Source organism: Carcharodon carcharias, chromosome 3 (genome assembly GCF_017639515.1).
Source record: "Carcharodon carcharias isolate sCarCar2 chromosome 3, sCarCar2.pri, whole genome shotgun sequence".
Classification (NCBI taxonomy): Eukaryota; Metazoa; Chordata; class Chondrichthyes; order Lamniformes; family Lamnidae; genus Carcharodon; species Carcharodon carcharias.
Window position 1 is genome coordinate 137,240,180 of NC_054469.1, and position 288,358 is coordinate 137,528,537.

General features: G+C 43.1%; 2 protein-coding genes across 10 annotated transcripts; both read left to right on the forward strand.

Annotated features, from left to right (window-relative positions):
- Window positions 1-415: 415 nt before the first annotated feature.
- On the forward strand, window positions 416-56,431 carry fam221a (family with sequence similarity 221 member A). 3 transcript variants are annotated; one of them, XM_041183106.1, is made up of 7 exons: window positions 416-454; window positions 5,620-5,793; window positions 19,508-19,698; window positions 26,730-26,936; window positions 48,108-48,218; window positions 50,901-50,986; window positions 56,115-56,431. In XM_041183106.1, the coding sequence occupies exons 1-7, from the start codon at window positions 417-419 to the stop codon at window positions 56,211-56,213; spliced, it is 906 nt and encodes a 301-aa protein (XP_041039040.1). In that variant the 5' UTR covers window position 416; the 3' UTR covers window positions 56,214-56,431. The 3 variants fall into 3 exon arrangements, with proteins under 3 accessions (XP_041039040.1, XP_041039039.1, XP_041039042.1); XM_041183105.1 differs by lacking the exon at window positions 416-454 and adding an exon at window positions 876-1,007; XM_041183108.1 differs by lacking the exons at window positions 416-454; window positions 48,108-48,218 and adding an exon at window positions 876-1,007.
- Window positions 56,432-81,494: 25,063 nt separating this feature from the next.
- LOC121276219 (serine/threonine-protein kinase 31-like) lies at window positions 81,495-215,993 on the forward strand. Of its 7 annotated transcripts, XM_041184391.1 has the most exons (24): window positions 81,495-81,568; window positions 83,355-83,406; window positions 87,653-87,714; window positions 90,961-91,059; window positions 93,644-93,718; window positions 98,781-98,939; window positions 119,175-119,560; window positions 122,959-123,136; window positions 135,655-135,779; window positions 143,653-143,812; window positions 150,430-150,552; window positions 155,896-156,075; window positions 177,825-177,941; window positions 180,889-181,008; window positions 181,595-181,726; window positions 182,744-182,845; window positions 189,053-189,133; window positions 189,836-189,961; window positions 190,196-190,321; window positions 192,349-192,435; window positions 195,255-195,404; window positions 209,416-209,541; window positions 210,734-210,802; window positions 215,191-215,993. In XM_041184391.1, the coding sequence occupies exons 2-24, from the start codon at window positions 83,367-83,369 to the stop codon at window positions 215,407-215,409; spliced, it is 3,042 nt and encodes a 1,013-aa protein (XP_041040325.1). In that variant the 5' UTR covers window positions 81,495-81,568; window positions 83,355-83,366; the 3' UTR covers window positions 215,410-215,993. The 7 variants fall into 7 exon arrangements, with proteins under 7 accessions (XP_041040325.1, XP_041040326.1, XP_041040327.1 ...); XM_041184392.1 differs by lacking the exon at window positions 209,416-209,541; XM_041184393.1 differs by lacking the exon at window positions 190,196-190,321.
- The last annotated feature ends 72,365 nt before the right edge of the window (window positions 215,994-288,358 follow it).

Here is a 288,358-nt window from a genome sequence, read left to right on the forward strand (position 1 = left end):
TGAAAGAACATTACAAAATATTTCTAAATGGCCATCACAAAAAGTGCAATCATATTCAACTTTTACCCATGGGTCACGAGATACTCCAATACAATCAATGGATATTACAGTCATTTCAATATGATCATTACAGACAGTAAGGCAGTGCAATGATTTTGAAGTTATCGACATACATCATGTTGCACTCTGAGGGGCTTCAATACAATTATGATACATTTAGAATTCACTACATACAATCATTGTGAGTTGTACAGCTCTAGGGGTCTATACAATTCCCAGCCCCTCAGTGCACTGTGGCAGAAAGGACTCACAACGACCTTTCCCCATTGCGCCTTTGCAGTGCTTGCCCCAAGCTTTAGTGCGTCCCTCAGCACGTAGTCTAGACCTTGGAATGTGCCAGTCTGCAATACTCGGTCATGGTCACCATGTTTACTGTGTACTCGACACTCACTAAGTACTTTGTAGATTATATTTGCTGCGTACTCGTTATAGTTATTGCGTACTCTGTATATTTACTGTGTACTCTTTATAGTTATGGTGTACTCTATATTTATTGTGTACTCTGCACCGTCATTTACTCGTTTTACCTCCGCGTCCCGCTGTGGTTGCTGGGCGTTCCGTCGCTTAGCAACAGGCGGATGGAGCGGATCAGACTGGACAAGGAGGCGGCGACCGCCGTTGACTCTTTTGTAGAATATCGGAGGTTAGAAACCGCTCTATAACCGCCACCAGCTGACTGGGTCAGAGTGTGGGCCTGTCTTTCTCTCTGTTGGAGGCTGGGCTGGGGGTGGGTGCAGGGAGCGGTCAGGAGCGGCCCACACAGATCCCGGTGACACAGAGCGAGATCCCGGAACGGAGGCTGCCATTGACGCTGGCTCATTTTGTGGAGCCACAGTTAGGCTTTCCATGAGCAAACACACTCCGGATTTCTTGGCACAGTGGACAGTAGCTGACCTGGGTCTGTTTGGGACCGGAGTCTGTTTGGATCGGGATCTGTCTCAGCCGGGGTTAGTCTGGGACCAGGGTCTGTCTGGCATTTGGCTTTGTCTCTGACGAGGTTTGTCTGGGATTGGTGTCTGCCTGGGACCAGGGCTAGTCTTGGATTGGAGTCCATCTAGGATGGGGGTCTGTGTGGGACTATAAACCAATCAGTCTGCTCTGTGTCTAAACCATTGTTGCCTTCATTCTGTTGGTTTATGTGACAAGATGACATTTCAGTTCATAGACAGCATTGTTTCACTAGGACAAAATGCCATTGATGGGAAACTAGTTTTGATGAGGCAGCAGACAGTGGGATTATTTTCACTGGAACATAAGAAGCTAAGTGTAGATTTCATGGAAGATTTTCAAATTATGAAGGTTTTGATAATGAATAGGGACAACCTATTATTTTGGAAGTAAATAATGAGGTATTAATTTTAAATAATCACTGAGAATGTTGGAATACAGGCAGTAATGGAAATATTACTTAAAATATTGAGGTCTGGGAACTTGATGTACAAGGATATATAACATGTTCAGAAAATATAGAGAAGGAAGAAAGGGAGGTGGGGTGGTAGTAGTGATTAGGGAAGACATTGTAGTATTGAAAAGAGAGGATTTTCTTGGGGGGAGGGCAAGGACAGAGTCTATTTGGTTAGAGTTAAGAAGCTAATGAGGTAACTTCACATTATTTGGGGTATTCTATACAGCTCCAAATAGTGAGAGAGAGACAGAGGAACAAATCTTCAGGAAAATTAAAGATGTGCAAGAACTGTAGAGTGGTGATATTGTGCACCTTTAGTTACCCAAATATTGACTGGGATAATGTTAGAGTAAAGGAGGGGGAAAAATTTCTGAATTATGTTCAGAACTTCCTTGATCAGTAGATTCTCGAGCCAACTAGAAAGGAGGTATTGCTGGATCTCGTGCTGGCAAATGAGGAAGAAGCTAAGTGTAGATTTCTTGTAGACAACTTCCACTACATTGCCATAATCAACCTTCAGTTACTTCAAAAAATTCAATTTAGATTAGTCAAGCATGATCTGCCTTTTATAGATCTGTGCTGGCTCTCCTTAATTAACTCAAACCTTGCTAAGTGGACCAAATATCTGTGGGGAAGCATTTGGGTAAGGGTGATCATCGTATCATAAGGTTTAGATTAGTAATGAAGAAGAGCAAGGAACAATCTAATATAGAACTTCTAAATTGGAAGAAGGCTAAATTCAATGCGATGAGAAGGGATCTAGCCAGGGTAAAATGGAACTGGAGATTGACAGGCAAAATTGTAACAGAACAATGGATGATCTTTATGGAAGAGATGCTTCAGGTAGAGGCTAGGTACATTCCAACAAGGGTGAAAGATAAGGGAACCAAAAGCATTTAAATAGAAAGCAGGTAGTAAGAGGTGGAGTGGGTTCAGTTAGGGACAAACAGGATGATATATGCTTAGAGGTGTAGGGCAAGGCTAGAATACTTAATGAGTTCTTTGTATCGGTGTTTACTAAGGAAGAGCAATCTAACAAAGTATTGGTAGAAGTCGAGATAGTGGAGGCAATGGATTGTGTGAAATTGAAAAGGAGGATTTACTGAAAGGCTGGCTATACTTAGGGTAAATAATCACCTAGTCTGGATAGCTTGCATCTGCCTAAGGAAGTGGGGGTGAAGATAGCAGAAAGACATGCCTTAATCTTTCAAATCTTCCCTAGATGTGGGGGAGGAGCCAGAGGATTGGGGTGTGGTCAATGTGGCACCTTTATTCAAGAAAGGATGCAAGGACAGTCCTAGCAACTACAGGCCAGTTAGTTTAACATCAGTGGTGGGTAAGGTTTTGAAATCCCTAATCTGGGAAAAACATCAACAGGTACTTGGAGAGGTTTGAGTTAATTAAGAAGAGCCAGCACAGATTTGTAAAAGGCAGATCATGCTTGACTAATCTAATTGAATTTTTTGATGAAGTAACAGAAGGTTGATTAAGGGACTGTAGTGGAAGTTGTCTATATGGATTTTAAGAAAGCGTATCACAAAGAACCACATAAAAGACTGGTTATCAAAGTTGAGGCTTATGGAATAGGAGGGCCTGTGTGCAATTGGATAAAACATTGGCTTAAGGACAGAAAACAGCGATTTGTGGTAGATGGTTGTCTTTTGGACTGGAGGTTGGTAGACAGTGGTGTTCCCCAAATCCTAGGACCACTGTTTTTATTGCTATATAAAAACGATTTGGATCTTGAAATACAGTAAAACTTCAAAATTTTCTTGATGATACCAAACTTGGAGAAGGGCAAACAGTGAGGATGATACCAATCAACTGCAACAAGACATAGATAGGCTAACTAATAGGGCAGGCAAGTGGCAGATGGAATTTAATACAGAGAAGTGTGAGACGATGCATTTTGGCAGAAGGGATGGGGAGAGGCAATGTAGACTTCATGACACAATTCTGAAAAAGGAACAGGAGGACCTCGGAGTGCATCAACCAAGATGGCAGGACATATTGAGAGAGTGGTTATCAAAGCATATGAGATCTTCAACTTCCTAAGTAGGAGTATTGAGTACAAAAACAGGGAAGTTATGCTGAACTTTTATAAAGCTCTGATTCGGCCCCTATTCTAATATTGTGGCCAGTTCTGGTCACTGCACTTTAGGAAAGATGTGGAGGTCCTGGAGAGGAGGCAGAGGAGATTTACCAGGATGGTTCCCAGGCTGATGCTTTTAGTTACAAGGAAAGGCTGTGGTTGCTCTCCTTGGAATAAAGGAGATAGAGGGAGGATTTGATAGAGCTGTACACAATTATGACAGGCTTGGATAAGATACACAAGGTAAAGCATTTCCAATTAGCTGATTGTACAGGGGAAAGGTGAGGAAGAACATTTTTAGGCAGCAAGTGGTAATGACCTGGAACTCACTGCCCACAAGGGTGGCGGATGTGGAAACAATCAACGATTTCAAAAGGAAATTTGATGGGCACTTGACGGAAATAAACTTGCAGGGCTATGGATTGACTGGATTGCTCCATGGGAAGCTGGCATGAACTCAATGGGCTGAATGACCTCCTATTGTGCTGTAAATGACTCTCTGACTCTATGCTTTGACACAGAAGTAATTAAATGATTACTATTGCATCTTATATGGCATCATTGGACAAATACCTGAAGCACAAAACTATGGGAAGAGGAGTGGAATTAGTTTTGGATTGCTCCACCAAAGAGCCAATGGGGTGAATGGCCCCCTATGCTGCTAATACCTATTGTTTCAGTTACAAGTGGTTACAAATAGTTTATAAAAGAGGTTGCATCTGCATGGAAAAATTAACTTTTGTTCCAGATAGCCTGTCCTTATCCAATTGAGCAAGGACTTACTCAGTGAAAATGATGAAATGAACTGTGTTTCTGTTTAAAGTTTAGTCAACCTATCCTTTCTACAAGAAGTAGAATAGACCAAAATGATCAAGCATTTCACAAGAAATTATAATTCTATCCTGAGTGGGAGGAACACAGGTTTCAAACATAATATCTCAAGGGCAATAGAGCAGAGTTAAATTAAGGAGTTGGGTTCTAGAGTTTTTATCTTTATAATGTAAAACTCTCTACACTAGATTAAATAAATGTTAAAGTGCATGATAGAGCTAGTTGTAGGAGGAACAGCTTTAGGCTGCCAAATGACTTCTCTATTCCAAGCTTTCAAGAAAGCCATTCTCTCTTATGAGTACGAGTCAAATGTAATATTTTTCATTCTTCCTTTTGAGTGTATGGTTTTTCCCTGTGTATCCTGTAGAAGTGCAATATCTTATATGAGGGGAATCATTAACTGCTGCACTGGAAAAGCATTCCCTACCCATTCAAACATGGTAAGCAATGCTTTGGTACACCCTAATGTATTTCATAGCTTGGTGGATTCCATATTATTTCCTTAGCAGATAAGTTACCTTTTTACATTCTTTTTCAGTAATTCAATGAATCAATCAAATTTTAGAAAAAAAATTGATCTCCCTTTCCGTCATCATTACAATTTGTTGTGGGGATCAAAAAAGAACTAAGTTACCACCTGCCTCTGCAACATTACCAGCACTTTCCTGGTCACATTGTCAACAACACCACCCCCCCAAAACTTTTTCAGATATCCCACTGGCATATATCACCTCTTTATCAGTAATCTGTCTGATAAGCCTCAGGCCTTGACTGATTCTCCATTTCTGTTTTGTCTCATTCCTGTTCTTCTACTCACCCCTGAGCTCTACTCCTCAGTATGTAAGGAACTCTGCACAAGATAAACAAATAAAGTAATAAGATTCATAGCCAGTCCCAACTGAACCTTCTTAGGAGGCTGGATGTATAAATCAAAATCATGAGTAGCAACTTTTTTATGGTATTAGCAAAGGTTGAAAAAATTGTGCAACCCTTTAGGGTGGGTCCACTATAAAGTTTGTTAAAATAATGAAAGAGGAAGAAAATGGGGTTGATCTTTTCAATACATTTTGAAACAAGTACACTTCCTGAATATTGCAAAAAAGAAATCAATAGTTTTTGTCTTCACCTTATTTAAAAATATAACAGCCTTTGAATCCATATACATTGCCAATTATTTGTTCACGAATTGAATTGGTGATTGTAGATTTAATTTAGTTATTTTTGTTCATAGAATTGTTGGTGAGGATGATGGTGGCACCCTCTTCACACCAGAGGAGTATGAAAGGTACAAGAAGGAAGTATTATCAACACGATTACGAAATCGATTGTTTGTCAGCTGGACATCGCCCAATGGCATTGACTGCAAATTAATTGGTCCTGAAACACAATGTTTTTGCCAGCACAGGTAGTTTTTTAGATAGGTATTTTTTGTTTTTGTTGTTTATATATTTTTAAAATTTTAGTATATCTTGTTTCCCTTTTGGGCGAACAGATGGTTTCAGCTATCAATCAAATCTCTCAACATGCCAGTCAAGCATAAATGACCAAAATCAACAACTAACAGAAATTTCTTATGTTGGATCCTGCATAAAACTCTTCATGGTGACCTCGAGGGTATTTATGGTGGAGAATTTGGAGATGGCAATGTCGCTGACCATCAGGGTGAGGGTGGTTATACTCTCTTGTTGGATATGGTCATTAACTGGCACTTGCAGTCATGAATGTTACTTGCCCGGTCAAAGTAATAGTTCCATGCTACAAAGACGATGATAAAAAAGGTGGTGCTGTAACCTCAAAGCACTTTTATTGTTTTTATTTTCATATTTTTTTCTTGCTTTGTTTTTCATTTGTCTATTTATTATTCATTTTATTTCTTTTTCATTTTGATATATTTACTTATGTGTTATGTTTTATATTTTTGCCTATGTCCTTCCTTCTCATTCATACCTTCTACCTTTTATATGTATTGGGTGACTGAGTAGGTTTTTTTATCACGGGATGTGTGTGTCATTGGCAAGGCCAGCATTTGTTGCCCACTCCTAATTGCCCTTAAGAAGACAGTGGTGAGTCACCTGGAACTGCAACAGTACATGTGGTGTAAGATGGTCTAATGGTTATGTTACTGGTTTAGTAATCTGGAGGCCTGAACTTCACGGATTGTGAGTCTGAGAATTTGAATTAATTTTAAAATCTGGAAGTAAAAAGCTGGATAATGTAAAAGTGACCATGAATCTGGCACATTGTTATAAAAACCCAACTGATTTACTAATGTCCTTTAGGGAAGGAGACCTGCTGTTATTACTCAATATAGCCTACATGTGGCTTCAGTCCCACACAGACTGGTTGTTCACCACTTCAGAAGACAATTAAGAGTCAACTATGGTGGTGTAGGACTGGAGTCACAGATAGATTAGATGAGGTAAAGATAGTAGATTTGCTCCCTACCAGTGAACCAGTTGGATTTTTACAACAATCTGACAGTTTCATGGGCTCTTTTACTGATATCAGCTATTTATTTTCAAGTTTTAAGAAGATTGGAGTTAAAATTCTCAAACTGGCATGGTGTGATTTGTACATGTTTTCTTTAAATTATTGTTGATGTTACTCCTATACGAAGAGGAAGATGGTTCCCTTCTATAAACCAGTCAGCCTAATGTCAATTCTAAAAATATACTGGAATCTATACTAAAAGAAGTGTTAGAAGAGCATCTAGAGACAGAAAATATAATGCAAAAAAATAGTCAGCATGAATTCCAAAAGACTAAGGGTGGACTCGTCCGGTCCTGTTGAGGTTGGATAGGCAAGGAGATACAATTCGGCGTGAGGAGCAGAAATCGGTTTCACGCCAGCGCGAAAGCACAGCAGGATCATCTGATGGGGTTTGCCATGGTGATCCCGATTTGCACCCCAGTAATTCCAGAGATTAGGTGAGAGTGTCTGTCCTTGACAGCAGGGCAGCATTTGACCATGTGGTATCAATGAGCCCTAACAAAACTGAAATCAATGGGAATCAGGGGGAAAACTCTCTGGTGGCTGGAGTCATATCTAGCGGAAACTCACTACCCACAGGAAGTGGTTGAGGCAATTAGTTTACTTTCAGGAGAGAAAAAGGAACAGAAAGACAGGCTTTTATTTAATCCATTCATGGAATATGGGTGTCACTGGGTAGGTTAGCATTTATTGCCCATCCCTGATTGCCCGTGAGAAGGTGGTAATGAGGTGCCTTCTTGAAACACTGCAGCCCATGTGGTGTTGGTACACCCACAGTGCTGTTAGGGAGGGAGTTCCAGAATTTTGACCCAGCTAAGATAAAGGTAGATGGATCGGAGGGAGACTGGTTTTTGTTCTGTATGTTCTATCTAATATTCTATATTATTATTTCTGCAGTAACATTGCTACTGCATTACTGTAACCTTAGTCTGCTGCTTGGCGAAAGTTGAGATTTGGATTGTTGGTGACTGTTGTCTGATTCTGTTGGTTCAATTGTGATGGTAGATCAGAGCAGATTATACTTTATGAGTAGATAACCCCACCTACCTGTCTTGGCGTTGCATTGTTATTACATTCTCTATTTATTTTTTATTTGTCCATGGGATGTGGATATTTCTGTCAAGGCCAGCATTTATTTATTGACCATCCCTAATTGCTCTGGAGAAGGTGGTTGTGAGTGGACATCTTGAGCTGTTATAGTCTGTGTGGTGAAGGTACTCCCATACTACTGTTTGATAGGGAGTGCCAGGTTTCAGGTGCTAAAGAAGAAATAGCAAAAATTTGTCCAAATCAAGGTAACGTGTGACTAGGAGGGGAACTTGCAGGTGATGGTGCTGCCTTTGTCCTTTTAGGGAATGGAGGTCGCAGGTTTGGAATGTGCTGTTCTAGAAGCTTTCATTAGTTGCTGCAGAATGTAGATGGTACACACTGGAACCATGGTATACCAGTATTGGAGGGAGTGAAAGTTTAAGGTGGTGAATGGGGTGCCAACCAAGCAGGTTGTTTTGTCCTGGATAGTGCTGAGCTTCTTAAGTAGTGTTGGAGCCACACTCATCCAGGCAAGTGGAAATAGTATTTAATACCCTCCTGACTTGTTCTTGTATTTGATGGTAAGGCTTTTTGGGTCAAGATGTGAGTCACTTGCTGTATAATACACAGCCTCTGACCTGTTCTTGTAGCCATAGTGTTAATATGGCTGATCCAGTTAAGTCTCTGGTCAATAGTGACTTACAGGTTGCTGATGATTGGGGATTTGGAGATGGTGAATGATGTTGTTGAATGTCATGGTGATGTTAGACTCTCTGTCTTGTTGTACGTGGTCATTGCCTGCCCTTTGTGCCACAAATATTATTTAACACATAACAGCCTAAGTCTGAATGTTGTCCTGGTCTTGCTGGATGTGGATATGCACTGCTTCATTATCTGATGAGTTGTAAAAAGAACTGAATTGTGTATTCACACCTCCACTTCTGATCTTATGAAGGAGGGAAGAGCATTGATGGAGCAGCTGAAGTTGGTTGGGCCTATGACATTGCTTTTAGTAACACCTGCAGTGATGCCCTGGGTCTGAAATAATTGGCTTTCAACAATCAAAACCATCTTCCTTTCAGCTAGGTATGACTCCAGCCACCAGAGAGTTTTCCCCCTGATTCCCATTGATTTCATTTTTGTTAGGGCTCATTGATACCACATGGTCAAATGCTGCCCTGCTGTCAAGGACAGACACTCTCACCTAATCTCTGGAATTTAGCTTTTTTGTCCATGTTTGGACCAAGGCTGTAATGAGGTCAAGAGCCGAGTGATCTTGGCAGAACTCAACGAGGATCCATGAGCAAGTTATTGATGAATAAATGCCTATTGTCAAAGACACCTTCCATCACTTTGCTGATAATTGAGTAGACAGATGGGGCAGTAATCGGGCAGATTGGACTTGTCCTGATTTTTGCAGAGGATAAACCTGGGCAATTTTCCACGTTGTCAGGTAGACCTCAGCATTGTAATTGTGCTGGAACAGCTCGGCTAAGGACACGGCTAGTTCTGAAACACATCTTCAGCACTAAAGCTGGATGTTGTCGGTGTCTATAACTTTTGTTGCATCTAGTGCACTCAGCTTTTATTGATATCACAGTGGAGTAAATTGAACTGGTTGAAATCTGGCCTTTGTGATGGTTGGGATCTCAGGAAGAGGCCGAAATGGCAGTTCTGGCTGAAGATACTTGCAAATGCTTCAGTTGTGTCTTCTGCTAGAATCTACCATCATTGAGAATGGGAATGTTCATGGAGTTTCCTCCAACTGTTAGTTGTTCAATTGGCCACCATCATTCATGGCTGGATGTGGCAGGACTGCAGAATTTGATCTGTTTGTAGTGGGATCACTTAGCTCTGCATATAACATAAGTATCTGCCATCTAGCATGCATGTGTTGCAGCTTCACCAGGTTGGCACCTCATTTTGCTGCTACTGACATGCTTTTCTACACTCCTTATTCAATGGTGTTTGTTCCCTGGCTTGATAGTAATGGTGGAATGAAGGATAAACTGAGTCATGAGGTTACAACTTGGGGTGGTACAATTCTGCTGCTGTTGATGCCCAACGGTTCCTCATGGATGCCCACTTTTGAACTGCCGTACCAATTCTGAATCTATCCTATTTAGCACAGTGAACATTCCACATATCACAATAGAAGTTGCCGTCAATATGAAGACAGGACTTTGTCCCCAAAAAGACTGTGCAGTGTCCACTCCTACAAATACTCAAAAGGACAGATGCATCTGCAGCAGTTAGATTGGTGAGGGTCAAGTAGGTTTTTTTCCCACATGTTGATTCCCCCACCACCTGCTGCACATCCAGTCCTGCAGCCAAGTCCTTTAAGACTTGGCCAGTTTGGTTTGTAGCTATCCTACCAAGGCACTCTTGGTGATGGACATTGAAATCCCCCAATGAGAGTACAATCAGTGCCCTTGCTATCCTCAGTGCTTCTTCCAACTGGTGTTCAACATGAAGGAGAATTGATTTATCTGATGAGGAAGAGTGATAATCAGCAGGAGGTTTCCTTGGCCATGTTTGACCTGATGCCATGAAACTTCATGAGATACAGAGTCAATGTTGAGGATGCCAAGAATGACTCCCTCTTGACTGTATACTTCTGTGGCGCCACCTCTGGTCAGTTTGACTTGTCAATGGGACAGGACACATCCAGGTTTGGTGATGGAGTAGGTTGCGATGTTGGATTAAAGGTATGATTCTGTGGGTATGAATATTTCAGGCTGTTGCTTAACTCGTGGGTGGGACAGCTTTCCCAATTTTGGCACAGCCCAGATGTTAGTAAAGAGGGCTTTTCAGGGTTGATTGGGGTGTGTGTGCCTTTGTTATGTCCAATGCTAAGGTAGCTGCTGGATGGTCAGTCTGGCTTTATTCTTATTGTTTCTTGCAGCAATTTGACACAACTGAGTGGCTTGGTGGGCCATTTCAAAGGACAATTAAGAGTCAGTTACATTGCTGTGGGTCTGGAGTCACATATAGGCCAAATCAGCAGATTTCCTTCCTTGAAGGACATTGCTGAAACAAACGGATTTTTACAGCATCCATTAGTTTTATGGTCTCCATTACTTACACTAGCTCTTTGTTCCAAATTTTATTTTTTAATTAACTGGATTTAAATTCACCAGTTGACGTGTTGGAGTATGAACTTGTGTTTCTGGATCAGTAGTCCAGGCCTTTGGATTACTACTCTAGTGACGGAACTATTATGTACTCAATCACAATGTGTGGACATGTTCCTTTAACATATCGTGCAAATTATACCTGAATATTGTGGTACCTAGTATGAACTCTGTGCTATTCCTTACCCTCTGAAGAATGTCCTGCTTAAATATCAATTGGGCATTCCTCAGGTTTCTTTTGTGGGGTTAGCATTTTGTGGACTTTATATCTTGCTAATGTATGTCAGTTTTGCCTTTCAACAGAACAATAATGACAATGAGACTGAATGGTGATTTAGCTTATTAAAAGTAATCTTTGCCGTACGTTCTGTCAGTCACCATATGTTTAACATAATTTGTTCCTTTAACTTTTTTTTACCCTATTGCTACATTCCTGGTAACATTTTTTGTGTCAGTATAACTTTTTGGGTATCATTTATTTAAAAGTGTAAAATTGAGTTAGGTGTTTATTTTTCATCTGCTGCAAGTTACAGTAATATATTGACCTTGATCTTGGTGTTTTTCCTTCAGTCATGCAATATTTTCCCTCACTTCCTGCAATGTCCTTTAAGACCTGAAGTCTATATTTACTGTCTAAGTGGAATTCTCCAACAAATGTCTTAATATCTGCTTATTTGTTCTTTTTGTTTAATTATTTTCTCTGCTTATTTATAACTCTTTCTTGCATGCCAAGTTTGTCATTGTGATACTCTTTACAGCACCATCAGAGATTTCTTGCTGTTTTTAACTGATGTTTGGTCTCTTCTTTGACAGCTCCAAACTTGGACACATTAATAAAGTTAGGAGGCTTATTTTGGTTAAGGAGCTATGAATGATAATGTAAGGCTTCCATTCCTTCACTGCTTAGAAAGTCGACATTGTCCACTTATTAATGACAAAGATGCTCCAAAATAGCTACAGTATTTTATCTTAAGGATATTCAGCAATTAACATGTTAAGTGAGTGCAGAGCAGCAACCTGTGAAACAGCTATAATGCTGAATCATGTTACAAATGTAGAGGAGTCTGGTTACACCACATTTTGTCCTGTAGACATTTTGATTACTGGAAACATTAGTTGCCTGGCGGTAGTGTGACTCATCACTAATGTTAAAGGATTAAGTTAGGAGAATTTTGGAATTCTTTCATCTTGAAAGAAAGCAACAGAAAATAAACTTCAATGGAATAATAAAAATAAAGTAAACCATATCGAAAAGAGAAACCTGAGCATTATTTCAAGTAAACCTTGATAGAACAGTGACAAAGCATTTACATATTATCTTATGTTTTTGAGACATTTCAAAATGCTTAACAAGCAATGAATTACTGTTCAAGTGTAGTCACTGCTATATGGACAAATTTGTGTGTGGCTAATTTAGAATTGTCAAGAAGTTCTTTTTTATGCAAAGAACGATTAACATTTTTGGGTAAGGCAGTTGAGTAATTTAAGATATAGATGAGTACTTTGGGGGAAGAGACAAGATGAATCACAGATTAATAGCTAAAATGGATCAAACAACTTTCCTTATCTGGTTACGATATGTTTACACTTGACATTACTGCTTTTTAGCCTGAATATTAGCATGTTACTGCCTTAAGAGGATATTTAACAAAAATTGCAAATAAAAAAAAAGACAAGATGTATCTCTAATGGCCAGATTTTAAAGTGTTGTGGTGGGAATGTAGAGGCAGGACTGGAAGTGGGTGGCAAAGGTCCTCTTGCTCTCACCTCCATTCGCAGAGCAATCTTGTGCTGGCTGGGCAAGTAATGCTGGAAGGCAGAGCCGCTGACCACTCTGCTTCTGGAGGCAGGCCTTGAGGCAGCGACCGTGATGTCACCAGATGCGGAAGGAAGTACTGGTGACTTTAAAGGGTCATCAACACCTGCACCCTGAATTGAGCTTTGGCTGGCAGGAAGCCTGTCAGCAGCAACCAGCCGCCTTCGGCCTGAGAGCAGCCCCCTTCGGTCTGAAATCAAACCCCTTCTGTCTGAAATCAACCCCCTTTAGCCTGACAATGCCTGGTCCTGTGTAAGGGCAGTCCAGATTGGCCCAGTGCCACTTGAATGCCATTGCCTGAGGCACTTCAGCAATTGTGCAAAATGTTTAGACATTGTATTTGCTCTAGTGCGGCCACTAACATAATTCTCCTGTGTTTTTGGAAGAGAAAATGTCCAAGAATACCAGGGAAAGGGCTTGGATTGGTGGGGGCATGCTGATCATCACAATCCTGACTCCAGTGGAGAAGGAGGCTCTTCAGCTGGCAGGTTATCAGGGCAGCCTCTCCATTGTGGATGATGAGACCAGAGTTCAATCACAGGAGGGCGAGTCACCTCCGAGCCGTGTACAAGGGAAGCATTAGACAAACATGAGGGCTGGTTGCGTCTTCCAGTGTACAGGCATGAATTTGAGCTGCAGTCAACTCTGTGTATCCTGTTTGGTGGAGTGAGTGGGCCTGATCATTTTGTTTTCTCACAGAGGTCAATCGTAAGAGCATCAAGCCACCATCTCCTGGGGACATTTCTCCTCTTCTGAGGAGAAAGGAGGGACCCCGAAGAGTGCAGTGTCATATTCCCCCATAATGTCCAGCAATGCAGATACTGTCACCACTCGCAAGTAGATTTGGAGTCACAAACTAATTCGAACAACACACATGCACCTGACCAGCTGTTGGAGGCTGTGACAGCTGAGGCTCCTGACATTCTGAGGAGTGTGGAAGGCCAGGCCTATTCTGAACCCCAGTATGAAGATGTGCCTTGGAGTTGTCTGTGAGGCAGTAGATGTTGGAAATACAGTGTGAGGTGTGTAAAGATCTGGAGGAGATTCGAGAGGGTGTGCGCGGCCAGGCTGGAACATTATCGGAGTCCATCCAGGCCATGAGTGCTGCGATAACATTCTCATCTGTATGCTTGGCCTCATCCAATGAGAGATTGGCAACGTTCAGGGAAGCCACATACAGCAAACCAGTCAGTGGGTGCCGGGCACACACATCTGCAAAAGAGCTCAAGGGAGCAGTGGCAAAGCAAGAGGAGGCTGAAGCATTTGGAATGTCCACCAGATCTTCGTCCTTCTCAGGTCAGGAGGAGGTACAAGTGTGCCTTGCAAGGCAGGAGGAGGGCTGTGTTTGAATCTGGGGGCTTCTCTCAGTGTGCTCCAGATGTGGATAGTAGCTCTTTAGCCCCTCTGACAGTGACGCCAGTGTCTTAAGTTGCTGTAATGACAGAGGAGGTTCTTGTACAGGACCCCTTCAGCTTGCAGGGGCCCACCAGACTTCAGGCAGCCAGACGATAGCCACCAAGGTCATCCTAGGCCTCAGGGCAGCAAGGTCATCAGCCTTCCTCTATTGCAGCTGGCAGTGAAGGGGGAATACCATGTAGGAGCACACATAAGAAATTTAAGAAAACATAGTAGATGCACTTGGGCCTCACAGGGCTCATAAAAGTACTGAATCACCACTTGTGTGCTGTGATTATTGTAATAAATGATTAATTTGATTTTTATAAACATCTCCCTGCAGAGTTGGTGGCCATTCAGCAGTGCAAGAATGGCATGTGTCGACCTAGGGGCTGGCTAGGGTTGACCATGGTGGATGTGCTCATCATTTGCATGTTGCAAGCTGCTGTGAATGAGGGGGTCTGGCTTTTCCAACAGAGATGAGTGGCTTCTGTATGCTTGGAGTGTGGATCTTTGTTTGTTTGGATGGCTGAAATAGTAAGGATCAGGCAAAAGGTGTGAGTTTATGCCTTGTGCCTGGATCTTAGGGCCCTCCAGCTGGTCCCTCATGTCTATCAGGATGCTGCCTCATCAGCTTCTTCGCCTTCCTCTTTGTCTCGCGCCTCATGCTTCACAATGTCTTCGGCACCATGGTCTCCCTCCTGCAGCATCAGCTTGTGCAAAATGCAGCAACCGCCATAATCTGGGAGACCCTTGCTGGGGCCATCTGATCAGTCCAAACACCTAAGCTCATTTTGATGAGATCAGTGGTCTGCTCACTGGTTGCTCTCATCGCATTCTGGCTCATATTATAGTGCTCTGAGCATTCCTCTGCCTCAATTCTTGGGTTCCTCACGAGTGTCAGCAGCTACCTTTTCAATGGTAGCCCTTGTCTGCAAGTATCAATCCCTGCAGGTGCATGGGGGATGAAAAGCTGTGGCACCTGGAGTGTCAAGAATGTAGCATTGTGGTTGATCTCAGGATAACGAGCATATATCTGCAAGATCTATCAGCGGTGGTCACACACCAGTTTGAGGGCATGAAATCCCTTCTAGTTAATGATGCCCACTGGCTAGCCTATGGAAACATTGATGGCCACATGCATGCAGTCTATGAGGGCTTGCACCAGGGGGAATCCAGCTGTGGTGCCAAAACCTCTGGCTATTTTGCCCTGACTGTCTGTGTCACTTTGGAAACGGATGTACTGATTGGCCCTGCTGAAGAGGGCATCAGTTTCTACCTTGATACAGTGATCTGTGGCTGATTGGGAGATGCCGCAAATATTTCTACTGGAGCCCTGGAATGAAACTGAGGCATAAGAATTCAGGGCCATAGTAACCTTGAGAGCCACTGGCATTGGATGCCCACCAATACAATTGGAACTCATCCCCTCTACTATTATGGCGCACATATCAGCCATGGCCTCTCAGGACAGGGGCAGTCTTTGGTGACACTGCTGATCTGACATTTGGAGGTAGCTCATCTGTTGTCTGTACACTCTGATCTTTGGTACCCTCATCTTTGCACTGCTCTCTGTGTGTGGTTCCCTCTGTGGCCTTCTGCTGCTTCCCCATCATGAAGCTGCCCTTGCAAGTGGCCAGGACATTGCTGCTGTCTGGATCCATTTTCCCTCTCCTCTCCTCCTCCTTAGGTTCTACTCCTTGCTGGAGGAACCTCTTCCATAATGCTAAATTCCCATGCAAGCTTGGCACTGTTGCTAGAATGGGGGCAGCCTTCTGCTACCATGCCCACCACCCCCTCTCAAGTCTCTCTGCACTGAGCCTCCTGCTAGGAGGAATAGCTGCTCAAGGAGGCCCCGACTCCAAACAAATGGTTGCCCTACTCCTTCCTTGCAATGAAACGGAAATGCCTCGATGAAGCGCTGCCAAGTACAGCATCAGCTGCCAGCCTGTTGTTGGCCTTTAAAAGCTGCCAAGGCTCCAGCCCCCCCACTTCCCCTGTTTCCCATGCACGACTTGCAAAATTCTGAGGCACCTGTAAAATCGATTTCAGCTGCCTCCTGAGTCAACTTAATTACTTTTTAATTGCTTGTTTTGGAAATGCGAGTAAAGCCTCCATGTGGCTTGCCATCTGCCACTCGTGAAATTGCGACCTGGCGTGATTACGTTGGGGGCCTGACCCAATACCACCTCTTGCAATTTCATGGTTCCCCTGCATCCATCACCATCCATTTGATCCCCTGTAAAATCCCGAACATTGTTTCATTGTATTTTTATTTATTGTATCCGTTTCTGTGTGATTTATAGAACTATTTATTTGTTTCGGACCATTCTGCTTCCTGCCATGTTCTGTTTCTTTCCCAGCTTATTGTTTTATCCTACAAAGGCTATAACCACAAAAAATTTCCTACTCCTATTTACATACCTTTGTGATCCTGGGTAATTTTGGGTCTCTAAGTAGCATTAATATTCACTTGCCAACCTGATCATGGGCATTCCTGTTGCCCTCAGATTTCAAGTGCACGTTTACATGCAAACCTGTCAGATGGCTGTGGAGAATTGGAGGGCATGGTGGAAAGAAGACAAGCAGCTGGGCTGTTAAATAGCAAGTCCCAGCCATGAGTCAATATTTATAAAATATATTGTTTATGTTATCATAGAATCATAGAGTACAAAAAGAAGCCATTGACCCCATAGTGTCTATGGTAGGTTAGTTGAAAGAGCTATTCACTTTGTCCCACTGCTCTGCCCTTTCGATATAGACCTTGCAAATTTTACCTTTTAAAGTATATATTCATTTCCCCTTTGAAAGTTAGTATTTGACCTGCCTTTTCCACCCATTCAACAAAGCATTCCAAATCATAATTTGCTATGTAAAGAAAATTCTCCTCCCCTTCTTTTTTTGCCAATTACCTTATATATGTTACTGACCCTCCTACTGGTGGGAACAGTTTCTCCCGATCTGCAGTTTGTAGGTTTGAGATATGGAGGGACTTTAATATATACTTTTATAGCAATATTTCACTATATATAACATCAGAGGATCCTTGTTTTCCCTACCCATTCACAGTCCACTTTGATGGCTCACTTGGCCTTCCCTGTATGAATGCAGCTTGACTTAAAAACTGCGCAGGCTGTTCACTAATCACAAACGAACCCACTCTCTGCTATTTCTCCATTCTCCAACTGCCACATCAGTGCCATTCATCCCCGAATTTAACCAGCTGTCTCTGCTCTGAATAATGTTTTCCTCCTCCTGGCTTCATGCCCAAGTTTCCACTTTCTTCACAGATACTTTTCCACCTTTAATTGGAAACCTTCAGCTTCCTGAATTAGCTCCATATCTCCATTGCCATGCTTTTATTTTTGATATTTTTCTTTGCTATTCCAACTTCACTGCTCTAGTGCTTCTTAGTTCTGTAAGTGACTCATTGAGTCGTATAATCATAGAATTGTTACAGCACGGGAGGAAACCATTCAGCTCACCAAGTCCATACCAGTTCTCTGCAAGATTAATTTAGCTTGTCCCAATCACCACCTGCCCCTGCTCCCCCACCTCTCTTTCCTGTGGCCCTGCAAGTTTTTTCTGTTCAGGTGTTTATCCAATTTCCTTTTGAAAACCACAATTGAATCTGCCTCCACTACCCTTTCAGGCAGTCAGCAGTGCATTCCAGATCATAATCTCTCATGGCGTAAAAAGGTTCTTTCTCATGTCACCTTTGGTTTTTTTTGCCAGTTGCCTTAAATTTATATTCTCTGGTTCTCAACCCTTCCATCAATTGTAACAATTTCTATCTACTCTGTCTAGAGGCCCCTCTCTATCAAATCTCCTCTCAAATTTCTCAAAGAAGAACAAGCCTGACTTCTCCAAACTATCCACATAACCAAAGTCCTTCATCCCTGAAACCATTCTTGTAAATCTTTTTTGCACTCTCTCTAAAGTCTTCAAATTCTTCCTGAACTATGGTGTCCAGAACTGGATACAATACTCCAGTTGATGCCAAACCCAATGTTTTATAAAGGTTCATCATAACTTCCTTGCTTTTGTACACTATGCTTCTATTTATTAAGCTAGGATTCGCTATGGCTTTTTAACTGCTTTCTCAACCTGCCCTGCCACATTCAATGATTTGTGTACATGTACCCCCAGATTTCCACTGGTATGCTAAAGGCTTTCCGCGATTGGTGGGCACCGTGGAGGCTGGGGTGCATCACCATCCAGAAAATGACATTTTGATTTGATTTTGTAAGTTTAGTTGCAGTGCTCCACTAGGGGCAGTCACCCCCTCTCATTTATAGATATTTAGTTTCATTTATTGATTTTTGTTTCTCAAAAAGAGTCTATAAATAAAGATAGCTGGAACACTGGGTTGTGTAAGAGAGCTGTGAGACTGAACAAGTCAGTCACTCCAGAGAGAGGGAGTGAGGAGAGAGAGAAGGGTTTGCAGACTTAGTTCACAGTTCTGTCCTACACTGCCTGTGATTTCAGCCCATTGGGTGGGTTGAGAAAACTTTTTTTTCAACTTAAATCCAACTGCAGAAAGCAGTTTTCTTTTTTTCTTCATGGAATGGATCCAGGAACACTGTGAATCCATCAAAAGGCCTTCCTAGCCTGAGGCCTAGGGCCTGGAACCAGCAAGAGGATGAGAGGGGGAGAGGGAGAGACAACAGACTGCCCCAGATCCCTATGTTCTTGAACCCCCTTTAGAATTGTGCCCTTTAGTTTATCTTGCCCTTCCCCGTTATTCCTATCAAAAGGTATCACTTCACAGTTCTCTGCATTGAATTTCATTTGCCATGTGTCTGCCCATTCCACCAGACTAAATCCTTTTGATGTCTATGACTATGCTCCTCACAATTCACAATATCATTAAACCTATTGTAAGTCATACAATTTAACCTTATTTTTATATTACCATTGTAAATTCTTATGTCCACGTTTGTTTGGACATTGCTTACGTAATTTGTGCTATAATACACCCTCCCACCACTGCTAGTACTGCACAGTCAGGAAGGTAAAAATAATAGAGTAGCAAGACTGCGCAGACAGTTTCTATTAGAAATTACTGCCTGCACTTATAATGGAAGAATTGACAGAAAATATGCAAATTTTTTAGTTATGTTGATAGATAGTGGGATATGTGAGCATATAATGTATGTTGGTAAAAGTGTAGATCTGAGCTGCTTAATCCACATTTTTAAACCATTTAATTACATATACAACATGTTGAAATGTGCCCCATTTTGTTCCCACAGATATAAACAGCACAAAACCGATTACAAAGAAATTCCAATAGAGCGTCCAATTTTGCTCCCCTGCAGAGTAACAGGTTGCCGTTGTATTTCTTTTAATTATGTGCCACTGAATGGAACTCAGCCAATTCGTTGCAGGTGCAAACATTTTGCAGATGATCATAATGAAATGGCACCATATAAATGCAAAAACTGTGAGTTCTTTGTGTTATAGTTCAATATCAATAAAAATTTTGTAATTGGGTAAAGACGTTTCTGTTAAACTCCCCTTTAGTACTTATCTTCCCTTTAATTCTAATCTTCTCTTTAACTCTTATCTCTTTAATTCTAATCTCTCCTTTGAGGTAACTGATCTCTTTTAATAATCTTGCTTGTTATTGGAAATAATCTATCATAAGCCTTCATAATCGTTAAGACCCCCCCATTGGTCTTCTCCATTCTCGTGAAAAAAGCCTTGACATCTCTAGTCTTACTTCGTAATTGTAACCCCCATCCCTCACAACAAGCATCGAGTTACTGGGCCAGAATTTGCTGTCAAAATAATGGTGTTGACATTTTTATGCATAAACACCATAGCAACTTTAGGTGAGGGGCAGATGTGCAGTTAAACATGAATGACCAAAGATTGCTGTCTAAGTTGCACCACTTCAATGTTAGCTGCACTGAAACAACATTTTGTTGCCTACCTCACTATTGAAATGCATTGAATACTGTAAACAATAATCGTGGGTAATTTTAACTTTCATATCAATTGTTTAAATTGAATTGGCAAAGGAGTAGCCTTGAGGATGAGTTGATAGAGTGTATTTGAGTGTGTGGAGATTCTTAGAACATTATGTTGTGGAATCAACCAGGGAGCAGGCTATTTTCAACCTGGCAATGTGTAATGAGACCGGACTAATTATCGATCTCATTGTAAAGGATCCTTGAGGGAAGAATGATCATAACATGATAGTGTGTTACATTCAATTTGAGGGTGAGAAACCTAAGTTCGAAATAAGTGTAATAAACTGAAATAAAGGCAATTGCAAAGGTATAAAAACAGAATTGGGTGAAGTAGACATGGAAAATAGGTAAAAGGTAAAATGGTGGATGAACAGTGGCAGAAGTTTACGAAGGCATTTCATGACTCTCAATAAAGATATAATCCATTTAGAAAGAAAAACTCCACGATATGAATGACCTCAAGTTTGCGGAGGGTAGAATGTCAATGTGGACCAGGAGTGTAGTGGAATAGTCAAGCCTAAAGATAGCAAAGGCAGAGATAAGATTTTCAGCAGCTGATGACTGGAGGCACTGAAAGAGTCAGGAGATGTTATAGAGATGGAAATAGGTGATCTAAGTGATGGCATGGATATGTAGTCTGAAACTCAGCCTGAGGTCATGTATGACATGTCTGTATCCCTTGGACTTGAGGCAGCAAAGATGAGAGCTGTACTGGGGGAATGGCCAGGGTGAGGGGGAGTAATGGTTTTAGTAGGGACTCTGGCATCACAGATGGAGGTGAGGTTGAGGTTGAGCAAATCAGTAGCTGCAGAAATGTTGAGGGGAATGGAGGGCTAAAGGCTCGACAGCTAGAATTTTGAAAATGCAGTTGGAAGTAAATTGGGGATTTTTTCCCCCCCAAGGCCAAATACATATGGAAGTAGGGCTGGGGAATTGATATGGATTGTGGGTGGAGAGTGATGCAAGGAAGTGATCAGGGATGGCCTTATCTGTGATTGAAGTTGCTGCATTTGCTTTGTAGATATAAACTAAACTTGCCACAGAAAGTTAAGTCTTGTCATTTCAAGTGTAGATACCCATTTAATGATGTAATATGAGTTATTTACTACTAATCGGCTTCTGGCACTGAAAATTAAGCATTACAAGTATGGAGTCTCATTCCTTCAGGTATTAATTGTTGAAATTTTTGAAAATGTAAAATTTTAAATGATTTTTAAAAAATTTTTCCCTTCGGCCTCTTAATGTAATTTTTGCTTCCCTCTCTTTAGTTTTGTTTCTGTACTTGATTTTACCTTGAATTCACCCACTTTGATTTACATTTCCTTCTCAGCCCTTGCAATGTTTATTTCTCAATCCTTCAAGCTGTTTTCTCCTATTCATTCAGAACCCTCACTGCAATACTTTCATTTCACACTTAGAGTAACTTGCCAGAGAGAAATAAAAAAAGAACTGAATGTACAAGGGAAAGACAACTAGTTGCAAATGTTGTTGGATGCTCTGCCACAGCACAATCCATCCCTATGTTGCACCTTTTCTGTTATGTTTGTATCCTTTCTATATTGAGTTGATTAAAACACAGTATTTTCTAAATATGGTTTTGCAAAAGTTCAACATTACCTTCTTGATTTCTGCATCATGAGCCAATTTTAATCCATTACACTTGGAAACAGGTGTAGGCAGTTGTAATAATGCATAAAAATGGACAGAGATCAGTCCTGATGGACCATCTGTACTAGCTTTGAGTGCTACAGAAGCCTGTAAAACACATTTTTCTGTCCCGACACAGGGATGCGGGTTTTAAGAATAGTGGGGGTCCCAATTCCAAGGTTCCCACTCCCGTTCCTGTCACCAGTGATTTTGATCAGTGTTTGATAAGGGGATGGGTCACCAGCCCGCATCTAGCTGTCCTGACATGCCGGCTCTATTGTGTAAGTGGGCATTTTAAACCCCATGGAGTTGGGCCGGTTTTGAAGGCAACCTGGTTCACACCAGCTCAGAGGTCTCATACACCACGGGGGAACCATGATTTAGAGTTGGGAACTGTGTGACAGGTAAGTTCAAAAGGTGTTGCCAGCTTTACATATCATAATGATATTCAATGTTATAAGTTATATATATTTTAATTCAGTGATTGTTGACATGGCTTTGTTTGGAAAAGATGTGACCATTAAATTAAGTAGCATTGTGAAAGTGGAATGTCTTCAGATTCATTAGAGTACATTGTCTACTGAAGAAAATGTTATTTTGCATTGCACAAAAGTGAAATTCCGAATTGACTGTGTCAATTGTCCTCTTTGCGTTGATGTTTTCCTTAAATTTTAGCTCAGACATCCACTAGGTTGTTTCAAAGCTTTGGCAGATAGCTGAGCCTCTGGCTGATTTCAAAGGCTTTGGTAAATTCAGCTCTGGAGATTTTGTTGACATGGTTGTTGAATGGAATTTCATTGAGTGCTTGGCTAAGTTCCAGACCCACACCTGAATTCAACTCAACAGAGGCCGTTGACACAGTTCTCAAGGGACTATGAGCTTGGTTATATTGACAGATTTATGAGCAGTTAAGAAGATGATGTTTCTAAAGTGCATTTGAGGTATTCTTTGTTTGTTTTGATAGATTTATGAGCTTCTCAAATGCTTTCTGATGTTATTATAGAGCTCACGAGTTCTGTATATAGTGGATACTGAGCGAGTGGTGTGGGGGTGGTGAGGGTGTTATGGAAGGTATAGGAGTGATGAAATTTGGGTGTGAGAGTTATAGTAGGTATGAGAGGGTATGGGAGGTAGGCAGTGAATGTTTAGGGGCTCACACTCATCTCCAGAACTGGGCCATGTCCCTTGCTGCCTCAACATCCATCTGCGTCCGTCTCCACCTTGGGCCTGCTATCAGAGGCAATGTCCTCGATTTCAACCCACCCCCACCACAATGCCATGGTCGGGCACTGCCAGACAGGAGGCAGGATCAGGACGTTGACAAAGCTCCCAACTTCTGATTCCCACTTCCAAGATGAAAATCTGGCTGTAAAGTACTAAAATGTTAATTATCAATGTATCACAAATTGAGACCTCTGGTGGTGAAACCATGCAGTGATTTCAGCCAATGCTATCTGACTGAATTGGCCGTGTAATGCCTTTCTGTATAAAAGGCAAGATAAGATTCCAAGTTTCCTGTGGAGAACTGAAGCAGGACAGATTTATTGACATTATTGTAGGCAGTTCATACAAATAAATTGCTGATGGAGTTCTTACCAGTTCCACAAATGAGACCAATGAGGTAACATTTCCCCAGATGTATGGGTGAATTATAGGTTGCTGTCAGTTCTGTTTCAGGTCATAAGAATCTCTATCTGAGCAAGTGCCCCGCCACCTTCCTCCCTGCCTCATGTGCATTGTTCTTTCATTCTTCTTTCCTTTATCTACTAGTATATCTCTCTCTCTCTCTCACTTTCTGTGTGCTTGCGTCTCTCTGAACTAAAAAAAAACACCTGTTAGTTTTCCTATTAAACTTCACTTCAAAAAGATTCCAAAATTGATCTGCCAGCTCATTTTCAAATCATTTGGAAGGATAATCCCTGATAATAGCCGGACAGGTTTTGAGTTTTATACCAATAAAAATGTGTAAATATTTATGTAAACAGCAATTGTTTTCCAATTCTGATTATAAAGAAGATGAAGCACAGATGCATTAATCATCATCATCTTTTTTCTTTGTCTGTCTCCTTTACCAGTCTTTCAATCTCCAAAATAAATGCTTCTAAATTGATACCTTAAAAAAGGTTCTAAAATTAATGGATCAGCTTGTTTTAAAATTATTCTGGGAAATTCTCCACACTGCATTATTACAGACTGCAGCATCCTGGAAATTGCTGGCACAGGTATAGTTGGTAACTTTGCAGCTGAAAAAAATAAAAGTAGTCAAAAGTTTTTTTAAAATTTGTTTCTCAGGTTGTGGGTAATGGTGGCAAAGCTGTACTTATTACCCATCCCTAGTTGTAGTGGGAACGTGGTGGTTAGCCTACTGTTTGAACCACTGCACTTCTTGTGCTGGTTCTCCTGTGCTGGTGTTAGGTAGAGATTTTCAGCATCTTGCTCCAGTCATGATGGAGGTACAATGGCATATGCCCACGTCAGTGTGTTGTTTGACTTGGGAGAGAATTTAAAGGTGATTGTGTTCCCATGATTTTGCTGCTTTGTCCTTCTCACTGATGAAATTTGTTGGGTCAGTATTGTTGCAATGCTTGGTGAGTTGCTGCAGTGCTTCTGATAATTGCAACATATCCAGCCACAGTGTGCTGGTGGAAAGGGTGAATATTGAGTCCAGGGGCAAAGATGCCAATTAAATGAATTTCTTTCTCTCAAATGGTATTGAGCTTGAGCTTTGTTGCAACTGCACCCATCCAGTTGAATAGTGGAATTCCTGATTCCTGGGATGGCAGGATTGTCTTATGAGGAGAGATCTGGTCAAGTAGACCTATATTCACCAGAGTTTAGAAGAATGAGAGGGGATTTCATTGAAACATATAAAATTCTGACAGGGCTGGACAGACTGGATGCAGGGATGATGTTTCCTCTGGCTGGGGGGTCTAGAAAAATGGGGTTATAGTCTCAGGATATAGGATAGGCCATTTAGGACTATGAATGCCTGGTATAGTTTTAGCAGGATTTGGTTTCGATTTCATTCTGCCTGCTAGTCAGATAGTCTCCAACAAATGATGTCTTGAGTAATGGCCACTTGGACAAAACACTTGGGCAACCAGCTCCCGTAGGAGCAAACTCAAGTAAGGAGTTCATGGCTTTAGAAAAGAACTATTTCACCTGAACATGCTTAGATATTTTTAATCATACAGGTGCAAAATACAAGGCTCACTTTTAGAGCTAACATATTAATCTCTCATCTATTGATTTGCATGGAACTTTTAACCTCTCTGAGATGAGGAGAAACTTCTTCATTCAGAGGGTGGTGAACCTGTGGAATTCTCTACCACGGAAAGCTTTTGAGGTCAAGTCATTCAATATATTTAAGAAGGAAATAGATTTCTAGACTCTAAAGGCATCAAGGAGTATGGGGAGAGAGCGTGAGTATGGCATTGAGATAGAGGATCAACCATGATCATATTGAATGGAGGAGCAGCCTCGAAGGGCTGAATGACCTACTCCTGCTACTGTTTTCTATGTTTCTATGATGTTTCTGACTTAATAGCTGGGATTTTACAGGGCTCCAAAAAGTGTGCTAGAAGGCAGTGGGAGGAGGGTCTAAAATTGGCTGAGATGACATATGGTAGCATGACTACAACCTTCCCACCACTGCTGTCATTTTACCAGAAAATGTGGCAGGTGGCGTGCCCACCTTTAGGCCAATTGAGGCCCTTCGTGGCCTCACTGCTCTTCTCACTGATGTTGGTATTTTATCCCGGGAAATGCAGGCCAAAGTTGCAGATCATGGAGAGGTTTTGATGGGTCAGAACGTAAACTGCTCATCACTAAGTGTACAGCAGTCATAAAGGCAAGGGCCTGAAATTTCTATGCTGCTGCTCTGGCTCTGCCACTGCAGCATCACAGGAAATGTGGTTAACACTCCACTAGATGCGTAAATGGGAATACCCGAATACCATCAACAAAATAACTGCAGTGAGTGGAACCAGTTCCAAGGAAATTCTGGGCCCTTCCCATTATGTCTCTCAGGCTGAGATTTCCATGCCATAAATTACTGCCCAAAGTCAGTTTTAGTGCTTCCTTAGAATTGGTATAAAGTGAAAAATATAATTTAATCCTCTTAAATGTACACCATGGAGTACATTTTCAACTTGGTCTTGATTTGAAAAAACAAGTTCAATTGAATTAATCAGTCACATCTGCCGTTTATAATAATTATTTATTCAAATTTATTTTAATCCACCAACACATGTTCCCAGGCCAGGCTAATGATACGCTGCTAAGTCTAAGATGATGATGTCGAGTAACTGAGTGATAAAATACAAGTAAGAAGGATTTTCTTTTGATGCTTCGAGTCCTCATGACCCTTCAACAGAACTGTTCTGTTGAAGGGTCATGAGGACTCGAAATGTCAACTCTTTTCTTCTCCGCCGATGCTGCCAGACCTGCTGAGTTTTTCCAGGTAATTCTGTTTTTGTTTTGGATTTCCAGCATCCGCAGTTTTTTTTTGTTTTTTTGTTTTTTTTCTTTCGATGCATCTGGAAGAAGTCTTCAAGCGTATTTTCCATGAAGGTCTGGCTGAAATCGGAAACCTGATGCAATGAAAATCACGAGTCTAAAAATCATTACACAGCACATCATTATACCTACATGTTGATTGCTTGTATATTTTCATTTGTTAGATAACTAATGTGTTCCTTTGCTCAATGGAAGGATGCGGGGTTGAAATGTAATGCAGTTACTTTTTTAACTGCAGAAATGCCTAGTTGTACGTTTTTGCAAGTTCTGGATTTGTTCCGATATGTTTTTACAATTGAAATTGCCTGCAGAACTTAAGGTTTGTTTCTTATAGGTGCAGGATGTGCTGGGTTTCACAGCTCCTTCACCTGTGGCTGTAGCCACCCAACATATGCTCATACAATGATTGTCGAGACCAAAGAAGAACGCTTGGCTAGAGGAAGATCTGTGGGACCAGATGTTCCCTATGCTGCCATGGGAGGACTGACCGGATTTAATGCATTGACAGAAGGATATATGCGGCTAGACTCGAGTGGAATAGGTTTGTGGTTTCAGTGCTTTGCATGTAGTAAATACAGGAAAGTGGATGGAGAGAACTGCAAGATTATACTTCTGATACAGCTGACTGATTCTGAGGGTCTTGTGTGCAGTGAGGGTTAACGTCCTAAGTTCTTGCTAGTTATTTACTATACTGAGTAGTTCAGTGAATACTGAAATGCAACACAGCCATCTGATTGTTTGCTTGTTAAATTAAGAGCACATATGGTTCTGAGCTGTACAAATCAGAAAAGCCCCAGGTTTGATCCACAATCTGTTCTGGGTTACTTGGAATAACAGTTGGCACATGATGTTTGACCATCGTTGTCCTAAACTAAGAAATAATCTGTTGGAGTTACCATTTCCAATGTTGCTCATTAGCAAGTAAACTTGCATGTGGATCAGATCAGAACAGGATTAGGATTGACTTTAAAACACCCTGTGATGAAGTAACCTGTCCAGACCCACTTGTGGACAGTACTGAATGGCACTGACATCTGTGGAGCTATACTTAGGCATAAAGAAAGGTTTTCAGGATAGGAGAGGAACTATGAGGTAGGTTAAAGCTCAAAAAAAATCTAGGGGCAGAATCTTGTGAAGCTCCAGAAGCAGGAAATGTGGCGGGTGGGAGCACTTAATTGAACCGGAGAGAAAATGTCAGCTTCCCGATGGTGGGATGAAAGTTGGTTATTAATTTAGCCACAGATTGAAGGTGGATCATGCTCCCTAATGGTAAGCTGCAGGAACCTATTTTTAATATATTAGCATTTCATGCATGCTCATTCAAAACTTTGCCCAATTAAATTGTACCTTTGGAATTAAGAATGCAGCAAACAAGAAACATGCGCCATCATATTCATGACTGGTTAAAGGTGGCATACAGCAGGCAAGATTGTCTTCCTAGTGGATTTGGACTTGAGTAGGAACAGTTTTCTTGTATAGGAGCTTCAATGAAGCACAAACAAGGAGGCATTAATGCATTGAGATCAGATGGTGGCTGTAAAAGGGGAAAGGGGCATGACTGACAGAGAGGGAGGGAGATGGCAGCCCTGCAAAGGCTCGTGGAGGACAGACACTTGACTACACGGGTAAGGTCAATACCTTCAGGGGGTAGTGAAGCATGATTGTGGGGAAATCAAGGAACATACAGGGGAAGTGAATGGTAAGGTCTTGAGAGTTGAAGGTAACAGAGAGAAGGTCAACGATGATAGAGGGAGGGTTAGGGATCAAGGCTAGCAGGTTGAGGGTAATGGGGGGTAGTTCCAGTGTGCTTGGGAGCTGACTGATGGTGACAAGGGGAAGCTGTAGGGTGAATGATAGTTGCTTAAGAGTGATGGGGGTGGATTAAGGATTGCCAAAGGTAGGGCAAGGGTGATGGAGCAACAAGCCAGACAGGCCTATGACCTTTTGTTACTTCCAGATTCCAGCCAGAATGAGGTCCCTGCAAGATCTCTTGATCTCCTCATGAATTGTCACTGTGTAAGTGCCAGCAGATCCAACTCCTCAACAACAGCCTGAGTGATACTGCTGGATGGCAAGGAGTGGATGCCTGTTAGGTTGCTGTTCAAATATAGCACCCGAACCTTCGACCCTGTGATGCAACGGTGGGGTTGGCCAGGGTCCTCACCTCTGTGTAGCTAATTTGCTGGCTGCCATGTGATTACATGTGGCCAGCTGCTTCCCCCTCCGAGTGGAAATTTTGTGCACTACTGGTTCCATTGTTGGCATTTTCAACATGAGAAGATTTCCCCCTCTATCTTGGAATTAAAACTGAAAAATATAGCAAAGGGTCAGGCTCCTCATCAACATCCAGGGACTCATGGTGAGATCACTCAACAACAAGTCACTTAGATGAGCAGGCTTCCTTTCAACTGTACCCCAGAATGTGTGTCCGCCTTTTGGAGAAAAACAAATAAATATATCTGTTACTCAACTAGTGCAATTAAAGATTGACTAAGTTACTTGATAAATGTCATTCACACAATAGTAATGTGTTTTAAAATGTAACTGAAGTTTGTTAGGTATTTAATTATCAGAAACTGAAGTGCTGAATACTTTGCACAGCAAAAATGGGAAAATTGTTGAATGTTGAATTATTTTGAGTCTTTGTTATCAAACAGTTTAGAATATTATCTTTTAAAGCCATTATATCTGATAATGTTATAACACATTAAGTAACCTTTTGCCAATTTAAAGAAGGTTCAACTTGCAAAATGCATGCATCCTGTAAAATTTTCTAATGCTGGATAGGCAAATAAAGAATAGATTGGCCTAAATTTTCTGGATTGTTGAAATCTGGACTTAATTCGAGACATGCGTGCCAGGACCCTGTGGAAGTTCTGATGCACATATGTGCTGAAATTATCCGGGAAGTTTAAACTTCTGATGGGCTGATTTCCACTCTGCAAATCTCTCCGATACTGAGCTCAGTGTCAGAGACTTGGTCCAGATACACGGGACTTACCCTCATACATAGTTTGGAAATGTTACACTGGTTAATGTGTTAGGAAATAGAAACAGTTTAATTAAGTTATATTTGTATTTGTGGGTGTTAGGAATGAGTTTTAGCTTTAATGTTTAAGTTTGATTTGTGTATCTGTATTTGTGTGTTAAGAAAAGGTCAATTTAAGTTTTAGTTTCATTTTAAAAGGTGAAACCTGTAAATTAGTTTCATTTTTGAGGGAGACAGCTGGTTTAAAACTGTTTGTATACCTGCATTTCTGATGAGTTTGTTAAAGCATATACCATAGGGAGACACACACACACACATTCAAGCTTAAGGATTAAAGCAATCTAGAGGCTTGTAAGAAGTCAGATGATCCAAAGAGACAACTGAGGTCTGTAACTCTTTGCTATGGGCATGTGAAGCAGTGGTGTACTGTTGGCAGCTGGGTCAGTGAGAGAGTGTGTGTGGGAGACAGCTTGAATGCACGTCATGACCTGGGGAGAAGAACATTGAAAGGAGAGTTCGAAACCCTGGAGGTGGACCCTTGCGGAATGTGCCTGAGAGAAAGCGTTGGTTTGGGAAATTAAGATCTATCAAGCCAGGTTCCACCCTGGGATCAGGCTTGTCCAGTTGTAACATCAGCTGGGATCATAACGCAATTGAGCACCACAACTGATCCCCTGACCCCATCAACCCCCAACCCAATCCATCCATTCCCCCACCCGAAACCCCCTGACTTTCCGACAACCCTCCAGCCCTGCACAATACCCCCCCACCCAACTACCACCCAAGCACCCCCCCCAACCCAACCTGACTGCCTCTCAACTACCTGACTATTGACTCAACTATACCCCTGACCTGACTACCCCCCAACTCCTTGCACCTGAATACCCAGCCCCCCTCCGAATACCCCCATGACCCTACCAACCCGGCTACCACCCATCCCACCAACCCCCCCTGACCTGCCCAACTACCACCCCCACCTGACCCGACTACCCACACCCCACAACCCCCTCTGACCTGATCTGACTATCCATTCACTCATTCATTACCCCACTAACTCATTTATTAACCCACTCACTCACTCACTCCCCCATTCCACCCACTCATCGTTCACCATCCCAGTCACTTACTGAAAGACTTGAGACCTTTAAAAACTTACCTGAATATAGCAGGAAATATGTCATGAAAATGGGATGTGTTCTCTCTTCATCTAACTTTTCTTGCGCTTGACGGTCTTCTCCATAGATGCCTGTGCTCACCCATCAATGCTTTGGCTGACATCAGAAGTCCCGGATAAAAATTGCAAAAGGGTTGGGTTACAAAAATCTTTGTGGGCAGCATTATTGTGTGCAGCGTTGCCACTGTCCAGAAGACCTGGCCCTTTATCTTTTACAGCTGCAATGTCTCATAGTTGAAGTAATTTTTGTTGGAATTTAGATTATTTTCAGAGGATTTCAAAGCATCATTTGGTTTCTTTTTCTGGAAGCTGGCTGTAAAATACAAAGACTGTAATGCAGTTTCCACAGTGTATGGATCTAAACTGAGGTTAATCTTAATAGGTCAAACTATGATAGGTGCATAATTTGTTTTTTAAACAAAATTAAGACAGTTGAAAATGTATTATCAATTGTAACCGAACATTTGCTTGCAGATTGTATTGGCCACAATTCTGAGGTCATTTGAAAGTTTCTCTAATTTGATGTCTCTAATTGTTTTTGATGCCACTCAATTAAGTTATAGCCTATTGTTAAAAAAGCATGATACAGTACTTATTTTGGAATAATTTTCCTTCCTTACTCTGATCAAATTCCATTTTATTTATCTACTTACAAATAATTAATTATAAACACAGCTGAATTTAATCTGGCTAGTTTGATTAAACCTTCTAAATATTTAGTAAAGTTTTTCTGGGGGTTATTTTGAGATTTGAAGTTGTATATAAAGAGCATTCAAAACAGGTTTGCAGAATTGGAAACTTATTGAAGGAAAGGTGCAAAGTGAGCTGAATAATTGAAACTTTACTAAACCAGGATGTTACATTCTCAGAAAGAAATAAGGCTTGCTTAATGCAGCAAATGCAGTTCACGAAAAAAGTCATTCTTTGACTGTTATTACAGACATCCATTGTAGATAAGGGATGACTGTAAAATGTGATAACAATGTTTTGGAGGATTTCAGTTATCCAGGTGTTGATTGAAAAAAGAGGAGATGAAAACCTAATGGAATAACACATGTTTGGTAAAACAAAAACAGAATTACCTGGAAAAACTCAGCAGGTCTGGCAGCATCGGCGGAGAAGAAAAGAGTTGACGTTTCGAGTCCTCATGACCCTTCGACAGAACTTGAGTTCGAGTCCAAGAAAGAGTTGAAATATAAGAAAAGAGAGGTACGGAAATCTTGTCGCAGAGAAGAACAGAACTTCTTCAAGGAGGTAGGCATTTCTTGAAGAGCAGTGGCAGTCAATTAAACACAGAGATAAAAACAAAAAAACTGCGGATGCTGGAAATCCAAAACAAAAACAGAATTACCTGGGAAAACTTAGCAGGTCTGGCAGCATCGGCGGAGAAGAAAAGAGTTGACGTTTTGGGTCCTCATGACCCTTCGACAGAACTTGAGTTCGAGTCCAAGAAAGAGTTGAAATATAAGAAAAGAGAGGTACGGAAATCTTGTCGCAGAGAAGAACAGAACTTCTTCAAGGAGGTAGGCATTTCTTGAAGAGCAGTGGCAGTCAATTAAACACAGAGATAAAAACAAAAAAACTGCGGATGCTGGAAATCCAAAATAAAAACAGAATTACCTGGGAAAACTCAGCAGGTCTGGCAGCATCGGCGGAGAAGAAAAGAGTTGACGTTTCGAGTCTTCATGACCCTTCGACAGAACTTGAGTTCGAGTCCAAGAAAGAGTTTAAATATAAGAAAAGAGAGGTACGGAAATCTTGTCGCAGAGAAGAACAGAACTTTTTCAAGGAGGTAGGCATTTCTTGAAGAGCAGTGGCAGTCAATTAAACACAGAGATAAAAACAAAAAAACTGCGGATGCTGGAAATCCAAAACAAAAACAGAATTACCTGGGAAAACTCAGCAGGTCTGGCAGCATCGGCGGAGAAGAAAAGAGTTGACGTTTCGAGTCTTCATGACCCTTCGACAGAACTTGAGTTCGAGTCCAAGAAAGAGTTGAAATATAAGAAAAGAGAGGTACGGAAATCTTGTCGCAGAGAAGAACAGAACTTTTTCAAGGAGGTAGGTAAATGCTAACTGCTTAGTTGTTGAGCAGTGATTGTGGTTGAAGGTTATTCTGGATCTAATCTTTAAGCATTGTAAGTAAGGCACAAATGAAGGAGAATTAAGATCCAGTAATCATAATATCATTTGAAATTAACTGCTCAGAAAAGTATGAATAAAGCACATAGGTGCACAAATGTTAAAATTAAACTTTAAAAAGAGACAGCTTTGAAGGAAGGAGTTTGAACAGGTTCATTGTGATACCATAATGGTTGGATAATGTACAGTAGAGGAGTGTGAATTAGTTAAGGAACTGTTGTTGATCCTTCAATCACATTTCATCGGCAAATCAGTATAAAGGTCAATGAAGGCCAATGCAATTAAGGAGCAATGTAAAGAAACAGATTGAAGATAAACAGCTAACTTTTAAAACATATGTAGAACCTTATAGATAAGTTTTGGGTTGATTATAAAAACAAGCAAAACTAGTGATAACATTACAATTATATAAGAGGAACATAAAACTTAAGAATGTTCAGAAGATCCAAAGTAACAATCAAGGCTTACTTTCCCAAAAAGCATTTACATATTTAATACAGGACCAAATAAAATACTGATCTACTAACAATGATGAAAGCTGCAGCATCTGCATTTACCCAAGATAAGGAGGGAACATTGCCTATGTCACAAATCAAATTTCCATGAATGGTACACTTTACCATTAACTGTGGATATGTTTTTTTAAAAAAGAACATTAGTTTGAAATGTGCAAAGCACCATATCTAGACCACGTTGATGTAATCTCAATTAATTAGAAATTGGCTAATAGAACTCTATTTTTAAAAAGGGTCATGAGGCAAACTGGAATAATAGCCCCAATTTGATGTGACTGGAAAAATTGGGGCTGTGTTTGTTTGTGATCTGGGCTGAACTACACTACCAGCAGGGAACACTGGTCTTGTTGAATTTTGCAAAGTGATTCTCTCCTCATCAGTTCCATGTGCTGCAATGTTTCCCTGTGCAGGCTGGGACAGCTGCATATTGTTTGGCTTTGAGTCACAAGTTTGGGCAAGCCAGCAGCTCTTTCAGAGTCACTGCTGGTCATTATAAAAAGGTACTGTGAACCTTCTCAGTATCAACAATGTCAGGAAGATATAATGATTCTGATAACGTTATTGGAATTTATTTTAAAGCAGATGAATAATGGGGTCTGTGTCTATTGGTCTGCGTCTGTGTGTGGGTGTGTGACTTAATTGAATTAAAGGCAGCTGGTCTGAAGGCTTTGATGTATTAGAAGATAAGGTAGGTTTGAAATGTTAAGTAGGTAAACACAGGGGTAAAGGCAACATTTGCATTTTTAAATAAACCAGACTAGATTGATTTCAAAGGAGGAGTGAAATGTGCCACCTAGCCAGGAGATGTAAGAAATAGAGTGTTTATTTTTCCCAAAGATTACTGGTAAAATTGGTACTATGAGAGATTTTTATTGTCAGAGAGGTGAAGCCCAAAGACCTAGTGAAACAATGGGAATTTGCATTCAAAGGGGAAAATATGTATAAAGGAGCGAAGGCTGTGTATAAGGGTAGGCATTTTAAGATCTAACATGTGAAAAGCCTCCAGTATCTACACCTCAAGCTGCTGTCTACAAAGAACTGAAGTTAAGAAAACTTACTTTGAATTGGATTGTTTAGGGTATCATGTTTCTTTGCCTAGGTCTTTTAAAATCTATGTGTCCTGCTGTTACCTTAATGAAAGTGTAACTGGGATTTAGACTATTTAGGGGATTTAGAAGATATAGTAGTAATTTGCAGATCTACATATGTATTAAAATTATTTCTTCTATTAATAAAGGCTTAATTTAGTTTTGTAAGAAACCTGTAAGACTTGGTGGTCTTATTACTGCTGAAATCAAGGCATGCATCTCAAAATTTATACAAATTGCAAAACAGTTGTGGCAGATGTTTCAAGTTTCCCTTTGGGATTTGAGCAGTTCAGCATTTACCACTGTCTGTGCCATAATACCATTAAGGGGTGTAGTGGCTATGAAATGTTGTATCAGTGTAATATTGAATAGGCAAGATGAGTGTGACAAAGGCAGTGGGGAAGACCCAGGCATGTAGTATAGACTTCTTAGGGATCATGTTGCACAATATGCTGCAAAGGATGGTAGCACTGTTTGGTGTTGAAGTCCAATTACCTGTTAAAAACAGAGGTGCAATGTAAATGAGGATGGATCTAGAGAGATGAATGAATGTAGTTAAGTGAGCGTTTACCATTCCTTGGATCAAAGACACAAAATTTAATAGCACATTGAGAAACACCAAGATAAATGTCTCTACCTTTGGGTACATGCTTTCTCCTTGTCCATAGGAAGTGTAAATGTTTGTTTTCTACACCTACAAGAAGATAGAACGCACAACATAGGAACAGCAGCCTGTTCTACCATTCAGTGAGATCATGGCTGATTTGCGACCTAACTCCATATGGGCCTTTACCCCTTATTTCTTAATACCTTTAATTAGCAAAAATCTATCAATCTCTGTTTTAAAATTAACAATTGATCGAGCACCAATTGCCATTTGCAGAAGAGAGTTCCAAACTTTTAGCACCTTTTGTGTGTAGAAGTATTTCCTAATTTTGCTCCTGAAAGGTCTGGGTCTAATCTTCAGGCAATGCCCCCAGTCATATAGTAGTGGACTGAAAACTTTAATTATCTTTTATCATATAAACTCCAGGGAATACAATCTTAGTTTGTGTAATCACTCCTTATAATTTAATCCTTGGAGTCCAGGTACCATGCTGGCAAATCTATACTGCACTATCTCCAAAGCCAGCATATGCTTCCCAAGCTGTGGTGACCAAAACTGTTCACAGGACTGCAGGTGTGATCTAATCAGGAATTTCTGAAGCTGAAGCATGATTTTTACCCCTTCATATTCTACTGCATTTTAATAGCACGTTTTCATTTTAGCGTGGTTTTTAAATAACAGAACTTAGCCAAATAGGGCTGCCTCCATTTTCATTTTAGCACAGCTACTGCGCATGTACCAAGAAACATATTGTAACAGCACATCCTCAGTCTTTTTTTTAAATCCACCACCGCTTTCCTCGCTGCCTCTCCCAACTCTCATTCCCTCCCACTCACCACCATTCCTTCCCTGTTGTTTCCTCCTGCTTTCTGCTTCCCTCTCCCAACCCCCTCGCTGATTCCCACTCACTGCCCCTGAGTGGGAAGCAACAAGAAGATCAGAAAGGGAAGCTCCAAGATGGGTAGTGAATGGGAGGGAATTGAGGGGTCAGGAGAGGGGCAGCGAGGGGGAGGGAGTGAGGGGATTGGGAGAGAGAAGTGGTCAGTGGGAGGGAGCGAGGGGGTTTGTAGAGGGAAGCAGTGAGTCAGAGGGAACGAGGGGATCAGGAGAGGGGCGGCAAGTGGGAGGGCACAAGGGGGTTGGAAAAGGGAAGCAGTGAGTGGGATGGAGTGAGGGGGTTTGAAGAGGGAAGTGGTGAGTGGGAGGGAATAGGGGGGTCAGAAGAGGGGCAGCGAGGGGGAGATAGCAAGAGGTTCAGGAAAGGAAAGCGATAAGTGGGAGGGAACAAGAGAGGTGGCGAGCAGGAGGCTGGAAGCAGCACGGAGGAAGTAAATACAATAGTAATAGTAAGCTCATAAGAGGATTTTTGGGCCAGTTAGGTTCAAGGCAGCCATTAGGCTTTTAATGTAAACATTACAGGTCAGGAAAGTAACCCGCCCTTATTAAGTGTTTTCTTGTGCAAAATGAAAAATCATTTTTCCATATTTTCATTTAGCATGGCCTTTTTAGGAACGCATTAGGAATGCTAAACGAGGCATAGTTGTATTCCTCTAGATATAAAGGTAGCATTCCATTTGCATTTTTGATTATTTTCCTGTACTTCTTAATGACATTTTGATTAAATATGTACATGGACCCCGAAGTCTCTTTAGATCTTCACTGGTTTTAGCTTTTCACTATTTAGTAAGTGCCCATCTCTATCTTTCTTAGATTCAGAGTGGATTACCTCACTTTACCTACATTGAAATCCATTTGACACAGTTTTGCCCATTAATTTAACCCATCGATATCTCTTTGTAATGTTATGCTTCCATCTACACTGTTTTATAAAGCTGCCTAATTTTGTGTCATCATAGATTTGGATTTGTGGCTTTCCATCCCATCCACTAAGTTATTCATAAATACAGTGAATATTTGAGGGCCCACCATGATTCTTGGTAGGACACTATTCACATTCTGCCAATTAGAGTACCTGCCCATTATTCCTACTCTGTCTCCTGTTTCCTGTCTCTCAGCTAATTACTGGACCAGTTAATAATTTGCCTTCAATTCCAACACTCCTATACACAACAGAAGCTGCAGGATCCCATTGCTGACAGATCCAGTAGCTCTCACATGGGAGTTTAAAGTTCAGTTTACAAAAACTACTGCCAACCTGAACACAATTCTAGTTAATTTGCAATGTCCTGGCACTAGGCGGTTAATTTTAGTGAACAGGGATGCTGTTTAGGATGCTTGGGTAGTTGCTATCATTTTCCTAAATGTGTTATGTTTACAGGTCAAGGCAGCACACAACCACCAAGAAAGGATCAGGACAGGCAGTAGTTAGCCATGCTTAGTAGCTCATTCACTATAAGGAAATGGCACTGGCCTTTTTTCGTGCAATTTTTTTTGAGGATTGCCAAGGGTAATTTTAAAGCATGATGCCACCATTCAGCTGGCCTTTTATTATTGACCTTCCTCTCTCTCGATCCTTACGGCAGTGGCTAAACTGCTAAGCAGATACATGATGCACAAAATACCTTACCCCTGTTTGAAGACATTGTCTTGGGGATGCATTGTTAATTGATTTTCTTTACTGTAAGTTCTTCCCCAGACAAGGAAAGAACAAGTGGCGTTGTGGATCCTGGCACATCATAGCAGCTTGTATCAAGCTCCCTGGCATTTTGCACCATCACAGATTCCAGCGCATTGGAAAACGTAGAGACTGTGTTTGAGAAAGTTGCACTGAGTGATTTTGGTCCACTCTCAAATTCTGCTCCTTATTCAATTGATGAAGCACCACATGAGCAATCAAAGGGATTCCCATCTTCCTGCTTTGTTTGCTGCAACTTATATTGTAGCAGCAATTGATGGTACTTCAGGAATTTCTTGATAACCAAACTGAAGGCTTAAACATGAAGTCCTAAGTACACAAGGGAAAAAAAAATGTCATTTTTTTTGTAGAGGCATGCTCACTGAGGGGGTAAAAGCCCCCTGATCAGCAGTAACAGAAACACAAGTAACTTGTTTTAAGGGTTAGTCCAAAAGAGATCGGTCTCACTGAGATGTTAGTTCCTCACTATCTCTGCCACTGAAGGTGGGCAAAGGTAATGTTTTTGCAGCTGCCTGTAAACTTATATCTCAAAAACTAATGGACACTTTTAGCGAAGCTTGGAACACAAATATGGTATGGCCCAAGGAAGAACTGATTAAGTTTGGTGAAGCTGTGGATACGGATCTAGAGCCTGGAATTTTTTAAAAGACTTGTTACTTTGGGAGATAGAGTGAATTGACTTTTTTAAAAAGAATGTTGTGGGTTGTTTTATTTAGAATTTTGATTGGTTTAGACTGCTGTGGTGCAATTTGTCACAGCTATCAAAATGTGAGCAGATTTTTCAGAGTAGGTTTCTTAATGTGGATTGGCCTGAAGCCTCATTTAGATGGAGGCTCTTAATAAAAATATTTCTTTCTTCAGCTTTGAAGTTACAAAGCATCATCTAGGCAGGGAAAATCCTTAAGGAAGAAATGTGTCATTGTTATAACGTTGAGTTAGTACAGCGTGGTGGAGGTTTGAGCTCTACTGAGTGTCCTCTTCACTTGTTTCAATATGGATTAAGCAGAAACTTGCACAAGGTCATTAATAAGCACGGAATCTCATTTTAAGAATTATTAAATGTGTTTTTAATTCATTTATGGGATGTGGGTGTCACTAGCTGGACCAGCATTTATTGCCCATCCCTAATTGCCCTTGAGAAGGTGATGGTGAGCTGCCTTCTTGAACCGCTGCAGTCCCTGTAGGTACACTCATGGTGCTGCTGGGGAGGGAGTTCCACAATTTTGACCTAGTGACAGTGAAGGAATGGTGATATATTTCCAAGTCAGGATGATGTATGGCTTGGAGGGGAACTTCCAGGTGGTGGTGTTTTCATGCATCTGCTGCCCTTGCTCCTCTAGATGGTACTGGTCATGAGTTTGGAAGGCCGAAGGAACTTTGGTGAGTCCTGCAGTGCATCTTGTAGATGGTACACACTGTGCATCCGTGATGGAGGGAATGAATGTTTGTGGATGGGGTGCTAATCAAGAGTGCTTCTGTGTCCTGGATGGTGTTGAGTTTCTTGAGCATTGTTGGAGCTGCACTCATCCAGGCAAGTGGAGAGTATTCCATCACACTCCTGACTTGTGCCTTGTAAATATTGGATAGGCTTTGGGGCATCAGGAGATGAGTTACTTGCCACAGGATTCCTAGCCTCTGACATGCTCTTGTAGCCACAGTATTTATGTGGCTAATCCAGTTCAGTTTCTGGTCAAGGGTAACCCCCAGGATGTTGATAGTGGGGGATTCAGCGATGGTAATGCCATTGAATGTTAAAGGGTGATGGTTAGATTCTCTCTTGTTGGAGATGGTCAATGCCCAGCACTTGTGTGGTGCAAATGTTACTTGCCACTTGTCAATCCAAGCCTGAATATTGTCCAGGCCTTGCAGCATTTGGACATGGACTGCTTCTGTTTCTGAGAGGTTGCGCATGGTGCTGAACATTGTGTAACCATCAGCGAACATCCTTACTTCTGACTTTATGTTGGAAAGAAGGTCATTGATGAAGGAGCTGAAGATGGTTGGGCTTAGGACACTACCCTGAGGAACTCCTGCAGTGATGCCCTGGAGCTGAGATGACTGACTTCCAATAACAACAACCATCTTCCTTTGTGCTAGGTATGACTCCAACCAGTGGAGAGTTTCCCCCCTGATTCCCATTAACTCCAGTTTTGCTGGGGCTCCTTGATGCCACACTCTGTCAAATGCTGCCTTGATGTCAAGGGCAGTCGTTCTCACCTCACCCCTGGAGTTCCACTCTTTTCTCCATGTTTGAACCGAGGCTGCAATGAGGTCAGGAGGTGAGTGGTTCTGGTAGAATCCAAACAGAGCAACAGTAAACAGCTTATTTCTAAGCAAATGCCGCTTGATAGCACTGTTGATGACCCTTTCTGTCACTTTACTGATGATTGACAGTAGACTGTTGGGATGGTAATTGGCCAGGCTAGATTTGTCCTGGTTTTTGTGGATGGGACATACCTGGCAATTTTCCACATTTCTGAGTAGATGCCAGCATTGTAGCTGTTCTGGAACAACTTGGCTAGCATCACGGCAAGTTTTGGAGCGCAGGCCTTCAGCACTATTGCCAGAATGTTGTCAGGGCCCATAGTCTTTGCAATATCAGTGCCTTCAGCCGTGTCTTGATACCATGTGGAATGAATCAAATTGGCTGAAGACTGGCATCTGTGATGCTGGGAACCTCTAGAAGATAGATTATCCACTTGACACTTCAGCTGAAGATTGTTGCAAATGCTTCAGCCTTAACTTTGGCATTGAAGATGGAAAATTGGCAAGTGACTCTGAAAACAGAAGAAGCAAAGATTGAAAGGTTTACAGCACAGGAATTTGGTAATGCTAAAAGATATTTATTTAAATGCAAGGAGTATAGCAAACAACTGAGCTGAGGGCACAGACACATGGCAGCATGACATCATTACTATAACGGAAATATGGCTTAAGGAGAGACAAAAATGGCAGCTCAACATCCCTGGATATAGGGTTTTCTGGCAGGATAGAAAGGGGGCGAAAAAGGTATGGGTGTAGCATTATTGGTTAAAGACTCAATTACAGCTGTTGAGAAGGGATGATATACTAAATGAATCACCAAATGAGGCCATATGGGTTGAGCTCAGAAATAAAAAAAGGGCAGCCAAACTAGTGGAGTGTACTGCAGACCCCCAAATAGTGAGAGGGGGATGGAAGAGCCAATGTGTAGGCAAATTGTTAAGTGCAAAAACAATAGGGCAAATAATAGTTGGGGACTTCAACTCCACTAATATCAATGGGGAAATGAGCAGTGTAATAGGCACAGATGGCACAAATTCTTGAACTGCATTCAAGAGAGCTTTTTCAGCCAGCATGTAGCAAGCCCAATGAGAGGGGGTGCAATTTTAGATTTAGTATTAGCAAATGAAGTTGGGCAACTGGATGAGGTAGCAGTGGGTGACCATTTTGGAGATAGTGACTATAATACAGTTGGGTTTAGCATAATTATGGAAAAGAATAAACAGAACAGGAGTAAAAATCTTAAATTGGGGAAAGACAAATTTTATGAAGCTGAGAGGTGATCTGGTGAAAGTGGACTGGTTACAGATACTTGAAGGGAAATCGGCGACAGACCAGTGGGAGGCATTCAAAAGAGAGATTCTACGGGCATAGTGTGGACATGTCCTCACAAAGAGAAAAGGCAGTAGAGCCCTCTGGTTATCTAGAAGCATACAGCGTAAGATAAAGCAGGAAAAGAAATTTTATGACAGTCACAAAAAATTTAACCCTGCAGAATGCCTAGAGGAGTATAGAAAGTACAGAGGTGAATTAAAAAAGGCAATTAGGAAGGCAAAGAGAGGATATGAGTAAATATTGTCAAGTAAAATCAAAGAAAACCCAAAAATGTTTTACCAGTGTATTAAGAGCAAGAGAATAACTAAGAAAAGGTAAGGGCCTAGCAGAGATGTACATGGCAACTTGTGCGCTGATGCTGAAGATGTGGGCAGGATTCTCAATGAGTACTTTGTCTCTGTCTTCACTAAGGGGAGGGATGATGCCGACATTCTGGTTAAAGAGGAGGAGTGTAAAGTATTAGATACAATAAGCATAGTGAGAGAGGATGTACTGGAGGGACTGACATCCTTGAAGGTGGATAAAGCACCAGGGCTGAATGGATTGTATCCCAGGCTGTTAAAGGAAGCTAGGGAGGAAATAGTGGATCCCTCAAGGATCATTTTCCAATCCTCACTAGTTACAGCTGAGGTATCAGAGGACTGGAGGTCTGCGGACATTGTACCATTATTTAAAAAGGGTGTAAGAGATAGGCCAAATAATTATAGACCGGTCAGCCTGACTTCGTTGGTTAGCAAATTATTAAAATCAATTCTGAGAGGTAGGATAAACTGTCACTTAGAAAGGAACAGATTAATCAGGGATAGTCAGCATGATTTTGTTAGGAGAAGGTCGTGTCTTACCAATTTAATCAAATTTTTTTTAGGAATTAACAAGGAGGATTGATGACAGTAGTGCAGTGGATGTTGTCTACATGGATTTTAGTAAGGTATTTGACAGGGTCCCACATGGCGGACTGGTCAGAAAAGTAAAAGCCCATGCGATACAGGGGAATGTGGTAAGTTAGATCCAAAATTGGTTCTGCAACAGGTAACATGGGGTGATGGTTGATGGATATTTTTGCGAATGGAAAACGGTTTCCAGTGGCATTCCACGGGGCTCAGTGGAGTCCCTTAGTCTCTGTTTTATATATTAACGATTTAGACTTAAATGTGGGTGGCATGAATGTGAAATTTGCAGATGACACAGAAATTGGCTGTGTAGTTGATAGTGAAAAGGATAGCCGTTGTCTCCAGAATTATATCAATGGTTTGGTTGAGTGGACGGCAGATGGAATTCAATCCAGAGAATCCAGAGAAGTGTGAGGTAATGCATTTGAGGAGGGCAAACAAAGCAAGGGAATACACAATAAATGGGAGGATATTGGGACGGGTCGAGGAAGTGAGGAAACCTTGGCATGCATGTCCACAGGTCCCTGAAGGTGGCAGGACAGGTGGCTAAGGTATAGAATACAAAAGCAGGAATGTAATAATGGAACTGTATAAAATGCTGGTTAGGCTTTAGCTGGAATTTTGTGTACAGTTCTGGTTGTTCATTACAGGAAGGACATAATAGCTCTGGAGAGAATGGTGCAGAGGAAATTTACAAGAATGTTACAAGGGCTTGAAAATTGCAGCTATGAAGTAAGATTGGATAGGTTGGGGTTGTTTTCCTTGGAAATGAGGAGGCTGAGGGGTGATCTGATTGAGGTGTACAAGATTATGTGGAGCCTAGATAGAGTAGACTGCTTTCCCTAGCAGAGAGGACAAATACCAGAGGGCACAGATTTAAGGCGATTGGAAAAAGGGTTAGAGGGGACATAAGAAAATCTTCTTCAGCTAGAGGGTGGCGGGTGCTTGAAATTCGCTGCCTTGTTTGATGGTGGATGCAGAAATCCTCAGCTTACTTAGAAGATACCTGGATCTGCACCTAAAGTGCTGTAACCTGCAAGGCTACGGATCGGGTGCTGGAAGGTGGGATTAGAACGGGAAGCTAGTTTTTTATTCTTTCCTTTTTGGCTAATGCAGACACAATGGGCTGAATGGCCTATTTCTGTGCCATAACTTTTCTATGGTTCTCTGATCATTGGTTGTTGGATCGCTTAGCTCTGTCTATCACATGCTGCTTATAGTCTTTGGCACACAAGTGTCCTGTGTTGTAGCTTCACCAGGTTGACACCTCATTTCTAGATATGCTTGGTGCTGCTCCTGGCATGCCTTCTGCACTCTTCATTGAACTAGAGTTGATTCCCTTGGCTTGGTGGTAATGGTAGAGTGGGGGATATGCCAGGCCATGAGCTTACAGGTTGTGGTCGAGTACAATTCTGCTGCTCCTGATGACCCACAGCACCTCATGAATGCCCAGTCTTGAGATGCTAGATCTGTTTGAAATCTATCCCATTTAGCATGGTGGTAGTGCTACACAACATGATGGAGGGTATCTTCAATGTGAAGATGGGACTTTGCCTCCAAAAGGACTATGCGATCATTACTTCTACCGATAGTGTCATGGACAGATGCATCTATGGCAGGCAGATTGGTGAGGATGAGGTCAAGTATGTTTTTCCCTCTTGTTGGTTCCCTCACTACCTCCCGCAGAACCAGTCTAGCAGCTACGTCCTTTAGGACTCGGCCAGTAGTGATGCTACCGAGCTATTCTCGGTGATGGGCATTGAAGTCCCCCACCCATAGTACATCCTGTGCCCTTGCCACCCTCGGTGTTTCCTCCAAGTGGTGTTTGACATGGAGGAGTACTGGTTCATCAGCTGAGTGGGAAAGTGGTGGTAGGGGGCAGTATATGGTAATCAGCAGTAGGTTTGGCTTGCTTCCTGTGCAATTTTCTCCCTTAACATCCAACCTCTCCACTGCTCACCTCACAAAAAAAATCAGATGTACAGAATTGTGCAGGCAAAGCTGGGAATGTAATTTCCTGACCAATGCCTGACAATAGCAAGACTTCATGGCAAAGGTGGAGCCTTATAAAATCTGGCCTTACAAATCAGAATGGTCACCATCAGGTGTAACCAAAATATTCAAAACCAATTTGATAGATTTTATAAGTGAAAATATAGAAAAATAGCTCTACTTAAACACAGCTACTAGCATTCAAGAAGAAGAAAGGAAATCTACTGTCCTTATCCTGTCTGGTCTTCATGTAACTCTAGACCTACAGCAAAGTGGTTGACTCTTAACTGCCCTTTGAAATGGCCTAATAAGTGGTATCAAACACTTACAAAAAAGTCAAGAATAGAATAAACTATATGGACTGCTGGCACTGTCCCATGGACCTTGCAAAGGCATTCTCACTAGCATTTGGGGATTTGTCCCAAACTTAGGAGAGCTGTCCCACAGACTAATCAAGCAGCAGCCATACATAGTCATATCCACCAAATTATACCTTACAGCCAATGTTCCAGACTCCTCCTTTGGCAACCCAGGGTATGTCCTGTCCCTCCGTAGGACAGACCACCAGATATGGTGGCACAGGGGTATACAACTAGGAGGGAATGGCCATGAGACTCCTTAACTTTGATTCTGGATCCTATGAAGTCCCATGGCATCAGGTCAATTGAGGGCAAGGGAACGTCTTGCTGATTACTGTGTACCACTCTACCTCAGCTGGTGAATCACTACTCCTTCATGTTAGACACCACTAGCAAGAAGCAGGGGGTGGCTAGGGCGCAGAATGTACACTGCCAAGGGTTGGGGGGACTTCAATGGCAATCACCAAGATTGGCTTAGTAGCATTTCTACTGACTGAGTCCTGAAGGTGCTATCTGCCAAACTGGGCCTGAGTCAGAATCATCAAGAGAGAAAAAGCTAATACACCTTGCCCTCACCAAGCTACCCATCGTAGATGCATCCATCCGTGACACTACTGGTAGGAGTGACCACCACACGGTCCTTGTGGAAACAAAGTCTTCATACAGAGGATACCCTTCATCATGTGTGGCACTATCACTGTGATAAATGGGTTAGATTTAGAATGGAGCTAACAGCTCAAAACTGGGCACCACAAAGCACTATGGGCCATCAGCAGCAGCAGAATTGTATTCAATCACCATCTGTAATCTCTTGACCTGGCACATCCCTCACTCACCATTACCATCAAGCCAAGGGATCAACCCTGGTTCAATGAGGATTGCAGGACAGCATAAAAGCAAAAAACTGTGGATGCTGGAAATCCAAAACAAAAACAAAAATAAAAATACCTGGAAAAACTCAGCAGGTCTGACAGCATCTGCTGAGAGGAATATAGTTAACGTTTCGAGTCAGTATGACTCTTCAACAGAACTAAGGAAGAAAAAAAAAATGGGGAAACCCAGTACACCAGTGCAAAAGACAAAGCTGAAGCTTTTGCAACCATCTTCAGCCAAATGTACCATCACAAATGTCAGTCTTTAGTAAACTCAATTCACTCCACATGATATCAAGCAATGGATGCAGGCATTGGACACAGCAAAGGCTATGGGCCCTGACAACATCCTGGCTGAAGCATAGAAGATGACTTGTGATCCAGAACTAATTGCACCCACTAGCCAAGCTGTTCCAGAACAGCTACAATGCTGGCATCTACCTGACAATGTGGAATATTGCCGACGTATGTCCTGACCACAAAAAGCAGCACAAATCTAATCCAACCAATTACTGCCCCATCAGCCTACTCTCAATCATCATCAAAGTAATGGAAGGTGTCATTGACAGTGTAATCAAGTGGTGCTGATTGAAATGTGATGATGGCTTTTGCCTCTACTACCCTTTCACACAATGTGTTCCAGACCCCTACAACCCTCTGGGTGAAAAAAATCCTCCTTAACTCTCCTTTCATCCTTTTGCCAATTACTTTAAACCTATGGCCCCTGGCTATTGACCTCTGCACTAAGGAAACTAAGTCCTTCCTATCCACTCTATCTTGGTCCCTCATAATTTTATACATCTCAATTAAATCTCTGATGGACCTCCCTGTTCCAAAGAAAACAACTCTAGCCTATCAAATCTTTCCTCACTGCTACATTCTCTATTCCTGACGTTATTCTTGTAAACCTCCTTTGTACCCATCGAATTTGATTACACCTTTTCTGTAATGCAGTGACCAGGACTGTACACTGTACTCTATCTATGGACCAAATAGTGTTATATACAGTTCTAGCACAACCTCCCTGCTCTCATGTTCTATGCCAACTCATAAAGGAAACTGTTCCTTAGGCCCTCTTAACCACTTTATCCACCTATCCCACCTAGGTGGATATGCACTCCAAGGTCCCTCTGCTCTTCTGCTACATTTATGATGCATTCCTTTGTTTAGCTTGACCTCTCTGAATGTTTTACCTCATACTTCTTCAGACTGAATTCCATTTGTCACTTCTATGCCAACTTGACCAGCCCATTGATATCTTCCTGGAGTCTAAAACTTCCTTCTTGTCTATCAACCACACAACCAATTTTGATCATCTATAAACATTTTAATCATATCCCCTACATTTAAGTCTAAATCATTGGTAAAAACTACAAAAAGCAAGGGACCGAGCACTGAATGACATGGAACCCCAATAGAAACAGCCTTTCAGCTGCAAAAACACCAGTCCACCATTACTCTTTGCTTCCTGCCACTGAGCCAATTTTGGATTCAACTTTTCACCTGCCCTTGGATGCTATGAGTTCCTACTTATCTGATCAGTTGGCCATGTGGGATCTTGTCACAAGCCCAGCTAAAATCCATGTAGATTACATCAAATACATTACCCTCATCAACCCTCCTTTTTACCTTAAAAAATTCAATCAGATTAGCTAGACATGATCTTCCCTTAACAAATCTATGCTGACTGTTCTTGAATAGTCTGTGCCGTTCTATATGACAATTAATACAGTCCCTCAGAATCTTTTCCAACAATTTGCTCACCATTAAGGTTAGGCTAACTGGCCTGTAATTACTCAGTCTATTCTTCCTCCATTTTTGAACAATGATACAACATTATCAGTCCTCCAGTTTTTTTCTTTTGCGTCACTGCAAAGCTCCTGTTCTTAAACATCTACATTGAGAAAGAGCCAAGTTTTGGATTGTCATGAGGAGAGAGGAGAAAGTAATAAGTGGGTACATACAACATCCACAGTTTCTAAGTCAGAAGAGATTGACGGAAAATGGAGAAATGGGACGAGTGAAGGTGGATTAAGTATACGGATACACTCATCACCGATCACATCCACCCAGCCGGTGTACAGGGCCTCAGTGATGTTGCTTCCCATGATGGCCAGAACTGTTTCCTCCATGGGGGTAAAGTTTGCAAGCGTGCTTGTGCACCTCTAGTTCTTTGGTGCTTCCTGCTGTCATTTGCCGCATTTTCCTACAAGAAAAACCAATGTGTGTCAGTGAATGTCCAGCAATATGTTTCGGCAATGGGATAGGGTAGAATAGCTAGCTGCCAGTGTGTACAAGCTGTGAGTTGTGGTGTGAGACTTGTAATAATGTTATGTATGTGTGAAGGTGAAGTAAAGCATATGAATGTTCGGGTTGACTAAGGATTGATAGAGATTTTTGGTAGATGGGTGAAGCGGGTATAGTAAGTTGAGCAGTGGATCAGACAAGTAGTGCAGCTTGACATCTCATGTGAGATCATTTAACCTTCTTCCCGTACTACATTCAGATTCTAGGAGCAACATCCTGTGTGGAAGGCCTTCTGCAGGATACTTTTCTTGTTTTCCATCTCTTCTACCAAGGCCCCCAGAGCCATTCCAACCACTTCTTGAAACCATAACGTACCTCCCCTTTAAGAGGTGCAGGCTACCTAAAGTAGCACTTTCTACTCACGATGTCAAGCCCCTTGGTGATCGGTGCGGCCAAGACAAACCCCTTCTGTTCATTGGCTGCATGCAGCAGTCATGTAAAACAACAGGCAAGCCTGCAACACAATTGGGCATGGGTTAATTCCACAGCATAACTTCAGTGCCTGTTTTCAGGTCTTATCCAATTTAACTCTCTAGATGCTTATTCAAGTCTTTGTTCATAAAGTGAAGTACTCATTCTTTCAGGGGCACCAAGCAATGAAATTCTTGATGCACCTTCTACTTCAATGGACCACCCTTTTCTGAGAGCGTATGGACCACAAATGGATGCAGTAAATGCTGGACAGTCTGCAGATGGTAAGAAATAAAATAAAAAGACAATTGCACAATTTCAAATTATTTTAATTATTGAAAATTGTGTATTTTGTGAGGTTACATGAAAATACCTTTTTTATACACTACAGGATTTCACATGCATTAGTGAACAGAATTAATCTAAATGTAACTTATAGCTTTGCATACTTCATATTGATGTTGTCATAATGAATGTTTAAATAAATTAATAAATACTGTTTACGACAGCCTGTATTATTTTAATTTTCTTTCGTACAAATAAGAATTGTAGCTCAATTAAATTATAAGTTCTTACCGGTTTGTGCAAAATCTCTCGTGAAATCTGCTTAAAGTGGAACTCAAGCAGTTCAAAGCTCTCTATTCCAGAATTCTATTTTCAGATAGACAAAATTTGATGTTGATATAATTACTGAATTGCAAGAATAGAACACTTGAAACTTTAGCCAGGAAGAGAGGACTGAAGAGAGGAAGTAGAGTGGGAGGAGAAGGTATGGAGAAGACAATAAGTGGGGAGGCAATGGGGAGAAAGGCGGAGAGGGAGGCAAGAAGAAGAGGTGATGCAGGAAAATAAAAGGACATGGGGAGAGCGGGGAGGCAAGAGGAAGAGGTGGGGAGTGTCATGGGATCTTTTACATCAACCTCTGATAATGCAACACTCCTTCAATATGGGCTTAATGTGTCAGCCTGGCATATGTGCTCAGATCCAAAATGGGGTTTGAACCACAATTTATGACTAAAAGACAAGAGTGCTGTCAGGCTTCTATGGAAAAGGAGGAAGCAATGCTGAAAATAGCGATATTTCCCCTCAGAAAATTTTCACTTTTAACATATAAAATACTCTTCCTTGACTCTTATTTAAGTGGAAAGACATTTTTAAAAATCCAAAAGGTGCAGAGTTTAACATCTTGCTTTTATATAGTGCAAAAAAAATTAAATAACAAATTTTCCCAAAAACTTAACAAGAGTGTTCACAATAAAAACGTTCTTGACATTGAATAACAAGCTAGATTTTAAAGGAGGTGAGGTGGAGAGAGCAAAAGACAGGGAGGGAATTTCAGAGTTTAGGGCCAAGGCAGCTGAAAGCTGAAGGCTGCCAATGATGGAGTGATTAAATCAGGGATGTGCAAGAGGCCAGAACTGAAGGGTTATAGGGCTGCAGGAGGTTGAAGAGGGTATGGCAGATTTTGAAAACAAGGATCACCGAGGCATGGATGACGATTTCAGCAGAATATGAGTTGAGGCAGGGTCAGAATCAAGCGCAGGGTCAGAATCAAGTGATGTTACAGAGGTGGAAGGAAGCACTCTTGGCGATGGAGTGGATATGTGGTCGGATGTTCATCTCAGGATCAAAGACAACACCTAGGTTGCAATTAGCACCTAGGTCTGGCTCAGCTTCTTAGAGTTTCCAAGATGGAAACAGTAGTCAGGGAATGGCAGGGACCAAAGACAGTGGCTTCACTCTTCCTGATATTTGCTGGAGGATATTTCAGGTCATTCAATATGGGGTGTTGGAGGAGCAGCGTGACACATCAGAGACAGTGGAGGAATCTAGAGAGTGGTGGTGAGATAGAGCGGAGTGTGGTCAGTATTTTTGGAACTTGATGTTGCTTTTTCAGATGATTTCACCAAGGAGTAGCATGTAGATGGAGAATGGAAGGGGGCCAAGGATAGTTCCTTGTGCAACTGCAGAGGTAATGGTGCAGCTGTGGGAAGAGTTACAAGGTGATTCAATAGATCAGATTGGAGCCAGGCAAGGGCAGTCCCATCTTGCTGGATGACGGCATTGGAGAAGAATGGTGTGGTCAGCTGCATTGAAGGTTGCAGGTAGGTTGAAAAAAGGTGATGGGAGAGTTTACCATAGTCACAGTCACACACAATGTCATTTGTGACTTTGATAAGGGCCATTTCAGTATTGTGGCAGGTGTGGACCCCATCATTGGAGGGTATCAAACTTGCCACCCTCCCATCCCTTACCTTGTCCCAGTACCTGATCCAGAGTGCTCCCCACTCAGTTGGAAGCCAAGCCTGTCAATCAGGCTGACTTCTGCACAGGGCACCTATCAGGGTCAAAAGACATGTAAAACTTTACGGAATGAGGGGAAATCTGGAGTTTCTGTTCAAAATTTCATCTCCCCCACCAACACCAATCCCCGCCCCCCCCCAACTCTGCCTACGTAAGCCACAGACTTGCCAGGCCCACTTCTGTTCTTGTGGAGCATGAGTATAATAAATTACTAGGTAACATGTTTAAAAAAAAGAGAAAAAAGCACACGGACAAAATTTACATTATGTCAATATAAATATTTATTTGTAAAAAGAAATAAAGATCTTTCAGTGCATAAAATATAATAGAACATACGTGGGGGAAAAATGTTGTTCTACTCTGCTCACAGTCAATCCACAGCAAATTCCTGATTCTTCTAAATATTTAATTACACTGCCGCAAACAGTAATAATCTATAACAAACATTTCTGAACAGCTATAATTGTATCACTTCTTTTCCCTTCTTTTCTCAAATCTTCTTAGTGTTGAAAGATGTATGCAGCTTTCAACTTAACATAATTTTGCACCAAAGATACTCAAATATTTATACCCAATATAAAATCTCTACAAATTAAACTATTCATATTGTTGAATATGTGAATGAATAACTTTATTTCATAAACTTTCTGATATCTCTGCAGATGTTTATGGTTTAAGTCGATTCGCTCACCTTCCCACAGCCGAGGAACGAGACATGGCTTACTTTGAAAGCCGTTACCAAGAACGGGTATGGTCACATCAGTCTAGTAAATACAAAAAGAACCTATGAAGTATTTCATTGAGTAGCAATTTCAATTTTTTGAAATAGCTTTTCTAAAATGCAAATGTATTCTTTTGTTGGAGACAAAGAGCAGCTAAGGGTGACAAACAGTAGTGGCTACAAAAAGGGAATATGAAAAGAAACTTGCAAAGGAAATTAACACAGCTTTTACAATTAGGAAAAAAGATAGTGGTTAAGAGCAATGTGGGTCCTTTAAAAACTGACAATGATATAAATTAAAATAAGGAAATGGGGAACATATTAAATAATTACTCTGCATCAGTATTTACAGTAGAGAAAAAGGACAACATGGTGGACATTGTAAGGAAACTGGTGTTGAAACAGGAATTCACTAAAATTTTACAAGATAATCAAATTAACAGTAATTAAGTAAATAATGTCATTAAAGGTGACAAATCCCCAGGACCGGATGGTTTTCATCCGAGTATGTTAAAGGAGGTAGGTGAGAACATTGCAAAAGCCCTAACAATAAACTTCCAAAGTTCTCTCCATTCAGGAACTATTCTTTTAGATTGGAAAGTTGCATATCAGTGCGTTATTTAAGAAAGGTGAGAACGTGAAATCAGCCTGTTGTTGGGAAATTCCTAGAATCTATAATTAAGGCTAGAGTGATTGAAAAATGTGAAAATTTTCAGCTGATCAGGGAAAGCCTGCAATGACTTATACAGGATAGGTCAAATCTGATTCAATTTTTTAAAGGGGTCACTGAAGTATCAGACAGGGGAATGTCTATGAGTGTTATTATGGACTTCCAGAAGGTATTTGATAAAGTCCTGACTGTTAGCTAAAGTTGAAGCTTATGGAATTGAGGGCAAATTATTAGCCTGGTTATTCAATTGGCTGAGTTTCAGGAGAAGAGAAATAGTGGCCAAGTACTCTAATTGGCTGGATGTGACAAGTGACATCCTACCAGGATCTATGCTGGGACTTTATCTATGCATCTTATTTATTAACAACATAGATGACAGGATAGAGTGCTATATATTTAAGATTGCTGATGATGCAAAGATAAGCAGCATTGTGAGCAGTGTAGATCATACAAAACAATATCAAAAGATTCAGCAAATGGATTTCGATACGAGAAATTGGGAAGTCTTCCACCATGGACCTGAAAAGGATAGATCATAGTACTTTCTAAATGGTGAAAAGTTAGAAGCACTTGAGTTCCAAAGAAACTTAGATGTCCGTACACTGATTTAAAAAAAAATGGACAGGTGCAAAAAATAATCAAAAGGCTAAGGAAATGCTGGCCTTTATATCTAAAGACTAGTATACAAAGAGGTAGAGGTCATGCTGCAACTATATAAAGACCACACCTGGAGTACTGTGTTCAGTTCTGGGCAGCACACCTTAGGAAGTATATATTGGCCTTGGAGAAAATACAATGTAGGTTTACCAGAATGTTATCTGGGCTCCAAGAGTTAAACTACAAGCAGAGACTACACAAACTACTGTTGTATTTCCTGGAAGTTACAAGATTTAAAGGTAATCTGATCAAAGTGTTCAAGCTATTAAGGGGAACTGATAGGATACATAGAGATAAACTATTTCCGTTGGCTGGGGAATCTAAGACAAGGGAACATAGCCTAAAAATTAAAGTTAGGCTTTTCGAAGTGAAATTAGGAAACACTTTCACATGCAAAGGATGGTAGAAATTTGGAACTTCCTTCCAAAAAATGTAATTGATGTTGGATCAAATGTTAATTTTAAATACGAGATTGATCAATTTTTGTTAATTGAAGGAATTGAGGGATATGGGGCAAAGGTTGGAGTTAGGTTGCAGTTCAGCCATCATCTCCTTGCATGAAGGAACAACCTGAGAGACTAAATGGTCTACTTGTGTTCTTAGAATCTGATTTTTGAGAGACATGAAGGGACTTTGCCAAGAAGTCAGAACAATTCCATCCAATCTTGCATCTAAGGGCCCTGAAACGTGAAAAAGATTATCTGAGTTCATATTTTTAAAGCTTTGAAGGATTTGCTGACAACCATGGATCTAAAAGATGCTTCATTACCATCCGGAAGCGCCATTGAGAGTGCAGTTTCAGAGTACTCCTTGTCTTCTAGAGCTTTCATTGATGACTTGTCTACAGTGCAGGGCAACTTAGGATGCAATATCTTTGTTTATTCTTACTTGAACAACTAGGTAATCGAAGATTATGATCAGCAGTCCTATGCTTCTTAATTACCTACAGAAATACCAGTTTAAAACTGGGGTGCTATTCTGACCCTCAATGGTCAGCTTAGGGCTCACAAGGATGGCATATACTATCAAGAAAGAAAGAAGTCTTCCTGACCAAGCCTTATAGAATCATAGAAACTTACAGCACAGAAGGAGACCATTTGGTCTGTTGTACTTGTGCTGGCTTTTTAAAAGAACAGTTGTGCTTAGCCACACACCCCTTTTTTCTCAAATCTATAATCCTGTAAGTTTCTCATCCTCAAGTACAATCATCTCTGTCCTTTCTTGAATTTGTATATATAAATTAAATACGTATAGTTGGACTAATGGGTATAACATATTTTTAAAGAGGTGGAGCTGTGTGTTCTCAGTGTTGTTGTGTAAGCTCACCCAATGTCTATGGATCATATTGACAAAGACTTATAAGGAGACAAGGAAGAGCAGGAAACCAAGGGTCTTGGCATGGTGGTGCTAAGGTGTGAAAAGAATATATTACAGGATATGCTAAGGTGATGATTTGATAGAGAAGATTGGAGATAAGTGAGGGCTGTTGCAAAAAACTATACAATGGAGGAGAGGTATGGAGGAGGATGGTGTGCTTAATTGTGCGAAAGACTGTAGAACAATCAAGTGGAGATAATACATCATAATTATAGTACTAATAATTTCAATTGTGACTTTGGTTGGGGCTGTTTCAGTGCTGTGGGAAGGAAACCTGATTGGAGGAGTTCAAATAGACAGTTGTGGAATAGATAGTTATTGAACCACCAGGTAACAAGAAGAAAGAGGTGAGGGGGAAGTGGCAGTTTGTAAGTACAGAGGAGTTGTGGGTGGGCATGTGATTTGATTGATTTTGAAAATAAGAAGGGGCAACAGCTAGCATGGAGGCCAGAAAGGAATGTTGGATACTCAGAAGTTTCTTGGAATTGGGATCAAAGAAGAAGGTGTCCCTTATGGATAAGATGAGCTTACAGAGGAAATGGAGAGAGATGAGAGAGAAACCAGGGGAAGGATTTTTTGAATGCCAAGGTTTCCCTCCCCACCACCTGAAGAGTCAGTGGGGAATGCATCCCTGCCAATCACAGCAGCCCCACATCATTGGAAATGGGACTTTCACACCTCATGGTGGCAGCAATGGCCAGGGCTACAAGCAGTCCCTGGATTTTAAGTTCCAGAGTCCAGGACTAGGTAAGTGTGGGGGATCTCAGGGCAGGAATGGGAGGTGAGCCCCAAGGGGAGAGGGAACACACCTTGTTGGGTGGGGGTGGGGGTTGGGGTGGGGTGGGGGAGGGGGGGTGGAGGGAGGGAGGGGGCAGGGGGTGTTGGTGGGTGGTGGCGCAGGTGTTACCCAATGTGGAAAGGGGGCTGTTGAGAGAGGTGCCTTTCCCCCTTCCGGCCCAAGAGCCCTGCAGAACTTCTCCCCTGCTCCTGAGCTCCTCCCACCAGCTTGCGGGCTTTAAGTAGCCAATAATTGGCCCTAGGCCTCGCCTACCCTGTGTAAAATTGCAGACATGTCGGGGGTCGGTGGGAGGATGGCAAAAAGGCCAGTGTCAACCTGCTGGTGGGGGACTGTAAAATTCCACTGCAGGAAAAATTGTAGAGAAATAGCCTATTCAATGCCAGCCACAGTTAACTGTGGTAACATATGTTGGAATCGGGTGCAGTGAGACAGCGGTGCTTACCTATAGGGAGAGTGAATGCATGGTAAATAGAGACTGGCCAAGTTCATCTGATGTATTAAGCATCTCTACCTGTAAAGTAGTAATATTAACCCTAGAATAATTCCAACCACATATTCAAAGAAGCTCAATATGCATATGGCCAGACACCAAATGGTAGTGTATTCCATAAATCAGCAGAGATTTGCTCACTTTTCTGTCTGACTGTGGTCCATCTAGCTCATTGTTGAAATGAAAATATCACTTCCTTGCTAGTACAGTATCTCACAGAAATAAACAATAAGATGACAATGATCTCAGTCACCTGACCACTACCTGCACAAATGGAAAATCCACCAGGAGGTGATCCACCATATATTTCCAGCCTGCAGATTCCAGAGACAGACCTATTTAGCTTTCTGGACAATGATCAACATCTATATTTATGCTTCAGAATGAAAGCTTGAGACTGAAAGGTCCTCCTTTTGTGGACAAAAGTTTATGCCCACTTTAATTTCTCCTACAAATACTTTTGAATTTCACCTAGTGTGGTGAAAATCATCCTGATAAGCCCCTATTAGCTCAACTTTTAAGATGTTCTTACCTCCGTGTTCTGGCCAAGGATACTGTTCCACCACCCCATAAGAGTCACTTATTTCTTGGCTGGTGAATCAGATATTTCATCCGATTCCAGGCACTTGGCCATCGACAATATAACACATTACATATTTTAACAGTTTTTATTATGCACTACATATTTTGAATACACTATTTTATATAACTTATTTCACTTTACATAGTAACTAAACAGTATTTCAATATTCTCTATAAAATTTCTGGTTGTGTATAATTTATGTCTAATTAAAGCCATGCAGTTATCACTAGAAAGGAATTTTGTGCCATTTGGAGCTAAAATAGAAAAGCACAGGTATTATATTATGTCAGAAGGTATCATGAAAAGGAGTATAGAGGTTGCACCTACATTACACTAAGTAGAAAGTGCTAAAAAGTTGTTTCTAGGTGCATGACAGGTCCAAGTCAAACAAAAAAGTTTGCAAAGTGAAGATAATCTATAATGCCCTGTCAGAATGTGGATTCGAGAATAGTTAATATTCAATCATATGACTAGATTTTAGTTGATTGTGGGTGTAATGCATTCATGCAAATTAGTTTACCCATGGTTGTTGCAGTATTACATTTATTATGATAGATAATGCACAATCCTATATTTCAGCTCAAGATGGAAAAGGCTGCTGCTAAGGGACAGAAAAAAATTCCTGCATCTAAAGGTGAAACTTCACAAGTGCCAAAACCTTCAAGAGGACCAAAATAATGAAAGTCTTAAGAACGTACATGCATTTGAATTTGCCTTCTTACTTGCCATGTATGTAAGAACATCATTGATGTCCTTAACCCATTCTACTTCACACTGCAAACTTTCATTGTTGTCAATTTCAGATTTGAAAATAGTTAACTGGGCCTCATCAACACATGTACCTTTGACATTGTCATTCTGATACAAATAAACATCTTGGACATGAAAAATGTAAATTGTTTAGAAACTTCTGCAAAGTCATTTCTGAGAAACAGATCTTTTTAGGCATTTTTATGATATTCATATATTCAGGACAAAAAAATGTGCCAAAAGAATTGCTAAGTTGCTGTTTTTCATAGGTATTTGAACAATGGGCCTCATTCACATTCAATAAGAGAGGCACATCCTCATCCGTTAATAGCAGCGGGAGGATCACCCTTTCTCTTACGGTTGGACAAGTTATGGGTAAGAAATAATGGGAAAATTTTGGGACAAAATTCAAAGATAAAATAGAAGGAAGCATTTTGAAGCAGGATCTGCACCTGAACCATTAACTGGTCTCTTCTCTACAGTTCCCAGCTGACCTGCTGAAGGTTCTCAGCATTTTCTGTTTTTGTTTCTTAGTTCCTTTCTCAACCCAGGAGGTTCCAAATGAATTAATTTTCCACTGTAGGCATCATTATTTTGAGATACACGTGACAGCCAATTTGCACACAGCAAAATCCTACAAACGGCAATGAGATATATGACCAGATAATCTGTTTTGGTGACGTCGGTTAAGAGACAAATGTTGACCAAGGTACTAGAACTCACCTGCTCTTCTTTGAACTGTTTTTTTTAACATCAACAACAACCACATGCAAAAATGTAGCACCTTCAAAGGAGAAAAACTGTAGCAAGGCACTTCACAGAGCTGTGGTAAAAAAATTGACAATCCAAGGAAGCAGATATGTGGAGGGGTGACAAACAGCTTGTTTAAAAATAGGTGTTTTAAGAAGGACCTTAAAGGAGGGGAGAGGCAGGGAATTGCAGGGCATGGGACCTGTGCAGCAGAAGCTACCACTAATAACTGATGGGACAAATGGGTGGCGGTTGGAGGGTTGCACAAGAGATCAGTGTCAGAAGCGTTTGAGGGGAGGGTGGGAGTTGTTGGGCTGGAGGGTAGGGTCAACTAAGTCTCTGAAGGGATTTAGCCATGAACATTTTAAATTTAAGACATTGAGGAACTGGGAACCAATGTAGGTCAAAAGAACACGGGGATGAGTGGGATTTGTGTAGTATGAACTATAGATGGTAGAGTTTTGGATGAATTGAAACTCATGGAGGATGGAGCAGCAGGCAGAGAGGATTGGAAAAGAGATCCATCTAAGCAGAAAGATTGGCTTAACATCTTGCCAAAAATGGCACCTAAGATAATGCAGAACTTCTGCAGTTGTAAATGGAAGTCTGGATTATGTGTTTTGAGACATAGGGCCAGATTTTCATGTTCCCAGTCAGGACCAAATGGAGGTAGGACTAGAAAAAAACTGGCTGCTGAGTGGGGTGGCCAGAGCTCCCACCTCCATTCCAGCCCTCAGTTATTTTCACCAGGGCAGGGAAAGAGGAAGCCCTGGAACCTGCCCCTCGTATGAAGAATACTTGAGAGCCCACCCCAGGTAAGTTATTTAATTTTCATGGAGGCGGCTGGACTTCCACCAGTTGCATGGAGGCATGAACCATGGATTTGAGGTAGAAAGAGTTTAAAAGGAAAATAAAATGCTTTTGCCTCCTTTACAGTTCATTGTGAAATGTAGCATGAGTTATATCTGTGTTCAGTACGGTGAATTATGATAGTCTTGTGATTAGAAGATGTAGCTATCCCTTAAACAATGTACTTGCCAAATTGTTACTTCTGCCAACTGGCTAGATGTCAAATAAAAGGTCAACATTTTAAATATGGTAAAGTCTTCAGCTGAGTTAAAGTTCATCTAAAAAGGTAGAGTACTTTTGAAAGGGTAGCCTCGTGTGATAAGCAAGTGTAAATGTTTAATCTTTTCCCATTACTTTTATGTACTCCATTTAAATATCTGTTGAGGTAACAGTTGTGAATTCTGTTTGTTTATTCAAGAGTTTCATGGGCTCTTGGCTGTAATCCTTGACATTGTTTAAGTAGATAAAAACAAAAAAACTGCGGATGCTGGAAATCCAAAACAAAAACAGAATTACCTGGAAAAACTCAGCAGGTCTGGCAGCATCGGCGGAGAAGAAAAGAGTTGACGTTTCGAGTCCTCATGACCCTTCGACAGAACTTGAGTTCGAGTCCAGGAAAGAGCTGAAATATAAGCTGGTTTAAGGTGTGTGTGTGGGGGGGGGCGGAGAGATAGAGAGACAGAGAGGTGGAGGGGGTTGGTGTGGTTGTAGGGACAAACAAGCAGTGATAGAAGCAGATCATCAAAAGATGTCAACGACAATAGTACAATAGAACACATAGGTGTTAAAGTTAAAGTTGGTGATATTATCTAAACGAATGTGCTAATTAAGAATGGATGATAGGGCACTCAAGGTATAACTCTAGTGGGTTTTTTTTTAATAATGGAAATAGGTGGGAAAAGGAAAATCTTTATAATTTATTGGAAAAAAAAAGAAGGGGGAAACAGAAAGGGGGTGGGGATGGGGGAGGGAGCTCACGACCTAAAGTTGTTGAATTCAATATTCAGTCCGGAAGGCTGTAAAGTCCCTAGTCGGAAGATGAGGTGTTGTTCCTCCAGTTTGCGTTGGGCTTCACTGGAACAATGCAGCAAGCCAAGGACAGACATGTGGGCAAGAGAGCAGGGTGGAGTGTTAAAATGGCAAGCAACAGGGAGGTTTGGGTCATTCTTGCGGACAGACCGCAGGTGTTCTGCAAAGCGGTCGCCCAGCTTACGTTTGGTCTCTCCAATGTAGAGGAGACCACATTGGGAGACTGTCTCCGTCTCCGACTTACCCCACGTGGATTTCAACTGAAATTCCACCCCTCATGTTTCGAACCCCACCCAGGATTACAGGTATCTCCGGGACATAAAACGTTTCTCGGACTGCTGTTCCCGTCACATACTGAAATCCACTCTCAGTGCCATGCGCCGCCATATGAACACACTCGACCTCTCCCTCCAGCAGCACCGCCGTACCCTTTTTCAAAGCTGCGCGTGCCCCCAGTTTCATTTTATCCTTCGGCTCATCCGACGCCTCAACAAGAAACTTTTTCTCTTTCTCTCAAGTGCTAAGGAACGCAAGCTCCAACAACTCATCGACACCAACACCCATCTAGGACCCTCCACCCCTGCCTGTCCCTCCGTCCCCACCCTTTCTTCCAGTCCCAACCCCAGCCGTGTATTCACTATACCCCCTGACCTTCCCCTCTCCGATGCTGAACGTTCAGTGCTCAGCAAAGGACTTAGTTTCATACCCTTACGCCCTCACCTCAATGAATTTCGGGCTCGGCATGATACTGAACTCTTCTTCCGCCGTCTTCGTCTCCGGGCTCACTTCTTTGGGCAGGAGTCCTCTCCCAGTTCAACGGATCCTTTTACCCATCTCCAATATTCTCCCTCCACCTGGACCCCTCCCTCTGGATTCTTACCTTCTCTCGATCTTTTCATTGAGAACTGTCGGCGCAACATTAGTCGTCTCAATTTCTCTGCTCCTCTCACCCATTCTAACCTGTCTCTCTCTGAACTTACTGCACTCCATTCTCTCAGGTCCAACCCTGACATTGTCATCAAACCCGCTGACAAGGGTGGTGCTGTTGTTGTCTGGTGCACTGACCTCTACCTCGCGGAGGCTGAGCGTCAACTCGCAGACACTTCCTCCTACCTCTCCCTGGACCATGACCCCACCACTGAACATCAAGCCACTGTTTCCAGGACTGTCACTGACCTCATCTCCTCTGGGGATCTCCCTCCCACAGCTTCCAACCTGATAGTCGCCCAACCTCGGACGGCCCGCTTCTATCTCCTACCCAAAATCCACAAACAGAACTGCCCCGGTAGACCGATCGTCTCAGCTTGCTCCTGCCCCACAGAACTCATTTCTCGTTATCTTGACTCCCTTCTCTCTCCCCTTGTCCAGTCCCTTCCCACCTACATCCGTGATTCCTCTGACACCTTACGTCACATCAACAATTTCCAGTTCCCTGGCCCCAACCGCTTCCTCTTCACCATGGACGTCCAATCCCTCTACACCTCCATCCCCCACCAGGATGGTCTGAGGGCCCTTAGCTTCTTCCTCGAACAGAGGCCCGAACAATCCCCATCCACCACTACTCTCCTCCGTCTGGCTGAACTTGTTCTCACGCTGAACAATTTCTCCTTCAACTCCTCTCACTTCCTCCAAATAAAAGGTGTGGCTATGGGTACCCGCATGGGCCCCAGCTATGCCTGTCTCTTTATGGGGTATGTGGAACATTCCTTGTTGCAGTCCTACTCCGGCCCCCTTCCACAACTCTTTCTCCGGTACATCGATGATTATTTCGGTGCCGCTTCATGCTCTCGTCAGGACTTGGAAAAATTTATTAATTTTGTTTCCAATCTCCACCCCTCCATCATTTTCACGTGGTCCATCTCTGACACTTCCCTTCCCTTCCTTGACCTCTCTGTCTCAATCTCTGGTGATAGACTGTCCACCAATATCCATTACAAACCCACCGACTCCCACAGCTATCTCGACTACAGCTCCTCACACCCCACTTCCTGTAAGGACTCCATCCCATTCTCTCAGTTCCTTCGCCTCCGTCGCATCTGTTCCGATGATGCTACATTCAAAAACAGTTCCTCTGACATGTCCTCCTTCTTCCTTAACCGAGGTTTTCCACCCACGGTCGTTGACAGGGCCCTCAACCGTGTCCGGCCCATCTCCCGCGCATCTGCCCTCACTCCTTCTCCTCCCTCCCAGAAACATGATAGGGTCCCCCTTGTCCTCACTTATCACCCCACCAGCCTCCGCATTCAAAGGATCATCCTCCGCCATTTCCGCCAACTCCAGCATGATGCCACCACCAAACGCATCTTCCCTTCACCCCCCTTATCGGCATTCCGTAGGGATCGCTCCCTCCGGGACACCCTGGTCCACTCCTCCATCACCCCCTACTCCTCAACCCCCTCCTATGGCACCACCCCATGCCCACGCAAAAGATGCAACACCTGCCCCTTCACTTCCTCTCTCCTCACCGTCCAAGGACCCAAACACTCCTTTCAAGTGAAGCAGCATTTCACTTGCATTTCCCCCAACTTAGTCTACTGCATTCGTTGCTCCCAATGTGGTCTCCTCTACATTGGAGAGACCAAACGTAAGCTGGGCGACCGCTTTGCAGAACACCTGCGGTCTGTCCGCAAGAATGACCCAAACCTCCCTGTCGCTTGCCATTTTAACACTCCACCCTGCTCTCTTGCCCACATGTCTGTCCTTGGCTTGCTGCATTGTTCCAGTGAAGCCCAACGCAAACTGGAGGAACAACACCTCATCTTCCGACTAGGCACTTTACAGCCTTCCTGACTGAACATTGAATTCAACAACTTTAGGTCGTGAGCTCCCTCCCCCATCCCCACCCCCTTTCTGTTTCCCCCTTCTTTTTTTTCCAATAAATTATAAAGATTTTCCTTTTCCCACCTATTTCCATTATTAAAAAAAAACCCACTAGAGTTATACCTTGAGTGCCCTACCATCCATTCTTAATTAGCACATTCGTTTAGATAATATCACCAACTTTAACTTTAACACCTATGTGTTCTATTGTACTATTGTCGTTGACATCTTTTGATGATCTGCTTCTATCACTGCTTGTTTGTCCCCACAACCACACCAACCCCCTCCACCTCTCTGTCTCTCTATCTCTCCGCCCCCCCACACACACACCTTAAACCAGCTTATATTTCAGCTCTTTCCTGGACTCGAACTCAAGTTCTGTCGAAGGGTCATGAGGACTCGAAACGTCAACTCATTGTTTAAGTAGCTTGTTTGAAGAGTCTGTTTGTTTACTCGGGAGTTTTATGAGCTAGTCAATGGTTTCCAACTGTTACAATAGGGCTTATGAATTCTGTTCATAAAGTGGATAATGGGTGAGGGGGGGTGAAGGTGAGGGGATGAGGTGGGTCAGGGGGTTTTAAAGTGATCAGAAGGTTTCAATTGGACATAAATGTGCCACTGATTGCCTCAGAAACACTGAGCCAAGGATTTTTGGGCATGGAGGCAGGTATTTTAACCTGCCCGCTTTGTACTTGGCCCACCTTGAGACTGATGTCTGCCTCCAAGCCACTTACGGCCTGGACCCTGAAAGATCCCGCCTGCTGGCAGTCTCAAGATGGAGGCAGGATTGCGTTGGCTGTATTAGTCCCATCTCCTGATGCCCGTCTCCGACATGAAAATGCGGCCACTGGAGTACAATTTGAACCCAGTACCTTTGACTCCGAGATAAATGTACTATCTTTGAGCAGAGCTGACATCTATCAGGAAAATACATTCTTTAGTAATAAAAGGTATTATTCCAAAGATATCTATTTTCAAGTACTCAAGCATATTCACACATTTGCTAGTCAGAAAATGTCATGCACAAAAACCCATTACCATGCTTTTGAAGCAAAGCTACAGAAACTGCCACACATCTAACAATTAACTTGCACTTTGTGGAGTGTAAGCACTCTCCCTTATGGTCATAATTTAGGGGGGAGGCGGTGGGCATAGTGGCAATGTCACTGGACTAGTAATCCAGAGGCTCAGGCTAATGGTCTGGAGACACATGTTCAGAGTACCAAGCAATGACCATCTCCAACAAGAGGATATCTAACCATTTCCCTTTGACATTCAATGACATTACCATTGCTGAATCCTCCACTATCAACATCCTCAGGGGTTACCAATGACCAAAAACTGAACTGGACCAGCCATATAAACACTGCGGATACAACAGCAGGTCAGAGGCTGGGAATTCTGCAGTGAGTAACTCATCTCCTAACTCTCCAAAGCCTGTCCACCATCTATAAGGTACAAGTTAGGAGTCAGATGGAATACTATTCACTTACCTAGATGAGTGCACCTCCAACAACACTTAAGGAGCTTGACACCATCCAAGACAAAGCAGCCCACTTGATTGGCCCCCCCACTACCATAATAAACATTCACTCCCTCCATCACCAATACACGGTGGCAGCAGTGTGTACCATCTATAAGATGCACTGCAGCAACTCAACAAGACTTCTTTGACAGTATCCTTCAAGCTTGCAACTTCTACCACCTAGCAGGACAAGGACAGCAGATGCATGGGAACACCACCACCTGCAAGTTCCCCATCAACTCTTACCTCCAACCATGACTTGGAACAATATCGCCATTCCTTCACTGTTGCTGGGTCAAAATCCTGGAACTCCCTTCTTTAACAGCACTGCAGGTGTACCTACACCACTTGGACTGTTCAAGAAGGAAGCTCAGCATCACTTTCTCAAGGGCAATTAGGGATGGGCAATAAATGCTGGCCCAGCCAGTGACTCCCCCATACAATGAACACATTTAGAAAAAAAAGTCACATATCAGCTTGGAGAGCTTAGGTGCAGGTTGGCAAGAGTCAATGCTTAAAGATCTCCAATTGAGGCCAGAATCACGAATAGAGTTTAAACATCAACAATCAGTTTACCATCAGTGTAGAGATAGCAAAAGGCACATTGCTGGACTTTGAGTCATTCCAAAAGACATTTTAAATTATTTCAGAAAGGTTCAATATGCGCTGATGTAGGGTCATGAATATTTTTCCTGTATATCCAATGACTACATAAACTACTGCCAGATCAGTTGTGGTTTGCTGAGAGCTATCTGACAATGAACAAAAAAAAAAAATCCATTTTTACCTGTAATATGTACTTTGCATAATTCTTCCACAGGATGTAAGAATCGCTGGCTAGGCCAGCATTTATTGCCTGACCCTAATTGCCCTTGAGAAGATGGTACTGAGTCACCTTCTTGAACCAGTTCAGCCTATGTACATCCACAGTGCTTTTAGGAAGGGATACTTCTCTGAATCTGACTATAGACTGTGAATCAACCTTCAGTGGAATGGATTTAATCTTCCTGGAACTAATATCTGCCATCAATGATTGCCAGAAAGTTGCCACCTTTATTCACTCCGTGTTAGCAGGATTGAATACAGGATTAGGAGGTGAATACACCATACATTGGCTAAGAATATTTTCATGGCAACTAGACTAAGGATTTCCACTTATGATGTTGAAAATCATGTAAGTTCTTTTGAGAGCCATCGTATTAAGATGCAATAAGTTTATTGATGCAAACATTTATCTTTGTGAAACTATGCAGTGTTGCTTGATTAACCCTGAATGTAGATAGACTATAACTGTACAAGTAATATAAATCCTGAGTTTTGTATATTTTTGGCTTGCAATCAAACTACCAAGCTACTGCTGGAAATACACAGCATCTCTCTTAGGATCTGTACATAGATTGTGACAGACCTACTCTGTTTATCCAGTGGTTGCTATTATTTCAAAGTCAGCAATTGAAGGTTTTTAACCTATGAATAAACTTCTGTGATAGAAATGTAATAGTAAGCAATTTGTATTTATGTTAAGCAGCTTTTGACCCCTCCATTGCCTCTGATTTGTCACATTACTTGTCCATTAGGGAATATGCAGAAATTTTCTCCAGTTAAATATTAGGAAGATTGAAGCCATTGTCTTTGAATTTGGCAGCATCTGTAGGGAGAGAAACAGAGTTAATGTTTCAGGACTGTGACTTTTCATAGAACGCAGACTTGAAATATTAACTCTGTCTTTCTCTTTAACATTCAAGGCTATGGGCCAAGTGCTGGTAAATGGGATTAGGTAGGTAGGTCAGGTGTTTCTCACGTGTCAATGTATACTCGATGGGCCGAAGGGCCTCTTCTGCACTGTGATGCTGTGATACTGGTAAGATTCTTGTTCCTTGTCCAAATAGTACTATTCTATCATTGGGGCAATGTCTTGCAGTATTAGATGAAGCCAAATAGAATGAATCTCAGTTCATAGCAACAGAAATATCCTTCCAGATTTTATTATTGAGCCAAGTTAGTTGACTCCTGTATCTGATTAGTAACTGCCATAGATGGTTAACTCATTGCAAATCTTCATCGCCAACAATATCATCTTGGAACAAACCCACCCCAAAAAGAACTATATTCCTCCTGCTTTAAGATGATAGTCATTAATCACTATTTTGACATTAGAAAATCAGCAAGTACAAGTTTGAGTTCTTGCTTGGTAGATAACATACCTGAAACACCTCATGGTGAGCAGCATAATTCACTATAAAACTTGAATATATTATCATCATCCTCTTGATCACAGTATGAACACAAACAATATCATCAACTGCTAGTTTTGTTATTTGAAAATGTGGAGTTTGGGAACAATTGCTTGCTTCTTTTCAGCCTAGTGATTGTCAGCACTGAACCTTGGATATATGAGTTTGTGTACTCACACGATGCCTTCAAACAGCTATTATCCTAAGATACAGACATTACCAAGCTGCTCTGCAAAAAAATTCTGCTTGATAGTGTTACAAATATAAGGTTGATAAGATTGTTATGTTTTGGGACTATGTCTTTAATTTAGGATATAAGGAAGGGGATCATTTGACCTGTTCTGAAGCCTGCCTCACAACAAGTCTGGGTGACATAGCTATTAGGGACTAAAGAGAGGCATGGGTTATTTTGCTGAAAAGGTGTAAGGTGTTCACGTTTGGTGACACAGCATCTGTGTTTACAGTCATTAGACTGCTAGGCTCCAAAATCACAGGAAGGTGTTGAGAATGTTGGGTGAGAACAGTTATACTTTAAGCAGTCTGTTTACTTCCAGATAAAAGAGAAATGGGGTCTCAAGGATAGCCAATCAGCATTTCTACAAGGATACAAAGCCCATTTGATTCACGTTACCATGGAGATAGGCTTTGAGAAGGCAAAAGTTTCTAAGATAAAACTTACAGACACAGGCAATCTGTCAGGATCTGGGAGAGCATCTAGAGGCCAAAAGTCTCTGTGGTTCACCGCACAGGAATGTGGGTGGGAGTTTGCGCTCAGATTAAAAAGACCAAATTCGAGAGGAGTTAAAATGAGGTTGGAAAATTCAGCTAGGTTGTACCAGAGAGAGAATCTCCAGAAAAATTCTCAACATGAAGGGCAGTTCTGGAGTTACAAATTACCAGGCTGTGAGAAGAAAAGAACAGAAGTAAACCCTCAGAAGATAAGGATCACTTTGCACTGGTTCCAGGAGAATTGAATGTCTACTTAAAGGACAATGTAATGTGTACCTGTAAAGTTGGGTTTTTTGGTTGTGTTAACAGTAAAAGGGGAAAATTCTGTTCTGTAGTTCGCAACTCTCATAAGTTATTGTGCTGTGACTATTGTTATATAGCTAAAAGCAGCATCTATTTTGTACACATGATCAGACAACAGCCATGAGTTATTTTTTTGAGAGAAATGTTGGCCAGAGAACTTCTTGCTCTTCTTCCAAAGATGGGAGTGTTAACGTCCACATAACCTAACAGAATAGATAGATGGAAATTCAAATTAGTGTCTCAGCTAAAGGATTTTGATAAAGCAGAATTCCGTAAGTACTACACAAGAGTGTCAACCTAGATTTGTGCTCAAGTTCCACAGTGCTTTATTAGCTTTCATCATTATGATCCTGGATCTCACTATCATTTACCTAGATATTGGGCAGAAAAATGTGCACTTTTTATCATAGAGGACATGTTGTCTGCTTATGGAAGTGGCTTGTGACACCGAATCTGAGAAAACATGCATAGAAAACATTAAATACTGCCAGAGAGGGGTCATGCCACAAGCACTACATCTTATCATGCCTCATAATTTTATAGAAACAACAGAAACAAATAGAAAAAATGTCCCAAATCACTCAACTCAGTAAACCAGGGTTGCTCAAACAACACTTTTTCAAAAAAAGGCCAGCGTTTACTACCCAGGATTTTGATACAGTACTAATGAAGAAATGGCAATAGATTTCGAAATCAGGATGATGTATGACTGAGGGAAACTTGGAGCTCGTGGTGTTCCCTCGTGCTTGCTGCCTTTGTTCTTATAGGCAGTCGAGGGTGTAAGGGTGGGGTAGCATCTCTTACAGCTGGGCTCGCTGCACCCTTTGGAGTGTCTCATCCTGTTCTAGCCCTTGCCTTCACCCAGCTCTCAATTGCGGCTTCAAGTAGTTGTTAGGATGCAACAGTCGCCAAACCCTGATGAACTGCTTCAACAGGTGGGCCAAGCAGGTGAAGGTAGAAGTCAGGTCTCCTATCCTTGGCGACTTAGAAATTTGTCTACCCTAGCATGTGAAGACTGATTCAGGCAGACTAGGCGAATAAGACCACAGGAATATAGGAGCATGGGTAGGCCATTCAGCCTGTCAAGTCTCCTCTACCATTCAATTAGATCATGGCTGATCATATCTACCTCAACACCACTTTCGTGTGCTATCCCCATATCTCTTGATGTCATTAGTATCCAGAAATCTGTCTTGAATATGCTCAATGACTGAGCTTCCACAGCCCTTCCACAGAGAATTCCAAAGATTTACCACCCTCTGAGTGAATAAATTCCTCCTCATCTCTGTCTGAAATGGCCTGCTCTTATTCTGAGACTGTGACCTCTACTTCTAGACTTACCAACCATCCTATCTACATCTACCCTGTCATGCCCTGTAAGAATTTTATAAGTTTCAATGAGATCACCTCTCATTCTTCGAAACTCTAGAGAATACAGGCTCGGTTTCCGCAATCTCTCCTCACAGGACAATCCTGCTATCCCAGGGATTAGTCTGGTAAACCTCCATTTCACTCCCTTCATGGCAAGTATATCCTTCCAATCTAAGGTCCAACAGTCTTGAAGACAGTTCAGCACTGTGTTGTGGAACATATAGAGCTCGACAAGGCACAGCGGATGTCCTAGTCACCTTCTGAAACCAGATTCTGGATTATTACCTGAGCCACATGCAAATTGGCACAGGACAAATAGGATTAGAGAACTGAATGCGTGGCTCAAAGACTGGTGTAGGAGAAGTGGGTTCCGGTTTGTGGGGCACTGACACCAGTGTTGGTGAAAGTGGGGTGTATACCGTTGGGATGGTCTATACCTGAACCATGTTGTGGCTGGTGTCCTCGTGAGCTGCATAATTAGGGAAGTAGAGAGAGTTTTAAACTGAATAGTGGGGGCAAGGGATCAAGTATGGGAAGATGTAGTAAACCAAAGAATAGAGACAAGGCAAGAGAGAAAGGCATTAATATGGGAAATGATAGACAGTAACAGGAAGGGACAGAGAGTACAATTCTAAGAGTAAATCAGCAGATAAGGTTTGGTGCTACAAAAATAATAAAAGGACAACACTAAAGCTCAGTATCTATATGCACGTAACATTCGAAACAGAACAGATGAACTGATTGCGCAAATAGAAATAAATATAATCTGATAGCCATTACAAAGACATGGCTACAGGATGACATAGATTGGGACCTAAATATTGAAGGGTATGTAACATTTAGGAAGGACAGGAAGTTAGGAAAAGGTGGAAGAGTGGCTGTGTTAATTAATGATGGTATTAGCACATTAGAGAGGGATGACCTAAGTTCAGGAAACCAGGATGTAGAAGCAGTTTGGATTGCAATGAGAAATGAAAAAGGGAAGAAATCACTTGGGGGAATGGTGTACAGGCTCCCAAATTATAACTACACGGTAGGACAGAGTATAAAAGAAGAGATAATGGGAACTTGCCAGAAAGGTACAGCAAAAATCATGGAGGATTTTAATCTACACATGGACATGAAAAATCAGATGGGAAAAGGTAGCCCAGATGAGAAGTTCATAGAATGTTTTCAGGATAGTTTCTTAGAACCGCATGTTCTTGAGCCAACCAGAGAGCCGGCTAGACTTGGTATTGAGCTAGGCCAGCGATCATAATATGATTGAATTTTACATTCATTTTGGGGAGAAACGAGTGCGTCCAAAACTAGTATTTTAAACTTAACAAAGGGTAATTCTGAGGGCAAGAAAGCAGAGCTAGCTAAAGTGAACTGGCAAATGAGGTTAAGGGATAGATCAATAGAGGTTCTTAAAGAAAAAGCAGGTGGCAGGTCAGAAGATTGGAAAGAACATAAAGAACAGCAAAGAATGACAAAATGATTAATAAGGAGGGAGAGAAAACTAGCTAGTAATATAAAGATGGATGTTAAGAGTTTCTGTAGATACTTAAATAAGAAAAGTTAACAAACTTTTGTCATATAGAAAGTGCGTCTGGGGAATTGATAATGGAAAGTAGGGAGATGGAGGATGAATTAAACAGGTATTTTGCTTCAGTCTTCACTATAGAGGACATAAGTAACATCCCGGAAATCGTTGTAAATCAGGAAATAGAAGAGAAGGAGGAACTCGGGAAAATTACAATCATCAGGGAAGTGATATTAAGCAAACTGTTGGGGCTGTGCGCTGACAAATTCCCAGGTCCGGATTGACCTCACCCTAAGGTCTTTAAAGAAGTGGCTAATGAGTATTGGTTTTAATTTTCCAAAATTCCCTAGATTCGGGGTAGGGTCCAGTAGATTGCAAAATAGCAAATATAACTCCTTTATTCAAAAAGGGAGACAGTAAGCAGGAAACTATAGGCCAGTTAGCCTAACATCTGTCATTTGGAAAATGTTAAGACGCTATTATTAAAGATGTTATAGCAGCGCACTTAGAAAAATTCAAGGCAGTCAGGCAGAGTCAACATGGTTTTGTGATAGGGAAATCATGTTTAACTAATTTATTAAAGTTCTTTGAAGCAGTCATATGTGCTGTGGAGAAAGGGGAACTGGTGGATGTGCTGTACTTAGACTTCCAGAAGGCATTTGATAAAGTACCACATCAAAGGTTAACATATTGGCATGGATAGAAGATTGGCTAGCTAACAGGAAGCAGAGAGTTAACATAAATGGATCTTTTTCTGTTTGGCATGATGTGACGAGTGGTGTGCCACAGGGATCAGTGCTGGGGCCTCAACCTTTTACAGTTTATATAAATGACTTGAATGAAGGGACCGAAGGAATGGTTGCTAAATTTGCTGACGACACAAAGATACGTAGGAAAGTTAATTGTGAAGAGGACTTAAGGAGGTTAGAAAGTGACATAGTTAAGTTAGATGAGTGGGCAAAGATCTGGCAAATGGAGAATAATATGAGCAAATGTGAAATTGTTCATTTTGGAAGGAAAAATAAAAGAGAAGCTTATTATCTAAATGGTGGGAGATTGCAGAGCTCTGAGATTCAGAGGGATCTGGGTGCCCTAGTGCATGAATCACAAAAAGTTAGTATGCAGGTGCAGCAGATAATTAGGAAAGATAATACAATGTTATCATTTATTGTGAGGGGAATTGATTACAAAAGTAGGGAGGTTATGCTTCTGTTGTACAGGGCGTTGGTGAGGCCACATCTCGAGTAATGTGTACAGTACCAGTCTCCTTATTTAAAGAAAGCTGTAAATGCATTAGAAACAGTTCAGAAAAGGTTTACTAGACTAATACCAGGAATGGGCAGGTTATTTTAAGGGATAGATTAGGCTTGTATCCACTGGAATTTAGAAGAGTAAGAGGCAACTTAATTGAAACCTTTAAGATCCTGAGGGGACTTAACAGGGTGGATGTGGAGAGAATGTTTCCTCTTGTGGGCAAATCTAGAACTAGGAGTCATTGTTTAAAAATAAGGGGTCGCTCATTTAAGACAGAGATGAGGAGAATTTTTTTCTCTCGGAGGTTGTGAGTCTTTGGAACTCTCTTCCTCAAAAGGCGATGGAAGCAGTCTTTGAATATTTTTAAGGCAGAGCTAGATAGACTCTTGATTAACAAGGGGGTGAAAGGTTATCAGGGGTAGGCAGGAATGTGGGATTGAGGTTACATTCAGATCAGCCATGACTTTATTAAATGGTGCAGCAGGCTTAAGGGACCGAGTGGCTGACTCATGCTCCTAATTCATATGTACATATGTATCTATCTCCAGCTGTCTAGATTTGTGTTGCCAGTGAACCAAGATCAGAACGAGACACTGAGGCTAAAATGTGCAACTCTGCTTCATTATAATCCAATTCACAGGTTCATCATCTATCATTCACCATCTATCTGTCACAAGTCCTGTGGTGATTGGGGTGTGCGATATAGCAGCAGGTGTGGATTCACTGGGAGCTGTAGCTGCGAACCTTCACACAGGCGGCTCCAGCCATGAGATTTTTCTGGAAGCAGAATTGGAACTTGGCAGCCCCTTGAGCCACTTTTCAGGATCACACCGCTCACCTCCTTAGGATGAGGAAGGGGCCAGGAAAGGTGCTCTAAGCAATGTCTACTTCACCTTCCTGACCAGCAGGCTGTAGTTGGCAGGGACCCCATCAATGTGGTTGTAAGTCAATCTCAAAAAAAGAAGTAAAGGTGACATCAATCATCATTGGCGCATGGAACATGCACCCCTTCATGGACAACACCACAGCTGACAGACCTGAGAGAAGAACTGCTCTTGTCGGTACAGGTCTGGCTAAGTACAATGTCCAGGCGGCTGCACTCAATGAGACTAGTCTACCTGAGGAGGATCAGCTCAAGGAAATCGATGCCGTTTACACATTCTTTTAGTGTGTCCATGGAAAAGTAGAATAACACGAAGCTGTCATAAGTCAACATCAGTAAGTTGACTTGCCTGTTGCCATGCAGCAGAGTTTAAGCACCCTTGGAAAGGCAAGCAACTCTCATCCATGTGCACACCCCTACCATAGCCAACCCTGATGAAGTCAAGGATAAGTTATATGATGACCTCCACGCCTTAATTGCTTCTGTGCCAAAGTCAGGAAAGCTAATTATTCTTGAGGACTTCAGTGCAAGAGTTGGTGCAGATCACTAGGCATGGGAAAGGATCATTGGAAGAAATGGACTTCTCTTGCTGAAGATATGTGCTGAGCATGAGCTCTTATATCACCAATACAGTTTTCCACCTCCCTAATCACTCAATGTCTTGGATGCACCATCTGTTTTATGCATTGGCATCTAATTGACTGTCATCACCAGGCAGAGGGACAGACAGGATGTGCATGTAACGAAAACCATGTGCAATGCTGACTGCTGAACTGACCACCGTCTTATCATTTCAAGTTAAACATCAAGATCTATCCCGCTAGATGCCCCCAAAGCATGAAGGTCCATAAGCATCTCAATATCTCAAGGCTCAAACAGGCAGTCATGAAGGAACCTCTCTCAGAGAAACTCAAAAGTCACCTGTGTACAGCAGAAATGGACACCCACTGCATTGAGGATGATTGGATGACCTTCAGGGATATAGTGTACTCCACTGGGTCTAGATCTTGACCCTACCTCTCATAAGCACTAAGATTGGGTTTGATGAAAACAATAAGGTAATCCAGAAATTACTGGGGGAAAATCATCATCTCTACAGGGTTTTCTTCAATGACAAGTCATCACTATCCGAGCACAGTGCCTACCAAAACATCGGCAGGCCTATCCAACACAAGTTCAGAGAGATGCAAGACAAGTAGGCTGAATCAAAAAGCAGATGAACTTTAGTTGTATGCTGACCTTAAAGAGTGGAAGAGATTCTACGAAATCTATCTACGGAGCCTAATCTACTGCTTCATCATCAATCTTTGGTGCCAATCGGTCAACAATGGTCACAGAAAAGGCCCAAATTCTAGAAAGATGGGCAGAGCACTTTAACCGCATCCTCAATTGGCCTTAATCCATCAACAAGTTCCACACGTTGCCATCAACTGCTCTCTTGATGACCCTCCCACTCTGTTAGAATGACAATGTAATCAAATTCTTGTCTGGTGGCAAAGTTCCAGGAGCTGATGCTATTCCAGCTGAGGTCCCAAGGCTGGAGGTCAACATCTGTCAGAAAGCTCACTGAACTGTTTCACTCTATTTGGAAGCAAGGAATCATCCTGCGAGAATATAAAGAAGCCTACATTGTCCACTTGTACAAGCAGAAAGGAACTCGACAATCTTGTGGCAATCATGGAAGAATCTCACTCCCCTCCATCACCCACAAAATCTTTGCCAGCATCCTTCTGAACCACTTAGTGCAACATTTCAGTTCCATGGTGCTATCCCCGACAACTTTGGCCTTACGATCAGCATGAAGAACACTGAAGTAATTTACCAGCCTGCTTAAGGAAAGCCCTATCTCAAGCTCAAGGCTTCAGTCCATGACCAGAAACTGTCAGCAGTGGATAAGTTCACTTTTCTCGGCTGCATACGCTCTTGACAGTCTACATTGATGACGAGACACACGCAAGAATTGTCAAAGCAAGTGTAGATTTCTAACATCAGTGTGGAAATGAAGAGGAATAAGTCTGCCTACCAGATTGAAAGTCTATAGGGCAATGGTCCTTTTCACTTTTCTCTATGCATGTGAGACTTGGACTGTGTATCAGCACCATGCCAAGAAGCTCAACCACTTTCGCTTGAGCTGCCTTCAGAAGCTTCTGAAGATCAGATGGAAGGACAAAATAACAATCATTGAGATGTTCACCCGAGCTGGCATGCCAAGCACCTGCATCATATTGAGACAGTCACAACTGAGTTGGGCTGGTCATGTGGCCAGAATGCCTGACACTCGGTTACCCAAAGTGAATCTTCTATGAAGAGCTTGACTCTGGGGTGTGCTCTCATAGCAGTCAAAGGAGGCACTACAAGGGCGCTCTGTAGGATGCACTTAGGAGTTTTGATATTGACTTCAAGTCCTGGGAGAATCTCATCAAGGATCACTGCAAGTGGTGCAACCAAATAAAAACTGTGTGGCCTCCTTCAAAAGCAAACTCATATCAGAAGCGGAGAGAAAGCGCAGAAGAAATCCCAAGCCAGCAACTCGTCCAAAACTCAATTGTCTGTGGTATCTTGTCCTATTTGCAGCAGAGCCTTCTGGATGCAGATCAGCCTTAGCAGTTGCCCATGTACCCAACAGAACCCTACCAAACACTCCAGATGATGAACAAATCACCTTTGTTTCAAAGGACAAGGAGGCAGTCACGGTCGTAGGTTGGGAAGTGCTGTTGAGTTTCAGGAGTGCATCTTAGACAGCTTCTTAGTCTATTAAAAATATAAACAATATCATTATACTGACTAGATTTCCACTTGCACTGTCGATCCCAGTAATAGATTCGTTAAGTGACCACCAGTCAAAATAACTGAGCAATTCCCACCTGTTAGTTATGTGACAGGATTATAAAGATCGTCTGATCCATAGTCAAACCATGTAGGTACATCAAGTCAGATAACTTTTACATATGCTGTGTTGTAATTTAGCGAATATACTATGAGATTGTCTCTGAAGTAATCTTGAAAACAGTCTTCAAGTTACAATTGAAGTTCAATCAAAAGCTTAAATGAATTAATTACTGCTGTACCAAGGGAACTTGCCCAAAATTGACAGCTTTAGATGATTAACCTCGCATTGGATTTGTGACATTGGATATTTACAGCACATCTAATGGTAGATTATAACTCAATAAAACATGCTCAAAATTCCCATTAGAAATTGTTGAATGTAAGGTAGGCTCTTCACCACCAGATTACTCTGTTGCAGTGTTTTCCTATCATTTGTAACTTTCTGATACTGCAATTTAAGGTGAGGGGCAGAAGTTGAGAGGGGATTTGAGGAAAATCTTTTCACCCAGAGGGTGGTAGGGGGAGGGTAACCTGGAACACACTGGTTGAAAGGGTAGAAGAGGCAGTAACCCTCACAACATTTAAGAAGTATTTAGATGAAAACTTCAAACACCATAGCATACAAGGCTACGGGCCAAGTGCTGGAAAATGGGATTAGAGTAGATAAAGGCTTCACGACTGGCGCGAACACGATGGGCCGAAAGGCCTCTTCCCCTGCTGTAAAGCTCTGATAGCAACGTTGCAAATCTTTCAGCTTGCAGTGCATTCAAAGCGTGGGAAGCCCTTCTTCCACCGACCAGATTGACGTCAGAAACGGCTGCGCGTGCGCGCTTGGCCTGCATGGCAACCGCCGGCGCATGCGCAACTGGTCCTAACGCCTTTTCACTCGTGGTTCGAGCATCAGTGTTACCCAAATCCAATTTTTGCAGTCTGATGGTGGATAGGACTCTTAATCCCAGAGTCATTGTCCTGAGCCCCACATTAGGCAATTATTATTATTTTTAATATTTTCTATTTACATTTTATTCAAAACTTGAAAAATGGTGGTGAATAAAGGAGGCAGCAGCAAGAATTATAAGCAGTGAACTGCCGGGAGCTTCCCGGGAGAACCAAGATACCAAAGAATACATTCATTTATAGAAAGTAATAAATGTTAATAAATAATGCAAGATATTATTTTGCATTAATATCTGCACGTAAAGCAGCATGTTCTGATGCTTTTCAATGTCTTTTTGATAGCTTCTGCAAAAAGTCCAATTAAAAATGCAATACTCTGATGTATTTCCGGTGACAACTTTAATAATAATAATTTTTGTTTGACAAGGTGTTTACTAAAACCCGCTTTCACAGCCTTATCTCCTTTCTCAGTGACTGTCTCCATCTCCGACTTACCCCACGTGGATTTCAACTGAAATTCCACCCCTCATGTTTCGAACCCACCCAGGATTACAGGTATCTCCGGGACATAAAATGTTTCTCGGACTGCTGTTCCCGTCACATTCTGAGATCCACACTCAGTGCCATGCGCCACCACATGAACACACTCGACCTCTCCCTCCAGCAGCACCGCCGTACCCTTTTTCAAAGCTGCGCGTGCCCCCAGTTTCATTTTATTCTTCGTCTCATCTGACGCCTCAACAAAAAACTTTTTCTCTTCTCTCAAGTGCTAAGGAGCGTAAGCTCCAGCAACTCATCGACACTAACACCCATCTAGGACCCTCCACCCCTGCCTGTGCCTCCGTCCCCACTCCGTCTTCCAATCCCAGCCCCAGCCGTGTATTCACTATATCCCCTGACCTTCCCCTTTCCGATGCTGAACGTTCAGTGCTTAGCAAAGGACTTAGTTTCATACCCACACGCCCTCATCTCAATGAATTTCGGGCTCAGCACGATGCTGAACTCTTCTTCCGCCGTCTCCATCTCTGGGCTCACTTCTTTGGGCAGGAGTCCTCTCCCCGTTCAACGGATCCTTTCACCCACCTCCAATATTCTCCCTCCACCTGGACCCCTCCCTCTGGATTCTTACCTTCTCTTGATCTTTTCATTGAGAACTGTTGGCGCGACATTAGTCGTCTCAATTTCTCTGCTCCTCTCACCCATTCTAATCTCTCTCTCTCTGAACTTACTGCGCTCCGTTCTCTCAGGTCCAACCCTGACATTGTCATCAAACCCGCTGACGAGGGTGGTGCTGTTGTTGTCTGGCGCACTGACCTCTACCTCGCGGAGGTTGAGCGTCAACTCGCAGATACTTCCTCCTACCTCTCCCTGGACCATGACCCCACCACTGAACATCAAGCCATTGTTTCCAGGACTGTCACTGACCTCATCTCCTCTAGGGATCTTCCTCCTACAGCTTCCAACCTGATAGTCGCCCAACCTCGGACGGCCCGCTTCTACCTCCTCCCCAAAATCCACCAACAGAACTGTCCTGGTAGACCAATCGTGTCAGCTTGCTCCTGCCCCACGGAACTCATTTCTCAATATCTTGACTCCCTTCTCTCTCCCCTTGTCCAGTCCCTTCCCACCTACGTCCGTGATTCCTCTGACACCTTACGTCACATCAACAATTTCCAGTTCCCTGGCCCCAACCGCTTCCTCTTCACCATGGATGTCCAATCCCTCTACACCTCCATCCCCCACCAGGATGGTCTGAGGGCCCTTAGCTTCTTCCTCAAACAGAGGCCCGAACAATCCCCATCCGCCACTACTCTCCTCCGTCTGGCTGAACTTGTTCTCACACTGAACAAGTTCTCCTTCAGCTCCTCTCACTTCCTCCAAATAAAAGGTGTGGCTATGGGTACCAGCATGGGCCCCAGCTATGCCTGTCTCTTTATGGGGTATGTGGAACATTCCTTGTTCCAGTCCTACTCTGGCCCCCTTCCACAACTCTTTCTCTGGTACATCAATGATTCCTTTGGTGCTGCTTCATGCTCTCGTCGGGACTTGGAAAAATTTCTTAATTTTGCTTCCAATCTCCACCCCTCCATCATTTTCACGTGGTCCATCTCTGACACTTCCCTTTCCCTTCCTTGACCTCTCTGTCTCAATCTCTGGTGATAGACTGTCCACCAATATCCATTACAAGCCTACCGACTCCCACAGCTACCTCGACTACAGCTCCTCACACCCCACCCTGTAAGGACTCCATCCCATTCTCTCAGTTCCTTCACCTCTGTCGCATCTGTTCCGATAATGCTACCTTCAAAAACAGTTCCTCTGACATGTCCTCCTTCTTCCTTAACCGAGGTTTTCCACCCATGGTGGTTGACAGGGCCCTCAACCGTGTCCGGCCCATCTCCCGCGCATCCGCCCTCACGCCTTCTCCTCCCTCCCAGAAACATGATAGGGTCCCCCTTGTCCTCACTTATCACCCCACCAGCCTCCACATTCAAAGGATCATCCTTCGCCATTTCTGCCAACTCCAGCATGATGCCACCACCAAACACATCTTCCCTTCACGTCCACTGTTGGCATTCCGTAGGGATCATTCCCTCCGGGACATCCTGGTCCACTCCTCCATCACCCCCTACTCCTCAACCCCCACCATCCTCAACTTCCCCATGCCCATGTAAAAGGTGTAACACCTGCCCCTTCACTTCCTCTCTCCTCACGGTCCAAGGGCCCAAACACTCCTTTCAAGTGAAGCAGCATTTCACTTGCATTTCCCCCAACTTAGTCTACTGTATTCGTTGCTCCCAGTGTGGTTTCCTCTACATTGGAGAGACCAAACGTAAACTGGGCGACCACTTTGCAGAACACCTGCGGTCTGTCCGCAAGAATGACACAAACCTCCCTGTCGTTTGCCATTTTAACACTCCACACTGCTCTCTTGTCCACATGTCTATCCTTAGCTGCTGCATTGTTCCAGTGAAGCCCAACGCAAACTGGAGGAACAGCACCTCATCTTCCGACTAGGCACTTTACAGCCTTCCGGACTGAATATTGAATTCAACAATTTTTGGTCTTGAGCTCCCTCCTCCATCCCCACCCCCTTTCCGTTTCTTCCCCCTTCCTTTTGTTTTTTTTTCTTTTCCAATAATTTATATAGATTTTTCTTTTCCCACCTATTTCCATTATTTTTAAATCTTTTATGCTCCCCCACCCCCACTAGAGCTATACCTTGAGTGCCCTACCATCCATTCTTAATTAGCACATTTGTTTAGATAATATCACCAACTTCAACACCTCTGTGTTCTTTTGCCTGTGACATCTTTTGATGATCTGCTCCTATCCTAACACCCACCCCCCCCCCCCCCCACCCCCACTTCTCCCCCTTAAACCAGCTTATATTTCCCTCTCCTTGTAAAGAAAGATCAGTTCTGTTGAAGGGTCATGAGGACTCGAAACGTCAACTCTTTTCTTCTCCGCCGATGCTGCCAGACCTGCTGAGTTTTTCCAGGTAATTCTGTTTTTGTTTTGTTAATAATAATAATGACTGGCAAACGAACAGAACATTTTGGGGAACAGTCGATCCGAACGTGATTCTGTTTCAATTTGCTCCCGAATGCCTGGTTTCAGTTTGCATCTGAAAACTTAATTTAGGATGTCTGTCTAGTTCCGAATCATAAATCATAAGACACCAGTTGCATTTAAAAGCAAAAAAACTGCGGATGCTGGAAATCCAAAACAAAAATAAAAATACCTGGAAATACTCAGCAGGTTTAAAAGCATAAAAACAAAAAAACTGCGGATGCTGGAAATCCAAAACAAAAACAGAATTACCTGGAAAAACTCAGCAGGTCTGGCAGCATCGGCGGAGAAGAAAAGAGTTGACGTTTCGAGTCCTCATGACCCTTCGACAGAACTTGAGTTCGAGTCCAGGAAAGAGCTGAAATATAAGCTGGTTTAAGGTGTGTGTGTGGGGGGCGGAGAGACAGAGAGGTGGAGGGGGTTGGTGTGGTTGTAGCGACAAACAAGCAGTGATAGAAGCAGAATATCAAAAGATGTCAACAACAATAGTACAATAGAACACATAGGTGTTAAAGATAAAGTTGGTGATATTATCTAAACGAATGTGCTAATTAAGAATGGATGGTAGGGCACTCAAGGTATAGCTCTAGTGGGTTTTTTTTTTTTTTTTTTTTATTTTATATAATGGAAATAGGTGGGAAAAGGAAAATCTTTATAATTTATTGGGAAAAAAAAAAAAAGAGAAGGGGGAAACAGAAAGGGGGTGAGGATGGGGGAGGGGACTCACGACCTAAAGTTGTTGAATTCAATATTCAGTCCGGAAGGCTGTAAAGTCCCTAGTCGGAAGATGAGGTGTTGTTCCTCCAGTTTGCGTTGGGCTTCACTGGAACAATGCAGCAAGCCAAGGACAGACATGTGGGCAAGAGAGCAGGGTGGAGTGTTAAAATGGCAAGCGACAGGGAGGTTTGGGTCATTCTTGCGGACAGACCGCAGGTGTTCTGCAAAGCGGTCGCCCAGTTTACGTTTGGTCTCTCCAATGTAGAGGAGACCACATTGGGAGCAACGAATGCAGTAGACTAAGTTGGGGGAAATGCAAGTGAAATGCTGCTTCACTTGAAAGGAGTGTTTGGGTCCTTGGACGGTGAGGAGAGAGGAAGTGAAGGGGCAGGTGTTGCATCTTTTGCGTGGGCAAGGGGTTGTGCCATAGGAGGGGGTTGAGGAGTAGGGGGTGATGGAGGAGTGGACCAGGGTGTCCCGGAGGGAGCGATCCCTACGGAATGCCGATAAGGGGGGTGAAGGGAAGATGTGTTTGGTAGTGGCATCATGCTGGAGTTGGCGGAAATGGCGGAGGATGATCCTTTGAATGCGGAGGCTGGTGGGGTGATAAGTGAGGACAAGGGGGACCCTATCATGTTTCTGGGAGGGAGGAGAAGGAGTGAGGGCGGATGCGCGGGAGATGGGCCGGACACGGTTGAGGGCCCTGTCAACGACCGTGGGTGGAAAACCTCGGTTAAGGAAGAAGGAGGACATGTCAGAGGAACTGTTTTTGAATGTAGCATCATCGGAACAGATGCGACGGAGGCGAAGGAACTGAGAGAATGGGATGGAGTCCTTACAGGAAGTGGGGTGTGAGGAGCTGTAGTCGAGATAGCTGTGGGTGTCGGTGGGTTTGTAATGGATATTGGTGGACAGTCTATCACCAGAGATTGAGACAGAGAGGTCAAGGAAGGGAAGGGAAGTGTCAGAGATGGACCACGTGAAAATGATGGAGGGGTGGAGATTGGAAGCAAAATTAATAAATTTTTCCAAGTCCTGACGAGAGCATGAAGCAGCACCGAAATAATCATCGATGTACCGGAGAAAGAGTTGTGGAAGGGGGCCGGAGTAGGACTGCAACAAGGAATGTTCCACATACCCCATAAAGAGACAGGCATAGCTGGGGCCCATGCGGGTACCCATAGCCACACCTTTTATTTGGAGGAAGTGAGAGGAGTTGAAGGAGAAATTGTTCAGCGTGAGAACAAGTTCAGCCAGACGGAGGAGAGTAGTGGTGGATGGGGATTGTTCGGGCCTCTGTTCGAGGAAGAAGCTAAGGGCCCTCAGACCATCCTGGTGGGGGATGGAGGTGTAGAGGGATTGGACGTCCATGGTGAAGAGGAAGCGGTAGGGGCCAGGGAACTGGAAATTGTTGATGTGACGTAAGGTGTCAGAGGAATCACGGATGTAGGTGGGAAGGGACTGGACAAGGGGAGAGAGAAGGGAGTCAAGATAACGAGAAATGAGTTCTGTGGGGCAGGAGCAAGCTGAGACGATCGGTCTACCGGGGCAGTTCTGTTTGTGGATTTTGGGTAGGAGATAGAAGCGGGCCGTCCGAGGTTGGGCAACTATCAGGTTGGAAGCTGTGGGAGGGAGATCCCCAGAGGAGATGAGGTCAGTGACAGTCCTGGAAACAATGGCTTGATGTTCAGTGGTGGGGTCATGGTCCAGGGAGAGGTAGGAGGAAGTGTCTGCGAGTTGACGCTCAGCCTCCGCGTGGTAGAGGTCAGTGCGCATGTCTCATTCCCGGCTAGGCGCACTGTCTCTGCGCATGTGCAGGGAGTGCTCCCCCTAGTGTTGTGGCGGCCCGGATTGTTTCCCTCCATATTTGGGGGAAGGGGAAGGGGGTGTTTTGGTGGAGTGTCTGAGGACAGGATGTAAGGTGGGGAAGAGCGGTGCAGTCGTCGGTTTATCCAGCTTTCCACGAGGGATCACAGCCTGAAGGGAGCAGCGCAGGTTTAAGCTTGTTATTTGCTAGTTTTAAAAAAAATTTATAATTATGCTGGCAAGAAACACAGAACTTTCTGCTGTTAGGGGATGTGCTCGGGTTTGAATTTAAATCTTATTTAAAAAAAAACGCTGTGTTTTGAACGTTATGTGGGACTTGATTGTCGGTATTTTTAAACACGGCCTTGCTGCTCGCGGCGACAGTAAATTTTGGCACGTGCTCTACATTATATTCACACCCCCGCTACCTGTTGGTAAGATGATGTCTGAGAGAATTATAATGGTGTAGTCAGGGTTCGTGGCATGATTGTGCCTATACTGGGAACAACGCGAGTTGAAGAATTGTAGTAATTTGTTTTTGGTTTCTGAGGGGCAGTCAGATATGGAAAAAAGTGGAGGAAGGAGGTCCTGCTTAGCAGAAGTCAGTTAAGGAGGACTGGGCCTTTATCAATTAGCTATTTTGCTGTAATGATGAGTGGGGAGGCAGAGAGCCGGAGACTGGACCCCCAGGTGAGGTTGTATTTCTCAAATTCTAGGCAGAGGTTGAACATTGCTCGCTGTCCCGATTATTTTTAAGTTCTGCTTTTTAGTAGAAGATCTGCAGAGGACCACGGGCAGAAGCATCTTGCAATTGGTTGTGCTAGCCTGTTGCAGGTAGCTTTTACCGAGCTTGCTTGGATCATCGAGATGTGCAATCACAGTGGTTGAGGGAAGGGGGCTGAGGGGGTGGTTGGAAAAACTGGAACAAGATTTAACCTAGAGAAAGTATTTCAATTTTGTTTTAAAACCAAGTGTTTTCCCATTTGCTTTGCACTTAGACTGGTGATCTACTTTGCTTCAAAGCTTTATATCTTTTTCAGTTAATGTATTACATGACACTGATCTGGTTATTAGGGTTAGCATGTAACTTTTGAGTTAAACTAAGGAGTAGGATAGGCTGAAAATGTTATGAGGTGAGGGGGTTGTGATAGAGAAGAGCTTTTAATGGTATGTATCTCAGAACACTATTTCAGGACAATTGAGTTTTCTATGTTGGTTTCAGTTATTCCATCAGTAGTCTGTTTTTAAACAAAAGTGTTCTCTAAAAAATTGTTTGCAGTTCCTTTTGATGAAAAGACCTTTCTAATGGTGGATGTATGGTTTAGTGACAAAATAGATTCCAACCAAGCTGTATGTTGACTCAAATTAAAATTTTCTTAGGCATGAGAGAGCTATTCACTCATGCTTTACATGTACAAAAGCTCCTCCTTGTAGCTATTAAACAAATGTTTTGAAAGTGCTGGTGGAAATTTCCACCCCATGAGTACATAAATCCTTGGATAAGTTTTAGAAAACATTCAGGATCTCAGCCCTAGATATATTTTGACCTAGTTTGACTCTGCACCGTAGTTACATCGTTACATGGCTATGTGGCAACTTCAGCATTGAAGTGAATCAGTACTTGGTAATTAATGCTGTAGAATAAAACACATCCTGAGATATCCAGTATGACAAATGGAAGTGTGTTTTTCCCCTCAGAAAAATGTTTTAATGCTCCTTTTTATTTGAAGGATACTTTGAGATTCTTGATCTAATGTTGATCTAATGTTGATGCTGTGAGGCAGTGCTAAGTACTGGGTATTCCTCACAAAGAGGAAACTATACCGCCTCTTGCGTACCTCCTGATACCTATAGAGTGGTAGTGATATAACTCTTCAACTGTCAGGTTGACTTGGATAAGTTTATTTCATGCAGAAAGCTTGGGGGAATAAATATCTTTATGTATACATATAATACTTTTCCACCTTTCTTCTAGCAAATTGTCAAGATGGATGACGGAAAGGAAATGAATGCTTCTGAAGCAATAGGTTCAGGTTTATTTACTTATTTATACATTTACTCTGTAATTTTCTATGTTTCCAAAATGGTAATAAATTGTACATAATTATTACATTGTTTAACAGAGGCAGGTGGGAGAGGAGAACAAAGACAAGAGCCATTGTTGGGTTATGCCCTACATTTTTTGCTCAGCATTGGTAAATGTTTGGAAGCAAGTCAGTTGCCAAAACACTGACTGTATTTTGAAGAAACTAAGGAGTGTCATCCACTGAGAAAAATTTCACATTCTCAAGAAAAAGTTGTAAAACCATACATGCTAAATAAATTATATACTGTTATATAGGAATGCTTAGTGACCAATGTATGTTATAGTTTTAAAGGGGACATTTACTTATGTTGTGGATGGCTGGACTAGTGCTGCTTCCCTACACTGTTATCTTGAATTTTTGTTACTGGAAAAACATCCAGCTGGTAGAATTAGAAATTCCAGTAGCACCAGGGCAAGTGCCTGCTACCAATTGCCTTGCGCAATGTAGTCATTTAATGTGTATAACTTTCATTTCATTTGTCATGTCACCATCATATTATTGGTTTAATTAAACAGAAAATTAAAAATAGTTTGTTTATTTTAAATTGCTAAATGTTTGTTTGTTAGGATGATTGGATACTCTTGTCCTATTTAGAACAAACAATTGGGCATTGAGATGTGGTTTGGAGCCATTGATAGCATAGTGGGGGCATGCAAAATGAATATGCAGCCAGGGCACCTATTATAGTGAGTCCAGTCATCCTTAAAGCCATGCATAAAACTCTTAATGGCTGTTGTTTCATTTGTTGCTGTTCCTGCTTCCTGCCTTGAACAAGCATTTGTCTCTTGAGCTCATGATCACATACCATTAATTGCAGTGTTGGCCAATGAAAATGACACTCCTAGCCAACAAGCATTGAACCAAAATGATGCAAGGAATCACCTGAAACTGTCTTTCTCTTTCCAGTGCCAACTGGCTTCTTGTCCATTTCCAGCATTTTCTGTTTTGATTTTGTATGTTTAGTGTAACTTTCAGGCTTTGTTTTCGATTGTAGATAACACCATCAGAATAAAAAGGTACCTGGGCTCTTCCACTAAGAGAAAAATGATTGAATTATGCAGAGAGTCTTGTATATGGAATGTCAGTTTTCAGGTTGTGGAAATGTTTTTATCAATTCAGGTACTTGGTGTGCCACTTGATTCTTCCATGTTCACCTTGTATATAGGAGGATTTCAAAGAATGGAATTTACTTGAACTTCCACTTCAAAAACAGAGCATTGGCTATAGTAACAGTTGTAGATCTTATTCCAAATTTGTATTGTCTAGATAAAACATTTCAAACTGGAACATTCAGGTGGTCATTCCCGGGAAAGGAACCATTTCTTCCTTTTTAATTCCATATATGTGAAGGACTAAGTATCAGAAGTGGGATTTAAACTCATGCCTCCAAGGGATACAGAATGTAGTACCTTAGATTGTTTGGCCATTTTCAAACTGTCACTGAATTTCCCCACTCAGGTCATTGAAGAGACAGTACTGAATACTAAGATAAAAGCAAAATACTGTGGATGTTGGAAATCTGAAATAAAAACAGAAAATTATGGAAAATCTCAGCAGGTCAGACAGCATCTGTGGAAAGAGAAACAGAGTTAACGTCTGTTAACTCTGTTTCTCTCTCCACAGATGGTGTCAGATCTGAGTTTTTCCAGAATTTTCTGTTTTTTATTTCAGTACTGAGTACTATTGGGACAAATATGGTCAAAACTAGAGTAGACTTTTTCAACGTAGATCTTACATGAGCTCACCAAAAAAAAATCACTAAAATAACATTGGGATTTTCCAGTTCCCATAGCAGCTGTCATTGTAGCCTGAGAAGGCTGAGAAATTTTTTGCTCAAGTGGTTGTGAATCTTTGAAATTCTTTACCCAAGAGAGCTGTGTATGCTCAATTATTCAGTGTGTTCAAGACAGAGATTGATAAGTTTTTGGTCCTAAGGGATATGGAGATAATATAGAAGATTAACCATGATCTTATTGAATGGCGGAGCAGGCTCAAAGAGCCTAATGGCCTACTCCAGCTCCTATTTCTTACATTCTTACTAAGCTAGAGATTTCTGGAAATTAGTTCTTGATCAATCAGCAGCTAAAAGACAAGTATAGTTTGACATTTCCTGTATTATATTTTGAAAAATTGAAAGCTAGATGGCTTGTCAGCAAAGTTGAAGCTCATGGAATAAAAAGGACAGTGGCAAAATGGATCCGGAGTTGGCTGAGTGATAACTAAAAATAGTGGTGAACTGATGTTTTGGATTGGGGAAAGGTATACAGTGGGATTCTTCAGGGATTGGTATTAGGACCATTGCTTTTCTTGACTTGGGTGTCTAGGGCACAATTTCATTGTGGATGACCCACAAATTGCAAATTTTGTGAATTATGAGAAGGATAGTGATAGACTTCGAAGACATAGAAAAATTGGTGGAATGTATGGACACATGGCCGATAAAACTCAATGCAGAGAAGTTTGAAGTTATACATTTTGGTAGGAAGAACAAGGAAAGGCAGTAAAAAATAAAGAAATAATGGATACAATTCCAAAGAGGTTGCAAGAGCTGAGGGACCTTGGGGTATATGTGCAAAAATCGATGATAGTGGGGAAGTTTGAGAAAGTGCTTAATGGTTTGAGATCCTGGGTTTTATAAATAGAGGCATAGAGTATAAAAGCAAATAAGTTATAAAACAATGGTTTGACCTCAACTGGAGTATTGTGTTTGGTTCTGGTCACTGCACTTTAGAAAGGATATGAAGGCATTAGAGAGGGTGCAAAAAAGATTTACGAGAATGTTTCCATTGCTAAGGATCTTCAGTTATAAGGATAGATTGGAGAAACTGGGGTTGTTCTCCTTGGAGAATAGAAGGTTGAGAGGAGATTTGATCAAGGTGCTCGATCATGAGGGCTGTAGACTGAGGGAGAGACTGTTTGCATCAGTGGAAGGGTCGAGAATTAGAGGACACTGATTTAAGGTGAATGGCAAAAAGACCTCGGCTTACATGAGGGTAAACTTTTACCCAGCGAGTGTTAATGATCTGGAATGCACTGTCTGAGAGCTGCAGATGAAGATTCAATTGTGACTTTCAAAAGGGAATTGGATAATTATCTGAAGAAAAATAATGCAGGGCAATGGGGAAAAGGTGGTGGAGTGGGACTCACTGATTTGCTCTTGCAGCGACACGACACAGCCCGGGCCTCTTTCTGACCTGTAATAATTTTTTCTCTTCTTTGATTCTAAAAGATAAGTAAGCTGCTTATTAGGAAGGGGAAGGAACAGTAGATACTTTAATTAGAAAGGAAGTTAAAAAACTCCACAGCACTTAAGAAAATCTTGGATGATGAAATGAAAACAACAGCTGTGGAGAGACAACTGAGTTAATGTTTCCGTTAACTATTTTTCTCTCCACACAGATGCTGCCAGACCTGCTGAGTTTCTCCAGCGCTTTGTTTTCATTTCAGATATCCATCATCTGCAGTATTTTGCTTTTAATCTTAGATGATTATTTAACCGAGGCAGTGGAAGTTCTTAAAATAATAAGAGAATGTAAAAACCAAGGGGGAAGTGAAACAAGATGGAAGTTGCATGCAAGATATTCGAGATATCATAATAAAAATCTGGAGAACTGAAGGAAGATGGAAAATGCTGAAAATACAGTAGGCCACTGGTACCAAAAATGAAAAAGACAGACCCACCCCCTCGGCACAGATTTTTTTCCAACTAAAACTGTGATCTGTTAATCTAAACCTGAAATGTTAAATCAGCTCCCATTCCCCAAATGATGACTGTCATCCATATTGCCATGCCGCAAAGAAAATTATAGATATAACTAAGATCTGTGGTTATTAAAGTTAATGATCAGAGGCTGCAGGGAAAATTGAGGTACTGGTCCTGATGTGGCAATGAAGAAACTTGTATCCCATTAATATGTATTGGATTTAAACTTGGGAACTAGTACTGAAATGACAAGGCATCACCTGGTGTCTCAAAAAACTTGAAAGCTGTGAAAGTTGAGTTCATCCAAAATTATCAAGTTTTCATGCTATACTAAAACATGAAGGTCAGCAGTAAAGTTCCTTAATTGAATGAATTTATTTCATAGTCTGTAATTCACTATTTTTATGTTTGTTTCACACTGTGTAAGTTTTGAATATTGAAGAATTATGCTTTTTGGTAATGTCAAATGTTTATAATTTCTAGTATTAAAAGTTGAAGATGTAATGGGAAGTCACATTGAAGACCCAGTTACCTTTTGGGGTCAGGTAATTCAAGTTCATTTTCCTTTATGCACAACAAATGCAGTTTTCTGTTATAGATTATGGAAAGAGTTTGTGCATGTATAGTTTAAGGACAGTATGAGGAATTTATCTAACTCAAAAGCTCCACTTCATATAAATTATACAATGTTACTTCACAGGTCTACATCAACGTTTTTATTCACAGGTTGCTTAGCCCAATCTCACTCTTGTTTGTTGCCCATTGTCTTCTATTATGCACCATTTTATGCATCATTTTCCCCAAGCATGATTTTTTGAAAAAATGTTATGGATTTTACAGGTTGTGGCAGATAATTCCACGTTATGCCTATCCTTTACGTAAAAGCAAAGATTAATGACGAGGTTAGAGAACTTATGATGTGATTATCTTAAATTTGTGCTCTCTTGTTATCATGTGGCTGACAAACAGAAGCAAATTATTACCATTTGTTTTACCAGATTATCTATTAACATTTGCAGCTCTAGTGGGAAAAATAACCTGTCAAGGCTCCTCTTCATAGCTGTAGCCCTTCATTCCTGATAATTTTCTAGTGAATCTATGCTACCCTGTTTCCATTGGTTTATTATGCCTACTGTAATGTGCTGCTCAGAACTGCACATAATCAACAGTAGCCTAATTAATGTCTTGTACAAGTTCAGCACTACCTCTTTGCTCTTGTATTTTATGAAATCAAGGATTCCACTTTATGCAGTTACTTATGCTGCCAAATTTATTTACCCATGCATCTGCCCACCTAGGTTCCTTTATTTTAAAACCTTACTACCTGTTGGTGGATTTCCTGTCATTACAGTCACAATAGAGGGTTGTTAACCCTGCAATAATAACTTCCACGTGATTCAGGGTTGAGTGGTATTAAACAAGTTTTTATGTACATTAATATTCTTCTTATACAACTATTCTATTGTGTTATTGCGGCTTGTTTTCACTGAAGTTCAAGATGATCAGACTGGTCCTTCTCATGCTATTATTCAAAGCAAATATACTTCCATCCATTCCAAGAGCTCTATCTTGAGGAAAGAGGCTCTATGTTTATACTGTTCAGCTAACTAGGACTGCGCACAAGTATCTGTTCTTATCTCTCAGTCATTAATTCTAATAATTTGACTGACAAAACATTTTGAACACACTGCAAAAAAGGACTTCCTGTTTCTCACCGAACACATTTTCTCTCTGTCCATTTTAGATCATTAAGTCTTCTACAGTTACAATTCTATTGTTAAAACACATTTGTCTAACCTTGCTTCAGATTTCATCCTTAATTTCTTTTGAACTGTTCAACAGTACACAGTCCCAATGACGGATTAGTCCCTTGCTAGTCTTCAATTTAATTGAAAGAGATTCTGTTTCGACTAGTTTTGTTTTTAAATCCTTGTGTGGCAGTGAGGATGTATTGTTACTAACTAATACAGCTACCCACTTCCTTTTCCTTCTTCCTTTTAATATTGTACTTTTTGGCTTATGCTAACAGTACTCTCATCCACAGGGTAGCTCAACTAAATACATTTTAAAAAGTGAACCTTCAATTTGCTCACTAAGTAAAAGAAAGAATTTGCATTTCTATAGCACCTTCCTCAGAATGCCCCCAAAAAGCCAAAGTAGTTCCTTTGAAGCATTTTTTGGCAGGTAGACAGGGCACTCATTTTAACATCTCATGCAACAAATGGCACTTCCAACGGTGCAGCACTCCTTCATTACAACACTGATTATGTGCTCAGATCTTTGGAGTGGGACTTGAACCCATAATCTTTTGACTCTGATGAGAATGCTACTATGGAAGCAAGGTGATATGCCCTTTTTGTAATGGCTAGAGTATTATACTATGTAACATTTGATTTGTATTATAATTGATCTACCTTTTGCTCATAGCTTTCCTATTATAAAATATTTGTATATGTGCATGAAGCACTGAGTATTTGAGCTGTCAGGTATGAATGATGAACAGTTGACACATGGAAGACTTCTTGAGGTGTGGTATTTTATCAAGCGCATTATCTCCTGAAACATTAACTTTTTCTATTTGTTACTGATGCTGTGTGACCTGCTGAGGGCTTCCAGCTTTTTTTCTCAAGTTTCCAGTATCTGCAATATTGTGTATCTCCCAACTGTTCAGTTGTATTTGATGTAGTTGTATTCTCTCTGCTAAGTTGGAAATTGAGAGTTTGAGGCTCATGTAAAAAAACTTCAAACTTCAGATTCTAGTGCAGTGGTAAGAAATTTGGATTGTCAAAGATGCTGACTTTTGGATGAGATTTTAAAATGGGCCTATCGCTTCTGGTTGATATTGATCTCATTACACTGAAAAAAAGCTGGGTGTCCCAAATGCACTTTAAAAACAAAGTCATGTTATGAAGTCCTTTTCAATATTTTTTCATGTGAAAGACATTATATAAATGCAAGTAGTATTGTTGGTTTACAACTTTGCTGGGAAGTACTGGTCCATTAGAAGTGTCCATCTCCAATATGGCCTACCTATCTCCCTGGCTTCCTGTGGGGCCCCTCCTTCCCAATGCTGGGTCCCTTGATCAGGCACAGAGTTCCTTTGAATCCCCAAGAAGGCCACAGGCAAACCTGACAGGTTGGTTGAATGTCAGCTGTTTGAATACCAGTGTCAGTGGGTGAGGCCCTTGGCCATTTATGGATCTTGAGAGGTTTTGGTGAGCACTCTTACACTTCCCTGGCTCAGAAGCAATGCTCTTAAAAAGCATGGACCTTGTGCAGCCATTTAATCCCCATGTAGCTGCTGAGCTTCCCAAGGCCTGAGAAACCTGGCTGGCAACCATTAAATTTAAATCAGGCTCCCAATTGCAATGGGCACCTGATTTTAATATTATTATAATAAGGTGTCCCACTTCTCCAAGACGGGATGCAGGCACACCACTAAACCTGGTGCCATTAAAATGGCAATAGGCGCGAATACAGCAAATTGGGGCTGCATTATTCAATTTTTAAAAAAAAAATCCCCAGCTACCGGTCACGAGTTGGGGTTCATATCGAACCCATGCCATTCAGCCCCAGGCCCCCTTGGTAATGGAGGTCGCTATGGGCATTGAGGTTACCTTAGAAATAGTGGATTTTAGATGGCGGGAGGTATTATGTGTGATGTAGTTTTCATCCTCTTTTCTATTACGTATTGAGCTCCATAGTTGAATCAAGTGCACAACGCAGCCTTCAACCTGAATTCTAAACTGCTAAAATGTTAAGTTTTAATTTTGTGTATTTTTCATACCCAGACTATTGAATTAATTGAAGACCTCCTTAAGCTATCTACTGCTTTGACAGAAATTTGCCCGTTCGCTGCCAAAGTATTTGGAGATCCTGCTCCTGAAAAGGTATTTTACTTATTAAGATAAATTGAATGAAGGAGCTGTTAAAGACTGTGAACTTATCCCCCCTCCCTACACTTTGTGCTTTCCTTACCTGCATCATCCTCTAACAGAATAGCTTATAAATTCTTGGTGCAACAGCATGGTACTGAATTTGCCTCCATTTTGGTATAAATGTAGCACAGGTTTTTGGGTTTGAGTGTACTGATTGATCTAGGCAGACAATTGGTATTAATGGCCTTTGTTATGCATGGGGTCTGGTTACTAATGGATCAGTGCTAAAGCCTTTGCTCTTCATTCTATCAGTGATCTGGATGAAGTTGTCATGGGAACAGTTTGCAAGTTTGCAGACTATACAAAGATTTGTGCAGGTGATCAGACTTTAAGGAAGAAAAATAAATTATCAGCAGATCTGTATTAATTACAGGCATATAACTTAAAATGTCATGTTATGCATGTGTGTGGAAATACTGCAGGACATGTGTTGACCATGCAGGGTGGTGATCTTGAGGATGCTGAATGAGGAAAAAGACCTAACTTTCATAGTACATGAATCTCTGAAGGTTCATTATCAGTACTGTCAAGCTGTTGCACAAACAGATATGGAGTATTAAGGTGTATTTCTCAGACGATCAAATACAAAAACTATACTGTCCTTGTATAAAACTTTGGTTATGCTTTGCCTGGAATACTGTGTCTAATTTTTTGGTCCTTTCACTTGGTGGGTAATATAGAGCAGGAATTCTCAATAGGGGTCACTCAAACCTTTCAAAGGGTTCACCAATGTATAGGCAAAGGTAATATATTTTGCGCCTAAATGAAATGTGACAGCACTTATTCTCATATCAGCCCAACCCAGCCTGTGGTACAGTGAGGTCACTGGAAAGAGGACAGTGATTCGAAGCTATCAGCAGCAGTGCGATGTTTGAGAAAGGTGAATTGTTATAAAGCAGCATATGGTGGTGAAGGATGCACCAGGAGACAGACAGTGCTGTTTAGGGATAGTCTTAGCAACTTTCCTGGAAGCAGTAAGGCAATGACTTCTAGATAAGTCCCATCTTCCCTTGGGTGAGGAAGTTGTGGGTGATTGATGTTATTGATGGTTGACACCCTCCCTGCTTGCCTGAACCCAGCATCCAGATCCAGTCTTTACCACAGACTCTGCCTTCCCCTGGACAAACTCTGGCTGTGTTGATGTTGTGATTTAGTCATTTTCTCTGCCTTTTTGTGGGACATGTGGAATATTCATTATTCTGGTCCTAGTCAGGCCTCCTCCCTCATCTTTCTCCAGTACATTGATGACTGTATTGGTACCACCTCCTGCTCTCACTATGAGCTGGAAAACTTAATTGATTTTGCTTTCAATTTCCACTCTTCCCTTACCTTCGCCTGGTCCATCTCACTCTTCTCTTCCTTAACTTCTCTAGCTCTAATTCTGGAGAAAGGCTATCTACTAATGTTCACTATAAACCCATGGACTCTCACAGCTACCTCGACGACATTTCCTCACACCCTGCCCCATGTAAGGACTCCATTCCATTCCCCCAGTTTATCCGTCTCCATTGTACCTGTTTGCAACCTTCCACGTCAGTAGTTCCGCTGCTTTCCTCTTCCTCTTTCCTCAACCAAACGTTACCATCCAACGTGGTTAACGGGGCCCTCCACCATGACCAATCCATTTCAAGCAATTCTGCTCTCACCCCTTCCCCTTTCTCCTGAAGCATTCCCCTTGTTCTCATCTGCATATCACCAGCCTCTGTAATCATTGGATCATCCTCCTCCATTTCTGCCATCTCCAGTGTGGTGCCATCACCAAATACATCTTCCCCTTTCAGCATTCCGAAGGGACTGTTCGCTCTGCGAAACGCTGGTCCACTGCTCATTTGGTATTTGAATTTCAGTTTGTGGTGTTCTTTGTGATCCGTTAGACAGCATCAAATTGAACGGAAGTATGTACTTGGTTTCTGTTATGTATTGAATGTCTTGTTTGGCTTGCCATACTTTGCAAGCCAGTGCATTATGGGATTGCAGAATCCATGTTGTTTGGTTAGTTCTGTACTGTAATAGAATAATGAGAGCTGCAATGTTCAGTCATCCCCATGCCTCTGAGTATTGATTAGTCCTTAAAAAGCTATCGCCGTATCAGTATTAAAACTTAACAGTTTCAAAACCATATTTCCGAGTATTGCATTTCTTCATTGGAATGTTCAAATTAGCTCTCAGGAGGTGTGTTTGCACCTCTTCTAAATCTCACAGCTGAAAAATTGGTATGTGGGAAATCAAGATCAAATTTGTGCCCTGCTTGTACAGCAGTGATTAATGCTCTCCTGGATGGTGTTCTCTGAAAGTTTATCTATGCTCACATCTTACTTGTGCTATCTGAAATTTTTGAGAAGATCTGAAATTTATTTTATTTTATACTTAAATTTAACCACGCAACATATAAACCCAACTGCAATTTTTAAAGTTAATGATATTGGGTATTAGTTTAAATCTTGTCCTGGACAGAACATATTTATGTTACTTCCATATGTATGATGTAATCGTTATTTTAGAGGGATCCAAAACACAAATGTTTTTATTCTTACAGATTTATGGTGGATTATATTCTGAAGACCAGTGTTGGTATAGATGCAAGCTGAAAAAAATGATGACTAATGAAAAGGTATTGCATACATGGAAATACTGTCACTCTTCAAAAATAGAGGTTTAATAACCCAATCATCCAACCAGTCTTGCAACATGGCTGATTTTGCTTTGGAAGGTGGCGGTTGTCTCAGGTGACCCAAAGGAAGTGACTTTGATATGTTCATTTAATTATTTAGATATAACAAAGTCTTTTAAAATGCTCAGAAGTAATTTTGCGGACCTGGGTGGAAAAAATATTCAGTTCCCAAGCCTTGCCTCTGTTGGAAATATCTATTGTTTGCCTTTTCCTTGATCATAACAAGGCTAAAACCCATAAAATATCAAAGTCTAGCAATTTCCAGTTATCAACTTGACAACGTTGTGCATGAGTCAACCCTGGATTTCTGAATATTGTAACCTGAATATGTATTAACTGGTACCAATGACATTCAGTGGGTTAAATGAATACTAGCCTATCTTCCTTAAAGCAGCATAATTTAGGATTCAAAAGCTAGTGATGGCCATTATTGTTTGTTTTATACATAATAAGATGCACCTTTGCATTTCCTAACTTCCATGTTTGAAGCCTCTGTCCCCAAAAATACCTGCACTCTTTCTCATGTTATGACCCCATATTCACTCCTTGTCCAGGGCACAGACTTCACCGTATCTGGCACACATGATTTATTACCAGATTGGCTATACAGGGTCAAGTGCTACTTGCGCCTTCTGCCAAAATCATCCACTACTCCAGGATTATCTTGGAGTGCAAAAATAACCCTTAGCTTCTTTACTCCACTGCCAGCTGTCTCGTTATATGCCTCTTGAACTCCCTTCATGCTTAACAACATTTGACAGCAGTTCATGGACTTTTTAAACTTTAAGATTGAGACCATCTGTTCAACTGTCTCTACTCATTCTTCCCACTCCCTTGCTCACGAAGCTGTTAGGAAATAGATATAGTTTAAGTAAATTATATTTATATTTGTGGGTGTTAGGAGTGAGTTTTAGCTTTAATGTTTAAGTTTGATTTGTATTTCTGTATGTGTGTGTTAAGAAAAGATCAAGTTGAGTTTTAGTTTTACTTTAAAAGGTGCCTGCATTTCTAATGAGAGCTTATGACTGAGAAGCTAAGCAAACACAAGAGTAGAAAAACAGGGCTGTTGCCTAGCGACGGATCCAGACAGGCAGGTCCCTCCCACAAGAAACAAGGACAGCAGTTTTTGAGTTCAGTTTTGAAGTCAGCTGTCAGGCAGAAGCAGCCTAGAAGGCACAGATAGCCAGTTCCAAGCTAAAGTTAATTGAAAGTAGCTGCCAGGGACAGACTGGAGCAATTGGGACACATAGTCAGTCTCAAGCTAAAGAAGAAAGCCCCCAAGAATCCAGGGGAGTGGAACAGGTGAAAGTCCCAATCAGATCTTCTAACCAAAGGAAGGACAGGAACCTGGAAAAGGTTCTGTGAAGTGAAGTTAAGAGTGAGGGGCAGAGAAAGGCACGAAGTTTCAAGCTTAAAGCTCCAGGCTGCAGGAAGCAGAGTCAAAGTGATATGCAAATGGCCCAAAGAGGCAAGTGAAGGTCTTTGCTATGGGCACGTGAAGCAGTGGTGTACTGTTGACAGCTGAGTCGGTGAGAGCGTGTGCGTGGAAGAAAGCTTGAATGCGTGTGGTGATCTAGGGCAGAGGCAATTTTGAAGGAGAGATCGAAACCCTGGAGGTGAACCCTTGTGGAAGGCATCCGAGAGAAAGTATTGGTTTGGGAGAAGATTCCAAGGCGAGTTCTTCCAGAGTTGAGATTGAAAATCCTCGTGTGAAAGTCTGAGTGCAGTGAGACTGGTTGGCTCACGGTGTAACAACCATCTGTGGGGGGAGTTGAGGAGAGATCCATAGCATCTGGCGTGACATCTGTCACTTAGTTTCAGAATGTGGTGTGTCTGACCACAGGTTGCTAATTAATTTACATGGATTGTACTTACTGTGAACATAAAGTATAAAATAGCTTTTGTAGCTTGTGTTATCCTTACAAATCTGTATATATCTGTAAAGGTATGGTTGTGGGTGAAGAAGTATTGTAATGTAGTTAAAACATTTATTAAACAAGAGAAGATTAGGCTTTTGTTAAAAGTTCATTAGCTGGCTCCGGTGACTGTTCAGTAGCTCCCCTCCATGTATCTAAACAAATATAAGTTAGGATCTGACAAGCTGGGTTCCACCCTGGGGTCAGGTTTGTCCAGTCCAGTGATAACCTCAGCTGGCAATCATCATAAAGCCAAACTTATCTCCAGGCTCCCTTCAAAAACATTGATCGCCACCTTCTTACATTGGTCCCAATGTTAGCTAATGTTACCAGTTCATTCTCCTTCAGTACTGCCCTCCTAATCAAAACTGCTGTCATCATGCTCCCTCAAATACTCTACCCCCCCCCCCACCCCAAAGCTTTGTAAGCCACCATCATATCTTCAATCACCTTTCCTTTCAAATCCATGACTGTGTTGTCCCCTTCTGCGTCTTTGTGCATCTTCTCCACAACTCTGTTTGAATCTGTCCAGTTAGATTTCCATTCATTCTATAGCATTGCATCCACTTTAACTAAAATATAGAACGAATTCAGTAAGATGATACTGAGAATGAGATATTGGTTATGATGAGAGTCTAGAGAAATTGGGCCACATTTCATTACAGCAGACATTAAGAGCAGATCTGATCAGGTGCTTAAAACTTTTTTTTTTTGTTATTCATTCTTGAGATGTGGGCATCGCTAGCTGGGCCAGCATTAAGTGCCTATCCCTAATTTCCCTTGAGAAGGTGGTGGTGAGCTGCCTTCTTGAACAGCTGCAGTCCATGTGTAGGTACACCAAGTCAGAGTGGTGAACTATGAAGGGTTTGATAAAAATGAAATGACTGTATCTACTGACTGGTATCTAGGTACCATAAATTAAAGATCATCTCTAAAATAAATAATTAGGAGAGTCCTTTACCACCCTCCCTCCTCCCCCTGCCCCCACACCCCAACAGAGGGTTGTGATTGTAAAGGCTTAGGATGGAATCACCCTAGAGTTGCACAAAGTGTGCTAGCGAGCGTGAGAAACAACGTTTAACCCACCGGACACAATGGCAGGTTTTTGCACCATAATGCCTCCTTCCCGACCCATTAATTATGCAGCCACAGGAAATGTGCCATTTTGCTGGCAGGTAGCCCTCTGAATTGCCCGTCATGCCATTGGCTCACTGTTTCCTCACTCTGGGTGCCATATCTAAATTAGCCACATACACAGTTCTTAATGCTTGCAGCCCAGGACTGCTCCAGTGAAGACATGGCCATGAAAGTCAAGAAGAGTCCAGTGACCCATCACTGGAAAGTTTTTGAGGCCCACCATGATGTCCTACCTTCATTCTGGCTGCAGGAGGTCCAGCAATCTCTCTCCACTCCCACTTGTAAGGTAGTGGCAGTGGTGGTCAGTGCCAAAGCTGCACAGAGGAGGTTGGCCATCCAGTGCAGAAAGAGGATGAATGAATTCTTCTGTGCGCCAGAGTAAGGCAACCATCTCAGCACTCTAAACTCTCACTCAAGGCCATTACACATTCACTGGCATCTCACTCACTGCTAGCTCAAAGGACATCACCACCCATTCTCACTCACATACTCCCACATTCCCATCTGGCCTCATTTCGTCTTAAGACTGCCTCCTCAGCCCTCACCATCTTGAGGCCACTTGCACAGATCAACATGTGCCCCCACATACACGCTGGGATATCCCCCTCCCCAAGTACAGCCCTCGCCCTGAAGCCTCTTCCCTTGCTTGAAGCTACTTCTCCCCCTTCCCCAAGCAAGACCTTGCCTTGCAGCCATTGAAAAGCCACTTCCGCCTTACTGCTGGTCTGGTAGGTAGAGACCTGCCAGTGAGCCCCTCTAAAAGTGATGTGGTACTGCCTGTGAAGCCTGGCGCTGATGACCATGAGTGCTACCTGAAGCTAAGTAGGCAAATATATCTCCAAGTCTCGAGCAAAATGCTGCTCGCCAAGTGCTTGTCGCTTATGTACCATTGCAAAACATGTCAACATGCAGTCATACCAGTTCAGCATGGTGGGGGGAGTGATCCCAGCGAGCAAGGCTTACAACGAGATACTGAAGTATTGAAATTAGGTTCCCGACGTACAGTGGTGGGAATCATGGCCCACCATTGATGGGTGGAACGGACGATTGCAAACTGGTTTCATAATGGCATAAAACCGATTTTTGGCCTTCTCGCCATATTGTTCGCTCACGCTTACCACCAACAGGAACAGAAAATGCTCCCTTGGGGTTTTGGGCAGCAGTGACCCAGATTATTTTTGTGCATCCCTGGGTGTACTTATGCTCCTTCAAGACCTACAAAAACAATTCAAGACTTAATCATTGCTGGGCCTCTACTTTCCCATTGCCCATGGAACTGGCTGAAGTTTGCAATGTGCAGGCTGGGATCAGTCCTTACGTAAGGTGGCAGTCAGTATCCTAGTTTTGTCTTAACTAGCCAGGCACTTTGGAAACCCGGAAGCAGGTCTCTATTCAAATGGTGCCAGCTACATCACTGGTGTGAACAGAGCTAAAAGGCTACCGATTCCACCTCAAGGCCATTATCACCAGGCAAATGGAGTGAAAATTGACCTCTGTATCTAAAATCTGGATTTGGAATGCCTATTTTAATGAAGCAGACTGAAATTAAACCTTCAAAAATAGAACATCAAATTGTGCAAGTAGTGCAGCCTTTTACGTGATGTTGGGATGATGTGAATATAACTTGGAGCACTTTTTTTTTCAAGATTTTTTGTTTTAAAACATAGGAAAAAAAGTGTTTCCTCACTTTCTCCAATTTCCTTACTCTTCTTGGTGGTTTCTTCCCCAGGCCTTGGCCTACCATTTCCTAAGTTACTTGATATTGTGCAGGATTAGCATGTGGAATATGAGAATAGATTCATGGTACATGGCAATTTGATGTGGCATATTCAGCTGTACAGTATCAGCTAATTCAAACTAACCTTTAAAGAATCTATGACTAAACTGATTTTTAAGTGTTTGTGTATAATTTCATTTTGAAAAGACGCCAATTTTTTTTAATCTTTCAGTGTCTGATGACTTATGTCGATTATGGAAATTCTGAGACTTTAAAAAAGTCATGTATTGTTGAACTTCCAGAAGACTTGCAGTATCCTGGATTGGCCAGCAGGTTCAGACTTTGGGGTCTTCAGATTCCACCTAATCAAGATGTAACACCATTTGACCAGGTACATACAAACATGCATACGAATTAGGAGCAGGAGTAGGCCACTCGGTCACTCGAGCTGCTCCGCTATTTAATAAGATCATGGCTGATCTGATTGTAACCTCAAATGTACATTCCCACCTACCCCCATAACCTTTCACCCCCTTGTTTATCAAGAATCTATCCATCTCTGCCTTAAAAATATTCAAGAACTCTGCTACCAAAGTCTTTTGAGGAAGAGAGAAAAAGTTTCCTCTCACCTCTGTCTTAAATGGCGATGCTTATTTTTAACTCTCCCACAAGCCGAAACATCCTCTTCACATACACCCTGTCAAGACCCCTCTGGACCGTTTACGATTCAATCAAGTTACCTCTTACTCCTGCAAATCCAGCGGATACAAGCCTAGCCTGTCCAGCCTTTTCTCATAAGACAACCCACCCGTTCCAGGTATTAGTCCACTAAACCTTCTCTGAACTGCTTCCAACTCATTTACATCCTTCCTTAAATAAGGAGACCAATATTGTACACAGTACTCTAGATGTGGTCTCAGCAATGCCCTAAATAACTGAAGCATAACCTCCCTCCTTTTGTATTCAATTCCCTTTGCAATGAATGATAGCATTGTTAGCTTTCCTGATTACTTGCTGTACCTGGATACTAACCTTTTGCGATACATGCACGAGGACATCTAGATCCCTCTGCGCTTCAAAGCTCTGATATCTATCACCATTTAGATAGTATGCTCCTTTTTTATTTTTCTGGCCAAAATGGACAATTTCACTTTTTCCCACATTATACTTCATTTGCCAGATCTTTGCCCACTCACTTAACCTATCCATATCCCTTTGTACCCTCCTTATGACCTCTTCACAACTTACTTTCCTACCTACCTTTGTGTCATCAGCAAATTTAGCAACCATACCTTCGGTCTCTTCATCCAAGTCATTTATATAAATCATTAAAATGTTGAGGCCCTAGCACTGATCCCTATGGCACACCACTCGTTACACTTTGTCAACCAGAAAAAGACTTGGAGTTTGGTGAGAGGGGAGTTTTAAGTGTTAATTTTGTTCTTAAATTTTGCTCTTAAAATCGAATGGAGTTTGTAATTAGCAGTAAATGTAAAGAACTGTGTAAGCAGGCTAAGTTCTTTCTTTCAGTTCAGACAAGATAAGCTCACTTCTCAGCTGTAGGAGCAGAGTAGTTAATTAACTAACTGGTTGAACCTGGTTACTGTAACTCTTTCGAGTACAAACACATTTCCACCTGTTCCAATTCAGATGAAGTTACATAGTTTCATAGTTTGCCATTGTGAGATTTGAACTCTTGATAATCTTTTAAATCTCTTTCGAGTACAAACACGTTTCCATCTGTTTCAGATGAAGTTACATTGTTTGCCATTGTGAGATTTGAACTCTTGATCTTGGGGTTACAAACCCAGTACCATAACCACTTGGCTATTTAGGCCAAGCGAATATTTGTTCAATGTCTCTTCCATTTCATAGTTTTGCCATTGTGAGATTTGAACTCTTGATCTTGGGGTTACAAACCCAGTACCATAACCACTTGGCTATTTAGGCCAAGCGAATATTTGTTCAATGTCTCTTCCATTTCATAGTTTTGCTATTGGGAGATTTGAACTCTTGATACTCTTTTGAGTAAACCTGTTTCCATCTGTTTCAGATGAAGTTACATTGTTTCATAGTTTGCCATTGTGAGATTTGAACTCTTGATCTTGGGGTTACAAACCCAGTACCATAACCACTTGGCTATTTAGGCCAAGCTAAATATTTGTTCAATGTCTCTTCCATTTCATTGTTTTGCCATTGTGAGATTTGAACTCTTGATCTTGGGGTTACAAACCCAGTACCATAACCACTTGGCTATTTAGGCCAAGCCCCCTGGTTACTGTAGCCCCCGTTCAGTTTATTATAAATTCAGGGTTCTTTAGTGCAGCCTTGACTAACAAAGTGAAGACTTGCGACAGAATTTTGCCCTTGTTGGGCGGGTGCAACAGGCAGGCCCGGGAGTGGTCGCGAAGTTGACTGCCTGTGACTGCGATTTCACGCTGACTAGCCAATTAGCGGCCATCCAGTGTGAAATGAGCGCAGCAGCGCTGTTGGGGTGGGGGGCATGGGAGGAGGGCGGGCACGAATGTTCGCACATGTGCACGAGTGCGCACAGGAAAAGCTCCCTGAGGCACAGAGCTGCCTCAAGGAGCTGAAGATTTTTTAAAAATAAAGATATTTAAAATAATGAATCTGTCACATGAGCTGGGACATGTTAAATAAGAGTATTAAAAGTTTTTTATTTTTTTAAATCACTGGTTGAAACCTTGTCCCGCCCGTAGATGAGGTTTTGCCAAAAATGCAAATGCTGCTTGGCCACCTTGCCCATCCCCCAACTGAATGGTTGGACGTGCGGTGAAAAATTCATATCAATTCATTGATTAAGGGCCTTAATGGGCCGCTTAATTGTCAGCTGCTGACTCCTGTGCAGGCCCACCCACCGAAATATCACGTGAGTGTGCGATGATGTCGGTACACTTGCTTGACGTCATTGCACGTCATTTTACGCTCGTTCGGGTTGGCCCGCGCCCACCTGATGAGGCAAAAATTATGCCCCTGGAGTTTGGTGAGAGGGGAGTTAGGAGGAGATGGAGTTTATTCCCTCTATCTTTCTCACCCCATAGAAATTGGTTCTTGCTCTATTGCAGGGAAAGGAGCCAGCTGTCTTGTGAGTATCTGGTAAGTGCGTAAGTTCTAGTCTATCCCTTAGCTTTGAAATAGTACATAATTTGGTGGTAAATATATAAGAAAGCAGCATTAAATAAGTGATGAATATAATTCAGTAATTATTTAAAAGGCATTAAGGATTGCAGGACAGGTGGTGTGTCAAGGCTGCAGCGTGTGGGAGCTCCTGGATAACATTGTGATCCAGGGCAAACGTTTGCACTAAGTGTTTGTGGTTTGAGGAACTTCGGCTCAGAGTCATCGAGCTGGAGGATGAGCTGCAGACTCTGCGACACATTGGGGAAGGAGAAAGTTACCTGGATGCTTTATATCAGGAGGCAGTCACACCATTTAGGAAAGGGTCTTCTGATTTGGTCAGTGGCCAAGGACTAGAGAGTGTGACTCCGAGTGAGGCAGGTAAGGGGACCCAGAGGGCAGGAGTATGAGCCTCTGCAATTGTCCAACAGGTTTGAGGTTCTGTTAGCTTGTTTAGATGAGAGTGGGGACTAATGGGTGGATGAGCAACTTGACTATGGCACCGTGGCACAGGAAGCCATCCAAGTGGGGGGAGCAAAAAGGAATGTAGTGGTAGTAGGGGACAATGTAGTAAGGGAGATTGACACTGTTCTCTCTAGCAAAGAGCGAGAGTCCACACGGCTTTGTTGCCTGCCTGGTTCTAGGGTTCAGGACATCTGCTCAGGGCTGGAGAGGAACTTGCAATGGGAGGGGGAGGATCCAATGGTTGTGGTCCATGTAGGTACCAACAACCCAGGCAGGATGAGGAAGGAGGCTCTGCATAGTCCGTACGTCGAGCTAGGTGCTAAATTAAGAAGCAGAACCTCAAAGGTGGTGCTTTCTGGATAATCACCTAAGCTATGTGCAAATCGGCATAGGACAAATAAAATTACAGAAATGAATGCATGACTCAAAGACTGGTGTGGGAGAAATGGGTTCTGGTTTTTGGGGCATTGGCACCAGTGTTGGAGAAAGTGGGATCGGTACTGTTGGGACGGTCTATACCTGAAACATGCTGGGGCTGGTGTCCTCACAAGCTGCCTAACTAGGGAAGTAGTGGGTTTTAAAATGAATAGTAGGGGCAGGGGATCAAAGTTAGGAAGATGTGGTAAACCAAAGAATAGAGACAAGGCAAGAGTGACGGGTATTAATATGGGAAATGATAAACTGACTCTGACAGGAAGGGACAGAGAGTACAATTCTAAAAGTAAATCAGGTAAGGCTAGAGGCTACAAAGATAATAAAAAGACAAAACTAAAGGCTAAACTGTATCTAAATGCAGGTAGCATTCGAAATAAAACAGATGAACTGATAGCACCACTGGAAACAAATAAGTACGATTTGATAGCCATTATAGAGACATAGCTACAGGATGACATAGATTGGAACCTGAATATTGAAGAGTACATGACATTTAGGAAGGACAAAATTATGAGGGGAATAGATAGAGTGGACAGGATACAATTGTTGCCCTTGATGGAGAATTCTAGAACCAGGGGACATAGATTCAAGATAAGTGGCAGAAGGTGTAGGGGGGATGTGAGGAAGAACTTTTTAACGCAGAGGGTAATGGGTGTCTGGAATTCGCTGCCCAAGTTGGTGGTAGAGGCAGAAACTTTAAACTCTTTTAAAAAGTACCTGGATCTGCATCTAAAGTACTGTAAGCTGCAGGGCTATGGGCCGGGTGCAGGAAAGTGGGATTAGAAAGGGCACCTGGGTGTCCTCGGGCTGGCATGGACAAGACGGGCTGAATGGCCTCCTTCTGTGCTGTAACTTTTCTATGGTTCTATGACAGGGAGGTAGGAATAGTTGGCGGGATGGCTCTGTTAATTAATGATGGTATTAGCACACTAGAGAGAGAAGACCAGGATGTATAAGCAGTTTAGGATGAGATGAGAAATGATAAAAGGCAAGAAGTCACATATGGGAGTGGTGTACAGGCCCCCTAATTGTAACTACACGATAGGACAGAATATAAAAGAATAGATAATGGGAGTTTGCCAGAAAGGTATAGCAATAATCATGGGGGATTTTAATTTACATATGGACTGGAAAAATCAGGTGGGCAAAGGTAGTGTAGATGAGTTCAGAAAATGTTTTCGGTTGTAGATTCTTGGAACAGCATGTTCTGGAGCCAACCAGAAAGCAGTCTATACTAGACCTTGTATTGAGCAATGAGATGGGATTAATTGACAGCCTCATAGTGAAGGCATCTCTAGGAACCAGCAATCATAATATGAATGCAGGTACAGCAGGTAATTAGGAAAGCTGATAGAATATTATTTATTGTGAGGGGAATTGATTACAAAAGTAGGGAGGTTATGCTTGAGCTGTACAGTGCATTGGTGAGACTACATCTGGAGTATTGTGTACAGTACCGGTCTCCTTATTTAAAGGAAGCTGTAAATGCGTTAGAAGCAGTACAGAGAAGGTTGACTAGACTATTACCTGGAATGGGTGGGTAGTCTTATGAGGAAAGGCTGGACAGGTTAGGCTTGTGTCCACTGGAATTTAGAAGAGTAAGAAGTGACTTAATTGAAGCCTTTAAGATCCTGAGGGGTCTTGACAGGGTGGATGTGGTGAGGATGTTTCCTCTTGTGGAGAATCCAGAGATCAGTGTTTTAAAAATAAGGGGTTGCTTATTTAAGACAGATGAGAATTTTTTTGTGAGGGTAGTGAGTCTTTGGAACTTTCTTCCTCAAAAGATGGTGCAAGCAACGTCTTTGAATATTTTTAAGGCAGAGCTGGATAGATTCTTGATTAACAAGCGGGTGAAAGGTTATGGGGTAGGCAAGAATGTGGAGGTTACATTCAGATCAGCCATGATCTTATTGAATGGCAGAGCAGGCTTGAGGGGCCGAGTGGCTTACTCCCCCTAATTCGTATGTAAGACCCTTTTATGCTTTCCCTCTGTTTGCTGTTAGCTAGCCAATATTCTATCCATGCCAATTTGTTACCCCATGAGCTTTTATTTTCACAACTACTTTTAATGTGGCACCTTATCATATGCCTTCCGGAAACCTAAGTGCAGTACATTCATTGGTTCCTCTTTATCCATAGCGTATGTCACTGCTTCAAAGAACTCCAGTAAGTTGGTTAAATATGATTTCCCTTTCACAAAACCATGTTGACTATGTCTGATTGCCTTGAATTTTTCTAAGTGCCCTGCTATACCATATTTAATAATAGTTTCTAACATTTTCCCTATAACAGATGTTAAGCTAACTGGCCTGTTATTTATTGCTTTTTGTCTCCCTCCATTTTTCCAATAAAAGAGTTGCATTCGCTACTTTCCAATCTAATCTTACTGAATCAAGGCAATTTTGGAAAATTAACACATCAGTTGTCTCCCTAGCCCCCTCTTTTTTTAAGACCCTGGGATGAAGCCCATTAGGACCCGGGGACTTGTCAACTCGCAGCTGCAGCAATTTACTCAGTGCCATTTGCCTGGTGATTGTAATTTTCCTGTGTTCCTCCCTCCCTTTCTTTTCCTGATTTGTAGCTATTTCTGGGATGTTACTTGTATCCTCTATAGTGAAGACTGATGCAAAATACCTGGTTAATTCACCTGCCATCTCCTTATTTCCTATTATTAATTTCTTGGACTCACTTTCTGTAGGACCAACATTTCCGTTATTAAGTCTTTACTTGTAAAATGTGTGTAGAAACTCTTACTATTTGTTTTTATATTTCTAGCTAGCTTTCTCTCATTCTAATTTTTCCTTCCTTCTCAATCTTTTAGTCATTCTTTACTTTTTATATTCTGTCCAATCTTATGTCTTTGCTCAATTATATGCTTTTTCTTTAGGTTTGATGCAATGTGTAACTTTTTCAGTTAATCCCAGATGGTGGGTCCTCCATTTGAAATTTTTACCTCTCGTTTTAATGTATCTATTCTGTTTGTATTCTGAAATATCCCCTTAAGTGTCCGCCACTGCATCTCTATGGATCTATCCCTTGACCTAAATTGCTAGTTCACTTTAGTTCGCTCTGCTTTTGTGCCCTAATAAAAGCCCTTATTTAAGTTAAGATACTAGTCCTTGACCTATTCTTCTCTCCCTCAAATTGATTTAAAACTCAATCATATTATGATTGCTGTTACCTAGGGGTGACTTCACTGTGAGGTCATTGTGCAATGAGATAAGGTTAATCAATACAAGGTCTAGTATAGACTGCTGCCTGGTTGGCATCAGAACTTTACAAGAAGCTATCCTAGGCTACCTTTTCCTATCTGAGTTTCGAGTTCATATGTAGATTAAAATCTCCTATGACTATCGCCATACCTTTTTGACATGCTCCCATTATTCTTTCCTATATATCCTGTCCTACCATATGGTTACTGTTCTGGGGCCTGTACAGCCGCCCACAAGTGACTTCTTGCCTTTATCATTTTGCAACTCTACCCAAACCACTCCTACACCCTGGTTCCCTGAACTTAGACCATCTCTCTCTATTGTGCCAAAGCCATCCTTAATTAGTAGAGCTACCCCTTCACCTTTCCCTAGCTTCCTGTCCTCCCTAAATGTCTTGTACCCTTCAATATTTAGGTCCCAACCTATGTCATCCTGCAGCTATCTGATAGCCATTGCAGAGACATGGTAATAAAGATAAAGCAAAATGTATTGGCATCTATGTTGACATTGATGCCATAATTTGAGTATTGATGTGCAAAATTTATTAAAGGTATTGGTTTCATAATAAAGGTTCCTTTGTGAGTAGAAATGATCTGTATGACTTAAGTCATTTTAACTGAAGGGGTTGAATAAGAAAACTTGTTTTCTTTTGAGTTGTGTTCTGGTGGTTTTATTAAGTGTAACAGTAGAAATCTTTCAGCTTTCCCTCTAAGAAGTGTAACCAAAAAGATATCCTGTTGATGGACTTTTTGCAGTTCTGGAAAATGCTGCATATAATTTGGTAAAAAAGTCATTAAAAAAAATTGACTTGAAGATTGGCTGCATTCTTTTCCAAATGCCCATTACTTTGTTCTTGAAATGAGATGTTAAGTTGTGATATATGCTGCTCAACTTCTGCTCTCATTACTTCATTGCATGCATGACAACCCTGAAAACTCTGCAAATATGATGATGATGGCAAACCACTGTAATTATTTGAGTTTAAAAAAGAGTCATTATTTTAAGGGCGAAGCCACTGTAGTTGGAGCAGTGGTGCACCATGTTGCTCACAAACCACATGTGACTTTGCTGTCCCTCAAGTGTGCCCCTTCAATCTAATACTTAACTATTGTGTGGGGCTCGCGAAGCTACTGTCATGCATGTTTTAGTCAATAGATATATTTGGAATGGGAAGGTGTCATTTCTGGAAAACAGCATTTTTCTAAGACAGATGCTTTACCTGCAGGATAAGAGCAGGACTGGTGTTTGTCCAGGAGGCAGGCACTATGTCTGAACTTGACTGGATTATTTCTGTTCTTGACTTTTAAGACTTCATCTTAATCATTTAGAACCAAGACCGGTATTAACTGGATATAACTCAGGAACAGAGGAAGATAGAGACTTTAATATATCCAATTTATAGGTTTATTTATAATCATTTGAGTGAATTTACAATAGCAACAACTTATATAGTGCCTTTAACGTAATGAGCTACCCAAGGCATTTCAAAGAAGCATAATGAAACAAAATATGACACTGAGCCACATAAGGGGATTGGGTCAAAGTGGTATGGTTTAAGGAATGCCTTAAAGGAGGAAGAGAGGTGGAGAGGTTTTCGTCTGACATCGTGTATGGACTTCAACTTGCTTCCTTTCAAGAGCGCCTGGATCCTTCCACTTGAATAGTCCATTGGCTGTTCTTCTCATCGCCCAGGATTTTCTGTTATCAGCATTGTTAACCTGTTGCTGTTTTTTTTTTCCCCAATAACAGAAATTTCGCCTATGCTGAGAAATTTATAAGCCACTTATTTAGAAATGTTTTGTTTCCTTTTTTTTTTTAAACCATGCTTGTGGACCTTTTACTTAATACTAGTTGAACTTAGGAGACCGTTGGCTAAAATGTAAGCTCGTGGAATTGAAGACATATTATTCACTTTGCTAGGACATTAGGTGATTAAAAGACAGTGGCCAGAATTTTCCAAATCCTGCTGGAGGCCAGTGTGAACCCGATTTGCATCCCGGCAATGGAATGCAAAGTAAGGCCTGACTGGAATCATTCCCTCCCTCCACGCCAGATTTACTGTTACGCCAGTGAGAAAACACACCAGTCCAGAACATGTCTGGGCGAGTGTGAGGTGTAGAAGTTGGGACTTAACATTAGGGCCTTGCTCAGATGACAGACATCGGAGGAGCAAAAGAAGCTGGAGCCCTACAGCTACTGGACCCTGGAGGAGCATGTGCATCGCTTGCTGGGTGGATTCTTATGGATATGGCTCTGCGGCGAAGCAGCTCTTGGAAGTTGGGAGGTTTCCGTTGATGTCTCGGGTCAGCTTTGGAACATCACAGTCTTGGCCATGGGCTGCTATGGATGATTGGTGAGGGGGTGAAGGAAGAGAAAGGTCCAGCTGAGAGTGGGAGAGGAAGGTGTATCGGCGGGGGGGGCAGCGAGAGTGTCAGGGAGATGAGGTTGGACGGGGAAGGAGGGTGTAACGGGGGACGGAGTGCGGAGAGGTGAGGTCCATGTGAACGTGCAAGGGAGGGGCCAGTGGAGATGATAGTTTCTGCCCCAGGAGGTAAAGGGTGGGTGTGGGAGGAGGGAATGGTGAGTATGAGAAGGTGCAGAAGGAGTCGGGAGGGTGAGTCACTAGTAGTAGAAGGGATGGCAAGGGTGATTGGTGGGACCTCAGAGGCAGACATGGACCCTGGGAGATCAGGGAAGTCAATGGAGTTGGGATTCTCAGAAGGTAGAGAATGTGCATGTTCACCTGGACATCCTGAAAAGATGAGGGTTCGAGTTGGTCGTTGACGGTGGGGAGGTGGAAGGTGATACTAAGATTCAACATTGATGGAGGAAAGGACGGGGAGCTGCTCAAAAACTTGACGACGACCATTGTTGTGGAAATTGAAAGTAAGTGGAGCCTTCTGTTGGACTGGCACAAGTGTTGCACAGGAGTGCAGTCAGTGGGTGGGCGGAGATGCTGGTCAGCTCAGATGGACAAGTGAAAGAGTCCCAGCAGGCAGAATTCAAAATGTTTGGGACAGTGAGATGAGTGTGATGGATGAAGGCTCTGCATGTGTGGAAGAATGCTTCATGAGTCTTCGAAAGGCCCTACCACACATACAGTTCACCCTCCAGAGTCAGTTGTGGTCTGGCTGCTTGCGACTGAACTGCTAGTGGGGGAGCTGTCAATGAAGCTAAAAGACAACATTACACATTATCAGTGAAAGTGAATATATTTTCTGATTTATAAAGTAAAAGAATGTGTTTACCTGTGCAACCACTTGATCAGAATTTCTTAACATTTCTAGGCCTACCACTTCTACGTGCTGCCTGACATCCACAGCAGGGGTGGAGACAGCCTGTGCAATGGTTGGCCCTGTTGCCTTAGATGACTTCAGTGTGTGTCCTCTGGAGAGCTGAGGCCTTGAGGGCCCTGGCTTGCTTTGCTTGTCCTTCTGTGGGCCAGCTGCTCCCTCTCCGGCGACAGAGGACGAGGTTGAGGGGGTCACAGGCAAAGGGGACTTGGAGGGAGTGGATGACCCAGGGGTGTCCAGTTGCTGCTGCTGCTCTTCCCTTTTGGGTGCCTAAGGTCGCAGGCCTGATTCGTTGAGGAGAACGAGCTCCTGGAGGGATGTCGAGGTGCTTCCTTTTCCCCCTTGTATTGCCACTGCAGGAACTTGACCGCGACTACTACTGCACATCTGTGCGTTCTGCTGCACCAGGGTCTCCATGTGCCTGCCATCCTTCCCATGGAGACCTCCATACGTGCATATGTGGGCACCACTTCATCAGAGAGCAGGTGGACGCACTCCTCCAACTCGTGTGCTACTCTGTAGAGGGTGCCAACGGCTCTGCCTGATGTTCCCCCGTCTTCTGCTGACTCTTCCTGATGAGTTATAAGGCCGAATCCAGAGGATCGTCATCTGACTTGGACCTCACAGATGCCTCTTCCCCAGCAGTCCTCCAAGTGTGCCAGGGACCTTGACTGAACCTGCCTCCTCCTGCTGCGGACACGTGTCCATGGGGTGAGCACCAGATTGTGAACCTGAGCCAGCTCCAAATTTAGGTCCCACTGAGGCGCGTGTCTCTTTGCTGGTGGAGGGTGTGGGTTAGCGCTGTGGCGGATCGTCCAGGCTGCTTTTCCAGCTCTTCAGTGGAAGTTGTCCCCTCTTGGCTGGAGGTGAGGACCTGGAAGGAGCTGAGGGATTGGCTAATTGAAGGCATCAGTTGCTTGGCAGAGCTCCCTGGGAGCCAAGTAGAGATAATTAGTGTAGCAGAGCCACAAGCAGGAGAGAGAGCACTCACAGTTGTGTTGAGAGGGATGATGTGGTGCAGGATCCTCATGTCGGTGTTTGCTGTGGACCTCACTGTTGCCACAGGCACAGTCCACATCCTTACCAGTCAGCGCAATGACACGCTCCTCAGAGTGAATGAGTGGCCTAATGTGGGCCGCTCCATCCCGGTCTGGGATCTCTCCCTACTGTTGTGAGCCATATTCTTCTGCATGAAAACACATGGAGAGATTTTGAGCAAGATGCATGGCACTGGATGGAATGTTTATGTAGTGAGCGGAGCCATGGATGGGATGAGGATGTGAACTCCAGATGATATGAGCCTGATGGAGATGTGAGGGTGTGTGAGAGAGTTAGTGATGTCCCTTAAGGTGTGAGATCCCTGTGGATGTGTGATGGGTTTGCGAGTGTGAGAGTTGACAGTGATGGGGTGGTTGATTTATCCTGGCGGAGCAGATAAGAGCATTCATCTTCATCCTATGCTGGATAGCTGACCACCTCTGTGCTCTGGTGGTGCTGACTGCCACTGCCACCGCCTCGCAGGTCGGATTGGTGACTCTGGTGGACCTCCTGCAGCCAGAACAAGGGTAGGGGGAACCGCGAGGCAGCCTTCCATTGCATCCAAAAGGCATTCCAGAGAAGCGTCACTAAATTTGGGGGCTGCACCTTCTTTGCTTTCAGGGGCCATGGGGCCATCTGTTGCCTGAAGCAATTTGAAGACAGGAAATAGGCATGCGCTTTAAATATGGCACCCGGAGCGAGGAAGTGCTGAGGTCACAGCGTGGCAGGCTAATCCAAGCCCGCCCACCAGTGATCCGATGCATTTCCTGTGAATGCATTATTAATGAGGCCGGGAATGGGGTGGTGATACGACGTGAAAATCTGCCATTGCGGCCGGCGGGTAAAACTACTTTTTTCGCGCCAGCTACTGCACTTTGTGCAAATCTGGGATGATTCTGCTTAGTGAGTTGGGATATGGGCACAGAGTTAGAAGGAAGTGATTAATGGTGTCCCACAAGGATCCGTGCTAGGGCCTCAACTATTCACTGCATTAATGACTTAAAATAATACAATAAGAACCATATCATAAAATGGATACAGAAGGAGACCATGCAACTCGTGCCTGTGGTGGCTTTCTGTAAGATCAGTTCCCCTTGTGCCATTTCCTTGCCTTTTACCTGTAGCCCTGAAAATCCTTTCTCTTCAAGTGCTGGTGGAGGGTATGGGTAAGCGCTGTGGCTGATCTTCCAGGCTGCTTATTTCCAGCTCTTCAGTTCTCTTTTGAAAACTGTGATTGAATCTGCCTCCGCCACACTCTGTGTATCCCAGATCCTAACCACTTGCTGCATTAAATTTTTTTTTCCTTGTGTCGCCATTGCTCCTTTTGCAAATCACTTTAAATCAATGTCCTCTGGTTCTCAATCTTTCCACCAATGGGAACAATTTCTCCCTATCTGCTCTGTCCGGAGCCCTCATGCTTTTGAATATCTCTACCAAATCTCTTCTCAACCTTCTCCAAGGAAAGCAGCCCCAGCTCCTCCAATCCATCCACATGGTTGAAATTCCTCATCCCGAGAAGCATTCTTGTGAATCTTTTCTGTCCCCTCTTTATTACCTGCACATTTTTTCTAATTATGGTGCTCAGAGCTGGGTGCAGTACTCCAGATGAGCCCAAACCAATGTTTTATGCATGTTTATCATAACTTCCTGGCTTTTGTACTCTGTGCTCCTATTTATAAAGCCCAGAATGCTGTATGCTTTTTTAACCGAGCTCTCAACCTACCCTGCCACCTTCAATGATTTATGCACATATATTCCCACGCTCCTTTGCTCCTGGATCCCCATATGCAAGTTTACCAATGACACAATGATTGGTGCATTGTATGTAGTGCAGATGAGAGTATAAAATTATGAAGAAGCATTGATTAATTGAGTAGGTGAAACTGTCACAATTGGATTTTAATGCAGGCAAGAGTGAGGTCATCTATTTTGGAGTGAAAAAGGATAAAGTGACTTCTTAAATGGTGAAAAGCTAGGCTTAGTGGAGGTCCAAAGTGATTCACTGATCCATGCACACATCACTAAATTGTCACTAAATGTGAGGTATAAAAGACTATTGGATTGATAGCTCTTATCTGGAAGGCTAAATTGTAAAGCAGAGGGAGTTTTGCTACAGCTCTACAAAGTCTTGTTGGATCCCATCTGGAGGGTTATATACAATTGTGGGCACTGCACCATAGAAGAGGTACATTAGCTTTGAAAGGATAGATTTATCAGAATATTACCAAGGCTTCAAGTTTAAATTGAGGAGAAATTACATACTTCAGACTTTTATTCCCTGGAAATAAATTTTAAGTGGTGATTTCATTTGAGGTTTTTGCTTTTAAAAATAATTGATAGGGAAGATAAGGACAGACTTTTTTTGCTGGTGGTAAAGCCTAGGTCGAGGGGTTAGATCTTTGAAATCAGAGTCATGTCTTTCAGGAGAAGTTAGGAAATAGATCTTTATGTAAAGGATGGGAGAACTGGAATTCTCTCCCACAAAAAGCAGTAGATGCTAACTCAATTGATACTTTTAAATCAGAGATAAATAGATTTTAGATAGGTAAGTGGAGCTAGGATTTTAATTAATTAGGATCTCATTGAAGGGTCGAACAATCTTGAGGGGCTTCGTGGCCTACTCTTGTTTTTCTTTCTTTCATGGGATGTGGGCATCCCTCGCTTGGCCAGCATTTATTGCCCATCCCTAATTGCCCTTGAGAAGGTGGTGTTGAGCTGTCTTCTTGAACCGCTGCAGTCCAAGTGGTGTTGGTACACCCGCAGTGCTGTTAGGGTGGGAGTTCTAGGATTTTGACCCAGCTTCAATGAAGGAACGGCAATATAATTCCAAATCAAGATGGTGTGTGGCTTGGAGGGGAACTTGAAGTACCCATGCATCTGTTGACTTTGTTCTTCTAGATCATAGTTGTGAGTTTGGAAGATGCTCTCTAAGGAGCTTTGGTGAATTGCGGCAGTGCATTTTGTCGATGGAGTGAACTGTTGCCACTGTGCGTCAGTGTGGAGGGAGTGAATGTTTGTGGATGGGGTGCCAATCAAATGGGCTACTTTGACCTGGATGGTGGTGAGCTGCTCGACTGTTGGAGCTGTGCTCATCCAGGCAAGTGGAGAATATTCCGTTGCACACCTGACTTTTGCTTTGGAATTGATGGGACAGGTTTTGTAGAGTCAGGAGATGAGTTTCTCGCCACAGAATTCCCAACCTCTGACCTCTTGTAGCCACAGTATTTATATGGTTGATCCAGTTCAGTTTCTGGACATTGGTAACCCCAGGATGTTGATAGTAGGGGATTCAGCGATGGGAATGCCACTGAATGTCAAGGGGAGATGTTTGGACTCTGTCTTGTTGGAGGTGGTCATTGCCTGGCACTTGTATGGTGCGAATGTTACTTAACGTTTAACAGCCCAAGCCTCAATGTTGTCCAGGTCTTGCTACATATGGGTACAGACTGCTTCAGTATCTGAGCAGTTGCGAATGATGCTGAACATTTTGCAATCATCAGCGAACTTCTCCACTTCTGATCTTATGATGGAGGGAAGGTCACTGATGAAGCAGCTGAAGATGTTTGGGCATGGGGCACTACCCTGCGGCACTCCTGCAGTGATGTTCTGGGACTGAGATGATTGGCTCCAACAACCACACCATCTTACTTGTGTTAGATATGATTACAACCAGTGGGAGGGTTTTCCCCCTTATTCCCATTGCCTCCAGTTTTGCTAGGTCTCCTTGATGCCACATGCTCAAATACCACCTTGATGTCAAGGGGAATCACTCTCACCTCATCTCTGGAGTTCATCTCTTTTGTCCATGCTTGGACCAAAGCTGTAATGAGGTCAGGAGCTGAGTGATAAGGTAAAGAGTGCATTTGCGTTTGTTGAATAAACCATTCAAAAGAAGGGAGTAAAATCTTGCACCTAGTTAGGAGACACCAAGCAATATATTACTAATAAAATTGGTGCTATGAAGAGGGGTTTATTGTTAGAAGAGGTAGAGTTCAAAGACTTAATGATACTTTGAGAATTTACATTCAAATGGAAAGCGAGGTGTAACTCGAGAGGAGTTTTGTGTGTGAGTTCAGAGGCATGTAAGAACTAAGCAGCCTGTAAGTCCTACAACTGCCTGCAAAGGAAACGAATTGAAAGCAACCTCATTTTCAATTCGTAAGATAAAATGTGCTTTGCCTGATGTCTATTTAAAGTGTAGGTTGTTGTTGCCTTGGTGAAGATTTACCTGGGAGTGATTCATTTGGGGATTTGTTTAAAAGTTATTGCGGTAATAATTTGTAGACGTATGTGTTTAATTTCTTGTTAAATTAATAGATATTTAATTTATGTAGAAAACCTTGAGGCTTGGTGGCTTCACTTCTGAATTCAGAGCTGCATCTCAAAAATGGCAGTTGAAGATATAGGTTATGACAGTGGTTCAAGTTTCCTTCTGGGATTTAAACAACTCTGCCTTTATAAACTGCTGTGTCATAACATATGTAAGTGCCACTTGATAGCACTGTCCATGACACCTTTTATCACTTTGATGATGATTGCAAGTAGACTGATGGGGTGGTAATTGGCCAGGTTGGATTTGTCTTACTTTTTGTGGACAGAACATACTGGCAATTTTCCACGTTGCTGGGTAGATGCCAATGTTGTAGTGTACTGGAACAGTTTGACTAGGGGCATGGCTAGTTCTGGAGCACAAGTCTACGGCACAATTGCCAGAATATTGTCAGAGCCCATAGCCTTTGCAATATCCAGTGCCTTCAGCTATTTCTTGATGATATGAGGGTGAATCAAATTAGCTGTCGACTGGCATCTGTGATGCTGGGGACCTCAGGAGGAGACCGAGATGAATCATACACCTGGCCCTTGGTTCCTATAAATGTGTTTACAATCTCATTAACAAGTTCCAGCAATAGACTTTAGTTTAATCAATACCTTTGTATGGGAAGGAATCTTTTCCCCTTGCTAGTCTTAGACTGGTTTTATGGTTTTGGCAGTGGTGATTGTTTTTTTTCTTCATGTTTCTCTTTTTGAGAAAAATTCTTATTTAATAAATTCCACCAATTTTTGACAGCCCAAAAGGATTACTCGTATTTTCTGACAAATAGAAAGTCAACCTTTTGTTAATGAAAAAGCATAGAACACTAGCGTTTGTTCATGCATTTGCATTTACTGTATTCTTGTAGTTTGTAACTAAACTTTAAGCAAATACAGAGTACAATCACATTACACAATACATAATACAATTATGCATCACAGCATAATGAAAACTTGACTGTACACCTGTCACACCATAACCACGTTCCTTCGCAAGAATATACTTTTAAAAATTGGTTTGGATATTCAGCCTTTTGCACGGAATTTGATTTTAGAAAAACTACGTTTTGGTTAGCATATTTTGATGTATCAAAATAAACGTCATATATTTTGAAATATGGATAATTGTAATCAAAGCAAGAGGCATTGCAGTGACTGGGTTAGGCTACTTGATAGCATGCTGTAGGACTTGATGGACTACATGGAGAAGTGGGCTGCTAAAGGAGTAGGCAGGCAGGTGGGTGCATTGGATGGAAAGGAATCGGAGCGATGAGCAGTTGAACTTGTAATACCAACAACTTACAGTGCATTTGATGTAATTAAATGTCCTGTTTCACAGGAGCATTACAACGCATAGTATGACACTGAGCCACAAAAGCTTGGTCAAAGAGGTGAGTTTTAAGTAGCCTCTTAAAGAAGGAGAGGGAGGTAGAGAGGCAGGGAGGTACGAGAAGGGTATTCCTAGCCTTGGGACTTATGCAATTGAAAGCATAGCCACCAATGGTGGAGCAATTAAAATCAGGCATGCAGAAGAGGCCAGAATTAGAGGGGCACAGATCTCATGAAGGGTTAGGCATCTGGGAGATAATAGGTAGGAGGGGTGAGGCTATGGAGGGATTTCAAAACAAGAATGAGAACTTTAAAATTCAGATGTTGCTTGACTGGGAACCAGTGTAGGTGAGTGAACATGGGTGATGGGGGATGGGACATTGTGCGAGGTAAGACATGGGTAGCAGAGTTTAGGGATGACCTCAAGTTTACAGAGGGTAGAATGTGGGAGTTGAGCCAGGATTGCTTGGAATAGCCTGGTCTAGAGGTAATGAAGGCATGATTGAGGGTAGGTCAGGATTTGGGGTGGTAGGGAACGAGAAAACAATAAATTACAGTTTTAAACAAAGTAAGCTTTTTGCTTTAGTGGAATAACAATAAGAGGTGCCTAGAAATCTATTGGGTAGCGCTAAAGCCTAGGGACGCTGTCCAATTGTATCTGGCGGAAGAGCTGAACTGTTGGTGTGTTTGAAATGACTCATTTTGGCTCAGTTTTAAAATAAATTCTGTTAAAGTGATAACTGTAGACATGATGGGAAATTGTAACATTTTAATATTGCAAATTCCTTTAAAAACTGTCTTTGCTTATATTCTAAGAGCACCAGACCCCTACATGAATTTTAATATAGATATGAGGATATTTGTTGTGAGAGACAGTCTCCTAATTTCTATTTTTCTTTTCATAGTTCATTTTTTCCAAAGTTGGAAAATTTCATGGTGACGCTCAGCTGCCTCCTGGATGGAGAAGATGGTAGAACAGTGACTATTTACCATTGCTTTTGCAGGAAGAATAGAAAAGTAGTATTCTATTTAAATGGAGAAAGTTAGTATGTAGGCACAGAAAGTGATTAGGAAGGCAAATGGAATGCTGGCGTTTATTACAAGAAGAATGAAATATATAAGCATGGAAGTTTTACTACAGCTGACCAGAGCCTTTGTGAGACTATATCTGGAGCACGATGTGCAGTTTTGGTTTCCTTATTTAAAAAAGAAATAATTGCTTTAGAAGCAGTTCAGAGAAAGTTCACTGGATTCATTCCTGGGATACAGGTTAGCCCTTTACCCATTGGAGTTTAGAAGAATGAGAGGTGATTTTATTGAAACATAAAAGATCCCAAGGGCACTTGATAGGGCGGGTACTCGGAGAATGTTTCCTCTTGCGGGGGAGCCTTAAAGTAAGGGACATAGTTTAAAAACACGAGGTATCCCTTTTAAGACAGAGATGAGGGGGAGCTTTTTCTCCCAAAGGGTCATTGGTGTGTGGAATTCTCTTCCCAAAAATGTAGTGGAGGTTGGGCCTTTGCCTTGAATAAATTCAGAGTTTGACGGATTTTTGTTAGGCAAGGGAGTCAAAGGTTGTGGGGGGCAGACAGGAGAGTGGAGTTGAGACTGCAACCAGATCAGCCATTATTTTATTGAATGGTGGAGCAGGCTTGAAGGGCCAAATGCCCTACTCCTCCTATGTTCATATATTCTAATAAGCACACACTTGATACAACTCAGTAAACAAAACTTATCTTAAGATGGTGGAAAGTGTTAAAGGTAAAATAATGTGAATGAACTTCACTTATTACCATTAATTAGTTGGAGCCTGCCTATTTCTGTAGAACATTGAGAAGTCTGTTTATGTCATGATGCTCTTTCTCAATTCGACTTGTCAGTCTGATTTCAGTACAAGTAATGAGCACATTGATAACTTTCCAGAACTTGCCTCCTCCCCCATCTTGTACGGCTGCTTGTCACCACTTTTTGCCAAAGGACAGTTGGTGCTACATAGTGTTTTATACATCAAGTAATAAAATGGGAAAGATGAAAGGAGTAGTAGTGCAGGTTTAATTAGTAAAGTTTATAAATTTGTGTTGCATTACTGATTTTCATTGTGCTTGTGCTGTACCAGCAGGGCCCTGCTTTAAGTTAGCTTAGATGGTCTGTAGCAAATTTGTGATGGATTTATAAGTTTAAGAGCAAGTCAATTCCCACATTAAGAAAATAAATGTTTTTAATTATAAAAGAAGCATAGTGAGCAGTATTATTGTTTGACCACTGGATGTCACTTCTGCACTGAAAAGAAGATTAACCAGCCACAAATCATGGTTTACGTGTAAGCAAGGTAAGGTGGAGTTCTAGCAGAGAGTTTGAGAAGGTAATTCTAGATAAAAGAGCAAGATCTGGAGAACAGTTATCTTAATTACCCCTGGTGTCATTTGTGCTGGGCAGGTTAAGCAGGTCAGCTGATTAAAATGATGTAGAAGGGAGGGTTTCGGATTCCCTCAGGACATTGGGACAAATTCTAGGGCAGGGAAAACTATATAGATTGGGTGGGATGGCCTTTATCTGAATTCAACAAGTACCAATTCAGAGAGCATAAATATGGCAATAGGAGAGGATTGAAGCTAGAGTGGAGAGGCTAATGGGCAGAGAAAGATAAAGTAATGACGTAGAAGTGATGGCGAACCTGGATGTACGATACAAAGCAAGATGATGGTCAAATTCAGACACTGATGCAGCTGATAAATGTATACAATCTAAGAATTTGACCACACAGGGTGAGAATGACAAATTTAAAATCACCAAATCCATCTGTCTAGGAAATAATTGGTGCCTAGAAATTACATTTATTTAAGGTAGAAGATTTAGAGATAAAATGGAAGTTGTGGTGTTGGTGTAATGGCTCAAGCAGGGAAGCTATGATATCACTGACATGACATACATTTGGTCTAACAGTGCTACAGGGTTGAATAAATGAAGAAGGATATAGATTATTCCATAGTAAAGACAAACTGCCTTTAATGACCAAAAGAACTGGGCCAATCAGAATTGGGTGTGGATATTGAGAAAACCCTCTGCATTGGGTTGAAAGGCACAAGGGAAAGGAAACAAACTCTGGATTTCTGCTACAGAAATAGATTTTGTTAATTTTTTTCTATATGTTATTTTCTTTTCCTTCATCTTCCTATCTGATGAAACGTTGCACATGAGTTCCTTATTTACTGGACATCCAGCAATGGATAGTTAAAAACAAAAACAGAATTACCTGGAAAAACTCAGCAGGTCTGGCAGCATCGGTGGAGAAGAAAAGAGTTGACGTTTCGAATCCTCATGACCCTTTGACAGAACTATATAGAACTGGATAGTTAACCCATTTTAATTGTTCTAATGCACGGCTTTCCTTTCTCCTTTTTTCAGGGAAGAAGATTTCTGGCCAGTTTGATAAATGACAAAATAATCCGGGTCAGCCACAGAGATACAGCTCAGGATGGAGCCTTTCTTGTTAATGCACAAAGTGATGCTCTAGATGTTGGTCAAGAAGTTATTGAAAAGGGGTTTGCTGAAAAATGCAAGGTTGCTTCTATCCTCAACTATGAAGGAATAAAGAGTAATTCTGCCCCACTGATTTCTGGTTGGAATGCAGAGGGGTTTCAGGGACTCAACTGTGGTTCACAGAGAGTGAAGAGTTTGCTGGATTCAACAAATGATCAGCTGGGAAATGGCACAAAGGGACGAGTTGACGCTGTAGAACATAAAAATAGACATCTAAAGATGGATCAGGAAAATTCCCTTTTACGTGCATTGTAAGTACAAGATACTTAGTACACTGCTGTTTAGTTAAATTGGTTTTATACAGGCTCTTGTAAACAAGGTACAACAATAATAAAGGAGGCTTGTAAGAAAGGTACTGCAGTAATTGTGGGCAGTTTTAATCTTTGTATAGATTCTGTGAATTACATTGGTAAAGGTAGCCTGACAGATGAGTTTATAGATAATTTCTTAGAGCAATGTGTTCGCGTGCCAAACAGGGAGCAGATTATTTTAGACCTGGTAATGTGTAATGATTAATTAATTACCTCATAGTAAAGTAGCCTCTAGGTAACAGTGATCATAACATGATAGAATTTTATATTCCGTTTGAGGATGAGAAATGAAGTAATGGAAGTAGAAATGATGGTGAATCTGGATGTACAGTAGCGAGCAATATGATTACCAAATTCGGACACTGATGTAGCTGATAAATGTATACAATATAAGGATTTCACCGCACAAGGAGAGAATGACAAAATCACCAAATCCTGCTAGAGCAGGGAAGCTGAGATATGATCCAACAGTGTCACAGAGTTGAATAAATGAAGGATATAGATTACTTCTTAGTAGTAAAGACAAAGTGCCTTTTAATGCCAAAAAGAACTGGGCCCATCAGGATCTAAGACAATTGTCTTAAGCTTAAATAAAGGCAATTACAAAGGTATGAAGACAGCATTGTCTAAAGTAAACAGGGAAAGTAGGTTTAAAAGTAGGATGATAGAGGAACAATGGCAGACACTTAGGGAGATATTTTAACTCTTTAAATTATATTCCATTGAAAGACTCCATGAGAAGGATGTACCATATGGGGCAAACTAGTTAAGGACAGTATTAAATTGAAAGAAAATGTACAATACTGCAAAGATTAGTGGTAGGTCAGAAGATCGGACAAATTTTAGAAACCAGCAAGGACTGACTAAAGATAATGTGGGAGAAATTAAAGTGAGGGAAAACTAGCTAGAAATATAAAAAAAATGTTGCTACAAGTATATGATAGCTAAAGTGAGTGTTGGATCCTTAGAGGGTGGGACTGGGGAATTAATGGAAACAAGAAAATAGTGGAAGTGTTGAACAGATATTTTGTCAGTCTTCACTGTCGAAAATATAGAAACCATTCCAAGAATAGTTGAAAACAAAGAGAGAAAGGGAGGGAGCAACTTAACATAATCACAATCATTAGGGAAAGGTATTGGGAAAACTTGGGACTAAAGGCTGAGGACAATCTTCTGGACCTGATGACTTGCATCCTATGGTCTTAAAGGAAGTTGCTGCAGCAATAGTGGATGCATTGGTTTTGATCTTCCAAATTTCCCTAGATTCTGGAAAATTCTCACTGGATTGGAAAACTGCAAAAGTAACACCTCTATCCAAAAATGATGGATACAGAAAGCAGGAAGCTGTAGGCGACTTAATCTAATGTCTGTCATTGGAAAAATGCTTGAATTTATTATTCAGGAGATAGTAACAGGGCACTAAGGAAATCCTATTATAATCGAGCAAAAAGGAAAAGGGAAGTAGTGTTTTGACCATTTTCAAGTTTTTTGAGGAAGCACAAGCAGGGTGGATAATGGGGGAACCATTAGATGTGATGTAAAGCCATTCAATAAAGTGCCATTAAAAGGTTACTACACAAGATAAAAACTTATTGTGTTGGGGGTAACAAATTAGCATAGTTAGAGGATTGGTTAGCTAACTGGAAGCAGAGAGGATAAATGTCCCATTTTCAGGTTGGCAGTGGAGTGCCACAAGGTTCGGTGCTGGGGCCTCAACTATTTACAGTCTTTATCAATGACTTGGATGAAGGGCCTGAGTGTATGGTAGCTAGGTTTTCTGATGACATAAAGGTAGGTAGGAAAGTAAGTTGTGCAGAGGATACAAAGGAATTGCAAAGGGATATAAATAGGTTAAATTAGTGGGCAAAAATTTGGCAGATGGAGTATAATGTGGGAAAATGTGAGCTTGTCCACTTTGGTAGGAAGATTAGAAAAGCAGAATATTATTTAAATGGAGAGAGACTGCAGAAATCTGTGGCTGATTTCTGCGATGAAGGCATTATCTCATGAAAGGTTGAGCAGGCTAGGCCGATACTCATTGAAATTTATAAGAATGAAAGGTGATTTTATTGAAACTGAGGGGACTTGACAGGGTGGATACTGGGAGGATGTTTTCCCTTGTGGGGGAGTCTAGAACTAGGGGGCACTGTTTTAAAATAAGGAGCCTCCTATTTAAGATGGAGACGAGGAGGATTTTTTCCCCTCTAGTTATTAGACTTTGGAATTCTTTTCCCTAGAGAGCATTGGAGGTTGGGTCATTGTCTAACTCAGCCTTGAATACATTCAAGTTTTTTGATTGACAAGGGACATAAGGCCACAATCGTATCAGCCATGATTTTATTGAATGGCAAAGCAGGCTTTTGGGGCGGAATGGTCTCCTCCTATTTCTTATGACCGGCAGTTGCATTTGTGATCAAGTTATTAAATGGTGCCTGTCAGATTATGCCATATACTTGGATGTTACAGAATTTCTAAAAGATGATTTGTGTTGGGTCAATATCTATGACAGGACGAATTATGATCATCTAGCCTTTAATTAATGGACTTACTAATAAGATAAGTTGAATGACACTGACTATTTAGAGATGTTTAAAATAACATTTTAATAGTCAAAAGTGGGAGTAGCTAAAATAAAGGAATTTTTTTTTATCCTTCTCTATCCCACAAGTTAGTAACATGGCAGTTCCACCAGGTTTTTTTATATTCATTCATGGGATATGGGCATCAATAGCAAGGCCAACATTATTTGCCCTGAGGGTGGTGAGCTGTCTTCTCAAACCACTGCAGCTGAAGTGGTGTAGGAACACCCACAGTGGTATTAAGTAGGGAGTTCTGGGGTTTTGACTCCGTGATTATGACCTAGCAATGATGGAATGGCAATATATTTCTAAGTCAGAATAATGTGTAACTTGGAGGGGAACTTGCAGGTGCTGGGCATGTTCCCATGCACCTGACTCCCTTGTCCTTCCAGCTGGTAGGGGTTGTGGATTTGGGAAGTGGTGAATTAATGCATAATCCATTGCTTGGAACGGGCAGAGTTCTCTGCCTTGCCAAGTTCACACAACTTTTGAAGCCCTTCCTGCATAAAAAGATAAAGACAGAGTTTAGTCCTTTAATTGCCACTTTTGCTGCTTCTTAAGGAGTTAGGCAAGCATCTCAATTTTTTTGTTGAATATTTGCAAAAAATGGTTTGGCAGATCTGTTGTGCAAAATGCTCATTTTTTTACTGTGTTTAAACAAGTTACTTAAAGTTAAAAGTTTTACCGCATAAGGAGTTAAAGGATATTACAGAGAAATATAAAACTATTTCAGTAACCATTTTAAATCTCCCTTTTGAGGGAGAGAAAAACAACAATTCAATGTCGTTCAGGACAAAAGCTCAACATGATCAAGATGCAGCATGATCAAAGATTGCTAGAAGATCAAAATGAAAAGTTGAGAGCAAAAAATAACAAATATCTCCAAAATTGCCATTTACTGGAAAGGCAGCTTAAGCAGCAGCAACTTGAAGTGAAGGTAAGCTGTTGTTAAATTGTGATCACTTACCTTGGGACTCTCTTAATTTCACTGTAAAAATTTTCATTTTAGTTTGTTAAAGTTTCTATTGTTGGCCTTTCAGCTTTGAAGCTAGTTCTAAAAGTGGTGAGGCTTAGCTTTCAGGTAGCTGTTGCAAGGTTCAAAACAAAAAACTAGCATTTTAGCTCGTGTTTATAATTTATTCATGGGATGTGAGCATTGTTGGCTATGCCAGCATTTATTGCTCATCCCTAATTACCCTTGAGCAGGTGATGGTGAACTGCCACCTTGAACTGCTACAGCCCTTGTGGTGTAGGTACACCCACAGTGCTGTTAGGGAGGGAGCTCCAGAATTTTGACCCAGCAACAGTGAAGGAACAGTGATATATTTCCAAGTCAGGATGGTGAATCACTTAGAGGGGAACTTCCAGGTGGTGGTGGCATCTGTTACTGTATAATCTTAAAGATGTGTTAACAATGAACTGGCTTAGCATGTTTCTGATGTAAAGGAAGGGGCTACCAATGCAGGAATATAAAACCAAAATCTGTAAAACGCTACAGTTTGTAGTCCAGAATCTGAGAAAAGATGTTTCCAGTAAAGAGAGTTTAAATTATGAAAAGAAGGCAGGAGAGCCTCTGTGTAGTGTTAGAAAAGGAGTAAATGTGTGTGTGGGTTATGATTTACTCAAACCAATGGGCTCACAACGTTAAATACCAGATGTTACTGATTTAAGCATTCAATTATTAAGTGTACTCAGCTGCAGAAGTCAAATGTGTTACAGTTCTAAACTTGGTAGCTTGGCCTAAATAGCCAAGTGGTTATGGTACTGGGCTTGTAACCCCAAGATCAAGAGTTCAAATCTCACAATGGCAAACTATGAAACAATGTAACTTCATCTGAAACAGATGGAAACAGGTTTACTCAAAAAGAGTATCAAGAGTTCAAATCTCACAATGGCAAACTATGAAACAATGTAACTTCATCTGAATAGGAACAGATGGAAATGTGTTTGTACTCGAAAGAGTTACAGGTTGATCAGATCATAATCAAATTCTGAAGTATCTGTTCCAAAACTTGTGAATTGTCGTATAGAAGGGGTACATGTTTCCCATTCAGAATCATTCAATACTGATTTAATTATGCCCTGTCCTTGCAACCTATCAATACATAATTCTCTCTACTTGACTCATTCCCTGGGCTAAAAGTTCAGCCGTGTCGGTTTACAGGATCGAGTTGCACAATTTCTTCACGCCCGCTAAAGGCCTGCCTGCTTATCATTGTTATTATGGTGTGCAACCCAGCACCAAACCTGCTGCTGACTGGCTGCACACTCAGCAGGTGGCCCAGGTGCATGGCACAAGTTAAAGTGAGCCAGCATTTCTGAAAGGGGAGGTGTCTTCCAGCTTCAGGAGGAGTTGAGTATGTCTTTAAGAATGTTTTTCACAAGAGTAAAAGAATACCGATGGAGTAGAAGGCCAATAAGGGGGCTCCCAATTTCTCTCACGTGGCCTTGAAGGTCTTAGTCCAGAAGGTGGATAGGAGGAGAGACCTGGTTTTTCTGCAGGGGGCAAAGAAGACTCTCAAAGCACACATTGTGAAGGGAATGAGAGCAGCTAGCCACAGAGGACAGTTCAAGGATTTTGGCCCCAAGGACCTGGCTGCAGTGCTGCAAAAAAATGCTGCAAAAAAGTTCACAGTGGTTAAAGTCATTGAATCAAATGCCATCTCCTACACACTGAACTAGCAACCTTCCACGTTACTGAAATGCACCACACTATCACTCACCCATCAGCAATCCCTAGCAGCCAAGCACATTGCATAATGTTCTTATCCTCCATCTCACCATCACACACAGCACTGCTGCAAACCTCACCCCTCATAACTCTTAAATACATCCAGCGATTCAATTTTGACAGGGTCGTCATCCAAACACATTGTAATGCACTCACTGACAATCTTCCTTCCCCCTTGCAGGGCATGGTGGTGCACAACAGGAGGGAGCAACAAAGAGCCAGCAGGAGACAGGCTCACGCCTATACTTCCTGAGCCTGTTGGAGGAGATGGTGCTGCAAATTAATGGGTTCACAGTGACTGAGGCTGCACGTGGTGTTGCTGAGAACACCTAGGATAACAATATGTTACTGCCTTCTCAAATTCCATTTCACCCTCATCCAGTTATCTGGCATGAACTACAGGCTGTTGAAGGTGTGACCATGGAACTCTTGCTTTGCACCCAACTCCCCTTCCCTCAACTCAACCCTTCCCTTCTGCATTTATACTTTCAGATACCCAAGAGCTGCCACCTGACCAGCAAGCGGAGTCTCACAATGAAGGACACAAGCAAGAACAGATGTCGATGATGAAGCACTGTCATTTGTTCTGACTCTTGTAGTCACCAACTCAGATACTGGCACTACCCATACTTTAAAGAGTAACATAGAAGCAGGATCAGCATATAGTGAGTCACTGGGCACAAGTGGGCTGCAGCCAGAACAGGAGGAAAGGATGGCACGATCACTATCTATGTCTGTTGCAGAGGATTCAGATGAGGACTTGGCTGCATACAGGAGAAGGTTGATGGGCATACACACCAAAATGCTGGCTATATTGCTACAGAACCTTCTGTCACTATTGAGGAGCACGGAGGAGCCTGACTCCAACTTGTAATCGGTCTTCAGGCAGAGCATGGCGACTGTACTTTCCAGTGTGGAAGTGATGGCCATCTCCATGAGAGTACTTATGGACTCAGCAGTGATGCAGTGTCTGATGGTTGATGTCTCAGCTTCCACAGGCAGAAGCTGCTCAATGTCTGAATGCTGCAGTGGAAGCTCAGGCTGAGGTCATGAGATCCATGGCTGATGTTATACAATCTCAATGTGTTGCTTTGCAGGCTTAGACTGCTGCCTTCATAGCTGCAGATACCAATGCTCAAAGGCTTTCACAGCAGACCAGCAATCTGTCCTCCAACAGGTTACGAGGATTGCTGAACTACTGCCGCTGCCTCTGGGGAGTGGCAGTGGTTCTCTGATGCAAGAACCTGCTGCTCCCTCTCAGCATGAAAGCATTGTGCTCCCACCACTGCCATGTTGCATCTGCCTCTCAGCTAACCAACCTAGACTGCCTCCATCCATGCCGAGATGATGCTGTCAGAAGCCAGGCCCTTAAGGCTCAGAGCTGCTCAAGGTTGTCCTGTATGGTCATTTATAATCTTCTCACATTGAAAGTCAGCAGCTTTCCATCAATCAAGCATCAGCCACTGAGGTAACACTGTGCAGGAGCACCAGGACAAAGGCATCCACAAGACAGGCACTATGGGGAAGTACAAGGCTAATTAGTTCAGTATTGTATGTGTTATTGGAAGTGCTGTTGGATAAAGTTGTTAGGGAACATTTTTTTTGTGCGGGTGTCTTTTACTTCAGGATTTTGACCAAGAAGATGTTGTGCTGGTCTAGTCGCAGAGGAATGGAAAGATGAGAATTTTGGAGCATGGTTAACCTTCGGGTGCTTTCAGACGAACCAGAGTCTGATTAATTACTCCTGGACAGCTGGTCTGGAGCGATGGTGTCCTGATGTCATCACCCCTTCCTCCTCCCAAGGCAAAAGTTCTAGTGGCAGGGGCTGCGCTCTCATGAAAGCTAGGTTGTGTAGAACACAGCAGACCACCAGGAATTCAACGACACACACTATCGAGGGTAGTAGGACACTGCCCAAGTGGTCGAGGTTGTGGAACTGTTATTTTAGAGCACCCGTGGTTTGCTCCACGACATTTCAGCAAGACATGCATACGTCCATTGTGGTTGGGTGGCAGAGGAGATTCATTATCCGTGTGTGGAAAGGGTAACCCTCATAACTAAGCAGCCACCCCCTGGTTCACCACAGTAGTTTAAAAAATGACGATAATAGCTGTCTGGAGGATAAAAGCATCATAGCTGCTGCCAGGATAATGGGCATCAGACAACATTTTGCACTCTTGCACACCAACTGCACATTAAGGGGGTAGTGTCTATGCTGTTCTAATTACATACATACATACAAATTAGGAGCTGGATTAGGCCATTTGGCCCCTCGAGACTACTACCTGTGGCTCGTCACAGCATTCTAGCCCAAAAATAGCCCATTTATGCTTACTCCCTGTTAGCTAAGCAATCCTCTGTGGTAGTATGTTACCCCGACACCATGAGCTCTTATTTTGCATAGTAACCTTTGATGTGGTACCTTGTCAGATGCTTTCTGGAAATCTAATTACAGCATGCTCACAGTTCCCCTATATCCACATTGCTTGTTACTTCCAATAAATTAGTCAAGCACGATTTCCTATTCACAAAACCATGATGGCTCTGCCTGATTGCATTGAGATTTTCTAAATCCCTGTTATAACCTCCTTAATAATAGATTCTAGCTTTTTCCCTATGATGGATATTAAGCTAATTGGCCTTTACTGCTTTGTGTTTCCCTCCTTGAATAGAGGACTCACATTCGCTATTTTCCAATCGGTTGGGACCTTTCCAGAACCTAGGGAATTTTGGAAAGTTAAAAGCAATGCGTCTACTATTTCAGCAGCCACTTCTTTTTAAGATCTGAGGATGAAGTCTATCAGGATCTCGAACCTTGTCAGCTTTTAGTTTGAATAATTTTCTCAATACCCTTTCCCTGGTGATTGTAATTGTTTTAAGTTCCTCCCTCCCTTTCACCTGATTCACGTTTATTTCTGGGACACTATTGTACCCTCTGCCGTCAAGACAGACACAAAACATCTGTTCAATTGGTCTGCCGTTTCCTTATTTTCCATTTTTAATTCCCCAGGCACACACTCTAGTGGACCAACACTCACTTTACCTTTTTCCTTTTTAAATACCTGTAGAAACTCTCACCATCTGTTTTTATATTTCTAGTTAGCGTCTTCTTGTACTCTAATTTCTTCCTCTTTATTAATCTCTTAGTCAATCTTTTCTGTTCTTTATATTCTGCTCAATCCTTTGACCTGCCACTCAACTTGGTGTTATATGCGTTTTCTTTCAATTTGATGCTATCTTTAGCTTAGTTAGCCACAGATGGCGTGCCCTTCCCTTAGATTCTTTCTTTCTCACAGCTCACTGGATTGTATTTTTCTGAGTATTCTAAAATATCTCCTTAAATATCTGCCACTGTATCTCTGCTGAATTATCATTTAACCTAACTCTCAAGTTCACTTCAGTCAGCTTTTATTTAATTCATTCAAGGGATGTGGAGTTCACCGGCCGGGCCAGCAATTATTGCCCATTCCTAGTGGCCGTTGAGAAGATGGTGTGAGATGCCTTCTTGAATTGCTGCAGTCCATGTGGTCTATGTACACCCACAGTACTGTTAGGAAGGACATTCCAGGATTTTGACCTGGGGCAGTGAGAACGATGATGTGTTTTCCAAATCAGGTGGTGAGTGACTTGGAGGGGAGCTTACTTGGTGGTGTTCCCAGCCATCTGCTGCCCTTATCCTTCTATATGGTAGTGGTTGTGGGTTTGGAAGGTGTTGACGAAAGAACCTTGATCAATTCCTGCAGTGCATCTTGTAGATGGTACACACTGTTGCTACTGTGCGTCGGTGGTGAAGGGATTGAATGTTTGTGGTTGTGCCAATCAAGCGGGCTGCTTTGTCCTGGATGATGTCAAGCTGCTTGAGTGTTGTGGGAGCTGCACTCATCCAGACAAGTGGGGAGTATTCCATCACACTCCTGACTTGTGCCTTGTAGATGGTGGACAAGCTTTGGAGAGTCAGGAGGTGAGTTATTTGTCGCAGGATTCCTAACCTCTGACCTGGACTTGTCACCAGAGTATTTATATGGCTAGTCCAGTTCAGTTTCTGGTCAGTGATAATCCCCAGGGTGTTGGGCATTCGGTGATGGTAATGCCAATGAACATTGAGGGGCGATGTTTGGACTCTGTTGTTGGAGATGGTCATTGCCTGGCACTTGTGTTGTGCGAATGTTGCTTGCCACTTGTCAGCCCAAGCCTGGATATTGTCCAGATCTTGCTGAATTTGGACATGGACTGCTTCAGTATCTGAGGAATCTAGAATGGTGCTGAACAATGTGCAAACATCAGTGAATGTTCCTACTTCTGACCTTATGGAAGGAAGGTCATTGATGAAGCAGCTGAAGATGGTTGGGCTGAGGACAGTATCCTGGGGAACTCCTGCAGTGATGTCTTGGCGATGGGGGGTGTTGGTGTGGTTGTAGGGACAAGCAAGCAGTGATAGGAGCAGATAATCAAATGATATCACAGACAAAGGAACAAAGAGGTGTTGAAGGTGGTGATATTATCTAAATGAATGTGCTAATTAAGAATGGATGGCAGGGCACTCAAGGTACAGCTCTAGTGGGGGTGGGGTGGAAAGACTAGCAGGGCATAAAAGATTTAAAAATAATGGAAATAGGTGGGAAAAGAAAAATCTATATAAATTATTGGAAAAAACAAAAGGAAGGGGGAAGAAATGGAAAGGGGGTGGGGATGGAAGAGGGAGTTCAAGATCTAAAGTTATTGAATTCCATATTCAGTCTGGAAGGCTGTAAAGTGCCTAGTCGGAAGATGAGGTGCTGTTCCTCCAGTTTGCGTTGGGTTTCACTGGAACACTGCAGCAAGCCAAGGACAGACATGTGGGCAAGAGAGCAGGGTGGAGTGTTAAAATGGCAAACAACAGGGAGGTTTGGGTCTTTCTTGTGGACAGACCGCAGGTGTTCTGCAAAGTTTTCGCACAGTTTACGTTTGGTCTCTCCAGTGTAGAGGAGACCGCATTGGGAGCAACGAATGCAGTAGATTAAGTTGGGGGAAATGCGAGTGAAATGCTGCTTCACTTGAAAGGAGTGTTTGGGCCCTTGGACGGTGAGGAGAGAGGAAGTGAAGGATGGGGCAGGTTTTGCATATTTTGTGTATGCATGGGGAGATGCCATAGGTAGGGGTTGAGGAGTAGGGGGTGATGGAGGAGTGGACCAGGGTGTCCCGGACTGAACGATCCCTACGGAATGCCGCCGGGGTGGGGGGGGGTGAAGGAAAGATGTGTTTGGTGGTGGCATCATGCTGGAGTTGGCGGAAATGGCGAAGGATGATCCTTTGAATGCGGAGGCTACTGGGGTGGTAAGTGAGGACAAGGGGGACCCTATCATGTTTCTGGGAGGGAGGAGAAGGCGTGAGGGTGGATGTGCGGGAGATGGGCTGGACATGGTTGAGGGCCCTGTCAACGACTGTGGGTGGAAAACCTTGGTTAAGGAAGAAGGAGGACATGTCAGAGGAACTGTTTCTGAAGGTAGCATTGTCAGAACAGATGCGACGGAGGAGAAGGAACTGAAAGAATGAGATGGAGTCCTTACAGGAAGCGGGGTGTGAGGAGCTGTAGTCGAGGTAGCTGTGGGAGTCGGTAGGCTTGTAATGGATATTGGTGGACAGACTATCACCAGAAATTGAGACAGAGAGGTCAAGGAAGGGAAGGGAAGTGTCAGAGATGGACCATGTGAAAATGATGGAGGGGTGGAGATTGGAAGCAGAATTAATAAATTTTTCCAAGTCCTGACAAGAGCATGAAGCAGCACCGAAGTAATCATCGATGTACCGGAGAAAGAGTTGTGGGAGGGGACTGAAGTAGGACTGGAACAAGAAATGTTCCACGTACCCCATAAAGAGACAGGCATAGCTGGGGCCCATGCGGGTACCCATAGCCACACCTTTTATTTGGAGGAAGTGAGAGGAGTTAAAGCAGAAATTGTTCAGTGTGAGAACAAGTTCAGCCAGATGCAGGAGAGTAGTGGTGGATGGGGATTGTTCGGGCCTCTGTTTGAGGAAGAAGCTAAGGGCCCTCAGACCATCCTGGTGGGGGATGGAGGTGTAGAGGGATTGGATGTCCATGGTGAAGAGGAAGCGGTAAGGGCCAGGGAACTGGAAATTGTTGATGTGACGTAAGGTGTCAGAGGAATCATGGATGTAGGTGGGAAGGGACTGGACAAGGGGAGAGACAAGGGAGTCAAGATAACGAGAAATGAGTTCCGTGGGGCAGGAACAGGCTGACACGATCGGTCTACCGGGACAGTTCTGTTTGTGGATTTTGGGTAGGAGATAGAAGCGGGCCGTCCGAGGTTGGGTGACTATCAGGTTGGAAGCTGTGGGAGGAAGATCTCCAGAGGAGATGAGGTCAGTGACAGTCCTGGAAACAATGGCTTGATGTTCAGTGGTGGGGTCATGGTCCAGGGAGAGGTAGGAAGTTGGCCAGGTTGCATTTGTCCAGCTTTTTGTGTACAGGACATAGCTGGGCAATTTTTCACATAGCTGGGTAGATGCCAGTGTTTTAGCTGTTTTGGAACAGCTTGGCTAGGGGCATAGCAAGTTCTGGAGCACAAGTCTTCAGTACTATTGCCAGAATATTGTCAGGCCCCATAGCCTTTGCACTAACCAGTGCCTTTAGCTGTTACTTGATATTGTGTGGAGTGAATTGAATTGGCTGAAGACTGGCATCTGTGATGCTGGGGACCTCCGGAGGAGGCAGAGATGGATCATCCAGTTGGCATTTCTGGCTGAAGATTGGAGTAGATGCTTCAGCCTTATCTTATGCACTGATGTGCTAGGCTCCTCCATCATTGAGGATGGGGATATTTGTGGAGCCGCCTCCTCCAGTAAGTTGTTTAATTGTCCAGAACCATTCACAACTGGATGTGGCGGACTGCAGAGCTTAGATCTGATCCGTTGGTTGTGGGATCACTTGCTGCTTATGTTGTTTGGCACACAAGTAATCCTGTGTTATAGCTTCACCTGGTTGACACTTCATTTTTAGGTATGCCTGGTGCTGCTCCTGGCATGCCCCCCTGCACTCTTCATTGAACCAGGGTTGATCCCCTGGCTTGATGGTAATGGTAGAGTGGGGGATATGCTAGGTCATGAGGTTACAGATTGTGTAGGCATACAATTCTGCTGCTGCTGATGGCTCACAGTGCCTCATGGATGCCCAGTCTTGAGTTGCTAGATCTGTTAGAAATCTATCCCATTTAGCATGGTGGTCATGCCACACAACACGATGGAGGGTATTGTCAACGTAAAGGCAGGACTTTGTTTCCACAACGACTGTGTGTTGGTCACTCCTACTGATACTGTCATGACAGTTGAATCTGAAACAGTTCAGGGATATTTTTCCCTCTTGTTGGTTTCTCACCATCTGCTGCAGACTCAGTCTAGCAGCTATGTCGTTTAGGACTTAGCCAGCTGGGTCAGTAGTGGCGCTACCGAGCCACTCTTGGTGATGAACGTTGAAGTGCCCACCCCAGAGTACATTCCACGCCCATGTCACCCTCAGTGCTTCCTCCAAGTGATGTTCATCATGGAGGAATACTGATTCTTCAGCTGAGGGAGGGTGGTATGTGGTAATCAGCAGGAGGTTTCCTTGCCCATGTTTAACCTGATGCCATGAGACTTCATGGGGTTTGGAGTCGATGTTGAGGACTCCCAGGGCAACTTCCTCCCGACTGTATACCACTGTGCCGCCACCTCTGCTGGGTCTGTCCTGCCGATGGCACAGGACATATCCAGGGATGGTGATGGTGGCGTCTGGGACATTATCTGTAAGGTATGATCCCGTGAGGATGACCATTACAAGCTATTGCTTGACTAGTCTGTGAGAAGGTGCTCCCAATTTTGGCACTAACCCCCAGATATTATTAAGGAGAACTTTGCAATGTCGACATGGCTGAGTTGCCGTTATCGTTTCCGGTGCCTAGCTCGATGCTGGGTGGTCCAAGCTCTGTCTTCATGCCCTCATAATTGCACCTAGTTAAGTTGAAGACACTAGTCCTAGGTCCACTCTTCTCTCCCTCAAACTGAATGTGAAATTGAATCATATTAAGATCACTGCTACCTAGGCATGCCTCCACTATGAAGTTACTAATTATCCAGTCTCATTGCACATTACCTGATCTAGTGTAGCCTGCTCTCTGGTTGGCTTTAGAATGTGCTGCTCTAGGAACTGTCCTGAAAACACTCTTATGAACTCGTGATCTAGGCTACTTTTGCTAGTCTGATTTGTACAATCTATATGTAGATTGAGATCACCCATGATTATTGCTGTACCTTTGTCACATGCCCCTATTATTTCTTCCTGTATGGCCCGTCCTACAGTGTGGTTACTGTTAGGGGGCCTGTAAACCACACTCATGAGTGACTTACCTTTACTATTGCTCATCTCTACTCAAACGGATTCAATGAGCAGGATTTTACTCAGGTGCAAAATCACAACGTCATTGCGCGCACTTGCGATCTTTCAGTTGGCAGGTGCGGCCCCTGACAATTGAGTCCTATTAAGGCCCTTAAGCAGGTAATTAATTAGTATTTTTTGCTGTCCGCTCAACCGTTTGGTTGGCGGGTGGGCAAATAGGCCAGGTGGCCTTTGCATTTTTTATGAAACCTCATCCATGGGCGGGATGAGGTTTCCAACAGCAAATAAAGAAGCAGAAAAATGTTTCCAACTTCATTTCAAACATGTCCCTCTCCATGTGACTTAGTCACATGTGGGGACATGTTTATATCACCTTTTAAATCTTTATTTTTGTCTCTCCAGTTCTTCAGTTCCGACGCAGCTCTGTGCCCTCAGGGAGCTATCAGCGCACGCGTGTGCAGACTTGTGTGCTCGCCCTCCCCCCGCCCCCAGCAGCGCTGAGCGTTGCTGCGCACGCTTCACGCTGGCTGGCTGTTAATTGGCCAGTCAGCGTGAATTTGAGGTTGGGGCCCGATCACGGGCAGCGGACCTTTTCCTGGCTGATCCCAGGCCCATTGCCTGCCCTACATCTTGATCTCCAGAACTAAGATAATTGCTCTCTCTTGTACTAATCTCATCCTTAATTAACAGAACTACCCCTCCACCTTGTCCTAGCTTCCTGTTCTTTCTAAATGTCATGTACCCTTGAATGTTCAGTTTCCAGTCTTTATCTACCCACGGAGCAGCTTTTGTTTGGGCTGCTTGAGAAGGATGTGGGTTGGAGATGCATCATGAATGGTTGTGTTTTCAATGCCTGAAAGCAAACTGCATCCTGAGAAGTGGGAGGGTGAAAAAAGAGCCATTCCTGAAATGGCCCTTTGCCCTTCCCAGAAAGTGAAGTCTCTTTTTGAAAAGTCCCTTGCAGCTATGCCTCTGTAATAGCTATCTGATCATACATATTTATTTTTGTTGCGCTCTCAATTCATCTGTTCTGTTATGAATGGTACATACATTTAGATATAGGGCCTTTAGTTCTGTCCTTTTTACTATTTTTGTAACCTTTAGCCTTATCTGCTGCTGCACACTTAGGTTTGTACGTTCTGTTCCTCGCTGTCAAGCTCTGATCATCATTTTCTTTATTGCTACCCTCCTCTCTTACTTTTTCTTCCTTTAATTTATTACACCTTCTCAAACTTGATTCCTCGTGCCCACTATTTAGTTTAAACCTTGCTCTTTTGCACTAGTTATATGACTGGCCAGAACACTGGCCCCAGCGCAGTTCAGGTGAAGGCCATCCCAATGGTGCAGCTCCCACTTTCCCTAGGACTGGTGCCAGTGCCCCATAAATTGAAACGCATTTTCCCACACCAATCTTTAAGACATGCGTTTAACACTCTAATCTTATTTATCCTACGCCAATTTGCTCGTGGCTCAGGTAGTAAACCAGAGATTATTACTTTTGAGATTCTGCTTTTCAATTTAGCCCTTCACTGCTCAGTATCCCTCAGGCAGAACTAAAAAAGAAGTTCTGCTATGCTGTAGGTACGTGAATGGACCTCAACCTACCGGATCTTCACCCCACACTGCAGGTTTCTCTCCAGCCCAGAGCAGGTATCCCGAACCCTGGCATCAGGCAAGCAACACAGTATTTTAAACACTCGCTCTCGGCTGCAGAGAACTGTGTCTATCTGCTTGACTATAGTGTTCCCGACTACCACTACATTCCTGTTCGCACCCTCTGCTTGAATAGCTTCCTGTACCATGGTACCATGGTGCCATGGTCAGTTCGTTCATCCACCCTGCAACCTCCACTTTCATCCGTACAGGTTGCAAGTAACTCGAAGCTGTTGGACAGTTGCAAAGGCTGAGGCTCCTCCACTTCTCGATCCACACGGACAGACTAGAATTCCCAACATGCACCTCAGCCTATTAATAGCAGAATTTCTTTAATAAGTGGTCATGAGGCTTCTGCCCTAGAGCATTTCTGTTTTCAAACCTTGGCTTCCTACATCATTTCTATCCCCTGATTTTAAAAAAAATTGTGGCTGGCAACAATTTTAGCCCTCTGTTCCAGCTGTGTCGTTGGTGTCAAACGGGTGTCAGGTATTTTCTTCTGGAGCTGAGGAAGATTGCTGTAACATATCAAATGGTAGCTGAGTCAGGACCAATGACGGCTCCAGTTTGTGTAAGGCTTGGAGATAAGAAGATACAAAATGAAAGTTTATTTAAAATTTCTTTTTGAATAGAGTCATATCATAGTTGTTAGAACAATAGTTGAACATGGTGAAAGTCATCATTATCTGCATTCTTGTTCTAGAAAATGGAAGAAGAATTAAAACAACATCAAGAAGCAGAATTGAAATTAGCAGATGAGCTAAAACATGCTGTTGAAATGAAGCTCAAATGTTTGACGAGCAAGGTTGAAAAACTCAGAGAGGTTAGGTAAGAGTTTACATTGCTTGCTTGCCAGGTATATATTAATTTTTATCAATGCCACCTGGAGTTTTGACATTTTAAAGACCATTGTGTGATAATATAGTTGGTTGGCAATGCCAAACACTCATGACTGAGAAGTTATTTAAAATTTCAATGCATATTCTTGCAAAGAAAATGTACTGAACGTATGACTAGAATTTATGGAGTATCAATTTTGGAACTTTCTTGTGGTTCCAGACTTGAGGAAATGTGTAACTTTTCTCATTTTAAGGTTGTTCACAAACCACACATAAAAAGCTATGTTGTGAATGGGGAGTCCTGCTATACCTGAATTTTATTGGGAACGCAATTGAACTGTTTATCACTCTGCTAGCACCTGCTGTCTTTCTGTTCTGTTGAGGCTTCCTGGGCACCAGGGGAGCAGGAAATTTGATTGGCATAGTTATACTGTGGCAAGATCAAGTACTTGGATACCCTGGCGTTGGAGTACAAGACAGAATTTTTATTCTATGGTGCACTCCATTTTTTCTCCTTCTGCAATTTTTTTTCCCTCAATAGTAAAAGTACAAATTAGGTTACAAATACAAAATGCAGATAAACATAGAATTTACAAGACTCAAACAGGGCCAGCCCTTGCTGCTGTTTCCCCTCCACATGAACAAACATAAGCAAGTTACCTGCCATGTTTCATTATTCCTTTTTTCCTTCATCCACCTATCCAGCCTAATCTTAAAGGTTGACATGGATTTTACTTTAACCACTAACCTTCGAGGTGAATCCAAAGCCTCAGACTATAAAGATGTTTCTCTGGCTGTCTGTACTAAATTTTTATTTAATTTTATCTTTATGGACCTTTTATTCTAGACTCATGAATGAGTGAAAACAGTCCGCTTCTAGCAGACTTGCCCCATTCTTCATAATTTTAAATTATTCTATTGTACTCCCTATAATTAGTGCTGCTCTATTGTAAAAAAAAAAGCCTCAATTTTTAAAGCCGTTTTGTATTTTTTTATCCTTATACTGACTGGACAGATTTCATATTGTACCTTCTCTGAAGCCTCAATATTCTTCATATTTAGTATGAATCCCAAAATTTTACACAATACTTCAACTTAAGATTTTACATCGGCACAGCATTACCGCTTAGCATTTATGCCCTGTATCTCTTGCAATGAGACCTAAAAGTCGATACTTGCTGCTGTTTTTAACCAAAATGCATCGTATCAAATACTCTTGCACTGAGTTACGCCTGTCGTCAGTTGTAAAATGCCCCAGTCCAAATAGTTCAATTGACCCCCAAGATTCTAATTCCCTCAAACTTTCATTGTTAATCTCCCTGCATCGGGGATAGATGGGAATGTGGAACACGAAATGCAAGCAGATCAGCCATGATCTTATTGAATGGTGGAACAGGCTCAAGGGGCCAAATGGCCCACTTCTACTCCTATTTCGTGTGTTCATATTTCACGCATCGAATATTTGTCAAGTATATGTGATATTCAAATTCAGATTATTTGCAAAGGTTCTGAGTCTGGCACTTTCCAGTCAACAAAGTAATTTTGTAATGTAGGGAAATGAGACAGGCAAATTACAAATAGCAAGGTCCCACAATCACCAATGAAACAAATGGCTGGATATTCCATTTTAGTGCTGTGGCTGTGAAATAGATGTTGTCCAGGACACCTCTCCTGTTTTTCTTTGAATAGTACCATAGGATCTTTTACAGTTCTCTGAGCGGGCAACGAAGGCTAGATTTAATGGGCAGAATTTTCCATGCCTGCTGGTATTGGGTGTGATAGATGGCGTGCATGGACAGTATTGCGTTATCAGTTTCACGTCTGCGGGAAGGCAGGTCGTGACCTTCTGCTCAGCCCACCGATGGCGGGTCAAGTTTTCCGCTAATGGTTGTCGGGGAGGTCATTGTAACACATCAGCACATCATTAAAAGACCACCCTGCCAGGCTATTGGACCCCACTGGATCGTCCATCCACGTCGGTGGGAAAGCACGTTGATGTGTTTCACAACAGCACACAGGTGACGTGCACTTGGCGGTCTTCACATTGGGGGAACTGTTGCTGTTGTCAAGGTCTGGGGGCACAACCTCTGCCCTGGCGTTGGATCCTACGCACAAGAAATCAAAGTGGGGGGCAGGGTAGGTGAGAAGTGGCCACACAATAGGAATACCTGTATAAACTGACCATTCCTCTGCAACTGAGACAGTTCAGGCACAGCCACAGTGATGTGATTGGGACCGGGCTCCTGGCCTGCCCGTCCACGAAAGCAATGTGGAGGCATTGAAGTGCCACCAAGTGCTCCAAATATTAGCCCCTATCCCCTCTGCCCCCTGACACGTGCCCCTCCCCCCCGCTCCACCAAGCACAGATGGCGAGTCCGCGACCACATTACTGGACTGCGGGGCAGTTGGACTGCATACGTTGTACAATCTCCTCAACAATGCTGGCCATGTAGCAGTCACTGCTGGAGGTGCTCCCAGCCCCTTGCAATCTCAGCAACCCGGTTAGGACTGTCTTTCCCTATGTCGCAGGCTGACAGGGCAGCCATACAGTGCACTCATCTGTGGCCATCCGAGGGGTGGCCAGCACTCTCCGGGGAGTGTTAAGGGGCTGTCACACAGAGCCAGGAAAGGTGCTAAGTTCACCTATGTTAACCACGCCTATCTCTCTTTCGTGCCACAGGTGGGCCACATCAGGAGCATGGAGCCTGGTGACCTAGCTGTATGCCTGATGACCTACAGGAGTGAAGAATACTGAGGAGAGAACGACTGAGGTTCCTGCAAAGGCAGGAGCAGAAACCTTTGGAAGAAGGTGCTGCTGGGGCTTCCTCACGCACTGCCCAGGAGCTACAACGAGCTGTGGCTGGTCGGCGCCTAGTGACACCCAAGGTGTATAGACTCGGCCATCCTGCAGATGACTGAGAACCAGTGACGCTGACGATTGTGTATGTCTAGGGACCTGGCCGCTCACATCTGCCACTTACTGCAGCACTTGGCGACATGGAAGGCATCCGCTGCCAGTGGCTGTGAAATTGACCGCAACACTCAATTTCTATGCCAGTGTCTCCTTTTAGGGCTGTGCAGGTGACCACCCACAAATGCATCTGTGAGGTCACGGAGGCCATCTTCTTGAGAGCACACAGGTTTGTGCATTTCGCCCAGGACCGGGACAGCCAGAATGCATGAGCCATTGGATTCGCCCAGATCTCTGGATTCCCACAGGTGCAGGGTGCGATCGATTGCACCCATGTGGCGCTCAGGTCTCCGTCGCTGCACACAGTGGAGTACATTAACCGCAAGGGATTCTGCTCACTGAATGTGCAGCTGGTATGTGACCACTAGAAACGCATCCTGCAGGAGTGAGCACGACGCTTACATCCTCGATCACAGATCCCTGGAGCCTTCCAGGGTTCTCTGAAGCTGCAGGGATGGCTTCATGGGGACAAGTACTACCCGCAGAGGCCATGGCTGATGACACCCATATGGCGGCCTCAGACAGCAGCAGAGCAATGGTATAATGAGGCTGATGCTACAGCACACAACTTGGTGGAGCAGAATATTGGGATGCTGAAGATGAGGTTCCGGTGCCTGGACGAAGGCCTCCATGGCGGCTGCCATTCTACCAGTGTTGACCTTAGTGTGTTGGCATGCCGGCGCTATCATAAGACCATAAGATGTAGGAACAGAAGCAGGCCATTTGGATCATAGTCTGAACTGCCATTCAATGAGATCATGACTGATCTGATAATCCTCAACTCCACTTTCCTGCCTTTTCCCCATAACCCTTGATTCCCTTGCTGATTAAAAATCTGTCTATTTCAGCCTTGAATATACTTAGCGATCAGCCTCTATAGCCCTCTGCGGTAAAGAATTCCACAGATTGACTACCCTCAGAGAGAAGAAATTCCTCCTCCTCTCTGTTTTAAATGGGCACCCCCTGGTCCTTGACCGTCCCACAAGAGGAAACAACCTCATGGCATCTACCCTGTCAAGCCTTCTAAGAGTCTTATAAGTTTCAATAAGGGCGCCTCTCATCTTTCCAAATTCCAATGAGTACAAGCCCAACCTACTCAATCTCTCCTGCATAAGAAAGTCCCTCCATACCTGGGATCAACCTAATGAACCTTCTCTTGACTGCCTCCAATGCCAGTATATCTTCAGCCTGAAGGCGGACGGACTCCTCCATCATGCCTTGCAATCTGAGGAGTGCAGCAGACACCCCTTCCTGGTCTTCTCGAATTTACCTTTGCAGCTCCAGCGACTGTGACATAACAGAGTCCAAAGACTCGTCACCTGTCTTGGACTCAGCAAATTTCTGGGCTCCAGCAATCCTCGGAGTGCCGGACCCCTGGGAAGTCTCTGCCACCGTCTGCTGTGGATCAGGTAGTGTGATGTCCTCACTAGATTGTAATCCCGTGTCGATTCTAAAGCTAAGTCCCACTGAGGTGTGTGTCTCTTTGCTGGTGAGGGTCTGGGTGAGTGCTGTGATGGAACTTCGTGGGGGGTGTCTTCAGATTCCTCTTTGGAGGTTTTTTTGGGACTTGATTGGAGGCCCTGGTTAATCGACTTTGTTGATTGTTTAGCAGATGTGCCTTCGAAAGCAAGGAGAGACAGTTCGTCCATGACAATGGCCTGTGAATGAGGATACATCATTCACAGCATGGCTGTCTGATGGATGTTGCACTACTGGATTCTCACTTGGTAGAGCAGCGACAACCTAACCGTCAACACAGGACTGGTCCAGATCTTCGCCGGCTGGATGGCTCTATTTTCAAAGTCCGTGAGGACCTTGATTTCGGGCATTCCGCCACTGGTATGTGACCTCTCTCGTGTGCCAGTTTGCCCTGCATGGATAGAGATGGAGAAAGTGTAAGCAGGATGCCTGCCAGGCCAGATGATCAATGTGCCTGGCCTGTGCAGTTGGGGAGTGGCCTCATGGATGGGCTGAGGACAATGAAGGCGTGTGTGAGCGAGAGTGAATGGCGATGTCCCTTGAACTGGCAGAGTGAGGACCCTATGAATGTGTACTGGGTTTGAGAGTGTGAATTGAGAGTGATGAAAAGAGTGACTAACCTAGCAGAATGGAGGAGATCATTCATCCTCCTGTGGCACTGGGTGGCAGTCCTCTTCTGAAGGGCATTGGCACTGCCACCGCCTCCCAAGTCAGATTAGTCATATTGCTGCTCATCCTGTGGCCAGAGCAGGGGATAGAGCACATTCTGGCGGACCTCCACAGCATCCAGCAATCACTCGAGGGACCCGTCATTAAACCGGGAGGCTGCAATCTTTTTTCCTTTGTTGGCCATGTCTCCTGGGTAGCGGTGGTGAGCTGGTAGCAATGAGCTGGCAGCTGCCTTTTAAACATGGCTTGAGATAATATGGCATTAAAACCCACCATTGCCATCGGTGGATAGGACTCCATTTTGCCTGCGCGCGACTGCACTTTGGGTGGAATTTTCCCAAATTTGCATTATGTTTTATCTGAAAGACACCACTTCCACCATTGCAGTACTGAATTAAAGTGTCAGCCTAGGTTAGCAGCTCAAGGCTCTGGATTGGGGCTTCAGCCCAAAACTTCTAGCTTGGCGGCAAGACTGTGACCACTGAAACAAAGCTGACACCTAAGTGGATAAACAAAATGAAAATCAGTGGGGATTTGACAATTGGTGCCTATTGGTTACCTTCTGTTAAACCTAGATTTTTTTTTATCTGGCTAGGTCAAAAGTTGGGTGAGATTCCTAGTTAAGTGGCAGTAATCACTATGAACTGCTAAGAAACACATGGGGATAGAAAAAGCTAAGTATAATAAATTGCTTGCAAATAGACTACAATGTCTGATTTTTCTATTGAAAGCAGAAACCGTTAGTTTAACACTTTTTATACAGTATTTAAAAAAAATAGACGTATGAATTCTGACGGATCTTTTACAGATAATGTTCTCGTCATCAAAATTTGGTTGGTTGTGTGCTGAATTTCTATGAACTATGAGTATAATGAATGGACAAAGTATATAAACCGTGAATACCCTTTTGGCACTGCATGGTGGTGCCCTTTTCATCTGCACTAGCCCAATGCATTAAGGTTGCTTTTAGAGTTTTGCTGGTGCTGATAGATATTTTTAGTGCCATGGCACTGACTGATGTTTCTCCTTGAGGAAATATTAGATACCACAAGAAAAATTAAATCTAATGCTCTCTAGGGTTGCAAGGCATGGAATACAAAAACAAGAAAGTTATGGTGAACATTTATGAAATACTGGTTCGGCCTCAATTGGAATATTATGTCCAATTCTGGGCACCATACTTTAATTTGATGGCTTTAGAAAGGGTGCAGAAAAGTTTTACATTAAGGGACTTCCACTACAAGGGTGGATGGGCGAAACTGAGGTTGCTCTCATTGGAGAAGAGGTTAGGAGGAGATTTGATAGAAGCGTACAAAATGATGAGGGGTCTAGACAGAGTAGATAGGGAAAGGGATCAAGAACCTTAACCGAGGTAATTTGTAAAAGAACCAAAGGATACATGCGAAAACATTTTTTCAACACAGCATGCTGTTAGGATCTGGAATGCTTTCCTGAGAGTGTGGTAGAGGCAGATTCAATTGTGGCTTTTCAAAGAGAAATGGATAACCACCTGAAGATAAAAAAAAATTGCAGGGTTACGAGGAAAGGACAAAGATTGGGATTAGCTGAATTGCTCTTGCAGAGAGCAGGCGTGGGCTCAACAGACCAAATGATGACCCTCTATACAGTAACCATTTTATAATTCAATGATTATAACTGCTTGGAACCAAACATTAGCCACCACTGTAAATTCCAGAACATCTGGTTGTAATATGCAAAATTTGACTACACCCCTGATACTGCGCCAGCTCTTAACTCTGCTTTCTGAGAGCAGAATGGGCAATATTCTTAGCTGGGACTTGGCTTCAGTTGTCTTTTATGTACTTTGTTTTCCATTGGTTTGCTGAGTTTCCTTATATCCTCTAGTTTTGCATACTCAATCCATGTCAAATGATATGCATGGATTGCATTATCCATTCTTTTCAACTTTTATGAAAATAGACATCATGCCCTTTTATATTAAATTTTTTTTAGAATTCTCACTCTTGTTTTTAAGTCCCCCCATGACATCACCCTTCCCTATCTCAGTATCTCCTCCAGCTTTATAATCCTCTGAGATCGCTAAGCTTTAACTCTGGTCTCTTGCACATCCTAATTTTAATCACTTCACCTTTGGTGGCTGTGTCTTGAGCTGCCTAAGCTCTGGAATTCCCTCCCTAAAACCTTTTGCATCCTTTAAGATGTTCCTTAAAACCTATTCCATTGACCTAGCTTGTGGTCACATGTCCTAATATCTTGTTATGTGGCTCAGTGTCAAATTTTATTTGACAACAATCCTGTTAGCACTTTGGGATATTTTACTAGGATAAAAGCTTTATATTAATACAAGTTGTTCATTTTTCAGCAATGGAATTGAGTTTTGGCTCTTCTGATGCTTGAGTGAGGTTTTCCAGTAACTAGTTGAGCCAAATTGAAGATCTAATATTTGACCCTTGGTCACCATTGTTGTTGATTGCAGATAAATAACTTGCATGGATGAGGTTTTAGATGGTGGTGGAAAAAAATAGTAAGGAAATAAGAAAAGTTCTGTTGTTTTTTTGCACAACTGAAAACTGTTGTTACTGAAAATTTGTAACTTTCTGTTCTACTTAAGTAATATATTAATCTTTTGATTGAACTTTCCTTTATATGAAAAGTTAAATAAAATATACTTTGTTTCATTTAACAAAAGCCTCACATGTAATACCCAAATCAGTCCTGAAAACGCTTCTTTAAAACTGTTTTTATCTTGTTTGAACATTAGGAGTGAGTTCAATGAGAATCATTTTGGAGATGACCTATCTCAAGCAGTGAAAGTAATCACTGAGGGATGTCTTTGCACTGTACACTCAATGAAGGATCTAGAAAGTGCTTGGAATGAATATAACTCTGCTCAGGAAACACTTCAAACATGCAAGTCAGTGGTGAGTTGGATTGATGTCCAGGCTAGTTCATTTTGTTAACGGAATTATATATGTACAAAGGATGTTTGGGACATGTGGATATCCTTCAGTAAAACATGCAGCAGTTTGTCTCTTGCATTGTAACACATTCTTGAATTAGCCCACAATTCATTGACACATGTTTTTATTTGATAAATCTCAATGCCAGGATTAAAAAACTAGTGTTTGTATTCATGATAAAACTACTATTCAGTCTGAAGGGCCCAGGCTGGAAAATGGTCTTGCATTCATTTTGTGACACATGATTTTGGGTGGAGAAAGGAACCAGCTTTATAGGCAAACCAGATGTAAATTAGGCCCTATGTTCAATGATACCAGTTTCCACATGTACACTGATGATACCCAGCTCTAACTTACCACCACCTGTCTCAACCTTTCTACTGTTTATAATTGTCAGACTGCTTGTCCGATTTCCAGTACTGGATGAGAAGAAATTTCAGCCAATTAAATATTTCGAAGACTTGAAACCTTTGTATTCTACCCCACTACAAACTCCATTTCCTAGCCACCAAGTCCAGCCTCTCCATGGAAACTGTCTTGAGGCTAAACCAGCCTGTTGGCAAACTATGGGTTATATTTGACTGAGTTGAGGTTCTGACTACATAACTCTGCCACCACTACGACCACTTACTTCCACCAATATAACATTGCCTGAGTCCACTGCTGTCTCAATTCCCCTGCTGCTGAAAACTTCATCCGTGCCTTTGTTACCCTCTAGACTTCTTTATTCCAATGTACTCCTGGCCAGCCTTCCAATTTTGACCCAGCATAAATTTCAGATCATCGAAAACACTTCACTCTCTGTCCAACTCTCACTAACTCCTCTACAGGCACTTTACAGCCTTCCGGACTGAATATTGAGTTCAACAATTTTAGATCATGAACTCTGTCCTCCATCCCCATCCCTTTTCAGATCCCCCCTTTTTTTCCCAATTTATATAGATTTTTCTTTTCCCACCTATTTCCATTATTTTTAAATGTATTTCCATCCATTGTTTTATCTCTACCTGTTAGCCTATTTCGATCCCTTCCCTTCACCTCCACTAAGGTTATCTGTACTTTGCTTGTCCTGCTTTCTACCCTTAATCAGCACATTCCTTAGATAATATCACCACCTTCAACACCTCTTTGTCCTTTTGTCTATGACATCTTTTGGCTATCTCCACCTATCACTAGCCCTCTATCCAGCTCTTACCCCCCCTCCCCAAAGCAGCTTATATTTCACCTCTTTTCTATTTTCACTTAGTTCTGTTGAAAAATCATATGGATTTGAAAGGTTACCTGTGTTCCTCTCCGCAGATGCTGCCAAACCTGCTGAGTTTTTCCAGGTATTTTTATTTTTGTTTTTTCTCCTGTTCACCTATCATCCCTATGCTCGCTGCCCTTTTTGGTTTCTGGTTAAGCAACACATCTATTTTTAAAACTCTCACCCTTGTTTTCAAATTCATCCACAGTTTCACCCCTCCTTATCTCTGCACTCTTATCCATCTGCACTGCGCTGCTTTAATTCTGGTACTTTGTGCATTCCTAATTTCCCTTGTTCCACTATTAGGTCCTAAGCTCTGGAATTCCACCCCCCTCCCCCCCACCTAAACCTCACCTCCTCTCTATTTCTCTTTTCTTTAAGACTTTAAGACGCTCTTTAAAATTTACCTCTTTGACCAAGCTATGGTCATCTGCCATAACATCTACATATGTAGCTCAAATTTTGCTTTATACTGTAGAAATGCAGGTTGTTGTTGAATTTCATGACTTGGGTTGATATTCCGGGCCCTGCCTTTTATCCAAACAGCACCTCTGATCTGTATGTTATGCAGAAGCTCGCAATACGTGCAGTCTCAAAAAAAAATGAACAAGTAGCTGTTAGAAAACATGGGGCAGAATGTTTAGGTTGGTGTGTGGGTGTGCGCCTGACCCAATTGGATGCAAAATCGCGCGGGATTATGTTGGGCATTCTGACATCATCCCTCGCTCGCGTGATACTTCGGTTGGTAGACTCGCGCAAGTGTGGGAAGCAAGTCTGCCGACAATTAAAGTTGTTAAAGTTCCAATTGTCCCTGATTTTTCATGGTCCGTCCAGCCTTACGGTTGGCGGAAGGGCGAATCTGCCAGATGGACTTTGCAAAATCTTATCCAAGGGCAAGATGAGATTTCTGTTATTAAACAGAAAACAATAAAAATGTTTGGACAGAATTTTCATCATGTATATGTTCAGGTAACTGATTGTGAAGAGTGGACATTTTGCTCCTGATTTTAAAAACACTCCTAATTGTTTTCAAGTCTTCAATTCCCTGAGGCAGCTCTCTGCCTTCAGGGAGGTTTCATTGTGTGCTCACCCATGCCTATGTCAATGCCTGCCCTCCCCCTGCCCCCGTTCTGGCAGTTCTGAGCATTTCCACGTGAGGTTCGTGCTGACTGGATGTTAATTGGCTAGCCAGCGCGAAATTGCAGTTGGGTGGCGATCTGTTCCACGGCTGTTCCTGGGCCTGTTGATTGCGCCTGCATGCCAACCTAAAAATCCTGCCCATAGTTACTGATCATCTCAGAGTAAGAAAGCACAAGTACAAATAAGGACCATGCTTTGACCTGAAGTATTGCTGAGCATACCACGGGGGTGGTAAAGCTGTGATTTGTTGCTCACACATGGTGTTGTTGTATAGAGCAACCAAAAATTCAAATCGTCATAAGTCTGTTGCAACCTGTATAATTTTGCGATCCAAAAAGAAATCCGCATGCAGCAGAGCAGTGTAAAGGTCCATGAAGTTTTAGGTGCATGGAAGGAAGATAAGGAGAGTAAGAAGTCACTATAGACATGACTTACTAAATTGATATAATTGATATGAAATTATGTGATCACAAACTACTTCCAGGAAAAGACACTCTTGACACTTTTGCTTTGCTTCTGCTGCAAGGCAAATCCTCATGTTTTCCCACCCCTCAGAATACACCACACATTTTGTCTACTAAAGTTGAAGCACCATTTTCTTTTGCCTTATATATCATCTATCTGTATCCCTATTTCAGTCCCTCTGCTGCTGCACCCTCATCCACACCTGTTACCTCTGGATTTAACTATTCTACTGCTTTCCTTGCCTGTGTCCCATTTTCTACCTCATAAGTTTGAGCTGATTTAAAACCTTTCTGCCTTTGTACCAAGTCCTATTCACCCATCAGCAATGCGCGCTCTCTTTCTCCAGTGCACAGGCAATTTCTTTAAGTGCGCAGCCTTTATAATTGTTCCTAGAATTAAAGGGGCCGATTTGTGCCTGTCATGGGCCACAGTCGCGCAACTTAAAGGGAACGTTGCCTGTCACCCTATGCTCGCTGACTTACGTTGGCTCCCAGCCCACCAATTCTCAATTTATTGTTTATCTTTGTTTTTACAATTCACATCCTTGTTCAAAGTCCTCCAACCCCTCCAAGAATTGTGCGCGCCTCCAACTCAGGCCTATTGTGCATCCCATACTTCCTTTTCCCCATTATTGGCAGCTATGCCTTAAATCATCTTGATCCTAAGCTCTGTAATTCCCTCACCAGGCCCCTCTGCCTCCGGTCTCTCTTTGCTCTTTAAGATGCTGTTAAAACCTACCTGTTTGACCAAGCTTTTGGCCAGCTGTCCTAATGGGACATTTTATTATGTTAAAGCTGCAATATGAATGCAAGTTTTTGTTGCGTACAATGGATCCGCAAAGCAATGCCTTTAAAAAGAGTTGTGATTATAAGATGTTTTGTGAATCATGAACAAGCCTGGCAAGTTTAGCCCTTGCTGTGGAATATTGAAAGATGACTGTGACGTCAACTAGAATTCAATGAATTAAGTTTCAATGTGATGTCTTTGAAGTTGACTAATCAATCCAGTTTGAGTGCTAAGAGATCTGTTGCATGTTGGACACATGTGTTATTGGTGTTGAAACGGTGTTTGTAGTTCTGGACTTGTGAAGCTCACGTTTCCTTTTGGCCAGTGTGACTGTTCTTTGCTGACGAGATGGCGGTATATAAAGTGACCCTTTATGAGGTTCTCCCATGTCTCAACAGTGATGTTGAAATTCTTCAATGAGACCAGCAGGGTGTCCTTGAAGCACTTTCTCTGGCCACGTGAACATTTTCCTCCAATTAGCTCGCCATAGAAGAGATTTTTTTTGCAAGCACTTATCAGGCATTCTGGCAACATGTCCTACCATCTCATCTGAGTTCTTTTCAGAGAGTGTGTATGTTGTTCATGTCGATCAGGGAGAGAATATCAGCATTAGGAACCTATCTTGTCTGTTCTTTAGCAGCTTAGGCAAGCTGGTCAGGTGAAAGTGGTGTAGCTTGTTTGTGTGCTTGCAGTAAATTGTCTGTGTCTCACAGGCATACAAGGGACAGTGGGAGGGGCAACTGCTCTTTATACCTTCACTTTTGTTGAAAGACTGATTCCTTTTCACTCCCAGTTGTTCATAGCTTACCACTGGCAATACTGGCCTTAGCTATCCTGGCATTGACTTTGTCATTAATGTGAACTACTCTGGACAGAATGCTGCTGAGGCAGGTAAATTTGTTGACTACATCAAGCCTTTGACCATTGAGTGTAATAGTTGGCTTCATGTACTGCTTTTGTGGGGCAGATTGGTACATGACCTTTTGTTTTCTTTGGTGCCTATAGTGAGACCAAAGTTATTGTGTGCAGATGAGAAGTGATCCATGCAATGTTGCATTTATTGATCAGAACAGGCATTCAGGGCACAGTTATCAGTGAAAAGAAGTCACAAACCTCTCCTCAAATTGAAGACTTTGCTGTCTATGCGATAACAGAAGTGGCATCCACATTAGATAACACAGTGCTTCAGAAAGCACAGTAGTGGCTTTGCTAGAAGGTCCTGTTTGAGATGTCGGGCCTGAACTTCCACAGAGTGGCAATCAGAGTCAGATTGTCACTCTGTTCCTAGTTTATTACCTCGAAATCCAGCCGATCCTTTCTCGCCCGACCTTCTGACTTAGGCCAGGCGAGAACTGTGTAGGGCAGTGTGCATCTGAGGCCTTCGGTCAAGGGCTGCAGAGTCTGAGGTAAGGAAGACATGCCCCCTTTTCATACCTGCTTTATGGCAGCTAATACTGTTATGTTTAAAGATCCAACCACTTTCAGAAGCCATGATGAAGGTAGGCTTGTAAGGTAAGTGGATAGGATTTGGGGGGTGCGGAGGCATTGGGAGGTGGGGGTGGGGGCACGGAGGCATTGGGAGGGGAGGGGGATGGTGTTGGTGGTTGGATGGCCAGTGTGGGGAGGGGGGTGGTGGAGTTAGGGATCGGGGGGTCGGTTGGAGGGATTGGGTGGTCAGTGGAGGAGGGTCAAGTAGTCAGTTGGAGGGTTGAGTGAGAGTTGGGGGTTCAGTCAGGTGGTCAGTGGGGGCGCATTGGGTGGTCAACGAGGGGAGAGGCAGGAGGTAGTCGGTGAGGGGTGCTCCTGTCAGGGAGGTGGTGGGAGTCCTGTGGGGGTGGTTGGGGGTGTCAGTACTACGGTTACCTAGGAGTTAAAAGTGGTTTTAATTATTCTAACTTTTCCTGGGCAACTATTCTGGTAAGACAGTCGGAACCACCCGAAGTTGGCAGTTTAAAATCATGCTTTGGGATGGTTCTGATTGCAGGGGAATTGCCCAACAGAAGTTTGAACTTCCCGGGTAATTGCTGTGCGATCCTTACCATGGGACTTCTGGGTTTGGAGGTGTGGGGAGTTCCCAGCGCACCCCCTGCTCCCCCCGCCCCCCTTGTGAAGATGGCAACCGATGCATCTTTGAATTCCTGAGGAATGGCTTCCTGCTTCCATATTGCCTGGAATAGTTTGGTGAGTTTGTCAGTGAGTATTGTGCCTCCTGGTATTATTTTACCTGAAATTGCATCTGATTCTGGTGTCTTACTGCTCAACAGGAGACTGATAGCTTTCATGATCTCGGCTTTGTTAGTAGTGTCAGCAAGTGATGTGCTGACTTCGATTTGGGACAAGCAGGTCATTGCCTCAGCATTGATTATTGAGGGCCAATTCAGAACATCGGTAAAGTGTCCTGCTCATCTCTGCAAGATTTTAGTTGCGTCTGTAATCATTGTGGTTTCTTCAGTGCTGAGGAGTAGTAGTAGTTCTGGAAGCCTCTGGACCCAAAAATTGATTTCAGAGAATCATAGAGTTTACTATTGTTTCTATTGCGTAAGATTGTATTTATTCTGCATATTTGCTTGGCCAGTGAGACTGCCTCTCTCTCAGCTTTGATGGGATGACTTTACAGATGTTTTTGAAGGCTTCTTTTGGAGTGGATGAATGGTCATTTTGGTAGCCTCTGAGGAGACAGTGGGTTGAATTTAATGGCTTTGGCAGTGGTCCCGTCCATTGGCTGAAAGCTGGGGGCAACCCTGCCGGGGCCATTTTCTGAAGACTGAAATACATATTACGTTTGTTGCAAAGGCTTTGGAAGTGTTATGTCTTCTATCTCTGTGTGTTTTCCAAAATTATTTTAACAGTCCATATCTGAAAGTCATTGTGAGGAGACAATTAACTGTAGTTGTATATATTGTGTGTAATATTTATGACACATTTTGATTATAACTCTCAGGATGATGTGCGCAGCCTAATGGACAAGCGAAATGAAATGCGCAGCACACTTTATGCTGCAGCAGAGGAGTTTATCTCTGAAGTAGACAAGTTGCCTATTGAGGATCGTATGAATGTTCTAAAGGTTAGAATTTTTTGTTTTCAGCTGATTCCAAGCATAAGATTCTGTAGTATTAATAATGAGCAATAACGGTTTTGAGTGCTAATTTACCACTTCAGTGGATGCTGAAAAGCTAATTGAAAGTGGTAGTTGTTGCAACAGCCATTTCCTTGGTTACTTGGTTTATTAACATTTAATGGGAAAACATATACTGGATTTACAAATTGATATGAATGATGCAAGGATGCATTGATTTTATATAACATAAAATGCAATAAAAAGCTGCAGTGCTTGCATATTGCAATAAGTGACCTTTTGGCCTTTTATTTCCTTGCTTTCTTATTCTTCTCATACTGCTTAATCTGCATTACTGGAATGAGATAACCCCAGCCTCTCCCAGTGCTGCTGCTAAACCAGCACTAACAGATTGCCTGGAGGTGAGCTGATCATGTTTCTTCACCCTCCTAATGGAATTTGTCGGCTTCACTGAGATAAAGACAGAGCTCGGCAAGCTGGGGTTAAGGTGGCAAACTTAAATTTTACTGTCTATTCAGCTCCAGTACACAGTACCATTGTGCTACATTTCCTTTCCTCCTTCAAATAAGTTAATGACCAGGTCCCTTTGAGAAAAGAGTTGCTATCCTTCAGAAAGGATCTGAAAAAACGTGTTCATATTTTAAGTTCTGGTAGAAGCAGGATCTCTTGTGTGTGCTTTTGGAGTGGGAAACAACTGTCATAACCCATTTTTGCAATTTGTATGCTTCGAGATGCAGGCTTTGAATCCAGTAGAAATAAGACCATCGAGTCTCAAGAGGGTTTTTATAAAACTAAATTAAACATTTATTAATAGAAGAAAGATTGTAAACACATACATACATCTACAAAATAACTACTATAGTAACTACAAAAATCCCCTAATTAATCTCTCTTACATCCCCGTTAAGGCAACACAAAATCTCATAGATTAAAAGGGACACCTGGCAAGGTACAGATAGCCCTAGTGGGGGCGGGGTGGGGGGAAGGGATCGAAATAGGCTAAAAGGTAGAGATAAAACAATGGATGGAAATACATTTAAAAATAATGGAAATGGATGGGAAAAGAAAAATCTATATAAATTATTGGAAAAAAGGGGGATCGGAAAGGGGGTGGGGATGAAGGAGAGAGTTCATGATCTAAAGTTGTTGAACTCAATATTCAGTCCGGAAGGCTGTAAAGTGCCTAGTCGGAAGATGAAGTGCTGTTCCTCCAGTTTGTGTTGAGCTTCACTGGAACAATGTAGCAGGCCAAGGGCTGACATGTGGGCATGAGAGCAGGGTGGGGTGTTGAAATGGCAAGCGACAGGGAGGTCTGGGTAATGCTTGTGGACAGACCGAAGGTGTTCCGCAAAGCGTCACTCAGTCTGCGTTTGGTCTCTCCAAAGTAGAGGAAACCGATTCTGGAGCAGAGAATGCAGTAGACTAAATTGAGGGAAGTGCAAGTGAAATGCTGCTTCACTTGAAAGGAGTGTTTGGGCCCTTGGATGGCAAGGAGAGGGGAAGTAAAGGGACAGGTGTTGCACCTTCTGAGGTTGCATGGGAGGGGCTTGAGGTGTAGGGGGTGATGGAAGAGTGGACCAGGGTGTCCTGGAGGGAACGATCCCTGTGGAATGCCACTGGGGGGCGGTGGGGGGTTGTGAAGGGAAGATGTGTTTGGTGGTGGCATCATGCTGGAGTTGGCGGAAATGGTGGAGGATGATCCTTTGAATGCGGAGGCTAGTGGTGTGATAAGTGAGGACAAGGGGGACCCTATCATGGTTCTGGGAGGGAGACAAAGGTGTGAGGGCGGATGTGCGGGAGATGGGCCGGACACGGTTGAGGGCCCTGTCATCCACCGTGGGTGGAAAACCTCGGTTAAGGAAGAAGGAAGACATGTCAGACGAACTGTTTTTGAAAGTGGCATCATCAGAACAGATGCGACGAGGAGGCGAAGGAACTGAGAGAATGGGATGGAGTCCTTACATGAAGCGGGGTGTGAGGACCTGTAGTCGGGGTAGCTGTGGGAGTCGATAGGCTTGTAATGCATATTGATGGACAGTGTATCACCAGAAATTGAGACTGAGAGGTCAAGGAAGGGAAGGGAAGTATCAGAGATGGACCATGTGAAAATGATGGAGGGGTGGAAATTGGAAGCAAAATTAATAAATTTTTCCAAGTCCAGACGAGAGCATGAAGCAGCACCGAAGTAATCATCGATGCACCAGAGAAAGAGTTGCAGGAGGAGGCTGGAGTAGGACTGGAACAAGGAATGTTCCACATACCCCATAAAGAGACAGGCATAACTGGGACCCATGCGGGTACCCATAGCCAGACCTTTTATTTGGAGAAAGTGAGAGGAATTTAAGGAGAAATTGTCCGCAGCATGACCCAGACCCTGTCGCTTGCCATTTCAACACTCCACCCTGCTCTCACGCCCACATGTCCGCCCTTGGCCTGCTGCAATGTTCCAGTGAAGCTCAATGCAAACCTCATCTTCCGACTAGGCATTTCACAGCCTTCCAGACTGAATATTGAGTTCAACAATTTTAAATCATGCACTCTCTCCTTCATCCCCACCCCCTTTTCCGATCCCCCTTTTTTCCAATAATTTGTATAGATTTTTCTTTTCCCATCCATTTCCATTATTTTTAAATGTATTTCCATCCATTGTTTTATCTCTACCTTTTAGCCTATTTCGATCCCTTCCCCCATCCCACCCCCAGTAGGGCTATCTGTACCTTGCTCGTCCTGCTTTCTACCCTTAATGTCATCTATTAGCACATTCCTTAGATATTATCACCACCTTCAACAACTCTTTGTCCTTTTGTCTATGACATCTTTTGGCTATCTCCACCTATCACTGGCCCTCTATCCAGCTCTACTTGTCCCACCACCCCCCCTTAAACCAGCTTATGTTTCACCACTTTTCTATTTTTCCTTAGTTCTGTTGAAGTGTCATACAAACTTGAAACGTTAACTGTGTTCCTCTCCGCAGATGCTGTCAGACCTGCTGAGTTTTTCCAGGTATTTCTATTTTTGTTTTGTTTCTAAACTTCCTCATGTTCATCTACCATTGAAATTACCATTTCAAACCTGCTTCTTTCTATGCATCAAAGCCTCTAGACCAGCTGGCCTTAATCCAGTTAAAATACAAACACATACACAGACACCACTGAACTCTATTTTAAAAAATAATTTCCAATTACACTATAGACATTAATATCTCTTCATGACGGGAGGTAAGAAGAGGTGATGTTTGTAGTTTGGGGATGGTCCAGTAGAACAGTATACACTTAATTCCGGCTACTGCCCATGTACTGATTTGCGATTTTGAGTGGGGAGATGAAATTAGAGAGGAAGGGAAATTATGGAGAGAGAAAATGCAAAAGTGTGCATATGTATTTTTATGCATTGCCTATGATGAGAAAACTGGCCATTTTATGTCTCATTATTTCTCATAGTGAGATTTGTACAAATAGATATCTGAAAAAACAGACATTTACCGACAGCCCCAAATAATTTACATTATAATAGTTATAAACTGCTGCTCAAAATGATAGACACTTCCAAATTATGAGCTACAAACAGCCTTCAATGTTGGTTTCCCATTTGAAACACTGGACGCGTGGGTAAATCACAGGTGGCAGCAGATGGAAAAAACAACTTTTGTGTAATGTAGATCTCTATGTAGCATACATAGTGAAAGAGGACCCTTGACTAAAATCTCTGGGATTGAATGCTTGCACAGCTCTATCCGAGGGATAGAGGAGCTTCTCTTCCACAGTGGATACTGGGTAAAAAGATCCTCATTACACAAAATCCAGGAAATGCTGGTCGGGGGAGATGGGGCAAGAAGCTGGGAATCATAACCCCTGAAATCGTGGTGCTGAGAGCTGAAACTCTGGGGAGTCGAGTTGGAGGAAATAGAGACTAGAATGGGGTCCATGGGACAGAGATGGAGAATGAGAGCTTGAGAGGAGAGAGAGAATGATTTTTCTTTTAGCCTCTCTTCTGCCTCACCTGTTCCTGGTGGCCTCCTGGTTCTTGGGAACTTATACAACAGCTGCTGGTGTGAAACCACAAATATTCTCAGCTACATGGGATCCAACCGTTGTAAAGTAAATCCAATAATATTTGTAGTTTCATGTGATGATTTGTGATGTCAAATGTCCTGTGGTCAGGACATCATGTGATCAAACCTCCAGGAATGCCTCCAAGTAGAGTTGGCAACCTACCTCACCAGTCTTTTGGATGTTGATGCATTGCCAATAGCTCCCTATCCAACCTCCCAGCACTTCAAACATCAGTAGCTTGTAGCACATGGAGGGAACGTGTCCTGGATAGGAGTCTGCAGGATGTTAACCCCTCAGCTCACCAAATTTGACTGGGATCTATCAGACATTCTGGCCTTGCAGCAACTGCCTGCCCTCCCTTGATGAAGAAGGATGCTGGGATGGCAATAAATTAGAAAATCCAGCAACAGATAATGAACTGAAATCAAATCCCACTGGAAGGGCTCTGGAATTAGGCATGAGGGTGAAAAATGAAAGAATGCTGTAGAAGATAAAGCTGACCCTGGAATATTTGGCTTATCTGATTTCCTGTGCATAGAATGACCATTTTGAAAATAAAGACACCAGCACATAAAGGACATCTGGTACAAGTCCCTTAGGTGTCCCCAGTATATGGGTTTCATTGTATGAATAAATTAATTCATTTATAATTCAACGTGGATTGTTCTATTTAACTTTGTACAGATTCCCAAGAACATGTTCATATAAGATTCCTATTAAAGCAAAATGGTTGCTCTCTATTATCACCAATTTAAAGAATTGAGAAACTGCGTTCAAACCTGAAAAACATTCCATGTGCACTGGATATATTTTACACTGTGTCAATCAAAAATTAAATGCTTCGGTGAAGTGAATAATTATTGTACATTTTAAACAAGATTTCAATTTTTCTTTCCAGCATTTACATTAACCAAGTTTGAACTTGTATACAGGGTCAGTTTAACTTTGGACTAGTGTAAAATGGACAATTTCGGATCAACACCCCATTATACATCTCACATCTTTTGAAAATCAAGTGGGGCCTATAAACGGCCAGCTGATTCCATATCACCCATTGTATACTATTGCTGAAAGTTAAAATTATCCTATAGTCTGTACCTTCGTTTCGGCTTTAATATCAATCTAAGCTACTTTTTATAGTATAAATCTGATAGATGCTTCCAGATGATTACAGTTAGAAAATTCACAAGTGTGCTGCAATCTCTTGTAAATAAAAATATTGAAGTAAAGCTAAGTGTTCAAAACCACAATGTGATAATTGACATGCATATATCTTCAGTTTTTAGCTTGTTCACTGGATGCTGTATATGGCCCTTATGAAGTGGAGCACAACTCAAATGAAGCGTTTGATCAGTTTTTTGAATGGAGGAATAGTAAACTACAGGAGTTCAATAATATTAAGCATAGGACGGAGAGTTCTCTGCAACTGTTGTCTGAGTGGTTTAGTAAAACCATGAAGGTAACTATCTGGTTAACTTATTTGTAAACTTGCTATAATCATGCTAAATTTAAAATACCACAAGAAAATGTACCACAGGTTGTTAGGATGAGAGTTTGTACCTGGAGCTTCAGCACATTGTGTCTGTTTTGATTTCAGTTATGCACCAGACTTTCAGAAGGATATATTAGCCTTGGATGGATTGCAATGTAGTTTTACCAGAATGATATCTGAACTCCAAAGGTTAAATTATGTGAAGAGATGACAAAAACTATGATTGTATTCCCTGGTTTTTAGAAAGTTAAGGAATGATTTCATCAAGGTTTTCAGGATATTAAAGGTGGGTAGAAACAATTCCCACTGGTTGGGCAGTTTAGGACTAGGGGCATAGTCTAAAATTTAGAGCCAGATCTTTCAGGAATGAAATTAGGAAATGCTTTTATGCACAAAGGCTAGTAAAGTTTGGAAGTCTCTTCAAATGGCAAATGATGTAAATCAATTGTTCATTTTAAATCTGTTAAGCAAAGGTATTAAGGGATATGAGGCAAAGGCAGGTATACCTAGTTAGGTCACAGATCTGCCATGATCTCATTGAATGGCGGAGTAGGCTTGGGGCGAAATGGCCTACTCCTGATCCTATGTTGCTGGTGTGGATTGATGTCCAGTCTATGATGAGTGCTCCCTACAGAGAGAGAGAAAGGAACTTAACTTGAAGCCACTGTATCTGTCATAACCTACAGCCTGTTGCAACATTGATGGAAGCTTAGGGATAATTTTCTAACCTGCTCTTGGCTGGGAAAAGCACAAAGCATGCAGACTTCATATATTAGGAGGGAAGCACTTTCGTTGTTTTTATTTTAAACTCTCTAAAGCTGATAACTCCAGTCTCCTTACTGTAGGAGTTTGAATAGAACTATTCATTTCTTCTCCAGGTAAACTCTAACTTGAATATCTTTGCATACCACTGGCCACTCTTTTTCCTTTTTGGTGCTGCAGCAACCTCCTGAGGCACTTAGTACAAGGAGATTCATGATTTGGGTTGACAAGTGGGCAGGATACACCACCAGGATGTGATTTTTCAAGCAGTTAAATCTATAACACTCTCCATTCTCCTCCACTAGATCCAGTACACAGTATGATTTATTGACCTAAGCTTCTTGTGACTGGAATAACCAGTAATACTTGTAATACTTCCACTTTCTGCTTTATAGTTACCTTCATGATGCAGATACCTTTGAAAGCTTACAGAGGTTGTGAAAGAATTTATTTTAACCGTAAATGTCATAGCTGGAAGAAGTGGTGACCATTATCTGCAATATAATGAGACAGGGCCAATTTAGAACAATACATAAAATATAACATATTGTAAGATAATTTCAAATTCCCCACCCTCATTCTGCCATTATAGGAAGAGGTGCAGCCAACAGCGTGCACTGCTATGCAATGGAATGAGTTGTAACACTTAGACCCATGCACTGCAGGGGAGGTCACCAACAGGTCAGGAACCTGGAACTTCAAGGAATGAATTTTACAGTGGCTCTTTAACTGAGCCACGATTTAAGCATTCCACTTTAAGGTTTCCCAGCCATTTAAAGCAGATGGGTGTGATCACATTTCTCACCTGCCCGTTGAAGCTTCAATATTTAAAGGAATCCTTTCAAGAAACAGATGGGACCATTCTACAACTGGTAAGTGAGACAGCAACTCGGACGATTGATTCTCAATAAGGGAAAGCTGCCCTGTGATTCTGAGTTATCCCTGGACATCATGCTGCAGGCTATGAGGGTCCTCAGAGACAGTTTGTTCCCAATTAAGGGGAGGAAGAAGTCTGCCCCAGAAACCAGGAAGGCGTGGCTGAGGAAGTGAACAACAGGAGTAGGCCATTTTGCCCCAAGCCTTCTGTGCCATTCAATGAGATCGTGGCAGATCTGTGACCTAATTCATGGGCTGAGTGCCACAAGAATTTCAGTGACCTCATCAGGGCAGGATAGATGAGTGACATGCTGCATTTTCTAGTCTTTTGCACAGCACTTCTCAGATCAACACACCATGCAGCTCCGCTTAGTCATCTTGCTGATGAACTTTCTCACACCCCCACCTAAACAGGCACCACTATCGTTCATCATCACTTTATTGACACCTCAGAGCTTTCCTGTAACCTTAATCATTCCATCCTCTCAAAGCATTAGGTGGAATTTTCCACTCCCGCCAGTGGCAGGTGGGGGCACATAATTTGACATGATGGTAAAAGTTGGTTTCCCCCCAGCGGGAACTTAGTTTGGAATTTTTTTCTTCTGACTTTCATAGCGGGTTAAAGGAGGGTTTACTTTCCTGCTGATTTATGTTAGGAACTACGTTTGCATCCATTTCCACCCCCTGAATACTCGTTAAAAAGCCAACTTTCCAGAATTAAATTCTCCTCTCAGATTGAGGGCAGAGAGATTTTGATTGCTTGTTTCACAAGCTGTGCCAAGGCTGGGCACAAGAGGCAAGACCAGTGGGGAGGGGGAAGATGGAGTCAGGACTGGGTGGGGGGTGCTGGGGGTGGGTGGGTGGTGTACAAGGAATAGAATGGAGTAGTGACAGACTATCCTGGGCCAAGAGTTATAAGACTGTCCAGGGGAGAGTAAGAGACTGTCCTGGGGCTGAAGCCATGTTATCGGGGCTATTTTGAACAGACTTCTGTGACTATGCTGGCTATGCTAGAGGCAGCTGGCACAGTCACAGTCAGGGGAGGCATCTGCTTCCTGTAAGTCAGGAGCTGAAAAGCCACGGAAGAATATTGGATGGTATCATTGGGGAGTGGGTGGGTTCCCAGGAAGTCACGGTGCATGTGGCCTCCAGAAGGAGAGGGGTCAGGTCAACAAAGGACATGGGGACATCAGCATTAAAGGGTTGGGGAGGGGGGAGGAGGACAGGAATATCAAGAAGAATAACGATGGGTTCAAGCGTAACATGGTGAGGTTGGAGAGTGATGGGAGGAAGGGGAATTAGAAGGCAGTGAGGATAGAGGTGGATAGGAAGAATTTGCTAGGTGATAGAGGGAAGTTGGAAGCTGGCCTCCCACAAAAATGTCAGCAGCATTTTCCACTTTACCTTGAAGTAACACAGTTTAAAAATCGAGCTAGAAAAAAATAGGTCGGGGTCGGAGGGGTATCTGGCGTGAGGGAGGAGTTTAGCACAGCAAATCTTGGCCAATTGTAGGGGCACCCTATAACTGTCTTGTTCAAACCATGGAGAGCATAGCTCAGCATAGTGCTGGACTCTAGGGCCTCACGCACAATAAATGAGCTTGGCTGCTTTTCTAGTGATGTGCATTCAGGAGGCAATCTGTTATGTTTAGGGGCTGCAGTGCAAATCACAGAATCACACAGTGCAGAAGAGGCCCTTGAGAAACACCTGACCTACCTACCTAATCCCATTTACCAGCGCTTGGCCCATAGCCTTGAATGTTATGACGTGCCAAGTGCTCACCCAGGTACTTTTTCAAGGATGTGAGGCAACCCACCTCCACCACCCTCCCAGGCAGCGCGTTCTAGACCATCACCACCCTCTGGGTAAAGAAGTTTTTCTCACATCCCCCTTAAACCTCCTGCCCCTCATCTTGAACGTATGCCCCCTCGTGACTGACCCTTCAACTAAGGGGAACAGCTGCTCCCTATCCACCCTGTCCATGCCCCTCATAACCTTGTACAACTCAATCAGGTCGCCCCTCTGTGTTCTATGCTCCAACGAAAACAACCCAAGCCTATCCAATCTCTCTTCATAACTTAAATGTTTCATCCCAGGCAACATCCTGATGACTCTTCTCTGCACCCCCTCCAGTGCAATCACATCCTTCCTGTAATGTGGAGACCAGAACTGCAAACAGTACTCCAGCTGTAGCCTCACCAAGGTTCTATACAACTCCAACATGACCTTCCTACTTTTGTAATCTATGCCTTGATTGATAAAGGCAAGTGTCCCATATGCCTTTTTCACCACCCCACTAACATGACCCTCTGCCTTCAGAGATCTATGGACACACACGCCAAGGTCCTTTTGTTCCTCAGAACTTCCTAGTGTCATGCTGTTCATTGAATACTTCCTTGTCAAATTACTCCTTCCAAAACATATCACCTCTCACTTTTCAGGGTTAAATTCCATCTGCCACTTATCTGCCCAATTGACCATCCCGTCGATAGCTTCCTGTAGCCCAAGACACTCAACCTCACTGTTAACCACCCGGCCAATCTTTGTGTCATCCACAAACTTACTAATCCTCCCCCACAGATAGTCATCTATGTCAGTTATGTAAATGACAAATATTAGGGGACCCAGCACAGGTCCCTCTGGTATGCCACTGGACACTGGCTTCCAGTCACTAAAGCATCCTTCTGTCAACCCCCTTTGTCTCCTACAACTAAGCCAATTTTGAATCCATGTCATCAAATTACCCTGCATCCCATATGCATTTGCCTTCTTTATAAGTCTCCCATGTGGGACCTTGTCAAAGGCTTTGGTGAAATCCATATAAACTACATCAACTGCACTATCCTCATCTACACACCTGGTCACCTCCTCAAAAAATTCAATCAAACTTGTGAGGCATGACCTCCCTCTGACAAAGCCATGCTGACTATCCCTGATCAAACCTTGCCTCTCCAAGTGGAGATAGATTCTCTCCTTCAGAATTTTCCCCAGTAGTTTCCCTACCACTGATGTGAGACTCACTGGCCTGTAGTTCCCTGGCTTCTCTCTACGACCCTTCTTAAATAGTGGAACCACATTAGCTGTTCTCCAGTCCTCTGGCACCTCCCATGTGTCCAGAGAGGAATTAAAGATTTGATTCAGAGTCCCTGTGATCTCCTCCCTTGCCTCCCTCAGCAGTCTGGGACACAAATCATCACGACCTAGAGATTTGTCCACTTTTAAGCCTGCCAACACCTCCAATACCTTGTCACTTCCAATATCAATTTGCCCAAGAACCTCACAGTCTCACTCCCTGAGTTCAGTATCTTCATTCTCATTCTTTTGGGTGAAGATGGATGTGAATAAACACCTAACAATGTGGCTGCCCCTTTTTTATTCCTAAACTCTACCCGCAAAGCTTCATTCGATACCCCCTCCAAGATATAATCTCTCCTTACTACAGTAACTGACTCCTTAACTATTAATGCAATGCTTCCTCCTCTTTTACTCCTTCCCCTGTCTCGCCTGAAGATTCTATATCCCGGAATGTTGAGCTGCCAATCCTGCCCCTCCCTCAACCACGTCTCAGTGATGACTACTATATCACATTCCATGTGTCAATCCTCACTCTTAACTCATCTGTTTTACCTGTAATACTCTTGACATTTAAGTAGAGGCAGTCCAGCCTTGCATCACTCCCTTGAAACTTAATGCAGCTGTACTCCCTCTGACTTGATTGTTTTACCATATTATGATGTGTCCCTATTCTGCTAACATTGTGTCCCCACCCCCTGCTGAATTAGTTTAAACTCCTCCCAACAGCATTAGCAAACCCACCCGCAAGGATGTTAATCCCACTCTGGTTCAGGTGTAGACCGTCCCACTTGTCCAGGTCCCACCATCCCCAGAAATGGTCCCAGTGATCCAGGAATCTAAAACCCTCCCTCCTGCACTAACTCTTAAGTAATGTGTTCATCTGTGTTATTCTCCTATGGTCTTAATTAGCATCTGATTCTCAGAGACATGTCAGTATGGTTGCATGCCCCAAGAATAAATGGCCACATATGCGCAGAGGCAGCATGGGCCCTCCAAGCCTCCATCTTCCCAGGGCATTGGCCATTGCATTGAAGGCACCATGCTTGCAGTCAGGAAAGAAGTGCAAGGAGTTGGTATCCATAGTTGATGTAAAAGCCACTGGAGGACAACCATTATAAGGCTGACTGGTTCCTAGGACTTGGGTCTTTGGACCCTGATGCACACTTTTTTTTTTTTGAGTGCACATTCACATCTGACTGAGGAGATCAGGCAGCTTTCGTCCTCCAGGATGATATCAACCTGCAGGTGGTGGCCTTGGCATGTGATGTGCAGACCAAGGGAAAGTCAAGAATGTATAGCTGCCTTGTATATAGAGGAACATGAATAAATGGCAACTAACATTGGTTGCTGAATTGTATCATTTTACACTAACGAGGATTGAGAATGCAGGCTGCATGCAACACTGCCTTCTTGATGGCCTTCATGCAAATGAAGAGAAGAAAGGCCCGTCGGTGTTTGTCACAGCTCAGGGAAGACAGTCGACTTGAGGAACAAGAGCCAACAGGGAGCCCAGATGCTGAAAAGGAGGGACCAAATCCACAAAGATGATTGGCACAACCAAGGGCCTACAGAAGACACTGCTCGTACATGGAGATGAATGAGATACAGTGCCTCAGATATCTTCGCTTGTTGAGGGATGTGGTAGCTCATATTTGTCACATTCTGTGAGGAACCCATGTTGCGCAGACTGGGAGGACATCCAATGCTGGTTTTACTTAGTTACCACCACACAGAACTTTCTTTGCCAGCAGATCTTTCCAGGGCTCCACTGGGGACCTCTGAGGAATCCCTCAATCAGCGACACATAAATGTGTAAGGGAGTGACCAATGGCCTTTTCAATAAAGCTTGTCAATACGTGCAATCCCACATGGATGAACCAAGCCAGAATACCAGAGCTGTGAGATTTGCAGTAACCTCAGGCAAGTGCAGGGTGCCATCAACTGCGCATGTGGCCTTGAGAGCTCCCTGGCAGCAGCTTCTGAGATTTTTTAATAGGAAAAGATTTCACTCTTTCAATGCCTAACCTACCTGTGATCACAGAAAGCAGATAATGCATGTTTGTGCTAGCGACCCAGAGAGCTCTCAAGACTCTTGCATCTTGAGTCATTCGCAGGTGCCACGGATCTTTGAGTGCCCTCAGTGCATAGAGGGTTGGCTCCTCGATGATCAGGGTTACCTCTAAAGATTTGGTTAACGACGCCTGTTCAACGTCCACAGAGTGCATCTGAGGAGAAATGCAGTGCAACGCATTCAGTCACAATGTCCTTAATAGAGCAGACTATTGGCCTCTTACAGATATTTGGACCGATCAGGCAGGACTGTTCAGTACTCAGGGTAACCTGCATCATTGTTGTTTGCTGCACCCTGTGCAACCTAGCACTGAGAAAGGGGTATGCATTACCAGAGGGAGACCTGGAGGAGCTACACATCTCCTTGGATGAGGAGGATGTTGAAAGTGATGAATTTGCAGAGGGTGATAATTCAGACTAGCCACATGAGGAAGTCATTGCGTGTGCATGATAGGGAAGATGTGCCCCTGACAACCTCAAAGCTACAAGATTCTAGGAAGAATAATGTGAAGACAAGTCGATATGAGTGCAGTTATGCTCCTGTTCGATGCAGGGGAGACAATAAGACCTTCATTGCCATCTTCAACATCTCCATGAAAGGGCATCAGTCTGAAAATGAAAATGGAAGAAGCATTGAACCCTTGAACTTATGGGGGCAGTCTTGGAAGGCGCAATAGCCTAAGGATCATGTGGCTACTGTGTAAGGAAATAAGCACTTCACAAGGGCACATCATTAATCAACAACGCATACTGCTGTCCTTTCAACCATGGAGCGCTAAGTCAGTGGCCATGGTAGCCTTCAAGACGGAAAAGCGCTATTGCACACATTGATGCACTCATATAAGTGTGACAGGAGATTAGCAAGGCAGTTCTGAGAAGAAAAATTCTGTCACTGGCTATCACTTGACTGTCTAAGATGGAGCTACATCTGGACAGCACCATCTCTCCAAACACCAGCTCGCTTGATATTGAGCCCCAAAATGCCATCAGACATCAGAAGGCAGTGATCCGTAACATAGCAACATGGATGCAAATCCAAGAGTTATGTTAGCATTGTAACTCTTTCGAGTACAAACACGTTTCCATCTGTTCCTATTCAGATGAAGTTACATTGTTTCATAGTTTGCCGTTGTGAGATTTGAACTCTTGATCTTGAGGTTACAAGTCCAGTACCATAACCACTTGGCTATTTAGGCCAAGCCATGTTAGCATTGTACTCTGGTTCAGCAGGACCATTGTGTGATTATTGTCAATCACTCATGAACCTGCATTCGTTGGAAGCCTGCCAAGTTTATATCCTATATTGCCTTGGCACCTGGAAGAGATATGGCCCAGTCACTTTTGAAACAGCAGTCAATGATGACTTACTCTTCTCATAGATACTGATGAGCACTTGGGTGATGTTTCGGAGCATCGCTTTCATATCATTACAGTTCTTTTAAATTGTTCGTCTCACAAAGGTCAATTCTTGCTATGAACTCTAGGGCATTGCTCAGTCATATAATGAAATCCATGTTGATTGGTGTTCTGTTACCTCAATAAGGGATTCCGTCAAAAAATGCTTCCAGCCATTCAGGAGCAAAGTAAGATCCTTGCAGGTAATCGGATGGCTTCATCAGGATGAGTACACACTTTTGACATCACAGGCTCATGCTTGTCACACAGACGTTTAAAACGTCACCGAGTGTAACCAACTTGCATTGTTCAACATCTTACATGGGGAGAGTGGGAACTAATAAAGGAGTAATGTTGAGCCTTAAAAGCAGAGACGAAATAATGCTGCATTGAGGGATGAAAGACTATGGTGGTCCACGATGATTAATACTTTTACCAAAACCTCTGTCATAAATTCAAAGCCATTAGGGATGGTCAATAAACGCTGGCCTAGCCAGCAATGCCCACATCCCATAAAATGATTTTAAAAAAAAAATTAGAGTGCAATTGGGTGAAAAGATTCCAACATGGGCTGCAATAAATACTTGTAACAATCACAAAGAACAGACTTCAGTGTTGCAGCATGAGGATAATCACTGACCTTCCACGAACGAATCTCATGAGGTCACAAGGTGAGCCTCAGATGAAGGGTTGTTTCTGCATTGCAGAACCATTATTTCCAGTTAGGAACTGAGTTTGTTCATGTCGCTTATGTGGAACTAAAGGTGATTGAGTGAGTCACATAGAACTGAGACAAAAGTTGGGAGATAATTGGTGGGGAGGGGTTGGCATTTGGTATCCTTAAATGAATGTGGGACATTGCATCACATGCATAAGTTATTCAATACCTGAGACTTGGAGAGGCATAAATGTGAAACATATTTACAAAAGTGAAAAGTATGTACAGTGATTGAACACCTGTGCCACTATTGTGCATTCACAACTTTTTAATTTTCCCTTGTCCACCAGCCCCAACATCAGCAGAGGTGGAGGCAGCCTGACGATTACCATGCCATCTTGTCTTAGATGACTTTGTCTCTTCTGGTGGCTCGAGGCCTGCAGGGCCCTGACCTGCTAAGGGTCTCCTGCTCCGGGGCGGGTGCATCCTTCTCAGCCTGAACTGCTAGAGTTGATGGGTTCTCAGGCAGAGGGGATTTGGAGCGGCAGGACGCCTTTGGAGACTCCTGGGTGGATGCCCCTGGGGTGTCTGGCTGGAGCTGCTCCTCCCTTTGGGCTAGAGGGACCCCTCCCTGACTCCTTGAGGCGAAGGGGCACCTGGAGGGAGGTTGAGGTTTCCCGTCACCCTCTTGCCTAGCCACTTCTGGAATGCACCCATGCGCAAATCCAGCAGAAACTGCTGGACCTGGGTTTCCAAGATGGCCGTCACCTTTCCCATGGAGACTTCTATGTGCTCGCATGCCAGAGCCAAGACATTAGGCAGAATATTTATCGTCCCCTCCATCCTTCATTCCAGCCTGGTGATGGCCTTTGACAACCCTATCTCATGTTCCCCTGCCTGTCTTTACATCTCCACCCTTTCTTTCAGGACCCATTGCAGAGACTCATCATCGGACTCAGACTTTGCAGGGGCCTAGTCTCCTGCAGTCCTCTGAGTGTCAGAGACCTCGCCTCTCAGTGCCTCCACCTGCTGTGGACATGTGTCGGTGAAGTGATCAGCAGATTGTGAACTTGAACCCACTCTAGAACTAGGACCCCCACCCCAAGGTGTGATCTGCGCTGGTGGAGGGTGCAGGTGAACACAGTGATGGGTCTTCCTTGGATGCTTCCTTAGAATCCTCATTTGAGGGGTGCTGGGGCTGAGACGTTTGCTGGAACTTTCCCTCTGCTTTGTTGGTGGCTGGAATAGAGGAAAGTGATGATTAATGATTGACTAGGCAGGCTCAACTTATAGGTCACTCATGGTCTTTGCCTGCATGTTGTTGACGTAAACTCACTGACTTATTGGGGCTGGCTGATTTTGTCTTCCATGCAAGAAGAACCCTTAACTTCTCCAGCCGGCTCTGCCTGTTTTTTATATGGGGAGAGTGCCCTCAACTCTGGGATCCCCTCTTCGGTCTTCAGTCTCTCCCTTTTGTAGTGGGAAATCTTATCCTGCATGAAGACAGGTGGATTAACTGTGAGCACTACAGATGGAAGAGCAATTCAGAAGCATGCATGCTTGTTGTGTGTTCTGAGCCCTCTCCAATTAACTGACGACGACGCTGTTTGTGCAGGATCTTACAGGAGATGATAAGTGGCTGGCAGACATTCAGTGCTGATGTCCCATCTGCTGGTAGTGTGTGACATCCTTGTGAACTCTAACCCTTAGCCTGCCTGATGCCCTTATGGGAGTGAGAATTTGGAGTGAGGAGAAGGTTCACTTACCCTGGCAGAACAGATCAGATTATTCATCCTTTTCCTGAACCTCAGGGCAGTGCTTTTTTGTGGCCCACGGGCACTGACCTCCCTGGCGACCACCTCCAAGGCCACCTTGGCCAGGTTGGTGAATGTCCTGTTCCTGTCCCTCGGCAAGAGGACCTTTCCTGTGCAGCCTGGAGGAGAACCCCGAGGGGGGCCTCGCTGAACCATGGAGTGGCGGATTTGGATCTTTTCGGCGCCATTGAGAACCTGAACAACGCACCTGACCTGTAGTGTGTGAATGTCTGTGAGGATGCTGTTTAAATATGGTGCAAGGACCTTTGTCTCCATGAGGTAATAGGGAGGCAGACAAAGTGCCAGCTCTGCTACAAAATTTGGCAAGCTCCTCGCTGATGCATAAATGAGCTGAAAAGTGGAAGATCTGGCGGGAAAATCCACTCTGCCACCCAGCGGGAATCACTCCAATTTTTCTGCCTGTCACAGAAATGGAAAATTCCACTCATTGTATTTCTCTCACTTTCTTCTCAAGCAAGAAAAGAAAGAAGAATAGAGCGCAGAAGGTCATGGAGAGACGGAGAACTGGGAGTAGTCACCCTCCAGTCACAGGCACCATGCCCTCTATGGAGAAGACGCACTGGAGATAAGCAGAACCTCAATATGCAGGGTCATTGGTGATGGAAAGGTGGTGGTCCCCCAGCTGTCTGATGATAGAAGTAGATATTGCACAGGCATAGGGCACGGAACATTAACTCAATTTGACTTGATGACAGCAGTCACTGAAAATTGATGATCTGCACCAATGATGACTTTGAGCTGTTTCCCCTTTATTAGCCCTGATTGAAGTCTTTCATCTCCCACAGGTTCATCAAGTGTCATTCAGGAACCAGTGGCAGAGGAAGCTGAAGAGTCTTCAGAGGAGTTCGCGCGTTCTGAGGAAACACTCACATGATTCAAGCACCTTCCATCAGTGAAACTTGGAAGGGGTGGGTCTCCAAGGCAGGTAGCTGGGTTTTCATGTGGTGAGCTACATTTATCAAATGAGCATGTGTTGGGGACAGGAACAGCAATGGAGACTCCCTTTTAGGGTGCAGAACCCTCCAAGCTCTGCTCAGCTAGGCGCAGTTGCTGAGCCTCGGGTCATCGATTAAAAGGACAATCCTGGAGCAGCAGCAGAAAATGTGCAATTCTGTCTGTGTTTCCATAGGCAAAGCATACCCTTGGAGAGAGATTGGAGGAATCCATCCTCTAGCATAACTGCCATGATGTGTCAGGCCTTTCTGCTGATGTCTACCTCCATGGAATGAGGGACCACTTGCATGGAGCATCAGTCACGACAGGCAACTGATTGCATTGTTGGACTTGATGGCTGCACACACGCCATCAGCTTAAATAGGTTAGAGGAAGGCCTCACTTTGGCCATTAGTCATTCAGCCTCTCAGTGAAGCGCAACAAATTACTCACCAGCTCTTGGCTAGCAGAGAAGCTCTGCAGTCCTGCCACATTCAGTTGTGAATGGTGGATGGCAATTAAACAACTCACTGGAGGAGGAGGTTCCACAGGTATATCCATCCTCGATGATGGGGAAGCCCAGAACATCAGTGCAAGAAATGAGGCTGAAGCATTTGCAACAATCTTCAGAAGTATCGAATGGATGATCCATTTCGGTCTCCTCCAGTGGTCCCCAGCATCACTGATGCCAGTCCTCAGCTAATTCGATTCTGTCCACTTGACATCATGAAACAGCTGAAGGCGCTGGATACTGCAAAGGCTATGGGCCCTGGCAATACTCCAGCAATAGCACTGAACACTTGTGCTCCAGAGCTTGCACGCCCTTAGTCAAGCTGTTCCAGTACAGCTACAACACTGGCATCTATCAGGCAATGCGGAAAATTGCCCTGATATGTTCTGTACATAAAACAGGACAAATCTAACCCAGTCAACCCATCTACTCCCAATCATCAGGAAAGTGATGGAAGGGGTCATCAGCAGCGCTATCAAGTGGCACTTGCTTAGCAATAACCTGCTTGCTGATGCCTAGTTTGTGTTCCGCCAAAGGCTACTCAGCTCCTTATTACTGTCTGGTGCAAACATGAACAAAAGAGCTGAACTCCTGAAGTCAGGGGAGAGTGACTGCTCTTGACATCAAGGCAGCATTTGACTCTGTGTGGCATCAATAAGCCCTAGCAAAATGGGGGCCATTGAGAATTGGGAAAAACCTCTGCTGGCTGGAGTCATACCTCGCACAAAGGAAGGTGGTTGTGATTGTTGGAAGTCAATCGCCTCAGGTCCAGGACATTACTGCAGGAATTCCTTAGGGTTGTGTCCTATGCCCAAACACCTTCAACTGCTTCATCAATGACCTTCCTTCCATCATAAGGTCAGAAGTGGAGATGATTGCACAATGTTCACAGTTTGTAACTCCTCAGATGCAGAAGCAGCCCATGTTCAAATGCAGCAAGACCTGGACAATATCCAGGCTTGGGCAGACAAGTGGCAAGTAACATTCGCACCACACACGTGCCAGACAGTGACCATCTCCACTGTCCCATGACAATGGAGTAAAACAGTCAAGTCGGAGAGAGTACAGCTGCATTAAATTTCAAGGGAGTAAGGTAAGGCTGGATGGCCTCTAATTTAATGCCAGGAGCATTACAGGTAAAACAGATGACTTAAGGGTGAGGATTGACATGTGGAATTGTGATATAGTAGCCATCACAGAGACATGGTTGAGGGAGGGGGAGGATTGGCATCTCAACTTTCCGGGATATAGAATCTTCAGGCGAGACGGGAGGGGATAAAAGAGGAGGAGGCATTGCATTATTAGTTAAGGAGTCAGTTACTGCAGTAAGGAGAGATTATATCTTGGAGGGGGCATCGAATGAAGCTTTGTGGGTAGAGTTTAGGAATAAAAAAGGGGCAGCCACATTGGTGTTTATTATAGACCCCCAGATCGTCAGCGGGAAATTGAGGAGCAAATATGTGCACAATTTGCAGAGGTGTGTAAAACCAGTAACAATATGGTATTTATATTAGGTGATTTCAACTTTCCCAACATTAACTTGGATAGACATAGTGTTAAGGGCATGGATAGAGTGCATTTCTTGAAATGTGTACAGGAGAATCTTTAAGGTCAATATGTAGAGGGTCCAACAAGGGATGGCATAGTGTTGGACCTAATTCTGGGGAATGAAGCTGGACAGGTGGCTGGGGTGGTGGTAAAGTTTAAGTTTGTTGTGGACAAAGAAATAGACAAGTTGCAAAAAAAATTGTTTTGGACTGGGGGAGAGTGGATTTTAGTAAAATAAGGCAGGATCTGGCCAAGGTAGACTGAGAACAGCTACATGTAGGGAAATCTTGAGCAGTGGGGGGTGTTCAAAAAGGAAATGGGGAGGGTACAGGCTCAACATATTTCCTCTAGGGTGATTGGAAGGAATAACAAGCCCAGAGAACAATGGATGACCAGAAATATTCAGGTTACGATGAGAAGGAAAAGAGGCTTTTAGCAGGTACAAGGGAAGAAAATCAGCGGAGGCAGTAGTGGAGCACAGAAAGTGCAGGGTGGAACTTAAGAAAGCAATAAGGAGAGCAGAGAGGGGATATGAGAAAGCTCTGGCCGGTAAAAGTAGGGAAAACCCCAAGGTATTCTATAAGTATATCAATGGGAAGAGAATAACCAGGGAAAGAGTATGGCCCATAAGGGACCAAGGAGGCAATCTCTGGGTGGAGCAAGAGGACATTGCTAGAGTGTTGAATGAATACTTCACATCCATCTTCACCCAAGAGAATGAGGATGAAGGTATTGAATTCTGGGAGAGAGACTGTGAGGTTCTTAAGCAAATTGATATAGGGAGTGACAAGGTATTAGAGGTGTTGGCAGGTTTAAAAATGGACAAATCTCCAGGTCCGAATGATTTGAGTCTCAGACTGCTGAGGGAGGCAAGGGAGGAGATCGCAGGAGCTCTGACCCAAATTTTTAATTCCTCTCTGTCCACAAGGGAGGTGCCAGAAGACTGGAGAACAGCTAATGTGGTTCTGCTTTTTAAGAAAGGTGTAGAGATAGGCCAGTGAGTCTCCTGTCAGTGGTAGGGAAACTATTGGAGAAAATTCTGAAGTGGCAGATGGAATTTAACCCTGAAAAGTGTGAGGTGATACACTTTGGAAGGAGTAATTTGACAAGGAAGTATTCAATGAACAGCATGACACTAGGAAGTTCTATGGAACAAAGGGACCTTGGCGTGTGTGTCCATAGATCTCTGAAGGCGGAGGGGCATGTTAGTGGGGTGGTGAAAAAGGCATATGGGACACTTGCCTTTATCATCGAGGCATAGGTTACAAAAGTAGGGAGGTCATGTTGGAATTGTATAGAACCTTGGTGAGGCCACGGCTGGAGTACTGTGTGCAGTTCTGGTCGCCATGTTATAGGAAGGATGTAATTGCACTGGAGGGGGTGCAGAGGAGATTCACCAGGATGTTGCCTGGGATGAAACATTTAAGTTATGAAGAGAGGTTGGATAGACTTGGGTTGTTTTCGTTGGAGCAGAGAAAACTGAGGGGGTGAAATGATCGAGGTGTACAAGATTGAGGGGCATGGACAGGGTGGATCGGGAGCCGCTGTTCCCCTTAGTTGAAGGGTCAGTCACGAGGGGACATAGCTCAAGGTGAGGGGCAGGAGGTTTAGGGGGGATGTGAAGAAAAACTTTTTTACCCAGTGGGTGGTGACGGTCTGGAATGTGCTGCCTGGGAGGGTGGTGGAGGCGGGTTGCCTCATTCTTTAAAAAGTATCTGGATGAGCACTTGGCACATCATAACATTCAAGGCTATGGGCCAAGTGCTGGTAAATGGGATTAGGTAGGTAGGTAGGTAGGTCAGGTGTTTCTCACGTGTCGGTGCAGACTCGATGGGTCGAAGGGCCTCTTCTGCACTCTGTGATTCTGAGACATTCCATGGCATTACCATCGCTGAACCCACCAATATCAACATTCTGGGGGTTACCATTGACCAGAAACTGAACTGGACTAACTATATAAATTCTGTGGCTGCAAGAACAGGTCAGAGGCCTAGGAATCCTGCAGTGAGCAACTCACCTCCTGACTCTCCAGAGCCTGTCCACCATCTACAAAGCACAAGTCAGGAGTGTGCTGGAATACTCTCCCCTTGCCTGAATGAATGCAGCTCCAACAACAGTCAAGAAGCTTGACAACATCCAGGACAAAGCAGCTCATTTGATTGGCACCCCATCCACAAACATTTGCTCCCTTCACCACTGACGCACAGTGGCAGCAGTGTGTATCATCTATAAGATGCACTGCAGGAACTCACCAAGCCTCCTTCGACAGCACCTTCCAAACACGCAACCACTACTATCTAGAAGAACAAGGGTAGCAGACAGATGGGAACACCATCTGGAAGCTCCCCTCCAGGCCAATCACCATCCTAACTTAGAAATGTATTACTGTTACTTCACTGTCGCTGGGTGAACTCCACCCCCCTCCCCCAAACTTGGAAATGTATTGCTGTTCCTTCACTGTCGCTGGGTGAACTTCAACCGCCCCCCCCAGCACTGTGGGTCTACCTACACCACATGGACTGTAGCGGTTCAAGAAGGCAACTCACTACCACCTCAAGGGCAATTAGGCATGGGCAATAAATGCTGCCTTAGCCAGTGGCACCCACATCCCATGAACAAATAAAGAGAGATGGGCCATATGGGAGAAAATGGAAAAAGGGGGTTCTGCTCAAAGCACTCCTCCCTTGCTCCTGTCACTCAGAGCTGCTTCATATCCCAGTGGCCAAGTCTGCACCTACACAGGTGCAGGTGGGGGTTCTTTGACAGGGCCCTCATGGGCTCCAACACACAAGAGGACATCAGCCATGAGCATCTCTGCTGTTAAAGCAGGGAACAAACAACCTACCTGTTGCACTGCTGAAGCCATGGGTGTTATCACCATGACGTAATTGGAAAAGGAAGAAAATGATATTGTAGTTTCACAAGGGAAATCACTTGGGTGTTTAAAGGTTTGTTAAATTGTCAGTTTTATTGTCTGTGTTAATGCACCACCAAGTTTGTCAGAGCTCCATTGCCTGATCATCCCTCTTTATTTTCTGTCACCTGCTAAGTGGCTTTCGGCCTTGTAGAAAATAGTATGATGAGTAGAAGACAAGCACTGGGTGTCAGTGAGAGGGATGGATTGATGATTGAGACAGCATTATGCTGGGGGCTGGAGTGGATAGAGTGGTTCAGCTTTGGAGTGCCAAATGACTGAACTGCTTCAGATTAGGTGAAGCATGCTCGACTATGTCCACTTAGTGCATCCCTGGCAGTTTAGTTTGCAGCTGCACGTACCCTGGCCATATTAGTCTCTTCTGAAGATGCAGAATGGTTGTCATCTTCCCCCTCCTGCAGCTCCAGTCCCCTCTGCTGTGCTATGGTATGCATGGTGCAGCAGACCAGTATCGTTCTGGAAACCCTTGCTGGTGCATACTGAAGGGTGACCCCAGATCCATCCAGGGACCTGAATCGCATCTTCAGCATCTCAATTACTTGCTCAATGACCACTGCTATGTTCATGTGGCCTCTGTTGGACTTTTGCTATGCGTTAATGCTAGGGCCTCCCACAGGGGTCAGATGCTTAGAAAGTAGCTCTTCCCTGCAAGGAGCCACCTGCTGACTCTGTTTGGCGGTACATATATAGAGTCATTACTGCACAGAAGAGGGTTATTTGGCCTGTTGAGTCCATGCCAGCAATTTGTAGAGTGAGCAGTCAGTTCAATCCCTTGCTGTATCCTGGTGACCCTGCAAGTTTATTTCGCTCAAGTGTCCATCCAATTTTCTTGTGAAATCATTCATTATCCCTGCTTCCACTACTATCTTAAGCAGGTCATTATGTTGTTGTTCTATACATTCTCCCCACCCCTTGCATCTGTTGCCCAAAACCGTAAATCTATGTCCCCTAGTCCTGGTACCATCAGCTAATGGGAGCAGCTTTTCTTTGCCTACCTTATCTAAACCTGTCATAACCTTGTAAGTCTGTACACCTCTATCACATCTCATCTTAACCTACTTTGCTCCAAGGAGAACAACCCAAATTTCTCCAACCTAACCTTGTGGCTAAAGTTACTCATTCTGGAGCAATTTTGGTAATAAAAACAAAGTGCTGAAAAAACTCAACAGGTCTGGCAGCATCTGTGGAGAGCAAAACAGAGTTAATGTTTCAAGTCCAATATGACTCTTTTCTTTAGAACTCCTTTCTGGTAAATTTCCTCTGCACCCTCTCAAGGACCTGCACATCCTTCGTGAAGTATGGGAACGAGAATTGGATGCAAAAAGCTAGTTGTAACTGAACCAGAGCTCTATACAAGTTCAGCATAATTTCTGTTATTGTACTCAATTGATCTCATGTGCTTTGTGAACTACTCCCTCAATATGTCCTGCCACCTTCATTGCTTGATGCACTTGAGTCCCAGGCCCCTCTGTCTCTGCACAATATTTAGAACTGTGCCTTTTAGTCGGTATTTCCTTGCCCTATCCCTTTTGCCAAAATGCAACTATTAGCTTATCTATGTCCTGTTGCAGTCAGTTGGTATCATCCTCACTGTTTGCCATGCCTCCAAGTTTAGTATCATCACATTTTGAAAGTTTACTCTGTATTCAAATATCCAAGTCATTTTATATCAAAAAAGCAGTGGTCATTTCCAGGCTGAAAAACAACAGTTTACCATGACTAGCTGTTTTCTGCCCTTAAGCCAATATTTTATCCAAGTTGACACTGCACAATCCTATTCCATGAACCTCAATTTTATTGACCAGCTTTTATCTGGTACTTTGTAGAGATTTAAAGAAAGTGTTTGACAGACAACATGAATTGCATTCTCTTCATTAACCGCCTCTGTTACCTCTTCAAAAAAAATGAATTTGACTAGTCAAGCATGATCTTCCATTTACATATCCATGCTAGCTCTCCTTAATTAACTCAACCCTCCCCAAATGCCTGTTGTTTTTTTTGGCCTCTGATTACCGTTTCTAAAACCTTATCACAGATGTTAAACTAACCAGTCTCCCTTTCTTAAATAAGGGTGTCGCATTCGCCACTCTCCAATCCTAGGGAAGATTGGAAGATTATGGCAAGCCCTTCTGCCAACTCCACTCCTATTTCCTTTAGCAAATGGGGGTGTGAGCCATTCAGACCAGGCAACTTATCCACTCGTAAGCATAGTCAGCCTTTCCAGTACACCCTTATGATTTTCACTCATCCATTATCTGTACCATTCCCGCTTCCACCTATGTTTTGTTGGCATCCTCTTCCTTAGGAAATGTCAACACAAAGTACTTGAGACTTTCCCTGTGTCTAAGCATAATTTGCCCTCCTTGTCCCTAAGTGACCCACCTGACTTCTTATTACTCTCTTACAACTGACATGCCAATAAAAGATTTTTGGGTTCCCTTTTGTGTTCACTGTCATTCTATTCTCATATTTTCTTACTTCCAGACTTATTTTCCTCTTCTCTTCCCTTCTCAACCTGTTTTATTCGGCCAGGATCTCTCTTGAAGATTGACCTGACATTGGTCGCAGACCCTCTTTTTTTTAGTTGTTGTTTGTTTCCTCATATTCTCCATCTCCCTTGACATCCAAGGAGCGCTGTTTTAGGTTCCTTTACATTTCTCCCTTATTGGATTGTGCCTAGCCTGTATCTGAAACATCTCCTCTTTAATGATCATCCATTACTCTGTTACAGTTTTTCCTGCCAATCTTGGGTTCCATCTTACCCTGGCTAGATCCACTCTTATCCCATTGAAGTTAGCATTCCGATTTAGAAGTTCTACTTTAGATTGTACCTTCGTCTTCTCCATTACCAATCTATACCTTAAACCACTGATTGTTCTTGCTCGAGTATTGACTGTGCAGAATGGATGATGTATTTAAGTAAGGGTAGTTAGATGTCACTCGAGTGATGATCTGATGTCTCACCAGTAACCTCTGGTTACCCTTGCTCAGGAAACACATTTCGACCCAATCTACAATGTTGACCAGTTGGCAGCAAGAATGTTAGCATGTACCAACCCTATTACAAACACAATAGCCTGACCAATCAACAGTAAGATTCCATCCATACCTCCATCCTCCATCATATATAATGACCACTTTTATTTGTTCCAGTCATTCCTCCAGATGGAAGGCAGAGTATGTTGTCTGAAACGTTGAGGCCTACCAGTTGTTCAAGGAACTCTTAAGGTAACACTGCTCTTTTCAGAGCAAATTTCACATGGTGTAAATGCAAAATCATCTTACTCAGTCTTCCCTCACCATGAAAACATTCAAACAACTTTTGATGCCTTCTTTAATCACCACCTCCCTTTTTCCCTTTCCTATGTTTTCTGAACACTTCAGATTCTTTTAATATTAGGCATCCAATCCTCACCATCTTTAGCCACATTTCCATTATTGCCACTACGTCATATTCTCACATGGCCATTTGTTTGTAGCTCATTAACCTTATTCACCACAACTTGTATGTTTACATACATGCATTGTAAACTTGTCTTTGTACTTCCCATTGTCCCTCTTAGTTTGCTTCTGTCTAACATGGTATACTTCCTTCTATATTACTATCTGATATTACCACTCCTTTATGCACCTTATTCCTGTTGTACTTCTATACGCTGGTGCCCATCCCCTTGCCAATTTAGTTTAAACCCTCCTCAACCAGATTAGTGAATCTCGCCGTGAGTACATTTGTCACAGTCCTATTGAGGTGCAACCCATTCCTTTTGAATAGGTGCCTCCTGTCCCTGAACTGATCCCAATGCCTCAAGAATCTAAAACCCTCCCTCCTGCACTATGTCTCAAGCCATGCATCGATTGTGCTTGTCTTCCTATTTCTATTCTCAATAGCATGTGGCACGGGAATAATCCAGAGATTAATACCTTGAAGGTCCTTTTTTAAACTTGCTCCTGAAAGTGACCGCAAGACCTTAATATTTGCTCTCTCTGTCGTTGGTACCGACGGGTACCACAACTTCTGGCTCACTCCATTCCTCTTGTAGAATATTCTGCACCCTCACCTTGATGTCCTTTACCCTGGCACCAGTGGGACAACACACCATGCAGAATTCAGGATGACGATGTCTGTGGGAGACTTTTGAAAGATCAGCATCATGGAAGCTGCTTGGGTATCTTACACAGCCATGCATGATAATATTTTGGTGATTAATACCAGCTGAACATTAATGGAGTGGATTCCATTTTGATTGATGAGTCATGCTGGGTAATGTATGATCTTAATTGCCATATGGGTGCAATCTGTCCTCTCGGGACCTGTGGGAATGTAGCCAGCACAGCAACTCTGAGGGCTCTCTCATTCTTACTGGACTCAACTGTAGCAGAATGGACATAAATGAAGGCCCAGGCAAATGTGGCATCCATCACGTGGGAAATTCTATAGATGTCACCAGCAAATCCCTGGATGGAGCTGAATGTGAAGAAATTCAGGTTTGCATTTACATTGACAATGCATAGCCACCGGACCATCATGGGAAGAGATCTTCCAGGAGGCTGCAAACATCAGCAATGACTGGACATGACATGAGAGTTTGAACCTCCTGGTGCTCAGTAATGTGTCAAAAGGTCTGCTGGTGCATCCTGAGCTAGGTGATATCGCCTCCTGTTAACTGGAACTGTGTGTCTATCTCTTCTGTCCCGTGGAACAGTGGTTGGCTCAGGAGAAGACGGCTGCTGCTCCAGCTGATGATGTTCCTGTAACTAGTGGTGCTGAGAACTCCACGACGACGCCTTCCTCCAGAGCAAAAAACTTGCATTAACCATTATTCTTGTTTTCTAGTCACTCAGCCAATTTACAACAAGAATTTAAATATATTATTTTAATCAAACAGTTGAATATAGGTGTTGTATTTCTTTTTGCTTTTTTAAAATTACATATTAGAATTATGGAAATACAAATGATTCCTCACATATCTCAACTAATTATCAGTGAAAGATTTGTACCTAATTTGGACCTTTTCTGTGATATGCTGTTTGTCAGATGTTTTTTCACATTATTTCAAGGCTGCTTACTGGATCCATGTGTGCTCAAGCATTCAGGTTACTGTTTTGTTTTTGTTCCAGTTTTTTGACCTGAACTCTAGTGCTTCATTGTCCTCAATGGAGGTAATTGGAGGTGTTGATGTTTTACTGAATCAAGCTGAACATGATGTTTGCAAAGAACTTGAAATTTCAACCACAGTAAGTTTTCACCTAGTGTTGTAGTTTGAAGAATTTTTGTTACATAAATGAAAACTAAGTATCGTTTTTTTTTTCTGAATTCATATTAGAGTAGATTTTCTTTTGTAACATATTTTTGTTTCCAGCTAGAGCATCTCTTTAAATAATTTTGACTAGCATGCTAAGAATTTTTGTGTGGGAATGGAAAGCTTTTTGTACTTGGTGTTGATATCGTCAAGCCTGATTAGGCATAAGTTTAAACTGTTTATATGTGGTTCAAGCAAATTGCTGAATTGAAATTTAAAGTATCTTCCCACCATTGTCGTAACCTGTATCAAACTGTCTTGGCATCTGGTGGTTAGAGAACCAACAGGAGGAAAAAACCCCCTTGACGTTGCCTTAACCAATCCACCTGTTGCAGATGCCATGATAATATTGGTAGGAGTGGCCATTGCCTAGTCTTTGTAGAGATGAAGTTACATCTTCACAGAGGACACCATCCATCATGTTGTGTGGCACTACTGCCACGCTAAATGGGATAGATTCAGGCAGAACTACCAGTTCAAAACTGGACATCCATAAAGTGCTGCGGGCTATTGTCAGCAGTAGAATTATATTCAACTAATAATTGTAACCTCATGGGTCAGTGTACCCCTCACTCTGCCATTATCAACAAGTCTTGGTTCAATGAGGAGTGTAGAAGAGCATGCCAGGGGTAGCACCAGGCAGATGTAAAAATTAAGGTGCCAACCTTTCGAAGCTACATCACACAACTACCTACATGTTGAACAGTAGAAACCGCATGAGATTAACAGACCTAAGCCATCCCGCAACCAACGGATCTGACCAGAGTTCTGCAGACCTCTGCCACATCCAGTCATGAATAGTGGTGGACAATTAAATTACTAACCAGAAGAGGCTCCAAAAACATCTTCATGCTGCATGATGAGGGAGCCCAGCACCTCAATGTGAAGACGAGTTTGAAGTGTTTGTGATCATCATCTGCCAGAAGTGCCAAATGAATGATCCATTTCCACCCCTTTCAAGATTTTCACAATCTTAGATGCCAGTCTTCAGCCAATTTGATTCACTCCAAATGATATCAAGAATGGCTGAAAGCACTGGATACAGCAAAAGCTAGGGATCCTGATAATATCCTACCTGGCACATTGAGGATTACTGCTCCAAACCTAGCTGCGCCACTAGCCAAACTATTCCAATAAGTTTACAATACAGGCATTTATTTGATAATGTGGAAGAATACCCAAATATATCTGTCCACAAAAAGCAGGACATATCTAACCTGACCAATTACTGCCCAATCAGTCTACTCTCAATCACCAGCAAAATGATGAGAGGTGTCATTAACAATGTTATCAAGTGACACTTGCTGAGCAATAACCTGTTCACTGACGCGCAGTTTGGGTTCCACCAGGGCCCCACAGCTCCAGATCTCATTAGAGCCTTGGTTCAAACGTGGACAAAATGGCTGAATTCCAGAGCTGAGTTGACAGTGACTTACCTTTACATCAAGACAGCATTTGAGGGAGTGTAGCATAAAGAAACTTCAGCAAAATTGAAATCAATGAGAATTAGAAGGAAAACTCTCCGCTGGTTGGAGTCATACCTTGCACAAAAAAGATGGTTGTGATGACTGGAGGCCAATCATCTCAGCCCCACTACCTTGCTGCAGGATTTCCTAAGGGTCGTGTCCTAGGTCCAGTCATCTTCAGCTTCATCAGTGAACTTCTCTCCAACATAAGGTCAGAAGTGGGGATGTTTGCTGGTGATTGCAGCGTTCAGCACCATTCACGACTCTGTAGGTACGGAAGCAGTCCGTGCCCAAATGCAGCAAGACCTGTACAATATTCAGATTTGGGCTGATAAATGGCAAGTACCATTCGTGCGACATAAGTGCCAGGGAATGACCATTTCCAAAAACAGGGAACCTAACCACCTCCTCTTGAAGTTCAACAACATTACCATCGCTAAATTTCCTACCATTAACATCCTGCGGGTTACCATTGATCAGAAGCTTAACTGGACCAGTCATATAAATACTGTGGCTACAAGAGGAGATTAGATACTGGGAATTCCCCAGCGAGTAACTTTCCTCCTGACTCCCAAGCATGTTTACCATCTACAAGGCACATCAGGAATGTAATGGAATACTGTCCATTTTCCTGGATGAGTGCAGCTCCAGCAACACCTGGGAAGCTCTGTTGATCACCCTATCCACCACTTTGTACCATGGCAGCAGTGTGTACTATGTACAAGATGTACCCCAGCAAGTTGCCAAGGCTCCTTTGACAGCACCTTCCAAACCCATGGCTTCTGCCACTTAGAAGGACAAGGGCAGCAGACACATGGGAACACCATTGCTTGCAGGTTCGCCACAAGTTGCACGCTATCCTGACTTGGAACTATATCGCCATTCCTTTGTTGCTCGGTCAAAGTCCTGGACCTTCCTTCCTCTTGGCACCGTGGGTGTACCTATACCATCTGCAGTGGTTCAAGAAGGTGGCTCACCACCACCTTCCCAAAGGTAATTAAGGATGAGCAATAAATGCTGGCCTTGCCAGTGTTGCTCATACTTCAAGAATGTATTACTTTTGTGTGTTTTTTTGTGAATTGATAGTTTTCTCCTCTGCAATCTACAATCACTAGGACTTGAATTGAGTTCCTAATCTCGCTTCATTTAGAACCCTTAAGAGGCTTTCGTCTTACCAGTTTGAGTTGAATTGATGCAGAATTCCAGAGGTGAAAGAGCTGCTCCCTAAAGTATTGCAATCCAATTCCTGCTTTAGCGCAACTGTTTAATATTCTTCTGTAACTGTCTACTAAATAATAACTACATTCATTATGTGTATCAACATATATGAATTTTGTTGTTTTTACTGGTTGGGGAAAAGGAGAATTTTTGGTCATGGAATAGTAACCTCATAATGCAACTTACCTCTTTTTAAAGCAAAAAGATGAAGCTGATATGAAGATAATCCATAGTGCTTTTATTAAACTGATGAAGAAGATCAATGAGGAGCAGGACTTCCTTCTGGTTGTACAAAATAAATATGCAGCCAGTGTTCAGGTAAATTTATTGTTGTATACTCGACACCTGACTTCATTTTTTTGTAAATCCATTTTAGTGGTAGTTCCAAACTGGCAATAAATCCATTAGAACTTAATTTACTTTTCTTCCTATATGCTACTTAATACATAAATATGTTTCACTTTGAATGCTTCGTGTTTGTTTATATGGACACCTTGAAAACATGGAGAGGAATTATGTGTTCTTTCTGCATGCTATTAATGTTACTTTTGGTGCACACTCTGCAAATAACAATGGAAATTCATGAATGTTTCTGTTGTGAACTACTGTGTAGGGTATTCTACACTGATGTGCTAATTATGGATTCTTCTTCCTATCTGATCACTGATCAAATTCCAACAGAGCTATAAATTAATTGTACTGGTAGTTTTGTTTTCCTATTGTATAATCTTTCCTTTGCCTAATAAATATTTCAATGTTTATAGTGACAAATGATATTTTTATTTCTTCTCTTGTGTCAGTTTTCAAGGTGCATTCATTATAAAATGTACTGGTTTCATTTTTGATATTTTGGAATTAGTGTCTTCCTATTTTTTTATTTCCCTTTGCCCTCCATCCTTTGTAGTTTAAGGAGCAAGTTGGACAGTGGCTTAATACTTATCCCAATGTTGGAGATCTGTTGTCAATCAAAAGATCAGTGAAGAGTCTTAAAGCTCAATTGAGGTGGAAACTTGTTGAAAAGAACAATCTAGAAGATGTATGTACACATTCTGAGTACTTGTTAAATGGTGAAGCTAGTATATATTTATGTCTGTCACACTTTATAAGGCTCACCTGCAAGAATTCTATGTCCTACTTTCATTTATAAATTAAAAAGCTATTACAGTTGCTATCTGGCCTTAATTTGTCCTGAGAGCCCACAAAGAGAAAGACTTTAATTTATATAGCGTCTTTCACAACCACAGGATGTCCCAAAGTACTTTGGATCCAATGTAAAGTAATACGTTTTTAAAGCGTGGTTACCCTTGTAATGTAGGAAACACAGCAGCCAATTTGCACACAGCAGTGTGATAATGACCGAAATAAATGTTTTTTTTAATGTTGATTGAGACAACTAGCCTCCAATATGCTGCACATGGTATAAAAATGCTTTCAACTGAAATCAGGAATAATGTTGATAAGAAAGAAGTAAGCCTGGTTTCTAACTGACCAGAGTACCTGTTGAGATAAATTTCAGAATGTAGTTGATTTTGAGATCTTTGTGAAGTTGCAGCCTTGTATTACCCACCTGCCAAGTTAGAGTTACAAGTCCATTTGCCGTTTGCATAATAGTCAACCCTCCTGCCTTTTTATAAAACAACACTGCCCATTGATAAAATTTAAATATTTTTGGCATGTTGGGCTTGTATAAAATTTCACTCCTTGCAAACTGTCATTTGAAAAAGATTCTGCACGCCTCGTTTTAAATTGTCATTGTATCAATAGTCAGTGTTACTGATTTTTGATTTGAAGGTCTGAGTTTGGAGCAGTAAGTAATCAGCTGTAAACGTCAAATATTGTTTCCTTGTAAATGGATTCCAGATCTTTCGCTTGAGGCACTGTTGATATACCTGATACAAATTGAATCTGCTTGAATTATGGTGATGGGAAATGCTATGCTGCAGTTTAACGTGATGTCAAGTGATCTTGCGCATTAATTAGAATTTAGTATATAACGAATAAGTTATTTTGCTTTGTATGAATGTTGTGTAACATCTACAAAAATTTCTTATAGTTGGGCAGTTATGATGAAGTAAAGATGCAGGGGATGAAGGAAGAAATACGCAGACTTAGAGATAACATCTATGAAGAGATCTGCTGTGAGCAAAGAGAATATGTAAGGATTTTGAACCAGTGTTTATATGCAGTATTTGAGACTATTTTATTGTTTCTTTATGTTAGGTACTGAATGGCTGTTGTTCACTTCTGTGATGTAGGTTAATGAGACAAATCATTAATGAATAGGGCATAAAAGCAAAGTACTGTGGATGCTGGAAATCTGAAATAAAAACAGAAAATGCTGGTAAAACTCAGCAGGTCTGAGAGCGCCTGTGGAGAGAGAAAGTTAACATTTTGTGTCTGTATGATTCTTCAGAGCTAGAGAGAAGTAGAAATGTGATGAAATTTATACTGTTTAAGGGAGGGTGGAACAGGTGAAGCTGGATAGAAGGTCAGCGATTGGTGGGGACTAAGGAGAGATTGACATTGATGTGGTTGACAGGGTCCCCCTTGTCCTCAACTTTCACCCCACCAGCCTCCGCTTTCAAAGAACTGCCCTTCTATCCAGCTTCACTTGCTCCACTCCGCTTAAACAGTATAAAGAATCATCCTCCGCCATTTCCGCCAACTCCAGTATGATGCCACCACCAAACACATCCTCTCCTCATCCCCCATCCCCCTGTCAGTATTCTGTAGGGACTGTTCCCTCTGGGACACCCTGGTTCATTACCTCTGACATCTCATCCCCTTCCCATGGCACCTTCCAATGCCATCACAAAGGTGCAACACCCTGTCCCTTTACCTCCTCCCTCCTCACCATCCAAACACTCCTTTCAGGAGAAGCAGCGCTTCACTTGCACCTCCTTCAATTTGGTCTACTGCATTTGCTGCTCCCAATGTGGTCTCCTCTACATTGGGGAGACTAAACACAGATTGGGTGACCACTTCGCGGAACAACTTTTGTCTGTCTGCAAGCATAACCCAGACCCTGTCACTTGCCATTTCAACACACCAAACTGCTCTCATGCCCACATGCTCGCTCTTGGTCTGCTGCAATGTTCCAGTGAAGTCCAATGCAAACTGGAAGAACAGCACCTCATCTTCCGATTAGGCACTTGACAGCCTTCCGGGGACTTAACATTGAGTTCAACAACTTCAGACCATGAACTCTCTCCTCATTTCACCTTTTTTAATTCCTTTTTAAAATTTATTTTTATTTTTTATCCACCTATTTTTATTTTTATTCATTTATTCCTTAATTTTAACCCCTTTTTATCCCCTTTTTGATCCCTGCTTGGACCCCACACCTGCCCTTTTGGTCTGCTTCCCCCTGCCCTTTTGGTTCTCATCCAGCCGCCTCGCCTGTCCCCCTTTTTCGCTCGCCCCCTTTTTCTATCCTTCCCCAACCTCTGCCCCTTGCCCCCCATCCCACTCCCAAAAGTGCCATCTGTTACTTGTTCCATGTTGTTCTTTCACAGAATGCTGACTCTTGTTCTGCTATTCACACATTCTGCTTTCTTATCTCTATGCCATATCAGCACCTCTGGCCTTTACCACTACCATTAACACTCCCCTTGTCCTTTTGTTCATGACATCTTTGTCAATCTCTCTTTAGCCCCTATCTATCGCTGCCCTTCTATCCAGCTTCACTTGCTCCACCCCACTTAAACAGTATAAATTTCAGCACATTTCTACTTTCTTTAGCTCTGAAGAAGGGTCATATGGACTTGAAATGTTAACTCTTTCTTTCTCCACAGATGCTTTCAGACCTTGAGTTTTTCCAGCATTTTCTGTTAATGAATTTGGCAAGTTTTGTGGTCAACAAAAGACTAAAATTGCAAATACTGGGAATTTCAAACAAAATCAGAAAATGCTAGCAATGCCCAGCAGGTTGTTCAGCATCTATGGGCAGAGCAGATAAGTCCCATTTGTTCTGATGAAGGATCCATACTTGAAACGTGAACTTGGTTGTTCTCTTCCCAGAGGCTGACCGGCCTGCTGAGTGCCACCTGCATTTTCTGTTTCTGTTCCATCTATTTGTTATACTGTTTACATCATCTTTTATTTTGAATTTAAATAACTAACTTTCAAGAACAAAAACTGGAATAAACTGTCTGGCAATAGCACTGTTTCAGTGTAAGGTAGGAGATGTGGAAATAAAAAGTTTTATTTCACTGTTATGTGAATGTTATTCTTCCTAGTGAATTTGAAGGAATACTTGAAGTGTACAAAATCGTATTTGTGAACGCACAATAGGTCAGGCAGCACTTGGGGGGAAAAAGGAGAAAATAATTAGAATGGATGTAGTAGCACTTATAGGGATGAGGAAGGAAGTGAGCTGGTGATTGAGACAGGGATCCCCAGTTGGTAAACTACCAGTGCAGTAGTCTGCTTCTTTCCACTTGTAATGTGTTCTGCTTTGCTAGTTTTTCATGCTTTGCTCTCCACTTTGCCAACCTGCTTTAATTGGTCACATATTTCCAGTCTCTTGTATACATTTTCAATTTCTGTCATTGTTTCCTTGTTATCACTTCTATCAGTTGACCATCTCCTGTCGCCATCTAGTCACTTTACAAGTCATCATTTTTCTTCTGTATGTTGTTTTCCCCGTCTCTTTCTGTTTCTTTTATATCTTTTTAAAAGCAGTTCATCTGTAATATATTCCAGCTCTGACAAAAGGTTCTACATGAAACTTTAAGCTTTTCTCTTTCTCTATAGATGATGCCTGACCTGAATGTTTTCAGCATTTTCTGCTCTTGTTTCAGATTTCCAGCACGTACTGTATTTTGCTGTTTTTTCCATTAGATTTGTCTTTCAACTAATGTTGGAACCATAATTTTCTGTGAATTTCAAGTGTTGAGTCATGATCTATAATCCTGAAACATAATCTATAATCCTGAACTACAATCTAACTCTGATGCACTTGATCCGATTTATATTGTTGATAGAAGAGTTTTGTAGATTTTAATTAATACAAGTCTGTGAAATCACAAGTTCCATGCATAAAATATTGCAGTTCCAAATCCATCTTGTGTAAAGGGATGATGAGGGGAGAATTGATGCACAGTCGTGTACCTTGGAGCAGAATATTGCAGTGCCGCTGCTTAGTGAGATGCAAGTTCTTTATTGCCACTCTTGGCTTCCTAGTTTCCTTGTTATACAGAGATCCTGAACAGAAGCCAGGCATATTCACTTAAGGAGGCAGAAAAAATTGGAAGTGTAGGGGGTGGTGGTGTGTGTCAGCTTCACCTCTGACTTCTGAGTGGTCCAAATCGCTCCCACTCCCTGGGTTCTAGACCTTGGACTTATTTGGGGGTTGTGACAAAGTGCATCAGACAATTGGTTTTGGCGCAAGAAAAAAAAAACTGGGTTTATTGGAGCCACAAATGAACTTATAATATTAGGATTACACTGAGATTATACAGACCTACAAAGTACACTTAGTTAAGAATGGGGAACACAGCATAACGAGTGAAAATCACGCCACTAATCCTCTTACCCTTGTCCCACCCCCAAAACCTAACTAAATTGAACCAGGAGAGGTCAGGGATCATGCTCACCAACCAGGGTTCCTTGACAGTTTGAAATCCAGCCAGGTAAGCCGGTTGCAGTTTTGGGGTATGCTCTTTGTGTCCTCTAGAGCCTGGCGTCCCCACGTGGTCCTAGTCTGTGGAATCTGCGAAGGTTGTTCAGTTGGGTGGAGGGCGCGGTTGTGGGTAGTCGATCTTCGTGGAGGGCTACGGTTGCGGCCTTGTCTTCGGTTGAGCCTGCTACTCCGTGCCCCTCGCTGTGATGTTGCCTGCGGGCTTGCAAACCTTCAGATCTCCTCCCTCCGCTTGGCTCAGCTACCTCTCCCTACTTAAACTCAGCTTCAACCGCTCCAAAACTGCTCATCCCCAAAAACTACTCAACCTTCGTAACTGGTGACCCAGTTATACTGTTTTTCGAATTTCTTATCTCAGCCCAAATCAAGGTTAGTTCTTTGTTTGATTTTGGTGGGCTTCTTCAGGTGATTGTTGTCTCGTTGTTTTAAATGGGCTCATATGATGTTTATCATTGTCTTTCTGCCCCCGTAACTAGTCTTGAACTGAAAGCCATTGTATATGTGGAGTATTGATAAGTTCACATAATTGCATTGATTGCTGCCTTCCTGCCTTAGTAGTTAGTAGTAGTAGTTAGTAGTGATTATTCAGGCAAGATTTTGATGGGCTTTAGTTTCATGTAAGATAAAATATTTCTCTGGGTTGATTGTTTTAAAGGGAAGAATGCGTATTCTGTCTCCTCTCATTGTCTGGCTTCAGGCAACAATCCACACTGCACTCAACAAGCCCAGGCATGTCCAGTCCCAGGCCTTCATGGGTCTAGCCTCCTGTCTGCAGGGTTCTACACGTAACTCAGCAGTTCGGTCCTCTGCCATAAAAGTCCAAAAGTCATATCCTTGTTGATGATATGAAAAATGTGTTAATTTTGAGAACCCTTCAGCAGTCAGCTGTCTTTTCTGTTTATCCATGGATGTGTGCATCACTGACAAGGTCAGCATTTATTGCCCATCCATAATTACCCTTAAGATACAATTTAGTGGCTTTCTAAACCATTTCACAGAGCAGTTAAGAGTCAACAATATTACTCTGGATCTGAACTCATACGTGGCCAGGCTGGGTAAGAACAGATTTCTTTCCTTTAATATGTTATTGCACCAGGTGTTTTTTTTTTAATATGACAATCTGGTAGCTTTTTCTTCCAGATCTTATTGAATTAACTGAATTTATATTTCGCAGCCTCCACGGTGAGATTCAAACTCACAGGCTGAAATTTAGGGAAGGGGGGCACACTTCCACCCAGAAGGAAAGTTGGTGCCCGCACTGACTGAAGCTCGATAAGACTGTCCTGCAACAATAATACTGCGGGTGGCCTTAAGCTGTTGAGAGTTGGACTTCTGCCCCTCAGTGAAAGGAAGCCTTACTTTCAGGAGCTGCCACCTAATCAGATTGTTCGGCAGTCCCAGCAGCACCAGAGCTCGGGTAGTGGGCACTGCTGGGACTGCAGGCAGGGTCACGGAGAACCAATCAATCTTGGATTAAATTAAATCCTGGGCTTTTAGGGTGGGAAGGAATCAGGGAGCCTGGGACAGTGGGTTTTCAAAGCCAGCTGGGGAGGAATACTGAGGGGGTAACATCTTGGGGGGAAGGGGACCTGAAGTGCACAGGACACTCCCCAAAAGATGGACCACCTCTTTCTTCTTGCCTTTTTTCCACAGTTATTTAAAAGATGGCATTCTGAATCATGCCTGTCTGACCACACCAGCTGTTTTATGGTGAGGGCACTTTATTATTTAGGCCAGGTTTGTTAATGAGCTCAATTACCTGTTAATTATTTATTTTAAAAAGGCGAGCAGGCTATCGATTTTGGCCAACTGTGTTATGGGTACCGGGTTGGGTGGGCAGGAATGCAGTGTGCTAGCCACCTGTCATATTTTAGCTGTCCTCCCACCAAAAACACACCTAGTAGCGAGGGGTGGGGGTGATGGTGGGAGATGATGGTGGCTAAATCCAGTCCACACCTCTGGACCATTCATCTGAGCCTTTGGTTCACTAATCCAGTAGTGTAATCATTATGCCCCCATACCCCACAAAAGCCCTGGACCTTAAGCTCTGAAATTCCCTCCCTAAATCTCTCCTTGCCTCCTTAAGGAGCATCTAAGAGGACATAAAAACTACCTCTTCAGCTAAGCTTTTGGCCATCTGGCCTAATATTCCTCTGTGACTTATTGTCAAATGTGGTTTGATAATTCATCCGTGAAACATCTTGAGATGTTTTACATTATTCAAGGTACTATATAAATGCATGATTATTGTTTTCAACCACTGTCAGAATGGGAATGATGGATAGACCTGGATGTAGTTTTGTCTAGTTGGTGCTTTAGACAAAGTAGGGGACAAATTGGGAGTTTTTCATCAACATAGATCAAGATTCAGGTGAAGCACCCTTTAAAACAAATCAAGTGGCATTACGACTTGAAGTGATTTGGTCACTGTAACTTGCAACAGCCGTAGACCTGTCTCTGCATCTGTGCTAAAAGTTAGTTCACTCCTTGCTCTTATAATCCCTCAACCTGCTTATAGCCAGTGAGTATCCCTAAGATTCTGACCCCAACTCCAAGAGCTGAAAGAATTGAGAAATTTACCTTGGAATTTACATATGGGGGCTTGTAGATGCGAATTGCAAGATTGCATGTGCATCTTTAAGGCATTTAAGGGAAATGTGTCTAAGCTTGCATTAATTTTGCCAAGTCTTCTAGATCAATGCATCTGTTTTTGCTTTTCAGGAAAAACTTGACAATGTAGTTCGGAATTGGTTTCCTGAACTTCCTGTCCTCCATCCTGAAGCAGCAATCAAGACTTACATGGTAATTAGATTGAGTGTGTCTATTTGAAGGCATAATGATGCTTTTTGAGGAAAATATTGCTCCAAATCATTTTTTTAAACTGGAAAATTAATTTCTATGGTACTAATATGCTGCCACTGCATCAAACTTGAGTGTACTTAATATGCTGGGCACAAATTGACTGACCTAGGATATAGTAGCTCTCTTTTGTAGGGAAGCGGGAAAGTAAACCTAATAAATGAAAAAGCAAATGTGCACTGATGGTTTCACTGTATGTATCGGAGAGAGAGTCCTAAGGATGTTTTCTAGTTTGTATATTCTAAGTTTTTATAACGCTTATCAAGCCTAAGATGAACTTTGCCCCTGACCCCAAACACACAATTGCACAGCCCCTGTCAATTATGTACCTGGTAACCTAATATGTGTTTAATGTGCTGCTTGAGTATATAATGTCTAATTCATAACAAGCTGTTGTGGAATTGGAAGGATGACGGAAGTTTGGTTATAAAAAATGAATTAAAGTTACGGACTGAAAATTCTGCGGATGGGATATAATGGTAACATGTGGCTGTAACTTGCAGATGAAAAAAAATAAATCAACATTTTATTTAAGGTGTTCAATATATTTTCCTCCCCCGACCCTGCCCTCACCAAAATAGAAGGAGGGTATCTTTTTCATAGTCGTTAACATGCCCTGGTATTGCCCCCCCTTTTTTTTTTTAGCAATCTGCTGGACTATTCACTGACAGCCTAGAGCGTGATTTGTTTGATCCAGAACCCATGAGAGAACTGAGCAGCAAGCGACCATTGGTGTGCTCTGAAATTAAATCCCAGAGAATCCTCTTGAAGGTAATATTTGTTAGAGGTAGAGTTGTAAATTTTTTAAAAATATAATTCCCTTTCAACCTTTCTATTGAATATCCATTCCTCCTCTGCACCCTCTTTCCCTCCATCCCAACCCCTCCATATTATTTCTGAATTCATAAATAGCTTGGGGACAGCTTTAACTCTTGCTCTTATGTTGTTGTGGACATGTTTTTTTTTCTTGGGTTCCCTGATGAAAGTGCTATATTCCTTTATTAGGGCTATTCTGTAGATACTGCCACAGAAGCCAAAATGATAGAAAGAGCTGCAAAATATCACCAAGCTTGGTCTGTGTTGAAAGAAGAATCTGGGCTTCTACCTATTCTGTACTTGTTTGCTTGCAAGGTGGGTTAAAAAGCACTAATAATAAACTAGGAGAGACAAAAGCAACAACAAAATACATTTATATAATGCTTTCAAAGTAGGAAAAGATGCCATGTGCTTAACATTTGCCATAATCAGACAAAAATTGAGGCAGAGACAAAGCATGGGAATTTAAAGATTGTTAACCAAAACCTTGGTCAAAGAGTGCATTTAAAGCAGGTCTTAAAAGAGGGGAAAGAGGTGAAGATAATTTAAATGTGTGACTAAGCACACATCTGGAGTGAAGGAATGAATGGTGGCGCAAGAAGTCAGAATCAGAGGAATCCAGGTCTGTAGGAGTTTGAGTTAAAGTTACAAAGATGAAGAGGGTAAAGGCCATGAAGGGACCAGGATGAGAATTTTATATTGGGTAAGTGGAACTTGGTGCAGGATAGAATACAGGCAACAGAGCTTTGGATGAACTGAAATTTGCAGGGTATGGAGAATTGAATCTTGGCAGGAGAGCATTGAAGTAGTTTAATCTGGATATAACAAAAGTATGGATAAGGTTTACAGCAGCAAATAGGGGGAGGCAGGACTGCCTGTGTTATGAAAGTGAAAATAGGACATCTTTCTGCTGGAGATGATATTGGGTCTGTAGATCAGCTTGGGATCAAAGTGGCAGGGGAATGGAATTAGTTGTGAGGGTACAGAGATGATGGCTTTGGACTTCCAATGCTTAACTAGAGGAAACAGAGGCTCGACTAATATTTGGATGTCAGACCAGTAGTCTCGTAACACAGCAACAGGGGAAGGGTCAGGGTAATACGAGCAAGGAGCAAGAGTAGGCCATTCGGCCCCTTGAGCCTGCTCCGCCATTTAATAAGATCATGGCTGATCTGATGTAACCTCAGATCTGCATCCCGCATACCCCAGAAAACCTATCACCCCCCCCTCGCTTACCAAGAAACTATCCACCTCTGCCTTAAAAATATTCAAAGACACTGCTTCAGCCGCCTTTTCAGGAAGAGTTCCAAAGACTCACGACCTTCAGAAAAAATTTTGCCTCACCTCCGTTTTAAATGGGTAACCTCTTATTTTTAAACAGTGACCCCTAGTTCTAGATTCTCCCACAAGATGAAATACCCTCGCCACATCCACCCTGTCAAGACCCTTCAGGATCTTTTATTTTCAAGTAAGTCACCTCTTACTCTTCTAAACTCCAGTGGATACAACCCTAGCCTGTCCAGCCTTTTCTCATAAGACAACCCACCCCTTCCCGGTATTAGTCTGGTAAACCTTCCCTGAACTGCTTCCAACATCCTTCCTTAAATAAGGTGACCAACCTGTCCTATTTAGCACTGTGGAAGTGCCACAGTACCCTTGATGGAGGGTATCCTCAATGTGAATGGAGAGAGAGAGAGAACTGCATGCCATGAGTATATATGTGGAATCTAACCCCATGTCTTTGGATAATGTTGTCACCGCTACATTAGTAAGAGGAGGGGACAATGGATTGGTTCTTGGCTCAAGTGTAAAGCTGAGGGGGCAGAAAGACTAACTATTTTTGGAGATAATCTGGTGATGATTTCATGCATTAAGAGTGGGAACAATTCAGGGTGGTTCCATTGAGCTGAACAGTGGAGTGAAGGCATTGGAGGGGAATAATGTTTTGTCTGTGTCAAAGACCGAAGAGGACAAGGAACAAAAATACACCATGATCAAAGTCACTGTCAATGTTAACAGTAATTGCTATAAATCAGAAATATATACTAAAAAAACTGGAAATACACAGCAAGTCTGCTAGTGTCTCAAAGAAAAGCTAATGGTCCAGTGGGACACTGCTAAAATTCAGAACCTTTTTTCTCCACAAAGTACTACGAAAAATATTAATCTGCCTTTTCATGTACTGATGGATGATTTGTGTATTTTATTTTGATAAATATGTAGCTTAGTGTAATTGTTACAGTCCATTCAGTAATAGTAAATCAGTAAATATAAATATTACATCTGAGTAAAGATCATTTTTGCTGACTGAACTCATGTTCTATTTCATATTTTTCCTATAGTCTGAACCAGTGACATACGTTATGGTGCCATTTTATCCAGGATGCTGTTTGAAAACTTTGCAGGCCACCAACCCTCTAATCTCAGTCGTGAGTTTCATTTAGTGATTAATCTGATCTTGATACCTAGAGTAAAGTAAATGGGTTAATAATTTTATTTAAAATACTTCATGGATAAATTCCAGGATTAATATCCAATGAGATAAAAAATAAGATTCAATTGAATTTTAATTCCAAAACCTCTTTCAGCATGGTTCTCATAGCGGAAGCCGGAAACTGTCCACTGGGTCTTTAATGATATTGCAATCTTATCTTTATGTTGCTGATCAACTGGAACTTCAAACTCCTCTCCATTAACATTCACAGGGCAAGTATTTTGGATTGCTGCCGCCCTCTAGATGGTGAAGTTGTCAAGACAAGTGTCTTGTGGTATCTATTTATGAAGGGCACGTGGAAATTGGGTTTTTAATTTAGCTCCTCTTCATAATAAAATTAGGCATTTAATTCAGTATCTCTCCATATTAAAATCCTATCACACCAACCTCCATTTTGAAATATATTAAAGCTTTGGATATGCACAGTAGGCCACAAGATTGATGCATTTGGAGAAAACCACACTCCTGACATATATGCTTTGTTAGTGATGGAACAACTTTGGGATTCGGGATGTAAGCCATTCGCCGTAGAATATCCATTGTGCTCTGGTAGCCATAGCGTTTGGGTGACTAGCCCAGTTGAGTTTCTGGTCAGTGATAACCCCATTGAGGATACAGTTGGACATTCAGCAGTTATAATGGTATTTAACGTCAAGAGGAGGTGTTTAGGCTCTTTTTTATTGGAGATTGTTGGTTGCTTGTGTGATGGAAATGTTACTTGCCACTTAGCAGCTCAAGCTCCTGGAATCAAGAACTAGGTGTTGCGTGTTTTTGGGGCGGAGGAATGTGATCAGAACCTGGCAAAAGGTAGGTCAGATCCTGGGGTGATATTGGGTTGTTGCTTTACCAAATTCCTTTTTTTTTACAGTTAACCGTTAGGGTTGGGGAGGCCATCTGGCGCAGTTGGTAGAATTCCTACCTCTGAGACAGAAACTCCAGATTCGACTCCCACTCCAGAACTTGATCGCCACAGAAGGTGTGTACGTAACATGGCCAAACAGGTTGATTGTCAACCTGCTAGCACTTCTATGGTAAGAGCAGGAGAGACTCCTGGTCAGCCATATTTGATGCAGAGTGGTGCCCCTCTAGCTTCAGGCCTTTAGCTTAATACATTTCCATTAATTCAGGCTAGCAATCTGTTCCAGGAAAAACAAGCTACGGAGAACAGACGTAAGTATCTGCTTTGCCTGACTCTGATGTTTCTAGAAATATTTTAAAGTTTAAGCCTCTTTAGGGTTGTTTTATTCAGTGCAGCCAGCTGCTTCAGGTCAAGTTGCTATTGCAGCAGGGATTTGAAGCAGATGTTGGGCTCTTGAGTTTCATATGCAAAGCCCCTAACTTCCTCCTTGGGCATGGGTATAGGACAGTTCTTGTTGCCCTTTTCCAATTTGGTGGCTGGTGCACTTCTGTCAGAAATATGCCTGGGCTTCGTGCATGTCATTTTAGGGTTTTGGGAGGCTGTATAGCATCTAAAAAAATATTCTTAGTCTAAATATCACAACTTATGAATAGAAACATGGAGTAGAATGGAAGTTCTGATTCCTAGGGTGTTGGGACGAATTCCTGCACACTAGCTTCATGGATTTAGCACTGGACTAGATCATGAACTCAAATCTCAGCACAGCAATTGTGAAATTAACTTGAAATCTGGTAAATAGTGGGCTAATGCCAGAAAATGACTGCAACATCTGGCAGAATATTGTAAAAACCCAACTGGTTCTGCAGTTTTTTTTAAGGGAAATGTCAATACGACCCAGTTTGGCCTACATGTGACTGCATTTTTAGAATTGCTGGTTGATTCTTAATGCCCTCACAGCAACTAAGGATAGGTAGCAAGTACATTTTGCCTATGTTGTGCGCGCACCCCCCCCCCAAACCAAATGAACAAATGGCTTCATCTAAACTGAATTTGTATCAACTCCCATGAGTTGGTAACTGGGATGCCTTAACTTTAAAATCATCAAAAGAACAAAGAGAGCAGCTAGGATCAATCTTGGTAATGGTGATAACATTAAAGTGGCAGCCATAATTGTCAAGAAATGTTAGAGTATTTTAAGTAACTTCTGAGCCCATACTCTAAAGTGATATGTACACCAAACCTTTGCTTTTTTTTCTCTCATTTAGTTTTTGCTACTATATTTCCTGTCAATCTGCATACTAAATGCTGCCATAATCAGTGTTCTTGCTGAGGAATTGCATTAAATAGATAAGTGTGCAATGGTGGTGTAATTATTACTTGCATAGGCACAATTATTCCCTCACGAAAGTGGTGACTCAACGTTTCTGAAATAGCAGGCCCAATATTTTAACAAACTTACTGGTAAGCTTTGCTGGAAGCCATCACTAGTAGTAAAACTTGAAAATTGCTATGCACCATTTTGAAAACCGCGTTGCTCGATGCAGGGTTTGAAAGATTTATTTTGAAACCTTGTTTCTTGGCCATGATAAGTTTCCGTATAAGATGGCTTTGGTTTTATTTCGTGTGTGATAAGATTTCGGAATCTTACTTTATCTTAGATATGTATGTAGATTCCTATTGTGAGGATAGTTTTGAGTTTAAACTTTTTGTGAGAAACCTAACCATCCAGCAGTATGTATTGGAAAACTGTATGCGGATTGCCAATTGATACTCTGTCCAAAATTAAATAAGTATAACATCAGTTTCCAGAAATCAATTCAGAAAATTACCCTATTTTCAATAAACGGATCAGGTTGCCTACTTAAAATGTATTCCATTTGCATTTATGTTTTAAGGAGGTTACTAACGTAATGAAAGGTGTGGCAGTTGGCCTACAGACACTTCACAACTCAAACATTGTTCATGGCGCACTCCATGCTCACAATGTGTTTGCTGTAAACCGTGAACGTGGAATTGTTGGAGACTTTGATTTTACCAAGACTGCTGTAAGTATTTGGGTGTGGTGCAAAATTTGCTGCAATTATGTACTTTCTGAGAATTGCAACCTGGTGTCTCTTTCTGTATTTCACTGTTTTTAAACTTCTATTCTTTTATTTCCTCTTTTATTTTATGAATAGTTTTAGCTAATTTAAAATGTCTCTTTTTGACTTTCATTTTTCTGTACCACAAATCACCCTATTTGAATTTCACTGTACCAGTGATCATTCTAGGTGGTGAAACAAAAACACAGTGTGTAAAATTTACAGAAGGTTAATCGGCACCTGAAAGAGAAAGCAGTGTTGATATAATTCTTCATCAGAGCTAGCAGAGTCAGGCTGGGGATCTCTAAATCTGATCATGATAAGTCCGGACATGCACAGGATAAAATAAATAATAAGAGGGAATTAGAAATAAGCTTAAAAATTCAGAGCTTCAGTTTACTTTTGCAAAGATGGGTATGATAATGTATTAATGCCACAGGAAAAACATTTAAAATCTTGTACACAACAAAAATCAAGTCAAATAGGGGAAGGATGGCTTGGTATTTGATATTTTCAGGAAAAGGCACAAAAGACTAGAGCAGGTATTCATGTGACTTCCATGATGAAAAATGTTGTTTATTTTTTTTAAATCATTCACAGGATGGGGGCATGCTTTGCTAGGCCAGTATGCGTTGACCATGCCTAATTGCCCTTGAGATGGTGAGCCGCTGCCTTGAATGGCTGCAGTTAATGTGGTGTAGATACGCCCAAAATGCTGTTACGAAGAAAGTTCCAGAATTTTGACCCAGCAACAGTGAATGAACGGTGATATAGTTCCAAGTCAGGATTGTGTGGCTTGTTGGGGAACTTGCAGGTGGTGGTGTTCACATGCATCTGCTGCCCTTGTCCTTCGAGGTGCTAGAGGTCATGGGAAGGTGCTGCTGAAGGACCTTTGGTGAATTACTGCAGTGCATCTTGTAGATGGTACATACTGTTGCCTCTCTGGGTTGACGGTGGAGGGAGTGAATGTTGAAGGTGGTGAATGATTTGCCAATCAAGTAGGTTGCTTTCTCCTGTATGGTGTTGAGCTTTTTGAATGTTATTGGAGTTGGAGAGTATTCCATCACACTCCTGACTTGTGTCTTGCAGATGGTGGATAGACTTTGGGGAGTCAGGAGGTAAGATTCGCCACAGAATTCCTAGCCTTGTCGCTACTGTGGTCAATGGTAACCCCACAGCATGTTGATAGTGGGGGATTCAGTGACAGTAATGCCATTGAATATAGAGGGGAGCTGTTTAGATTCTCTCTTGTTGGAGATGGTCATCGCCTGGCATTTACGTGGCACGAATGTTACTTGCTATTTATTAACCCAAGCCTGAGTGTGGTCCAGGTCTTGCTGGATATGATCATGGACTGCTTCAGTATCTGACGAGTCACGAATGGTATCCACCATTGTATAGTCATCAGCAAACATCCCCACTTCAGATCTTATGATGGAGGGAAGATTGGTTTTGTAGGGGCTGAAGATGGTTGGGTCTGGGATACTATTCTGAGGGACTCTTACAGCGATATCCTGAAACTGAGATGTTTGACCTTCAACAACCACAACCATCTTCCTTTTTGCTAGATATGACTCCAACCAGTGGAGAGTTTACCCCATGCTGCCATTGACTTTAGTTTTTATAGGGCTCCGGGATGCCACACTTGATTAAATGCTGCCTTGATGTGAAGGGCAGTCATTTGAACCTCACCCCTGGGGCAGGATTTTCCCCTCATCAGGCAGGCGGGCCTGGGAGCGGCTGTGCAATGGTCCACTGCCTGTGATCGAGCCCCAACCACAATTTCACGCTGCCTGGCCAGTTAACGGCCAGCCAGCATGAAACGCCTGCTGGTAATCTCAGCGCTGCTGTGGTGGGGGCAGGAAGAGTGCGAGCACTGAAGTTTGCGCATGTGTGCTCAGTGAAAGCTACCTGATGGCACAGAGCTGCCACAGGGAGCTGAAAATTTTTGACATTAAAAATAAAGACTTAAAATAAGGAAAAGGTGCCTACATGTGACTCTGTCACATGAACAGAGAAAGGAGTTTTAAAATTTTTTATTTTTTTTTAGTCAGTGTTGGAAACCTCATTCTGCCTGTGAATGAGGTTTTGCAAAAGATGCAAAAGCCACCTGGCCCATCGCCTGTCCACCAGCTGTAATTTAATTGAGTAATTCATGGGTTTAATAGCCCTTTTAATTGTCGGCGGGCGCACATGAACTTCAGTAGCGCACCCACTGACTGAAATATCGCATGAGTGTGCAATGATGTCGGGACGTTTGCTCATGTAAGTAACATCCATAGACATCTGCTATCCACTAGTCACCTTTTTTTATTTGTTCATTGGATTTGGGCATAACTGGTGAAGTCAGCATTTATTTTCTTTTCCCTAATTGCCCTTGAGAAGTTGGTGGTGAACCATCTGCTTGAACTGCTGCAGTCCATGTGTTGAAGTTATTTGCACTGCTTTGAAATAAGGCTTTGTGGAGTTTTGACCCAGCAACAATGGAAGAACGGCAATATATTTCCAAGTCAGGATGGCAAGTGTCTTATGCACTGTACAATCAGCAGTGAACATCCTCATTTGGGACTTTATGATGAAGGGAAGACCATTGATGAAGCAATTAAAGAAGGTTGGGCCTAGCCTGAGGAACTCCTGCAGTGATGTGATGGGGCTGATATCAGTGGTTTTGGACAACCACAGCCATCTTCCTTTGTGCTAGATATGAGTCCAGTAGAGAATTTTCCAGTGATTCCCACTAGCTTCAATTTTACTAGGGCTCCTTCATGTCACACTCTGCCTTGATGATAGGGTAGTCACTCTCTCTCACTTCTGGAACTTAGCTCTTTTTTTTTTCTATGTTTGGACCAAGGCTATACTAAAGTCTGGACTTGAGTTGTCCTAGTAAAACTCAACCCGAGCATCAGTGAACAGGATGTTGGCTTAAGAGCACTGTTGACAATACCTTCCATAACTTTGATGCTTGAGAGGAGACTCATGGGGCAATAATTAGCTGGAATTATCCAGCTTTTGGTGGGCAGAACATAGCTGTGCAATTTTCCACTTTGTTGGGTAGATGCCAGTGTTGTAGCTGAATTGGGGCAGCTTGTCTAGAGGTGTGGATAGTTCTGGAGCACAAATCTTCAGTGCTACCGCTGGGGTATTGTCAGGGCCCATAGCCTTTGCTGTTTTCAGCGCACTCAACAGTTTCGTGACATTGTCATTCATAGCTTTTTTTTGGGTAACTAGACCTCATCCCCTTTAGGTATAAATTGGTTCTGTATAACATTAAGTTCTCTCTTGAACATCTCTAGCTGATCTTCTGCCAGTTTATCCATTAATAGATTTGCTAAGTTAACTTTTCTGACAGCCTGTCTCATCCCATTGAAGTCAACATTACTTAAAACTAGAATCTTGGTAGCTGTTTCACATTTTCCCTTTCAGATCCAATGCTGAACTCAATTGTATTGTGACCTCTATTGGATAAATATTAAACTACCCAAGACATTCACTACATGTCTGTTTCTCCCAATCCAAATGAAAGTTAAAATCCCCCATTTAAACCACTGTGCATTACATGTTTCAAAATTAATTGAAGAAAGTTAGGGGATGAATTTTTAAAAAATTGCTTTATCCAGTTTGTTTTCCCTGAATATCTGTGTGCATTTGAGAAAAGGTGATTTATTTACAGACTTGCTTCTGTTTTGTGTTCAATTAACTTTGAAAAGCTGAGTGGTGGTGGGGAGGTGGTGGTTGTGGCGGGTAGAAAATTGTCTGTTTTGATAGAATCAGAGCAGAACTAATGGGAATTTATTTCAGCTGGGACTGGTTATCCTTGGCCTGTGGCCTGTTCTATGATATGCTGGGGTTTCTTTAAGGACAGCATTCAACGGTTCTTTGTGTCTGCCCCCTTGCAGCTTGATATCTGATATATATATGGAATGAGCAGAGTGACATTGTCCATCAAAATTTCTGGTAGCCTCCAGTGCTCCCAAAATACTTATACACTTGCAGAAAAAAGTATATAGATATTCAAAGGCAGAAATGGGGTTCACAGTATTGTTTCAGATTGAACCCAGTACATTAAAACAAGCAATATTTTTCCACTGAAATTACCATCCCAGGAGATCATTAATTTACCTGAACTGAAATCTTCTACTGGACCTATTACTGATACTCCCAGTGCCACATCTTCTTTATCCTCCATTTTCTCCCCCTCCTCACCAACCTACCTATTGAATGCCTTAACTCTGTTAATACTGATGTAGGCACCTACCAATGATATGCTAATGGCTTGACTCTCTGAATTTTAAGTCAGATAATTAGGCTGCATTTTCATCCCATGTGAGCAAGGTGATAAGTGGCAATTGTGTGCCAGTAGCCGGTGTGCCAGAATGCCAGCATATTTCCACCTCTGATCTATTTTCTGGGAGGCGGCTTCTAGGGAGTGACGGCTACCTGCTTGCCAAATTGTAAATATTCCTTACCCTCTCCAAAAGTGACACGTTAGCGTAACAGAAATAAATTATCTTTTGAAACTTAAACAATTAAGTTCAATTTAGAAAGCTTTTATTATCTGTTTTTATAGTAAATAAAATATTTATATTTTCTTACAGTTGTGAGAAAGAGAGAGACACAAAGACAGACACCAGTGCACGTCCAATGATAATCAGAAAACATCAAATTTGATGTTTACAGAAATCACTAGGAAAGCTGAAATAAAAACAGAAAATGTTGGCAAAACTTGGGTCTGGCAGCATCTGTGGAGAGAAGAGGAGTCACATGGACTCAAAACGTTGATTCTGTTTCTCTCTCCGCTGGTGCTGCCAGACCTGCTGAGTTTTACCAACATTTTCTGTTTTTATTTCAGTGTTCTAGCATCCGCAGTATTTTGCTTTAATCACTAGGAAAGCTGTTGGACATGAGCCATTCCCTTTTCTCCCCTCACTGCTGACAGACATCAGGGACTAAAAATTAGTGTACATCCTTTTTTGGGTCCAGTATTAGTGATTCACCACCTCCCTGTATCAGTTCTGGTGGAGGTAGGCAGCAAATGAATTTGGTGCTGCCACTTCATTTACCTTTATTGCAATGGAGGGTTAAGTGTCTACTGCACTGCTGACTGCCTCTGGGTTCAGCAGGGAGTCAAGCAGTGTGTACTAGTAGCACATCGTGCAATCAGCCTTATGCTCTTAGAAGCAGTCTATTTCCCTTGAAGGAAAGTTGCACTGAATGAAGGGAGATTGCTGTTGAATACTATTGTTGCAATTCTAATCGAAGAAAATGGAACACCAGGGACAGTGAGAACGTTCCAGGCTTTCGGATGTGGTGCTGAGGTCTTAGTGATGGAAGTGGACAGCAGAGTTGCCATGCTACTGCAGAAAGCTGGGAGGTCCTTGAGAACAACCCTCAAAAAGGATTGGGAGCAGGTGGCCAGGGATCCCATCACCTGCACCCAAGGACCTGGCAGCAGTGCTGCATGTGGGTAGTCAAGGCCAGTGAATGCATGTTCATATACCCATCAGCCTCTCACTCTGCACATGCAACGCACGCAGGCACTAGTCTGTTGCACTCAGCATTCATGCGTAACAAGTAGCACACAGTTGCATTGGACGTGGGCGCCTGCATTTCCTGAGCTCTATGATTGAGGTGGTTCCTCACATCTTGAGGCTGGCCGTGGCAGAATCTGTTGAATTCAGCATTGCTGAGAACATTGAGGACGATAGTATGTTGTTGCTTTTTTGCCCCTGCTGAACTCCCAGATCATCTGCTGGCTGGCATGTTGAGCGAGCTTACAGATGTTGTCTCCACTCCACGCCCCCTTCCCTCATACAACCTTCCTTTTCTGATTTTCTGCTTTCAGACACTCAAGAATTGCCATGTGACCAGTCACAGTAGTCACAAGGGGAGGAGGAAAGAGAGTTAACAGCACAGCACTGATGATCAGTTGATCAGACCCTCGCAGGCTCAGATATTGGCACTTAAAGACTAGTATGGAATTAGGATCAAGTTGTGGTGAGATAGCAGGTGCAAGTGGACTGCAGACAAGCCAGGTTTAATGAAACGAAAACAAAAGTAGCTGGAAAAACTCAGCAGTTCTGACAGCATCTGCGGAGAGGAACAGTTAACATTTCGAGTCGGAATGACTATGGATCAGTTCACTGGAGGTCACAGAAGTTCTGCTACAGAGGACTTAAATGTGGACCCCAGTGGAGCAACACACAGGAGAACTTGCACACCAAGACTTTGGGGGCATCGACTGGCCTGCCACAGTCACATTCAAAAAGTGTTGAAGGATTCAGGCTGCAACTTGCCAGAGGGCATCATGAGGAGTTTGCCCTCTCTGTAGCCTCTGCTCCATTTCCCTGTTGTGCTGTAGACCCAGAGGCTACTGCTGCCCCCCCCCACCCCCTGCTCCATACGTGCTGCAGCATTTGTGTGGCAGCTCATCTACTGCTCTGCCATCCCTGTGAGGATGCAGAATATAAGAACATAAGAAATAGGAGCAGGAGTAAGCCATTCAGCTCCTCAAACCTGCCCTGCCATTCAATAAGCTCATGGCTGATCTGCCCCAGGCCTCAACTCCTATTTTGTGCCAGCTCCTAATAGCTCTCAACTCCCCGATATTTCAAAAATCTACCTCCTCTTTGAATACTTTAAGTGATCTAGTTTCCACAGCTCTGGGGTAGAGAATTCCAGACATTCACTACCCTCTGAGAGAAAGGAATTCCTTCAAATCTCAGTTTTAAATGATGTCCCCTTATTCTGGCAACTATGTCCCCTAGTTTGAGATTCCCCCACTAGTAGAAACATCTAGCAAATTCAGGAACCCACCGCAACACCTCCAAAAACAGGGGAGCTTTTTCAGACACTTTGCAGTAACAGATCTTTTTCAAAATCACCTTCCCTTCAAGTTGGGTGCCTGGCCCTTTAAGTAGCATTAGTGCTAGGTCCCTTTTGCAGTTGAATGCTTGAATGATGCGTGGATTCGTTGAATTGACCTGCATAGCCTACAATTGGAAAATGCACATCATATTCGCCACTAGGGCTGTGTAATGTCAATATATGACCAGTTTAGTTGATTCCAACCCTCACAAAGGATGTCCATGTAAGCGTCCTTCTCAGGATGGTGCATCACAACGGCTACACCCACGGGCTGGCGCACCCCCAGGAGGTCGATCGGCATCCAATGCTACAGATCTGAATTTTGTTCCTTGGGAATCCACCAGTAAACAAAGTATCACATTCCGCTCCCAGTTTTGTCTGATCACAAGTTTTCCCTCCACACTAGCAGCACAGGAAGTTCTTAAATTTAGCATAAAATTCCAGACTCTACTGCATTACTGTTAAACTTGAGGACCCCCATCCCAATTCTGTCAAAGCTCAGGAGCGTTTCCAGGGTGTATCTCGCTCCAGAACCATTTTTCTGTGTTGGAAAATGGTGAGAGTGACAGTTCCTCTGGGGAGTGCAGCCACGCTCATGGCACTGTGACTGGCTCAGCTGCATGGTAGGGGAGCGAAAAGAGGGGAAGAGCAACAGTGGTAGGAGACTCGATAGTAAGGGGAACAGACAGGTGTTTCTGCGGTCTTAGACGTGACTCCAGGATGCTATGTTGCATCCCTGATGCCAGGATCAAGGATGTCACTAAACGGTTGCAGGGCATGGGGGGAGGGCAAACAGACAGAGATCGTGGTACACATTGGTACCAACAACAAAGGTAAAAAGAGGGATGAGGTCCTGCAAGCAAAATTTAGGGAGCTAAGAAATAGATTAAAAAACAGGACCTCAAAGGTAGTAAACTCTGGATTATTTACGGTGCCATGCGCTAGTGAGTAAAGAAATAGGAGGTTAGTCCAGATGAGTGTATGGCTGGAGAGATGGTGCAGGAGGGAGGGCTTTAGACTTCTGGGACATTGGGACTGTTTCTGGGGTCGGTGGTACCTGTACAAGCTGGATGGGTTGCACCTGAACCAGAATAGGACCAACATCATTGTGGGGAGGTTTGTTAGTGCTGTTGGGGAGGGTTTAAACTAACTTGGCAGGGGGATGGGATTCTGCGAGGAGGTTCAGCAGGGGAGATGCACATCCAAAATTAGAAGAGAGAACAAATTAGTCTGGAAGGCATAGAAATTATAGGCCGGTTAAGGCACAAGGGAGTTTGGCAAGGTTGGATGGTATTTATTTTAATGCAAGGAATCTGACGACTAAGGCAGATGAGTTGAGAGCACAAATTAACACATGGAAATATGTCATTGCTGTCACAGAGACATGGATGAGAGAGCGGTGGGATTGGCAGCTCAATATTCCAGGATATAGAGTCTTCAAGTGAGACAGGGAAGGAGATAAAAGAGGAGGGAGTATTGCAATATTGATCAAGGAATCAATTACAACAGTAAGGAGGGATGATATAGACTCAGGTCTACAGCACAGAAAAAGGCCCTTCGGCCCATCGAGTCTGTGTCGGTCAAACAAGTACCTAACTATTCTAATCCCATTTTCCAGCACTAGGCCCATAGTTTTGTATGCCATGGCATTGCAAGTGCATATTCAAATACTTCTTAAATGTTATGAGGGTTTCTGCCTCTACCACCCTTTCAGGCAGTGAGTTCCAGATTCTGACCACCCACTGGGTGAAAAAAATTCTTCCTCACATCCCCTCTAAACCTCCTGCCTATTACCTTATATCTATTCCCCCCTGATTATTGACCCCTCCACCAAGGGGAAAAGTTCCTTCCTGTCTACCTTACATATGCCCCTCAATTTTATACACCCCAATCATGCCCCCCCTCAATCTCCTCTGTTCCAGGGAAAATAACCCCAGTTTATCCAATCTCTCCTCATAACTAAAACTCTCCAGCCCAGGCAACATTCTGGTAAATCTCCTCTGCACTCTCTTTAGCGCAATCACATCCTTCCTGTAATGCGGATTCCAGAACTGCACACAATAGTCTAGCATAACCTCCTTGCTCTTATATTCTATGCCTCAGCTAATAAAGGCAAGTATCCTATATGCCTTCTTAACCACCTTATCTACCTGTCCAGCTACCCTAAGGGACCGGTGGACATGTACAACAAGGTCCCTCTGATTCTCGGTACTTCCCAGGGTCCTACCATTCATTGTGTATTCCCGTGCCTTGTTTGTCCTGCCCCAGTGCATCACCTCACAACATTTATGACCCTCGTAACATTTAAGAAGTATTTGGATGTGCACTTGCATTGCCATGGCATACATGGGCCTAGTGCTGGAAAATGGGATTAGAATAGGTAGGTACTTGTTTGACTGGTGCAGACTTGATGGGCCGAAGGGCCTTTTTCTGTGTTGTAGACCTCTATGACTCTATGACATTTCTAATACAACTGAAGCCCTGGACTCCCAAGGGCAATGGAACCCATTTCTCCTCACTCTAACCTGTCTCCCTCTGAACTTGCTGCACTCTTTCCTCAGGTCTAACTCTAACTTTATTGAACCTGCTAACAATTGGTACTGTTGTTGTATGGCATACTGACTTGTACCTTGCAGAGGCTGAGCGCCATCTCTCCAACACTTCCTCCTACCTCCCCCTGAATCATATCCTACCACAGAACATCTGGCCATTGTTTTCGGGACTGTCTTGACTTAGTCTCCTCTGGAGATCTTCCCTCCACAGCCTCTCACATCATTGTCCCCCCAACCCTGTATAGCCCACTTGTGCCTCCTTCCCAAAAACCACAAACAGGACTGTCCTAGTAAACCCATCATTTCAGCCTGTTACTGCCTCACTGAATTGATTTCTCCCTATCTTGACTTTTTTTCTCCCCTTGTCCAGTCTCTTCCCAGCTGCATCCTTGACTCTTCTGACATCCTACATCATTTCAACAGTGTCCAGTTTCCTAGCCCTAACTGCTGCCTCTTCACCATGGACGTTCAATTTCTCTATACCTCCATTCCCTGCCAGGATGGCCTGAGGACTCTCCATTTCTTCTTTGAACAGAGGCCTAACCAGTTTCCATCCACCACCAACCCTCTCTTCCCGGGAGAACTTGTTCTTCCATTGAACAATTTCTCCTTTAACTTGTCCCACTTCCTCCAAATAAAAGATGTTGCAATGGGTACCTACATGAACTCTAGTTATGCCTATCTTGTGGAGTATGTGGAACATTCCTTGTTCCAGTACTACTCAGGCCTCCTCCCCCAACTGTTTTTCTAGTACATTGACTGTATCGTATTCTCACCCAGAACTGGAAAACTTAATCAAATTTTTTTTTCCAATTTCCACCTTTCGCCTTCATATGGTCCATCTTCGACACTTTCCTTCCATTCCTTGACTTTGTTGTCTCCTTTTCTGAAGTTGGAGTGTCTACTAATATTCATTATATGCCCATCAACTCCCACAGCTACCTCGACCACACTCCCTCACATTCTCCCTCCATTCCATTCTCCCAGTTTCTCTGTCTTTGTACCTTTGTTCTGATGATGCAACTTTCTACAACAATGCTTCCGACATGCCTTCCTTTTTCTTCATCCGAGGAAACCTCCCCCCACCCCATAAACTGTGGCTCCTAGGCTCTCAATCGTGTCCAACCCATTTCCTGCACTTCTGCTACTACCCCTTTCCCTCCCTCCCAGAACTCCAATAAGGTTGCCCTTGTCCACATTTTCCACCCACCAACCTGCACATTCAAGGGATCATCTTATGTCATTTACATCGCCTCTAGCATGATGACACCACCAAATACATCTTCCCCCTCCCCTCCACTTGCAGCACTCCAAAAGGACCGTTCCTTCCATGACATCCTGGTTCACTCGTCAGTCACCCTGCAACACTTTGCTCCCTTCCCATAGTATCTCCCCATGTAATTGCAGACCAAGGCCCCAAACACTCCTTCCAGGTGAAGCAACGATTTGCTTGTACGTCTTTCAATTTAGCCTACTGTATTTGCTGCTCACAATGCAGTCTCCTCTACTCTGGGGGAGACCAAATGCTTTCGGGAACACCAGTACTCAGTTCTCAAGGATGATTCTGAGTTTCTGGTTGTTTGCCATTTTGTGTCACCACTTTCGCTCTCGTTCACATTTCCGTACTCTGCCTGCTGCAGTGTTCCAGTGACAACACAAGCTTGAGGAACAGCACCTCACCTTCCGATTAAGCACTTTACAGGCTTTTGGAGTCAACATTCAGTTCAACAATTTCAGACCATGAACTCTGGTCACCCATTTTTATCCTTTTTTCTTTTTGCAATATGTGCTGGTCTTAGACTTGTTTTGTCATATTTTTGCTTTCTCACAGAGCTGTTCATTATTCTGCGGTTCACACGCACTCTGACCAATACTTTGTCTCCACTCCCTTTGCCTTTTGTTCCATGACATCTTTGCCATTTAATCTCTTCCACCCTCTACCCTATTCCAGACCTTCCCTTTTGTTCTACCTCCTCCTCCCTCTTTCAGTGGCATAAAACCCATCATATTTTATGTTCCTTAGTTCTGAAGAAGCTATATTCAGTTCGATATGTTGACACTTGTTTCCCTCCCCACAGGTGCTGCCAGACCTGCTGAGTATTTCCAGCACTTTCTTTTATTCCCCATTTCTTCTTACTGCTAAATACCAGATTTAAACCTCCATTTGGAGCATCTTGTGAACTAAATGTGTATTTTTGACATGAAAAATTAAATATGGAGGTAAAGAATTGAATAGGGGACAAAGGCTATTTATTTGGTTTTCGCCAGAGTTGTAAAGTTCAGTCCCCAAAGCGCCTATAAAAATCCAATACGCAGTTTAATTTAAAAAAAAATGATTTTAGTTGGTGTAAATCAGTGACCCTAATGTCATCCCTTAAATGACATGAACATCCCTATTTATTACAAACCAGTGAATTCTCTTAATTAGCATGAACAATACCACATGACATCTTTGTGTGTATGTGTGCAATAATCTTTTAATTCACAAAATGTTTTTAATAGTAGATTCCTCTGCGTTTAGAATAGAAATTGCCTATCCAACTTGTTTTCCATAATTACATACTTTACAACATGTGGAAGCCCAGCAGTAGATTGGTAAAATTACCATGTGACCAGTTTATTTGGGTTGTTTGTACATAGAAAGTTCTAAAATTAATTATATAAACAGGGAGGGAATGCATGGCTTTAAATTGTGCACTGCATTATCTTTACAGGTCCTGGTCTGATCATCCCTGCCCTCTAGCCGAGCTTTACCTGGGGCAGAATTTTGCCCTTGGCATGCAGCGGTAGTTGGGAAGCCAACCGCTGCCCGTGATTGACAGCACTGTGTACGATTTTGCATGATAAGCAAGTGGCAACGCTGAGTGCTGCCTGTGCAGGCGGTGGGGTGGGGGGGGGAGGTGGAGGCGAGCAGGACTAGCATGAACTTGGCACATGTGCAAGAGAGAGCACAGAATCTCTGAGGCACGGAGTTGCCTCTGAGATGGAGAGATATTTTAAAAAATAATAACAAGCATAAAAATGTAATGAAACATGTCCCCTCATGTGACTCTGTCACATGAGCATGGCCATGTTTTTAATTAAAAAGTAAAAGTTTTTATTTTATTTTTATTTGCTTTTGGAAACCTCATCCCTCCCATGGATGAGGTTTCCAAAAATATGCAAAGGCCGCTTGGCCTTTTCGTCTGCCTGCCAACAGTTAGGTTGAACGGGCAGTGAAAAATTAAAGTAATAACTTAATGGCCTTAATAGGCCTTTTAATTGTCAGCGGGTGTGCTGCTGGCTCTGGTGTGCGCATGCTGACCGAACTATCGTGCAACTGTGCGTTGACATCGGCACACTTGGCCGACATCATCGCGTGTCATTTCTCACTCGGTCAATTTGGGCGCGCGGCCACCAACTGAACTAAAAATTCTGGCTCTGGTCTTGACTCCGTGTACAGCACTGTGGGATATTAACTGTCAGGCATATAACAACCACTCCCTTTTTTCACATTATTTCTATTGCGTTTGGCTGCTGTATTTCTGTCAGGAAAGAATATGGAAATAAAAATTAGTGAAGCTAGTTCATTCAAAGACCTAAAACATATACTCTGAGCCAAATCGTTTCTCTAAAGGTCTATGATGTAGAAATCCAACAGGAGAGTGAGTTTAGACTGGGTGGCTCATGCGGAGGTAAATTCCAGCAGAGACTGGCCTGCTTCATTGCAGTGACTCATAGACGTTTAGAGCACAGAAGGAGGCCATTCGGCCCATTGTGTTGACGCCAGTTAGCAAAGATCTGACTACACTAATCCCATTTTCCAGTACTTGGCCCATAGCCCTAGAGGCTATGGCAACACAAGCAAATATCTAAATACTTCTTAAATGTTACATTCTGTGATTTGGACTTAGTTTGTTTGGCAGTGGACAAAGTGAATTGTAACTATCAGAATGTTTTCTGCTATATTTTTATAACTGGGAATTTAATAACTTAGTATATATACCTGTTTACCATTTGTGTCTCAACCTGGAAATATATCACCATTTTGTTCACTGTCATCAGGTCAAGATTATGGATCTTCCTCCCTGTCAGCACTGCCGGTATACCTACATTGCACAGATGGCATCTTCTTGAGGGCAATTAGGAATAGGCAACAAATGCTGGCCTTGCCAGCGATGTTCACATACCATGAATGAATTAAAAAGAAACACATCTGATGAAACTTATTTTCCTGGAGCCAATTCAGAAATGGTCAATTTTCATTCTTTATAATGGCAAAAAGTCTAATTTCTGAGCAATTTGACCTTCATTTGCCACTGTCGACAGGTTAATATAAGTTTCAGCAACAATGAACTACCGTGTTGCTATAGATTGAAAACCTCATAAAGCACAGCAAAGAAATAAACATGTATGAAGAATCAAGTACCTATTCCAAAAAGAGAGACTTATATTTATACAGTGCCTTTCATGACCTCAGGATGCCTCAAAATGCTTTACAGCCAATAAAGTAAGTCACATGTAATGTATTGAAATGCAATGTATTTCAAAAGTATAACTGCATTTTTTTGTGTATGTAGGATCAACGTAATATTGCTAGCTGGATGGTAGCTGATAAATTAGATCTTGTAGCCCCAGAAGTAAGAAACGGCCAATCTGCTGTGCCTGCAACTGATGTTTTTGCTTATGGCTGCCTGCTTTTGTGGGTATGTTCTAATTTATATCAAATGTAATGAATTTGTAAAGGTAGGCCATGCCTAAACAACCATGATTTTTTTTATTTGAAGAGGTGAGTAAAGTAATATCTATGTATGTGGACTTGGAGAAAGCATTTGATAACATCACTCGTAAGATATTGTTAATCTAAAATTAGCACTCCTGGAGTTGAGGACAAATAGTCAACAGAGTTGGACAATTGTCTGAGTGGCAAGAGACAAGTAGGGATATTGGGCAGTTTCTCTTTATTGGCAGGGATTTGTGTTAGGGCCTCAACTATTCACTGTATTTATTAAAGACTTTGATGAGAATAGGGAGCCAAGCATCCAAGTTTATCGATGACACAAAGATAGTCATGTAGATGGGGGCATAGAATACTAAGAGGTGCTGATAACTGATGAAAGGTAGACATACCAAAAGTCCAAAGAGACTTTGGGGCTTCGGATACATAGAAGGTTAAAATGTTGTGGAGAAGTATGAAAAATAAATTGAAATTGCTAATGGAATTCTGGCTTTTATATCAAGAGGATTATAATACACAGGGTTAGAAGTCACGGTAAGCTATACAAAGACCATACCTGGAGTACTCTATTCAGTTTTAGGCACCACACCTTAGGAAAGATGTATTGGCCTTAGAGGGAATGCAGCATAGATTTACCAGAATGATACCTGGATTCCAAGGGTTAAATTATAAGGAGAGATTATGCAAACTAGGGGTGTATTCCCTAGAATTTATAAGATTAAAAGGTGATTTTATTCAAGTTTTCAAGATATGAAGGAGAATTGATAGGGTAGATCAAAAAAAAATTATGGGGGACATAGCCTAAAAATTAAGCCAGGTCTTTCAGGGCCAGGTCTTTCAGAGCCAGGTCTTTCAGAAGTGAAGTTAGGAACACTTCTACATGCAAAGGGTAGTAGAAGTTTGAAACTTTCTTCCGCATATGGCTGTTGATGCTGGGTCAGTTGTTAATTTTGGACCTGAGATCGATAGCTTGATATTAACCAAAGCTATTCAGATATACAAGGCAAAAGCAGATGTATGGAGTTAGGTCACAAATTAGTCATGATCTCATTGAATAGCAAAACTGGCTCGAGGGGCTCTTGGCCATTTCTAAGTTCCCAATTAATAGGACAACAAAATGTTCATGTTTGAAACTATTATATTGTTTCATACTTTTGCAGCTGAAATTCCCCAAGAATGACTTCACAATAAACCCTGATGGAACTCCAGATGTTAGTGAGCTAAGTATGGTAAGCTAATTTATGGCTATTAAGAAAAATACTGCGTGTGCTGGAGATCTGAAATAAAACCAAAGTGCTCCAAAAATTTAGCAGGTCTGGCAGCAACTGTGGAGAAAGAAAAACAGAGTTAATGTTTCAAGTCCAATATGACTCTTTGGAATGTTTTGTTTCTCTCTCCACAGATGCTGCCAGACCTGCCAAGTTTTTCCAGTACTTTGATTTTTTAAGGGCTAATAAGGTTTGGTTTCAGTTTGTAACTTTTTTACATTTGCTGACTTTGAGAGTTGACTCATGCCTCATCGTTCTTTTCATCGCTACGAGCAAGTTTAGTTCTAGTATATTTCTAGTTAGATTTCAGATTGTAGAATTTATTGCTGTCTATACTCTTGTACAGTGCAACATGACCACAGGTGCAGTCAGTTGGTGAAACTTCTTTTGTCAAATGGGATAAATGTTAATTTCCGTCATTATTTACAATCCATTAACAAAATTGTGTGGACCAGTGATTTTGAATTGCGTACCTGAGAATGCAATTTACTTAGCTGAAATGAAAAAAAATGGTCAATTGCTTAGTCATTGGAAAAGCTATTGGATCTCACTGTACATTCCCATGGTTGATTTTAGTTTTTGGTATACCCCAATTTCAGGTGCAGACTGGGCACAAAAACATCACTTTTGATGTTTGCTGCCTAGCTTTGGCTTCACTCTGTTCTGTAGTTGGGTTTTGACCAGCTGTTGGAAACTCTTGTGCTAAGCAAGTAGGAATTTCATTAAAATTTTTGAAAGAAGGTAAAGATTGCAAAAGAACCAGAGGCAACATGACAAAAATACTTCTGCACAACAAGTGAATAGGATCTGGAGATACACTGCCTGAGAAAATGGCGGAGGTAGCTTTAATCATGTCCTCCAAAAGGGAATTGGATACTTATCTGAAGGGAAAAAAGTTGCAGAAAATATAAGAATAGAATGGCAATTAACATTTAAAATCAAAAAGCTTTTACCGGCATGTAAATAAGAAGTGGAAAGCAAGTAGGACCTATTAAGGACAAAGATGTGTGCTGAGGTGCAGGGCATGGCTAGAATACTTGAGTACATTGTATCAATTTTTCCTAAAGAAGAGATGCTGTCAAAATATCAGTAAAAGCAGAGATGCTAGAAGCAATGAACGGGGTGAAAATAGATAGGAAGGATGTACTGGAAAGGCTGGCTGTGCTTAAGTGTCGATAAGTTGCCAGATGGTTTGCATCCCAGGCTACTGAAGGAAGTGGGTGTGCAGATAGCGGAAGGACTTGCCATAATCTTCTAATCTTACCCCAGATACTTGCGAAGGTGCCTGAGGAATGGAGAGCAAATGTGATACCGTTATTCAAGAAAAAGTAAGGACCTTCCTAGCAACTACAGGTCCTCAGCTTAACATCAGTGGTGGGTAACATTTTAGAAACAATAATCAGGGGGAAAAATCAACAGATTTTTGGAGAGGTTTGAGTTACTTAGAGAGCCAGCACAGATTTGTCAAAGGCAGATAGTGCTTGACTGATCTAATTTTTTGATGCAGTAACAGAGAAGATTGATGAAAGGAAAGTAATGGATGTTGTCTATATGGATTTTAAGAAAGTGTTTGACAAGTACCACATAAAAAGCTGGTTAACAAAATTTTAGCTACAAGGTAAGATTGGAGAAGTTGGGGTTGTTCTCCTTGGAGCAAAAGAGTGCAGGGAGATTTGATAGAAGAAGATTATGACAGGTTTGGATAAAGTAGACATAAGCTGTTTGTATTAGCTAATGGTACATGGACAAGGAGACACAGCTTTAAGGTTTTTGGCAAGAGATAAAGGGGGGGTATGTGAGAGCTCAGCGATTGGTAAAGACCTGGAACAGCTGAAGTATAACAGTATCTCACCAAGATACTTGGCAAAGTGTAAAGTGAAACACTTGAAAAGCATGAAGTTGCAGTACTTAGTCACCAAAATGGCAGGAAAAGTTATGGCTGGTGCATTCAGTAAGTGAGTGTTTAACAATTTTAGTTATAATTACTGCCTAACAATGTTTTTGATTCTGAAAAATTGATTTTATAAATGTGGAGCCTCATTCATTCATCATTTAATTAGTGTTGGAGAATTTAAAAAAAAACTGACTGTTTTATCTTTTTCTTAATCCCATCTTTTTTTTCCCGTCTCTATTTTGCTTTCTGTACACCATTTTTACCTTGAATTAAATTAATTTTAAACTTCCTGATTTAGACTCTGCAGGAGTATTTTTAAGCACAGAAAATAGGTGGGGAAGGGATGGGGGAGGAGGGACAGGGAAATGTTAAAATTAAAACAAAAACCTCAAATTTGTCTCTGATCTGCCCGCTTCCTGTTTTAAAAGACTGGGCAATCAGGGATGGGTTGACCATTTAAATATTATATTGAGACTGTGCCTATCTTCCAAGTTTAATCTTGCAATTAAAGGGAAGCGAGGATGGCTTTGTCATAAAAGTAATTGCCTTTACAGCACTGTGGACAAAGAGGAACAAGGGTGCTTCTACTCAGGTCTCTAAACTTGCTTTCTTCCCTACCTGCCATCAGACCAACACCTTCCTAGGGTTTGCATATCGAGATTGCAAAGTGAATCTCACTTTCTCTCTCTCCCCACCTGCAACCTAGACAGGATCCATTAATCCAGCTGAAGGCTCCCTACCAGCATTCTACACCTGACAGGGAGCGAAGTCCATCTGTCAGGCTTTCTGGGCGGGGTGCCTACTTATAAGAAGAACCTCATTGTCAGACTTTCAGGTTTCCTAAATATGTATTTTCGTACTCAATCCCCAAAGATCTCGCCCTGCTCAAGATCCTTCATGTCTCAGTGAGGATTCTTAAGTCTGTTGAAGACTTATTGTCACTTGACCTGTGTTCTCACATCACTGATCCCCTGTAGCAGGTATCACCACTGGATCAGGTGTCCGATGGCAGAAATGCCACTCAAAGGCCTGAAGTCAGTTTTCAGCAAACACCATTCCTTCATCATTGACCACAAAATTTGCCAATAAATGCATTTTAACAATTAAAATGAAACTGATGTGCTTAATTTTGAGGGGCGTTGGGCCTAAATTTATCTCTCTTGAATTATTCAATTTCAGCGTTTTTCCTTGGGCATACCCATCTGAATGTAGCGCTGGGTGACATTTCCTGTAGAACCTCAAATTCATGCTTTTCTAAAGTTCCATTGAATCTTTTGATTTCTACAAGGAAAACAGATGCTTCATACAACTTCTGGAAAAGAAACCCTTATCCTTAGAGCCTTATTAGCTTGTCAGTCACTGTGAAGAGTGATTACAATATGTGAGAGTTGATGCACTTTATTGATAATATCTTCATAGAAACATAGAGCACAGAAGGAAACCATTCTGCTCATTGTGCCTGTGCTATCTCTTTGAAAGAGTTATCTAGTTAGTCCCATTCCCCTACTCTTTCCCCATATCCCTCAATGTTTTCTACTTCAAGAATTTATCCAATTAAGTGTTATTTTAAGAAATTAACTCTGTCGTAGATATCTATACATGTTCAGTGGTGTTAGTTGCTCCCCTAAGTAATCTGAGTATTATCTTTGTGGGGTTGATTCACTATATCTACTTGTATGGTAATGAGACCAATAAAGCATTGCCTTGCATCCTGGGCTGGAAATCTTTTTTTTTTGCTCATGTATTTGATTCTTCAAGGTCTGAAAATGGACTGAAGTAACACTGAATGTTGAAAAATGTTATTGGATTGCTGTATTCCACAATGAGGCTGAACAGTTATTAGTATAGTCGGTGCACTCTACATATGATGAGAAATAAACAACATCTGACTCTATCCATTTTGGTTGACCTTAAACACAGGAAACCCTCTGCGTTCTGTCCTGCAGTCTGCATTCATTGCAGCCTTCTGCCTCCCCATGTTGAATCCTATGCCAAAAAAGGGCCTGTTTGCCTTTTGATGTCCATTTCTATTATTAAAAATCTGACTACTTCAACTGTTAGTCAAAACTGACGGCCTTCTCCAAACACCCCTCCCACCAGCCCCCTCCCACATCCACAGGCCAATAACCTTTGCTGAGTTCAAACTAATGGAATTGTCCTAGTAACAAAGCACATGAATGGTGGCTAGAACGTCACATTTACTTCTGTGAACTCTAGGATGTTGGTGCCAGATGCCCCATTTGAAACCTAAAACAATTTACTGCCAACCCTTTAGGTTTTGACTAAAATAATATTTTAAAATAACAAATACCTCAACAATTTCCTGTGCTGTGGTGGGGGGTGGGTGCAGAAGTGTCAAAAATACAAATCCATGATACAGTGAATCAAGAGTACCTGTAATAGAATCATTTCCTATTGTTAGTACTGAGGAATAATTTTTCCACTTTTTTTAAAGGATCCAAAACTGCTGAGCCTGGTGTCGAGGTTGATTTGTTTCAAGCCTAATGACAGGTTGAGAATTGACCAGATGTTAAAGGAAGATTGCTGTTTGGAGATTAAAACTCCTGACCCTATTCATGAAGAAACCAAAGCTTCTGCATCTGATGAAACCATTGTGACCAATGTATTTGCAGATGAAACCAAATCAGAATTGTTGAGTGAATATTCAACATAACACCTTTCTCAAATTTATGCTTTCCAGCTTATTTTCATTAATTGTGTCAAATATGTTTTGCATTAATGTTTCTGATAATTTCATTAGGGCATGAGGCTGCCTCTCAATGCTTAGTACAACTTTGGGAAAGTGTTCCCATGAATAACAGTAGGTGGGGTAGAGTTCTTTTCATTTTTAATTGTTTTTAAATTTCTCCTGAGGTTACTATTTAATTTGAGAAAACTCTAGTTTTTTTTTTGCAAAAAGATACTGGAAAATGACCAGCCCAATCTGTTTATTATTGGTGCCATTTTTTCATTCAGAATACCCAGTTATTTTTAAAGGAAACAAGGGGACAAGTTGAAGTACTCCTGGTGTGCTCTCTTCAATGATTAGATGAAAGTACTTGCTGATGACTTCTGTACATAGGCAAGCTGCCTATGGTGTTTCGGCCAGGGCCAAAACTTTTTAATGCAGAGGTTAACAAGTGGTGCATGCTTGTGCCACTAATGAGAGACCTGTATTGTGTATTGGCTTAATGTGTACTTTGTGGGGAGGGGGGTGGTCGGGGGTGGGAATGTAAGTGGCCTTCAAATAATTGTGAATATGATCTAGGAAAAATTTAAAAATACGTGGGCTGGGATTTTCCAGCCCCATCGCAGGTGGGACCCCATGCAGGAGAGGCAGCGCCCCATCCATAGGCGGGACCAGAAGATCGTGGCGATGGGTGGGTGTGGAAAACCCCGCCCATAGTTACAGCAGAAGAAAAATCAGCGTGCACCCTTGAGGAAGAAAGAGGCAAAAAAAAATACACAACTTTGTTTCAGAAGCAAACATTAAAGTCAAAAAGCCTTTCCAGTTTAGTAATATTTTGTCCTGCAATGTGTTGATCTGTTCTAATAGTGTACTTAATAAAGAATAAAGGCTCTCTGACTGCTGTTGTGAGCTCAATAATAACACCTCAAATGTTGATGGTAGTAAATGGACTGGTGCTATTAGTGGCAAAAACTCCAGAACAAGTGTCCCATTTGAAGTTTCTAAGAGCTATTACAATGTGATGCTTATTCCTGATTATAAGGACGTTCTTGGAGGTGCGCAAAGACAGGTTTTGAAGGTGGGGAGAGATGTAACAGAGCAATGTGATTCAGGAGGATAATTTCTGAATGCAGTCATTGGCAGTTGAAAACTCTTGGCCTGTGGGTGAAACATTGCATAGGGAAGGTTCAGTGTGGGTGAATGCTGGGACATCGAATTGGAGATTATTTCAGGAACAAAACCTGCACCTTAATATTCATATCTGACCATTTTCTTGTGTTCCTCAGCACCACATCGCCTATCCCCTATCCCCTTCCACCTCCCTTCCCTACTGTGTCTGTCACTGGAAAAACCTTCTCCAAATCACTTGCAACTGCATTTTCTAAATCTTATCTAGCTAGCCTTTCAGTCTCCATTCACCTCTAGTTCTGTAGCTATTAATCTGCTTAACCACTCTCATGCCAACCTTTGGTGCCCTGGTCCCCATCAACACCTTTACTCTCTTTTCCATCCTGGCTAATTTCCATGGCATAGCCCCCAATTTTCCTTCAGCTTTAAGGGGTGCATATTTGATTATATCTGGTGTTGCACAACTTTTTAAGCCATCTGCCACCAGAGCTAGCTGGAGCACATCAAATGCTTTTGTGCCTCGCTCTTACATTACGATTCAGCCAACTGGCCTATACTTGAATTTATATTCTACACAAGGCACCTCCCCCTTTAATTACCTCTTCTCGCCCTGTTCTCATAGCCTCCCTATTTCTTGTCTTTCATGTATACATCATGCCTCCCCATAAGTGAGTTAATGCCATTTGTTTCAACCATGGGCCACTGATTCCCACATTCTCACCACTCTAAAGAAATTCTTCCATTTTTTTGCACAGTGGTTATTTTATATTTATCTTGTTTTGGTGTGTGGACTCTCCCATAAATTGGAACGTTTCTCTACGTCCATCCTATCAATCCCTTCGTAATTTGAAGCACACTGATCAAGTTTCCTTGGTCTTCGTTTTTCCAGAATAAAGATGCCAACCCTAGTCCGTCTTTCCTGACAGTTGCATCCTTTCAATTTTGGCAACATTCTTGTAAATTTGTTCTGTCTGCAAAATCTGCTTACCCCTTACAAATGCATGAAACTTTAGAAATCCAGCCACAAAAAAAAGTTACATCAGAAGAAAAGTCAACTTTTACACGCTTGAGGAAGAAAGGGACAAAAAGAAATACACAAGTTTTATGCTACTGAGCATAGAGAAATGCAGTGTGTCAGGGAGACACTGGCAGAACATGCTGGTATGGACTGAACTGCTTCAGTCAATGGAACTTGGATGTTGCATGAGGATAAAAATAGTGCATGTCCCTGGGCCCAGTTTGGGAGGGGCGGGGTCGAGCAGGTGGAAGGGAGAGCGGTGGGAGTTCTTCAGAGCTGGAAAAAATCATGTGACAATCCAGTGAATGTCAGATGAAAATGGAATACAAGTTTTCCACTGGGGAAGAAAATCAATTTCCGCTAAACTAATAGCACAAGACCCTGTGGTACTGAATTAGAAAACAGGAGCAGTCTATTAGTAGCTTGAAAGATTCAGATTGCTTAGATGTAGGCTTAAAAGCAGAGCATCACAGAGGTTACTGAAGAACTGATGCTCACCTTTCACCAATTGGGTACCAGGTCCTTGGAAAAATGAGTCACTTCTCTGTGGGCAATTTTGGCTTTCAAAATGTAAAACTATCAATTTACAGAAAATCTTCTCAAGCTAGAAATAAAAAATATTTCAACCTCTGCTCAATCCAAACATTTTAAACAGATTTATCGGAGTGAAGTTCAAGGTGATAATGATACGATAGATCATTGAAATGGTATGAGTTGGATGTTTGCCTCAACAATGTATGCTTTTATAAAGGGTTTTTGGGAACCCTGTGTAAATGGCTGCTTATGCTACTTTCACTCATTTTTGGTTAGAAATTACAGCAGGAGAGAACTTCCATTTAACCTTGTGATTACTTCAATTCTGAAAGAGTAAATGATTCATGCAAAGTGCTACACTTGGAGTTTAAATGAGCTATGGCGGGGGGGTGGCGGGCACAGGAGAATTTTAACTTGCTAGGGAGGAGGATGTCCAAAGTTAAAACATCAAAAAGTGTTGGCATATTGGGAAGTCAAAAGGTACCCACCAAATTTTTTTATAAGGAAGAAAAAGTATGCTTATGACAGATGTCAGATAGAAAATACAATTGAGAACCAAGTTGAATATAGAAGGCTGAGGGGAGACGAAACAGCGAAGAAATCCCAAAGTCTTCTATAAGTATATCAATAGTAAAATGGAGGTAACATGGAGAGAGAATATAAGATAAAGGGTACAATGGGGGTACATGTGCATAAGTCATTAAAGGTGGCAGGACAGGTTGAGAGAGTGGTTAATAAAGCACAGGGTTTATTAATTTGGGGAAATAGCGTACAAGAGCAAAGGTTATGTTGAACTTATTTAACACACTAGTTCAGCCTCAGCTGGAGTATTGCATCTAGTTTTGGGTGCCGCACTTTAGGAAAGTTGTGAAGGCATTGGAAAGAGTGCAGAGAAGATTCAGGAGAATGGTTTCAGAGATGAGGATCTCCGGTTATGAAGATAGATTGGAGAATTAGGATTGAGAGGAAATTTGATAGAGGTATTCAAAATCATGGGGTGTCTGGACAGAGTAGATAGGAAGAAACTGTTCCCACTGTTCTTGAAAGGATTGAGAATGAGGGGGCACATTTAAAGTAATTTTCAAAAGAAGCAAAAGCAATATGAGAAAAAATCTTTTTCATGCAGTGAATAGTTAAGGTCTGAAATGGGCTGCCTGGGAGTGTGGTGGAGGCAGGTTCAATCGAGGCACTCAACAGGGAATGAGACCATTTTTATTTTCAAAAAGGAACTGTGCAGGGATATGGGGAGGAAATGGGAAAATGGCACTAAGTAAATTGCTCATTCGAGGAGCTGGTGCAGATACAATGGGCCAAATGGCCTCCCCCTGCACTGTAAAACCTCTGTGATCTGCACAATTTAACTTAAGCGCATTTGTGGGTGTGTGAGAAATCCAAAATGGACAAGCAGGTCAGTTGTTAACATATGCTAAAAGCTAATTGTACCTTGAACCATTGGTTTTGGGTTTTACTGTAAGCACATGTTTTCTAGGCCTCCCGGAGCTGGTTTGATTGAATTGAGACGAGAGGACAAGCAGGCATTGATAGCTCTGAGAAACTGACAAGTTTGGAAAGCTGAACTTTCCATTGGGAAGCCTTTAAATATAGATATATGACAGCTGCTTCTTTGCCTAGGTGAAAAACATTTGCTCTTAGGGCTTGTTAAGACCATAAGACATAGGAGCAGAAATTAGGCCAATCGGCCCATCGAGTCTGCTCTGCCATTCATTCATGGCTGATAATTTTCTCAACCCCATTCTCCTGCCTTGTCCTTGTAACCTTTGTTCTGAGCATCTCCTCTGTTTAGGAGGTGAATTCCAAGACTTTGGAGATCATTTCTGCTAGGTTGGAATTTGTAGCCTTTGATCTGCATTTCCAGTTGTCAGTCTTCAGAGCTGTCAGTCTTCAGAGCTGTCAGCCTTCCAATCAACATCTCAGCTCTGAATTCTGCTATATATTCAGCTCGTTGCAATAAAGGAGAAGTGAATCCTACATAGAACCTTGTAATTACATAAACAAAGCCATGTATTTTGAATAACAGTGTCTGTTGGACTCGAAGTATGTTTCATTCTATTAATACGGAAGTTTCACTAATGAAGCCTTGAAGACTCTTTAGACTTTTATTATACCTAAGTCATCAAAAAAACAGTTGATACAAGCAAAGAACACCCATGAACTTGAGTTCGATATTTGATTTTTTTTTTAATCTGGTAGGCCACAGTTTTGGGGACTTTACTAAGAAATGGTTCAATTAAATCTTTACAAATATTTGAAAAAGCAACTGCTTCTGTTCTCTCATTTTCCTTTCCACGGTCTTCAAATTTCCATCATTGAATAATGGAGCTATGGTTTTCCCGTAGAGTGAAAGCTTTCATTATAAACAATTGCCAAAATAATAGAGAATGAGAACACTCTTATTAAGTCTAAAACTATAGAGTGAGCTGAAACTTTGAACGATTCTTCATTTTTAAACTCACTCAACCTTCGAGGAATAATTCCTTCAGTTACAGGATTTTAACATCGACATTGTCTTTTGTTTGAACATTATTATTTACCTTTTTATGACCTGTTAGTAACTCAATCATTTAATTTAAAGAACTTTACCTAAAGATGTGCTAGGTAGGGATTTGGACTCTATACCAATAAAGAAAATTCTGGTTGAGGAATAACAATATTGGCAAAAAGGACAATCACTAGTTTAGAATGTAAACTAATGTTTATTGGACAATAAAGATTGATACTGAACATTTCATTAACTGGGGCATGGCATGATACGTAAGTTCAAAACGGGTTGGTGTGTCTTTCCCATGGATCCCGGGACTTCTGGGGTCTTCTCTTCTTGGTTCCTTGAACCTGGTCTCTTGACTCACGAAAGCCTTTGAAATTTTAGCTTAGCCAACCAAACTCTAGCATACGTTAAAATGCCTTTACAGCTTTAAAATCTCAACTCTAGTAGATTATTTTCCAACGCACAACTTCCCAGTATACCTTTACTGCTGAAGCTTCCAGTCCACCTTCACTGCTGAAGTTACACACTTCACAGCTGCCTGCTGAGTATTTTCTCTCTCTGTGGTGGAAATAGCTTTCTAAAAAAGACTAACTTCCCAAAATGACTTCACTGCCGATGCTCCCAAGCTAGACTTTAACTGACTGATTCTTCAGCAGCTAATATGGGTTTGGAATCCCTTCCAGCTGGACTTTATTAAATATAAAAACCCCAAGACCTCACTTCATGGACATAAACTCAAAGCAAAACAAGCCAAACCTCAACACAGAGGCAGGCTGTACCGCAAGGGGGTTAATCTTCAAACATGTCAATCCTGAAACCAAATCGATACTGGGACATTATCATCTCAAAGACACAAAGCACGTGCCATCAGACAATCCAATTAAAGAAACTGGGAGACCATCACGGCAAATGGCCTTAAACAACAGCCATCACACAAACAAACATAGACAACAGCTAAGGAGAAATAGATCTTATCACATGTACGTTTACTTGAGATCCAAAGACATCACACTGGGGTGGGGTCCATTGTTTTGGTCGTGGAAACAAGATTGTGATGAATAAAAACAAAAAACTGCAGATGCTGGAAATCCAAAACAAAAACAGAATTACCTGGAAAAACTCAGCAGGTCTGGCAGCATCAGTGGAGAAGAAAAGAGTTGACGTTTCGAGTCCTCATGACCCTTTAACAGAACTGTTCTGTTGAAGGGTCATGAGGACTCGAAACGTCAACTCTTTTCTTCTCCGCCGATGCTGCCAGACCTGCTGAATTTTTCCAGGTAATTCTGTTTTTGATTGCGACGAATGGGTTGTCTAAACCAAGGCAGGAACCAGGCTAAAGAAATTAAAAGGTGCTAAGCGCCGACCATCCAAACAGACTGTGCTCCAGGAAATGTACTTTGATACTATGAACAAGATTTGTAATAAAAAGGCCAAGGCTGTGGGGTCTAGTACTGCAGTCACCAAGGAGGATTAACCTGATTGACGGATCTACAGCTCGCACCTAAATGACCAAACGTGGGGAGTTGTAAGCATCAGCAAGATCCATGGACTTTGGGGCTGAGAATTGAGGATATCTTTAAGGGTAGTAACTAAATCCTGAAAGGGGGTTTGAGTTGGACCAAGTAAGTTTTGGGGCAGAAACGTGGGGTTTTGCCTATGGTTCTACTTTTCAGTGGAGTTTTATAAATGAGTTCATGATTTAGAGTCAAAAACAAAAATAGCTGGAAAAACTCAGCAGGTCTGACAGCATCTGCTGAGAGGAATACAGTTAACGTTTCGAGTCCGTATGACTCTTCATCAGAACTAAAGAAGTATAGAATTGAGGTGAAATATAAGCTGGTTGAGGGGGGTGGGACAGGTGGAACTGGATAGAGGGCCAGTGATAGGTGGAGGCAAAGAAGAGATTGCCCTCTATCCAGTTCTACCTGTCCCACCCCCCTTCAACCAGCTTATATTTCACCTCATTTCTATATTTCCTTAGTTCTGATGAAGAGTCATACAGACTCGAAACGTTAACTGTATTCCTCTCTGCAGACACTGTCAGACCTGTTGAGTTTTTCCAGCTATTTTTATTTTTGTTTTAGATTTCCAGCATCTGCAGTATTTTGCTTTTGTGATTTAGAGTGTTGTGTGGCATCATTACACTAGTTTAGAGCTCTTGTATTAGGGGCAGTGGAGGTGTTCTGTCAATAAATAAGTTTGTGGCTGAGCCTAAACCCCTTTGTCCTAAGAGTTTGCCCTTAAATAAAATCCTGAAGTCAAGAACCAACAGTAAGGGTAAACGAGCACTGATCAAACCCCTTACACTAATTGGTTATACATTTTCTAGTCGCTTTCCCTTAAGGCAATTATTTAGCCCTGGAAATCCTGTTAATACCTGAACCACTGATCTCTATTCCTGGATTCTTAAAGCAACTGTCCAACCTGTGACAATTATATTAGTCACTAAGTCTAATGCTGGTTTCTTACGGCAATCCCTGAGCCCATGAAAAATTCCATTGACTGGCAATGTCCTGCGCAAATGATAACTCCCCAATAAGCACCCTAGCCCTGGCAAATGCCCTACTCCTAACTCTCTGACCTGACAAATGTTAACCCTTGGAAAGTGTAAAGACCTCAGTGATGCACCCTTATTTTTATGCCCTTTTTGCAAGTAGCTGTGTAACATTTAGTCCAAATATGTGTACCTGGATCAATACAACTAACACCTTCTAACCTGATATTTTCAACTCTTGACCAATAGCAAGAGCACTTCTAGCTTCCTTAGAGCAATCCACCCTTAATTTATAACTCTAACCAGAGGTCCTCAGAATGTTTTAGCCCCAAGACCATTCTTCTAGTCAATCAGTTTTGCAGGCTTGTCTTCCCTTCGAAGTGCTAAACTATAACTTGTGTTTTTTACCGGAGGTCCTGGAATATCTGGTCCTCAGGCCACCTTCCTGGCCAATCAGCTTTGGCTTCCATTTACTGCTAAGCTAGACTCGCCGGAGCCCAAATGTGTCCTAGCCAGGACTTCAGTTCAACCCCTAAAGGACCCATGTGTTCTTTCTTAAAACTACATCACAGCATTTGGCACTTAGCTATTCCAATTTAAGACTCTATCAACAACATACCCCAAGATTCATGATACAATTTGATAATTGCACAAATTGCCAATGAGGTGAAATCTAACAGCTGTGTTAATTGCTTCATCCAGTTACTACTAGTCCAGTGTTATCCAATGGACATTGCTGACAAAGCATAGGTATGGCTAAGGTGACAGCACTTTAGCCATGTGCACTAATATTGGTACAAAATGTCACATACACTTGCACAATTCAGGTAAATAAACCTTGTGTATATATTTACTTAACAAACATCTACCACTATTCAGCAACTAAGGAAGTGACGCACTTTCAATGATCAAAAACATTTGCACATATTGTTTTTCACATTACAATTTTACCAACAAATGCAAACAAAGGGTAGAGTGCACATAAATATTGCTACTGAGATCATGCAAAAGAAACTAAGCTGACATGAGGACAATTTTTATTTGTGCAGTGATTGATTAGGATCTGGAATGCACTGCTTGAGAGTGTGTTGAAGCAGATTCAATTGTGGCTTTCAAAAGGGTATTGGATAATTATCTGACGAGAAAAATATTCAGGGGAAAGGTGGGGAGTGGGACTAGTTGCTCTTTCAGAGAGCCAGCACAGACACAGTGGGCCAAATGGCCGCTTTCTGAGCTGTAGCCATTCTATGTTTCTGTTCTATGTGCCCAGGGATGAATCTATTACTCATTTTTATTTACTAATCATAAATGTACTTTGCAACATCTGGGTTCCCAATTAACTACATGAGGTTAGTGGTTAATCTATAGGGCAACACAGTACTAGTCAACTATTGATGTATGGGCACTGGCATCGAGCCGAGTTGCAATGTATCAAATACTTTCCATTTATGAGAATACCCATGGAAAAGAAACCGAAATTAAATGCAAAATGCTCATCCAAGTATAAAATGTTCCCTAATTATTTAGTTTTAATGTTTAGTTCATTAAGTATAATCAATTCTCTGCAAAATTTCCTCCAGTAACTACATTCTAAAAGCTTAATTTCTGTGTACAATAAATGATTTCAGTGTCTTTGGTTTTCATTCAGAATGAATTAATGAATCAATAATTAATGGTGTGCATTACAATGTATCATAAATTGGTTGTTTATACCAGTAGTTTTCTTTAAAAGGCATTCTGATCTAACCATAGCTTTGATCTAAGAATGCTTTTTGGCTGCCTAGCTACAACTTCAACAAATCTTTTCTTCATCCATTTTACAGCCTAAAAATAAGTACATAGCTTGAAAATATATTTTCAGCTCAGTAAAGATGGAAATAGCTTATACAATATGATTTCAATCGGTGACACTCTTGAAAGTTTATGTTCTATTGTTCTGAGGCTATACACAGTATGATTACTTCAGTTATATTTTGAAAAGCTTCATCATTAAAATGCAAGTGATTCTGCATTGTGACCTTATTCAGGTATTAATTTCAAGTAATGTTTGCCGTTGTTTGATGATTTATGTTGCTAGGGGTGTTGTGCAAATATCCTTTTCCATCTGTAATGTCTAATTTCTTAGCTTTCAATTATTTAACATGAAGAGTATTACCACTAGGTAACAAAATTATCACATCAACTAACTCCAGGGGTCAACATACCTCTGTTCATGTAGCTTTACAAAACAGTAACTGTGGTAAAAAAGAAACAGTGTTCAAAACAACAACTTCCATTTATATAGCAGTTTTAATGCATTGAAAACATCTCTAATTTTTCAAAGAGACATTACCAACAAAATTCGAAACTGAGCTACGTAAAGCTCAGGACAGATGGCCAAAAGCTGGATCGAAGGGGTAGATTTTAAGGAATGACTTAAAGGATAGAGTAGTGGAAAGCTTTATGGAAACATTCAGAACCTAGGACCTAGACAGCTGAAAGTGTAGCTGCTAATGGTGGAGCAATTAAAATCAGGAATATGCAAGAGGCCAGAATTAGTGGAGTTCAGAAGCCTCAAAGGGTTGTAAGGCTGGGAGAGTTTACAGATGTAGAGAGGTGTAAGGCTATATGGAAGGACTTGAGCACAAGGTTGAGAAATTTAAAATCGAGGTATTGCCGAACCAGGTCAGTGAGCATAAGGGTGATGGGTGAATGGGTTTTAGTGCAAGTTAGGATCCAGCAGCTGAGTTTTGGATAAGCTCAGAGGCTGGAAGACCAAGCAGGAAAATATTAGAATAGTTGAGTCTGGAGGTAGTAAAGGAGGTTGAGTGTTTGACCAGCAAATGAGTTGAGGCAGGGTCAAAGATGGGTGGTATTACTGAATTGGTAGTAGGTGGTCTTCGTGATGGGGAGGAAATGGAGTCAGAAGCTCAGTCCGAGGTCAAATACAACACCAAGCCTGCAAAAAGCCCAGTTTAGCCTCAGACGGTGGCAAGGAAGCAGGATGGAGTCAGTGGCTTAAAAACAGAGTTTGTGGTAGGAATCAATAGCAGGAATTGGCAACATAAATGGCTATACTTCACAAAATGTGGTTGAGAGGGTTCCAATATGTTTGTGAAAAAGGCAGTTGAGCTTAGCAGCTTGTTGGGTGCTGTGTTCCACAATTATGGGACATAGTGTAAGGTGAATTTCTTACCAAAGTGTAGACCTAGAATAAAAAGAAAAAATAATGAGATTCCATTTATTTAAAACAATTTAAGTCCTCAGGTCATCACAAAGAGTTTCACAGCCACAGAAATAATTTTGAAGTATGACCTGGGCTTGCACATGACGATCATAGGATTTGCATTTCCAGAATAGTACCAGCCCACTGGAAGAAAACTGCACAGCAAGGACATTTTAATGGAGCAAGATGCAGCTGCTGTGGGAATTTAGTTTCCTAATCATATGCAGTATAAGTTTTTAGTTATATAGGCCAGGATTTTCTGTTTGAGGGGGAAGTGGGCGCAGGTGGGCGTGGACCCGATCACCACCCGCGATTGGGTCCATGCCGCCATTTTACACGGGTGGGCCAATTAAGGCCCGCCCAGCTTATTTGCCGACTCTCCTGAATGGCAGGAGTATGCAAGCAGTGGTGGGCATGCACAGAACGCAGGGTCCAATGGCGACCCGGCAGTCTGTTTAAAAGAAGGCCTGGTAGCCTTTTGTAGGCTGCTCACGATGGTCAGTTCTAGGCCACACCAGAGGAGTTCAGGTGAGCAGGCCAGGCTGGAGGGAAGGCCAGAGGAGCAGGACAGGCTGCTGGGTAGGCCAGCAAGGGGCCAGTGTGCCCCTCATTTTTCTGATGAATGCCTTGCTGCCCTCCTCGAGGTGGTGGCAGCATGGAGGGAAGTGTTGGTCCCCCTGGGATGGGAGGAGGCGGTCCCCCCAGTATGACTAAATGTGCCTGGGAGGAGGTGGTGGAGGTGATGAGCTCCTGCAATGTGGTGTGGCGTACCTGGATCTAGTGCCATAAGCGCTTCAATGATTTGTTGCGCTCTGGCAGGGTGAGTACCATGTTTGCATTGGGCATTTAACCCAGCAGGTGGTCTTACCCTCTGAGCCCCCCCCCCCCCGCCACCAAGTCTTACTGTTGTAACTGCATTGAATCATTTAGGGCATTTTTCCTTTGCTGTGTGGGCAAGCAGATACTGCTCATGCTGAGGTCAGCCTGACCGGGTCATGAGGAGATGAGTTCTCACCCGCACCATGTGTTGTTCTTAGTCCCACATGACCGGTTTGGGGGCAACCTGTAGGAGCTGCACCTAGGCGCTGTGGTAGAACTCCATGACAAGTCCTATTCAGAGTGATGAGATGGTGGAAGGGAAACCTCAAGGTGGTGTGGCAACGAACCATCTGCTGCCCTCTAGCTGCACATGGTTGCACCTCCTAGCTATGGGAGGAAATACCATGTGGTTCCTAAAGTGATATAGGCAGCATGTGTCCAAGGGGCACTGGGGGGGGGGTGGGGGGGGGGGGGGGGGCGGCGGGTGGGGAGCGGAGGGGGAGGTGGGTGCGGGGTGGGGAGCGGTGTTGGGGGGGTGGAGGGGAGCAGGCCTAGCATCTTTATCTGAATGATCAGCAGCAGCGGGGAGAGGAGCACTGGAGGCCTGATATGCCCCACTCTGATTGGGGTGGGCCGTGCACGAGCAGAGTCCATGTGCAATTTGCCCTAATCAATGGTCTTCTCTCTTTTTCTGGAGAAGAATGCTCATAACACATCTGAGCGTGTGAGGACTGGCGGTGGCCAGGCACAGCTCTGCATATTAAGCTGCTTCAAGCAGGAGGCCCTTGAGCTGGAGAGGCGCCATGAACCCAGGTCTACTGGTGAGGCTGGGGTGGCACAGTCAGGTATTTAAGGCCAACAGTGAGATCTGCATTGTCCTCCCAACAGCAATAGCACTCATGATTGTTAAATTAATTATTGTTGCAACATGGCTGGGCCATTAGTTATGGAAGGTTGAACACATAATGAGCTGGGTGTACAGGGATGAACTTTGTCACTGTCTGCACGCTAACTGATCCACTGTCCTTATTCTTCCTTTCAGCATCAGCAGAGCAGGGCAAGGAGGAGGAGCAGCAGCTGCCATCTCTCACACCTGAGGGCCCTGCAGTCTCACCAGCATCACACCATTTCTGCGAGGCAGGCACCAGCGCAGATACCAGCACCTCGATGGGAATTAGAACATCAGCTAGTGTCCTGGGGCACAGTTGCTGGAGGAGCTGGCAGAGACAGAGAGTGCCAATGGCGCCAGCAATCGGAGGGCTGCAGGGGACCAGGCACATGCTCAGTCGGTGACTGATGATGTGCCTCTGAAGTCGTCCGTGACACAGCAGGTGCAGGAAATGTGGCTGGGTGTGCGGGAGCATCTGGGGAAAATACACGAGGCTATGCTTGGCTTCGTCTCTGTGGTGAAGGAGTCTACTCAGACGATCACCGAAGCAATGACCCACATGTCCGAGCACCAAGCGTCCTCCGTGGAGAGAGTAGCGACTCTTGCGGACAGCCTACTCCAGGAGACCCGTCAGGACTCCCTGGGAATGTGCTTTGACCAGCAAGCCCTCACATTGGCAATGACCTGTTGGTCACTGCCAGTGTGGGAGATGGTGTGGGCATCAAGCTTCCCAGCTCGTTGCCCATCCATCCACAGTGAGCAGGGAGGTCCGAAGCGACCTCACATCGGTGCAGCAGCTGCCTGTCTTCTCTGCGGGCACCTCTCAGGGCGCTTCGGATGAGGGCGGCAGCTCCTCCCCCTCTCCCAGTGACCTTATCATCTGCTGAGGCTGCGACGACTGGGGAGATGCCAGCTGTGGAACTGGCAGCTACCACCCAGGCGGGGCCAGCACTGGTTCCACGGGCCAGAGGACGATGGCCAAGGTCATTGAAGCCAACAGAACAGCAGAGTCAACAGGCTGCCTCAGATGAGACTCTGAGCGATGGGACGTAGCACCCAGAAACGAAAACATAAGGCACCTTAGGCAAACCACAGGTTTTTCACTGGTGCTTTTGTGTTGGCCCGAGATTAGGTCCTTATGATTTCTTTTTGATTGTTTACACTATTGTTTAATAATTGTGATAACTTCTGATTCACACTTTAAATGCCAGATGTGTGACCATGACTGAGTGTGCCTCATTTCTTCTGCATGTGTTTGTTTAAGAAAAGTGTCATGAGTGCTTCTTTGGACATCCATCTTTATGCACAAGGCCTTTAATTAGTGCTGATGACCCGGCAGATTTTGCACTTAGGTGTTGAGTATTGAGGAGGCAGCCCAGGCTTGTCCTGGTGATCCATCTGTGTTGTGCTAGCTGAAGGTTCGTTGGATTAAAGTATCCCGTGTGTCCTTGCCTCCCTGGAGTATGCCCGGGTCAGCGTCTACCCCCTCAGCATTTCCTTGTGCACGCTCATCCTCGGACTCACTGCTGGACTCATCTTGTGCAGCCGCAGCCACTGTGTCAAAGTCTTCATCGTCCACTGCATTCCCCCCTTTCCAGCGCAAGATTGTGGAGAGTGCAGCATGCTACCACTATCAGCGAGACACCACCTGGGGGGTACTGGAGTGTGCCCCCTGAGCATCCAGGCATCGGAAGGGCATCTTGAGAAGACTGATGGCTCTCTCCACCACAGCCCTTGTGGTGCCATGGCTCCTGTTGTACCACTGCTCAGCTTCTGTTCTTGGATGGTGGAGAGGCGTCATGAGCCAAGGGGATAGCCCTTGTCACCCAGTAGCCATCCATCCAGCTGGCTGGAGCACTAACAAGGCCCGGCACCTGGGAGTGTCTGAGGATGTAGGCGTCGTGGAAGCTGCCTGGGTACTTTGCACAGACTTGCAGAATCTGCATCCTGTGGTCACACACTATCTGCCCGTTCATGGAGTGGAAGCCCTTCCTGTTGATGAAGGCACCGGGCTCACCTGCTGATGCCTTGATGGCCACATGTGTACACTCTATAGCACCCTGGACATGGGGGAAGCTAGCAATGGCTGGCATCATCCCAGTGGTAAGTGGATGAAGGTCAATGCACGCCTGAACAGTGTCTGTGACCTGCTTGACACAAGTGTGGACAGCAGATTGGGAGACACCGCAAAGATCACCCACCGAGCCCTGGAAGGAGCCAGGTGCATAGAAGTTGAGGACAGCTGTGACCTTTAGAGCCACTGGCATGGGGTGTCTGCCCACACAGTTAGCAGAGATCTCAGGGCCAATCATCTGACAGATATAGTTGACTGTCTCCCTTGAGAGATGGAGCCTCCTTTGGCACTGCAGCTCAGACATATTGAGGTAACTGCTTCGCAGCCTGTATACCCCAGCAGCAGGATAGTGGCGTCTTCCGTAGCCCCTTCCACCTTGGACTACGTCTTGGCCCTGCACCCCATGTGCTTGCGCCTGTACTCCCAAAGGTGGCTCCCCTGGAGGCTGAATGTGCACTCCTGGCCTCCTCCCCCTTCTAGCCCTCCCTTCTTCCTCAGAGGACCTGCCTCCAGTGGACAGATCAGATCCCATTCCCAGGCTAAGGGAAGGCTTCCTGAAACCTGCAGGCCCAGAAATGATTCCTCACTGCAGAGTGGTGACCTGAAGGTTAAGAATCCAGAAAAAGCTGCTGGGATGCGTTCTGAAGTACTACAGGCAAGTTTTCAAAACTTTCTCCAATAAATACCTCACAGAGCAGATTCATGACCCCACTGAGCCCTCTTATCCCAGCCACGGGTGAAGTTCATAGAAATGTCCGCCTGCCCGTTGACCCGTGCGCCGACTCGATGGTTGCACGGGTACCTAAAAATTGGCGTTGATTAAAGACTAAGCAACCTTTATTGGCCCCTTAATTAATGGTGGGCATCCGTCGGACTTCATCTTGCGCCCGCCCAGTGAAATATTGCGATAGCACCGGTTGATGTCGGGACACTTGCCCAAAGTCACCGCGTGTTATTTTACATGCGGCCATGCGAGGCTCCCCTGCTGCACGTCAAACAGAAAAAATCTGCCCATAGAATTATTTTTGTGCGACGATGATTGCAGCTGGTCATAACGGTGAAAAAATGAGGATTTTTCAGCAAAGCATTTTTTATTAAAATTTATTGTAAAAATTAATTGGTTTGAAAACTGGTGAACTCTTCAAGTAAAGGTGATAAACCATCACAGTAAAAATGCCCATTCCATAAGTGCCTGATTTAAGATACTATAAATTTGGATATAATGCATGTGCATGTGCACATTGCCACTATTTTCCTGACCACAGCAGGAATGCACTACCACTCATCACCCACACCCCACCCTGTCATCACTCCAGCTCCTGTCCCCCATTAGCTGGTAGATTTTCCAAATATAGATGTAGGTCCAGAGCTTTAGTAGCCTCTCTGCAGCCCATTTATAGCAGGTAGAACTCTTATTTGAGTAGATAACCTAGGCCGATACTCCCTTGCATCATTGAATGTGTGATGCATATCAGAGATGTCAGACTGGATTTTCATGGAGTCAGGGAGACTTTGTAGAGGGATGAAAATGTCAATGGGATTCCTACCTCTATTCCCGGGTTTTCTGATATATAGTAGAGCCTTTTAAGGTTGTGGGCGGGTTGTGAGCCCACACCCTACACTCCCGACCTGGCCGGCTCTATTGCAGGGATAGTCATGTTCTAGACCTCTATAATTTTCATGAAGTTGGGTCAGCTTTTCAAAAAGTCATGGTTCACAAAGCCTCAGAGGTGTCATGAACCACAATCTGCATGAAGGAACCTTTAGAAAGTTAAGTTCATAAGGTCCTCATGCTTCCCATGCCAAGGTATGCCCTCCACCTACTCCCTATGGCCCCTCATGCCTCCCACACTAAGGTATGCTATCTACCCACCCCTCTTGCCCCCATGCAAAGGTATTACATTTCCATGCCCATTCACCCAATATACACTGTAGAGAACTAATGAACCCTATAGTGACAATAGGATGTGTTAAAAAAAGCAATTAAAAAAGCCATTCATTGATAACTTTCCACTTTCTTTAAAAAAAAACTCCTTTTTACTGCAGGGCAATAAAAGTGTCAATCGTCCTTTAAAGTGTCAAGTGCAGAAACTGTAAGCACTTTAAATCTCTTTACCTTATGTAAATGAATATTGTGCAATTGATAGAAGAAATTAAAGAGCCGGAGCTGTCAATTAAACAGTGTTTTCCCTGGGGCTCAGGTGTTCTAATACTTTAATAGAATTCTGGGGTCTCAACTAAGAATGCAGAATGAGGCTTGGCTACATGTAGTTAGTGTATTGTGTGTGAATAGGTATTGAGGTGCCATAGCTTGCCATGGAAGCATGAGAGGCCAGAGGGGGTAGGTGTGAGCATGGGGTGCTTGGGGGATGTAGGGAGCATACCCTGGCATAGGGGCATGAGGGTCTATGGGGTGTTTGTGAGAGGATGTGAGGGGTGAGGGATAGAAGGCCTTACATTTTTCATTATAACTGGGACAAAGCCCCACATTACCAAGGCAGGATTTTTAAACAAGCCGCCTGAGCACCTGGCAGTCTCTGTAGCTTGCCTCTGAGCTCTTCCCTGGGTCAACTGGCCTGACTGCAGCCCACACCCAACCACCCATCTGCCTACCACCTCCACCCACCCCACCCCACGCCCCCAGCCCATCATCTTCAAAAGAGATGTGATCCAACTTGATTGTTCATGTTGACCTAAAAGATGCCCTAACACTATTTGACGAGCAGTGGGTATTTGTGCCCTGTCCTTCAAACACAATCACCAGAACAGATTTGGACATTTGTCTCATTTGGTACTTGTGGGACAATGCTTTATTTAAATTGGTTGCCATGATTGCCTACGTAACAACAGTGGAAGCACTTCAAAAGCAATTCAGTTGTTGTGAAACACTTTGGGATGTCTGCAAGACATGCCAAAAGCTAAATAGGTGCTGTTTCTTTAATAGCTATAGATTGATTGCACAGTTGTGATAGAATTGCTTGATTTGAAACCATATTTCTTACAAATAAATCAATAACACATCTTAAGTAGTGAATCCAGTTTAACCTTCACAGCATCGTTGAATTTATACTGTTTTAATTGTTTGGTAGAGATCTGGCATATGTTTAAAGGCATCTTGAGGGATTTGAATGAGTTGGAATGAGTTAGCGCAGAAAACATTTGTATAAGCTCTTTTTGATGTTCCAATTTGGATTTTCACCTTGGGCAGAATTTTGCAGCCCTGGGTTTGCAGGCAGCAGGGTGGCCCATAATATTCCCCAGGTGCCCTTCATGCTGCCTTCCCACCCACCCCTGACCTGTCTGCAATTTTACTACCATGTAGTGGGCATAGGAGCTGGAATGATGGCAGCAGTGGAGGGGGCTGATAGTGGTGGGTAGTAATGTATCCCTGCTGTGGTCAGGAAAATGGTGGCAATGTGCACGTGCATTGTATCCAAATGATGGTATCTTAAATTAGGCACTTAAGGAGTAGGCATTTTTACTATGATGGTTTATCATTTTTTACTTCAAGAGTTCACCAGTTTTTAGACCAAATAATTATTACAATAATTTGTAATTATTAATTATTACAATTAATTATTACAATAAGTTGATGGTATAGACTCCTGCCCAGTTGCAGGAGTCCTTATGGTTGTGACATGCTGGCTGGAGGTTGCAGTATGTGCATCATGGTTGATGTGTAAACCAGTTGTACCATCATCAGAATTGGAGATTGAGGCTTCTCAGACTGCTGATCATTCTCTGGTATCACTTCCACCAGAGGTACCGTGGTAATCTCATCAGTGGCAGGTTGATCTCACCACTGGGAACTCTCTGGGACCTGGAATGATAATGGACAAATGTGATCTGCAAAAAGAAAAGACGGATCAAAGGTGAAATAGACTGAGATTGAGATAGTTAGGATCTTGATTGGTAAGGGGATCAAAGGTTATGGGGAGAAGGTGGGAGAATGGGGTTGAGAAACTTATCAGCCATGATTGAATGGAGGAGCAGACTCGATGGGCCAAATGGCCTAATTTCTGCTCCTATGTCTTATGGAAATCTGAGTCTGAATATTCTTTAGTGTTTGAGCATTCAGGACCATGCTGTTCTGGCAGGTGTTATAACAACAGTGGTAGTCTTTACATCCTCCATCATCTGCAGGAGATCCAGGGCGACGCAGGCGTCCCTGCTCAGGAGAGAGAAAGGCTGGTTACGATGACATACATCAGCTCAGAGATTTGTTTGCTGCTGTACCTCAGTGGTTCCAGGATCATGCCAATGACTGCGGGGTCAGCCAACCCCTGGAGATTTAAAGTCTGAGCTCATTCGAGACAGAACCGGAGTGGGTGTTACTGACGATTTACTCTCTGACCGCCTACAAATTGAAATTGGTCTTACCCTGGACAATCATCTTACCCTGGACAAGGCAATCCAGCTACTTAGACTGTCTGAGCCATGTGCAAACACAGGACCACCCTAAGGGTAAAGAATATAACATGGGGCAGAAGCCAACCCTCGGTCCAGATTATCAGGTCACAAAGACAGCAGTGGAGTTCTGTCATTCAAAGCCATAGATCTTTGAGCCATGGTTCCTTGTCTGGCAGGACTGTCACGCCAGCACCTGAATCTAATTTAAAATTTGTTAGATGACCATTTACCAGGATGTCAACATTCCAAAATGAAGAACCACAATTTTTAACCTCACCCAAGAAACATGGCTGGCTGTCTTCTGGGTTTATGGTCTAGACCTCGTGGATTACCTTCGCGCTGCCTGTGTGGTACTGGGGTTTAGGACTTGCGCAGTTTGCCAAAGTGTCCCCTTCTGTTGCAGTGGAAGCATTGGGCTGTACTCGCAGGACATTGATCTCTCCTGTGAGGGTGCTTCACACCACAGCGCTGGCAAGGTCGCTCTGCTGGGCAGCTCAGGAATTGTTTCCCTGACTTTGATGGTCCCTGTGTCTTTGTGACCTGATAATCTGGACTGAGGGTTGGCTTCTGCCCCATGTTATATTCTCTACCCTTAGGGTGGTCCTGTGTTTGCACATGGCTCAGACAGTCCAGGGTAAGATGATTGTCCAGGGTAAGACCAATTTCAATTTGTAGGCCGTCAGAGAGTAAATCGTCAATAACACCCACTCCGGTTCTGTCTCGAATGAGCTCAGACTTTAAATCTCCATATTCACATCCCTCTGCCTTCCTGTAGAGATCATTTATGAAGGAACCAATACATTCCTCAGGTAGTTGAACTCTCTTATTGAATTTAGCTCTTTCTAATATTTTGTTGGATCGCAAGTTGAAATAAACGTCAAAGAATTTTAAAGTTAAAGCCTCCGCAAATTTGGTGAATGACTGTCATGCAGTGGTGTTATCTGCAATTGGCCCTATTGCGTAAAGAAGCGTGTTTACTATTTTCATTTCTGACTTTTTAATTTAAACCTGAAGGAACGTTACACCTTAAAAATATTTTCCTCCAAAGACTTCAATTTTGTGACTGTTCTGGGCCATGGATGAGTCCCACTGGAGTTGCAAGTGTGGAATTATGATGCACATTGAAGATGTACAGCTTTGAGGGCTTACAGGCTTTCAAGATGGTGTTGCCATTCACTGCAAAACAATGGAACTCCCACACTTGCTGGTTTTGGGGGGCTTCGCAAAATGGTGGCGGCATTCTTCGGGAAGAAGAATTTTCAACACTGGCTACATGGGTCGGAGGTCTGCCGACTCAATTCAATCAGTGATGCAGAGCTGCAAGCAGCAAGATGTCCAAATGAATAGCAGGCTTGTTGTTCAAGGACTTGGACAGTTGCAAGGTTCCTGAGAGTTGAGTAGGTTAATTATTATTTTTTTCTGTTTAACTCGGGAGGGGGTGGAGGGGCCAGGTTGAGGCTCGGAGTTGGGGAGTTGGGATTAGTGACTGGTTCCATTTAAACGGCACTTCTCCAGGGCTTCTCCAGGACTGGTTGCAGCCTGGAAGTGAAATGGATTTAGCTCACCCTTGCAAACTATGAATTTTTTGTGCTGAAGCTGGACTTCTAAAGGAGGTTGTTTGGTGCCTTCTGCTCCAGTGAAAATTCTGCCTTTATCTTCCAGCTCTTCTATCTGGAACTTTTTCTCAGCCTCTGTAGCTTTAGTTGGGAACTTCTTTCAGTTCAGAATTTGTTGGAAGATGCCCTTTGTCTTAGTCTTTCAGCATTTTTGAGGGGATGAGGGCTTTTGACCTGGAGCTGCCACCACGTTGGGATGGTGTTGGCTACAGAACGTGTCTGTTAAAGAACTCTCCATAGTTTTCTGTATGTGAACACCAAGTCTTCAACTACTTGTAACTATATACAAATATATAGTAAAGGCTCCAGGCTTGGAGCTATCTCCACCCTAGAGCCAGGATTTTACAACTTCTCCTGCTCCACAGGATATTATGGTTCCACTGAGCTGAACGGAGATTTAAATGGCTCACTGCATCTGCCGGGGTGGGGCATTAAAATCCTGGAGTAGGGCCAGAAACTTACCTGTGTCGGGTGGGCTGGGCGGGAGCGGGCAGGGATGGGCACGGAGCCCCTGGGCGGGCCAATTAAGGCCCACTCAGCATGACACACAGCTGATGGTGCTCAGTGCCACCTGTGCGGGCGGGTGGAGGAGGACGAGTCGGGGCCTGTGCTGTTTCACAAAGCTGCCTCAGGAAGATTAAGTATATATTGAAATTTTTTAATAAAGTGAGAGAAAAATTATTTACACATGTCCCCTCATGTGACGGTGTCACATTAGCTGAGACATGTTTGTCAATTTAGCAAAATTTATTTATTGATTTTATAAAACCTTCAGGAAACCTCATCCCGCCCGTGGATAAAGTTTCCTGAAAAATGCAAATGCCACTTGGCCTCTTCGCCTGCCCACCAACCTTAAGGTTGGATGGGCAGCGCTGTTAATTATCTAAATTACTTTCCTAATGGCCTTAATAGGCCGTTGACAGTTCGGCGGGTGCCAGCCGCCTCTGGCACGCGACTGCCGAACGAAAGATCTAAATGATGCGCGATGATGTCAGGACGTACGCCCGACATCATTACGCGTCATTTTGCACGTCGGTGTGTTGGGCCCATTCCCGGATGCCGACAGCAATATTCTGGCCTAGGTCTTAACACATCTCTGGCCTACACCACATTGACTCGAGGTCTAGGTCATGTGCCTTCTTACATCACTGTGTGGGCGGTGCTGTACTCACATTAACCCACATTAAACCTGTATGTGCCAGACCCCTCTACAACATGTACATTCACAGTGCTATTAGGAAGGAAGTTCCATGATTTTGACCCAGTGACAGTGAAGGAACGGTGATATAGTTCCAAGTCAGGACGGTGTGTGGCTTGAGGGAAATTGTAGGTGGTGTTGTTCCCATACATTTGCTGCCCTTTTGCTTCTAGGGGGTTTGGAAGGTGCTGTTGAAGGAGAGTTGCTGCAGTGCATTTTGTATATCGTACACACTGCTGTCACTTTGGGTCAGTGATGGAGGGACTGCTTTGTCCTGGATGGTGTCAAGCTTCTTGAGTGTTGTTGGAGCTGCACTCATCCAGGCACACAGAGAGTATTCTATTGCACTCCTGACTTGTGCCTTGTAGATGGTGACAGGCTTTGGAGAGTCAGAAGGTGAGTTGCTCACCATAGAATTCCCAGCCCCTGGTCTGCGTTTGTAGCCACAGTATTTAAATAGCTGGAATTCAGTTTCTGATCAATGGTAGTGGGGGATTTAGCAATGGTATTGCCATTGAATGTCAATGAGAGATGGTTAGACGTGTTGCCTGCATTCAACATGAGAATCTGTAATATTAAATGTGGATTTTACAAACAACATTGTGTCAATGTTGAATCTTTGCACCAGAAATAGCAGTCAAGCAGTTAAATGGCTACCTGAAAAGTGTGAAAGCAGCATTATTAGAGGTACATTGCAACTGATCAAATGTTTCACAAAAGCATGGAACAATCAGGTTCAGCTGCCATTTTGATTGGCAGTTATTGCATTATTTCCAAGGAAATAGAGGAAAGCAGTTTTAAATAAAAACTGTAAGGAAGTCCCATTAAGTTCTAGTGCTATCTAGTTTCTAGAATTAAATACGCTTCAATGTTTCATTTTAATTTTTATGCAACATTGGCCATCCCCATGTCAGAATTAATGCAGTTGTTGCACAAATTGCTGCATTCATTGGAGTTCCACAATGCTCGAAAATATATGAGACATCTAAATGGTAAAACTCAACTTTGATCAGGGTGCAAAACCAGTAGTAATGGATTGGCCAGCCTTTATCTATCCCATCTGATTTTTGTCTCTATTGAAGCTGAAGTTGGTTTTGAGCAGTGGGCTAGATTGTACCTACACCCTAGGCCGAGAGGAAGAAGGTGGCCAGGGAATTCATTGGAAAGGAACATCAGGTTGTTTGTATAACCAGTTGTCCGTTTTGTGGCACTGTTAATTTTTGATTTTCTCACCGCACTCCCAAACCAACCCCACTATAATCTGTCATTTTCCTGGCTCTGCTGACATATGCATTGTAAAATTATTATACAGCACATTAGTAGACTGTCCTCTTAAATATTTCTGGTGAAAATATAAAAGAATTGCCTCCTGAATGAGCAATGTATTGCTTAATAAAATTCAATTTTGCTTCATTACTGAAGTCAGGGGAATGTATCCCGTTTTGGGTTCTGATGTGCTTTAATAATAAGGGATAGAAAAGCAATGTGATTGCTGTAATCATCCTGATACGCAAAACAGGCATTGGTGGAATAAAAAGCCTTAAGAATTGTAAGTACATTTAAAGTTAACTCATGATCTTAGAAAATGTCCAATTCAGGATAAGTCTCAAAAATGTAATATTTACGCATTTGTAAAAGCGATGATCTTTCTTTACTAATAAAATAAGCAAATCAGCTTATAAATTAAGGCTGGTATGCAGATGGAAAGCTTCTGCAAATGTTTCAGGTAAAAAAATAAAAACTGACAGCAGACAAATGTAAAAATTGACAACCTGTCAATGCAAAACCTAAATAATCTAGCAGAATTTGATATTCCACTCCGATAAGAAGAATGCAAAATTTGTTAACGCTTCCTGTTTTCTGTAAGATACTTTGGCCCAAATCTTCCGTCCTCCAGGTAGTCAGAGACCGGACATACTACCCAAGATGCACTACGGGAACCCTCAGAAATCCCACTCTGTGGAAGTTGCGGGAAGTTTGAACTCCCCTGCTCCCTGAGTTAGAGTTGGAGACTTCGGACGGTTCCCACTTACTTACCTGGATAAGGAACTGTTAGATTAAAACCTAGTCTAATGCCAGTGTAACTATACAACTGACCCCCCCATGCCAACCCTCCGACTCCACAAGACAATCCTTAACCCGAGCTCACCCCTCGACTCCTGACTCCCTCAAAACTGACTGATATCCTGACTCCCTCAAAACACGACCTCACCCGACTTCACCACCCGACTCCCCATTGATACCCCAAATCCCCCGAAACATGACCTGACACGGCCTCCCTGACCCAACCTCACCTGATATTACCCCCCTACCCAGCTGCCACCGCCCCATCTTACCCACCCCTATCCCTTTACCCATCCTACCCCCTTACCCACCCCCATCCCCTTACCCACCCCTACCCCCTTACCCATCCTACCATCTTATATACCTTGACCCCTTACCCCTTATCCATTTACCTCATCCACCCTACTCACTTACAAACTCATTTTCTCTCCTTAACTTTTCAAACGAGCTTGGAGACATTTAAACTCTTTACTTACCAGTATTTGACAGCTAGTGCCATAAAAAGGGGCATGGCTTGTCTTGCCCCGATGATCCAGCAAATGGAAGAAGCAATTCCATTTCAGATATGCTCCACATTTCTGGGGAATCTGGGATTGGAAACCCGGCCAGAAATGCAGAGCTCTGGCATGGCACAGAAAAGTAGTGCCACATGGCGGCCTGACGGTGATTGTTACTCCTCGGGAGATTCAGGCCAATAAAAGCTAGATGCTAGTAGGCAAGTCATGATTGAGGTGATGACATCTATTCAAGCTGAAGAACTATGTACCCTGTGCTGGCAAATAGAACTGGATGGAAGGGTCACTTATAGGTGAAGGCTGGAGTGTTAAATCACCCATAATACCTTTAGTGTATTAATGATAAATGTTTGAAACGTTCCCACAGTGTTAGGGAGGGGAGGAGTTAGCTGGCAGATATAGTTCTATGTATTTTGAGAAGCTGTGGCTGTCTCCTTACATTTATCTTGTAAAGTCATTAAATTTATTACACTGAATTGTCATGCAATGGTCATGTAGTTGATGCCGAAGGCCCTCACCCCTCTTTCCTGAATATTATCCCTGAGAATCTCCTCCCAGTTCCAAATGGGGCCCCCATTCTCTACCTCAGTTGGGTCAAAAGCTCTTCCACTGCAGCCTCTGAAAACATTGGGCCTCTGTGGATGACTTCATAGATAATGTGCACAGCTTCCAAACCAAAACTGTTTTTCTGTTGATGCCTGACCCGTTAAGCCATAACAGGCATTTAAATCGTACACCAGCACCTCATTTCCCAGTCCAAAGGTTGAACCCAACATCAGATGCATTTTCAGCATGGAGCCAGAAGCATAAGCAGGCTCAGCACTGTGATAATTGGGTGGATGGTAATTCTATCCCACTATACTGCCATCGGTGATGATAATTCTATCCCACCACGCTACTGTCAATGATAGTAATTCTATCCCACCACACTGCCACCGGTGATGGTAATTCTATCCCACCACACAGCCATCAGTGATAATTCTATCCTGCCACACTGTCGTCGGTGATAATAATTCTACCTCACCACACTGCCATCGGTGATGGTAATTCTATCCCGCTACACTACCATCGGTGATGGCAATTCTATCCCACCACACTGCCATCGGTGATTGTGCCAAAGATCTAGGCTGATTTTTTAGTGTTAAACTCAATAGTCCCAGCCTTGCTGTCATTCAACCTGTTTCATTTTAAGAACATAAGAACATAGGAAATGAGAGCAGGAATAGGTCTTTCAGCCTTTCAAGCTTGCTCCATAATTCAGTACGATCATGGCTGACTTTCTACTTCTAATTCACCTCTCTGTAGTATTTCCAAATCTTTAATTCCCTTATCATCCAAAAATCTATTAATTTCTATTTTGCATGTGTTCAATGACTGAGAATTGACAACTCTCTCGGGTAGACAATTCCAAAGATTTACAATTCTTTGAGTGAAGAAATTTCTCCTCATCTCAGTCCTAAATAGTCAATCACTTGTTCTGAGACTATGGTCCCTGGTTCAGGACTGCTAAACCAGGTGAAACATTCTCCCAGCACCAATTCTATGAAGCTCCTTAAAAATGTAATGTTTTAATGAGATCCCCTTTCGTTCTTTTGAATTATAGGAAATATTAGCCTAGCCTACTCGGCTCTCCTCATTGGACAATTCTACACATCCCAAGAATCACTCCAGTGAACCTTCATTGTACTTCCTCTAAGGCAAGTAATATCCTTCCTTGGGCAAGGAGGTCAAAACTGGTTACTCTAGGTGTGGTATCACCAGGGCCCTACGCAAATAGTATAAAACTTTTGTACTATTGTGCTCCAACTGCTTTGTAATAAAGGCTAACCTACCATTTGCTTTCCTAATTACCTGCTGTACCTGCATGTTAACTTGCTGTGATTCATGTACAATGGTTCTGAATGCCATCATTTCTAAGTCTCTCACTATTTAATAAATATTCTGCTCTTCTGCTTTCTTTCCAAAGTAGATAATTTCAAACTTTCCCACGTTATCTTCCATCTGCCATGTTCCTGCCACTCACTCAACCTGTCTATAAACCTTTTGAGCCTTTTTATATCTTCCTCACAATTTACTTTCACATCTAGTTTTGTATTGTCAGCAACCTAGGCTCCATTACACTCAGTCCCTTCATTCTATGTCATTTACACAGATTACTCATAGCTGAGGCTCAAGCACTGAGCTTGTAATACCCATCACTACCATCCCCTGACCCCATCATCAATGGGATGTCCTTCTGTGATTGAGAGGCAATTCAGTATTGAATAACTTTTCCTTCATGCAAAAAGGCTAACAAAGTAAGAGTTGCAAGAAGACATCATAAGTTCTTTATCTCTGCGGCTCAATACTAGACCATGCATCCTACTTTTATGTATTCATTGGATGTGGGCTTCGCTGGCTGGGCCAGCATTTATTGCCTATCCTTAGCTGCCTTTGAGAAGGTGATAATGAGCTGCCTCCTTGAACTGCTGCAGCTCCTGTGGCATTGGTACAGCCACAGTGCTGTTAGGAAGGGAGCTCCAGGATTTTGACCCAGTGACAGTGAAGGAACGGCGATTTATTTCCAATTCAGGATGGTGTGTGACTTGGAGGGAAACCTCCAGGTGGTTGTGTTCACATTCATCTGCCCTTGTCCTTCTAGGTGGTAGTGGTCGTGGGTTTGGAAGGTGCTATTGAAGGAGCCTTGGTGAATTCCTGCAGTGCACTTTGTAGATGGTACACACTGCTGTTACTGTGTGTCGGTGGTGGAGGGAGTGAATGTTTGTGGATGTGGTGCCAATCAAGCGGGCTGCTTTGTCCTGGATGGTGTCAAGCTTCTTGTGGGAGCTGCACTCATCTAGGAAAGTGGGGAGTATTCCATCGTACTCCTGACTTGTGCCTTGTAGATGGTGGACAGGCTTTGGGGAGTCAGGAGGTGAGTTTTTTGTTGCAGGATTCCTAGCCTCTGACCTGCTCTTGAAGCCACATTATTTATATGACTAGGCCAGTTCAGTTTCTGGTCAATGTTAACCCCCAGGATGTTGATAGTGGGGGATTCAGTGATGATAATGCCATTGAACATCAAGTGGTGATGGTTGGATTCTCTCTTGTTAGAGATGGTCATTACCTGGCACTTATTATTGCCACATGTCAGCCCAAGCCTGAATATTGCCCAGGCCCTGCTGCATTTGGACATGGACTGCTTCAGTATCTGAAGTGTCGTGAATGCTGCTGAACATAGTGCAATCATCAGCAACCATCCCCATTTCTGACCTGATGATAGAAGGAAGGTAATTTATGAAGTAGCTGAAGATGGTTGGACCGAGGACTCTACCCTGAGGAACTCCTGCAGTGATGTCCTGGAGCTGAGATGACTGACTTCCAACAACCACAATCATCTTCCTTTGTACTAGGTATGACTCCAACCAGTGGAGAGTTTTTCCCCTGATTCCCATTGACTCCAGTTTTGCTAGGGCTCCTTGATGCCACACTCAGTCAAATGCTGCCTTGATGTTAAGGATAATTGCTCTCACAGTCACCTTTGGAGTTTAGCTCTTTTGTCCATGTTTGAACCAAGACTGTAATGAGGAGCTGAGTGGCCCTGGCGGAACCCAAACTGGGCGTCAGTGAGCAGGTTATTGCTAAGCAAGTGCCACTTGATAGCGCTGTTTGATAAGGTAGATAGAATTTATTTCCGCTGGTTGGGGAGTCTAGGACTAGGGGGCATATAATCTAAACATTAGAGCCAGACCTTTTATGGGTGAAATTACAAAGCATTTCTGCATAAAAATGAATGTTGTGTGCGCAGCTTAGATCTCAGTGGTGGTACTGGAAGAGGTTGTAGTTAGCACACGAGAGAAATGCAGCTGGCTGATTGCAACCATATGTCTTTTGGCCAATTAAGGGCCCCTCAACAGGTTGAGTGGGGACAGACCTCAAGGCCGAATCTCAGTGTCATCCGATGCAGAGGCAGGTGCTGATGCCATTGGTAGGTGCCTGTCAGCCCTGCATTCTGTGCAGCTTTGTTGATTCTTATCACTGCAGCAGCTACCCTGAGGATAAGTTTGCTTTCAGCGTGCACCCCTCAATTGAGGAATCAAGGAACAGACCAAGATGCAGCAAACATACTGGAAGGAAGACACAGAGTGGCCCCACGGTTTAGTGATGCCTCCCTGCAGGCCCTCCTCCAGGTTGCAAGGAAAAGGTGGGATGTCCTCTTCCCAGGGGACAGCAATAAGAGACTGTCCTGTCTGACCATGCAAGTCTGGATGGAGAGTGTACAGTAGGTCAGCAGCCATGGGATCATGTCCCCGGCCTTGGGTGCAGTGCCTCAAATGTTGATTTCAGGTTTCTATAAGATCAGCCATGATCTTATTAAATGGTGAAGCAGGCTTGAGGGGCTGAATGGCCTACTCCTGCTCCTTGCTTGTATGCACCAATAGACCTTCCTTTTCAAGTTGTGAAAGGCTGTTCTTGGCTGCAGAGGGTTCTGGAGACATAGCCGACTGGCCTTTCAGAACTATCTTCCATCCTATGTGACAACACAGCTCCCACACCGTAAGGAGATATATCACAGGTTAAAATTAATTATTTTGATGGGTCATAATGTCCCAGAAGACAAGCTGAATGTAATTGCTTCTTGACCTTCATGAAGGCTTCTTGTTGTTGTGTATTACATGGCCAATGATGTTTCTTTTCAATAGTAGGTGTAAAGATGCTAACACTGTTGATAAGTTTGGCAAGAAACGACCATAATAATTTACCATGCCCAGAACAAGACTTGAGCTTAGCGACACTGGTAGGAGAGGGCTCCTCTTTGATTGCACTGACCTTCTCCTCTACTAGATGTAACCCTTTGGCATCCACTCGGTGACACAAGTAAGTGACTTCTGTCGCTTGGAATGTATAATTCTCTTTAATCAATTGTACACGAACTTCCAAAAATCTTCTTAAAACCTCTTCTAGTTTGGCCAAGTGTTTGGCTTCCGTTGATCCTGTGATCAGGACATCATTCAGGTACACTACTACTCAGGTAAGTCCTTGTAATAGGCTTTCCATGATCCTTTGGAAGATTGCACAGGTAGATGATACACCAAAGGGTAGGTGCATATATTGTAAAGAACATATCTTTTTATTTCTGTTGGACAGTGGATTAAAATTACAATGGCTGCAGTTTGAAAGACATGTCTACTGGAACAATGTGAGGGATATATACAATGTTGCTGTCCTGGAATAGAGTGTGTCATGAAAGACAGGATGGTGCCAAGGAGGAGTCTGGTCTAATGGGGAACTACAAAGCAACATTTTTAATTGGCTCCTGATTGGGAGGACAGTGCAGCAGAAAAACTCCTAGCCTGAAAAGAGAAAGGACCTAAAACATTTTTCTCCTGTGTCTGTCAGATTCCAGTAATTCTACAATAATAACTAACTGTTTTTTATCCCCCATATCTCTATAACCTGCCGTCTCTCTGAAATACCACTGTCAAGAGGAAAGGGGAAAATCACCGTTTGAGACATTGAGAAGCAAATGCTCAACCAGTGAACCAAAGACTGAAAGTGCTGGGAAGACCACCTCATGTCATCAACAAAGAACTGAAAGGAATTTGGAAGACATTGATCAAAATCAACCCATTGAATCCTGTACTCTGGAGTTAATACCATTGAACTGTTTTATCCCACCCTTAAAATCCATGTTTTTGGTTTTCTTATGTGGCTTATAAGTGTGTGTATAGGGATTAAGGAAGGGATAGAGTTTAGGTTATTGAGTTAGAAATTAGCAGTTCATTTTTCTTTCTTTTGCCACTGGTTAAAGACAATTTGTTCAATAAACAGCTATTTACTTATTAAGTTTATAATCCTGGTGCTCATCTCCTGTTATCCTAAATTAAACAATTAGGTGGTTTGATCAAACGTTTCACATTTGTCACGGCTTGGGGAGCAGTGGGGCTTGATATTGCAGTGCACTATCCCCAGTGAGTCATGACAATATTGATACAGGCCCTTGTGCATGTCGATGTTTACTCTGGTAATCTGAGGTGCAATACACCTTTGAGAGAATGTGAACAGATTGACCACATGAATATATGACCCAAAAGCTATGCAGCGTGGGCTATAATGTTAATGTTAGTCTAGAGTGGGGTCTGGCTGGAGAAACACATATTATGTCTGTGTAAGTAAATAGCATGTGCTTCACCTAACATTGGTCTCTGTATCTGCAGTATATTGTTATCAACTGACTTGCTGACAGATAAGCATGCAACTGGTTCGCAAACAAAGTGACTCCACAGTAGAACATTACAGCTGGCGATGAGGAAAAACACAACCAGTTGACGACACCAAGGAAAGCCGTGAAAACTAAACTGAAGTGAATCAGCCCGTGCCTTGCTGGCCAATTGTAAGTACAGCCCTCACCATGGTAGTCAAAGTTATCTCCCTCCAGTATGCCACAATTTGGCCGCATCGAACCATTTGATCAGCTCATCGATGACTGGTCACATTATATTGAATGCCTCACATTTTTCTTTTTGGCTAGCAACATATCGGGGGAGGAGATGAGGTGAGCAGTCTTCTTATCAACATGTGGCAGGAAAACATATGGCCTAATTCGTAGTCTCATGGCACCCAATGCCCCAGATTCCAAGGGCTTTAATGATTTGGTGAATCTTGTGAAAAGCCACTTTCAGCCAAAACCCTCAGTAACAACGCAGCATTTTAAATTTAATTTGAGGTGTCGCACCCCTGGAGAGACAATCGCTTGCTATGTAGCAGCCTTGAAACAACTGACAGAGCACTGAGAGCTTGGGACATTGATTAATGACATGTTAAGAGACCGATTAGTATGTGGGACTATCAAAGATGCCATTCAAAAAAAGTTGTTGTCAGAAACAAATTTAGACTTCAGCAAGGCACTGAAGTTATCACTTGCAATGGAAAGCGCAGTCAGGGATTCAGAAGCAATCAAAATGGCGCCATCCTTTGTGTCAGGAGGGAGGCACCAGCTAGAAATGATGCAGAAGTGCAGAGAATGTGAGCAGATTGAACGCGTGGTTGTGTGACCTAATTGCTGTGTAATGTGGGCTACGATGTTAATGTTAGTCTAGAGTAGGGTCTGGTTGGAGAAGCACACATCATGTTAGTGCGCTATTGTCTGTGTAAATAAATAGCATGTGCTTCACCTCAAATTGGTCTCTGCATCTGCAGTATATTGTTATCAATTCACCCGTCGACAGATAAGTGTGCAACCGGTTTGCAAGCAAAGTGACCCCACAATAGATCATAATAGTTACATACCCTCTGGATTTGCTGTCCAGCTGTAGCTGTTGGTACACATGGCTCATGTCCAGTTTGGTATAGGATTTTTCTCCAGCTAGCTTAGCGTACAAATCTTCTATCCTGGGATAGGATATTTATGTAGTTCAGCTGCCTTGTTCACAGTTAATTTGTACCCTCCACAAATGCAAATAGTTTGATCTGGTTTCATCACAGGGATTATGGATGCTGCCCATTCCAAACATTGGACTGGTTGGATAATGTCTAGCTTCCCTTAGTGGCAAAATTCTGCATCCATCTTCTCCATTAGGGCATAAGGCACAAGTCTGGGCATAAAGAACCAGGGTGTGTCCTCTAAATCTACATATCTTTTTGCTTGTAAGCCTTTTATCTTTACCAATTCATCACGAAATACGGTGTTGTACTATCTTAACAGCCCAGAAATTCATTCTGTTCTCACTTGAAATATTTCTGACCAGTTGAGCATAATTTTTTGTAACCCAGAAGGCTAAACCCTTCACCTGTCACAATGATCACTTGCAGCTGGGCTGTCTGTTACCTATAGGAGACAAATACTTGGCGATGCCCTTTACCTGAATTGACTCTGCAGTGTATGTCTTCAGCTGAGCTGCGGTTTGCTCCAGATTCAGTGACTGAGTACCTTCATTTGGGTATATAAATGTATGTTCTACCACCACTGTGGTTGAGGATCCTGTGGCTACCTCCATGACTAGAGGCTTCCCATTCACTTGAAGGGTGACAGTGATTGGTTCAGTTTTTACTGCTTTGACATTATATAGGGAATAGATTTGAGTATCAACAGCTTCTGGTTCTGTTCTGTTGTGCACGTCATTCATCTTGCTCTGCTGTCTGATTGACTATCTTGATTTCAACCTGCATTGCTTTATTACATGCGCTTTTTTGTGACAGTAATGGCATTCTACCTCCTTGAATCTGCAGGTGTCCGGTACATGGTTACCCCCACATCTGTAACTGATTAATTTCTGAATCGCTGCTGAAATGCTTCCACTATGCCTTTTCGTTTTTCGAGCAGCAGAGACTGTCTCCCGCTCCGCGGCTGTCTATCTGGTTTTCGTGCCATGCCCGGCAGTAGGTTCTCGTCCCAGCTGGTGCCATGTTGCATGCTCTGTAAAGCCTGTTGAGTCCCTCTCAGCACTCTCCATTGCTAGTGCTATTTCCATGGCGTGCTTCAAATCGATGTTAACTTCTGCAAGTAAACAGTGCTGAATGGCATCATTGTGAACGCCACAAACCAATTGATCCTGCAAGATGTCATTGAGTGTATCTCCAAAGTCGCAGTGCTCAGTCAACTTCTTCAACTTTGCTATATAAGTTGCGATGGACTCTCCCTTTCTCTGGAGTTAAATTTAAACCTCTGCATAATTACCGATGGCTTCAGCTGAAAACCCGCCTTCATGAGGTCAATCAATTTGTTAAAAGATTTAAAATTGGGAGCATTTGGGGCCGTCAAACAATGGCTGAGGTTATATGTCTTGTCACCACAGACACTTAAAAAAGTTGCTTCCTGTTTCTCCTCCGCTGTTATTTCAATTGCCACAAAATAAAAACCTAGGTGCTCTATGTACTGGCTCCAGTCTTCCATGGACCCGTCATAAGGGTTGAAGAGTGGCATGCCTGGTGAGTATATTTTTCTTTCTATCCTTAAGAATTGGTACTCACATTCACAAGGCGAGGTGCAGCATCAGAATTATTTATTCTCATTGCCAATTGTAGAGAACTTGAGGTACCGGGCAGGTTTCTTACTTGAAAAAGATAACTTTATTACAGAGCTCTTTTAGAAGCTACATGCTTGAACCAGGTCCACAACTAGAAAGCTCTGTCCTGAAGATTACCTGCGCTTAAGGCTCATTCGTCAGTACAAACATGTGACCCTTAAATGCAGTAGGAAAGGTAATGCTTCCAATCACTACAGGAAGAAAATCTGCCATCCCTACCTGGTCTGGCCTACATGCATCTCCAGATCCACAGCAATGTGGATGACTCTTAATTGCCCTCTGAAATGGCTGAGCAAGCCACTCAGTTCAAGGGCACTTAGGGATGGGCACAAAATGCCAGCAATGCTCACAGCCCATTAAAAAATGACTATCTTTGATGAGCAGCCCCTGACTGTAAGAATCCATCCCTGAAGACACATGCAGGACGAGAAAACTGTGGCACCAGGGATTGCCAAAGTATCTCGGAGTGGGAGCTGCTTCCCAAGAACCGTGCAAGAGCAATGCACACACCTGAAGGATCTGCTTCTGGTGGTTGCAGACTAGATGGACGTTGAGCAAGTGGAAGCCCTTCCTGTTGATGAAGGTCATTGGCTGGTCCATGAGAACCTTGATGAACACACAAATGCAGTTAGCACCACCCTGCACCTGTGTAATCAAACCCAGTGGGCAGCTCCACCTGACTGCCCGGTTTGATTTGGTACCACACATGGTCACCAGGCCACTTGAACATGCCATTTGTCACCTCCTTGTTGCACTGATAGGCAACAGCCTGGGAGATCGCATACATGTCCGCAGTGGATCCTTGGAAAAATCTGGATGTGTAAGTTAAGTGTCATGGTGATCTTCAGGTCCATGGACATTGTGTGTCCATTAAAGCCCATGGGTCCCAGATCATCCTGCACATAAGTCAATCTGCAGGGCCATTGGCTTTGCTGACATTGTTGCTCAGACACCTGTACATACTAGATTAATGTTTGGTACAGTCTCTGTCGAAGATAGCCCCTTTGAGTGGCAAGTTGTTGTCACTCCGTCCATGCATGCTTCTGCAGTGTGCCCACCCAGAGGCAGGTCCTTTTGCTGCTCCTGCTGTTATTGCTGTGGAGTTGCCAGTGCCTGGTAGTCCCTCCCTCTGCACTGGTCCTCCTTCGCTCAGGTGGGACCATGGAGACTGGGTGTTTGAGTCTCATGCACTGTTCCTGGATTCGACCTCCTTGCTACTTCCTTTTCAACATGTGCCAGGGTCTCTCTGCATCCCTTGAAGATTGCCCGCCATTCTCACAATGGTTGATTTCCAGAGGCAGCACTGAAACCTCACCTCGTTGCTGCCAGCTTTAACTGGTCAGGGGCCTGAAGGCCCGTGATTCCCCATGCACTGTTCACTAAATACAAAATGGTATGGAAAATCACAATCAATTGTTATGTATATTCAGGTACTTATGATGCCAGGCTACCAGGCAAGGGTGGCCCCTCCCCATTTTTAGGCCCTCTGTACTTCCCTTCCTATCCCGCTCTTTCAGGCCCCAAAAAATTCAGCCCAAAGGGTGGTAGAGGTTTGAATACTCCCTCAAACAGCAATTGGGGAGACTTTGGTTCTGGATTTTACAGGCAGTGGGAAAGATGGAGGGCGTGTAGCTGCTGCAATGCAGCAGGACATCCAGTTAGCTCATTGAGAAGGAAATAACCTGAATTTACTTCGTAATTGAATGTGTTTTTCTGTTGCATTTTGTGTTTAATGAACAGTGGATAGAACTCTCAGGCCTTCACATCCCTGACCAGTTAAAGCTGGTGGTAACAAGGTGAGGCCTCAGTGCTGCCTCCGGAAGTCAGCCATTGTGAGAGTGATAAATGATGCTAGATCAATTGTTAATTTTAAATCTGAGATTGTCATTTTTGTTGGCCAAGGTGTTAAATGATATGGGACAAAAGTGAGTATATGGAATTAAATCACAGAACAGCTGTCATCTTGTGATCTGGTGGAACAGGCTCGAGGAACTAAATGACTTCCTCCTGTTTCTGTGTTCCTATGCAGTGCATTACCTGAGCAGATCAGCCCAAAGCTGGATCTGAATCACTTACAAATACAGTCTTTTTATGGAGCTCCAACAAGATACCCCCAAATAGATCTTGCAAGTTAACACACCCAGTGCTGAACTTCATCCATGGAAATTCATGCAGGGCACACTAACATTCACACCAAAATTCCCAGTCTGTGTTTCCATTGAGCAAAGTTCTTTTCTAAACGGGCTAATTTATAAAAACTAACTGCTAAAATTCTGAAATAAAAATAGAAAATGCCAAAAATTCTCAGCGGGTCTGGCAGCATCTATACAAAGAGAAACAGAGTTTACAATTCCAGTCTAATATGGCTCTTCTTTGGAACCGGGATTCAGACGCTGAGGAAGGAGATGTGGCCGCATGAAAGTGAATTTTGGTAGACAGCTTATCGAACAACAGAAGAGAAATGGAAAGCAGTGAAGTTCAACAAGGTAAAAGAGACAAATTCCCGGAAGAGAAGTGGCAGTTAATTAAACACTAAAATAAAAGCAAAATATAGCGGATGCCTGAAACATAAATAAAAATAGAAAGTGCTAGAAATACTCAATGGGCCTGCCAGCATCTGTGGATGACGATTCGAGTAGAATATGGCTCTTCCTCAGAAATGCAACTCCAGATGCCATTCCAGTACGTACTTTTTTTATTTCAGGTTTCCAGTGTCCACAGCCTTTTGCTTTTACTAAAATGCTGAATTGGGGTCACACTTTGGAAGGCTGGGATTAAATACTCAGCTGTTCAGGTAGATAGAGAAACAATGTTAACATTTCAGGTTGAGAACCTCTCATCGGAACAGCATTTCCTTATCCCCTAATTCTCTGCTCTCAGGGGAACAACCCCAGCTTCTCCAATCTCTTCATATAACTGAACTCCCTGATCTCTGTGATCATCCTGGTAAACCTCCTTTGTATCCTCTCCAGGCCCCGGCATCCTTACTAAAGTGTAGTGCCCAGAATTGTGCATCATTCTCCAGCTGAGGCCTAAATAGAGATTTGTAAAGGTTTATGACGACCTCTTTGTTTTTACATTCAACGCCTCTATTTACAAAGCCAGGTATCCTGTAGGCTGTAACTGACTTATCAACTTGATCTGCCATCTACAAGGATTGGTGAATATTCACCTCCAGGTTGTTTTGCACATGTGCCCCCCTCACAATAGCACCATTTAGATTATACTGCCTCTCCCTGTTGTTTCTTCCAAAGTGCTTCACTTCAAACTTACTCACATTAAATTTTATCTACCGTGCATCTGCCCATTCCATCAGACTGTCTTTGTCCCCCTGAAGTCTGCTGGCTATGCTCACTAATTATTACATTGCCAAGTTTTGTATCATGTTTGAACCTGTACTCCCTATACCAAGGCCTGGTCACTAATAAGTAGCAAGAAAAGAATGGTCCTAAAACTGACCATGGGGGACCCCACCACATACTTCTCTCTAGTCAGAAAAACATTCATTCATCAATACTCTTTGCCTCCTATCCCTTGGCTAATTTCATACTCAAGTCACCAACATCCTCTTTAATATCACGTGCTTCTATTTTAGGAATAAGGTACGTCATCAAATGCCTTTAAAATCTATATATAGAATATCAACTACACTATCTTCTCTGTTACTTCATGAAAGAACTCAGTCAAGTTAGTCAGACATGATTTGCCTTTAACAAAGCTTTATTAACGCATGCTTCTCCAAGTCAGAATTAATTTTGTTCTTAACTATTCTTTCTAGTAGTTTTCCCATCACTACTGTTACATGCTGGGGAGGGTTTAATTTCAAGCAGCCTTGGTTTCTCCTCTCACCACCCTTTCGTAATCAAAAAGGTGTTTTTGATTTTTTTATTTCCCCCTTTATGAGTGGTAGTATATTTTCCCCAACCCCTCAGTTTTGAAGTGATTCAATCCTCTATTAGTAACCCCACAACAAACTTGAGATAGAGTAAAATCAGAGGATTAATTTATTTTAAACACACTCAAAATGCAGGGAGAGGGTGTCGCCATGTAACCTCGGTACATTCACACAGTAAAAGAAGGATAAGGGAAAGAAAGAGCTACAGGGCAAAGACCACAGAAAACAGAAGAATTATTGTTTCACGCGAGTCCAGAGTCCAAAATATAGGGGAGAATTTTCTCCCTGTCAGGCGGGCCGGTTGGGAGTGGGTGCGGGCGGGCGTGGAGCTGATTGTTGCCTGCGATCATCGCCCGCAATTGTCTCTGTGCTGCCATTTTACGTGGGTGGGCCAATTAAGGCTTGCCCAGCGTGACACGCACCTGGTAGCACTGCGGGCAGGGGGAAGAGGGAGAGTCAGAGCCTGTGCTCTTTTGCGCGTGTATGGCATTTTATCAAATGTCTTTTGGAAGTCCATGTACACCGCATCAATTACATTACCTTTATCGATCCTCTCGGTTACCTCATCCAAAAACTCAACCAAGATAGTGAAACATGATATGCCTTCAACAAAACAGCTCAAATGGAAATTACTGCTGATGCTGGAGAATACTGGAACTACTCAGCAGGTCAGGCAACATCCATGCAGAGAAACAGAGTTAATGTTTCAGGTCAATGACCTTTCATCAGTTTTTATTTGCCTTTAGCAAGTCCATGCTGGCTTTCCTTAACTAATCCACATTTGGCCAAGTGATGTTTATTTTGTCCCAATTATCATCTCTAAGATGATTAAGCCAAGTTTAAATTGATTGGCCAGTTGCTGGGTTTACCCTTACGCCCATTTTTTGAACAAAGGTGAAACATTTACAATTCTCCACTTCTTTTATATCTAAGGCGGATTGCAAGATTATGGCCAGTTACTCTACAACGTCCTGTTCTACTTCCCTCAGTATCCTCGGATATGTCCTAACTGGTCCTGGTACTTATCAACTTTAAGCAGAGCCAGCCTTTCTAATACCTCCCCTTCATTGCTTTGCCCATCCAGTATCTCAATTACCTCCCATTTCAATGTAACTTTGGTAGTATTTTCTTCCTTGTTAAAGACAGATGTAAAATATACATTTAATACCTCAACCATGCTCACTGCCTCCATGTGTGGACCTTCTCTTTGGTCCCTAATCAGCCCAAATCATCTGCTGGGCGACCGCTTTGCAGAACACCTGCGGTCTGTCCGCAAGAATGACCCAAACCTCCCTGTCGCTTGCCATTTTAACACTCCACCCTGCTCTCTTGCCCACATGTCTGTCCTTGGCTTGCTGCATTGTTCCAGTGAAGCTCAATGCAAACTGGAGGAACAGCACCTCATCTTCCGACTAGGCACTTTACAGCCTTCCGGACTGAATATTGAATTCAACAACTTTAGATCTTGAACTCACTCCCTCATCCCTACCCCCTTTCCATTTCTTCCCCCTTCCTTTTGTTTTTTCCAATAATTTATATAGATTTTTCTTTTCCCACCTACTTCCATTATTTTTAAATCTATACCTTTTATGTCCTGTTAGTCTAATTTCACCCCACCCCCACTAGAGCTGTACTTTGCGTGTCCTGCCATCCATTCTTAATTAGCACATTCTTTTAGATAATATCACCACCTTCAACACCTCTTTGTTTTTTTGTCTGTGACATCTTTTGATTATTTGCTCCTATCACTGCTTGCTTGTCCCTACAACCACACCCCCCCACTTCTCTCCCCCCCCCCACCTTAAACCAGCTTATATTTCGCCCCTCTCCTATTTTCACTCAGTTCTGTTGAAGGGTCATGAGGATTCAAAACGTCAACTTTGTTTTTCTCCGCCGATGCTGCCAGACCTGCTGAGTTTTTCCAGGTAATTCTGTTTTTGTTTTGGATTTCCAGCATCCGCAGTTTTTTGTTTTTATATTTTTTTCAACTCATCTGCTTACTGCCATTTTATTATTTCTATGCCCATAGAAAAATTTTGGATCCCTTTTGTTGCTGATGTCTTCCTGCTTCATTTTTCACTACCCCTTTGAACTTTCTACACTTAACCTGGTTCGGGCATGTATTATCAACTTGACATGTGTCTTATACACCCTTTTTATGCTTCACCTTACTTTCTATCTCTTTCATCATCCATAGAGCTCTGGATTCATCCTATCTACCCCTGCCCCCACCCCCTGTGGGAATATACCTTGACTGTACCCAAACCGTCTCCTCTCTAAAGACATCCCATTGTTCTGCTACTATTTTGCCTGTCAATCTTTGATTCCAATTTAGCTGGGCAAGATCCATTTTCACTTCACAAAATTGGCCTCTTCCAAGTGAATATTTTTATTCTGGATTGCTCCTTGTCCTTTTCTTGAGCTAATATAAACCTCATGATACTATGATCACTGTTCCCTAAATGTTCCCCTGCTGATACTTGATCCACTTGACCCACCTCATCTCCCAGAGCCAGATCCAGCAATGCCTCCTTCCTCATTGGGGTAGAAACATACTGATCAAGAAAATTCTCCTGAACATAGTCAGAAACAGAAAAAGGCTAAACTCTTCACACCCTCTATCCTGGAATAACACCATAGATGAATTTAGCTGATGGTGCCCATTAAGAAGGTGACTGTAGCATATCCACAGACTTTGATTTAAGTTTAAGACTGGGTGTTTTAGGAGAGGCAGGTCTCATTCATTGTTGGTAACAAAGTGCAATTTTTTTTGCAGATACCAGCGTCAGGGAAGAGTTATCTAGATTTCAGTCTTGAAAATCCATTTTTTTCTTGTGTTGAGGGAGTATTGCACCAAGTTAGGTCCTCTAAAACTCCATGGGCAGAATTTTCCATGCCCTCTGGCACTGGGTCTGTTCAGCGGCATTAACAGACAATATGGCGAGAAGGCCAAAAATCAGTTTCACAAAGTTGTGAAAACAGTTTGTGATCGTCCGCTCAGCCCGTCAATAGCGGGCTGGATTTGCAACCATTGGATGTTGGGAACTTTATTGTAAACATCTGCATATCATTATAAGGCAAGCCCGCCAGAATCAGCCCCCTCCACTGGATTGTCCTCCCTACTGATGTATTTCACAACGGCATATAAAAGGAGTGCCCTTGGTGCCCTGCACTTTGAGGGGGAAGTCGGAGGTGAATGCACAGTAACGTTGCGCAGCATTCGCAAGGGTCACCAGTTGGACTTCAAGGTTGAAGCAACTTGGGGCGGGGGGCAAGGGCTGCCCCATGATTGAAGGTGGTGCACAAGCACATGCGAGGTTGTGGGGGAGGGCAGCAGCCACACATTAGGGAAACCATGCATAGAGTGACCATTCCTCTGCAGCTGAGACAACTCAGATGCAGCCACATTGACATGTGTGGAGTCCAGCCTCTAGCTTATCTGTCCACTCAAGCAATGCAGAGGCATGAGAGTACCAGCAAGTACTCCAGAGCTTTTCACCCCTCATGCACAGTCTGCAAACTAATGGGCATTTTTGTGGACTGCAGAACAGTTGGACAACTGGGTACATTGTACAATCTCCTTCCTAAAGCTGGCCATGGAGCAGTCACTGGTAGAGGTGCTCACAGCCCCTTGCAATGTCAGCATCCTGGTTTGGACCAATCTCCTCCATGGTTCAAGCTAACAGTGCAGCCTTGCAGTGTGGGTTAAGAGAATACCTGCACCTGAGTTGAGAGCACAGCATGCAGTCCAGTGGGCGAAACTGCCACCAATCGGTCAGGTGAAGTGGGGTGGAGGTGGGTGGGGTTTTGGGCAGCCATGCAGCGCACTAATCTCTGGCCATCCAAGTGGTGGCCAGCACTCTCCGGGATGCATTAAGGGGCCTTCACGCTTAACCAAGAGAGGTTCTTAGTACACCCAAGCTAATGGATGTGTCTCTCTCTTTTATCCTGCAGGATACATCAGGATCATGGATGCCTCAAGGGGTAGAGTGAGTGAAGACAACAGAGAAGAGAGTGACTGAGGCATGTGGCTGTGCAGAGGGAGGAGCAGCACCCTCAGGAAGAAGGGGCAGCTGCAATTCCTGCACACGCTGCCAAAGAGCCACACTGAGCCGTCGCTGGTCAGCGCCTAGCTAGACCCAGGGTCTATAGATCTTTCATTCCTGCAGATTAATGAGAACCAGTATTGCGAAGACTGTGCATGTCTAGGGTACTGGTTGGTCACATCTTCCAGCTGCTGCAGGATTTGGCGCCACGGGGACATGGAGGGCATCCACAGCCCATGGCAGTGAAAGTGAATGTGGCACTCAATTTTTACGCCAGCAGCTCCTTTTAGGGCTCCAATGGTGACTTTTCTGGGATATCGCAAGCCTCCACCCACAAATGCATCCATGAGGTCACGGATGCCATCTTCACGAGGGCACGCAACTTTGTGCATTTAGCCCGGGACCAGGACAGCCAGGATGCAAGAGTGATTGAACTTACCCAGATCTCGGGTTTCCATCAGGTGCAGGGTGTCATCGACTGCAATCATGTGCCTCTCAGATCTTTGTGGCAGTAAGCGGTTAACTATGTCAACCGCAAGGGATTCCATTCGCTGAATGTGCAGCTGGTGTGTGACCACCACAAATGCATCCTTCAGATCAGCACATGGTTTTCAGGGAGCGTCCACTATGCCTCAGTCGGTCACAGATCCCTGACGTCTTCCAGGGTCCACAGAGGCTGCAGAGTTGGCTCCTCAGGGACAAAGGCTACCTGCAGAGGAGGTGACTGATGACACCCGTGCAGTGGCCTCAGGCTGCAGCAGAGTAAAGTTATAATGAGACTCATGCAGCAATTCGCAACTTGGTGGAGCAGACCATCAGGATGCTGAAAATGAGGTTCTGGTGCCTGGACCGGTCTGGTGGAGCCCTGCAATACAGTCCATCTGAGTGACACTAACACTGCTCATCAGAACAGGGAGCCTTGGCAGCAAGACATTGTTGAGAGTTTAATTACAATAGTGAATATTATGTACAAGTGGTTAACACTCATGCCCAGGCTGTAGAGCCACACCTTTTTAATCGTCCTAACCCTTTTGTTCTGTCTTGGTGCTCTCCGGACATCCACAGTGGAAGTGGAGGCAGCCTGCTGACTGTTACGCTCAATCTGTGATGATCTTGATGAACGTCCTCTGGAGGACTGAGACCTGGAGGGCCCCGGCCTGCTTTCGGGATCCTGCTGTGTGGCAGTGACACCCTTCTCGGCCTGTGGGGCTGCAGCTGCTGGGTCACAGAAAAGAGGGTTCAGATGGGCTGGACACTCGCGGATTCACCTGCTGATCCTCCTCCCAATGTGTGCCCAAGGGCCCCTGGCTGACTCCTTGAGGAGAAGGGGAAGCTGGAGTGAGATTGAGCTGCTCAGCACCCGTCTCATGTACACACTGTTGGAGGCCAACTGTGGCATCAGCAATGGTGTTCAGCCTGCGCAGCAGAGCAGGACCGAAGTCCTTGACCAAGGTCTCCATGGCAGCCGCCATCCTACCAGTGTTGACCTCAGTTTGTTGGCATGCCTGTCAGGCAGATGGACTCCTCCATCGTGCCTTGCAACCTGAGGAGTGCAGTGCACATCCCTTCCTGATATTCCTGAGCTTGCCTTTGCAGCTCCATCAACTGTGACATGCCCGAGTCCAGAGGCTTGTCATCTGACTCAGGCTCAGTAAATTTCTGGCCTCCAGCAGTCCTCGGAGTGCCAGAAGCCTGGGAAGCCCCTGCCTCCGCCTGCTGTGGATCAGACAGTGTGATGTGCTCACCAGATTGTGATCCCGAGGCTGCTCTAGATCTAGGTCCCACTGAGGTGTGTGTCTCTGTGCTCATGGAGGCTGTGGGTGAGCGCTGTGACCGGTCTTCAATAAGGGTGCCTTCAGATTCCTCTTCAGAGGTTTCTTCTGGGCTTGATTGGAGGCTCTGTGTCATGGACTCTGTCGGCTGTTTCCCAGATATGCCTGCAAAAGCAAGGAGAGATAATTGGTGCATGGCAGTGGCCTGTGAAACAGGACACATCACTCACAGCATGGTTGTCTGACAGATATTGCACTGCTGGATCCTCACTTGGTAGAGCAGCTCCGACCTCACCATCAGCACAGGAATGGCCCAGATCCTCACTGACTAGCTGGATGGCTGTTTTCAAAGTCCATGAGGACCTTGATTTCAGAAATACCTCCAGTGGTCTGTAACCTCTCCCTCTTGTGTGCCAGCTTGTCCTGCATGGATAGAGGTGGAGAGAGTGTAAGCAGGATGCCTACTAGGCCAGATGATAAGCATATCTGGCCTGAGTGGGTGGCGAGTGGTCCCAGGGACGGGATGAGGACAATGAAGATGAGTGTAAGACAGTGAATGATGATGTCCCTTGAAAAGGCAGTGAGTAAGGCCTCTGTAGATGTGTGCTGGGTTTGTGAGTGCGTGAGTTGAGAGTGATGAGAAGAGTGACTTATCCTGGTGGAACAGAGGAGATCATTCATCCTTTTACGGCACTGGGTAGCAGTCCTCTTTTGTAGGGTGTAGACACTGACCACCGCTGCCGCCGCCTCCCATGCTGTATTGGTGATGCTGCTGCCCCTCCTGCTGCCAGAACGGGGTAGAGGACATTGGGCCTCTGCGACATCCAAAAGGCGCTTGAGGCATGCATCGCAAAACCGGCGGTCTGCAATTTTTTTGCCTTGTCTTCCTGTCTTCTGTGTAGCAGCCCTGAGCTGGAAGCACTGAGAAGTGCGTGCGCAGCTGCACTTTAAATGTGGTGCCCGGTATGATGAAGCAGCGAGGTGATGGCGTGGCAGGCAAATGAGAGCCTGCCCACCATCGAAACAGCGTGCTTTCCAGGAATGCACAATTAATGTGGTGGGTTTTGGACGATATGGCATGAGAGGCTGTCGTTGTGGCTGGTGGGTGAAACAATGTTTTCCCCTTCCGCTACCGCACTTAGTGCAAATTTGTGATGATTCCACCCCATGTTTGTCTTTGGAACTGCAATGCTGTTCTGACTAACTGGCTTGCTATAGTCATGTAACTATGCCATGATGCACGCTGGCACTGGGGCCAGACATCTTAAGATCAGTTCAATAAAGACCTCTCATAGGCACACACGAAAGGAGACTGCTGTTCTTATTCTTGACGTATGGTGTACAGAAGTGAAGAAAAAATAGATTTTTAAACCCTGCCAAATGGACTGGAGATGACACTGAGAACCCAGGAACATAGAAAGGTTCAAAGCTGCAAAAAAAGGTTACTGTAAAGAACAAAGGAAAAGAGACAAACGCTGCAAGTGAGACAGCTCAAAAAGGCAGACACTATAGTACAAATCTGCAAAAAAGCTGCTGAGAAAAGAACAAAGGAAAAACACGCACAGGCTGCCTTACATTACTGGCTGCAGAAAAAAAGGACAAAGGAAACACAGACAGAGGCTGCAAGTAAAAAATACTGAGTCAGTAAACAATGGCTGCAGCAAATTTTCGAAACCCATCTCCAGTGGCATTAAAAAATGTTGCATGGCAAAACTGGCAGTTTTTCCACTCACAATGCAAAACTGAGATGGCAACAGACTTAATGAACAAGCCTGAACCAATAAGAATAGCCACACTGTTAACACTGCTGGGGAAGGACTGCTACAAAGTGTATACCACTCTACATCTAACAGATGAACAAAGAAAAAAAGTGACAGAGATTTTGAAAGCCTTGAATGCATGTTTTGAATCCTGACTGAATGTTACATATCAAATTTATGTATTCAACATGAGAGCTCAGAGTGAAAGTGAGACCATTGAGCAATAAGTGATTGCAATAACGCAGCTGGCAAAATCATGTGAATTTGGACAGCTAAAAGATGATCTGGTCTTAGGTAATAGATCCCTCAGTGGCAGCAAGTGTACTAAAAGATGAGAAACTGACACTAAAGAAAGTGATAGATATGTCGATATGCGGAAGTTGTGTAGGCTGAGGAGGGAAGCTCTGCATAGTCACTATGATGAGCTAGGCATCAAATTAAGAGGCAGAACCTCAAAGGGAATAACTTCTGAATTATTACCTGAGCCACATGCAAATTGGCATAGGACAAATAAGATTAAAGAAATAAAAACAAAAAACTGTGGTTGCTGGAAATCCAAAACAAAAACAGAATTACCTGGAAAAACTCAGCAGGTCTGGCAGCATCGGCGGAGAAGAAAAGAGTTGACGTTTCGAGTCCTCATGACCCTTCAACAGAACTGATTTTTCGTTGCAAGGAGAGGGAAATATAAGCTGGTTTAAGGTGGCGGTGTGGAGAAGTGGAGGGGGGGAGGTGTTGCTGTAGGGACAAGCAAGCAGTGATAGGAGCAGATCATCAAAAGATGTCACAGACAAAAGAACAAAAGAACACAGAGGTGTTGAAGTTGGTGATATTATCTAAACAAATGTGCTAATTAAGAATGGATGGTAGGGCATTCAAGGTATAGCTCTAGTGGGGGTGGGGGAGCATAAAAGATTTAAAAATAATGGAAATAGGTGGGAAAAGAAAAATCTATATAAATTATTGGGAAAAAAAAACAAAAGGAAGGGGGAAGAAACAGAAAGGGGGTGGGGATGAGGAGGGAGCTCAAGACCTAAAGTTGTTGAATTCAATATTCAGTCCGGAATGCTGTAAAGTGCCTAGTCGGAAGATAAGGTGCTGTTCCTCCAGTTTGCGTTGGCCTTCACTGGAACAATGCAGCAGGCCAAGGACAGACATGTGGGCAAGAGAGCAGGGTGGAGTGTTAAAATGGCAAGCGACAGGGAGGTTTGGGTCATTTTTGCGGACAGACCGCAGGTGTTCTGCAAAGCAGTCGCCCAGTTTACATTTGGTCACTCCAATGTAGAGGACACCGCATTGGGAGCAACAAATACAGTAGACTAAGTTGGGGGAAATGCAAGTGAAATGCTGCTTCACTTGAAAGGAGTGTTTGGGCTCTTGGACGGTGAGGAGAGAGGAAGTGAAGGGGCAGGTGTTACATCTTTTGCGTGGGCATGGGGTGGTGCCATAGGTGGGGGTTGAGGAGTAGGGGGTGATGGAAGAGTGGACCAGGGTGTCCCGGAGGGAACGATCCCTACGGAATGCCGACAGGGAGGGGTGAAGGGAAGATGTGTTTGGTGGTGGCATCACGCTGGAGTTGGCGGACATGGCGGAGGATGATCCTTTGAATGCGGAGGCTGGTGGGGTGATAAGTGAGGACGAAGGGGACCCTATCATGTTTCTGGGAGGGAGGAGAAGGCATGAGGGCGGATGCGCGGGAGATGGGCCGGACACGGTTGAGGGCCCTGTCAACGACCGTGGGTGGAAAACCTCGGTTAAGGAAGAAGGAGGACATGTCAGAGGAACTGTTTTTGAAGGTAGCATCATCGGAACAGATGCGACGGAGGCGAAGGAACTGAGAGAATAGGATGGAGTCCTTACAGGAAGCGGGGTGTGAGGAGCTGTAGTCGAGGTAGCTGTGGGAGTCGGTAGGTTTGTAATGGATATTGGTGGACAGTCTATCACCAGAGATTGAGACAGAGAGGTCAAGGAAGGGAAGGGAAGTGTCAGAGATGGACCACGTGAAAATGACAGAGGGGTGGAGATTGGAAGCAAAATTAATAAATTTTTCCAAATCCCGACAAGAGCATGAAGCAGTACCGAAGTAATCATCGATGTAGCGGAGAAAGAGTTGTGGAAGGGGGCCGGAGTAGGAATGGAACAAGGAATGTTCCACATACGCCATAAAGAGACAGGCATAGCTGGGGCCCATGTGGGTACCCATAGCCACACCTTTTATTTGGAGGAAGTGAGAGGAGTTGAAGGAGAAATTGTTCAGTATGAGAACAAGTTCAGCCAGATTAAAGAAATGATTGTGTGACTCAAAGACTGGTGTGGGAGAAGTGAGTTCTGATTCGTGGGGCACTGGCACCAGTATTGGGGAAAGTGGGATCTATACGGCTGGGACGGTCTACACCTGAATCGTGCTGGGCCGCCTAACTAGGGAAGTAGAGAGAGTTTTAAACTGAATAATGGGGGCAAGGGATTAAATTTGGGAAGATGTGGTAAATCTAAGAGTAAAGACAAAGCAAGGAAGAAAGTATTACTATGGGAAACAATAAACAGACTGTGACAGGAAGGGACAGAGAGTACAATTCTAAGAGTAAATCGGCAGATAAGGCTAGATGCTACAAAAGTAATAAAAGGACAAAACTAAAGGCTCTGTACAAACATACATAGCATTCAAAACAAATCAGGTGAACTGATAGCACCACTAGAAACAAATAATTACGATTTGATAGCCATTACAGAGACATAGCTGCAGGATGACATAGATTGGGACCTGAATATTGAAGGGTACACAACATTTAGGAAGGACAGGAAGTTAGGAAAAGGTGGCAGATTAGCTCTGTTAAATAATGATGGTATTAGCACATTAGATAAGGATGACCTAAGTTCAGGAAACCAGGATGTAAAAGCAGTTTGGGTTGAGATGAGGAATGATAAAGGCAAGAAGTCACTTGTGGGAGTGGTGCACAGGCCCCCTAATTGTAACTACAGAGTAGGACAAAGTATTAAAGAAGAGATAATGGGAGCTTGTCAGAAAGCAATAACCATTTTTAATTTTAATCTATGTGTAGACTGGAAAAATCAAATTGGCAAAAGTAGCATAGATGAGAAGTTCATAGAAAGTTTTTGGGATAGTTTCTTAGAACAGCACATTCTGGAGTCAACCAGAGGGCATACTAAATGAGATGTGGTATTGAGCAATGAGATAGGATTAATTGATAACCTCCTAGTGAAGACATCCCTAGGTAGCAGCGATCATAATATAGTTGAATTTTACATTCATTTTAAGGGAGAAATGAGTGCGTCCAAGACTAATATTTTAAACTTAAATATGGGCAATTATGAGGGCATGAAAGCAGAGTGAACTGGCAAATGAGGTAAGGGATATGTTAATATAAGTTCAGTGGCAGAGATTTAAAAGGATATTTCAGAATACACAGAATATATACATTCCAAATAGAAAGAAAAATTCCAGGGGGAGGACCCACCATCTGTGGTTAACCAAAAAAGTTAAAGACAGTATCAGACTTAAGAAAAAGCATATAATTATGCAAAGATGAGTGGCAGGTCAGAAGATTGGAAAGAGCAGGAAAGAATGATAAAAAGATTAATAAGGAGGGAAAAATTAGAGTATGCGAGAGAGCTAGCTAATAATATAAAGATAGATAGTAAGCGTTTCTACAGATATTTAAATAAGAAAAGAGTTAACAAAATGAGTGTTGGTCCTATAGAGAATGTGTCTGTGGAATTGATAATGGAAAGCAGGGAGACAGCAGACAAATTAAACAGGTATTTTGCTTTAGTCTTCACTATAGAGGACACAAGTAACATCCCAGAAATAGCTATAAATCAGGAAATGGAAGGGAGGGAGGAATTACATTCACTAGGGAAGTGGTATTGTGCAAATTGTTTGGCTGCAGGCTGACAAATCCCCAGGTCCAGATGGACTTCACCTTCAGATCTTCAAAGAAGTGGCTAGTGAGATAATTGATGCACTGGTTTTAAGATTCCAAAATACCCTGGATTCAGGTAAGGTCCCATTAGATTGGAAAATAGTAAATGTAACTCTTTTATTGAAAAATGGAGGGAGACAGAAAACAGGAAACTATAGGCCAATTAGCCTAACATCTGTCATAGGGAAAATGTTAGAAGCTATTATTAAAGATGTAATAGCAGGGCACTTTGAAAAATTCAAAGCAATCAGGCAGAGTCAACATGGTTTTGTTTAAGGGAAATCATATTTAACCAATTTATTGCAGCTTTTTGAAGGAGTCGCATATGCTGTGGATAAAGGGGAATGGGTGGATGTACTATACTTAGATCTCCAGAAGGCATTTGGTAAAGTGCTACATCAAAGGTTATTGCAGAAAATAAAAGCTCATAGTATCGGGGGTAACATATTGGCCTGGATAGAAGATTGGTTAGCTAACAGGAAGCAGAGTGTTGGCATAAATGAATCTTTTTCTGGTTGGCAGGATGTGATGAATGGTGTGCCACAGTAATCAGTGCTGGGGCCTCAACTTTTTACAATTTATATAAATGAATTGGATGAAGGGACTGAGGAATGGTGGCTAAATTTGCTGATGACACAAAGATAGGTAGGAAAGTAAATTATGAAGAGGATGTAATGAGGCTAAAAAGTGACATGGATAGGTTAAGTCAGTGGCAAAGATTTGGCAAATGGAGTATAATGTGAGCAAATGTGAAATCATTCATTTTGGCAGGAAGAATGGAAAGAAAGCTTATTATCATAATAGTGAGTGATTGTAGAGCTCTGAGATTCAGAGGGATCTGGGTGTCCTAGTGCATGAATCACAAAAGGTTAGTATGCAGGTACAGCAAGTAATTAGGAAAGCTAATAGAATGTAATCACTTATTGTAAGAGGAATTGATTACAAAAGTAAGGATGTTACTTACTAATGCTTCAGTTATACAGGGCATTGGTGAGACCACATCTGGAGTATTGTGTGGTCTCCTTATTTAAGGAAAGATATAAATGCGTTAGAAACAGTTCAGAGAAGGTTTACTAGATTAATATCAGAAATGGGTGGGTTGTCTTATTGTTGTAGGGTGGCCGAGTTGTGCTGTTAATGATAGAGTTGATGTGCAAACACTTCCTGGGTGGAACATTTAAGTTTATTTACAACGTACTCAGCAGCAACTACACATGTGCTTTCAACTCCAACTCTATCTCTACACTGACTGCTGAGGTAGCCCACGCTACTCTCCTATTGGCTACTACAGATCGTATGATCTTCCTTAATAAGTATTATTCTTAAAGGTACATTGCACACTAAATAAAACCATAATTACTACATTATCCCCCCTTTAACCTGGCTATACATGTTATATTTACAAGTACATATTTTTCAATACAGCATAATATTTACACTGGCTAAGGAATTTACAAGTTCAGTCTTTCAGCTGGTTCCCTGGTACGTGTGAAACGTTGCAGCTCCACAGCTTCAGATTCTTTGTCAGGAACCTCCTTTTCCAGAGTTGCCTGACCATCAGGTGCTTCGGTGGGCACTTGCAGTTCTGTATCCTCAACTCTTACAGGAACATCAGACATGTCAGTATTGGGTTGAGAATCCTCAACGGGAAATGCAGACCCAGTCATGATCACCGGTGGAACCAAATTTTGGTGATTTATCTTTCTCTTCCTTAAATGGCTTACGGATGATCCAGCCTTCCACCTCCATGTGGTAAGATAGAGGTCCAGTCACCGCAATTATTTCACCCAGTAACCACTTTGGTCCTTCCCTGCAGTTTTCACATGTACCAGCTCTCCCACGGTAAATTTCCTATTGCGACTATACCAGTCATGACTGGTTTTTTGGTTTCCTTGAATCCTTTCCACCTTCCTCTCTAAATTCGGCATTATTAAGCTCACTCTTGTCCTGAGACGGTGTTTCAACAATACCTCCGCAGCTGTGACACCCGCTCTTATATGAGGGGTAGTCCTCATAGCTTCATAGACGTTTACAGCACAGAAAGAGGCCATTCGGCCCAATGTGATCGTGCCTGTCAACAAGGATCTGACTACACTAATCCAATTTTCCTGCGCTTGGCCTATAGCCCTGGAGGCTATGGCAATGCCAGAGAATATCTAAATACTTCTTAAATGTGTCGTGTGTTTCTGACTCAACCATCCTTTCATGCAGCAAGTTCCAGGCTCCTACCACCCTCTGGGTGAAAAAATTTCTCCTCAACTCCCCTCTTAGCTTTCTACCTCTCACCTTAAATCTATGTCCCCTGGTTATTGACCCCTCTACTAATGCAAAAAGTGCCTTCCTATCCACCCTATTTATGCCCCTCATAATCTTATACACATCTATCAGGTCCCCTCTTAGCCTTCACTGCTCCAAGGAAAACAACCCCAGTCTATCCAATCTTTTATCATAACTCAGACCCTCCAGCCCAGGCAGCATCCTGGGAAATCTCCTGCACCCTCTCCAGTGCAACCACATCCTTCTTATAATGTGGTGACCAGAACTGCATGCAGTACTCCAGTTGTGGCCCAACCAGCGTTTTATACAGTTCCAGCATAAACTCTCTGCTCTTGTGTTCTATGCCTTGGCTAGTAAAGGCAAGTATACCTTATGCCTTTTTAATCAACTTATCTACCAGCCCCGCTACCTTCAGGGATCTGTGGCCATGCACACCAAGGTCCCTCTGACCTTCAGTACTTTCCAGGGTCCTACCATTCACAGTATAATCCCTTGCCTTGTTCGCCCTTCCCAAGTGCATTACCTCACACTTTTCCAGGCTGAATTTGATTTGCCACTGCTCTGCCCACTTGACTAGTCCATTGATATCATCCTGCAGTTTATGGCTATCCTCCACACTATGTACCACCCTACCAATTTTTGTGTCATCCACGAACTTCTTGATTATATCCCCTACATTTCAGTCCAAATCATTTATGTACACCACAAACAGCAAGGGCCCCACCACGGAACCCTGCGGAACTCCACTGGAAACAGACTTCCAATCACAGGAACATCCCTCTAGCATCACCCTCTGCTTCCTGCCTTTCAGCCAATTCTTGATCCAACCTGCCACTTTGTCTTGGATACCATGGGCTCTACTTTCTTGACCAGTCTGCCATGAGGGACCTTTCTAAAGCCTTGCTAAAGTCCATGTAGACCACATCAAATGCATTATCCTCATCAGTCGCAGCCACCACAACGCAGAAGGGAATTGAGGAGAAGGACTCTTGCGCTCAACAGGAAGAAGAGCATCCAACAGAGGGTGCTGGTGAGAAGTGACTTAAGCATTCTGGGAGAAGTCACTGCAGCCACCGCGACTCAGGAGGGAATTGAGGAGGACCCACTGTCAAAGAACGGAATAGCCCCAAACATTACATTGCTGTAGAGTTTCCATCCCTCCCTCCTCCTCAAACCTAAAAAAAAAAGAGAGGAAGAGGCAGTGCCTTCAGGAGTGCACCAGACATGCGAGGGACTCTCTTCTGAAAGTGGACTTTAAAGAAAAAGCAGCTGATTGGTGAGTAAATCCTGGGAGCAGACTCGAAGGGAGCAGCACCGGAGCGGTGAGTATAAATCTAGCTTACCTCGGGGATTCGCGGCCTTTTCTCCAGGGAGTGGACTCGGAGGGAGGTGCACTGGAGTGGTGACCTTGGGGCACAGAGTAACTGAAGCCAAAACTGAAAAAGTGACATCGCAGGAAAGCTGTGACCTGATTGGTTGGTAGGAAATCTGCACCAAATTTGAAAAAAAAACTTCAAAGCTAATTAATAAATTAATTAACTAAGTCGAGATGGCTGGACAGGTGATATGCTGTACCTGTATGATGTGGGAGCTGGCAGATCCTATTGCGAGCCACAGTGACCACATCTGCAGCAAGTGTTGGTTGCTGGAGGAACTCCGGCTCAGAATTGATGAGCTGGAGTTCGAGCTCCGGATGCTGCAGCACATCTGGGAGGGGGAGAGTTACCTGGGCGATTTGTTTCAGGAGGCAGTCATACCCGGTAGATTAAGTACTTCAAATTCGGTCAGTGGTCAAGGTCAGCAGGGTGTGACTGCAAGTGAGGCAGGTAGAAGGACCCTGTGTTCAGGAACAGAGGAGCCTCAGCTCTTGACCTTGTCCAACAAGTACGAGGTACTTGCTCGTTGTGTAGATGAGGAACAGGGCTGTAAGGAGAATGAGCCAGCTGACCACGGCACCGAGGCACAGGAGGCCATTCAAGAGGGGGGAGCAAAAAGACAAGTGGTTGTTATAGGGGATTCTATAATTAGGGGAATTGTAGAATCCTTTGTAAGTAGGATAGAGAGTCCTGCATGGTATGTTGCCTGCCCGATGCCAGGGTGAGGGACATCTCTGACCTGCTTGAAAGGATTTTGGAGAGGGAGGGGGAGGATCCAGTTGTTGTGGTCCACGAAGGGACAAATAACATAGGTAGGACTAGGAAAGAGGACCTGTTTGGGGATTATCAGGAACTAGGAACTAAATTAAAGAACAGGTCTTCAAGGGTTATAATCTCTGGATTACTACCCAAGCCACGTGCAAATTGGCATAGGGGCGCAAGAATAAGGGAAGTAAACACGTGGCTAAAGGAGTGGTATGGTAAAGAGGGGTTCCATTTCGTGTGACACTGGCATCAGTACTGGAACAGGAGGGATCTGTACTGTTGGGGCAGTCTCCACCTGAACTGATCTGGGACCAATGTTCTAGCGAAAAGGGTAAATAGGGTGGTCAACAGGACTTTAAACTAGAAAGTGGGGAGGGGGGGGTGGTGGGGGGTGAGAGGGAAGAGTAAAACTCCAAGATTTATGACTAATGGGAAACAAAGCAGCAGGTTAGCGTGTGGGGTGGTGGATTCAACTTCATGGAAAATTATGAAAAAACTGAAAAGAAAGGAGAGCCCAGGAGAGGTTATTAAATTCTCCAGAACACAAAATAGGACAGAGTGTTTGGAAAGGGCTAGGAATCTAACTTCAAGCACATCAGATAAAGGGATGACAATGAGAAAGGGGACGGGAAATACAGGACTGAAGGTGTTGTATCTGAATGCATGCAGTATACGAAATAAGGTAAATGAGCTTGTGACGCAGATTGAAATTGGCAGGTATGATGTGGTGGGCATCATGGAGACATGGCTGCAAGGGGATCAGGACTGGGAGCTAAATATCCAAGGATATACATCCTATCGAAAAGATAGGCAGGTTGGCAGAAAGGGTGGAGTTGCTTTGTTAGTAAGAAATGAAATTAAATCGATACCAAGAATCGATGTAGGGTCAGATGATGTAGAATCTGTGTGGGTAGAGTTGAGGAATCGCAAAGGTAAAACAACCATCATGGGAGTTATGTACAGGCCTCTGAACAGTAGTCAGGATGTGGGGCACAAGATACACCAGGAAATAGAAAAGGCATGTAAGAAAGGCAAGGTTACAGTGATCATGGGGGATTTCAATATGCAGGTAGACTGGGAAAATCAGGTTGGTAGTGGATCCCAAGAAAAGGAATTTGTGGAATGTCTACGAGATGGCTTTTTGGAGCAGCTTGTGGTGGAGCCCACTAGGGAACAGGCAATTCTAGATGTAGTGATGTGTAATGAGGCAGATTTGGTAAGGGAGCTTAAGGTGAAGGAATCCTTAGGAGGAAGTGAGCATAATATGATAGAATTTACCCTGCAATTTGAAAGGAAAAAGCTGGAATCAGATCTCACGTTATTACGGTTGAATAAAGGCAGCTACAGAGGCATGAGGGAGGAGCTGGCTAGGATTGACTGGGAGATGAGCCTAGCAGGAAAGACAGTGGAACAGCAATGGCAGGAGTTTCTGGAAGTAATTTGGGAGGCACAGCAAAAATTCATCCCTAAGAAGAAGAAGCATATTAAAGGGAGGATGAAGGGGATCTGACTGAAACTTACAGAATACTGAAAGGCCTGGATAGAGTGGACGTGGGGAAGATGTTTCCATTAGTAGGAGAGTCTAGGACCTGAGGGCACAGCCTCTGAGTAAAGGGAAGAACTTTTAGAACAGAGATGAGGAGAAACTTCTTTTGTGGTGAATCTATGGAATTCATTGCCACAGAAGGCTGTGGAGGTGTGGTCATTGAGTACGTTTAAGACCGAGATAGATCGGTTCTTGATTGGTAAGGGGATCAAAGGTTACGGGGAGCAGGCGGGAGAATGGTGTTGAGAAACTTATCAGCCATGATTGAATGGCGGAGCAGACTCGACGGGCCGAATGGCCTAATTTCTGCTCCTATGTCTTATGGCCTTATGGTCTTAACACTCCTGGCTACCTCCTCAAAACATTTGATCAAATTTGTCAAACACAACCTTCCTTTAACAAATCCATGCTTACTATCCCTGATTCATCCATGTCTCTCCAAGTGCAGATATATTCTGTCCCTCAGAATTCTTTCTAGTAACTTTCCCATCACTGAGGTTAGACTGACTGGTCTGTAATTTCCTGTTCTATCCAATCCTCCCTTTTTTAATAATGGGACAATGTTAGCAGTCCTCCAGTCCTCTGGCATCTCACCTGTGGCCAGAGAGGATTTGAAAATTACTGACAGGGCCCCTGAAGTCTCTTCCCTTTCCTACCCTTAACAGCCTGGGATACAGCTCATCTGGGCCTATGGATCTATCCACTTTTATGCATAAAATTTTAGAGATTTTGGAGCAAGTACCTCCTCTCTCTCTATGTCAATTTACTCCAATATTTCACGGTCCTCCACCCTGATTGTGAAGACCGCGCAAAGTATTCACTGAGGACTGTACCCATGTCTTCCGGGTCCACAAAGATTAGCTCTTTGGTCCCTAACTGGCCCTACTCTTTCCCTAGTTCTCTTGCTCTTTATGTATTTAAAAAAACCCTTTCAGTTTTTCTTTATTCTACCCACCAATACTTTCGCATGCACTCTCTTAGCTTTCCTAATTTCCTTTTTAAGTTCCCCCTTGCACTTTTTATACTCCTCTAGGGGCTTTGCAGCATTGAGCCCTCGGTATCTGCCATAATCTTCTCTTTTTTTCTTAATTCTAACCTTTATGCCCCTTGACATCCAGGGTTCTTCAGACTTGGTCCCCTATTTTGTCCTTATGAGAACATATTTGCCCTGTATTCTCTCTATTTCCTCCTTGAATGCCTCCCACTGCTCTGACACAGTTTTATCTGCAAGTAGCTACTCCCAGTCCACTTGGATCAAATCGTATCTCAGCTTAATAAAATTAGTCTTTCCCCAGTTTAAACTTCTATTCCCGGCCCAACCTTATCCTTTTCCATAACTCTCCTTAATCTAACTGAGTTATGGTCACTATCTCCTAAATGCTCGCCTACAGATATGCCTTCCATCTGCCTGGGCTCATTTCCGAATATTAGGTCCAGAACTGCTCCCTTGCTTGTTTGGCTTTCTACATACTGGGTAAAAAGATTCTCCTGGATGCAACTTAAGAATTTTGCTCCCTCTCTACCTTGCACACTAAAACTATCCCAGGTAATATTTGGGTAGTTAAATTCCCCTACTATTACTTCCTTATTATTCTTACACTTCTCTGAAATGTGATTACATATTTGACTTTCTATCTCTCCCTGATTGTTTGGGGGCCTATAGTACATACCCAACAGCGTGTTTGCCCCTTTTGTGTTTACTTCTACCCATATGGCCTCATTTGATGATCCCTCCAACCTATCATCCCTCCTCACTGCTATAATTGATTCCTTGATCAATATTGCGACTCCCTTCCTCTTCTATCCACCTCTCTATCTCTTCTGAATGTCCTGTAACCAGGAATGTTGAGCTGCCATTCCTGCCCTCCTTTTAGCCAAGTCTCGTTCATAGTTATGATATCATACTCCCACGTGCCTGTCTGTGCCCTCAGTTCGTCTGTCTTATTCCTCAGGCTCCTTGCATTAAAATATATTCCATTTAGCCTAGCTAAACTCACTTCTTTCTTATCCAGCCTATGCTTCCTCTGTCTTCTAGCATTTTAACTTTTAATTCCATCTCAGTTTCTCTCCCCTCTGAACTACTTTTTAGAATCCTATCCTCCTGCCAATTTAGTTTAAATCCACCCCAGCTGCATTAGCAAACCTCCCTGCGAGGATGTTGGTCCTGTTTCTGTTCCGATGTAACCCATCCAACTTGTACAAGTCCCACCTCCCCAAGAAATGGTCCCAATGCCCCAGGAATCTAAAGCCCTCCCTCCTTGCACCATTCATCTCCTCTATCCTTCTGTTCCTATTCTCACTACTGCATGGCACCAGGAGTAATTCAGAGATTACTACCTTTGAAGTCCTATTTTTCAATTTCCTACCTAACTTCCTAAAGTCTGCTTGCAGGACCCCATTTCTCTTTCTTCCTATGTCATTGGTTCTAATATGGATCACAACCTCTGGCTGTTCACCCTCCCCCTTCAGAATGCCCTGCAGCTGTTCTGTGACATCCTTAACCCTGAAACCTGAGAGGCAACATACCATCCTGGATTCACATCTACTCCCCTCACTAACGAATCCCCTACTGCTAATGCCCTTCCACACTTCTTCCTTCCCACCTGAGCAGCTGGACCACTCACAGTGCCATGGCCTTGGCTCTGGTTGGCATCCACAGAGGAACTGTCGCTCTCATCGTTTTCCAGGGTTGAAAAATGGCTTGTGAGCAAGATGCACTTGGTTGGTGGCAGGGGGTGGGGGTGGGGGGGTGCGGGGGGGTGGTGTCCTCCCTTGCTACCTGACTAGTCCCCTTCTTCAGTCTCGTCGTCACCCATTCCCTCTCTGCTTGCACTTCCTTAAGCTGCAGAGTGACCATGTCCTGAAATGTGCTAGCCATAAACCTCTCAGTCTCAGGAATGTGCCCTCGTGGTGCCCCCAGCTGCCGCTCAAGCTCCAAAACCCAGAGCTCGAGTTGCTCCAGTCAGAGGCACCTTCTGTACACATGGTCAGTAAGACTTCCAGAGTGTCTAGGATTTCCCACATAGCGCAGGATGTGCAAATCATGCGACTGAGCTCCCCAGACATATCTCAACTAAATAGAATATGGACACTTACTTTTATTTTATCCTTACTCCTACTTGAGGGTAGACTAGATGCTAAATCCTCTAAATAGACTAGGCCCTCTAGGTGCTGCTGACTGCCTGTCCCAGGGTCCTCCTCTTACACTCTCCTCACACCTCTCCTCCTCTCCCTCTCTCTGTGCTTTCAGCCCCTGCTATTCTTGCCGACTCTCAGCATGAACTACCTCTCTCCCTCTCTGCCCTCTTATCCCCCACTGTTTTCGCTGACTCTTGGAGTGAACTCCTGCTCTGTCTCTCTCTCTCACTATCTTTCCTTGGCTCGAAAGCAGCGGGGGCTAAAAGCACGAAGAGATAGAGAGCGGGAGTTCACTACGAGAGTTGGCAAATGAGTCACCAAGAGTCCTGTAATGAAAAACTAAGCATGCTAGTTTGGTTGCCAAGGAATCAGTAATATCTTTCTCATGCCTGTCTTGAATGTTTGAACTGCCCTTTTGGCCAGTCCGTTTGAGGAAGGGTGGTAAGGTACAGTTTTTACATGAGCGATACCGTTGAGGCTGATAAACCATTGAAACTCAGCACTCATAAATGCTGTGCCATTATCTGAAACAACTACTTCGGGCAGTCTGGGAATGGCAAAACTCTGATGTAGTTTCTTAATTGTAGCAGCCGACATTGGTGACTTCACCTCATATACGTCTTACCATTTTGAATGGGCATCGACAATGAGCAGAAACATTGTTCCCAGGAAAGGTCCAACGTAGTCGATGTGTAACTGCACCCAGGGTCTACTTGGCCACTCCCATGGGTGTAACAGAGCCGTCACTGACAGCTTTTGCTGTTGTTGACATTGCACACAGCGCTTTACTAAACTCTCTATTTCACCATCTATCCCCAGCCACCATAGATAGCTGTCTTCATTCGGGAAATTCCTGGATGGGCACTGCACTGTGTAGTTCGATTAAATTGGCTCCCTTCCTTTTGGAGGAACTATCACTCCTGCTCCCCACAATAAGATACCATCCTGGCTGGTTATTTCATGTCTTCTGTTGAAATACAGTTTCGTAAGATTATGGGCCAACTTTGTTCTCATACTTAAGGCAGAACTGAGTCCCGATTTGTCCATTCTCTGATCTGTTGAGCATATACCAGAGAGGAATCTAAGAAATTTAACAGTAAAACAAGTTCCTGTGGAACTGGGATGTGCTCATCATTTTCTTGTAAAGGCAAATGACTAAGGGCATCAGTGTTTGCAATTTGATTGCCAGGCCTATGTACGAAAGTGTATTCGTATGCTGCCAGAATTAAACCCATCGTTGTATTCTTGCTGAGACTATGGGTGGTATAGCCTTGTCCTCACCAAACAATTCTAGCAATGGTTTGTGGTCTGAAATGTATGTAAAATGGCAGCTGCATACATACTGGTGAAATTTCTTGACATCAAGGATGATGGACAGGCCTTTTTCTATCTGTGAGTATTCCTTTTCCGCTGTGGTGAGTGTTCTTGATACATAACCTATTGGCCGTTCCATGTCATCATCCATCCGATGAGTGAGCACTGCTCTAACTCCATAAGGAGATGCGTCACATGTCAGCACCAATTCTTTCCATCTGGTCATAATGCACTAATAGACTGGACGAGTGCAACAGTTGTTTCACCTTTATGAAAACTTCTTTCTGGGGTGCCTCCCAAGACCAACATTGGTTCTTTTTGAGTAGAGAATGCAGGGATGCCAGCACTGTGGACAAATTGGGTAAGAACTGCCCATAATACTTGGTCATTCCTAGGAATGACTTAAGCTCTGAGGTGTTTTTTGGTGCAAGTGCCTCTCTTATGGTTCTCACTTTCTCCTCAACCAGGTGGAGGGCCTGTGAAACTACCTGGTGACCCAAATAGATTACCTCCCTCGCTTGGAACGTGTACTTTTCTTTTTTTAAATGCACTCCATCTTGCAAAAACCGTTTTAAGACTTCTAAGTTTGCCAAATGCTCTTTTTCAGTGAATCCTGTCATCAATGCATCGTCTAAATTGACTACAAACTGGGGCAGTCCCTGCAGTAAGCTTTCCATTGTTCTCTGAGAGATGGCATATGCAGAGGAGACACCGAAAGGCAATCGTGTATATTGGTACCACCCTTTGTGGGTATTAATTGTGACAAATTCCCAGGAGGCATTATCCAACTCTAGTTGTTGATAAACATGACTCACGTCAAGCTTTAAGTACGTTGTCCTTCCTGACAGCTTGGTACACAGCTCTTCAATTTTTGGAATGGAGTACCTGTCTAGCTGAGCTACTTTATTAACTGTCAGTTTGTAGTCTCCACAAATTTGGGTTTAAGGATGGGGACTATGGGTACTGCCCATTCTGAGAATGAACAGGTGGTATAATGCTCAGTTTCTCTATTCTGTTCAGTTCAACGTTAACTTTTTCCCCAGGGCACATGGCACCAGCCTCACCTTCATGAAGTGAGATGTTGCTTCCAGATCCACATGAATCTTGGCCTGCAGGCCCTGGATTTTCCCAGCTCATCCTTGAAAACAGTGGCGTATTTGCTAAGTAGCTTTGGTAGCCCATCTGTTCTTAACAGGAAAATTTCAAAACAAAACCAAAAATACCTGGAAAACTCAGCAGGACTGACAGCGTCTGCAGAATTTCAAACCATTCTAACTTAATCTCTGTTAACCAATTTTGCCCCAGGAGGCTTGGCCCTTCACCTGCTACCACCATCGAGGATAGCTTTATTGATTGGCTTCCATAATGGACAGTTATTCTTATGCCTTTTACTTGAATGTCTTCATCCGTGTATGTTTTTAGCTTGGTAGCTGTTTCTCCTGAACTTAATTGATGTTCACCATTATTCAAATATCTGAAGGCATGTCCTCCAATTACTGTAGTGGAAGCTCCCATGTCCACTTCCATTCTAACAGGTTTGTCATTTACTTTCACTGTGACAAATATTGGTTCTGTCTTTCCAACTTTCAGATTAAACAATGAGTAAATGTCTGAATTTGTTGTTTCAGGATCTTCTACATTGTAGATTTCATTGGGCTTTTTCTTTTGTTTACAAGCCTGCTTGAATCTTTCCTCGCATTGCCTCATCACATGTCCATTTCTGTGACAATAGTAGCATTTGATTTTTTTAAACTGCCAGTTGCTAAAAGATTGATTGTTTCCACCTGTATTAAAATTATTCTTTGATTTCCCTGCCAAGTTATTTTTCTTTATTCTTTGGCTAGCAGAGTCTCGCTTTTTCGCGCCTCTTTTGGCTGAGGTTTCCCACCCGATGTGGAGGATGGCACAATTTTGCACACCCTGTATTGCTTTTGAATCTCTTACTGCACTTTCCACGGCCAGCGTTATCTCTAGTGCCTTCTTGAAATCCAGATTTACTTCAGACAACAATCTTTTTTGAATAGAGTCCTCTTTCACACCACATACTAAACAAACCCTGTGCACGTTGTTCAGACTCTTACCAAACTCACAATGTTCTGTTAGCTGCTTCAAATTTGCCATGTAGAATGCAATTGTCTCATCCAGGGTCTATTTCTCGAATTAAACCTGAACCTCTGCATCGTGACTGGGGGCTTTGGTTGAAAGTGACCCTTCATGAGATCCACCAATTCATCAAAATTCTTCAAATCTGGAGCATTGGGTGCTGTCAAACTTAAAATCAAACCATAGGTTTTGCTTCCACAAGTACTCAAGAGGAACGCTTGCCTCTTCTCTTCCCCCGTAATCTCGTTTGCTTGAATAAAGAATGTGAGGCTTTCTATGTATTGAGACCAATTGTCTGTGGCAGGTTCAAAAGGATCAATTCTCCCAAACTGTAGCATTTTGAGAGGGGATAACTTCTTCAATTCTGAGGAAGCTTGCTACTTACAATCACTGGGCAAGGTACAATGCCAATTTCTTTTTAACTTGATTTCTTCTGTTCAATCCTACTTTATCCTCATCATCAGTTGGTTGTAGGATAGCTGAGTTGTGCTGTTAATGATAGTTGATCTGCAAACACTCCTTTGGCGGAAACATTAAGTTTATTTACAATGTATTCAGCAGCAACTACACGTGTGCTTTCAACTCCAACTCTATCTCTACACTGACTGCTGAGGTAGCCCTTACTACTCTCCTGCTGGCTACTACAGATCATGCGATCTTCCTTAACAAGTATTATTCTTAAAGGTACATTGCACACAAAATAAAACCATAATAACTACATTCCTCCCCCTTTAACCTGGCTATACATGTTATATTTACAAGTACATATTTTTCAAGACAACATAATATTTACACTGGGTAATATTTACACTAAATAAAACCGTAATTACACTTATGAGGAAATTCTGGACAGGTTAGGCTTGTATCCAGTGGAATTTAGAAGAGTAAGAGGCAACTTAATTGAAACCTTTGAGATCCTTAGGGGCCGTGGCAGAATGGACGTGGAGAGGATGTTTCCTCTTGTGGGAGAATCTAGAACTGTTTAAAAATAAGGGTTCACTCACTTAAGACAGAGATGAGGAGAAATTTTTCCTCAGAGGGTAGTGAGTCTTTGGAACTCTTCCTGAAAAGGCGGCTGAAGCAGTGTCTTTGAATATTTTTAAGGCAGAACCAGATAGATTTGCAATTAACAAGGGGGTGAAAGGTTATCGGGGGTAGGCAGGAATGTGGGGTTGAGTTTAGTTTCATATTAGCCATGGTCTTATTGAATGGAGGTGCTGGCTTGTGGGGCTGAGTGGCCTACTCTTGCTTCTAATTCATACGTACGTATGTGCGTCAGCTGGAGCATATGTATGGCAGAGCAGGCCAGGAGATACATTATGCGGAGAGACAGTCCAGAAGCACTTACAGACAAAGGGCAGGATACAAATGCTGCAGAAGACAGCATGCACAGGGGAAGAAGAATTGCCCAGCATGAGGAAAGCAATGTTTTAACTGCAAGAAGCAAAATCATTTTGCCCATAAGTGCTTGGCCAGAAAAAAGCAAAACATACTGCTACAGATGGCCACTTCAGAGATATCTGCAAGTGAGTCTGATGAACACAATACAACACGTTGGTTCTGTTAAGTCTATAGGTGACAAATGGTTTGTAACTGTTACAATGAGAATGTCAAGCGAATTAGAAAGTCAGATAGACACGTGTGTGTCATGCAACATAATGACCTTCACAGACCTGTATGAAGTGACTCAACATGGTGACCTGAAAATTAAGCCCTCGAAAGTAAGATTGAGGCTATATGATGACACGATACTCATAACGAGAGGTCAAATGAGTGTGACAGCCCATTGCAATGGCAAGAAGGAAGATCTCGAGCTCTAGATCATAGATGGGATACAATGGCCTCTCTTTTCAGCTGAAGAAAGTCTAAAGCTTGGACTAGTAACCCTGAATGTGCCAGAGATTCACAAAGTGTCAACACACAAAACCATTGATGACAGAACAGACCCTAGAGGAGTACAAAGATGTGTTTACAGCGTTGGGATATCTACCTAGTGAATAACACCTCGAAATAGATGAGAGTGTAAGAACAATTCAGCATCTGCCAAGAAGAGTTCCAGCTGCCCTCAAGTCCTGAAGAGCTGGAAAAGAGGGGAGTAATCAAGAAAGTGACACCTCCTACAGACTCGATTAGCAGCATGGGAGCAGTGAACCAACCTGGAAAGCTGTGAGTATGCTTAAACCCAAAGGATCTAAATAAAGTGCTGAAGAGATCTCACTACCCATGCCAATCATCAAAAGAATTTTGCCAAAACTTGCCAAAGCAAAGATATTTACTACACTAGATGCGAAAGATGGTTACTGGCAAGTGAAGCTGGATGAAAGCAGCAGCTTTGTAACTACATTCTGGAAGCTGTTCAGGAGGTACAGATGGTTGCACATGCTGTTTGACATTTCCACAGCTCCAGAAGAGAATCAACGCAGACAGCATGAGATTGTCAGTGATCTTCCCAGAGTGGAAGCAAGAAGGGATGATCCACTAGTCTATGGATATGGAGACACAGGGGGATAAGCTATAGCTGACCATGATCAGAATTTAACACAACTGCTAGGGAGAGCTCGCCAGATAAATCTGAAGCTGTACAAGAAAAAATTGCAACTGAAGATGCCTGAATTCAAGTACATAGGTCACATATTGATGGTGAATGATCTTTGCCCGGATCCTGACCAGTTGAGAGCTGTAGCAGTGATGCAGCAACCAACAGACATGAAAGCAGTGCAACAATTTGTTGGATCCGTGAACTATTTCACAAAATTTTTGCCTAATTTATCCGCAGAGCGTGAACCATTACACGAGCTCACTGCCAAGAAGGTACTGCAGTATTGGTGTACAGAACAAGAAGTACATTCACTAAAATCGAGCAATGAATGAAACAATGCCAGTGTTGAAGTGCTATGATGTCAATGATGAAGTCACCTTGCAGTGTGAAACCAGCAAGGCGGGTTTGGGAGCAACTCTGATGCAATGAGGACAACCGGTCGCATTTGCATCCAGGGCACTTATGCAAACGGCACAACGTTATGCTCTGATTGAGAAACAGTGCCTTGATATTGCTTTTGCCTGTGAGCATTTTCATCAATACCTGCTTGGGAGAGACAAAGTAACACAAACCACTTCAAAGCATTTTTCGCAAGCTGCTACTCCAAAGCAACTGCAAAGAATGTTACTTCGCTTACAAAGATATCATCTGGACATGACATACAAGCAAGGAAAACAGGTGTGCATTGCAGACATGTTGTCAAGTGCAGCGCTCCCCATGAAGAAAATTAAGGATGCTACACCAGAATGCGACATCTTCCGGATTCAACGTGTAGCAGCAGCTAGACATGATCTGGAAGCCATCAACCCAGTAGAGACATTGAATCTGACAGACAAGTGCCTTCTCAAATTAAGTGAACTACCCAACAAGTTGCAACTTTACAATTGCTACAGGAAGTGGTGATGAATGGATGGCCTGAGAGCATCAAGGACACACCTATGGTCACAAGACCATATTGGGCACACCAAGATGTTTTGACAGCCCAATATGGCATCTCGTACAAAGGAAATAGAGTCATCATCCCTAAAGAACTGAGAGCAGAGATGCTTCCATGCAAGCCATCAAGGAATTCAATCAACTCTGAGGAAAGCAAGAGAAGTGCTCTACTGGCCAAACCTGAGCAATGAAATTAAAGACCACATGGGCCAGTGTGGTGCATATAATGAGTACCAAGTTAAATAATAATCACTTAAGAGCTTGTCAAGAAATTGAACAAATCCAGCACTGAAATGTAAGAGGCAACCCTTGAGTAGAGAAACACACCGGCTGAATGCATGAAAAGTAGCCCAGTCCAGAGATTGATGTCATTTTGCATGCAAATTACTCTCCTAATAGCAAAAAAGCCACTGAAACCAAAAGTAGTAACAAGCGTGAGTGAAAAGATCAAGATGAAATGACAGCCAAATTTCAGTTTGACAAGACTGCCAAAACATTGCCAGAGCTGAGCCTTTGAGAGCTAATCAGGGTGTAAACCTTCAACGCTCTCAACAGGAATCAGCCCAAGTGGAAACTTGGCATATGTATAGAGAAATTGTTATCTTGATCGTATACAGTGGAAATGCAGCGCAACTGCAGCCATATCCAAACAACTAGTAAAACTGCTTCTTCACAGCAATTGGGCGGTCAGGAAGAAAGGATCTCACCAGCTGTACTGAGTACAGAATTACCATCAATCCCAGAAGCCCACGAGTTCCCAACAATGGCAATGGAACAACAACGGTCACCAAAGCAACAAGTGCCATGGGAACAACACTCTCCAGACAAGGAATATCACCCAAACAGCCAACGTCAATGCGCACATGTTCCATTAAGAGACCTTCACGGTTTAAAGACTATGTGTGTGATACATGTGCAGAGACTGAATAGTAGACCAACAGTTGTCAATACATGAGAACAGTGGGTATATAGTAGGTAACTTGGGCAACTCACAGTCACACAGGATTTTGTATGCAAATGTGTCTTTTGTTCACTGGAAAAAAAGGGGACATTTGTATTTTTTTAATATGAAAAGGGGGTGTTTGTTTTTTATATGAAAAAAGGGGATGTTTGGGTTTTGGCAATGTAATGCTGTACTGACTAACTGGCTTGCCATAATCATGTGACGCTGCCATGAGCCATTCTGCACCTGGGGGCAGACATCTTATGTTCAGTTCAATAAAGACCTCTCTCAGACACACTAAAGAAGATTGCTGTCTTTATACTTGAAACACTCCACAAGTGAAGTGGAGATTGACAAATTGTTTGATAATGTGGTGAACAGCTGCATTTCATTTCAATAATAAATAGAAATTCCATTTGGGCTAAATTCTCCTGAACATGAAATTGTCACCTTTCTGAAGAAGATAAATCTGAATAATTTAATAGCTGTAATCTAATTTAAAGAAACTGGGAAAAGGGAGGAGAATGTTCCATTACTCACCAGACAGCCAACCCTTACTCTGACTGGGCCAAAAAAAAATCTAAACTAAGAAGCTGCAACAAATTAGTAATAGCTGTTTATTTTTTGTTTCATAATTCAACTTTTTGTCCTATATAGAGCATATGTCTTCTGAACGTGAAGAATTCATAAATCCTAGTGAGCTGACATGATCACACACTCACCCTGAAGAAATTCTTCCTGTCATGCCATCTGTGCTATACCACAGTTACAACTTCAAACAGGGCATAATCTAACAATTTATTTTCTCAATTCCTCTGTTTATCATCATTCATGTGCATCAGATACATTCTGAAATGAGCAGCAGTGAAAATTGAACTAATTGGAAGTTCAGTTCTTTTAAGTTATGCTAATTGAAGAATTGCAAAAAGTTGGGAATAGCCAAGGTCTCTCTTTGAACTGTGTTTAATATTGTTGAGGCTAACCTGTCTTGAATGACAAAGCCCTGAGTTGCAGCATATGCACCCAATCTTTTTGTCTATTTGGGCTACTTAGGTACTTACCCTGAAGCCCCCCTAGGCCACATGGAAGTCTGAATCACTGTTCCCATTCATCTACAAGTTTTTCAAGCTGCTGATACCATCAGTCATAGAGGTCTACAGCACAGAAAAAGGCCCTTGGCCCATTGAGTCTGTGCCGGTCAAACAAGTATCCATTTTCCAACACTAGGCCCATAGCCTTGTATGCCATTGCAAGTGCACATCCAAATACTTCTTCAATGCTATGAGGGTTTCTGCCTTTACCACTCTTTCAGGCAGTGAGTTCCAGATTCCCATCACCCTCTGGATGAAAAAATTCTTCCTCATATCCCCTCTAAACCTCCTGCCCCTTACCTTAAATCTATGGCCCCTGGTTATTGATCCCTCCACCAAGGGGACAAGTTCCTTACTGTCTACCTTATCTATGCCCCTCAATTTTATGCACCTCAATCATGTCCCCCTTCAGTCTCCTCTGCTCCAGGGAAAATAACCCCAGTCTATCCAATTTTTCCTCATAACTAAAACTCTCCAGTCCAGGCAACATCCTGGTAAATCTCCTCTGCACTCTCTCTAGTGCAATCACGTCCTTTCTATAATGTGGATTCCAGGACTGCATGCAAACTCTAGCTGTGGCCTAATCAGCGTTTATACAGTTCCAGCTTAACCTCCCTGCTCTTATATTCTATGCCTCAGCTAATAAAGGCAAGTATCCCATATGCCTTCTTAACCACCTTATCTAACTGTCCTGCTACCTTAAGGGACTGGTGGACATGCACACCAAGGTCCCTCTGATCCTTGGTACTTCCCAGGATCCTACCATTCATCATGTATTCCCGTGCCTTGTTTGTCCTGCCCAAGTGCATCACCTCACATTTATCCGGATTAAATTCCATTTGCCACTGATCAGCCCATTTGACCAGCCCGTCTATATCCTCCTGTAATCTAAGGCTATCCTCCTCACCATTTACCACACCACCAATTTTTGTGTCATCCGCAAACTTACTGATCAACCCTCCTACATTCAAGTCTAAATCACTTATACATACCACAAACATCAAGGGACCCAACACCGATCCCTGTGGAACCCCACTGGACACAGGCATCTAGTCACAAAAACACCCTTCAACCATCACCCTCTGCTTCTTGCCACTCAGCCAATTCTGGATCCAATTTGCCAAATTGCCTTGGATCCCATGGGCTCTTGCCTTCGTTATCAATCTCCCATGTGGGACCTTATCAAAAGCCTGGCTGAACTCCAAGTAGGCTATGTCAAATGCATTGCCCTCATCTACACACCTGGTCACCTCTTCAAAAAATTCAATCAAATTGGTCAGACATGACCTCCTCTTAAAAAAACCATGCTGACTGTCCTTGATTAATCCCTGCCTCTCCAAGTGTAGATTAACTCTGTCCCTCAAAATTGCTTCCAATCGTTCCCCTACCACTGAGGTTAGACTGACAGGCCTGTAGTTCCCTGGTTTTTCCCTTCCTCCCTTCTTGAATAACGGTACCACATTGGCTGCCCTCCACAGTCCTCTGGCACCTCTCGAGTGGCCGGAGAGAAATTGAAAATTATTGCCAGCACCCCTGATATCTCCTCCCTTGCCTCACTCAACAGCCTGGGATACATTTCATCCGGGCCTGGAGATTTATCTACTTTTAAGCCTGCCAGACCACTTAGAACCTCCTCCCTTTCTATGCTAATTTCTTTAATTATATCACAGTCCTTTCCATACCCACGTCGTCCCTTTCACTTGTGAACACTGACACAAAGTATTCATTTAGAACCTACCTACATCTTCTGGCTCCACACAAATTACCAATAGGGTCCTTAATGGGCCCTATTCTTTCCCTAGCTATCCTCTTATTCTTAATGTACTTGTAAAATAACTGGATTTTCCTTTATTTTACCTACCAATGTTTTTTTCATGCCCCCTTTTTGCTCTACTAATTTCCTTTTTAAGTTCCCCCCTACACATTCTATACTCCTCTCAGGCTTCCGCTATTTTGAGCCCTTGGTATCTGCCATAAGCCTCCCTTTTTCTCTTTATCCAATCCTGTATATCCCTTGAAATCCAGGGTTCCCTGAATTTGTTGGCCCCCCCCCCTTTGTCATTACTGGAATATGTTGGCCCTGTACTCTCTATTTCCTTCTTGAATGAATCCCACTGCTCTGACGCAGATTTACCTAAAAGTAGCTGCTTCCAGTCCACTCTGGCCAAATCATATCTGATCTTATTAAAATTGTCCTTCCCCCAATTTAGAACTCTGATTTCTGGCCCACCCATGTCCCTTTCCATAACAACCTTGAATCTAATTGAGTTATGATCACTATCTGCAAATTGCTCCCCCACTGAGACCTCTATCACTTGCCTGGTCTCATTCCCTAAAATTAAGTCTAGGACCGCCCCCTGTCTTGTAGGACCATCTACATACTGGCTTAAAAAGCTCTCCTGGATGCATTTTAAGAATTCCGCTCCCTCTAAACCTATCACGTTATGAATAACCCAATTAATGTTGGGGAAGTTGAAATCCCCCACTATTACTACCCTATTGTTTTTACACTTCTCTGAAATTTGCCTACATATCTGCTCTTCTATTTCTGTCTGACTGTTTGGGGGCCTATAGTACGTTCCCAGCAATGTGATTGCTCCTTTTTTGTTTTTAAATTCTACCCATATAGCTTCATTTGAGGAGCCTTCTCAGATGCCATCCCGCCTTACTGCTGTAATTGATTCCTTGATCAATATTGCAATAGCCCTTCCTCTTTTACCTTCTTCTCGGTCTCACCTGAAGACCCTACATCCTGGAATATTGAGCTGCCAACCCTGCCCCTTTCTCAACCATGTCTCTGTGACAGCAATGACATCATACTTCCATGTGTTAATTTGTGCTCTCAACTCATCTGCCTTATTCGTCAGACCCCTTGCATTAAAATAAATACCATCCAACCTTGCCAAACTGCCTTGTGCCTTAACTGGCCTATAATTTCTAAGCCTTCCAGACTCACTTGCTTTCTCCTCTAATTTTGGCTGTGCATCTCCTCCTGCTGAACCTCCTCTCAGGATCCCATCCCCCTGCCAAGTTAGTTTAAACCCTCCCCAACAACACTAGCAAACCTCCCCACAAGGGTATTGGTCCCATTCTGGTTCCAGTGCAACCTGCCTGTCTTGTACAGGTCCCACCTCCCCCAGAAATGGTCCCAATGTCCCAGAAATCTAAAGCCCTTCCTCCTGCACCATTTCTCCAGCCACACATTCATCTGGACTAACCTCCTATTTCTATACTCACGAGCGCGTGGCACTGTAGTAATCTAGAGATTACTACCTTTGAGGTCCTGTTTTTTAATCTGTTTCCTAGCTCCCTAAATTCTGCTTGCAGGACCCCTCAACCCTCTTTCTACCTATGTTGTTGGTACCAATATGTACCATGGTCTCTGCCTGTTTGCCCTCCCCCTTTAGAATGCCCTGCAGCTGTTCAGTGACTTCCTTGACCCTGGCACCAGGGATGCAACATATCATCCTGGAGTCACGTCTACGACTACATAAATGCCTGTTTGTTCCCCTTACTAGCGAGTCTCCTACCACTATTGCTCTTCCCCTCTTTTTCCTTCCCCCCTGTGCAGCTGAGTCACTCATAGTGCCATGAGAGTGGCTGCACCCCCCAGAGGAACCTTCACTCTCACCGTTTTCCAACACAGAAAAATAGTTCTCAAGCGAGATGCACCCTGGGGATTTCCTGACTACCTCCTTACAACTTTCTTCTGAGTGATGGTCACCCATTCCCTCTGTCTGTTCTTCCTGTAAGCTGTGGGGTGACCATGTCTAAAACGTGCTATCCACGAAACCCTCAGCCTCGCGGATGCCCCTCAGTGCCTCCAGCTGCCGCTTAAGCTCTGAAACCTGGAACTCAAGTAACTGCAGCTGGTGGCACTTCCTGCACACGTTGTTAGTCAGACTGCAAGGAGCGTCTAGGACTTCCCACATGTTGCAGGCCGTACATAACGGGACTGAACTGCCCTGCCATGCCTCTCATTGACAATAAAACCCCTTACTTTAAGTTAGATACAGTAAAAACATGTCGGGGCTCCAGTGCCTCCTCACCCTGCTGCTGCCTAACACACATACAAAGATGTTAGGCTTGCTCCCACCCCCCACCCACCCCCTTGGCCACATGCTACCTACATCACATTAGACATGGGTGCAGTCAATCATGCCCAACATGCTACCATGAAGGCAAATCCTCAGGCCTTCTGTGCCTGACTGGCTGTGGCTGTGCCAAATATGACGAAGTCCGAGGCAAATATGATGAAGTCCGATTCCTTCACAAAAAGCACTGAATTTTCTAGTTGGCAGGGGGTGGAGCGTGAACAGGTCTGGACGGGCGGGTCCGCACTGTAATTTTACGCAGTGGGGCCAATCCAGGCCCGCCCAGTGTAATGCGCGACTGCCGAGTATAGTGGGAGTAGGTGGGCGGTGGCGGGAGTGCATTGTCCGCCGGGTCCAATGGCGGCTCGGTGGCCTGTTTATCTGAAGTGCTGACAGCCTTTGCAAGGCTGCTCACAATGGCAAGTGGAAGGTCTCACCAGAGGGCTTCTGATGAGTAGACCAGTCCGGAGGGTAGGCCGGTGGAGCAGGCTAGACTGGAGAGTAGGGCAGCGGGACAGGCCAGGCCAGAGGGTAGGGAGTGGGGCCAGTGTGCCCCTCATTTATCAGATGATTGCTTTGCTGCCCTCCTCGAAACATGCCTGGGAGGAGGTGATGGAGGTGGTGAGCTCCCACGATGTGGTGTGGTGCACCTGGATCCAGTGTTGCAAGCGCTTCAACAAGTTGTTGCGTTCTTTCAAGGTGAGTACCATGTTGGCATTGGCCATGTAATCCAGCAGGTCGGCTTGCCTCCTTGCTGCCCCCCCCACCACCAAAGTCTGAGTGTAGTGACTGCATTGGATCATTGATAGCATTTGTCCTTTGCTGGGTGGGCCAGCAGATATCGCCCATGCTGAGGTCAGCCTGTGAGGGTGATGAGAAGATGTGTTTTGCCCCCTGCAGCTTGTGTTACACTGAGTCCCGCATGACTGTTTTGGGGGCAACCTGGAGGAGCTGCACCTAGATGCTGTGTTAGAACTGCAGGACATATCCAAGTCAGGGTGATGAGATGCTGGGAGGGGAGCTTCAAGGAGACGTGGCAATGAACCAACAGTTGCCCTCTGCGCTCCACGTGCTAGCGCCTCCTTGCTATGGAAAGATATACCGTGTGGTGCCTAATGTGATGTAGGCAGCATGTGTCCAAGGGGGTGGGTGGGGGGTGGGAGCAAGCCTAACATCTTTGTGTGTGTGTTTGGCAGCAGCGGGGTGAGGAGGCACTGGAGCCCCAATATGTCCCGCTCTGGTTAGGGTGGGCCGTGCGCGAAGAGAGTCCATGTGCAATTTATACTAATCGATGCTTGTCTCTCATTTTCAGGAGAAGAATGCTCATAAGGTGGCAGAGCGAGGACTGGCGGCAGCCAGGCGCAGATCACCATTCTAAGCCATTTCAAGCAGCAGGCCCTGGATCTGGAGAGGCACCATGCACCTAGGTCCACTGGTGTCGGTGAGGCTGGGGTGCCACGGCCAGGATTTATGCCCAACAGTGAGGTCAGCATTCTTCTCCAAACAGCCATGGTAATGCTGAATGTTGATTGATTTAATTTTGCAACATGGCTTGACTATTGCTTATGGAATGATAACCGCATAATGATCCGGGGAACAGGGATGGACTTTGTCATTGTCTCCACGTTAACTGATTCACTGTCCTTGTTCTTCCTTTCAGCATCATCAGAGCAGGGCCAGGAGGAGAAGCAGCAGAGGCCCCCTCTCACACCTGAGGGGCCTGAAGTCTCACCAACATCACACTAATTCTGCGAGGCAGACACCAGTGCAGTTAGCACCTCGGTGGGAATTCGAACATCGGCTAGTGTCCCAAAGCACAGTTATAAGGGCACTTCTCGCTGGAGGAGCTGGCAGAGACAGTGAGTGCCCATGGCGCCAGCAATCGGAGGGCTGCAGGGGACCAGGCACATGCTCAGTCGGTGA

Bases quoted from the DNA above. Each gene is read 5' to 3' on its own strand.
- fam221a (XM_041183105.1), top strand. From the start codon at position 907: ATGAGCAAACACACTCCGGATTTCTTGGCACAGTGGACAGTAGCTGAC. The intron at 1,008-5,619 runs GTTAGTCTGGGA...TTTTGTTCATAG, and splicing joins CGGGATCTGTCTCAGCCGGG to AATTGTTGGTGAGGATGATG. The intron at 50,987-56,114 runs GTATGGTCACAT...CCTATATTTCAG, and splicing joins AAAGCCGTTACCAAGAACGG to CTCAAGATGGAAAAGGCTGC.
- LOC121276219 (XM_041184391.1), top strand. From the start codon at position 83,367: ATGGATGACGGAAAGGAAATGAATGCTTCTGAAGCAATAG. The intron at 181,009-181,594 runs GTAAATTTATTG...CATCCTTTGTAG, and splicing joins AATATGCAGCCAGTGTTCAG to TTTAAGGAGCAAGTTGGACA. The intron at 182,846-189,052 runs GTAAGGATTTTG...TTTGCTTTTCAG, and splicing joins GCTGTGAGCAAAGAGAATAT to GAAAAACTTGACAATGTAGT.